The sequence below is a fragment of the Brienomyrus brachyistius genome, chromosome 2, assembly GCF_023856365.1.
Source record: "Brienomyrus brachyistius isolate T26 chromosome 2, BBRACH_0.4, whole genome shotgun sequence".
Classification (NCBI taxonomy): Eukaryota; Metazoa; Chordata; class Actinopteri; order Osteoglossiformes; family Mormyridae; genus Brienomyrus; species Brienomyrus brachyistius.
The window spans coordinates 28,887,530-29,131,322 of NC_064534.1; the positions used below are offsets into that span (position 1 = coordinate 28,887,530).

At 43.9% G+C, this 243,793-nt stretch overlaps 12 protein-coding genes and 1 long non-coding RNA gene across 26 annotated transcripts in view; 7 read left to right on the plus strand and 6 right to left on the minus strand.

Moving 5' to 3' along the window:
- fbxl17 (F-box and leucine-rich repeat protein 17) overlaps positions 1 to 2,100 on the minus strand; it is a 212,708-nt gene extending 210,608 nt beyond the window's left edge. The window contains exon 1 of the mRNA XM_048982228.1: positions 1,931 to 2,100. The gene's annotated coding sequence lies outside the window, so the exon portion shown is untranslated. The remainder of the gene's footprint in view (positions 1 to 1,930) is intronic.
- A 2,482-nt stretch (positions 2,101 to 4,582) lies between these two features.
- prxl2c (peroxiredoxin like 2C) lies at positions 4,583 to 8,682 on the plus strand. Of its 3 annotated transcripts, none has more exons than XM_049002963.1 (6): positions 4,583 to 4,881; positions 5,310 to 5,378; positions 5,620 to 5,673; positions 5,999 to 6,104; positions 7,730 to 7,864; positions 8,298 to 8,682. In XM_049002963.1, the coding sequence occupies exons 1-6, from the start codon at positions 4,702 to 4,704 to the stop codon at positions 8,429 to 8,431; spliced, it is 678 nt and encodes a 225-aa protein (XP_048858920.1). In that variant the 5' UTR covers positions 4,583 to 4,701; the 3' UTR covers positions 8,432 to 8,682. The 3 variants fall into 3 exon arrangements, with proteins under 3 accessions (XP_048858920.1, XP_048858929.1, XP_048858937.1); XM_049002972.1 differs by having other exon boundaries at positions 7,730 to 7,914; positions 8,298 to 8,437; XM_049002980.1 differs by lacking the exon at positions 5,310 to 5,378.
- Positions 8,683 to 10,313: 1,631 nt separating this feature from the next.
- On the plus strand, positions 10,314 to 24,466 carry cdc14b (cell division cycle 14B). 5 transcript variants are annotated; one of them, XM_048998711.1, is made up of 17 exons: positions 10,318 to 10,662; positions 13,274 to 13,364; positions 13,660 to 13,735; positions 15,355 to 15,447; positions 15,785 to 15,861; positions 16,194 to 16,260; positions 16,442 to 16,504; positions 16,630 to 16,717; positions 16,931 to 17,161; positions 17,253 to 17,391; positions 18,508 to 18,679; positions 18,854 to 18,951; positions 22,117 to 22,164; positions 22,416 to 22,532; positions 22,766 to 23,000; positions 23,327 to 23,392; positions 23,686 to 24,466. In XM_048998711.1, exons 1-17 carry the CDS (start codon positions 10,557 to 10,559, stop codon positions 23,704 to 23,706), a joined length of 1,788 nt encoding a protein of 595 aa, XP_048854668.1. In that variant the 5' UTR covers positions 10,318 to 10,556; the 3' UTR covers positions 23,707 to 24,466. The 5 variants fall into 5 exon arrangements, with proteins under 5 accessions (XP_048854670.1, XP_048854676.1, XP_048854668.1 ...); XM_048998716.1 differs by lacking the exon at positions 10,318 to 10,662 and adding an exon at positions 11,876 to 12,942; XM_048998713.1 differs by lacking the exon at positions 22,117 to 22,164 and having other exon boundaries at positions 10,314 to 10,662.
- Positions 24,467 to 26,541: 2,075 nt separating this feature from the next.
- On the minus strand, positions 26,542 to 32,841 carry LOC125713358 (intracellular hyaluronan-binding protein 4-like). Its single transcript, XM_048984394.1, has 8 exons — positions 32,233 to 32,841; positions 31,149 to 31,287; positions 30,268 to 30,396; positions 29,785 to 29,859; positions 29,444 to 29,527; positions 27,724 to 27,892; positions 27,079 to 27,267; positions 26,542 to 26,859 (listed from the first exon to the last, which is right to left on the minus strand). Exons 1-8 carry the CDS (start codon positions 32,486 to 32,488, stop codon positions 26,803 to 26,805), a joined length of 1,098 nt encoding a protein of 365 aa, XP_048840351.1. The 5' UTR covers positions 32,489 to 32,841; the 3' UTR covers positions 26,542 to 26,802.
- Positions 32,842 to 33,881: 1,040 nt separating this feature from the next.
- Positions 33,882 to 38,751, plus strand: znf367 (zinc finger protein 367). The gene is made up of 5 exons (XM_048984407.1): positions 33,882 to 34,705; positions 35,756 to 35,906; positions 35,989 to 36,108; positions 36,221 to 36,359; positions 36,523 to 38,751. The coding sequence occupies exons 1-5, from the start codon at positions 34,427 to 34,429 to the stop codon at positions 36,755 to 36,757; spliced, it is 924 nt and encodes a 307-aa protein (XP_048840364.1). The 5' UTR covers positions 33,882 to 34,426; the 3' UTR covers positions 36,758 to 38,751.
- A 1,897-nt stretch (positions 38,752 to 40,648) lies between these two features.
- slc35d2 (solute carrier family 35 member D2) lies at positions 40,649 to 44,450 on the minus strand. The gene is made up of 12 exons (XM_048984459.1): positions 44,259 to 44,450; positions 43,753 to 43,786; positions 43,569 to 43,655; positions 43,427 to 43,494; positions 43,275 to 43,346; positions 43,107 to 43,175; positions 42,156 to 42,258; positions 41,931 to 42,023; positions 41,768 to 41,835; positions 41,597 to 41,675; positions 41,246 to 41,328; positions 40,649 to 40,894 (listed from the first exon to the last, which is right to left on the minus strand). The coding sequence occupies exons 1-12, from the start codon at positions 44,393 to 44,395 to the stop codon at positions 40,768 to 40,770; spliced, it is 1,020 nt and encodes a 339-aa protein (XP_048840416.1). The 5' UTR covers positions 44,396 to 44,450; the 3' UTR covers positions 40,649 to 40,767.
- A 1,287-nt stretch (positions 44,451 to 45,737) lies between these two features.
- dimt1l (DIM1 dimethyladenosine transferase 1-like (S. cerevisiae)) lies at positions 45,738 to 50,764 on the plus strand. Its single transcript, XM_048984473.1, has 12 exons — positions 45,738 to 45,920; positions 46,218 to 46,295; positions 46,693 to 46,775; positions 46,882 to 46,943; positions 47,492 to 47,585; positions 48,456 to 48,505; positions 48,673 to 48,796; positions 49,062 to 49,154; positions 49,263 to 49,327; positions 49,566 to 49,629; positions 49,823 to 49,929; positions 50,424 to 50,764. The coding sequence occupies exons 1-12, from the start codon at positions 45,863 to 45,865 to the stop codon at positions 50,464 to 50,466; spliced, it is 921 nt and encodes a 306-aa protein (XP_048840430.1). The 5' UTR covers positions 45,738 to 45,862; the 3' UTR covers positions 50,467 to 50,764.
- An 817-nt stretch (positions 50,765 to 51,581) lies between these two features.
- Positions 51,582 to 83,029, minus strand: kif2a (kinesin family member 2a). 4 transcript variants are annotated; one of them, XM_048984427.1, is made up of 21 exons: positions 82,819 to 83,029; positions 69,280 to 69,374; positions 65,428 to 65,550; positions 65,178 to 65,232; positions 63,145 to 63,267; positions 61,923 to 62,023; positions 61,497 to 61,592; positions 61,042 to 61,096; positions 60,690 to 60,852; positions 59,748 to 59,838; positions 58,495 to 58,558; positions 58,327 to 58,418; positions 58,006 to 58,148; positions 57,515 to 57,719; positions 56,972 to 57,082; positions 56,636 to 56,703; positions 55,726 to 55,839; positions 54,834 to 54,978; positions 54,368 to 54,469; positions 53,605 to 53,740; positions 51,582 to 52,609 (listed from the first exon to the last, which is right to left on the minus strand). In XM_048984427.1, the coding sequence occupies exons 1-21, from the start codon at positions 82,877 to 82,879 to the stop codon at positions 52,524 to 52,526; spliced, it is 2,229 nt and encodes a 742-aa protein (XP_048840384.1). In that variant the 5' UTR covers positions 82,880 to 83,029; the 3' UTR covers positions 51,582 to 52,523. The 4 variants fall into 4 exon arrangements, with proteins under 4 accessions (XP_048840384.1, XP_048840376.1, XP_048840402.1 ...); XM_048984419.1 differs by having other exon boundaries at positions 63,088 to 63,267; XM_048984445.1 differs by lacking the exon at positions 55,726 to 55,839.
- Positions 83,030 to 92,915: 9,886 nt separating this feature from the next.
- Positions 92,916 to 102,572, plus strand: LOC125728039 (uncharacterized). Its single transcript, XR_007388901.1, has 3 exons — positions 92,916 to 93,071; positions 95,568 to 95,743; positions 102,399 to 102,572. It is a non-coding gene; the product is annotated as an uncharacterized LOC125728039 (long non-coding RNA).
- Positions 102,573 to 129,442: 26,870 nt separating this feature from the next.
- On the minus strand, positions 129,443 to 181,797 carry zswim6 (zinc finger, SWIM-type containing 6). 2 transcript variants are annotated; one of them, XM_048984487.1, is made up of 14 exons: positions 181,318 to 181,797; positions 156,018 to 156,374; positions 151,644 to 151,792; positions 150,050 to 150,200; positions 146,568 to 146,747; positions 145,264 to 145,440; positions 144,794 to 144,940; positions 142,318 to 142,477; positions 139,346 to 139,599; positions 138,031 to 138,166; positions 133,197 to 133,354; positions 132,820 to 132,983; positions 132,140 to 132,221; positions 129,443 to 130,536 (listed from the first exon to the last, which is right to left on the minus strand). In XM_048984487.1, the coding sequence occupies exons 1-14, from the start codon at positions 181,742 to 181,744 to the stop codon at positions 129,674 to 129,676; spliced, it is 3,405 nt and encodes a 1,134-aa protein (XP_048840444.1). In that variant the 5' UTR covers positions 181,745 to 181,797; the 3' UTR covers positions 129,443 to 129,673. The 2 variants fall into 2 exon arrangements, with proteins under 2 accessions (XP_048840444.1, XP_048840454.1); XM_048984497.1 differs by having other exon boundaries at positions 139,346 to 139,562; positions 142,284 to 142,477.
- Positions 181,798 to 192,791: 10,994 nt separating this feature from the next.
- ndufaf2 (NADH:ubiquinone oxidoreductase complex assembly factor 2) lies at positions 192,792 to 230,570 on the minus strand. Of its 3 annotated transcripts, none has more exons than XM_048978344.1 (4): positions 230,352 to 230,570; positions 210,099 to 210,188; positions 202,519 to 202,559; positions 192,792 to 195,970 (listed from the first exon to the last, which is right to left on the minus strand). In XM_048978344.1, the coding sequence occupies exons 1-4, from the start codon at positions 230,464 to 230,466 to the stop codon at positions 195,716 to 195,718; spliced, it is 501 nt and encodes a 166-aa protein (XP_048834301.1). In that variant the 5' UTR covers positions 230,467 to 230,570; the 3' UTR covers positions 192,792 to 195,715. The 3 variants fall into 3 exon arrangements, with proteins under 3 accessions (XP_048834301.1, XP_048834307.1, XP_048834313.1); XM_048978350.1 differs by lacking the exon at positions 230,352 to 230,570 and adding an exon at positions 211,068 to 211,312 and having other exon boundaries at positions 195,694 to 195,970; XM_048978356.1 differs by lacking the exon at positions 210,099 to 210,188 and having other exon boundaries at positions 195,694 to 195,970.
- Positions 193,027 to 194,184, plus strand: smim15 (small integral membrane protein 15). The gene has a single exon (XM_048978369.1). The coding sequence runs from the start codon at positions 193,027 to 193,029 to the stop codon at positions 193,249 to 193,251; it is 225 nt and encodes a 74-aa protein (XP_048834326.1). The 3' UTR covers positions 193,252 to 194,184.
- Positions 230,571 to 230,623: 53 nt separating the features above from the next.
- Positions 230,624 to 243,533, plus strand: ercc8 (excision repair cross-complementation group 8). 2 transcript variants are annotated; one of them, XM_048978314.1, is made up of 13 exons: positions 230,624 to 231,006; positions 231,545 to 231,732; positions 231,922 to 232,017; positions 233,093 to 233,194; positions 233,608 to 233,731; positions 235,098 to 235,179; positions 237,548 to 237,616; positions 238,956 to 239,022; positions 239,780 to 239,877; positions 240,942 to 241,066; positions 241,460 to 241,657; positions 242,264 to 242,359; positions 243,255 to 243,533. In XM_048978314.1, the coding sequence occupies exons 3-13, from the start codon at positions 231,932 to 231,934 to the stop codon at positions 243,321 to 243,323; spliced, it is 1,116 nt and encodes a 371-aa protein (XP_048834271.1). In that variant the 5' UTR covers positions 230,624 to 231,006; positions 231,545 to 231,732; positions 231,922 to 231,931; the 3' UTR covers positions 243,324 to 243,533. The 2 variants fall into 2 exon arrangements, with proteins under 2 accessions (XP_048834271.1, XP_048834266.1); XM_048978309.1 differs by lacking the exon at positions 231,545 to 231,732.
- The last annotated feature ends 260 nt before the right edge of the window (positions 243,534 to 243,793 follow it).

The following is a 243,793-nucleotide window of genomic DNA, read 5'->3' on the forward strand; positions in this document are numbered from 1 at the left end:
CTAATCTTTCTGTCTACGTGTGTCTGCACGTACCTCCATCCATCTATCCATCCATCCATCCATCTATCCATCCATCTTCCATTCATTTATCTAGTACACGGTTACTGGGCAGTCCTGTTAGTTATTTTAAAAATCTGGGTTACCACAGACAGCCAAGGAAACGTCTTTCGTGTAATGAAACTTGCACTCTAAGAATCAGTGTCAGTGAACTAAGTTTATTTTCAATAGACTGAGTCCATAGAGGCACGCTAACTTGTGACCATAACAGCTGATATGACCATTTATCCATTTAACAAAGAATATCTATAGGTATGTTAAGCACTCATACAACACAAATGATTAAATGAAGCATGAGATGAATATGGAATACGGACTGCTAAGCTACACAATCACCTACAGAGACGGCCTTCAATACACACGCACAACATAATAAACAAACATAATTTGGTCATACATACATCAAGGGATTCAAACATCAATAATGTATAAATGAATCCAACATTCCTACCTCCATGCTTATCTAACACAGAGTAGCCTAAAGCCTCTCCAAGGCAGCACGGGACATATGGCAGGGGAACACGCAACATGAGATGCCAGGTCATCGCAGGGCATACACTCACATACCATAGAACGGGGCAGGACTCAAAGCCCAACCCCAGGAGGTGTGAGACCACAATGCTCACAGAGCCACAGTGCTACAACATATACACAAATAACAGAAATGTAAAGACAAGTCCCTCACCCTTTCCACAGGGAACTTGGTATTTAATGTGCACTCTTTTGGTTGACACGAGCAGCTTTGCCCTGTGTTTACATAAATTCTGTCTTCCCCAAAATCTGAGACCACAGAAGATGGTCTTTGAAGATGGGAGTTGCCCATATGGGCGGCACAATTTTGTGGTCCGCTTGGTTACTTGTCATTTAATGTAGTAGAGGTCATTACATATAAAGGACCAAAATTAACAGGATTAACTGATTAATTGTTATTGTTGACACACCCCTTCACACAGCACACAACAAAGACATGTACCCTCTGCAATTAACCTATATGTGACATAACAGTGGGCAGCTATTATTTAGCACTCAGAGAGCAGTGAGTTGGGGTGGTACCTTGCTCTGGGAACTTCAGTGACAGCTTGGAGATTCAAACAGGCAACCTTTCAATCGCTAGCATGCTTCCATTACGCCACCAATGCCCCAAAACTACCTTATGCCGCTGTGTGCAAGGTTCGAACCTACTCGGAGAAACCCTCCCCTAACACCTTAACCACTCAGCCACACATGGGATTCCACATGGGAGGCCAAAGTCACATTAGGAAGGATTTGGGAGAAACTGTATCACATACGGGCACCATGGAATCACTAACGTACATGTATAAAGAAGCAATATTGGAGCCACTTCATTTTCCATTTCTTCCGACCACATGACAGGGAGCCCCCCAAACTTGGGAAGGATATCCAACTATAGTGCATCTGAAGGAGCTGGCTTCACTGCGTGCTGTTGGAAAGGTCTGGTTTTTGGAAAACTGATCCTGTAACCGTATTTACTAAATAGTAAATCTCCAGCAGGTTTGAGGGACGGTATTAATAAATAGCTAGACGTCATCCATCTTTGACCGAAACGCATACATCTACATTTACAGTACAACTATTAAAATCCAAACCAGCTGTGGAAATTGAGAAAAATAAAGCTAATATCAACCTAATAGCTAATTAAAGTATAGAATTCAAACATATGAAAAGCTATTAAAACACCAGAAAGGTGTAAGTGACCAGCTTGCATCGCTTAAAAAGTAGTAAAAGAGTAACATGTATGGAAACTTTCTAACACCAAATGTAAAATGCAGTGCCCCTCACTACCAAGCGAAGCAGACAGCTAGCTAGCTGCGAGCTTTGGTGCTGTAACCAGTGTACAACAGCGTCTCCTCACCAGTTGGCACCGTGCTGACCACCTTCGTCCCGGGCTCTCATTTGTTAGCGTCGGAAAAAACGATTGTCCCGAAGTTTCGACACGAAACCCAGTATCTGTATTTACGGACCACCACATACATAAAACAGTGCCTCTAATTTCACTACAAGGAGTTCCGGAATAAAGCTCTGAGCGGAAGTCCCGCCCCCGCTCTGGCAGTTATTGGATAGTTTTCACGATTCTCAACGGAGACTCGCTGAGCGATTGGTGGAGGATGACTGTCATCGTTCAGCCCTGGTTTTATTTACCAACCCATGCATCTTGTCAATAAACGAAGTCCATCAGTTGGTTTATAAGTAAAGCTATATTCTTACCCTCCTGTAAAGTGAATCAGTAATTCATGTTTTTCTTCTTATTCATGTATTGAACTCACTTTTATTACTTTCGAAAGAATTGGCACTTTCTGCCTTTACAAACAAGGTCAGGTTTTATAATTTTTTCAATATAACCATCATAGTTTTCAGTGTCGACAATTATGAACAACAGTGACAAATTTCTTTTTAAACTGTATCCTTATTTAATGTTCTTGGTATTTCAGACAGCAGTTTGTCAGAATATTCAAGGACATGCTGAACATTAATTTTCTTTTCAATCTTACGTTATTACTGCTCCCTATGGATTGGTGTTATAGTTAAAGCACCTCAGTAATAAAAATACAGTACAAGTGCTATAGGCCTACATAATTTACAAGGAACAACATTGCAGAGCAACTTAACAGTAATTGGTATTGTATAGTTATAATCTATCCATCGTCCAATCTAGAGTGCCCGAGGGGGCATGGAGATTGTAACCCAGACAGTAGAGCATAAGGGATTGGAATACCCTGAAGAATATGCCAGTATATCACATGGCACACTTTCACACTATGAACAATTTGGAGACGCCAAAATCCATCCATTTTCCAAACCGCTTATCCTACTGGGTTGCGGGGGGTCCGGAGCCTATCCCGGAAGCAATGGGCATGAGGCGGGGAACAACCCAGGATGGGGGGGGGGGGGGGGCAGCCCATCGCAGGGCACACTCACACACCATTCACTCACACACCATTCACTCACACACGCACTGCTACGGGTAATTTAGCAACTCAGTATGTTTTTGGACTGTGGGGGGAAACCGGAGTACCTGGAGGAAACCCCACGACGACATAGGGAGAACATGCAAACTCCGCACACATGTGACCCAGGCGGAGACTCGAACCTGGTACCCAGAGGTGTGAGGCAACAGTGCTAACCACTGCACCACCATGCCCCCCAGATGCCAAAATAGAGTTGGATAAATCCTGAAAACACTGGAGGCAGTGAAATAGAGAATATAATTGTGTAAGTGAAAAAAAATCTGAAGAATGAAGTTTAAATGATTGAACTTTTGTATCATGTTTCTTCCACAGTAATAATTACCCAGAACAATAGTTCTATTTGCAATTTCATGCATTTATTGTTTTTCTTACAGCTTCTTGCTTTATATTGTCGTATAAAGATTCCACGATGTGGAAAGCATTGTTTTAGGTCAATGTTTTAACAAGCATGTTTATGATTATGGTATTAAGACTCAGCTGTACATACCATTGGCCCCCCAACATTTACTTATGTTTTTAAACAAAACTGCTTAAACATCCATCTTTGTAAAAAAATAATAATAATAATAATTTAAATGGTTAGATGCTTAAGTAAAATTTTATAAAGGCAGCTTGTGAGCAATTATAAGTACATTTAAAAACAAGAAATCGTCATACAAGGAACTATTAAGCTACTAAAACCCATCCCAGCCTAACAGTTGCTAATGATTCCAAAATAAATCAAACCTGTCTTTCAAACATCATTGCTCAATAGTTACACTGAGGTCCATGCCTGGACTCTGACAACCAAAGCTCTAAAGGTTTTAAAGCACATTTCAGTCAATGTCTCAAACACCTGTCTCAAACATAATTTTTATGACCAAAGTAAGTAATGTTGTGCAGAAAGCCAGCCTACCCTATGGCCTTTGGGATTTTAATGACAATTGTCCTATGTCTATTGTGGATTATATTAATGTGACACACAATGTACTCTAATATTCTACCCAATTTACTGTTGTCTTTTTATGCTGATATGGCTTGTTAACGCTGATTCCTCCCGTGTTATCACATAATATGAAAGACAGCTATAGGTGCCATTGTTTCCTATGCCTAATCTCGCTCATATGTAATGAGTAAATCAAAAGAATAATTGAAGGCTTTAAGTACTAAAAAGCTAGAAACAAGTACTTATTACTAAGTGAAACTAAGATATTATTTTTAATAATTACATATTTCTAATAATACATTATGGGCAAATTCACCGGCCGGTGCTTTGCTTACTTAAACTTATAAATCTAAGTTTTTTTCACTGTATGAAAGTTTTATATTTAACTCACACACGCCAATTCATCATATATTTTTTCTCAGCTGAGACATGAACGGGAAAGTTGCATACAGTGAACCACTAGAACGGAAAAACTAAAATAACACGAACGGCTGATTGTCTATATTATCGAAGAGAAACTGGTTACAAATGAAAACATTTAATTAAATACGAAGTCGTCGTAAGTGCTAAGTAGGAATGCCGAAATCAGTGTAGTGTTTTGGGGAAAAGTGGGCGTGGATCCCAGAATCCGAAAGGAGCTCCTGGAACCATTAAGCATCCAGCAAGTCCAAAAACTTCTTATGTTTTGTTTTGTTTTTTTAGGGGCGAAATAATGCAACCCAGGAAAATATAATGGCTTCCCATCCCCCAGTAATACATCAAATTGTCAGAAACCGGGAGGCAACGATAAAGCCTCCGATTAACTTGAACATTTCGGCCGTCGAGGATTATTTAGTTTACGATCGACACGGTGGCCGTTTTCTATTCAAAGATTTATATAAGGACAAGAAAACGATCATCATTTTTGTTAGGGTGAGTAACTTTGATAACTCGATCGTATTTAATCCGATTTGCGACAACCATGACATGCAGATTGTGTAGTGAACTGTTTAATAACGGCAGGGTAAAAAGCGCGTCTGTATATATTTTCTGCCGGAAGTTGCTGATCTGTGGGGGCTGGAACGAGTGTATAAATATCGTAATTTTAAATATGATTCTCACCTTCAGAAGAAGTATTTAGTGTAAATTAATATTGATATCCTTAAACTGTGGACGTAAAGTTACTCGAGTAACTAGTTTCCTCGACCTTTGGGAAATGGGAATAATGTTACGTGGAATTAAACACTTCGGAGTTTTGAAAGCGTATTTACGGTCTACGGCGTATTGATGCGATCTAACGGCAGTCTCTTATATTTCCTGTAAGATTTAACTGTTTAAAAGATTATTTATTATTATTTTAGAATTTCTTGTGCTACGCTTGCAAAGAATATGTTGAGGATTTGGCCAAAATACCCTCGAGTTTACTCACGGTAAGAGCTACAGGAATTTGATTTTGGGAATCCCCCCATGTGAATATTATGGATTGTTTATTGTTACAATAATGTTTTAACATTTATCTGATGCGTCGGAATTTATGCATTTGGTGCATAATAATCTGCCTGAAAGGTTAGTTAACTTTCTACACGCGGTTAAAAATTAAACATGGTTCAGATTAACTGCATTCCAATGTAAATAAATGTCGAGTATTATACTTGTTCCTGTTTCTCACAGGACGCTGGTGTGAGGTTGGTGGTGATTGGGCAGTCCTCCCATGCTCATATCCAGGTATTAAAATATACCCTGGTGTTGAATCACTTCATGCAGAAATAATCGACGTGAACAGGAATGCATGGAAAACAGACATCACCTAATTGAAATTTATTGGTATGATTTTAGCTCAAATGTCTATTATAAAGAATTACATTAATAGTTTATTCATTATAATTAAAATAAGTACACGGTTGGGCAGCAATTGCAGTATAATGAAAATCATAAGTTACGGTCACATATTAATTTTGAGAATCTATTACGCTGTACTTAGGTTAGTCTATGAATTATGACGAAGTGATTGGCACTTGGAATGAAACTTACTTCTATTTTCGATTTTTAGTCTTTCTGCTCCCTGACAGAGTATCGCCAGGAAATGTATGTCGATCCTCAGAGACACATTTATAAAAAGCTGGGGATGAAGAGAGGAGAAACAGCTACTCACTCGGGTAACCAAATAGTAGTGTGTGGTACTTGGGGTTATCCTTACTTTTTTACCATTCAAAACACGCTGAAATTGTGTACTGACATGAATCTAAACACTGTGTCTTCATTTTACTACCAGGAAACTTATTCCAAAGCCCTACCTCCCTTTAAGGAAATACCCATTCATCTAAATGAATGTTAATAAAGTTGTTTACACTTTGAGTTTGGCATCAGTATAATAATATAATATTATTGATCCTGTGTATTCCCTTTGACCTTCCACGTAGGGGTCATACCCTGGGGTAGCACTGTTGTATAGCACCTTGGGAGTTTAAGTCCTGCAGCCAAATCTCTGTGTGCATAGACTGTTTCTTCCCCTTATGTGTAGTGGTTTCGTTTTAGGTACTGTAGTCCTCTCCCACTGTTCAAAAACATGCAGTTAGGCTAGGCGCCATTTCTAAATCGCACGGAATGTGTCGCTGAGTCTGTCTAAGGATGGTCATTATAGGCAGAATTGCTTCTTTTCCCAGTTTTTATTTGAATAACATTCAATTAACTCCTCCTCTCACCCCAACCAACAACACACGCGTGCGGATAAAAATATGAACTTCTTTCCATACAGAATGAGATATTGCTCATAACTGCAAATGTACCACATTAAAAAGTAGGCCTAAGTTAAATAAATTAAAATGAAACTCAAATTAAATTGAAATGAAGAGGTAGGTCAAGCGCAGTAGCGTTTGATAGCCTGTGCCTTGGGCGGTTATGCCAAATGGCGATTTCGTCACTTTTAACCTATTTACATACAAGATAGGGCTAAACTATATTGGACATAATTCACATTGTGATATATGAAATGTAATTGTTGCAATATTTTAGAATTGCAGTATTTATAAAACAAAAAAATAATTTACCCAAAAATAAAGTATAGCAAATATAATTTTTTGTGATCTACCAATAGAGTCTGTGTTTGGCGGGAAAGACGAGTACACAGTAGTCATTCTGATTAACTCTATCAACTGAATTTTGAAACTTGGACTAAATGATCAAGTAAGCCAATGGTGTTGCCGTTAGTTGTGCAAACCCTTGCTTTTGTTAAATTGTCTATGAGTGTGATGTCAGCAGCATCGTGCAATGTCCAGGCCTCCTATAAAATCAGGCATCAGTCGTTGCTGCAAAATGGAAACTTAAAGCATTAAAAATAACTGAAACTGAAATTAAACTGCACCGGCAGCTCAAGTGCGGTAATATACAATATCGTTTATTACGCCTTGGGCAGCTTTATTTTAGCGACACTTTAAGCTTCAGAACAAAAAAAAAACGTATTTATTAACTTATTAAACTTATTAAGTAATAACGTATTTTAAAAAACACATACATCACAACTAATTATATTACCACAAAATAATGTTTTTAAATACCCAATTTGCTATTCAGTTTTAAGTTTTTTTTATACATATTCTTAAATATTCAACATTGCTGCAGACGCATCCGCAGTCTGTGTGTATGCATATCTGTCCTGCGATTGAATAGCGATTATTATGCATTTGTATTGTTTTGTCTCTTTACTGCATTTCTCTGCCTGACTCCTGCTGTCAGCCACATTTCCAGCCCGCAGCTGAGTGTGTGCCTGTGTACACGCCCTCAGCCTCGCGCAGCCCCCACGTCAAGTCCAGCTTGCTTTCCGGCAGTGTGAGGAGCATCTGGAGGGCCATGACCAGCCCAGCCTTTGACTTCCAAGGGGACCCCCATCAGCAGGGAGGGGCCCTCATTGCAGGCCCAGGTGCAAGTATCATTCAAAGAAGAGCAATACAAGATTGGAAGGATTTTAGTGTAATAAAATATAACTTCTAGTGAGAAGTTTATGGGGTGCTGGGTGATACTGGATTGATCATTGAAAAGGAGAATCCTTCAAAATTGGAAATGATGGTGATTCAAGTTAGTTTTACTAAGATATTTAGTCATATATATATATATATATACACTTCAGAAAATGAAAAACCTTAATAAAACATTTTAATCATTATAATGAATATCATTCCATATGGAAATAGCCCACTCATATTTTAATTGTTACACTGGGAATAAAAAGCAGATCTTTTACGCATTGAAATTACTGTGTATGAGCTGTGAGCATTTAGTATTATCGAGACACCCTTTATTGACAGTTTGTTTCAGCTTGTCTCACCCATTGCATTGCCATTGTCCCCTCTCAGGGTCTGAAGTTCACTTTGCTCATTTTGACATGAACCGCCTGGATCACATGCCCATCAACTGGCTGCTGCAATTGGCAGGAATCCAGACTGTTGATTTCGGCGATCAGGCAATCAGCAGGATAATTGACGTGTAACACAAAGCCACCAACATTATGCAACAATGAGGAGGAATTCTACTCAGGAGGCTGCTGTGGAATATTTATGCTGCATTAAGTTATTCTGCCTATGATGGATTATAATTAGGACAATAATTATATATGCACCCTTTTCATTTAAACAGAATTTTGATTTATGTAATAATATAATAAAGTACTGTATTCTACTGTAAAACTTAGCCCAAACTTTAAGACACTGTCCATTTAATAAAGGTGCTAAATTTAATAAATTTTAATTTTGATGTATTTTTTTATGTAAAAAGTATGGTAAAAATACACAAATTTAAAAAGTAACACATATAACCAGTGAATATAATTTTGTTAATACTGGGACAAAAGAACGTATTTTGGAGGAAGAGATGTTATATAAGGGCATGATTAAATAAATGTGCCATGCAGTTTTAGCTGAGAGACACACACAGGTGCAGAAAGGTTTGCACCAGTTCATTTGGTCCTTTGATTTTATTTTTGAAAGGAGCAGCACTGAATAACATCCTTTTTTCACTCTCTATGGATTATGTTAGATTCAAGATGTAAACTTTAATCTGAAAGGCATAATATTTTGCAGTATCAAACACGGTAGAGGAGAGAGATAAGAAAGCCAAAATATAATAGGTTGGCTATTTACAATAATTATTTACTGCATAATAAATACCGGAGGCATACTACTCCATACCATGATGTATGGATCAAATTACTAAAATTATTAACTGCTAGCTGGCACACTCAGTCGAGATACCTAAATATTCTCCAAACATTACTGCCAGCAAGGAATTATACAAGACAAAACTTGTCATTGTGTTTGTTGATTAATGGTCTATTGACGGATATTTTTTAGATACCTGGGAATGTTAGGTGTAAAAGAAAATGGTACTTCTAAGGGCTTTGTTCTTTTGTCCTGTGTTCCAAGAAATAAAATAATCACTGTAAAGCAAAGAGAATATTGAATTTTTGATTGACAAGAAGATATCAGCAATACGTGTGCACATGTAACGAGAAAAGGATGGGAGGGGTTGGAGCCTGTCCCAAGCAACAGAAGGGTCCACCTTTGACAGGAAGCCAGTATGAGGGACGGTCAATCTAATATGCGCCATCAGCAGCCATTCGATTTAATTGGCGCGTGGCAGTAACTGTCAGAGTGGAACTGGCCTGCTCGCGCCTCTGGAAGTACTCGCGCCCTCTGCAGTTTTTATATTTTATTATTATGTGCGTTATCATCAGCGACGGCTGGTGGCAAAAAAATAACTTGATAAAGTAAGATTTTCCAAGATTACAGTAGTGATTTTTTTTCAAAAAGAGAAAATGTGTTTTTAAATGTTTTAGTAATGACTTGTTTCAAAGTTACTTGTTACATAATTTAATCTAAAAATAGAGGTAGTACCAGTTCTACCTCTATGGAGGAGAAGCCTCTGGTTAATATATAATATTTGTAAATGAACAATCTTTATTTCTTTACTCCCATCGTTTATGCATATATTTTGACATCAGGGGTAGCGGGGGTTCACCGGCGGTTCCTGCTGTAGCTGAGTTGCCTTGCTTTTTATTTGTGAGAATTGTTCCTTGTTTTTGTTATTTCACTATTTGATCTCCCACTGTGTCTTATTTATGTATCTTTCTTACTTTCTTTCTTTTTTATAAAAAAAACGTTCTGTATCAACCGTTAGTTGCTTGCATTTCAAATGCATCCGTTTCCATCTCTGAGTGGATTTCTCTGTTTGGGTCTTTTCAGTACTTTTATGGTCATCTACAGGATTTGATTAGGGACCGATGTATTTCACGAATGGCGAAGCATCCAGAGGCACTGACCGCGGCGAGGGCTGCAGCTCCAGACGGATTCCGCGTGGCCCGACACCGACTACGGAGGACTTTTCGGCACAGCTTCGAGCACCGCGCGCCTCACTCGCGGACGCTCCACTTCGCGGAGAGCTCGGCATCGCTGACGTCACGCCGGGTATACAAACTTGTCCGCGTTCGGTCGTCGGAAGAAGAAAAGCTGAAGCTCCGCGGACAGCCGCCCTACAAGTGGAGGGCTGAGGCTCACGGAACCCACAGCCGTTCGCGCTTTCATTAACAAAAATGACTCACGGGCGTGCATAGACCAAGGATGAAGCGCAAATGCGAAAGGCGGCGAGCGGAAAGCAGGAAAAAGCATTGTGCAGCCGATCGCGAAGAGGCGGAGCCCAGATCCGATATTTACATTCGTATTACAGGTAAGACACGGAAAACGCACACGCCGCCGCTCCTAATTACCCAAAAGCTTAAAGCCTCTCCTAAAAGAACCTAGCGCCGCTTTTAATGTCAATGCCAGCTTTTGACCTAAAATGGCGACACCACCAGTTTTCTACGGTAAATACACATACTCAGGGTAAACTATGCCCACTCGTTAGTGGTGCTCATTTTTAAGCCTAAGTCAGAAATCCCCAAGGGTCAATTTGCTGGTAGCTTGGTTTTTGTGTGTATAACCAACGATATACTTTTTTTAAAGGAGGGTTGCCATCAAATAACTATTCGACCGCATTATCCGACGCTTTCTTGTATAAAAAATGTTTAACATCAACTATAGTAGGTTATTTAAAATGCGCTATGTTCTGCAATCGCCGAAATATAAAAACATTACTTGTAGCTTAAAAAGGCTCTTTTAAACAAAATAAAACTACTGAAATCTTTTTTTCATTTTGACAATTCCTCAGGAAACTAAAGCGTACTACGTTACTAGTACTAGTATTTAAGTTGCCGAAATTAGAGTAAGTCATCATGAAGATATCTAAATTTAAATAACAAAATGTTGCATAATGAAAAAAAATATAGGAACCTTTGCTAATCTGAATTTTTATGTGCAAACCAGTCTAACCATATTTGTGACTATGTGGAATGGGGTTGTTTGCCAAGTGGACATGACCCCTACTGCATTTACCTTTTTAAATGCTTTTTAAAATTTTTACAAAAATTCTTCGTTTCGCCTAACGATTGAAGATTTTTGTTTTTTGAGAATTTGAAATCATTCTTCATGATGATGATGATTATTATTATTATTATTATTATTATACTTGAATGAGAATACTTTTTCAGTACGAAGTAACCAGATAGATTTTATGACAAAAAAAACATACTAAGCCTCTCCTAAAATGTTCTGGCAAATTTGCACGCAGTAGTCGGCATAATTCATCTGTAGGCCTATTTTTCGCCTTCGGAAGAAACCCACTTCAACAAATCGTTATGATGTAAATCAGAAACTTGCCTTTTGCAGTTGATTGCTCATTAGTTGTTGCGATGCCGCTATATATAAAGCATTTCTATATAATGCGCATATTATGAGTGAGTAAACTCGAGGGTCTATATAATGCGCATATTATTAAATTACGTTTTAAATGATTTCATGTCTTGGTGGGGATTTAATACACTTGAAAACTGTTCCAGATGTAGTACTTGGACATTTTGTCAGTACTGGATATGAGCAGCACTGTTGCCTCACACCTGTAAGGTATGGGTTCGAATCCAAACTCCAGAACCCTAGCCGTGTGCCTAAAGCTGTCTGGAATATACTACAGGATAAAAGGTTATAAGATGGTTGCGATCTGAAAAATCAATCGTAAACACCTACATGTGTTATTTGTCACATTCTCGGAGGAATAATTCTTTTCTTTTGAGTAGCCGGCCTAACTTTAAGTTAACTGACGAAATGTGTAACATTACGCTGTGTCAGCCGACTAATCACTTCGGCCTGCAAGTCCTATAAAACAACTGCGAGGATTGAAGTGAATAAACGAGTCCTCGCTTATTTTCTATTGGTCAAGGGGAGCTTTTCTCCTAGCAACGGCTTGGGCAGCCTTCCAATTAGAATCCTCCGTGGCTGCTCGGCAGAAGTTAAAATCGTAAAACAAGGCGGAGAATGATTGACGTGAGTACAGCACCAAAGTGTGTCGTTTACCCGGTGCCTGAGCCAATGGGCTTCCTCTAAAATGGCCACAGTATTTGCATGGGTGTTGCGAAGGGGCGTCAGCCCTTCAGCATCTAAGACGTCTGGTATGCGGCTTTCACTTTTCTGTTGTGCAGTATGAAGAAGCACATGTGCAGCGTTTCTTTCAGTGGGTCTAATTAGTTATTGTTAGCATCGAAGATTTGAGGAGAAGCTTGGGACACGCATCGCTTTGTGCGACACAGTCGTTTGGCTCATATGCTATAACCCATACTGCGCGGTTTAATGACTACCTCAGTCCCCCGTTATTTGGCGTTGCGTATATGGCTAACTTGCTGTCTGTATGGTTAAACCGTTTTTAAACGTGATTGCCGCGTCTGAAATAAAATCCCGCTGTGTATATAATATGGAGATAGTTGGCGCACGTGACACTTGGAAGATAATATAGTTCAAACAATAAATAAGCATTTTTAAGAACTAGAGAACTAAGTAGTGAGTTTTCGAGGAAGAGCGAAGTCCTGCAGAAGAATGACGGAAGACAGCGGACTTTTAAATGATATTGAATTTATTCCGGGTAAGTGTAGTCTAATGCAATGCTACTTATGCATACTTTTGTAAATGTAAGAATGAATGGGTGGTTTAAAAACATTTCGTGACGTTTGCGGAAATGAGAATTCAAATTTGAATGGCACACGTGGTTCTTTTCAAACACAGCGGGGATTGTATGTCGAAACATTTTGTCAGTGGCCAGTTACATGAAAATGGATTTTAACTGCTTTTGTTACGGCTGGAGCGAAGTTTATGAAAACAGACATGACTTGGAGATATGCAGGCTGATGTTAAAGTCTCCTGCTTTGTTTTGCCGTTTTCTAAAAGTCCCTTATTCCCTTGTCCCTTATTTTCAGATCAGCTCTATTTTGCCATCCTTCAACAGCGGATTAAAAGCACCGCCGAAAGACATTGCTTCTGTATAGACGACGAGCTGTCCTACGAGAAGTACGTATTACTGCAAACAAGACGGTATCGAGTATTTTACATTGCCTTTTCAAAATGTTAAAAGATCGGCGCAGAGGGGTTGGTCTTGTTTCCGGTTTTTAAATTAAGTGTACACGGAAGAAAGTAGCAGTCATTCCTGCTGAAGACAAAGTCCGTACATGTGTACATTTCCTATCAGTCTGAATACGAATTGCAAAATCATTCCTTTGATTACGATGTGTTCACTCTTTTTTTTATTATATTACATAAGACCCATCATAAAATCGCCATAATCCTTTTTTCATGTTTACCACAGCTTTTATGCGGACTTTGGTCCTCTCAACTTGGCCATGTTTTATCGTTTCTGTTGCAAGCTGAACAAGAAATTGAAGGTAAATTTTATTTTTAAACATGTAGTTTGGCAAGATGTGCAGATCTGTGCTAACAGATTAAAGGGTTTCGGAACCAGAAGGCATGCTAGCAGCTTCTGGGAATGTCTGGGTAATTATTGCTTTAAAGGTCAGATTCGGGAGGATTTAAGATCTTTCTACTTGAAAAATTACTTCTTCATCCCATGTCCCATAAACATATGCCACCAGCAGGCTTTACACTTCTATCGATAATTTTGGGTGCTTGTCTTCTATGAGGAGAGCTGGTGTACTGTTCTCCTCTAGTGGAAGGAAGTTGACCGTGGTTTTAGAGAGAGTCTTTTATTAAGTGTTAATCAAATACATCCTATGCAAGGGAGTAGGGCTGCAAAAGGATGACTATTTTAATAACCAATTATTCATGTGATCAGACGATCAGTTACTTGGGCCAAAACACAGAGTTTAAAGAAAAGTGCAAGTGCTTTATTTAAAAAAACATTGAGGCATTTTTAAGGCACAGTTGTAATAACTTTGTACACAGGGTAGAGAATCTCTAATGTGACAAAGTGGTGTAGAGAGAGAGGTCAAAGCTTGGTTAAGCTTGAATGTAACATTTCTTAAGAGAAATACAACATAACTAATCCTCAACTGATGAACCTGTGGTCTCCACCACATTTGCATGCTAATAATTGTACTTGACACACCAACGTTAATGATACAAACCTCAGTCTTGAGTTCAATTTGGTGCAATTTCAGTACAGCAGGGAAAACAGAATTTGTTTTGCAATTATTTATTATTAAAACTGCAAACACGAATGGGAAAATTTTGTGAACGAAAGGCGAAGTATCTGTAGGTGGGTCTGAATTATAAAACCTAAGAGGTGCTTATTTGCATATTGTAAAATTTAAAATTCAAAAATGACTCCATCATAACAATCATAATGAACTAATCCAATCTAAATCCCACGTTCTCTATTACTGAGTGGTTGCATATCTGTAGTGATAAACCTTAACTGCAGTTACTTTGTTAGCCTGAATTTCCTGGCAAAAGTGCCTTAGATGCCCTAGGGGGACTAACTTGCAAAGGCTGTTCTGCCTCTGGTCATACCCACACTCCATTGATGTCTCAAGTAAGTTTTGCTGGATTTGTCTTCTACAACACATTCGAGTTCGGTACAATAGAGTCAAAAGACAGCCTAGGATTTATCGAGTACTCTGTTCCCTTCCAGTGTTAGTGTAATATTTTGGGAACCAAAATGTTCTGCTGATTATGACAGACAGCAACCAGCATTACCCATAACTGACTCACAGCCACAATTAGCATAATATTCTCTGTTTTGACCATCCACTTATGAATTTAGGTTCCAGCTATATCAAACAATGTATTTGTTTCATTGTGTGTACCAAGCCAAAAATAATGTGACCGATTTAGGCAGAAAACCGCAAAAATGCAAGTAATCAATGATAAGATTTGCTGTCAGCTGTTTTTGTTATCGATTATTGATGTTGGTTGTTGTAACCATAGGAGGGAGTAGCCCGTTCCCTCCACTCGTCAATGTGATTCTGGGATCTGAAGTTCTTCCAGTGCTACAGTGTAGTCTTTATTAAAAATGTCATTTGTCTCTATGTCCTTCCCCGTCCAGACTTTCAGTCTCGCAAAAAAGAAGATAGTTTTCTACACCTGTGGCGATCAAAAAAAGCAAGCAAATGCTGCTTACCTTATAGGTGCTTATTCTGTAAGTATATAGTTGAGCACACTTACGCTGCTTATATTGTACATTTGAACTGCCTTTCTAATGACCTTTTTTTCACATCACTGGCAGTAATGGTTATTCAGTTGGTAAACAGTATGCAGCAGTGTTTCCCAGTCCGGTCCTCAGGGACCCCCAGATGTGCCATGTTTTTGCTCTCTCCCAGCTGCTGGTCCCTGATGACAGGATTGGGAAACACTAGAATACTGTAATTGGAATATAACTAGATGTGGTGTTTTCTTTTGATAAATGTTGAGCGGGAAATATTTGGGTGGCCGTTGCATTAGAAAGCTGAAAGGCCTTCTGTGAATGCTTCTCTTAGGTGATGCACCTGCAGAAGACCCCGGAGGAAGCCTACAGATTGCTGGTGTCTCAGAACGCCAGCTACCTGCCATTCAGGTGATTCCTGTTCAGGTGGCACCACACCCACCTGTTGGTGCCGGTTATTTCATTAGCTTGTGCCTGTTTGGTGCTTTGTTGTCTTTAAAAATGTACTTCGCACTGTATTCTAGTGCTGGACGTTTATTATTGACATGTATCAACTTAAGGAGCCTTTGTTTAGCATTGGAAATGAGATGTTTACTAAAATTTGGTGATTTTAATTTTGTCATAATTTGGTGGCAGTTACAGCAATTAAGCAATACATTTTTAATATTTTGTTTCCTTGAACCATAGGTTCACCCAACCTATCTCCTTGGATACTTATTACATTTATAAATGCTGTTTTGCAGGGATGCTTCCTTTGGAACCTGCATGTACAATCTGTATATCCTGGACTGTTTGCGTGCCGTCGATAAGGTAAGATCTCGGTCAGCGATCTGCGTTATTGAGGTTAGTGTTGCTTCAGGAGGACGAGTTTCAAAGGTTTCCCCTTGGGTGGGATTTGTGCTGTCGTAGATGTGTGCTTGGAGGGTATTGAATGCTTATTCCAGATTAAGAATTAACCTGTCAGCTAATGATAAAATCTCTTACCTTGCAGGCTTTGCAGTTTGGATGGCTTGACTTCTCAAAATTTGATGTAGAGGAGTATGAGCATTATGAGGTGTTCTTGGGGTTCCCCCCACCCTTTTTTTGTTTTGAAGTACTTATTATGTCCATCTGCTCTTTGGAACAGCCAACAGATGTTGTCATTTCAATACAACTTTTTGTTTACTTCTGCATTTGTAGAGGGCAGAGAACGGAGACTTCAACTGGATCATTCCTGGAAAGTTTCTTGCTTTCAGTGGGCCTCATCCCAAGAGTAAAATTGAGAATGGTATGTACACTAATGACATTTAAAAAGGAGTTTCAGATTTACAGAAGTAGGTCTATTGGGAAGCATTGAGGCAGCAGGTCTGCTGGTGTTTATGGTTAGAGGATGTTCTGTACTGCTGAATATGGATTCTATCTGCAAATAACCATATAAATAACTGCTTGATATATCAGTATCAATCAGATTTTCTTCTTAATTCGTCTCTGCCCTCTGAAGGCTACCCTCTCCACGCACCAGAGGCCTACTTCCCATACTTCTGGAAGCACAATGTGACCACGATCATCAGGCTCAACAAAAAAATGTACAACGCCAAGCGCTTCACGGACAAGGGCTTCGAGCACCATGACCTCTTCTTCGTGGACGGGAGCACGCCCAACGATGCCATTGTCGCGAGGTTCATGAGCGTCTGCGAGAATGCGAAGGGTGCAGTCGCCGTTCACTGTAAAGGTGAGATCGCCTTTCCCCCCCCCAGCCCCCCAGTCATCTGAACACAGAACAGAACCTGAATATTTTCTTTGTGTTGTATGCTGTGTCCCAGCCGGCCTTGGCCGAACCGGCACGCTCATTGGGTGCTACATGATGAAGCATCACAGGCTGACGGCGGCCGAGGCTATCGCCTGGATCAGGATCTGCAGGCCGGGCTCCGTCATTGGGCCCCAGCAGAACTTTGTGGAAGAGTAAGCATGGTGCTGCCTCAGCACCTTCCTCCTGTTTTCTCCTCGTTTCATTGTGTTTTGCATTTTCATGTTGCATAACGACAACATGCTACCTGAATTCAAAGTGATAGCCTCAGCTGGAATGGCATGTGTGCATCAGTTCTTAATACCGTCCCCACACACTCGGTGGTCACTTTATTAGCTAGTATTTATTACCTAACTAGTGGCAGGTAGGACCTCCGCACACCACTGTTGTACTAAGCAGTTTTTTTTTTTTCTGTTCGTGGTCCTCCTCTTAGCTGGCCGTTCTCTTCTTAACAAGGTGTTTTCAGCTGCAGAGCTGCCCCGGACTAGATGTTTTTTGTTTATCACGCCATTTTCTGTAAACCCTAGACACTTCTGTGTCGAAAACTCAGGAGGGAGGCTGCTTCTGAGACGCCGAGACCAGCACGTCTGGCAGCAGCTGTCACACCGTATTCAGAATCGCTTGGATCACGTCCTTTAGCCGACATGACGTTGAGCCAAACCGTACCCGGTGCTCCTGACTCCGTGTGCTACGCGTATCCAGCCACAGCTCATAATTTGCTGTTTGAGGGAGCAGACAAACAGCTGTGTGTGTGTGTGTGTGTGTGTGTGTGTGTGTGTGTGTGTGTGTGTGTGTGTGTGTGTGTGTATTTGTTATATATAATCGGCATATAGCTGTCAGAGAGTGGAAGAGAAAAACTGTCTGAAAGAGCTCAGAGGAACTTTGAGGACCATTGCCCTAAGGTGACACTTAACGTCTGCCCTCAACAAACCTCAGCACTGCCAGCGTTGGCTTTGTTCCAGGGGTGACAGTGTTTCTATTTCCCTGTGGAAAGTCTTCTCACTTTACTGCTTTAATCGCTGCTCAGTCATCATAAATACTACAGCTAATTAATGATTAATTTCTAGTGGCAGTATTTCATAGCAAAAAATGGTGACATTTTTGGTCATTTTATGACAAATCTGGTAGTAAAATGTTTGTTTTTATTTGAAGAACAGGTTGCTGCATATTCTTGTGCATAAAAAGTGACCCCCTTAAAACACAGCACAGGATCTTAAATCTTTCAGTAGCAGCCATGACATTAACGCTGCTTCCTCCTGGACGCGGAACAGGAAGCAGGCCGGCCTGTGGGCAGAAGGTGACCTGTTCCGCGAGAAGATGAAGGAACAGGAGAACAACTCCAGCCAGGTGACTGTCACCAGAATCCTGTCTGGGGTGGATGACATGTCCATTAACAGCTGCACCGCCAAGCGGATGTCGCCCGGGAAACAGGAGGAGGAGCAGGTAATGTGGGGGTGGGGGAGGAGTCACATGTGCCAGGAACATAAACATTGTAAAAAGACCCCTTAAGGGTTTTAATATGATTTATGGCTGTTGCAGCACAAATAAAAGCGTGCTGCTTTGATGCTGGCAGCCCCTGAGAGACCCATGTCTGTCTCCTTTCTCCTCACTGACCAGTATGAAAACGAGGAGGAGATCAATGGGATCACGCAGGGCGACAAACTGCGAGCACTGAAGAGCAGGCGGCAGAGCCGGGCGTCCACGGCTTCTCTCTCGTAAGGGCTCTCTCTGTCCTCTTCGCTTTCAAGTCCACTCTTGCGCCCGCTACTTTTTTGGGTCTCTGAGCACCCTTGAAATTAACATGCAGTTCAGTTGTCATTTGTGTGAAAGCCGAGTTCTTTTTGGGTTTTTTTTTTTTATTATTCCATTCCACGCTGTCCTATTATCAGCTTGCTCTGGAGTCTTCTGCAGCAACCATGCAGCAATAGTTGATTTTTTTGTGAAACCTTATTTATACAGACTCTCCCCAGATTATGATGGTACATGTTACGATATTCTGACTTTACCATGGGTATTTCAATTCCATTCTGTTTTGCACTTTTGGTACGTTATTCAATGGATTACATGACCCATTCAACACTTCATTATAAAATAGGCTTTATATTAATGATTTTGCTCAACTGCAGGCTAATGTAAGTGTTCTAAGCATGTTTAAGGTAGGCCAGGCTATGATGTTTGTTAGGTGTACTGTATTAAAATGCCTTTTCTCCTTACGATAGGTTTATCAGAAAGTAATCTCTTGGTAACCCCTGGGAGCATCTGTATTCCATAGACATACCGTTTGCTCATTGGTGAATGTTCCTATAAGGGAGCTCTTGATTCTATATTTTTAACAAGGATGCCGTTAGTGTTTCAGCTGTTTCTGTTGTGAACAGTAAGGTCTGTCATTGCCATTGATGCAATCACAAGCTCCATCTTATGATGCTGTGTTTCATTCTGGCATTTGGTGATTTTAAAAAAAGAAAACAAATACCCCGTCGGTTTTATTACACGACAGGCAAAGGGTTATAAAGTGCTGCGGCTTCCTCAGCTCAGTGCTGGCTGAGTGTTGTCTCACGTTGAAAGATAACTTGGCTTTCTGCAGCCGAGACTGAACATGGAAACGTACGTTTTTGTGTCGCAGAGGTAAGTGCTCCACAGTCCCTAACATCGCCTTCATGCACAAGCTTTCTGGGGTTTTCTTCCCCCCCTCTGCTGCGTCATTGAAGGACATGCATATATGGCAGCTTTAGGGGACAAAAGCATAGAGATTTGTAACAAAGGGACCGCTTCCAGTTTCATAGGATTCTGCCATAAGGAAGAAGGCATTTCTCTTTTAATGCCTGTACAGTTTTCGGTGATGTGTGTCCTGCCCTAAAGCAGCTATTCATGCATTAGAAAAAGTAATGCAGTAAAAACTACCGTGCCTCCCAAATGTGTTTTTTTAAGACATCTTTATGATGCATGTGTCTTACCTTTTTTGGCATAATTTGTAAGCATTATAATGTGCTTAAGGGTCCCTTTGCAAAAAAAATCTAATAGTTGTCCAGGAGCATTTTTTGGAGGAAGCAGTGAGCAGCATCTCCTGCCTTCCGCAGCCATGTGACATGCTCTATGGCACGCTGCATGCGTACTCGTGTACTGCCTGTCATGCCACTACTGCTGTGTGGAGACCTATGATAATATTGGTTCCACAAAACCATTGGAGTGTTGTCAGTGTATGGGGGGGGTTGTTAAAAGCCACAGAATAAACAGCTTCAGTCTGTTTCCCCTTGTTTGCTTTCATTGTATTCCCCAGACAGGGAATACAAATGGTTTTGGGACCAGTCCACTGTTAGCGCAATAATATTTGACAGATCTTATTCAAACTTTGCCAACACCTTGTATGGGTGAAGATCTGGAACTGATCGAATTTTGAGACAAATGGCAGCAAAGGGGAGGGTGACCTCAGGAGAATGCATTGTTGTTCCAAGGACATCTAGTTAAATCTGTTTTATTTAGCTACTAGGAGCTAAAAACATGGACTGGCTGTGGGTCCCCGAGGACCAGATTGGGAAACGCTGCCTTCTTGTCCTTGTCCTGAAAACAAATAAATTTGATCACCTTCAATAGGAACCTCTGGCAAGAGTTAATTTTCTTTTCACTGTGAAATCTTGACCAAACACTAGCTATTTCTTAGCCCAAAATGTCCAGCTTATGCTGGAACATGAGAAAGGGGTTTAACAGGACCATGGAGTGGATGCGGTCTGTGTGTGGGCATCTGTGTGTTTGACTTATGAATCTGGAATCTGCCATCACTGCCTGGAAGTCTCCTTTCATGTTCTTTAGAGTCTTTTATTCAACATTCCCCCCTCCTCCTCCATGGCTGATAGCTGTGCTGCTGCCTTCACTATGTATCCTTGTCCTGTACTGCTTGTGCCACCTCCTCCCCCCCCCCCCCCCCCCCAAGCCTGCATTTCGGCATGTGTGGGGTAGGACAGTAAGCGGTCTCCCCTGCTATTGAGCCTTTAAAGCGCTAGTTCAGACTTTAATCATTTCAGATATGCTGTAGTGCTGTTTATCTACTTTACTAGGCATTGCTGTGGAATTTTGCAAATGTATTTCTTTGACACTTTAGTCAGAGAAAGAAGAGAGAGAGAAGACATTTCTACTAGATATTTCCATCTCCAAAACTGGGCAACACTCGCCACAACAATCTAGATAAATAGCACTACAACGTATCGTAAAAATGATTACAAAATAATAATAATAATGAATTCCCCCTTAAAGGAAAGCGTAAGTGGGTTCTGCCTCTCCTGTCTCCTGTGGTTACCGTGTGTCATTTGGCACTGTCACAGGAAACCACTATTGATGGAAGGTTTTCTTTACTAGCTGGGGTATGTGGCTGAAAATGGCAAACACAAGCCCAGGCATTTCGTTAATGACTTTCAAAGAGGCTGCAAAGTGTCGTACCTTTTCATCGCATTCTGTGTAAAAGGATGCTTTAAAGAAAAAGGTGTCATTTGTCCTGCTGGACACTTTTAGTGTGTATCTTCCATGTGAGCCCCCCTCCCCCCACAATTGTTTTCCTCTAGTGCTTTTTTTTGTTCATTTTGATGAAACTGCATCTTGATTATATTTAACAAATTAATCTAGCATTGCAGAATGCAGTCAGAAGTTGGTCACACTGATTTTAGGGTAACATAGCCGCAGTTTTACACAGCATGCTAGTCTTCTCTGCATATTTGACATTTTGGTTAAAATCTGAAATGGGTGATCAGGTGTTGGGTGTGACCCCCCCCCCATTTTTAGGTTCAGAAATCATGCTTCTTCTTTAAGTCAGCACTTTCCATGACCTGTGCATGATTTCTTGGTCTGATCAAGCCAGGCAATGTAATAATTTTTAACTTTTTTTGTTATAGGTTAGAGGAGAATAAAATTCACACCCGGTCCTCATCACAGTCGCTTCAGTAAGGCTTCACAGTTTACTGCTCTTTTATATTTTACTTAATATCTAGGAAGTCATCTCCCTTTTGTTCAGAAGTCCATTTAATTGTAACAGTTAAAGTTTGCATGCGTTGACCTGTAGAGATGAGCATATTTAAATTACTGTTGCAGTATTAACTAGTTTTCTGTTAATGCATCCACGTGGTCATCCGTGTCTTCAGATTTCAACCTGAGTCAGTCTCCTGTTTAATTCTAATTACTGTTCTTTTGGCAGGATTATTTTGCAGTCCACCGATCAAAGCTGTATGCCTGTAAAATCTGCCAGCCTGCCCGCCAGTGCAGACGCCCAAAGAAAGACGAGGGCTTCGCTGGGGCACGGCATTGTGGGAAGGTGCGTTTGCAGGTTCCATTCGAACTCCCGATATTTATTTGAGGACGCGTTCGCAGTGCCACAGCATCAACCTCCACGAATGAACGAAGCATTATCTTTTATTTCTAAAGACACTAAACACTACCCGCCAGGAATATAGCATTTTTAATTTGTTACAGTGTAGGGCTTGTGGCCAAAGCAGAATGTTAGTTAACTGAAAGGTTTTGGAATAACCCGTTTCTTCCCTCTGACAGACAGTCATTAAATTCAGAGCTAGCCCAATCCCTAGGCAACTTGCACGTCATGGCTAGCAGACGGGACGGTGCGCACGGAGATCCGGCAGCAGGCTCTAAAGCCTTAAACGGCACGGCCTCCCAGATGAAGGGCCTAAACGGCATAATCGAGCAGCGGCCCGGCCTTGGGAAGGCAGCCGCAGAGAGCTGCTCCCCTGCCCCCCAAGGCGGGCATGACCTGGCCTTGTCCCACTTAGTAAGTGCGCGACAGACTCAAGCTGCCTTTGCCTGTCGAGTATCCACTGCTTCCCGAGATTCAGAAAGTTCCACACTGAAAAGCCTCCTTCCTCGGTGCTGCTGCTGCTCCTCCTCCCCCGCCCCAGGCACCTCGCATGCATTCCTGAAAGTCCACCTAAGAATCTGCCATTTCTCTGTACTTGCCATCTACTGCTTTCTATGGTGGAAATCTAATCTTGGCTTAAGCATCTAATTTTCAGAGCTGGATGACACTTTTTTTTTTTTTTTGGTAATTCCCTTTATTCCTTAATTTTTACAAATGCTTTCCTCCCCCTCCCCTGACAGACGTGCTGTACCCAAAGGACGGAAAAGGAGGTGCCCTTTGCAGTCAATACGTTTCATGAGACTCTGGTAAGTATCCTGATTAAACTACTGTCAAACCTTGATGCCATCAAACCTCAATATAATTTGCGAATAAGGTGTTTAATTTTAAGTTTTGATTACAGGAGTACAGATTTTAGTTCAGCATTTTAGTGCTTGTTCGAGCCGTGTTGTGCTGCAAATTAAATAGTATTTCCTGTAATGGAACAAGCTCAGGATTCGCATCCATAAAAGTTAAACATTTTCAAGTTCTCCACACAGAATTGGCTGCAGTTTGGCCACATGATTCTTTGAAGCCTCTGACGGTGTGATTTCCTTTACAGCCACTCCATTCCCAAAGCTAGAGCACCCCTCCTCCGATGAGGTGGAATCAGACGCCTCATGGGTATTGCACTCGACAACATGCAAGACCTCCAGTGCTTTAAGACTGTGCTTCCCAATCCGGTCCTCAGGGACCCACAGACAGTCCACGTTTTTACTCTGGGTTTGAGCTCGGAGGGATCAAAAAACGTGGGCCAACTGTGGGTCCCCGAGGACCAGACTGGGAAATGCTGCTTTAATTGCAGGGTTTTATCTGCGGAATTTTTAAGACATGAATGCCAGCGGACCTCCATATCTGCATGAGGCAGAGATGCTCATCAGATGGATGTCAGAGAGTGTAAACCCAGGTGATTAGATGTGGGCATCTAGTCAGTTCCCTGGGAAATGTAGATGCCAATAGTATCAGCTTTTCTTTTGATCTGATTGTATCATGTTGCGAAGATCCTAGATTGTAACCAGGATGTTTGTTTACATATCCTCTGAATGGTTTAACGGTCCCCCCCCCCCCCCCCCCGTACCTTACTAGTGACCATCTTCTATTCATGCAGACTTCGTTTGAAGCTTCTGTACTTTATACTGTAAATAGGTAAACATTTAATATACTTTAACAGATCTTTCGTACTTTTCATACATGTATATAATTATTTGGTACATGCATTATTCATGCACTCATGTCTGAATCATGTTCACAAATGCTGTCGGTCCATTTATGTATTGGAAAATTTACTTGTACATCGGGGAAAAACTTACTTTTCCAATAAAGGCCTTCAAATCTTTATCTACCATTGGTGTTGGACTCGCATAAGTGGTATTTACACTACCAGAAGTTGCAAAATAAGTTTTATATTTCAACATATGACTCAGCAAGTATGTCACAGTAACTGGACTCCATCCTCCTAATGCATCCAGCAGCATGCAAGTATAATATACATCCTATAATATACATTAACATTACACGATTTTCATGTTCATTAATATATATTACTTTAGTAAATTCATTTTCATGTAGCACCTTTAACAACTGAGTCGCCCCAAATCATTTCACATGAATAAGAAAGCCAGATGATAATGTAGGAGAGGAACCAAAAACTCCCACGTAGGAATTAATAAAAACCTCTGTTAGTCCAAGGTCAACTGGCTGCCCAATCCCCTCGGGCATGATACCGTTATAGGAAAAGAGAGAATGGGCCAGCTTGCTAAAAGCAAGGTCTAAACTGTGCTCAAGGGCAAAGCCAAAGTCCATCAATGAGTCAAATGTCCACGCCGGCCTGTGGAGCACGACTGACTGAAGGCTGCACCCACAATGTTAGTTTGTAAGTCAATTCCACAATGTCACTGCTCCATATTAAAGATGTTATGGTACACTATACAGGCAAAAGCTTTGGCACATGTCCCGCTTAATCATTAAATTCAGGTGTTTCATTCAGACCCATTGCCACACATACATAAAATCAAGCATCTAACCATGCAATCAGGTTTACAAACATTTGTGAAAGAATGGGTCATTGTGAAGAGCACAGTGAATTTGAGCATGTTACTGTCATAGGATGCCACCTCTGCAATAAATTCCCTGCCAGATATTCCAGTCAACTGTAAGTGGAATTATTGCGAAATGGAAGCATTTAGAAATACCAGAAATTCAACCACAAAATGGCAGACCATGTATAGTAACAGCGCAGTTGCAGTGTTGGGGTACAGTGCATAAGTCACCAGTGCTTTGTTGACTCAGTAACTGCAGTGTTCTGAATGTCCTCTGGCATGAATTCCAGCACAAAAACTGCACTAGGAGCTTCATGAAATGGGTTTCCGTGGCCGAGCAGCTGCATGCAAGCCTCACATCACCAAGCGCAACGTCAAGCATCAGATGGAATGGTGTAAAGCACGGTGCCATTAGACTCTGGAGCAGTGGAAACATGTTCTGATGAGTCACACTTCTCTGTGTGGCAGTCTGTTGGATGAGTCTGGGTTTGGCAGATGCCAGGAGAACATTACCCATCTGATTGTATTGTAAAACTGCAAAGTTTGGTGGAGGAGGGATAATAGTTTGGGGTTTTTCAGGGGTTGGATTAGCCCCCTTAGTCCCAGTGAAGGGAACTCAATACTTCAGCATACAAAAACATTTTGGACAATCCTGTGCTTCCAACTTTGTGGGAACAGTTTGGGGAAGGCCCTTTCCTGTTCCAGCGTGACTGTGCCCCAGTGCACAAAGGTCCATTAAGACATGGTTGGGTGAGTTTGTTGTAGAACAATTTGACTGGCCCACACAGAGCCCTAATCTCAACCCCATAAAACATTGGGAGGAACTAGAATTTAGACTGAGCCAGATCTTCAGGTCAAACAGTGTCACAAATGCTCTCCTGGAAGAATGATCAAAATTTCCCTGAAAACACTCCTAAATCTTGTGTACAAGCCTTCCCAGAAGAGTTGAAGCATCTATAGCTGTAAAGGGTGGGCCAACTCCATATTGAAGCATATGCATCAAGAGTGGGATGTCATTAAAGTGCATAAATATATAAAGGCAATATCCCAATACCTTTGGCAATATAGTGTGTATTTTATTTAAATATGGTCTTTGAATTTGGAAAATGCATGTTGTTTCAGCTTTAGTCTACATCAGCAAAAAAAAAAAAAAAAAAAAAAAAAAAACATTCCATTACCCAGTAGTCACTGGTCTATAAGCACCAGAATGACTTTGTATTCTAGTAGCTCAAGAATACAAAATTGAAAACGATTCCCCTGTAAAATGACAAGGAACAATTTTGTGTGTGGGTATGTATATTATAAGGGGATTCAGAATCTACGTCTTTCAGGAGTAGATCTCTCTACTGCTTGGTAAGAACCAAAGAAATGACATTACATTGTGAACAGTGCATTTTAATCCCTTTTCTACATCAAGCAGTCATACACACAAAAACAACCATTTTGAGGAATGCTATCATTCTGGCTAAAGGAAAAGCAGCAGTCTCCCATCTGGAAAAACAGTACTTTGGAATGAACAAGAAAATGTTCAAAATTAGAAGTGCGAGATTCAAGAGGCACAGACAAATTTAGCAGCAAGAACGCTTAGATCCTGGAAGCACAGCTGCCCCCCCCCCCCCCCATGTGTGTCAGGGGTCCCCTCAGGCCAGAGCAGGGAAATCCTCCATGTCGTCCGGGTTTGGTGCAAGAACTCGAGCCTGGAGACAACAATGCACGTAAATGAGCCAAACACAAGCAGAGTTCTATCCAGTACTTTCACATTTCAACAGAGAAGTTTAACTGAAGCATTTCAACTAGCTTTGTAGAGGCTCTTGGACAACATGAAAACCACCTGGACCAAGCACTCGAAAAGCAAAACTGAAAATCCCCAATGTAAGGGATAGCTGTGAATACAGAGAATTCAAAATTTTACATACCACATCATATTTCAGAGTATCTGGTGGGACTGCAGAACTTCCACGGCCTCTGCCCCCACGACCACCTCGACCACCCCTGCTGGGACGTGACAGGCTGCCAAAGTTAATGTCCAGCGAGGAAGTGATATCATTGGCAGGGCGTCTGAAAGAGTACAGGTCTTCATCCACCTCAAGTAGTGGTTCCTTACCCTGAAGAAAAGGGGGACACGCCAATTACAGTTAATGGCGCTTATGTGAATTTCAAAATTAAAATAAAAAAAAGCTTCCATTTTTATGTTGCTATTATTTTTAAAGGTTATCAAAATCGCTTCAGTTCACATCTCCTGAGTAACGACATTTAAAGTAGCAAATACTTAATTTTACTATTTTTCGTGGCAGGGGATGCAATCTCCTTACAATATTTCCAGTACAAGAGCTTTATGCATGAAAAAAATTACATCAACACTCCAATAGTTAAACTTTGCAAGAGATGCACAATGTTCCTCTGAATCCACTGAAGTACAAACAGAGAACCACTGCTGCACTGCGTCTTTTCAAACAAAATTCACATTATCAGCACAAACACACAAACAGCCAAAAATGGTCTATGAACGAAATAGGACTATTTGACCCACAATGAGTACAAAGACACCAAGACTTTCTCACCTGGTAGTATTTGGATTTATGAATGACCACCGCCTTTTTGGGCACCTTGCTTTCAGGTTTGCGGAGATTCAGCTCCACCTTTGGTCTATACTGCTCCTGCAGGGCCTTCCACTCATCCAGGGACATCTCCATGACAACGTCCGGGATGCAATCTCCCTCTTCTGCTGCCCTGCCACATTTAAGCAGAGGCTATGGACAACTGGGAAGATGGTTAATGATCTTGCTGAACAGCCCTCAGCTTCAGTTCCACAGTTCCAATGATTAACCAGATCTGTAACAGACTTGAATTATGCATTTTCATCAGCAGGAGAACTGCGGTCCAATCAGCTGTTTTTCCACATGTTGGTATTGAAAGAAATTTTTTAAATACACTTGAGCCTGGAATTGTACACTTAAGGGAGTGGTGCAATTTTAATTACCCACTTTAGGCATCCCCCTTTGGCAAAATCCAACAGGAACTGCAATGTTTTGCGAAACTGAATATTTTTAACATGCAAATCATGCAGAACAATATATCTAGTCAAAAGACAACCAGCACACCCCCACCCCCCCCCACAGACAACCAAACAATGAAATACTATGACTGCCACAGAAATGCAGCTTCACGGTGAAAAACCTCAAGCACCAAATGGGCTCATTAACGATTTACAACCTGCTGAGTTGCTTAGATCTTCAGCTCCAATTTCATCCAAAATGTTTAAAAAAGGTCAACAAAAATTGCATCGGCTATAATACAACCAGTTACGGCACAGTACACTGGCAAACAGTACAAGAGCCATGTCTGAAGAATCTTCTGGCAATAAGCTATAAACAAAGTAGCCAATTTTCTCAACCGATCCAGTATAGTATAAAATTACTTCAATTCAAAGTGCTGTTCTAAGCAGACTCACTCAAATTTCAATTTGTAAATTTAATGCATGTATAAACTAATGCAACTTTTATACCTAAAATACTTATTCAATATCAATTTCTCCTTTTTTGAATTCATTTCAATCATATGAAGCTCAGATTCAGAGTATTTATATGAGCACAATAACCTTCATGACTTATGCCAGCAGAGACACCCATCCATCCATCCACTTATCCTGACCAACAGAGACACGTTTCTCCAGCTGCACTAAAACCATCACCCCTCTGTCATCACATTCGAGTCTTTGTGCCTAGGAGGCTACCTACGGCAACATGCATAATAAATCAGTTTTGGTCATGGGGACACAGCCTGAGATGTGGGTAAGGTACAGCCTACTTGGGCAGGACTGTGACCCATATGCAGTCAGTCACACAGCCAAGGTAATTTACGATAAATTTAAACAAAAACAGTACACACACCGTGTATTCACTGGTTACATTGTCACATCCGACTTCCCTGGCATAGCCCAAAGACGGTCAAAATGAAAGAAAACCACCCCTGACAAGAGACATGTAGATGCTATGCTACATCTGAAATCGCTAGGCAACAGCTAGTCTCAGGCACAATCACTGTTTACTTTGTAGTCATCAGTCTGTTATTGCCACAATGTATTCTGCAGTAGACCATGAATCACTTTGCTTCCCCTAAATAGTTCCATTTCATCCACAGCACGAGTTCCTATTGTCATTTTATGGTTCAGCACGCAGAGCGAGTTGCTGGTTCTCGCTGCTGAAAGGCCACACGGTGCTGTCAGGGGGGAGTTATTGCGTTTTTTTCTGCTGGGTGAGTACAGACGGGCAGACCACTCACTGGCTCTCCCCAGACGTTTCTGTAGCTCCTCGAGACTCATCAACATCGCCAGCTTCCTCTGGGGGAGTCAATTCCACCCCAAACCTGCAAGACAGAAGACAGTCGTTCTCTCAACAAACTAGCCAGTCAAGTGTTTCAGCAGATTTACAATTCATTTTTACCAAATAACAAAAGGATTTCCAACAAGACTCAAACATACTGAGCACAACTTCCATGGCTGTTCTCCATAATACCAGATAACTAACCAGCGATTCCAAAACCTTCAATAAGCATTTAAATGAGTGTTAATGCCCTGGGGCAGATGGGCATCTCATCATACTTTGCCCTTTTGCTCTCTTTACCCTCTATCTGGGTCCTTCATGGAGCCCCAGTTTCGTGGTCCACCTCCTTCACGCTTCTCATCAGGACGAACGCCACTGGAGAGCAGGAACAAAATAGTCACACGTCTAAGGTTTGGACTCCCCCCACCCATTTGTATCGATATTAATTTAACATACCGAACGCATCTTCTGAGGATGCAAAAATGTTCAAGGAACAAGCTTGTCAGTAAGTTCATTGGTCAGACCATCACATTTAGAAATGGATCATTACATGTAAATGTTACATTTTCATAAAACCCGCTGGGGACAAACAGGGCTGTGAATTGTATTAGCTTAGGCTTGTAGTTAACTTCACATTAACACATGTCTAAGATGAACTCCAGATCACGACTCTGCCTTCAAGGATATCGAGGGTTTAACCATTTCTAAGGAACAGGACCTCAGCACTAGTGTTTTCTGCTTATTTCACACAGACAGAAAAGTCCAAAGAGACTAAAACCTTACGATTGCATGCTGCCACTCTGGTGCTCAAATTGTCTCTTGCCTCTCTGGTCGAAGCCATCAGTGAACCTGGGATATGCCATTCGGGCCCTGGCACGGTCCCAGTTACCCCTCTCAAACTTCTCACCTGGTCTGTGTGTGGGGTAAGCAGGCAGAAGGAGGGGGGGGGGAAGGTCAGAAAAACCACACACATGAACAAAAGCTATAGTTTCGCTACAACAGGCTGCCCACATCCACCCACACAGGTCAGTCTCTCAAATTAACTTAACCCCCTTTCTTGAGTATATGTTAACTGGTGATTCTGATTATGAAGTGACATTTAAAAACTGGAATTTCCATTTGTAGCTGTTAAAATGAACCTGACAGATTCTAGTCTCAGGAACAGCCTTACTTATACATGTGACAACCAATTTCAAACAGTTTCATAGAATTATTCAGGCATCAGACTCAGTTTGGATAGGAATTAGCTAAGCCGGTGTTTTCCAATCCGTTCCGTTCCTCAGGGACCCACAGTCGGTCCATGTTTTTGCTCCCTCCAAGCTTCCTGCCATACAGTCAAAAACATGGACGGTCTGTGAATTCCCAAGGACTGGATTGGGAAACACTGAGCTAAATAACTAATAGCTCATGGGAAGCACTGAGGTCTCAAAACATCAAAGACTGGGGGTTTGAGTCCACCCCCAGAGATATGCCTCTCAACACCACAACTCTGCTTAGGATAAGTAAGTGGAAGACTGGGTGATGATTATCGATCCATCAGTGTACCCATCTTATGAAGTACCAGATTCTATTAAAGCAGTCCTTTCAAATCCTGAGGTCAACAAAAACCTCAGACCCCTTACGGAACACAGCAAACCCCTCTGAGCTGAACACGAGACACATACTTGTCAGAGACGCGTTCCTGCAGGGGCTCCATTACGTTGAATCGCTGCTCCCTAAAGACGGGGCGTCTTTCACCCCTCTCCACTTCCACTACACCCCTGTTTTCATTCTGGATCTGTCTGCCGTAGGAGAACCTGTTACCTAAACAAAAAGGGACAAGTAGATATCAGGCAACATTTTACAAGTGTTTTCCAAAACGTTCTTATTTCATTGTGCTCCAACATAAGCATACATTTTAGATATTCAAAATACCTACATTTTAATGTCAAGAGAGCAGAAATGAAAAATTAGGTATTTTGAATATCTAAAAAAGCCAAATCCCCCAATCATGATTTTTATAAATCAGGTGCACGGCAGCATTCGTAGTACTCCACACACCACGCCGCTACAACTAACCTACCCCACATTCAGATGCATGGAGGCTGACTGCACTAACTCAAACTCTCAACCCAAAGCCTCAGCTTTCGTTACCGAGATGTTCATTTAAAATCGGGTATTTTACTGGAAAACAGAAGCATCGGCCGCCGGCATCCGCGGCAGCGCGAAGAGCGCCGCCTGGCGGGGAGACGCAGCCAGCGTTTCGCAGCATGAGGCAGCAGCAGCGCCGGCATGACTGTGCGAAAGCGGGCAGAAAAAAGCGGCCGGCAAAGCAGCAGCCATACGAGAGCACGGGGGAACACACACACACACACACACACACACACACACACACACACACACACACACACACACACACACACACACACACACACACACACACACACACACACAGCGAAGCACAAACACCCCGGGTTCGCGTTACCTGCTGCATCAGTACGCCTTTAAACGTGTGCATTACTTATCTCGTAGTACATAAAGTTTAAGCTTTGCGCTAGTAAGGCCGCTTTAAAGGACTGTTTTACTGTGACAGCAGGAGGCGGCTGGGCTTTCGGAAACACTATGCAAGGTACTATATAATCAGTTTGCTGTCTAGCTAGCAAAACTAAACGGCGCAGCTGCCCCAAATTAAACTAAATTAAAATAAATGGTTAACCAGTTATTGGTATTTATATTAAATAAACCGGCCAAAGAAGCCATTTGCTTTACCCGTGGCATCAGTCATTGGAGCAGCGTTTCCTTTCCAAAACGACGGGGTCTTCCTATCTTTTTGGGATCCCTTCTTTCCGGGCTTCCCCTCGCTCCCCCGTCTTAACTCCTCTTTCTTTTTCTCCTTCCCCAGCTCTGCCTCCCGGAGTATGTCAAACGGGTCGGCATCGTCGTCGAGGAGGTGGTCGAAGCGGTTCATCACGGTACAGCCGAACGTGTCCTGCTCCATGACGGAACCGCTTCTCACCCCGTTCATGCCCACCACGATATAGGATAGCAAAGCCTTATATTTCCCTCTTTAATTCGCCGGATAGTGAGATCCGTTGCTCTTTACGAGCCCAGCAGCACCGCTTCACTTATAAGCATCGTCTAGTGTGCGCGTCCAGGTCCTGATGCTGGGGAGGGTTACATGCGCGCACCCGTCACCTTATTAAAGCGACGAGCAACCCGACGCCACGCCCTAATTATCCACGAGGCCTTAAAGGGGGCAGCAAGACGCTGTGTAAAGCAGACACACTTTCAGCTGATGACAAATTAGCCAAATGTGATTTTCACCCTTAAACAATTCGTCCTGGTTGGTGATAAATGTTACTTAAATTTGACTAAGTTTTGAATTTCTTGCTCTTTTTGAATCCAACATACCTACCTCATTCCTACGTCACACTAATTATTTATTAATTACCATCTCTTTTTATTCTTATATTGCACTGTTGTCATGTATCGCACTACTGTTCATTGTACCCCGTCAGGCACCCGATCCCTTGAAACCGTGGCACAAGTATTTCACTGTTTTCCAAATACACGTGACAATAAAACTTGAAACATCGTGACAATACCCTACATATATAAATATATATCGGGATATTCAAAGTTAAATGTATCGCTCCCTGTACGCGAAAGGGTATGTTGCTTGGACATTTGCTTCCGTCAAGTTGTCTCACGCAGGTTTGCAGACTTTGGTCAGCTGGCTGGCGTGAGATTTTCAATTCGAGACAAGACTGCATATACGTACACACGCATTTCACGTTATGTAGTCCAGGAACAATGCTCGGGTCCACGTTTCATAAACCCATCACACTGTGCTAAGACCTTCTATAGTACATTTAAATACCACTTTAACTTACATATTTTAATACCCAGCTGAAAATACTACCGCAAAACACCCTGGACATAACCTTTGATAGTATCTTTTTTTCTACGGTTTAAATAAAACCTGACCTGATAATCTGATTGGAATTGCCTTTGTTAGTTTATTTGTTAGACGTATACTTAAAAAATATTTCACTAGACTATTAGATATAAGTGTTTATAATATTTAGATCGAGATGTCGCGCTACATTTATTTCAAAAGGTCCGTAAATAATAATGTAGAGCTAACGTTCTTTTATCCATGAATGCCCTCTTTGATTCATTATTGGGTTGGCGGTTTAATTACGTAATGCTCCCCCTCCCATATACCTAGTTCCCTTTAAACTGGCCAAAATCATGTGTTCAATTCGTTAAAAGTGCGCGCGGGAGAGGCCCTCATCGGTGAACGACTCAGCTTTAGTCACGGAAAGACGTATTTGCCCATTGGTTAAATTAGCCTTTGGCAAACCTTTTACTCCTCTGCTCCGTAACTATTGCTCCATACCGCGGTCTATCAGTAGACCCGCGCTGAAAATGTTTAAATTTCATTGGTTGGAAAAATCCGACCAATCACCGTAAAATGAATGTCTGCGCTCATTGGTTGTTGTCTGCCATTGGGTAGGCTCCTTTCAAGGTTTTGTTCGTGCAATAGGCTCGTTTCTTTTCGTGTAGTAACGTGGTTCAGTATTCTAGCTGTCGATTTGTCAGCGAGGCACCCGGGCGCGAATTGTAACGCGGGAAAAGTTCTGGGAGGGTGCAGTCCCTAGTTAGTATTTGCACTCCGAAACGGAAAGGAATTGTAAGGGGCTATACGCTGTTTGGTTATTATATAGTACTTATTTAAGTGGGTAGTTACGTTCAAAGTGCCTTATTTTGTAGTGTCTTATCGAATCAGTGTATCTTGGAGTATCTGTTAGGGCTTCCATAATTTTTTATATGAAAGGAAGTTGCGGAGGGGCAGTAACTAGTGGCTATTTGGCCGTTTAGCTAATTGTCTGGCAATTCGGTACGTATTGTATCATACGTAGGGATTCGGACTTTGGTGAATTTATTTTATTGTGTAGCTATGGCTGAAAGCAAACCGTCTCAAGTCATTTTCTGTGACGATTCTCCAAAACGAGTGTTGGTGTCGGTTATTAAGACCACGCCGATAAAACCGAAGAGCATGGAGCATTTGGTGCCGACCAGTCCGGGATTTAGCGACTTTATGGTGTACCCTTGGAAGTGGGGGGAGAACGCCCACAATGTAACTCTCAGTCCCGGACCGGTGAACGGAGCCGCTTCCCCCACTGGGAGTAACACGGGAGTGGATGGAGACGCGTCTGCATGTCCTGATCACATGAAGGTATAGTGCTCAGAACACTACTAATGTATATATTTGCAGCAATAGTTACGTTCGGTGTGTTTGTTGTTTTAGCTGTATTGATTTTTGTGTGACATGGATGGGTATGTGTTCACAGTTAAAGGGCTTGGTGCTGTCATTTAAATGATAGATGTAATTTGTCTAAGGAGGAAGCTGGAAATTGTGCCTAAATAATCAAGCGGTTAATATAAATACAGTAGGGTAATATCTCTAAATTGATTAGACACTTGACTTTTTTTGGAGAAAAATTGACCTTTTTACTCTGCCGGCTCACCGATCAAAATGATCGTTTCCTCATGTGATCCAGATGTATGCTAAAATAAATTGTGTGACGTTTATGTAATTGCAATTAAAATGCTTTTATTAATAAGGTTAAGAATTCTTTTGTTTGAGCAGAGGTAACTAGTTTAAAAAAATGCCCGCGCTCTGTGTATGACATGATGGATTTTAAACTCTACTTCCTACTGTAGCAGCTGCTGGCCAGATATGACGTCAGCGGCGCGCGCCAAAAGTCAGCCCTGTGTGTGTGTGTGTGTGTGTGTGTGTGTGTGTGTGTGTGTGTGTGTGTGTGTGTGTGTGTGTGTGTGTGTGTGTTGAGGGGTGCGCGCGCGGCTTCCTAGAGAGACACTGCTTCCTACTTGTACGTCACGATTGGTTGTAGTCAGGGGTGTGTGTGATGCATATTTTAAAACGCGGTTCTAGATTGCTCAGTCCAAACACGGGAGTTAACCTTTCAGGAAAAATTTAAGCATCAGTAAATTAATAGGTTGCATGTTTTTTTTTTTCCATTATTTAATGTTGAACCTTGTTCCGAAACTTTACTGTGACAAACAATGACGCTCTTAAAATATGTATCTACTAGGAATACTCACTGAATACTCAGGTAAATCTGCCTTTGTCTGATCTGTAAAAACTATATTTATGATTTTTAATGAGAAATGAGGTATTGGATTTTTTTATTTTGCAGTAATGTAGTTTTGAGCAATTTATCCTGTCTAAGCTTATTGCTCTTTCGGGCGTTTCCGGTATCAGGATGGGTCTCGTCGGGGTCGCCCCCGAGCCGAAACTGTCCGGGAGTTGATCAACGAAGGCGAGCACTCATCCAGCCGAATCCGGTGTAACATCTGCCACCGAGTGTTCCCACGGGAGAAATCCCTTCAGGCTCACAAAAGGACCCACACAGGTAATGAAGTGTACACAAAGGAGTGTTGCGAGTGGAGCTGGTGGTCTGTCTCGTGGTGTTAAACTCCTTTTGTTGCTTTCAGGGGAGAGGCCTTATCATTGTGATTACCCTGACTGTGGAAAAGCTTTCGTACAGAGCGGGCAGCTGAAGACCCACCAGCGGCTGCACACAGGGGAAAAGCCCTTTGTGTGTTCTGAAAAGGGTGAGGAGGGGTGCTTGAGAGTGGTTTAAGGTCTATGCAGCTTTGAACGATAGTCCTTTCTGGAGAATTGCACCTTTACTACAGGCTGATTTCCGTATGGTTGTCTTCTTAGGTTGTGGTAGTCGGTTTACTCATGCCAACCGGCACTGCTCCAAGCACCCATATGCCCGCCTAAAGAGAGAGGAGCCTGTAGGCGACCCTGGAAAATCCCAGGCTGTGGATAACAAGGCCGTAGCTGATTGGTTGGCCAGGTGAGTGATATATCTGGGAAGCAATTCACGGAACTGTTCAAATGGATCCACAACTCATTGAATTGGATGGGACCCATCAATGCAAGATTTGTAAAGATGGTCCCAAATGGACAGGGAAATATAATGTCCCAAATCGGTGCAACTGTCTCCTCCCCCATATCAGATACTGGCAGACCCGAGAGCAACGGGTCCCCCCTCCCAAGGGGACGGGCTTGGTGAAGGCTGGGACGGAGGACCAGGAGCAGCGAGACCCTTTGGAGTTTATGCCATCAGACGAGGAAGACGCAGAGGATGAGAAGAACAGCAGCGGGGCAGCGCGGCAGCGGCTGCAGGAGCAGCGAGAGCGTCTTCATGGTGCGCTGGCTCTTATCCAGCTGGCCAACAACCTGTCCTCCTAGCTCCGCCCATGGTGTCTTCAAATGCCGGCCGACAGCCAGTTGGGTACAAGCTAAAAAGCACCTTATCACGCTTTTTGTAGGCTGCTATAATTGTAGATTTCATTACATGAAGAATGTTTGTTTATTTTCTGACTTTAAGAAGAAAGTTGTTTTAAGGTTTTTCCTTTTCCTTAGTTCTTTGCACTTTTTTTGATAACGAGTTTTTAAGTATTGAGTGTGTTTTGTGTGTGTATATTTCGAGGGTTTAGCTCTGCTGAACTGAAAGGGTGCATACAGACGACGATGGAAGGTTAACGACACTGGCTTCTGCAGGCCTGAATTTAGTCAGCTCAAAGTATTGAAGTTTTGATTCTATATAAAAAAAGAATTTAAGACATCGCCCAGCTAGATGTTTGGATTACAGATTCCAGAGGGAGAATTCAGTAATGTAGTGTCATCCTTTTTTTACTTTTTAAATGTCAAAATCCCTACTTGTATCCATCAAGTTAAGCAATCATCCGTTACATGACCAAATGTATGTGGACACCCCTTCTAGTTAGTGGGTTTAGCTGATTGAGCCCCACCAATTGCAATCATGTAGATGAAATCGAGCATAGAGCCTTGCACTGCCCTCAGTCAAACTGGAGAGCTCACTGACTTTAAGCACGGCAGTATCATAGGATGCCTACTTTCCAATAAGTCAATTTTCTGTCCCGCTCGTGGTAGCCAAGTCAGATGTAAGTGCTGTTCTTGTGAAATGGAAATGTTTAGAAACGACGATTCCGCAAAGCAGTATGCCACACCAGGTCATTGGATGCTGAAATCTGTGACGTGTGGAAAATCTCATTTATCGACTTCCAAACTGCTTCTAGAAGCAAGGTCAGCTCAAGAACTGTTCATCAAACAGCATAGTGCCATGGGTCTGAAGTAATGTAAAGAATGTTCCTTTTTGACTCTGGAGTAGTGGAAATGTGTTCTTTGGAGTGATCAGTCCTGTATTGCTATTTGATAGTCTGAAGGGCAGTTCAGGGCTTGGTGAATGACTGTAGAATGCTACCGGCCTGGATGTATAGTACAAGCTCCAAAAGTTTTGCTGGAACAATAATGATCAGGGGCTGTTTTTTTTTGTGGTTTGATTTAGGTGTATTAGTTTTGATGTCGAAGAAATTGACTGGCTTGCAGAGCCCTGATCTCAGCCCCGTCAGACATCTTTGGGATGAATCTGAACAGCCACTGCAGGCAAGGCCTGATTATTCAACATCGGTGCCTAACCTTAGTATCTTGGCTGAATGGTAGCGGATTCCTGCATCTATATTTCAAGATTTCATGGAACCCTGTGCAAAACCTATGCGAGAGTGGAGGCTGTTAGAGTAACAGAGGGGCCAGCTCCAAATAACTCATTCTGAGTCCAGAGGAATTTGATTCGACGTCCACATACCTTTGGCCATGTATAGTTCAAAATCTGTGATCCCAACTAAAGTACTTGGTATTTACCATGCATTCTCTGGGACTGTCTGCATTTTCAGGCACACGTCTGTTAAAAGGCAGTCATGTGTGCGTCACCCGTCTGTAAATTGCTATGATGTTTGTTAATTTATGACTCAAAGACCATGTCTTAGATTTTTTTATTTCTAAATTATAATAAAATAGATTTAGTTTAAATAGGAATATATGTGGAAAATACAAAGTTATGAGGTCAGGCTACTTTCTACAAGCACCTTAATCATGTTTGTCAAACTGCTTATAAATCTGACATTTACATCCATGGGATATTTTTCATTCCTTAACATTGGAGACTGTTTGGAGAAAGTTTGACCCCAAAGTTGAATTGTACAGTGTTTTTTTTTTTTTTTTTTGCCTGCCCTTTATATACTTCCCCACAATTTAGCATTTACCTGAGTTGGAATGCATTGTGTGTTTTGGACTTCTCTATCATCTCAAAGTTTTTGGATCTCAACAATGTGGCACTAGACTTGTTTCCCCTCCTGTCGTTCCTGTGTCAGGCTTGATGGGGGGGGGGGGGGTGGGTGACCGAGTTGTCAAATTACATAAGCCCTGTCCCGAGTAGGGGGAGATATGTTTATGCACTTGATAGAAAAGGGTTTAGCTTCAGTGATAAAGTTCAGTTCTGAGGATGCTGATTGAGGAGTCTTTCAGTTTGCAACACTAAATGTTTCAGATTTCCTTTAAGCTTCTAACCTTAGGCTGCTGTTCTGTTTAGTGACACTGCTGCTTCTCATAGCAGCGCACAGAGCCTTTGTCAGACGTTCTTATTCCTGTACTAGTTTAAAATAATAATCGGTCTGACATTTGTTTCCCCTCTGCCTTACCCAAAGCATTTTAAAAATCCATGTCATTCGTAATATTTTATCATGAGACTGAATTGGAAAAGTAAACAAAAAAGAGCTGAACAACTTCAGATGTTAACTGAAGTAAATTTTAATTCTTTTCAAACTATTGGAAAACTAAAATATATGTATTATCAGTCTATTTAAACCACATGAAAAATACCCTTTTACAATATTTACTGTTTTATTAGCTGTCAACTGCTAATAAAATAGCTTTTGTCTGAAACAATCTGGTTGTCTCTCTTGCCCTTGCTAGGACATGTTCTCGCTTGCTTTAGAAATGCATGTTTTGAGCAGGGTGTTCTCATGGACAGTCCATAGTGCTGGTACTTATTGGTCTGTATTATCCAATAAACAACATTAATTATCATGTGTAAGTCATATGTCCTTTTGACTGCTGCTTTATTTTTAATGAGAGGAAACTAACTGGTCTTATGTGGTTCTTGTCTTTTGGCTCGGCTTGTGCGGAGGGCTGGGTTGGTGCAGGTGCTGCCTTCACAACTCTGGCAGCTCACACCTTGATGCCCTTGCAGCTGAAGCGTCACCTTGCATGTGCCATTAAATTCCAGTCACATGTATATAATCTCCAGTTTAAACTTGCTAAACAGAGCGCCAGCATTCTTAGTAAGGTTTCCTTCTACCTATTTAGGGTCTTCCTCAGCTCTGCTTTTCAATGGGTTGTGGCAAACAGGCAGGTTAGATGAAATGTGTTCCCTAAGTGTATTTACCTTGAATTTGTAGGTAAGCTGGAACAATAGTAGTACATTACTAAAGTACATACACACTGTACTGTAGCTGGAGCTCATGAATCACTAAAGCTGCAGTATTTTTGAGCATCACAAAGCAGTGTGCATTCATCATGAACCACTGTATTAAACTCACTTTTAATAGAGGCTTCATCACAGTTTTAAGTACGAGTTGTCCATAAGTCAAACATTCTTAACCTGGGGACTGTCTGAAGTTCTGGGATAGGATAAACTGCATATCTGAGAACACTGGCACGTTTGTCTGGTTAGATAATGAAGTTAACTTCACATGAACTGTAATCCTTCAGGCTCAAGGGTTAATAAACAATTATTATGGAGTGAAACATATCCATCACAATCCTTAAGTAACAGGGATTTTAGTGATGCATCTGAAGTTAAAGCCAGCCTCCAAGAAAGGCACACTGTTTACCCTGAGTCACGCTGCTGGTTCTATTAACAGTCGCACCAAAACGGCTCAGCGTGCGACATGCCGCTGTGGTTTACAATCACCGACAATCAAGACATACTGCACGTGCCTCACGTTATAAAGTTGGCAGAAGTGCAGCCCACCCACACTTAAAACATGCTTCATTGAGTATAGCCCTCAGAGTCTTATGACAGAGTTAATGCACAAGGAACATTATTCTCTGTACTGCCCTCTAGAACTATGTAGCCCACTCCTTACAAAATGTAAAATTTTAAAAACTATCTAGAAAACCAACTTGTTGACTTAAGTCTGAATTGGGGGGGGAGCATGCATATATATATATATATATATATATATATATATATATATATATATATATATATATATATATATATATATATATATATATATATATATATATATATATATATATACACACACACACGCTCCGAGATGAGGCCCTGAAACGGCAGCGCCTGGACAGACAGCATGTGCACCTCAGCACAGGCTTCATGACGTTTGCTGTTTGTCTTCACTGCTGGGCCCCTTGGGGACGTCAGGCTGGCTTCCCCTGCGCGTCTCCAGCGTTAAGCTGCTCCCAAATGTCATATAGGAGTACACAAGCCCCCCCGACATGCTGGCAGAACCAAACAGAGGAGAAAAGTGCCTTTTTCTCCTTACCACAAACATGCTTTTTCAAGCAAATCATTGCATGAGAGATGTACAACCCCTTTACATATGAAGCATAACTGAGGGAACTTAGCAGAGGTATGTCTTATAAAGACATGAAGTCGTAGTAATACATGGCAATAGATTTTTTGTTTAAAAAAAAAAGGACTGAGGAGAAGAACCCTATAAGTTGTCATCTTCAGTGTATAAAATTATAATCTGCTTTTGTGAAACATTTTGTTAAAACAAAGGATATTCCTACAAGGACAGTACTATGCCGTACCTAGCGCTCTGGACAAGGAAATAAAAATCCACTTACCAAATGTTTAGTCCTATGAAATTTAACCAGGAAAATATATAATCTCCACCCACAAACATGCCAATGTAGGCCACAACTACATTCTGGAAGACAAAAGACAAGGACTGAATTTCCTGGCCACAAAAAGTAATGTTATGCTACCAAATACTACCGAATTGTAAAGCAAATTAATTGTAGAGCAAGCTTTAATGCAGCAGCATACATAAGGAAACAAAAAAGTAGAATTTAGCGTCTTAAGAGTACGACAATTTAGGATAAAATAAGAGGGAAGGGATAATCGCAATTTGTTTTAATTATTATTATTAAATATGACTGGCAAATGAGAACAAAATTCCTCAAATACAGCGATACCTTAATGGCGCCCACGACCGTGGTGGTTAGCGCAGAGTTGTAGTGACTACAGAGCACGATGGAGTACATCAGGATAAACCTGAAAGCGAAACGGTGAGAATTCACCTCCACTGCACTGCATACAAGTGCTGATAATCAGAAGCCAAATGTCATTTCCGCACAGGACCTTACCCCATTACACAGGACATGAGGAACGAACATACAAATGGCAAGGTTGTCCAATGCTCAAAAGTCAGGACCTGAAAGAAAAACAAACAATAATCATCATCATCATCATCATCATCGTCCTCACCCCTCCTTCAGTCCTGTGCCTGTTGTCACTAATAGGCCGTACCTGCTGCAGATCTCCACTGCAGGAGCTTGCCAAGACTGTAGGTATTACAATGATACTCGCATTGTAAAATAACACTCCATATCTCCCCAGACCCTTTGAAAGACAAAATATACTTTTCTCAGTATGTGGAGTTCGAAAGGAAATCAACAACTGAGGATCATAAGATCAATAATTATGATAATGGTAACTAAATGACACTTTATGAGTAATCTGTGGAACAGTCACCTCGACCTCCAGCTTCTTCTTGGTGTAAACGCCACTGGCTGCAGTGCACATGTCGTTCAGGAGGATGAATGTGTATCCCTCGAGGTCAAAGGCCAAGTCAGAACTGGGGGGAAAAAAAAAAAAAAAAAAAAACGTATCCTTACTTTTGTTTTCCCCACATACAATATCGATTTAACACAATACTTCAAGATCTGAAAAAATATACACTGTGCTTTAAACATTCTCCCGTACTGATGTGTCGAGTCAAAGCACCAATCTTTGAAAAAGGGTTGGAAATAACTAACAAAGATCTAGGGAGAGTAAAGAAACATTGGGTTTGAGCTTTCTTTTGCTATGACATTCTTTAGCAGTCAGTGAGGCTCCTCTGATCTGGGAATCTGTAGGTAAACAATATTCATCCATCCATCCATCAATCCATTTTCCAAACCGCTTATCCTATTGGGTCGCGGGGGGTCTGGAGGCCTGGGAACAAGGCAGGGAACAACCCAGGATGGTAGGGCCAGCCCATCGCAGGGCACTAAACAATATTCATCTCAATGAAAATGAGATTTTTTTTAATCCATATAATAATATTATCCATCCATCAATCATCCAACCGCTTATCCTGGTCAGGGTTGTGGAGGAGCAGAGCCTCTCAGGCAGGATAGGGCACAGAGCAAGAGGACATCCTCTTAGGGTGCATTTCATAATACCACTAATAATATTATTCAATGATACATTGACTACACCTTTAGAATAAACAAACTGTAAAGAACTGTTGATAATAAAGAACTATTAATGTTTTTTTTTTAAAGAGGAGAAAGAGTCTCCTGTGAGTTTGCTGGGGATCTGAGTCACAGCAGTGGCTCAGTGTGAAGCTTGTCTGCTCTCCCTGTGCTCCAGAGGGTTTCCGCTCAGTCACAAACCATACTAGCAGCTGAACTGGAGTCTCTCTGAATCCTATGGCTTTACCTGGCAGCTACCAGGGCACCAACGACAATGGCCAACACGCTGCACTTGACAAGAGGTGGGAATGTTTTCCTTTGGGAGGACAAAAGAAAAAATATAAAAACACAAATCAGTGTTACATAGATCACAGCTTCACTGGAGTCAATTTCAGGGGAAAATAAAGAAAGATACCTTAATATCCTCGCTTCCAGGACCATGGTCATCAATATCGTGAACTTTCGTAGAACAGTGAACATTGGTAAACTATAAAAGAAGGACAGCAACAGTAGTGAATGACCTAATTATTTAAATCTGTGTTACTCTACACCTTCTCAGTACAGTACCTTAATTTCTTAGTGCTGGCGAGGCCGCTGATGTGATTCCCAACATACAAAAGGGGCAGAGGAAAGATCTGTAATTAAAAAGGCTATAAAATAACTGTAATATAAAAAATACATTATCATTATAGCACGGACATATACTTACTTTAAAAAGTATACTTCTGTCAAAATCTTGGAAATGAATATTATGATTCAATTTTGCAGCATAGAGAACAACAATAGTAGTGAGCATCTGTAACAAAAAGATGAAAAACAAAGTCGATCTACCACTACGATCTGTATTTTTATGGATAAACTCGACATAATGAATAAAATTAAATATAATTCACCTGACCAATTCCAAGAAACGTGAATGATGGAAATCTGTAAAGAGAACGTTATATAAAAAATAGCGCGATGCAACAAAGCACATGGCAGCAGGCATTAACAGATTAAAATCTGGGAATCAATGTCGTGTATCTACATTTTTAATTTGTCTGACAAAACATTCAGATTTGATTTATCTAATCAGGTTGCATACTACTAGCTCATCTCCACGTAGACACTCAATGAGAAAAATTAGTGTTATTTAAATTTACAAAGATGGCAAAAGATTCCGAACTCCTAAGTGAATATGAACCTCAGTCGCCGATATTTACAGCAGAGCAATAAGGCGGGCGTAAGCAGACAATCACTTCGATTAATTTTTAGAATGCAAAATGGTTCCTTACACAAAAAAGTTTGCGAAGCGTTTCTAACACGCTACATATGAAACGACTGTAATACTGTAACAACGCGGAAGTTGCTGGTGTTACATGCATTGGTTGAGCATTACGTCCTGAAGTCATCGTCTCACCTGTAGTGTGTCAACACGATTTTATTTACTATCACGATTAACAGCGAGCTGACAGCGTAAAATGCAGCGGACAGGAACTTGTGCAGTGCCGAAGGAGCGAGCTCTTCACTCCCCTTTCTAACAGCGTTCAGCGACATTTTCCCCGGCCGACAGGAGAACGCCGCAGCTCCGCCACCCGCTTATATCCTGTCAGTCCGGCAGAACGGCGAGGAGGCGGAGCGGCGCGTGCTGAGAAGCGGCGCATGCTGCCGCTCGGAGCCATCAGCTTGCCACAAGCAGCTAATATCACTGAGACGTTTCCTCCTCACACCATTTCTCTCTATTGGTGGATATAGATTTTTTAATCTACGAGAAAAGTCACAAGGTAGTACCTAATGACTGAAGAAAATTTGGATATGGCGATCAGTTATCATCTAAATTTTTGGAATAGTAAGTATCATTTGAAACAGAAGATAAACGTAGAAAAGTCAAAATGATTCCACCCAAAGTTCCATTTCAGGAGTCGTCTAAATGACGAAGAATTTTCAGAAATGCTATTTTCCTTTAATGTTGCACGGAATTCAAATGGGCTAGTTAGGTAAAAGGCATTGTTACGTAATACTAATGTTAAACCTTTAATTTTCACATTATTAACGGTCATGTTCCACAGAATGTAAAGGTGAAGATGCGCAGCAAACAATACATTCTATTATCCCATCTATCATCCATCTTCTATACAGTGTGTTTATTCTGTAATATTGCGGCCTACACTAGCTAAACAAAAAGTGAATTTCTAAAAATAATTAATTAAGGAAATAAGACTAGATTCCTACTATTATTAAAAAATGGTTTCAAATTATTATTCGAATAGCCTCACCGACATATTCTAAGACAGCTAACAAGTACAGCAAGTTCAGTTAATCCGTTATTGTGATTATTTGCATTAGTAAATAGTCTAAATAAATTGTTGTACGCTACTTCAAATCTGTAAAATTTGCATGAAAGTCCTATTCCCAATATCTGATGAATGATGTCAGTTCGGCCACTAGATGTCAGCTTTTAATACTCAATATCTCCGTAACAACGACCAAGTTTATTCATTGATGTGGCCATATAGGCTAATAGATTATGGGCAATTAAACCTTACTTTAGTAATGTATTTAAATATGGTTTATAATCATGTATGTACTGCCCCTTTCTTATGGCATACCTTGTGATATACCGTATTATAAAAATATTGTTCTATGAAGTTACTCCTATAAATTTAGGAATAGGAATTCTATATGTGCAGTTATTTGTGAACAAGGTCAAATGCACAGTTTTATCACTATTAATATGCATATACAGACTACTACATTGGTTTGTTGGGATCTGCTATTACGACAAAACCAACCGGGAGAATTTTGAATGCTACTCACCACGTAGACATGGGAAATGGAGTCTTCCGCCGATCCATAGCACCGCGATAGTTCGGTTGTTTGGCTCTGCGGTACTCCATTTCCCACAAAGTAGCTACAACTGTCATAACTTCCGGCTAGAGAGTCGTTTTATTTCCGTGGAGCACATGTTGTGGTGTTTTATAGTACTATAAGCTTACGAAGGAGTTCTAATTACTTGATTGTAAAATGCCAAAAGTCAAAGCAGCAAAGAAAAGTAGACAACACCAGGAAGTGAAAACTCAAGGTAAGTTACTAACGTGAGCTGGCATGTTTATAATCTGTGTCGCTTTTATTAACTTTAAAAACACCATGGAGACGCATGACTATCGCGCTAATAATCGTAATCTGCGTATAAGGGATAACTGTCCAATTATTCATGTACATTTTCGTGTAAATGAGCAAGAAAATGAAATGTCACCGGGACAGTTTGATTAATTTACTGCTATTACTCGTATCTTGTAACTGAGCAAAAAAATGTTAACAAATAGATAGCATTTTAAAATGTCGATTTAATTAGAAACTATCCAATGCTTTTATTAAGGGATTATGTTCAACACTGGCATTGGGCAACACATTCTGAAGAATCCCTTAGTGGTCAACAGCATTATCGAAAAGGCAAGTAAAACGTCTGCGTTTTGGTTTAATGTTTCACATCTGTTTGGATATTGTTCTGTTTTCTGGTGCTGGTTCGTGGTCTGTAATATCAAGCCAAACGATTTCTATATTTTCATTTTACGTTATATTTACACTTTTATTTATTTAACTGACACTTTTATCTAAAGAGATGTACATTTGAGAAAACAGGGTCAGCCAGACCTGGAGCAGTTTGGGGTTAAGTGTATTGCTCAAGGGCCCAATCATGACGTAACGGGGTTTTAAGGGGGACCGAATTCAAACCCACAGTCACACACCACTCCCCCGCTTTAGCAGATAGCCATAAAAACATAAACCCACTGTGTTTCATTTGTTAAAATGCATAATTTAGATCGATATAAAATTATTTAATTTCTAGGCAGCCCTTAGGCCAACAGATGTGGTTCTGGAAGTTGGACCTGGTACCGGAAACATGACAGTCAAACTGCTGGAGAAGGCAAAAAAGGTAATACTGAAAGAAGAATGAAGAATAGGGTCTGTGTAATAATGCAGCCGTGCCACACCTTCATGCAGACCGTGGATTGTAACTTCAGTTTCTTTTCTCTTCAAAGGTAGTTGCTTGTGAAGTAGATACCAGACTTGTGGCTGAACTTCAGAAGAGAGTTCAATGCACGTGAGTACAGTGGTACTTTGTTACTGGGCTGTACAACAGCAAGACATATGTCAGGATGCCAGGAAATCACCCCAAGGTTTTATTAAATTATGCTCTGCACAGTAATGGGGAAACTTTAACAAAAAAAGACTTGGCATGGTACTGACCCCATAACCACCTGGATAACCATTATTCTGTTCTGCCTACTTAATGAGGTGCAGTTGTGGAGAACCTGAAGCCTCTCCTAGGCAGTGTATGGCACAAAGCTGGGGTGCACCCTGGCTGAGATTCCATGGCACAAACACACACCCTGTGCACAATTTATAGACGCCTGTTAGCATAATTGCATATTTTCATACTGCTGGAAATGCACAGAACACAAGGTGAACCTGGAAAGTTCACTAAGGTGGGAGTTGAACCCCCAGCTCTGTAGCTATAAGGCAGCAGCAGTATACTGAGCCCTCATGCTACATACCACCGGGATATGCTGCCCTTAAAAGGCATACTCACTTATTTTGATTGCAAAGAGGGCCGCTTCAGTTCCTTTGAGGAAACCTCTTGTTTTGCAGGCCTTTGCAGACGAAGCTCCAAATCTTAGTCGGGGATGTTCTGAAGACAGATCTGCCCTTTTTTGACATTTGCGTGGCTAATTTGCCTTATCAGGTATGCAGTGTTTTCATTTCCAGTGTCATTTACTACCTTATATTAATTCCAGTCATTCTAATTCTGTTCTAGTTTGTGTTAATTATATGTTCAGTAAATCATCAGCATTCCTCTGCTCTCTGTATGCACTTCATGTTGATGCATTCCTTGGTGGATCTAGATCAGGGGTCTCCAACTCCGGTCCCGGAGAGCTACTATCCAGTAGGTTTTCTATCCTACCCGGCTTCTGAGTCACACATGTTCCTGGTATTTACCTGAGATCAGGTGTGGCTCATCAGAAGCCAAGTAGGATAGAAAACCTACTGTATAGTAGCTCTCCAGGACTGGAGTTGGAGACCCCTGATGTAGATGTTTTATTTTTTTTTCTTTTCTTTTTTTCCCCCAGTATTTGCATTAAAATATCCTGCTTTATTCCTTGTTTCTAATGCTTAGTATCCCATGCACATTCAATATTGTACAGTATAGAATTTAGGAGAAGTGATTAATTGTTGGCACATCACACAACACAATAAGGAAATGTGTCCTCTGTATTTAACTCCTACGTGACACATCAGTGGGCAGCTATGATTTAGCACCCGTGGAGCAGTGCGTGGAGGCAGTACCTTGCTGGTCAGGGATTCGAACCAGCAACCTTTTAATAATAGATACGCTTCACTAATGATTAGCCCACTACTGCCCCTAATAATTTTATGAGGGGAGCTACAAGACTGATCTACCACAAATATACAATCTAATAAAAATGCAATGTGTGGTGTTTCGTGTCATTTTCGATCGTGGTTAAAATGAAAACTCTAACTTTTAGTGGAGAAGAAAACTGAAAAGTTTGGTGACAATATTGATTTATGTTTCTCTGCTTGCAATTTATTCCAGATATCATCACCATTTGTATTTAAGCTGTTGCTTCATAGGCCATTTTTCAGGTAAAAAAAATCCCCCTTTTAAGCTTGTCATTAAATTCATAGTCAGATTTGTAAGAGGAAACATTGTAATTAGTATCCATTTAAAGGGATCTGCATTGCATTCAGTTATTTGGCTGTCCATCACAACACAGGTGATAACCTGTATTCCTCTTATGACTTCATGGAAGGTGTGCGGTGCTGATGTTCCAGAGAGAGTTTGCCCTGCGCTTGGTGGCCACGCCTGGAGATAAACTGTACTGCAGGCTGTCCATTAACACGCAACTGCTGGCTCGTGTCGACCACCTCATGAAGGTCTGGAATCCACAGTGACCATCCGGGAGATAAGACTGCACATGATGTAGAACTTAGCTTTTGTCATTTTCCCTCTACCCGTACATGTTATGTATGTGTGGATCAAAAATTAAGTTTTTTCATACCTCGGCCTTTTGACGTTAGTCTGCTTGCCAGAGGACGCTGATGAGCATGGCTAATTGCATTTCAGGTTCTGAAATTTTTTTTGCTTGGAGTGAGAGTTTTGCCTAAGGCCAGACTATTTCTGCTGTTGTGCTTAAAACAGGTGGGGAAGAATAACTTCCGGCCTCCACCCAAAGTTGAATCGAGTGTAGTTAGAATAGAGCCCAAGAATCCTCCACCTTCCATCAACTTCCAGGTGCGTCCAAGCCACGGTGCGTGGGATTTGTCAGAAATGTGCCTGTTGTGGGATTACAGAAAGAGGTTTATTGAAGGCCTCTCTCTGGTCTCTGGTCTCTTCCTGCAGGAATGGGACGGTCTTGTCAGAATTGCGTTTGTAAGAAAGAACAAAACGCTTAGTTCTGCATTCAAGTAAGTTAATATTTTTAACATCAGTGCACCCATTTTTTTGAATACTTATATCTATAAAGGCAAGCTCAGAATTTTTTAATTTACCACATTGTGAGTCTAAACGATAAGCATCCTTTAAGGGGGGGGGGGGAGTGGCTTGTTTTGTTATATTACAAATGTGGTCTTTTTAAAATTGCTGTAGCTTAAGAGACAAATGGAAGGTCATTTGTAATATGACGGTAAATGCCTTTTGTTTCAGGTCTTCTGCTGTTGAGCAGTTGTTGGAGAAGAACTACAGAATTCACTGTTCTGTGCATGGCATTGTGGGTACACATTCCTACCAGTCTGCTTTAATAGGTGGAGGGGGGAATAAATGTACTGTTATGATACTGATTTTCATTATCAATGTCAATTTAATTGCTATAATGTTGAGTGCTCAGAGAAAAAATGGTCATGAACTTTTTTTCTTACAGTACATTAGATTACTAAGTGGGAGTTTTTGGCCTTTAAAAACAGGAAATCCCAGCAGATTTCAGCATCGGAAAGAAGATTGAATCTGTTCTTCAGGAGGCTGATTTCAGGGAGAAGCGAGCTCGCTCCATGGACATCGATGACTTTATGGTGTAAGTGATCCCAAAGATTTCAAACTGCATTCCCAGCCTGTGGTAGAAGATGGCTAATGGAACTGAGTGACTTGTCAGTCACTTGTCAGATTTATGCTTCACTTCATGCTGCTGTTTTTCAGAATCTTCCGATTTTGATTGTAAAACATTGATAAGCACAGTTAACCAAAATCTCTATTGACCTTCTCGGTAACTTTTCCCCACTGATGATGATGCGCTTGTCCTCGTGCTTCTACCCAAAGCAGCTTTAATTCCAACATCTATTACCTCCTCACAAAGACCTTAGGCTTCAAATGTGCAATAATGCACTAAGTTAAGACAAACGCTTCATCACATACGCCCAACATTATTATTCTGTTAAAAATTGCCATTGATCTGTAATACAAGTCAGGACATGAGGACTTCATTCTTTGATCACATCTGATGGTTGTGATATCGAATTATTTATAAACCCCGTTTTCCCCTCTGAATGATTTCATGTCCTTCATCCACAGGCTCCTCCATGCTTTCAACTCTGCTGGGATTCACTTCTCATAGCAGGATGTAAAGAGCTCCGTAATCATCCCTGAGATGTGGACCTGTCTGTCAGTGTTGGCCGTTTGCAGTGGCAAGCACATGCTTCATGTGCATGGCAAGAGCCTGATTTCTGCAGAAGGACTTATCGGCTGTGATGTGTTCAGCGTGGTGTCACTTTGTATATTCATTACATTAGGAATACAGACATTAATTCTCCTAGTCATATGTATCCTAATCATCATATGGTGGCTTTTAAGGGGGAAAAAAGCTTGGGGCGTATTAACTATTGTAGATTAAAACCAGAAAGTGCTATTTTAAACTCTTTATGGCGATGTCCAGAGTTTTTCCAAAAAACGGGGGCTGTATTTCACCTTTCCATTCCACAGGAATTATTTCAAACGATTACTTCCTGGTTTTAACAGCCGACGTTCACATCTGTATGCTAAACCTGAATGCCATTTTACCCTTCAAACTATCAAGCTTGAAGGCCTCTACCCTCTATGGGATTAATGGTCTCCTTCCCAGCACTATTATATACATCAGAGCTAAATATACAGCTCTGAACCAAATAATCACTGTCAACGCAACCTGAAAGAAAAATGTGATGGATCATAACAAATTCTGTGGCTTTGAGGAAAAAGGACGTTTTGAGATGGTGAAATATTAGTCGCATCAGCAGCCAATGTCTGAATATGGTATGGTTCCCATGGTTACACCCAAAGGAGCAAGCGTTCCATCATGTGGCTAGGCGTTGGTTCAAGGTTGAGTCTACAGAAATGTGCTTATCAAAGGCTTTCCCCTGATCTTTGAGATTTGATGCAACTGGGACATTGACTGGCCAATCGTGTTACAGGATTCCTAACATGTGCTCCCGCTGGCTTGCAGATGCTCCTCCCCCATGCAGGTAGTGTCAAGTAGCTAGGCTGCTGAGGTCCATGATCACAGCCAGTCACATAGATAGCATCTAAAGACCCATATCTGCTTTGACCCCGAAAGGTGAAGAATTACCTTCATAATCACATGGGTTTACGTTGGGTGGGCAGTGCCAAGAATTTTCACCTAAGAGTCCACTGAGAGATTCATATTAGATGACCTTGGTCCAAACTGATGACCACACAGAGCATACAGTGTACAGCTTCTAATCAACCAGGTGACTTTATTCTTTGATCCAGCGTTACATCTGGTGTGCACACACAAGAGAACATCTCCAGCAGTAAGTCAGTGGGCTTTTACTATACATTACTTAATACTTTATCCATTTCTATTTTCCCCATTTCTTTGTTTACAAATAGTGTTAAATGAGGTGGAAAAAAATGTACAGTATTAGAAGTATAAGGAAATCGGGTGATGCTTCGATGTCACACAGGACAGGACGTTCACTTCCTCTAGGAAACATGATATGGCACCAAACTGAGGGGAGCTACAAGACTGATGGTTATGGTTGGTGGTGAAGGGAACACAGGTATCCACTCCGAAGCAGGATGTAAACTGGGACAAGTAACGCGTCTTAATTCTGACCGATTGTGTTACTGTGTGTAGCTTTACACATGAGAGAAGGAGAAAGACAGTGCGACTGGCCCTAAGTAAACATGGCTATTTACACCACTGACCAGATTTTAGTATGACATGGGATGCCGGGTTACATGTCACAGCCTGGTTACGCATGCATGCATACATACATTTTTGAAAACTGCCCAAAAGGACCCATGACAGACCATCCTACAAAGGCGTCGCCATGGAAGCCAAACCTTTATTTTTCTCTGTACATTTTGCCAAAAGAAAAATAAATGGCGATAAATTAAACTGATTTTTTCCCCTCCCCCTTGTTATTAAAACTGGTTTAAAAAGCGTCCCGTTGTTTGTTTTTCCCCTGCGCCGCTGATGGGGGGGGGGTGGGGGGGAGAGAGAGCACTTGCTCTGACTTGAGACGTCTCAAGAGGACAGGAAAGAAATAGGAAATGTGCCTCGTCGTTCTTCTTTTATGGACGACGGCATCTTCACAACCAGTTACGGCCAAATGTACAGTGTTAGGGGGCATCAGATGCCGGGCCTACAGCTGCCATAACCAGATGTGGCCTCTAGAGGGCGCGGGGGCGCTTGGGGTTGATCTGCTTACTCGCTTGCTCCTCCTCCTGTAGTGCTGAGCGGAAGGATTTCACTTTGTCTGTTGGCAAGGAGGCACAGAAAGGGACTCAGTGGGAATGAGGACTGTGGGTCAGCCAGAGTCAGTGTCATCTCTTCGATTGAGCTCAGCTGGGACTAAAGTAGGGGACCATACTGGGGTTGCAAGGTCGCAAGTGAAAACCACCACTGTCCTTTTTAAACGGCATTATTTTCTCATCATACTGTTATATCTAAAAATGGATTAGCATCAAACGATATTTTACTACAGGGGTTGGGAACCTATGGCTCGCGAGCCAGATGTGGCTCTTTTGATGGCTGCATCTGGCTCACAGACAAATCTTTAATAAAAAAAATAATAACGTTAAAAATATAAAACATGCTCATGTATTTCAACCCATTCATTTCCTACCGCTCATGTTCATGGTTGCAGGTGGCTGGAGCCAATCACAGAACATTAAGACCAACCTACGATCACGTTTAACGGATGGAAGTCTCAATGCCTGCATGAAGCTTAACCTCACGACGTATCACCCAGACTACAAAGCCACCAGCAGAACCATTCAGCACCATAAGTCGCATTAATGGTAAGAAGTACTTTATTCATCATTGGTTAGCAACAGCATAACAGCGTTATTAAAAAGAATTCAGAGACTTATTGTACATTAAAAATGTTGGTCTTTTACTTGTATTTAGTTTTAAACATATTGTATGGCTCTCACGGAATTACATTTTTAAATATATGGCGTTCATGGCTCTCTCAGCCAAAAAGGTTCCCGACCCCTGTTTTACTATATACAGTTACTTGGGCACCTTTCAAATAAATGGAGACATATTCCTTGGTGTGTGGACCTCTAACCTTCCGAGTCTGATTTCAAAAACTTGACTTACTATCCATTAAATGAAAATCTTGCCTAAGTGAACTATACTAGCTTAGACTGTTCACTTCCTAATTTTAAATGTTATGATCTACAGTCATTTTTCTATAGAAAAGATATGCATCAGGTTATTTAAAAAAAGAAAATAGAATTACAATACCTCTCAGCTCAGTCAAAATGTCAATCTTTTGGTCCAGTATTTGTTCTAGTTGGGTGGCATAGGAATCCACATCATAGTCGACCTCTTCAGTCATTTCCAGGAGCACCTTCTCATCCTCTAACCACCGGATTGACTCCTGCATAAGCACCACAAATTCATGTCCGTAAGAAGAAAGCCCACCTTTTTCACAACTCTGGAGAGTAATACCTCCAACAGAACACCTTGGGTGGAATGCCAGTCAATGCTAGGGAGTGAAATTAAAATTTTGTGACACCAGATAGCTTTAATGCATGTTTTTAGACTGCAGGACAAATCCTGTGGGACATAGGAAGAACATGCAAACTCGAGACGTACAGAGCTCTGGATGTGAACCCCAAATCCTGGAAGTGTCAGGCAGAAGTGCTACTCACTGAGCCATGAAATGTGAGTGACCAAAAGTGAAGCACTCAAAAGTATCAGAAATACCAGAGAGGGTAAACAGAGAACTATCAGAGCTTAAAGCAGTATTATTAGAGCAGTCTAAACCTCCAGTGCAGCAGACTATGGTTCAGATAAGGGCTTTTCACCATTTCTTAAACCGGGGATCAAACAAATATCAATTTACGATGTATACTCCCCTGTATCTGCTCTACAAACCCACAGGGGTCTCGGTCTCCTGGTTGAAAACCCTGGCTTTAGAACATCAGAGAGTCACTGATTTAATGGGCTGGGATCCACCACTGAGCCAGTGCAAAGACTGATGGGAGAGGAAGAGCTGAGCTACCTGAAAGACAGCCCTGTGGTCCTCCAGCACCTGTTCCTCCATCTCAACCAGCTGGGACACTGCTTCGTGGAATGTGAAGAGCTGGGGGGACACCTCTTCCTCCTGCAGCAACACCATCAGACATTAAGAGGAAGTCTGGAAGAGGCATGCAAGTACCCATCTCATTGTAGCAAGTACCCATGACAAACTAGTAGCACCTGGTTGAGCCAACCACCACCTCTTTTGCTCCACCCACTGGCTCTCCCATCCAGTAGCCCCATGCTTAATGGGCTACATATACTTAACAGAAGGCCATACATAAGATGGATTGTCTGAACAACCAGACGCAACACATTCCCCAAACAACACAATGCCAACAAGGTAGTTATTGAAGGCAGAACTCCAGTTAAACCACACCTCACCAACCCAAACAGATACAGAACAACAAAGCAGTGCAGAGCCTCCTTGTGCCCAATCATCTCCTCACATTCTGTTCGCACAGGAGTTTGAGGTCATCCCTCTGGGGAGAGCTGCCGACACCCCACTGAGCATCCAGAGGGTCCAGCTGGTTGACGGCATGGATGTTGGGGCGTCCTTCGACACTGCTGGGGTCCACTGTGAGTTCCTTCACCCTGTGGTGACAAAGCGGTAGACATTTAACTAACCCCCATTCCTGAATTCAATATAAGCTTCAGTCATAAGAATCTGCCAAGATGATGACACCACTTCCAGGTACTTGAGTTGCACCAAACATGGGCCTGTCTTGCTTACTGCTTCAAATGAAGCTCCACCTTTAACAATTTATATATCAATTTACAGTTCATTATGCTTCACAGGAAGCATTTACACAAAGCAATTTGAGAACCAGCTACGACTTATGCTTCTGAAATATGAACACAGTCGACATGTAAACATTGATGCTAAATGTACGCCAATTAACTGCTCAAAGAAAAGGTTTGATATTTGAGCCCTTTACAGTACTATGGAAGGTGCCATTTAACATCTACAAACACAAAACACAGACACAATGAATAGAATTGGATGGAAAAGTGCAGTTTGACCCTACTCTAGGGTGCCAGCGAACAAAATGTAGAACAAAAAAAAATAAAAAATCAACACATCAGCACCGGTACAGAAGAGGAAAGGACACATGCTACGGACAGCACGAGCTGGAACCATGAGACGAGAACCAAGAAAGTGAAAAGAAAACAAAGCCAACTTAGATCGGTAGGCCATAAAACCGAGAAAAAAAAACAAAAACAGGGATGAATACATCATGGATGAAGGGGAGAGGGGCAAAAATAAAGCGTAGTCAAAGGAGTCGATGTTATCGTGCGTGCATCTGTGTCGGAGTGAAAGCGTAACGAAGAGAGGTAGACCTGCTGGGGGAAGTGGCAAAGTCATCGTACTCATAGGTGGGGGACTGCTCAGATCGACTTCCACCCCCCTGGGAGAAGGGGATGTCGGAGGGACTTATCCCAAACTCCTTGACTCTGAAGGCACAGAGACAGAGCAGGACAGACGGAAGAAGAAAGCTTCAGGTCAGGACACACAGAAGCACAGGGAGGAGAGAGAGCACCGATTCTTCACAATGCCTGCTTTTCATGACAAAACTTCAGCTCGACTGATCCAGCTTGGGAAGCATGCAGTCGTCAAGACCAAATGACCATATTTTACTATCAATCAATACATATATATATATGGTTATATATATTGCTGGTTTTGTCTTGGGCTAATCAGTTCCTAAACCTCTAAAAAAGGTTGAAGGGGAAAACAGTCTTCTGGCCTGAGACGATTAACCCCAATAACTGCATTTCCTTAAAGCCTTGACCGTCTCCATTAGGAAGGCTCAGTCAACACACCAGGCTGCTAAACCAGGTCCCTAATGTGCTACACCTGGGACATACAGATAGATCAACTGGAAAGGGAAAAAAATGTCTGTCTGCGTTTGTTTTTACTATGACAGTTCCATTCACATAAAGAAGAAACAAAGGGGGTTCGATTGTGGGAGAAGGACAGAGACGGGCAGGGTGTCATGTTACGCACGCAACATGCAAACTGCTTGCTTAGCGATATTCCAAACCGGTCACAATTTCACTAGAACATGCACCTACATGTGGATACGCTACAGCAAGCCGAGGAAACCATTGGTATTCCTTAGTAACTACAAAATCAGCTCGGGGACGAGAAGAGACCCGATGCTACCGTATCCTGCAACCGCTACCGTGACGAGATTCCCCTGTGCGTCAGCCTCCTTTTAGGGTCTGCCTGACACTGTCGCCGACCCACCTGTTAGCGTAGCGCAGCGTGTTCAGAGTGTTCTCACAGGACGCCATGCCTGGGGAGATGGTGGCGATCTGAAAGGAGCAAGAGACAGGAGCTGAAGCAGAAGCCACCGACAAAAGGCCGCTGGGTTTGCCCTCTCGTTTTTCAGAGGAACAGAACCACTTACAGTCATCAACTATGAAAAGCATCTATAATCGGCAATGTTTCTGGTGTGGTTACAATCGCTTAAGCTTTCCTTTGAGGACACAGAGCAAAGGATCCATCTCTGTTGTCACGTAAATGACCAGAGTGCCTGCTAGAATGCCATAATGCAGTCTCGGTCCACTGCTGAGGACGCACCATGCACGTCCGCGAGTTCTCCCCAATGAACGAGTCCCGCAGAACCTGAGTCAGCTTGCTGGCCCGGAACGGAGTATGCGGCTTGTTCCGGCCCAGGGCCCGGATGCACTCCTGCGGAAACAACAAAGCTCTTTTACCAGGCGCAGCTCGCATGTGCCGCTTCCATTCCTTTAAGATCATTCCTCCCTCCACACTGGTAAGTCTACAGCAGGAACCAGGGTCTGAGTAGCCCATCAGAGGCCGGGTTTCCCTCACTCATCGCATCACGGCGACACGCTCTTGGGCTGGGGGGGAGGGGAAGAGAGTGGTTTACACTCTCATCCAAGTGTTACGCTGTCTGACGAGTCCTGCAGCCCACAGAGCTGACAGCTCACTCCCTGCAGGAGTCCAGCACTGACCGAGCTGGCAGAGGTGCAGTGCTTGGAGGAGACGACCTACAATGGGACTGATTTGTCAATCCAAGCTGGGCGAAAATGGGACACAAACTGAAATGCGCCTTCAATGCCTTTATTGGCAGGTCGTTGAAAGCCTGTGGCGACTAACCTTCAGAGCTAGCAGGCTCTTGTTGATCTCGGCTCCCTCGAGGCGCGTCTGCCGGTCGGCACTGGACGTGTCGGCACCCCGCTCGTTGCCCGCCAGGTCGATGAGTGAGAACTTGCCGTGCATCTTGCCTTTCCGCCTCAGAATGATCTGGAAGACGGCGTGGCTGCGGGAGGAGTGGGCGTTGGCCGATGTCTGGCCAGATGTCCTGCGCATCACAGGGTAAGGGAGATACAAAAAGCTTTGCTTTCATACACGACATCATTAAGAAAATTAGTTAAAAACATGAAGTGCAGGCCTTCTGTAGTTATACATATTGTTTTTTTGAAAACGTGTACGTTTTTACATATTTCAAGGTTTGATTGATATTGAAATTTTGAAAAACACTGCTAACTAAACACGTCTTCATTCGAAAGCAGGAGGATGTGCCGCAGACAATCATTTTCCACTTAGGGGAAGTTATTTTCGAATGGGGGAAATGGGCGCCTATGTACCTGCAGCTGTTCCCTATCTCGATGAGCTTGAGCACGTCCTCTGTGCACTTCACCTCTCGCTCCTGCAGGCCCACCACCTGCACCTGCTGCTTCCCGTCCTCCAGCACACGCAGCTTAGCCTTGCGGTTCAGCAGGTCGAATACCTGGGGGGGGACAGCACCATTCAGGAGCTCAGTGCCATTTCGGGGGTACGCTTCACAGTCTGGCATCTAACTTGGAGCTTATGACCATCTCTGTGGCTGTGCACCTTCTGAAGGCAACAGCCACATGAGATACTCCACGGCGTCCGACTTCGGAAGGTAACCTATTTGTTGGACTTGCCTTTCCACTGTAGATCTCGAAGAAAGTGGCGTACACCTGAAGGTCCAGCTTCTTGTAGTTGGGCTTCTTCAGCATTAGGAAAACATCCCGAGCTTCAGAAAGAGGACGAGTTAAGAGCCAAGCACCAGCTTCTGAGAGCACAAAGGCGACTTAATGTGCGACACATACCAGCCAACGCATAGATTCCTTTGGAACAGTCTTGGTTTTTTCCTGAAAAATCACCTCCCATGGTCTGAAAGACAAAGAAATGACAAGTCTGAATACCGATCCTTACCAATACTGTGACCACTTCTCATTGCAGGTCTGTGACGATGTGGCCATTTATACACGTCTCTGTGAGCATCTTGTGTGCTCTGCAAACCAATTCTTATTTAATGATCCGATGATCTCGCAACCTGAGCTTTTTCAGACCAGAAAAAAAATGGAAGATTCAAAACCTCATTGGGATCTGAGACAAAAGTGAGGGAGACAGGGACAGTAGACTATCCATTTGGAGGATGGCCATGTGACACAGCGCATTGCAGAGTGCAAATGGAGCAAAGCAACATTCAAGAAACTGCTCTTACGGTATACAGGAGGACAGATTTTGCATTCTAATAGTCAGTGCTTAACAGACATTAGTACTATAAAAATGCAGATGTATAATGAAAGATAGAGTGACACTACACTCTACTCTCAATCTCTGAGAGGAAATGATCCACTAATCAGCCAAATGAAATACAGAACTATGTCATACTGAGTTTGCAGAGAGCTACAATTACCTGGAGAGCATTTAGTTAGGCCCTTGTCAACCAGAAAATGTCTGACTGTTCAAAATGTTCAGTTGCATTAGACCATATTCTGCATGAGAGATCAGGTTAAATCCATCTCCCCTTTCAGGAAGGGATCCTGGTGAAGAGACAGACCTCATAGCTGCCTGGGGTTCCTTCATGCAACCACTAATGAGAAGCTACTCGCTTGAACGATTAACCCTTAGAGAACCGAAAGGAAGTTGGTTTATTTGAATGATAAAGCGCATCCATATGCAATACATCTTACCAGGACATCCCAATATTTCAGTTCTTAGACATGACTGATGTATTTCATTGAATTCTGACCATAAATGACCTTGACATTTAAATAAAAAAGCTGCCTCAAATTTTGTTTTTTTCCCCCCATACAATTAAGTGCCCAAAAGTCATTTTCTTAATTAATGATTACTGAACTGTTAAAAGGTTATGAATTCTAAAGTAATTGAATGATAAATCTTAGTTCAGTGGACGCAGAAATGTATCGTTTGAGAGGCGGTCTAGCACAAGCACTGATATGAATCCCACCGGGAGCCGATGACCTGCACCTTAAGCTCACATTCACGGCTATTCTACACGATACATTAGATCGCATCTATTTAGTGGTTACTGATCGTGACGGCTGTCACCCACATGCGTCTTCCCGCTTCCCGTCTGTCCATAGGCAAAGCATGTAGCCATTCCCCTCTCGAAGATGGTCTCCACTAGAGGCCTGGCTGTGAACCTACAAAGGGGACATTTTAACCTCGTCAGAAGGACATGGCTGATGAGGTAATGGGAGAAGGCGGCATGTGTGGCACAGGCAGGAAAATGTGGTAAATCTTTAACCTGGCAGAGTGTATATATACAAATTTAGGTTTAAATAAATATACAGTGGTATATTCGCTCACACTTCCGCGGTTTGGCGTTCAAATCTTGCCTCTGCGGGTGAATAGAATAGAATAGTATGATACATTAGTGATCCCCAAGGGGACATTGTGTCTTCGCTTACCCCATCCTGCTCTCTGTAAGACACACACAGGTGAGAGCAGGCTTGGGCATCACAGCGAAGGGCTGCCACCTGTATCGGTGCTTGTGGAGCTGGGGAATAAAGTGCCTTGGCTCAAGGGCCCTGGACTGTTAAGCATGTAAGCAAGGCTGGGCTTGATAGATTCCTTGATCGCCTTTGATCACTTTTTGAATCAGTGTGTGAACAGGCGACCTTTTGATCACAGGGACAGAGGTTTAGCTTGCTGAGCCACACATTGACCCCCCCCCCCCCCCCCCATGGAGTTTGTACTTCTTGCACATGTGTGTTTCCCCCTCCACAATCTGAAGACATGCAGGTAGGCAGAATGCCCAGTGTGTGTGAGCACGGCAAGCGCTGCATCTAGTGCGTGCCTCTGCATCCAAGACTGTCTGGGAAAAGCTGCAGGTCCTTCACGCCCAGGTCCAAGATAAGCAGTTTGAAAATGGATAGATATGAAAATCCATCCATCTTTTAAACTCTTAACCATTAGAAGGTCAAGGAAAATACAAATGCATTGGTATCATCATGGAATTTTAAAATGATGCATTACAAATGAACCTGCATACCTGTAAACCATCTCATTGGTGGTGCTGTCGTCAAAGGCGTAATCAAAACGGAACGTCTGGTTCTCCAGGTAGCGCGTCAAGTCCACCTTCTGCTTGGGCTCGTGTACCATGACGACATCCTTGCTGGGTATGGTGATGACGTCCAGGTCCTTCAGGGTCAGCTCTGTACAGCAAAGCACAAGCGGGAGACACACGTCAGCCCATTTGCATTTCACACACACCCAAGTGGAAATTCTAAAGCCTACTGTGGCAACAGCGTGACTGTGATGTCACCAGGTGGAGATAAGTGTGTAGGGGGAAGTTCTCTGGGCGAGGGGGGATGTGGCCCATACCAACGAGAGGGACCTCATACCTTTCTTATTTAGAGGACGTTTTCGCACACATACACATATCCTGTGTTCTTCAATCTGGGGAAGGAAAAATGGAAGGATATTATTTTAAAGGAATATTCACATTGATAAAATATTCCTTTGCAAAAAGTGATCTGAGCGAAGTCTTTTTAAAAAAAATCTGACACTCAGCATCAAATTAAATGTTCATGAACTTATGTACAGCAAGGCTTACTAGGATGCAGAATCTGACCTGTTGAAGCTGATGTGCCAGATGGGACCCCTTTATTTTCCGGATACCAGTGCAGACCAATTCAACCCATGCTACATGCTAAAAACACTATTAGCATAGACCTACTAACCTAAAATTCCTTCTATCTGACAGATACAAGCGAGGCATTTAAATTTCACCAAGACGTCCAATTTACTTCTGCAGACTTCTTTAGTGCCCCCATGCCTGTAACTGAGGACGACTCACCAGATCAGCAGTGGTTAAGGGTCGGTAGTCGAGGCTCGCTCGGAAGTCCCTGATCATATACATTATTTCGTAGTTGGGAATCGTGACGTCGACCTCCTTCAGGGAACGAGACAGAAACACAGTGTGAGTCTCGGCGAGACCGAAATATGTCAGTCTAAGGCAGTGGTTCTCAAACTCGGTCCTCGGGACCCACTGCCCTGCTTGTTTCCCAGCTATCCCTGCCCCACACACTGCTGATTACCTGCATCAGGTGTGTTCAGTCAATCAGAAGCTGAAAGACAGCTGGTTCTTGTGTGTGGGGCAGGGATAGCTGGAAAACAAGCAGGGCAGTGGGGCCGAGTTTGAGAACCACTGGTCTAAAGTGACTGGGGCTGCCGAGACTGCGGGGGCTCCTCGGGAGGACGGGGGTCCCCACCGCCCTCCTACCTGGGCCCTCTTCTCCCTCAATTCCTGCTGCTGGAGTCGACGTCGCTCTCTCTTCTCCTGCAGCTTCTCCACCTCCTTCACACAGTTTGATTTCCTCCGTGCTGTGGTCACCGAGGGGGGGGAACAGAGGCGGCAGGGTCATATAGGTTCATAAACACACCCACCCCCCATACCCAGCCGCTCATGGGCGTTAATTCAGACTCTGAATTCTGAGTTTCTGGCTGCATGAAAGTCTACAGAGGCCACTGTGTCCAGTGTGGCCCACAGCTGGAATTTAGCTGACAGCACATCCATTAACACTCCGCTTGTCCCCCTAACCTCAACGTAAACTCGTGTTGGCCTACTTTTTCATGCCTTTAGAAATGGGTCATCTGGTTAAGCACCATGTGCTCTACATGCTTTATCATGCGTCTGAAACATGAACATTTTGAAGAAACCTGCTCAATTATCATACAGCTGATAACATGAGCGAAAACTAATCTAAGTACAAGCACCCAGATAAAAAAAACCCCAACACTACTGACAGCGAACAAAACACAGGAAACGTGAAGACGGCACCAATCCAGGCCCCAAAACCTGTCCCTAAAGGAAACCTCTGCATAAGAGTCTATACGGTAAAAAAAGGCACAGCAGAGACTTGGCGTATCTTCAAAGCAGAGCAACAGCTATCAGTCAGGTTTCATTTCCAGTTTGGCTCCCTCTCCATGGAAAAACAGAGACCCAGCTGGAGGGTAGGAGACAGGAGGGTGGAGATCACACAGGTCGCTAACCCTAGGCATAATAGAGGGCCGCTTCAGGCCCTCTACAGCAGCGTTTCCCAATCCAGTTCTGAGACCCACAGATAGTCCACATACTAGCTTCATCCCAGCTCCCGGTAAGAGGGAGCAAAAATGTGGACTTTCTGGTAGGGAGCTCAGAGGGAGCAAAAACATGGACCGACTGTGGGTCCCTGAGGACACAATTGGGAAACACTGTTCTACAGAATGCTATCCCTGGGATTGCTGCTAGAGTGCAATTCACTCAAATACATGAAAAGCTGATAAACATTCTGCTTTGAAAATATTTAAGACTGATAGCTTTATAAACCATGAATGGGAGAGAAAGGAAATAAGCCAAAGGAAACTTGTAGTCTAATGTACTGCAGGTGGCCAGGGGGGGTACATACAGGAGATTCCACACTCCTTTTTTGCTGGCTGAGGTGGCGACATGTCTGCGATACTACCATTCTGCTGCTGCAGCTGGCTCTGCGTGTGCGCCTGCATCTGGGTCTGCACCGGAGGGGGCGGAGCTGGGGCCGGGGCGGGCTCGGGCTGCTGATGACTAGGCCGGGCTCGGGTGGAGCCCACTGCAGAGAGGGGAGCAGGACCGGGTCAGAGCCCAGGATGCAACTGTGAGCTCATCACAAAGATATCACAATTAATAAATAAAATCAAATAATAATAATAATAATAATAATAATGAAATAAATAAATAAATAAATAAATAAAAACATGATTAAGGTCCTCAATTCAAGTGTGAATCTCTTCTTTTTGTGAACACAAAATCTGTACTTATGATCTTGGCAAAATCACTCTTGCTAACTTGCCTTCTAAGAACAAACTTGGGGTGCAATGAATCATGGGATTGTTCTCTTTTGGTGAGGATGCAACCGATGCATCATAGATATTTGGGGCGGAGCAAGACCAACATCTGGGGATTTTTCCCCCATCCTCTGTACTTGTGTTCTTAGTTTTGGAACTGGTCTTTATGCCTGAACATAAAGGCTGCTTTGTGACAGAAAGGACGCAACAGGTTGTTCATCTTGAGAGGACTTTAGTGTTTTTAATGTACAGTATGATATATGGTTTTTAATGTATGACCCTGGACACGATGGTGGCAGTGGCCAAAAGAGGGCGGCGGCGAAAGGATCGTCCATCATGAACGGTTTTGCCCATCACTTCATAGCACATATCCATAGCAACGTTAGCCGTCAGCTCATCCCACCAGAATGTGCCAAGAAACCCTACTGGGGTACCTTACAACCAGTGCCCATAGGGGTGTATAATGCCTGTATCTAAGGGACCCACAGTCATTCCTGCCAAGTGCAACTGGACAGTATTCTCAGAGTCAGTGCTCACAAACAGTGACCAGGCAGGTACAGCCATGCATACAATAACCAGCGGGCCTACTTATCATTCTACATATTGAGGTCTGTTTGTTCTGCTGTCTGTATTGTCCTTACATTCATGCACATTGTGTTCTATGCACCACGGTGGTGTCAGAATTTCCCACATGGGATCATGCCTGTCTTTGAGAAATTACACAAATTGGCAGTGATGAGACCACAATTAATATTAGGCCAGAATGAAGGACAAAGGATTGAAGTGAAGTACAAAATGCTCAGTACAAAATGTGCTCGAGTCTTCCACCATGATATCAGCAGAAACAGCATAGCCTTTAATTATGCATGCACTCCGTACTGAAGCACTTTTCTTTACAGGACATGGGGGATAAAGTACAAACAGATTATTTGAAACCTCCTTTACATATTAAGTCATTGCTACAAATATACTGAAAAGCATAAAATAATATTTGATATTACAAACAAGCGGCGAGCAAAAAGGCCAAAATGTCATATCGATATTTCTAGCCAGAATCACAATTCACAATACAGATTTCATGAACTATTTCATGTTGTTTACAAACCAACCAAACTGGAATGTATGAACCACTTAACCAACAACTCTATCCTTACAAGAAACACTGCTTATAGCATTATAATAAACTTAATCATTAAGGTCTGTAAAATACAGTACATATTAGACATATTGATGCATTATACTAGACAATTCTTTGTCCTCAGCCATGCCACATACACTTCATTGACAGCATAACCGATACATCTACTGGCCGCTTAGAAAGTGGGTCAGAGAAATTCAAATCAGTCATTTCAAAATCTAGTTACTAGATCTTGAACTAGATCCACTGAGACAGATAATTGACAAAAGTGAGATACAAGACTGCGATGTTATGCAGGCTGAAATTACATGGTTTCACATTGGTCGGTTTTCGGTGTAGTACTGTTGCAGCCTCTGTACCCACAGGCATTGCGTGGTAGGCAATTGCCAGTTAACTGTCCTTATAATAGTGTTAAGTACTGCTACATTGAGATTCTATTGGTAACTTAAATGCTGGTCGTGAATGTAACTGCAACCGGTCATGTTAAATTATTGCAAACACACAAGTATATGCAAATCAGGTGGAAACATGTCTTACCTCTGTTATCCCTGGAAGGCGTTTCATTTTTAGAAGGTGCTATAGTCCGTCGGTTCTACAAAGAAAATGTGGTACAACACCAAAGATATTAGCTTGCTCATAACTAGAATTTGAATCACCGTCTTGTTTTTCAATCAAGTGTCAGCTAATAAATGTCTTTGAAGCACATGCCAAGTCCCCAACGCTGGCCGGGCTAGGCGAGAGACACACGTTTCTGTGATACACTTCATAAAATGGCTTAGGTACAAACCTTGGGGATCTTGTTCACTTTGACCGAAGTCTGAGAGGGTGGGGGAGTGGTTTCGGGGCTCGGGGCAATGTCTTCACCGGCTGCCAAATCGGGATTCAGTGCAAAAATACTCTCCAAGTCAATCTGTGTTGCATAAAAAAGTATTTGGATGTCAGAGATAATTCTTGGATATTTTTGTCAAGTAATTTAAAGCATAGAGCAGAACTACAAATAAAATAGTCAAATCCGTTTATGCACATGACCTCAGGACCAGCGCATAAGGAGTACATTTCTATTTGTGTCCATGAAGTGCCCATTAGTTACAGAGTGCAGTGCATACTCTAACCCAGGGGTCACCAAGATGGTGCCCGCGGGCACCAGGATGCCCCGAAGGACCACATGAGTCGCCCGTGAACCTGTTCTAAAAATAGCACAACTCCTCACCAGTGAGCAGCATCTAAATGTTTATTTCATTCTGTTGCTATTCTTCTTTAATCACATTTGCATTTACATAGATTTGAAAATAACAATATATAAAAATCATTTAAAACTTGTTTATTACTCATGAAGTTCAGATAAGTTTAGGACCTAAACTTAAACTGGAAGGCCTTCATATGGCTCAGTGCCCGTGAAGTAGATTTCGGTTTCAAAAAGGTTGGTGACCCCTGATCTAAGCTATCGTTCTTCTAACCATTAACCAGGCCTGGGTCACAATCATACTTGTATCATACTCGTATCCATCTCAAAGAAATACAAGACACAAATCGCATATTGTATCTCTCGATATTTTTTTGTGGTTACCGCTGTTAACTAAGGCTGAGTATTTGCAAGAATGTGCTGATACGATATGTATCATGATACAGGTTATGATTCCATATATTGTGAGACTGCAAGTAAGGTGATATATTGCAATTATTTAAAAATCTAATAATATTAGGAAATCTGGGATAGTATAAAGAACACAGTACCATATGCATAATATCTGAGCAAACAGCATGGCTCTTGTCAATGTCCTTAGTGTCTTCTTTACAGTGGCGGGCAAAAGGAGCCCAGATTTCAGCTCTGCATGCCGTGGGAGCCAGATTCAGCTTAGATTCAACTTTTTCTTCAGTTTTTTTGTGTAATCAGAAGAGTGAGATCTGCATTTGCATTTATAATAGTCCCTGTAACATCTAATATCATAGCACTGCATTGTGGAATTTCAGCAAAGGAATAAAACAGTAAGATCAGGCCACACTTCAGCTCCATACCATTTGGGAGCCGGTTTAGGATTCAGCCATCAGTATTAAGGAGGGCTGTGTATCGCCAGGCCTTGGGCAAGACAAACCATAGCATGATACAATACAGCCATACACAAAGTGGTCTGTGAGACAAAGTGAAACTTGCACGTTATGATTAACTATTATTTATGAAATTCAGAATTACCAATGGTTCAAATATGTAAAAACAGAACAGTGAATATCTGTTTTATTCAGGGTTTAGATTTGGAAATGTCACGTTTAGTTTATCAGCAGCCTACAATTGCATTAGCACACTACCGATGCCCTTCCATCCATCCATCCATCCATCCATTTTCCAAACCGCTTATTCTTCTGGGTCACGGGGGGGCCGGAGCCTATCCCGGAAGCTACGGGGACGAGGCAGGGAACAACCCAGGACGGGGGGCCAGTCCATCGCAGGGCACATTCACACACCATTCACTCTCACATGCACACCTACGGGCAATTTAGTAACTCCAATTAGCTTCAGCATGTCTTTGGACGGTGGGGGGAAACCGGAGTACCCGGAGGAAACCCCATGACGACTTTTACACATGCTTTAAAGTATAATTTGAGGTTTGTGGTTCTTCCACTATATTTAAGCTCCATAACGTTTCGAAAACACCATGGGACTCATTAACTAATAACATAAAAATTTGAGGAGAGCTCAAATAATCCATATCATTACATTTGTTTGACAGTAGAAATGCCTGAAGAGTTACCATTTTTGAAACAACTGATGGCGAGATTCGGATTACATAGAACTAGTTAGCCTGTAGATGCCAAGTTAACGATAAAGCTATAAAAAGAGAAAGACATATCTTAACCTGTACTTTAAATCTATAATAAAATAAGATATGATATATACACCCAAAATAAAGAATAATAAAAACAAATATTAAAATGCTGGTACTGGAAGCAAAGAAACCAGTCACCCATCATTGTTAGAGGGATACTACACAAGAGTGTCATCTACAGGGAGAGCTCTTGGCCACTGCACCTGTGCACACCTCCATCTTGGTTCACTGTTCTTAGTTCACCTTGTTACGCTGGAGTCAAATGGCTGAAGACGGCTTACAACACTACTACCTAGCGGTCGGGGGCTTAACCGCAGCACACAATGAACTACCGTCTGCCATGAATCTTTGCATGTGAACTGTTAATTAAAAATCAATAGTGTTGTTAAGAATCAATACAACATCACAAAACATATCATCACTCTAGTGCAGTGTTTCCTAGTCCGGTCCTCGGGGACCCACAGTCAGTCCATGTTTTTGCGCCCTCTGTGCTCCCTACCAGACAGTCCACATTTTTTTCACCCTTCCAGCTCCCACTGTCTATGGGTCCCTGAGAACTGGATTGGGAAACACTGCTCTAGTGTGTCGGTATTTTCTTGCATTACTACTGTTAACAAGGTGATGTACAGTAAAAGCAGTGCATAGCAGAGTGTTCCAGAACATGGGGTCCTGACCTGAAGGTTTAAGTCCTACATGGACAGTTTTTGTGCTTTTGTTTGGGGGGGGGGGGGGGGGGAGGAGGAGGGGGGTCATGGTATGTTCCCCTGGTGTTTCAGTGGTTTTTCTCTGGGAAGTCCAGTGTGTGTGTCCTGTAAAACTGTCATCTAGTACTGATACCATAATTTGTCACCGTTCATCCTTGCTCAAGTTAGTTTGTTCCAGCAGATAAACACAACAGCAATAATTTGATCCTTACATATTATGTAAAAACATTCAGTAAGGAATAAAAAAAAATAATAATTAAAAATGAATTCCTGTTGGGTAATAGAGTGAAAATAAATGCAAATGAGGTCAGATACTATACAGAATTATATATTACAGCTTACACATCACAAGTTGCTGAATCAACAGGATTTTCTCAAACTCTAGTACTGAATGTCACTCTTAATAATGGGGCACTTACTGCACATTCCAGTGTGATTTCTCAAATTAGTAATGGTGTAACGGTTCTGAAACGGACACTGAAACCACGATACAAACATTCATGATGTCATGCTGTGGCTATGGAAGATTTTTGGAAACTGTTTAAAATTTCTAAACACTAAAAATGTTAAGAGGTGTATTATTTCACCAAAATAAAGATTCACCTAAATCTGCATAACTAACATCTTGCAGTGTCCTCTTAAACTACAGAAGTGCTTTTCTCCTATGTCTATTTAACCTACACATTGTGCTTTTTTGTTAGACTGGTTAACACGAAACAATAAAGATCAAAAAAGAATCCACAAAGGTTACTGAGAGATAATGCTACAGAATTACAGCATTACAAAAGCATGACATCATGACATAACTGGAGCAGGAATACAAGTACCTGAACAGTCATAAGGCAGCCACAAATACAATGGGCTCCACTGTACAAACTGCAGCATGTAAAGGTGTGCAGTCAGGGCTATTGTACCTGAGTGCACAGAGTAAACACCGAAATGCATTCCAGGTGCCAAATGCTTGTAAATTAAAGAGCAGAGTGGGGGTCTAGAACAAAGCTCTTGATAAAGGGCACAAGACTACGACCAATATGCATAATTATACTGCACTGAGACGTGGGGCAGCCACAGACCAGCCCTCATGCAGACCCGCAGCGGACAGTGTGCTGTTACCTCTTTCCCTTTGGTGTCTCCATTTTCGATCCACTCCACCGTGACACTTTCATTGTCTTCATTAAGAGACGTGACCATTGCCTGATGGATTCGCCCTGAAAAAGGCAGATGAACTGTTGAGGAGGACATGGCACACAAACCGCCTAACTAATATGACACATCTCTTGTATGTCTGCATCTATAACCATACTGTAAAAGTCAGTATGAAAAGTTGGAACAAAGGAATGGCGTCAAACTAAAGGATCACACCCGAGTAACACACAGGACTGTCACGATAATCACGTTATCGACTTTTCACACTATATATGGAAATGGCCGCAATTATTTTATTCTGACATCAATATTGGCAAACTGTGTGTACATGTGTGTTTGTTTACAGAGGAATGAATGCCACCTACAATTTAGCCAGTGGCCTTCGCGTCTGCTCTCTGGGTAGCAGGTGCAGCTCAGGGCTTATTAATACATCATGTGATAGTATGTGCACCGCAGTACAATTTGCCCCAAGCTGCACTATTATAGGATCTTCTCTCGCTGAAACAAGTCTCAAAGTACGGTAGAAATTTGGGAAAAATAAATTTTGTCCATTAGGTATATCTTAGTACTGAAACACCTGTTTTTTAACATGTACATTTGTAACGTGTTGATGTCATAAAAATGCATGACTACATGGCTTTTTTTAAGCATATATTTTAAGGCCGCCTAATTTTTCCTGTGTCTAGAGGGTGAAAAATGCCCTGTTGAGACATTGTGGAGTGTGCGTTTCTGATCTGAAGGGACAGATGGATACACATACATACCCACACACACGTGGACATACCACGGTTTATACCTCGACGGCGTTCCACCCTCCACTGAGCTTGGAAATTGTTTGGTCAGAACAGAAGTTTACACGCTTGTGTTCTGTGGAACCGTCTTTAGTGGAGCATCTCTACATTCTGACTCGCTGCTGCCTAACCGTGTCATAGCTCATTACTATAAAGTTGACCAGGCTTCAACTTCATTTTGACTCTCTAGCAGTCCAAACCACAAGATGCCACGCTGCTCTTCCCCGCTAGGCGACACGCCCTCCCATACAGAATGAATGTAGCAATAAGCTGCCACTAAGAACTATTTTTCTATTGATTAATCTATCGACTATTGTATTTATTGGTTGATGAATCTAAACAATTTTCCTCCAGATAATCAACTTGACCATTAAATTTAAGTTAATTTTATTTTGACAAACTGTATGCCGTTTAGGGCTGCAACGACCAGGCGACGTAATCGACGACGTTGACTATAAAAAAATCGTTGGACGTGGATTTTGTATTGTCAACACGTGAGAAACAGAACCTTCAATCGGTCTTTGTCAGTCACGTGTCTGCACTCTGACACGCCCCATTTGTCATTTTGAGTGTATCGCGGATGTTAACACATTTGGTTAAAAAGCATTCACTCTAACGCTAGTTTAACACGAACAGATTAACCCATTTCTGCTACCCTCCATAGTGACGCTAGCTTGCTAGCGTAGGTTAACCAATGTGAAAATACCAACTTTAGAAGACAAATAAATGTATATTTAGTAATACTAAACAAAAAACATCTTACTTGCCTTTATGAAAATGCCGGAAGCAAACACGCATCAAGGGAGATATTGGGTTGAAAGTGGTCTCATCAAGTGTCCCATCTTACCAAAGATAATGGCGCACGCAAATGCTGGCACTTGAGTTGTATACACCCACAATGGCGATTCGACCCACAATACACTGCGGCTATAAGCAAGTGTGACGCCAACTGTCAAAGACCAACATATGAACTGAGTCTTTTATACAAGTTTTATTTTATTTGAATTGAAGCCTTATTTAAACTTTTGCACTTTAAGACACACCAGGGTCACCAATGTGCATTTTAGTTACATTATTATTTAGATTATTTTCAAATTCATATATTTCACTGGTTGTTATTTTGATTTGATTATCGTCTTAATACAGACACACCAGGACGACATTCACAGGGGGACAGAGGAGAGCAGATGAGGCAAGACATGCACTGGAGCGCAGAAAAGGATGTGCAATCACAGATCGCAAGCATCAAAATAGTCAAGCATGAAATAATCGTGACTAAATCGACAAAAATAAAATAAAATAAAAATAACGATTAGTCGACTACCAAAATAACCATTAGTTGCAGCCCTAATGCCGTTACAGGGCTTTAGATGACCAGCCAGCTTTTCGGCACACCTATTCACCCACAATTCGATTAGATTAGTAGTATGCCCACAAATAATAATGAGATACGTATTGTGATGCCCAAAAGGTAGTAATCTGTATAAATTTGACACATCCTCATGCATAATAAATTCAGTTTGCGCAGCACGCCATATGTAACACAAGCAATAAGCACTGAAGTCACGATGAAGGATGGATGGGTTAGAACAGCAGTCTTTTAAGAGGAGATACTGTGGCTAAACAAGGTAAAAAGATGTTGGTGGTGTGGCAGTACTTCTGCAGATTAAAGTTGGACACTTTTTATAAATATGGTTTTAATTTGTGAACTGAAATAAAAATTATTTCCTTTTATTTAGTGTCCGTTTTCGTGTCAGTTTTAGTCCCAACATGTCCAGTGTGAATGAACGCACACACTGGCACCATCAAAGCAGAACTAATGACTTCCGATCACAGTGTATGGCTATGAGTGTGCTCGCAGCTGAGAGGCTACTGCCTGAGACCGTCAGTCTCCGGTCCAGGCTTAAGTACGCTGAACACTGGCCGATTCCAGTGAATGGTCGATTGTCGCATCTCTAACAAAAACATTTCCTTAACCATAATTTTATTTACGTTTTCAATATCATCTAAACAAGAATTATAAAAATTACTTTTGAAACCAACTGAAACAAAAATAAATAAATAAATAAAACATAAAATACTTGCCGTTACAATTTTTAAACACGGTTTAGCTAAAATAAAGATTTATCTTTGGGGCTCTCCTGCAATACACCTGAACCAACAGTACTGCTGGCTATTCCAAAATGCTGCGAAGTTCTGCAGTTTTCCATCTATCTTTAGAAATAAAATTACTGAAGTATATAAGAACTAAATAGATCTATATCTTAAAAAAATAAATAAATCCACAGCTAAAACAGAACTACATTTCTAATAAAAATAAAAATATTAAATTACATAACAATAACATCAATGGAAAACACTCATGGGCACAGTAAGTCCTACTAAAACACATGCTATCACACCACAAATCTGTTCTAATGTGATTGATATATTAGTCCAATTAAAACATTGCATTTGCGTGATTTCAGAAAGAAAAGCACTATGCAAATCTTAATTCCATATGGTCTTAGTAAGAAACACTACTTGCACACAAAAGCAGCTACCCAAGTCCAAGTCTACTTTGTGAAGGAATCGTTCCTTTGAATCAGTTCTTTTCAGTGAATCAGTCAAATCGGTTTTCAAATATAATCAAACTTCTTGGACATCCTCGCATCAACAATCAAGACGTATTTGACAAATAACCCATTTTTAATTTCGTTTATATGTGCTTTTCCTAGACTGTCTGTAGCCATATTGCCTTCAGTACCCCTCTACATACCGTAATCCGTAAGAGTCGAGCTGTGTGCATGCCCAGGTACATGGCGGCTGTGGCCAAACTACTCCCAATCCTTGGCGATCCAACAATTTAGCTCAGCACATTCGGTTGAAGTGATGACTGGGAGTGTGATACTCATAAGACCCATAGGAGATGTTTATGACAATGTATTATTTATTTATTTTAAATGCATGTAATTTCACTGGTATCACTATTCTCACTTTGTTTGGAGTCACATTCCCCTCACCATATTTTTCCTATGATTTCAGTGAACGCAAGGCTATACAGGAACACATTAGTCGTGCTATAGCAGGACTGACTGTATATGGCATTGTAGTACAAATATATTTTATTTTAGTTTGTATCCACCCGGGAGTCTTTATAATCCTTTAGTGAGGAATCATAAATGCTGGTATTTCAAGACTCTCAATCAACCATTTTTCAAATCCATTAACCACTTTTGTTACCATTCTGATCAGGTGTTTACATACAATCTTTGGTCCGACTTCTACTTTTCCCCTGGCCAATGAATGATCACGGTTTATTCGCTTCACTTTATAGAGCCTCCACGCCACAATAATTTGAGTGTTTCAAAAAAAGTAGTTCAGGGATGAAACAGTACTTAGATGTAAAATTACAAATTGGGGTGGCAGTATCTTCCCTGTTAAGAAATGAATGACTCTACAGTCCTGTGCCAAATATATAATATGTTGTGTAATTTTTGTTAACAGAGGCTGAGTCCATTTTGTCCATTTTTTTTGGTGGTTTCATTTTGGTCTTTTTTCAGGAAATTTACTTTCGAAATTACAATTCCAATGTTAATTTTCATAACCAATGGGAGAACATTATGAGCAAAAGTTAACGGAATTTATGTACCGAATATGCTCTCATATACCATAAAATCTTTTTTCAATGGTATCGCAACATGACTGCATTGAGGCTACCTATGATTGCCTAATGGGTTGACCAGTCATGCAGCCTGCATTATATGACAGGGTTGATACACACATTCACGATATATGACATAAAATCACTGACAGTTTCTCTTGAGATTTGCGGAGGCTAGCCATTTATTGATATCTGTAATATCAGACAAAACGACATCAGACACCGGTACTGGCCAAAATATCTACATCGGTGCACCACTAACCATAACCCCAAAACGATCAAAACAGGTCTTCAAGTACAGATATAGCTTTTCTAGTTTTGATTTCAATGGCACATGGCACACAAAGGCTGAAGCTCTGATGAAAAGTCTGAAAGAGAAGCACAAAAAGACACACACACACACACACACACACACACACACACACACACACACACACACACAAGTACGCACACATGTACACACAAGCATGCTGAAACATAGTGATATCCTCATATCCTCATGAGACTCTGGATTTCAGCAACCGCAGCTGTAGCTGCACACTGGAGCTGACTCTCAGGTAGCAATACTGCGCCTTGTGTGGACACAAACATTATAATGGATGCAAGTTTCAGTCCATCCCAAGCACATCGAACGGCCAGCAAGGTGGATGAAATTATCACACCTGGGAAAATAAGTAATTTTCACAGGCAGATATAGGGACAAAATAAAAACAAATCTAACAAGAGCACACATCCCATCATATTACCCTTGTAAATCTATATTCATTTTTATCCCCCCCCCCCCCCTTTAGTTGTTTTCTGCAGCAAACCTTATAGACATAGCAGGCTTTATGAGATGGATGACAACACTGTTATATGCACCAAAAATACAGCTGGTTGCTCTTTTATTATTACTGAAGAGAACAAACCAAAAAGCACAAGGACAACCAACCACACACAATAACCATATATAATAAGTTACAATTACTACCTACATATATTGTATCTTTCAAACAATTAAGCATTAAACAAGATCTCCAGAGACAGCTTCCTTGAAAGAATGAGGTTCCAACACTTGAGATATAGTTTTTGATTAGCATTAATTTAAGTGTACACATGTGCTTCCTTTATACACAGCTCTACTTTGAAAGCCTACTATCTGAAACTATTTGCACCATGAACCCCTTAAATAAAATTGAGTACTCAGTATAACTGGACTCAATATTCAATTAGGAATCCAATTACGGGGCCCTCTGAGCCTTGGGTCTGCCAGCATCCTTAGTCCCTTGGCTATTTTTATTCAAATAATGGCTCCACCATTAATTAAATCCTTACATAAAATACCAGATATTAATGTAATAAATCAGTGTTAAACTGTCAAATTTAAATTTGAGAAATGATCCTTGACATTGAATAATTCTTTATTTTAACTAATTTTAGACAACTCCAGAGGCTATTAATAAACTAGCAAGTGTCGCCCAAAACGTCAATGAAACGCTGCTGCGGATCAGAAAAATGTAAATGAATAGCAAATCAAAAAAGTTCTTGTGTGTAAAATATGAATGCGGTAACTGGTATAACGAAGTGATGCAAGCTCAGTCTATCTCCTGCTAGACAGCAGTGGCAACCTGGCATCACTCATCAACGCTGTAAAGCGTTCATGGCTATCAATGGGAGTGAAATCGAGTCGTACACCTTGATATTGTCCCATGCCAGGGTAGAGCAGTCTCACATCAGACCCTACATTCTGCCTTGATCAATACAACTGTCAAACTCAGGATGTCTGTCAGTTCTACACCTGAAAAGCTAGAAAACTCTCAGTGTCAGGCTGTAGTTTGTTTACACAAACAGCTGAAATATAAAATTATATATTAATAAATATGGAATAAAGATTCATTTTCTTGCCAACGCTCTTTTCTTTAAGAGCTACTTGATTTCCTGTGAATGATGCCACAAGACCAATATTTCCTTTGGAAATATTGCAGGTAGGCATTTGAGAATTACATGTCATTAAAAGCTCATTTGATTAGAAAAGCCAAGAAGGGTGGGCTGCCAGCCGACTCGAATCCCCTGGGTTACTAGTCTGGTCAGGAAGGCGTTTTTCCTCCCATCTGCCATCTTCGGACTTTTTCAGCTCTTACCGTTTCTTGTTACATTGATATATAAAGGACACAAGAAATAAACTAGATTTAATTACTTCAGCACTAAGACTATAGGGTCACATGCAGCATAATCACATGACAATAGTTAAGATTCTTATCAGCAGCCCCTCCCCCCCACCCCCGCAAACATTTCACATGTATACCGGTGGACAGTAAAGCTAACCCTGCTCGCCGTTTCCTGCAGGGACAGTCAGCAGGATAACAGCATCCGACAGCCCATGTTTGGTGAGGCCTGAGTAGGCTCTGCGGGCAGGGAAAAAGGAAGACAGCGACCGCAAGGCCAACGCTGGGCTCACTGCAGGAGTCCGCTTCCCCGGAAACACGACGAGCAGCACAAACTATTGATCTCTCGGCACCAACACATGGCCCAGGGTTTGCACAGACACAAGTGGCACTGCACCCGTTTTGCAAAGCTTTGCATGTCTGTTTAATTTTAACCAGAAAGCTGAATCCCGAAAATCTCTCAAGGTCAAATCATAGTTGTTCATATTCCTGTAAAAGGTCACAGATACGAGTCAGCAGCTAGAACCATACGGGAAGCCATATTGAAGTAAATTTTCCATTTAGAAAATCTCTAAACACTTGCTAATTCAAATTCACTAACCAACTGCTTAACATACCAACCCTTCCATATACAAGACTACTGCTACACTACACCTTGAGAGTCAGCAGTATGGGTTTAAACTAGACACATCCCTTCACCGAAATCTCACAGTTCGAACCGTTTTTCCAGCTCCTGAAGCAGTCAAACAGTAAGACTTAGTCAGCTGCCACTGGCAGGGTCATCACATGGCCAACAGAAACTCCCCACTGTCTCACACTGACAGAAGGCCACTGAAATATGTTTCAACACAAAAGCACTTTAATAACTAATAATAATATAATATAATATAAACTTTAAACTTAAAAGCGCTTTTGTTAAGCCTGCTACCTAGTGTTAAATGAGAAGTTTTATTTAGGAAACTGTTTCAATTTGTGCATGAACTATAAGTGGAATGTGTAGCTCCAGACTAACAGTGTGACCGTAAGGGGTGATGGAAGACGTACGGACAAACTAAAGGCTAAGGACTGCCCATGTCAGGCAGCACGCAATTTAATGACATTTTGCTTCTGTACATACAAGACAAACTATTGCTTACAGTTACAGTTCACACAATGCAGAGAGCATAAAAGAAAACATGGCCACAAAAGGTTCTAGCAGCAAATGATTCTTCAAGTTAAAAAAAAAAAAAATCTGTATTAATTAAAAATAAGAACTCCATAGATGTAACTTGTGGCCCATTTTTCAGAACCACATGGGGTGTCAAATTACAGTTTAATTTAATTGCCCTTCTCGGTTTCAACAGATGGCAATTTATGTGAAGTTGACTACAGGGTTAATTGCACCGAGTTCTCTTTCACCTACAAAAAAAACCTAAGTAAGCAGGTATTTTTATCAAGTTTTGGAACATACTACCTCATGCAGATTTCTCATTTCATTATCTAATGATTATTAACTCAATATCAGTGTCTCAGATAGCTGTTACAGGGCACCTGAGAAAAAAGGGGGAGATAAAAAGTGTACAGTGAGATTCCTAATGACTGTTTGGTGAACTGCTGCAGATACAAGTGTAATTAACTACTACCTAATATTTATTCTAAATTAACAAAAGAAAACAGCTGTGAAGGCCAGATGATTACTTGGCTCGAGTGCAAGTCGCACTGACAATAGGCAGCGGTGCTCAACTTATCCAGTTTATTGATATATCAATGTCCTCAACATAATGAGCATATTGACAAGTTGTCCACCTCCGGATCTGATGTTCTGTATCCTCGGCAACTATATGCAAATAAACAATGAAGCGCGACGCAAGGACTTTCAATTGTTTCTTTAATCTTTTAATTACTCCTCTGCTCACTCTTTTGTTACTGATGGACGTAGCAGACCAAAAGTAACAGTTATATGGCATGGTAACAGTATTTAAGGAACAAACCCTTTTAAAACACTTGCTGCTTAAATGCATATGCTTGTCATTAGCCATCACCAAAGTCATAAGAAGCTTGACAGATTAGTTCAGTCACAGCTTGTCAAATCTCTTTGTTACCAGACAAGTGTTTGGCCATTTTGAAATGACCACAGTTTTTCGGAGACCCAAAGAAGCAACACAAAGTAAAGCGAATGCAAACAATGGAGTGTATTAAAACTATTTAACTGTATCACATTTACATTTAATTAGCAGATGCCTTTATCCAAAGTGACATACAATTGAGAAAACAGGGTCAGCCGGTCCCTGGGGTACCTGTAGTTCTGGGCCTTACATATGGGCCCAACACTGAAATGACTACCGACCACAGGACTTAAGCCGATGACCTTCCAATCACAGGCAGGGTCCTAACCCACTGAACCACAGACCGCCTCTACTATTGACATTTCATCCCATGCTTTATCAGGACCTCAAGTAAATAAAGAAATAAACTTCTTTACAGCACAGGGCTCTCCAGTCAAACTGGATCACACTCCTTCTAGCCAACAAATTTTACAGTAAATATCTTATTATAATGCAGTAATGAGTGAATGCAGGTTGGCATCCTCAATATTTCTAATGTTCTACATTTAACTTCACTAGCATATATTTTAAATATTTCTGATGTAATATGCAGGTAGAGATTAGGGGTTGCTATTAAAATGACTGCCTTAGGCAACATAATAAAAATCTTTGAAATCAAAAACTGGGCTGCAATGAAATGGGCCACCACAAGTTCCACAAGGTGATCAGGGGGGTCCTCTTGATGGGAATTTGTTGGGTTGTCAAACAGAAGTTATGCTCCCTATCCAATGTCCTCTTTGGCTGAGGTCTCCTCTGCCAATACTAGAAAGGATGGGATGATTGGAGAAACTGCAGATTAGCTGCTTGGTGCGAATTATATCTGAATACCGACAAGACTATCAGGACAGACACAAAAGATCCGAATGGCCCTGAAACATGTTTTCATAGTGATGTATTTTTGGTCAAACCATTAATAACCTAATTGTGCTTTCAATCTTCTCTCACAAGTGTACATAAATTGAACTAAAGAACATAAAGAACAACAACCTGCCATGTCACCTGCCACAATACAGTTCACTAACATCTAGTGGATCACAGTATAGTATAGGCCTCGCACAGGAGGTGACACTTCATAAAAATGCATGTACATGGATCACAGGACTTCTGACAGTGGTCACCAGGTAACCCTCTTAATCGAAACTCAATTTTTTGATCAGTTTAGGATGCTGGTTGCCAGCATGCTTTGCTAGTTTTCTGTCAGTCGACCACCCAGTGCCATCCACAGTAAAAAGAAACATTTGCACCGTCTTTTGACATTTTAACCTGCTCTGAGATGGCCTAAAAGCTAATGCTATGGCCTTAGGGGATTTCTTGTGTGCTTATGTGAAGCAGTAATGCGACACACTATCTGGTTGCTGAGGGTAACCTGAGAATGGCTTAATTCATTAAAAGAGAATGGAGGCATGGTTGCTAAGGAAATTGATGGGTATTATAAATTGCTCTTTTGGAATGGGAACGTAGAACGAAATTCTGAGTGTTGGTATTCTCCACTGTCTAGGCCAGGTTTCGCTAAAATCAGTTACTTTTCACCAACTTATAAACAGTGTTGTCCAGTGTGATATATTAATGTTAGGATCTTATGGTTTGAGGCAGAAGGGGGATTATCAAGAATTAGGTGTTCTCCATTGTAACACGTAAAGCTACTCTAACAGAAGAACTGTCAGAACTATGACAGTGAAGCTGGCCCACTTGATGTGTATTTCTAAGTGCACAGTATCGGGACATAAATAAGGATCACCGGACAAGGGGCAAAGTGGACACACCTAAGACTCAGAAACCTAAGAATAGCATTGTGTTACAGTGTTTATTTAACAGAAGCCAGGGACAACGGTAAAAACTGAAAAAATAAGCTGTGGTCCACATTACATGAAGCAGCCAGATCAACAAAATTGCCCCCTCCCAAGTTAGCTTCTCCAACAACAGCCACTCAGTATGCTTTTGGGTTTTCTGGTTCACAAAGTACTTTGAAATATCTGTTGCTAATAATTCAAATTCAACTGACTTATCCAGACTATGATGCTAAAGTCAGGTTTCACAGTCAAACAAAATGCTACTTTGAAAACACATACTAAACCTAGGGCTGTGCAATACAGCCAAAAACCTGTCAATTTCTTGAAAATGCATGATTTCAAATCATTCCAGTGTTTTCATCCCAATTTCCAACATTGGTGTTTCTATGACAAGTGCTGGAAAAACATCTGTGGTGCTACCATTTTGGGTGCAAAAGTCGTTTTACACAACTTTATATTACATTTGGTTTGTTCAATACCAAAAACTTTCAAATCCGCTCCAAGTGCATATATAAATGAAGTGACATTACTATCTGTCAGATGCTCATCTGGAAAAGAACTACTACCTGTCTCCATGTTAGCTAAAGATCTTATTGGACAAAATACACATGTGCAGCTGACTAGGGCAGAGACATTTATGAAGCCAAGTGCATAGTTTATGACATTTTTTATATTTAAAGTACACAAATGTAAATTAAAAATCAGATCACCAAAGGTGAAATAAACCTCTCTAACAGTCTGTAGACCTAAACTATGCTAAATTACTGCTTTTTTTGCTGCATCCTGTAATTTAAGAGTGGGGTTATTAAAAAACAAGTAAACAACAGTTATTTGATTTAAGGGACACAGTGACTGGGGGAAATAAATGAAATGCCCCACAGTGATTTGCATGCTTTACTTTCCATCTTTATGCACTGTAAAGCTTGGAACAGTCAACATTATTGCTATGCACCTTAATACTTGCCAAGCTACACTGTAATAAATGAAAGTCGTACAAAAGAAAATCTCATGGTTGTGTTTCTGGGTCACAGTTTAGGACAATAACTTTAACACCAACTAATAACATACATCCATCCATTTTCCAAACCGCTTATCCTACTGGGTCACGGGGGTCCGGAGCCTATCTCGGAAGCATTGGGCGTGAGGCAGGGAACAACCCAGGAAGGGGGACCAGCCCATCGCAGGGCACACTCACACACCATTCACTCACACATGCATTCCTACAGGCAATTTAGCAACTCCAATTAGCCTCAGCATGTTTTTGGACTGTGGGGGGAAACCGTAGTGCCTGGAGGAAACCCGGGTTTCTATAATCTATAATCAAAATTGTCTTGTATTGTGTATAATCCACTGATCAAGTACCTGACAGTTTTAAATTATTATACATTCCAGGTTCAGGTTTATGACAACAGCTAATCTGTACAGGATGAGAGCCAAGCACTGGCCACAAAACATACAAATACGAGTGATCCAAAGTGCCATATATCAAATCATTTTTAAAAATTGTGATGTCCATCGTTGGATCGTCACAAACAGAAATGACTGCAGCCAAAACCTAATACATAATTTCTTCTCCTTAGCACACAGCAACAAATCCAATCATGAGATTTTTGCATATGCGTTAGTGACCAATAATTATTACAGTTGGTATGTGCATATCCATGGATTCTTTCTCCACCATCTTTAAGAAGCAAGTGATGGAAAGACCACCTCCCATAATAAAAGGTGGAATCTTATTCATAAATTAGTTACACACATAGCGTGAACATGAAAACCTGAGAGCCATTCACAATACGAATCCACCAAATAAGTGACATCGGAGAGGTCCGATTGTAACAAATCAACTAAATCAACCAACTTCATCCTACAGAAGGTCATAAAGCCGTGTTACCACAGGGACGATTTAGCATATGGCTTTTAACTTCGGTAAGGAAGGGATGCAGTCGATGCGTCGTATTAACATCAAATCAATGGTGCCACCCTTCGCTATTCCGGACGCTGCGCCTCCCAGCCGGACGACTGTCATCCGCAGTTCATCTAAAATCCTAAACGAAATGGGACCGATCGTCAACGGGAAAGATGGCCATTCGAATAAACCCTGTAAAGGAAGACCTGGAGGTTTTAGGAATTTGGTTTCTGCAGAGAAATGACGACTACTTCGTCGTACGGGCAGTCGGGGTCTCATTCGCGTTACACGTTAAAATACCGTCTTTCAAATAGGAGCCCCCGCCGTGCCGGTGTGACGCCCTGCCATGAGCTGCATCTTCCTGCAGCCTGTCGGCACCAACGCACGATGCCGCCCCGGTACCACTGCGGCCCCGCTTCCTTCATGTTATCCAAAGCCCCCCTCCCATATCGGGGTCCCTTTCCCCCATATCAAATCAAGATGACCCTCATACATATTTTATCTACTATAAAACGTGACAGAAATCGCGCCGGTTTGATATTTCACTGATGCCGTTGGACTTTTTTTTTTAAATAGATATTTTTGCCGCAGCCAACCACCTAGTTGCACAAGCCGATGACCGTCGATTTCGGCACGAGCTAAAAAAAAAAAAAAAAAAACTACCGAACCGAGCCCACAGGAAGCGTTGGGATGGGTGCAAGTGAGCGGCTAGCTAGCTAGCGTCGCTGAAGCGAGGCGCCGGCTCACACGCGTTACCCTCAACCCGAAAATAATGCGGGTTAGCTGCGGACATCCACCCGAAACCCACGGCCCAGTCACCATGACGTCAACCCATCTCCCCGTGCGGCTACCGGGCGTCCATATGCTCGGTACCGGCTCAGATACGCGCAGGCCAACGTCTAATAAACTATTGATCGGTGCCCAGTATTACTGCTGCAGGCGAATAACCAAACGTGCGGCGTGTTCTACTAAATGTAGCCAGCGAAGGCACAGACGCATACAGGCTTCTCCGCCCAGGACGGGCGCCAACGGCCGCCGGGTCCCCACAGCAACACAAAGATACTCAAACAACTCCCAGGGAAAAGGGGGGAGCAAGGAGCCCGGCAGTGGAGGAAATTACCGCTCATCACCGCTCGCAAGACACTTACCATCGCTCCGTTTTATTTCCACGTAAATCCCAATTAAGATCTTGCCGAAATTAGCCGCCATGCTTCATTAGTGAAATGTGGTGCTTTTGATGACGGGCTCCTTTTATTTGAATTACCTCGCCGCGGAGCGCTCTGAAAACCGGGGAGGTGGTTTGGGGAGAGAGAAGTAGCCGGGAGAATACGGCGTCAGCGCGCATGCGCTCATCGCTCTCCCTACAGCCCTTCGCAGGCTGGGCGCAACAAGCGCCTTAAAGAAGAGGCGATTTTCTGTCGGCATAATCTCGTTCCGAAGCAGGTGGATATGTATTGTGCTGAGTATATAACTAAAGCAGTTACACAGAAAGCGATTATTAATCAAGAGTTTATAAATATTATCGATAAATATGAACAGACAGTGTGGTCTGGATATAGTAGTGGATTGTAATTTTGTTTTAACCCTTACCAAATCAGTTTTCCGATTTTTTTTTCAACAACTACCATGCTGACTAAGCTATTGTAATTTGCTTTGGGTTTCTGTGAAACGATTAAACAATATATGTATATTATACATTGTTATGTGCTTACAGTGTCAACAGTTAAACATTTTGTATGCCACTTGTAAGCAATGCCAGGGGTGGGTAGCATATATGGTACACATACACAGTGTCTTTCACTCTGAATGAAAATAATTACTAATCCAATAAAATCAGTACATTTAGGCTGCAATAATATATTGCGCAATTTTGTAGCTCATTTGCAAAAGTAATCTCTGAACAAATATTTTGTAGGTAGGTCTTTGGTAGTCTGAGTTTTAGGAGGAATGTTTCTATGAACTATGCAAAATAAAATTACAAAAAATAAATGTTGGGCCTAACCCTCCTTCTAGAAAGCTTTAAAGCTTTGCCAATTCTTTTGTGATGCACTTCAGCATTTTGTCATCTAGCAACTTTATTTCGGCATTCCATGAAAAGTCAGAAATATTCCTTTTTCACATTTGTCACCAAACACGCATATTCACATAGCATATATTGGCTTTTTTTGTGTAATATCTGCTAAAAACATACACCTGGCCCAATTCAAATGAATGCAGAGGGCATGAATGCTTACCAATTAATTAGTTTTGCGCATTTCGCATGTTAAATAATTCCTAAAACATTTAAATATGTTCTTTTATTTGCTTTCATTTATGTAGGTAAGTATATATGAGCATATAAATGACCCCATTACATACATTTTGTATTTAAGCCCATCAAAATAAAAAATAATCAATGAGAACAAATACTTTCTGAAGGCATTCAAATGAACAGTGAGTTTATTTTGTATTGACATCTGCATCTGTTTTTGTAACACCTGTTTACTCTCCGATCCTTCAAATGACTAATATGCTTCTACATATGTTGACTCTAAACGGGTGAGTCACTGTTAAAGGCTTATTGACAGTGAAAACTGTATTTTTATAACTTTAATGAAATGTAAAATAAAACTCCTATTTTAGATCTATGAAGTGGTGGAAATATTACTTCATACAGTTTTTGGGTTATGTAAGAATATGCATTTGACTAAAGTAGTTTAAGTACTTTGAATAATTAGCACACTGACTTTTTTAAAGTAGAAAGGCTAAAGAATTACTGAATAGATTCATTATGAATTCTACAAAGGAAACAGGAAGACCACAAAACTGTCCCATCTGGGAAATCCAGTGAGCGATGAGATGCTTAATTTAACCATTTGTGAAGTCTTTCAAAAGCCAGAGGCCTACTTCCTGTACAGGATATTGACTGCTACCATTCATTTAGGGTTTGCAAAAGAATTGATCATTGTTTATATTTGATATAATGCAAGTATGTGATTCAGTAATTGTGACATTGCACAAAAACATGCTGTTTTGCTTCAATGGCCCTATAAGTCATCCTGCGGAAGAATATAAGGCAGACATAAACATTTAATGTAATGTAGTGCAGTAAATGTATTGCATGTAATTGTAAATGGAATCCAACTATGCAGTATGGAATCCATTTAAGTTAAATTGACACAACAGTGGCATATTTGTACTTGAAGGTCGTTGCATATTGGGTGACTTTCAGGTTAGATTTAAAATGTTAATCTAAATTGTGCAAGATAGAAAGTATATTAACAATATTGTTTATTTATTATGAGAGATAGTTTAGTGCTTGAAGTTGGGAAAAACAAGTGCTGGTACTCCCCTTGTCATTCAGTAACCAGTTCTGGTACTCCCCTTGTTATTCAGTACCCAGTTCTGGTACTCCCCTTGTCATTGAGTACTCAGTTCTGGCACTCCCCTTGTTATTCAGTACCCAGTTCTGGTACTCCCCTTGTCATTCAGTACCCAGTTCTGGTACTCCCCTTGTCATTGAGTACTCAGTTCTGGTACTCCCCTTGTCATTCAGTACCCAGTTCTGGTACTCCCCTTGTCATTGAGTACTCAGTTCTGGTACTCTCCTTGTTATTCAGTACCCAGTTCTGGTACACCCCTTGTCATTCAGTACCCAGTTCTGGTACTCCCCTTTTTATTCAGTACCAGGTGCTGGTACTCCCCTTGTTTTTCAGTACCAGGTGCTGGTACTCCCCTTGTTACTAGAACTCTTGCCCATAAGTGGAAATTAGCGGGAGAACATTTTAAAATGAATCTGAGGAAGCATATCTTTACACAGTGTATAGTTGGAGTATGGAATAGTCTTCCTGCTAGTGTAGCGCAAGCTAAAACCCTGGGTTCCTTTAAATCTGAGCTAGATAAGATTTTAACAACTCTGCGCTATAAGTTAAGTTCTCCCCAAATGAGCTTGATGGGCCTAATGGCCTCCTCTCGTTTGTAAATTTCTTATGTTCTTATGTCATTCAGTACCCATTTCTGGTACTCCCCTTGTTATTCAGTACCCAGTTCTGGCACTCCCCTTGTTATTCAGTACCCAGTTCTGGCACTCCCCTTGTTAGTCAGTACCCAGTTCTGGTACTCCCCTTGTTAGTCAGTACCCAGTTTTGGTACTCCCCTTGTCATTCAGTGCCCAGTTCTGGTACTCCCCTTGTTATTTAGTACCCAGTTCTGGTACTCCCCTTGTTAGTCAGTGCCCAGTTCTGGTACTCCTCTTGTCAATCAGTGCCCAGTTCTGGTACTCCCCTTGTCATTCAGTACCAGCAGATATTGAGAGATGCCAGTACTCTGCTCATATTGCGTATCTACCTCAAGCAATGAGATTTAATTTGATTATACATTTAATTTGATTATGTCAATAACAGCTGACAGAAATGTTAACTGACGATCTATTGAAATGTTTTGGGGTCACCACAAAACAGATTGGACCTTTGGAGCTGATCCTTCTGCTGATCCCTTGCGTCAGGGGTCTGAATTTACTATGTAAGGTGACATAGCAGAAAAGCCAAGACAATAGGTGAACTGCACTGTCCTGGAGCCATCTGAAGTGACCACAATGTGTGAGACATGTGAGCATCCTGTTCATGGCTTTGTCTAACATAATGCGAAGGACTTCTTTGAAAACAATGCCCGGCACCACTGCTGACAAAGGCGACGGCCATTGACAGAGGCATGATCTCCATGAGCAGATGAAAAGGGCTTTTGTTCTCTATTGTCACATTTCACAGCTCATTGCATATCGTTCACTCAGCACAGACCACCATTGCCTTCATACACTAGGAAATAAAAATGTCAACCACTTGTAAGCACTATTTAGCATGAGATGAGCTAAGCTAATGAGAGCTTACTGTGACATGTCAAAATTGACCACAATAAAGCTACTGCTGACTGACAGCCTTTATTTGCATGTTTTTTGATGGGCCATCTGCCCCCCCTCTGGCTCATTATTCATTCAGCAAATATATGACCTCATCCTTGCCCCGATGCAGCAGAATACTCTGGTTCTTAAACTGAAGGACATTGTTATCTCATTGGTTTTCTCTTGCAGATTTTCTTCTTTTAATGTGTCAATGTTTTCAAAGTACTTTTATAGCGTACCGTGAGCTATATTAGACAGAAAATGTTTATTTGAATCCAGTGAATTTGGTTTTCCTGCTTGCATCCTCAAGACACTCAACACATTGAAATAGTACATGCATGATTTATGTGTATTTGGTACTGTAAATTATATTTCTGATAAATGCGAAACATCTGTCAATATATGCCCTCATGTATGTGTGAATGTGCTTCCTAAGTTCACAGAAGTTTCCCCCAGGAATTATATTAATGTCCTGAAAATGACTTAATTGATAAGTATCTATCCATTTCCTCCAAAGCATCCCCTGCTTTATGCTCTAGTGTCAGTATAGATCTGGAAAAGCAATTCAAGAAATTAAGGGCACAGGCTATAAAAGTAGTCTGCTAGAAATAAGAAATGCTGGAGGTATCATCTGCGGGGAATTTTAAAGGATTTTCAAAAACAGGCATAAAAATAAAACAATGACCTGAGTCGTAATGCTCAGCCCTCCAACATCATTCTGTATTAAGTAGCTGAATGTCATGGCTGAGTTGACTTTTCTGTGACAAGAACAGCTGCCTGAATGTTCTGTCTGCTCAACAGTGTGATTTACAGCAACCTGCTTTGCATAAGTAAAAGAAATACAAACAGAGTTATATTTACATCTCTATAGAACGTCTGCATAGTCCTAAGCTCTTTTCTGAAAAAGATCTGATTAGTAATTTGATTTTGTCCTGGCCATATGTAACACACTGACGACACATGATACATGTGAACATAAAGTACCTTAAGTTGACAGGAGGAGCTGTTGACCCCGATTGGACCAATTACAGTATTAGGGATGAAAACTGGCCAGATGGGACCAAGAGGTGAGAACTTCACAGATTCTATATAAGGTCACATCTGAGGGAGGTACGTGGCTTTGCCTACTAGAACGCCGCTTCAAATCCCATGGCCGGCAGACTGATGTCACTGTCAGGCCCTCTAGCGAGGCCCTTAACCTAATTGCTCCAGGGACTGGCTGACCCTGCTTTCTCAATTGTATGTCTGCTAATTAAATAAATGTCAAGGTCAAATCTGTATGGCTAGGACTGGCATCCCGTCCAGGGTGTACCCCTGCCCTGTGATGGACTGGCATCCCGTCCAGGGTGTGCCCCTGCCCTGTGGTGGACTGGCACCCCGTCCAGGGTGTGCCCCTGCCCTGTGGTGGACTGGCACCCCGTCCAGGGTGTGCCCCTGCCCTGTGGTGGACTGGCACCCCGTCCAGGGTGTGCCCCTGCCCTGTGGTGGACTGGCACCCCGTCCAGGGTGTGCCCCTGCCCTGTGGTGGACTGGCACCCCGTCCAGGGTGTGCCCCTGCCCTGTGGTGGACTGGCACCCCGTCCAGGGTGTGCCCCTGCCCTGTGGTGGACTGGCACCCCGTCCAGGGTGTGCCCCTGCCCTGTGGTGGACTGGCACCCCGTCCAGGGTGTGCCCCTGCCCTGTGGTGGACTGGCACCCCGTCCAGGGTGTGCCCCTGCCCTGTGGTGGACTGGCACTCCGTCCAGGGTGTACCCCTGCCTTGTGGTGTACTGACATTCCATCCAGGGTGTGCACCTGCCCTGTGATGGACTGGCATTCCATCCAGGGTATACCCCTGCCCTGTGGTGGACTGGCACCCCGTCCAGGGTGTGCCCCTGCCCTGTGATGGACTGGCACCCCGTCCAGGGTGTGCCCCTGCCCTGTGATGGACTGGCACCCCGTCCAGGGTGTGCCCCTGCTTTGTGTCACCGGAGAGAGGCTCTAGGCCCCCCCCCCCACCCCCGTGACCCTGCCTGGGATAAGCAGCTGAAAGATGGATGGATGTTTGACTGTAATTTTTGTGTTAGGGCTTTTTGTTACATTAGGTCCCTCTTTGTGTTCCTAATTGAAAACAGTGTCACTCATACTATTAGTCAATTTTTCTTATGCATTTTTCACTTTCTGTGTTTCTTTTTCGCCATTCTGTGGCCTTGTGCCGTTGTCCTACAGACTCAGGCCATGCCGGAAATATCTGGCCCACTATACCAAGGAACTATCAAAACATCTGACAGGGAACCGAACCATCGAAGTAAGCTGCACTTGCGTTCAGCGTTTGACACTGAAGAAATGATTAACATGCATCATTATATGTCAGCATTGCTTATACTGGTGCCTCTGAAATCCATCTACATCGGGACCAGCAGATGAGCATCAAAGCTGGGATGAACAGCCTGTGCACAGCGGTACAGCCATGCCAACCAGGTGGCTGGATTCACCAACCTGGATTGCTGGTGATCCACACTGACCTCCATTCACTGTCCGCTGCTGCTCTTGCTTTGCCTTGCGATTTGGAATCAAACCAATGCTTCATGCTGACTGAATATACATACTACTGCTGGACAATGACTGAATGTGTTCTCTCACTGAATGTGAATGTGCTGCTAATGCAACGATCACTTCACATCTAGGATTGTAAGTACTATTATTATATTATAATGTGTGCAATACCTGATTACACTGCACTGTTTCCTTTTGTACTTGATCTTAGATTTTACTTTGTATTGTTATCTTGTATTAAATCTTGTGTCATATGTTCTATTGCTGCTGTTCTCTCTGACAGCTAACCAGTCTTGTTGTATAACTACAATGACAAAAAAAGTCTTGTCTGTCTATTTGTCTTGTTTGTTTGCTTAGCAGTCCTAAATCAAATGAACTGATGTCTTATCATTCAGATATACATTTGCAGATGTGATTCATTTTATATACCTTCCTAAAAGGACCTTCATATTCTACTTGTCATTGGACAAATATTAGAACCAGGGATTTTTACAATTCCTGACGGTTACATATAAAACACCTGCATCAATGTTTTCATATACACGGGCCTAAAATTATTATTTTCTTCCGCTGAATTGATACATGAACCTTAATCAAGATATGCATAGTAAGGCTTAATTAAAAGAAGAACGCGACCATTATATGCTGGGTATGTGACATGGGAAGTACTTCACGTGCAGAGAGACAGCGTGGTGAAGCTCAACACAGCTCTGAGTGACATGGACACCAGGACATGCTGTTTCTTAGCAACAAGTCCTCAAAGCAAAACAGTAATAAATGCCGAGTCCTGGCAGGAGTGAAGGTTTAGCCAGAGATAAATGAACATGTAGTTTAAAGTAAGACATTTTAAGAACGTGAAATAATTCAGTGACAAAAAGGGACTTTTCAGAATATGAACTTTAATCCGTAGATGACAGTAATGTCAGTTGGAATAGCATTGATCAGTAAGCAGTGGATGGTACTTAAATTGGCTTCTGACTTTGGGTTATGTTGAATCAAAGGTTTGCATCACTTAATTAGTAACATAGCATTGGTTTCATTTCAGTCTTTCATTAAGACAACCAAACTATATTCAGTTACTGTTACATGTGCACTGTGATCCCGAGAAACACGGTTTAATCTCACTATGTACTTGTACACAGCTGTTGTTGACAATGAAGTCAACCATAACCTTGTTTTATCCTTATAGGACTTTATGGAGTCAAATCTGTCTCACATTGGCTATGTCATAAGTCCCCTTAGTAGCAGGTTTCCTTTACTTTCATTTTGATATAAAACCCTGGAAAAAATTAAGAGACCACTCTATATTTTTAAACAAATCTACATTTTTAAATCCTGGTTTAATGGCGGTTCTGCTAGCAGAAGGCTACACTGAGCAGCAGATAGATTCCAGGTTCAAAATTTCTAAGACAGCAGTACGCAAGAAAAAGATGAAGCAGGAGACACTGGGAATGACCAGAAAGCGACTTTCTAATGGCAGAGATGACCGTCAACTTATCCGACATCTTCTCTTGAATTGTAGGATATTAAGTGACCTTAGGAGGAAACTTTCCTTAGAAGGAATGGGAAACATTAAGTGCAGGTGTGAAGTACACTGCTAGGACCGTATCAGTATCACTGCTACGTATCAGTTCGTATGAAGTTCCATAAAGCAAGGAAGAAGCCCATCGTTGAGAAGCAGGGAAGAACCAGGCTGCATAGTGCAAAAAAAAAATTAAAAAGTATATTATATATATATATATATATATATATATATATATATAAAATCATTCACACCCAGAAATTGAGGAGTAAAATAAAAAATTCTGCTGTGGTCTCTTAAATTTTTCCCCAGTTGTATGAAGCAGTCTTGATTTCATTTATGTACATACAGAGACAGACTTCTGTCCAAACTGTGACAGACTCACAGTTTGCATGCCCAAAATCATATCCCAGCCTGCCATTTAGCATATAGATGAAGTGCTCTGCAGCCTGTGGGTAGTGCTTCATCCAGAAGAGTTGTAGCTTGCAGTTAACATTGAGACACCAGTCTTTATATTGCATGTACACAGCTATTGCTGTAACCATTGGCCAGGTTCTGAGTATATCCTGTTTAACTGCATTGACAACCAGAGCCTTCTGATGCCACCGGTGGAACCCGGCAATGAAGTGGTGCAACACTGCGGCATTCGCATCTCATTTGTCCAGTGCAGATAGGGTGCATCAGCAGAAGTTTCTTCCTTTCAAAAGCTGGTATAGATTGTGCGATTTTTGGCTGTCTGAGATGAAAGGTTAAGCAACATGAAAGAATCGTGGCGATATCTTTGATCATGACTCCAAGACAATGGCCCTTCATTGCACTCTGACAGAGGCTCAAAATTGAACGTTATCACGATCTGGCAATCAAACATAGGCTGGGACAAATTTCTGACAATGTCCGAAATCAACGCTGATGATGTTTTATTCTTAAACATTGACTTGCGTCATAGCCTATGATTCAGTAGGTGTTATCGTCGGACAGCCTACATTGCCATTGTGCCAAAGTTTAGGGGCTCAGTGTCACAGTGTGACTTGCAATAAACTTACATGATTGCTGAATTCCTACAGCCAAAAGGAGGCTTCACAGATACTTGTATTTATATACACTCACTAGCCACTTTATTAGGTACACCTGTTCAACAGCTCATTTAAGCAAGTATCTTATCAGCTAATCATATGCCAGTAGCACAATATACAAAATAATGCAGATTAAGGTGCTTCAGTTAATGTTCACATCAAACACCAGAAAGGAGAAGAGAGGTGATTTAAGTGACTTTGAACATGGCAGGGTTGTTGGTGACAGACAGGCTGGCATGAGTATTTCAGAAACTGCTGATCTACTGGGATTTTCACAATGAACCATTTCTGGGGTGGACGGAGAATAGACCCAAAAGGATGACACATGCAGTAAGAGGCAGTTCTCTGGCTGAAAATGCCTTGTTGACGACAGAGGTCAGAGAAGGATGGGGAGACTGGTGCAAGCTGATAGGAAGACAGCAGTAAGTCAAACGACCACTTGTTACAACAAAGGTATGCAGAAGAGCATCTCTGAACACACAACATATCGAGCCTTGAAGCAGATGGTCTACAGCGGGTGCCACTATTGTCAGCTAAGAAAAAGAAACTGAGGCTACAGTGGGCACAGACTCACCAAAATTGAATAATAGAAGATTGGAGAAACAGACGTTAGGGTCAGAATTTGGCATAAATGACATAAAAGCATGGATCCATCATTTTAGGCTACTGGTGGTTTAACAGTGTGAGGTATATTTTCGTGGCACACTTTGGGCCCCTTGGTAACAATTGAGCATTGTTTAAATGACAAAACCTACCTGATGTCAATCCCTTTATGACCACAGCATACCCAGCTTCAAATGGTTCCTTCCAGCAGGATAATGCTCCATTTCACAAACCTTATATCATCTTAAACTGGTTTCTTGAACATGACAATGAGTTTACTGTACTCAAATGGCCTCCACCATCACCAGATCTCAGTCCAATAGAGCACCTATGGGATGCGATGGAACAGGAGGTGAAGGTGCCGTTGACAAACATGCAGCAACTACGTGACGCTACCATGTCAACATGGAACAAAGTCTCTGAGGAATGTTTCAAGCACATTGTTGGATCTATGCTACAAAGAATTAAGGCAGTTCTGAAGGCAAAATTCCAGGTCCAGAAAGCAGAAATCCAGACCAAGATTTTGTTTCAACCAACCAGTTTAGTCACAGTCACAGAGTCACTCAGCTGGTTGATTGAAACAAATTCTAGGTCTGGATTTGTCTGTACCTGGGCTTTCCACCGCTGCGATTTGGTACTGACAAGGTACACCTAATAATGGGGCCAGTGAGTTTATATGCTTCAGTTTCTTGTCTGATGGGTGTGCCACCTGGAGGGCACAAAGAGATATTACAGAAACAAAAATCCCATTCTGTTTTTGGGTCGCAAACGGAAAGGGTTTAGAAATTCAAGGTAAGTTACTTTAACTTGTAATATACCATTACATTTATTATTTGCATGAAAAGTTTCTGAAATATGTCATGTGACCGTACAACTGTAGTTTGCATCCAAGAATTTAAACCGAGGGTGCATCCACAAAAAGCCCGCATTATTATAATATAAGATAATATAGCATAATATAATATATCATTAAATTATAGTTGATAATCAACGCAAAAGAAAATCGCAAAAAAATTATTTTGCAAAACCGTCTGGTCTGCTGCCCTCATATAAAGTTTCATTTGCCTCAACGAACCCAGGACCTTCTTGCTGCGATACATACATATTTAAACTGGAAACAGAACCCACGTTACAGCGGCAAGTTCGTCTTAATTTTGGGACACGTTTTAAAAACTCCGTTTCGGTGCAAAATTATAGAGGTATGCGGAAAAATACAAACGCAGTCGAACTGAGAAATATCAAAAGAAAATGTCTAACAAAGCACCACAAGAACCCGAGGTTATAGTTATGGCAAACCCAAACGACATTACCATCGGGAGTCGCCGGAAATGAGGGACAGGTGAAACTAATGGACGCGATTAATGACGGTCACGTGACTCACCGTCCCGAGGCAAAAGGAGGCCCCGCCCTTCTTTCTCTGACATGCATTGTCTTGTCATTAAAATTACAACAGAGCCCCAGGCCTACAATAAAGGTGGATTGTGGAACAGACAGCATTTCAGGGAACGTGATTTGAGATCCAGCCTTGCCTAAGCAAATGCTAGAGCATTTACCAGTAGATGGAGCCAAATCACTGACCATTTTGGATGTGAGGGTTAGTTTTGGGAAATATAATATCTTTAAATACCGTGAACGATAACATTTATTTTTAAATTGTATTTTTCAAAACAATTGTACCTGAAATTTATTTCTGACAAAATTCACACAATATCACTACGCAGTATAACTCAAAATATAAGTTACGAGGAGTTTTTGGTTTACTACCGATGAGTTAGAAGTCCAGACGCTGTTATTGTAATTCTTCATGACTGAACACTCTCGGAGTTATTATAGGAAATGCATGTCATTCATGAAAATGCTTCACACACGTATTTAATATGAATAGCCGTAGTAATTACAATAAAGTAATTCAAGCAAATATCTAGTAAATCAAGTGCAATGATATTTGGTAATTGTAGTAGTGGTCAATATTCCTAGTATGTAGTGGATTAGAAAACACACACTCACAATACTAAATTCAGATTACCCTTCCAGGCCCCTGTTTATTCCCAAACCTATATGAGGACCACATGTTTATTTGGGCCTCTGGATTATGGAAAAAAGTTAGAGTGAGATAAATTTTTGCCCATCGTTTCCTGTGCCAACTGTAATAAAGAAGTGGTACTTCATGGATATCTGTTACGTCAACAAAGATCTACAGTGGGATGAGCACTTATCTGTTGCTGTGTCACTGATAAAATCCTCTTCTGAACCAAGAGTCTATTGGATTTTAAAGGAAAACAAAATTATTAGCAAATTGGGGAATCCAGAAGGGGTATTCTTGGACCAAGTAAAAGACAGTATCTTTGTTTGTTGCTGTGAAAGTGGTCTCACTGCATCTCTTCGTTTTTCCACTGGCGATATGAGAGGCGAGCTCTGGAAGTGACCTTGTGGCAGTGTGGGATCAGGGAAGACAAAGCTGGACTAGTGACTAACCACCCAGTCTTGACACCATCAACAGAAAAAATAAAGTTACAGCCAGACTCCTGAGTTTCAGCAGAAACAAAAGTGTTAGCCGGACATGCTAAATTCATAAGGTGTATTGTCTGCAGAAATCACTTTTAAAAGGTGACCTAAAAACCATGAAAGATTTTGTCCTGTTCTCTCTCTCTCCTGCACCACCTTAATTGCTTAGGAAGAGTGATGTAATTTATGCGGAGGACTGATGAGTTGGCAAGTCACGCTTTTGATTGGAATCAGCGTGAAAGTGAATTAGGCTGCTCATGAGCCTGTTTAAGATGGCTGGCCGGCTTGTTGAGATGTGCTTCCAGAATCTTGGCTTTGTCAGCATGTTCATGAAAGAAAGCAGGGTGTCAGGGCAGTGCTGCTCTGGGAAATGCCCACTAATGCCATAATTAAAGCCTCCTGCAACCTTTCGGAAGGAAAGATTAATAAATTCGTATAAGGATAGTCACATAAAGCTCAAATATTCTATAAAATGATTCTGTAAAATTTATATAGCTATATGCATAGAAGCGCACATTCTCTTAACATTGTAAGATGAGTTTCAAAAATGTGTCTAATCATTATTTTCACTGCTTGCTACATCTAGTACACATTAAAAAAATTCTACCAAACACTGAGGTTTTCTATTGGGTGCAGAGCCAACCACAGGGCTAAATCAGGTGTTCAAAACACACATCACTTCAAGTCCCGTTACAATATTCAAAATATTCTGACTCTGCTGATGCGCAGACGTTCCTTGCTGTTAGACATGTAACTCGATTAATGTTTTTGTCTCTCCTGCAGTTACAGTCCTGAGACTGACGATGGCAGCCCACTTGTTTGCAGGGTTCAGTCCTCTGTGGGCTGACTGCTGACTTCACTTCTGCACGAAGAACCATTTCAGAAATGTGCTGCTTCCCAAATTCAGCACCAGCTCGTGGATCCAATGAATTGCAGTACAGTGGTCATGTTCGCTGCTGGTAAGTCATAAGCAGGCAGATGTCTAACCCTAAATGCCCTTCTATCGAGGATATTTACATTTTCTTTTTTGTCAACAGAAAAAAGTGAGGTCTTCAATATATAACGACAAATAATATTTTGTTAATATCCTACTCACAAACATTGCACTTTCTACATACATGAGTAACAGCTGCTAATTAAAACAAACTAAAAATGTTCTAGATCTACATACCTCATAAAAAGCATCGGTTAAACTACAGCAAGCAATTTGGCAGAGGTCTCTAAGTGCACAGCTGAAAACATTTTTATTTACCTATTCATAGTTTGAGCTTGAACTTACATTCCATCGAGAAATTTCTCACAACTTAAGTGCAGCTAATGCATCACCTGAAGGCATGTATATTGCAACTAATGCGAGGCTGCAACTTTAAAAAAACTTTTTTTGCAAATAAAAATTATGAAAACCAATATAATTTTTAAAAAACGTTCAAATTTCTTCTTGTAAGTTGTACAAGTCATATATTCCTTTAAAAGATTAAAGCTCATGGATGACACCTGTTATCTTTTTCCTGTGTATATGATCATTACGGGGCGGCATGGTGTTGCAGTGGTTAGCACTGTTGCCTCATACCTCTGGGACCCAGGTTCGAGTCTCCGCCTGGGTCACATATGTGTGGAGTTTGCATGTTCTCCCCATGTCGTCGTGGGGTTTCCTCCAGGTACTCTGGTTTCCCCCCACAGTCCAAAAACATGCTGAGGCTAATTGGAGTTGCTAAATTGCCTGTAGGTGTGCATGTGCGAGTGAATGGTGTGTGAGTGTGCCCTGCGATGGGCTGGCCCCCCATCCTGAGTTGTTCCCTGCCTCGTGCCCATTGCTTCCGGGATAGGTTCCGGACCCCCTGCGACCCGGTAGGATAAGCGGTTTGGAAAAAGAATGGATGGATATAACCATTATTATTTGCATAGAATAATATGTAATTCCCAAAGTCCAAAAAAAAAACAAGGATTCTAAACTTTAACACCATTAACAGTATTCTACATTTGAAGTCACACCAGTTTACCTAGTAACCATAATCTGAGTAGACTGAATATGTCAAACATACTCAAACCAGTGTAAACGAATGGCAGTCAGCTAGGGTGAGAAAGCCATCCTGAGATGCTACGGATCTGGTCTCGGCGAGATGGAGATGTAAAGGTTTGGAAAAAAAAAGAGGAGCAACTATGCCGTCCAAGTATACTGGATACTTTTCTTTCCATGTGTTCACCAACTGTTAACTCAGTTTAAGAGTGAATGGTGCTGTTGCCTTGAGCGTTTCTCAAAGCAAGTCTGCAATTGACACATACAGGCACATTGAGAAGAAGTCTCAGGGGCCATGATCAGTCAAGTGGCTCTAAAATGGTAGGCAGGGTGCAGCGAAATTGAGCTGCCTACAAAGGAATTATCTGCAACAGAATGGCGTGCCATCATTTTTGCATTAAGTTATGACTTTGCTGGCATATTTGGTTTAACGGCTCCAGGGTTAAGCCACATTGTCGAGTATAGTGGGGCTCTGCCTTTTAATGACCTCACTTCCTTGACCAGGGTAGGAAATGAGGTGACACGAGTACTTTAATATTTTATCAGCATGTCATAAAATATTTCTTGGGTTAGGTAAAATTACGTCCGCAGATATGCAACAGACAGTGCGTTTCTTGGACGTTTAGAAATAGAGGAAATGCGTAGTTTAAAAAAAATGAAAATTGTTTTGTGCGCATGTGGGAGAAGTGTTTCATTTTTTTCTGCACGTGGAATGTTGACTTTGGGATCTATAGAGTGACGGAGCTATAGCAGCGAAGAAAGAAGGCAATGAATTACAGCTGGGCAGAGACTGACAGCTGCTGTTATATTAGCTGACAACGGGTGACAGTGGTGGAGTGAGAGGAACAGTGAGCAACAGCTATGGGGGGAGTTTAACAATACGAGAAACTGTAAGAGTGACAATAATGATGATGCTCGGTTACCTATCACAACCGATGTAAATAAAAAAAATATACATTGTAACAAATGAAATACGGTGTGCATGTGTAACACTACAGTAGGGTAAAAATAGAATTAATATGTGCACAGTGAGATGGAAAGCAAAGAAACAGTATTTCTAGCCATTATTACTGTATATTTTCATGTAATATTTTCTTAAGATATACCTGATTTATTTATTTGCATTTTTAGCAGACTCTTTTGTCTAAAGCAACACATAAGCAAGGCAAATAGCACATTGCAAGCATTCATACTACCAAGGAGATTAAATACGCATAAGTGCAGCTAGGCTGAGCTTAAAATGAATGCCCTGGTGCAAGCGTAAGCAGTTTTGGAGCTGAAGCTACTCAACAGCTACACAATAACTATTGACAAAGTAAGACACACCCTCCCAAGGACAGTTGGCACTCCGTCTCTGCGGGTGTAAATCCCCGGATTCAACCAACCGCGGATTTGAAATATATATATAAAAAAAAAGTTTCAAAAAACTAAATTTTAATTTGCCACCTGCTAAGCACTATGCTGCATCCACGTGAATGAAGTGATGTGTTTGGCCTGCCCTCCTAAAGCCTCCTTTTGTGTGTATGTTCCACATGTACTACAATAGTTGTGTCTGTACTGAACATGTAGACTTTCTTTCTTGTCATTATTCCCTAAACAATACAGTATAACAACTATTTATATAACATTTACATTACAGTTGGCATTATAAGTAATCTAGAGATGACTTGAATCATATGGAAGGATCTGCGTAGGTTATATGCAATAACTACGCCATTTTATATAGGGACTTGCTTAAATTTTTTTTGGCGTCTGTAGGGGGTTCTGGAATGAATCCCGCAGATGCCGAGGGACAATTGTGGAATCTATTCAGCTTCATTGTCCTCTTTGAATTCACTAAGTTTTTTCAATCTATCTGATAATCAGTCCAATCAGGGTTAGCTTGGTTCCAGTACAACAAGCACCTATAGGAACAGGCCTGGTAAGTACTTTGTGTCGTAACGCAAGGTCTTCCAAACCCAGCGCTGTGCTATTTCTCAATCTCCTGCTGACTCACGGTACTTTTATTTAAAAAAAATCTCGAAAGACTCGCATTTATTATTTCAGATGTCAGCAGTGACTTGTCTGAATGTGTAATCTCCGTGAACTCGTGAGACCGCTGTGGTGCATTTGACACACACACACAAAAAAAGGCTGTTTGGAATTCTGATGCAGCCAGAAGTCGTCATCTGAAAAGGAAAGGTATTTCAAAGGAAGATGTTTTGTCTTTCATAACACAGTGTGATAACCACTGAGAATACTCATTGAGGGTGGTGCGGTTGGGGCCTTGCAGACAGGGGGAACACAAGGGGTGCTTTCAGAATCTGGCCCGAGGAAAAAAACTAATTTCCTATGGGAAATTGCTCCTTCAAGAACAAAAAAAGATATAAGAAAGCCGAAGATTGACTTTTACTCACCAACAGCTGGTTCGCATCCTTTAGTCTGTCGGGCCGTATTTAAACTCCACCACCTGACACTAAACAACCACCATTACCCTAAGCATGAGAGAAAGACAGTGTTTGAGACAATTAAAGACGTTTTATGGAATAGCCTGAAAGTCATTCTTTTCAGCTTTCCAAAACACTGAGCAGCAAAGAAGGAGCTGCTTAGGCCTCTCATCCCCAGTCTCGCCTGTGACATATTGCCTGCTGGCTGATACTCTTATGTGGCTTGCGGTGCTGTGAGCTTCTAGACCATGCTATTGCTAAAACTGTATAGCAGTGCTGCTGGAAGTCAGCTTGGAGCCTGCAGACAGCCATCATTTGCCCTCTGCTTTGCCTTAATGTGTATTGTGCTGTGTGGTTTTATGCCCATCGGCGGCCTTTACCATTAGCCAGGAAATACACACGCGCACGAGCACACAGCAGCACCCCAAGGGGATAGGGATATAGCCACTATCCATCCTGCTATGGAGGGAGTCAGGTGACAGGTGTTTATTCGGCATCATCTGCTCTGATGAGTCGCACCTGTCCCTTGTTCCTAGTACTGAGTTCAAATAGCTCTACTTTTTTTTCCCCTTCTCATTCAGGCTAACCAGGCAAGATAGTACTGCAGTCCTGTACAGAGAGTGTTTGTATTTTAATGTCATTTTTTAAAGTCTGAACAGTAATTGTGTTCTTGTCTCTCCATCCCCCCCCCCCCCCCCCCCCCGCAATACTTCAGTAGTTTGTTTTTTTTTTTTTTTTTGTCCACTCGGCTATTTTAACTGTCTTTAATGAACGGGACACCCTGGCCTGTTGTCTCCCCATGTCATGTTTTGATAACCTAACCGGACGTTCTTCCTCGATGCAGAGGCATACTCACATATGCTGTATGTGTATACACACACACACTAACATCGATATGTACAGTCAGAATGATGTCCCTCCAGGCACATAAGCACTCTAAATTCTGCAGGCTCAGGACTTGTATAGGAGAGAAAAGCCCTCATTAGAATAATGGAGCCATGCTGTGGAGTTTCAGTCGAATATGAGTCATAAATTGGATTGATCACTGTAACCCACAGCCTAAGGCCTAATCACTGTATTGATGTAATGATCAGTTCTTCTGCTGCACAAATAGTCACTGGCTCGTTAAACAGTATAGGTAAGTACCCAAACAAAGAAGACACTTAAGATGAATTAAAGATTTTTCTGAGTTAATTAAGCAATTACCACCCCCTTCTGTTGTTGATGCTGGTCCCAGTTGTCTATTATTTCGCTCTTCGAGGCTAGAAAAGACCTCAGTTGCAGAGCGGGAGAGTATCAGAGAATGTTTGGTCGAGCAAAGACTGGCCAGCTTGCCAGTGTTTGATAGGGAACAGCGGCTACTGAGATGATGCTGATGTGGAAGTCTGATGGAAAAACATCATCCACTAAGGGCAACGGTAGCCAGAAGTTGAGCTGTGACGTACATACATTGCATTGCGAAGTGAAGCGAAAATAACAAGTGACTGGCAAGCATCCCCTACCTGTGAATGTCAGTCTAAATACAGCCTGTCAAGAACTTCAGAGAGAGCAATATAGTAGAGAGACTGCAATGCCAATGTGCATATAAGGTGGTGCAAAAATAAAGCAGCGGAAATGTCATATGGTCAGAAAAGCCACCCTTCACCCTATTCTCAGCTGCATGCACGAGTGGCACATGTCAGTTAAAGTCTCCAGGCTCAAATTGCTGGTTTTCTGACCTTGAATGTGCTCTGGGCTATGTTATGGTTTTCTAGCATGACATAGATCCACTCAAGGTAAATTTGGGTGTAATTAAATGTCAATAATTGTCAGTCTGAGTTATCGTGTTGGTCCAATGGTGAATTATTTCTGTCCTGATGGAATGAGTGGAATCTTCCTGGATGATAGCATCCCTTATTTCTCTCTAACGCTTCCCTCCAATATGCGTCCAGAGCCGTGTCAAATCTCTATATTCCAAGGTGCTTCAATACCGTTCTAGCGGCTGGTTATGGACTACCTCCAAGTTAATGCGGATTTTTCATTTCCTTCTGCTGTTACACACATCTGATTAACCTGGTATTCGAGATCTTGTGCCTTCCTGTGTCTTACGCCCATTCATTATCCCTCAAACTCACACAGTTTGAACAGAGAGCACAGCTATTCTGCCCCTTGAACTAGATGAGACAGACGGCATGCAAGCTGAGGAAGGGGCATTGCGGAGACCATTAGAAACACTCCACGCTCCTGCACTTTCCAGTTTTCCCAGTTGCAGTCATTTCGCTGAACGAATTGTAGCTTTTCAGGAGCAACTGAAATGCTCCCACTGCAGAATAATTTATGGCACAGAGACTGGATGACCAGTGAAAATTGAAGATTTACTAAGATAGGATTTAACTTTTTTTTTTTTTTCATGTAAGGATCCGAATCTTGCCTTACTTAATCTATCCATCCATCTCCTGTATCCACTTATTCGGTAGAGGGTTACTGTAAGCTTGGACCCGCTCCCAGGGCTGAACACATCCTGCATGAGATGTCAGTGAGACCTACATAATTCAGCGTGCAAAATGGTTTCCAGAATGGAAATGAAGGTGCAAGGGGAAACAATTATTTTGACGTTAGCCTCTAGCGTAATCAGACTCACAGTATACACCGACGAACAGAAAATATATTTAAAACACACTTTATATTATAGCAAGATGAATTAAAAGATTTAGTTGGTCAAGCAAAACTAAAATCTATTGGCAGGACTTGCTTGTGACCTTTCTGCTGAGAACAAGTTGAGCGCAAGCTGTCGATGCTAATTATTCCCCAATAGGACATAACCGGCAAAGGACAGCTTCGAGGACATATGTGACTCCTGTGCACATCTTTCAACACAGGGTTAATATTAAGAAAAACGTTGACTGATAGGAAGGTTTTTTTGAAGTTTTGGGGTTATGATTATTATTACTGTTGAGTTGCTTATCAGGTTATTTTTATTAGAAAGACTAAATTATGTGCATTTACAATGTTACACATTACTGTTCCTTGTAGTGCTCTACTCAGGTGCGATGGTAGCTTCCCAGCCTTTAACACGTTACTCAGGGTGTGCTCCTAACCAGTTGGGCCCAACAGCATCTACCTTGAGTTGTGTTGTGTCTTGTAGCATCTCTAAACAGATTGTTTGACTCATTTGCGTTTGATTTCTTGCAGATTTTGAGAGTCTCTTCCTGCACCCCCGCTTCCTCCTACAGACAAAAGCTAAAACAGGTTGTCCCCCGGGCACGCTCGCTCGTCACTGTCACGCTGCCACAACTACATCCCCCGAAACGGGCGCAGCGAGGAGAATCAAAGGGGAGCTAAATAAAATCTAAATTCATCATTGTGTCAGAAGGTAATCTGTCTCCTTAATTGTTTTCGACCTTTCTGGGGAAATTCATGTCATTTTCTGAACATCGTTTTAACGTCTAACTTTCAAGCAGCATAGCTGGGGAGGCACACAATCTGTAATTATGGTCTAGCCTTCTATAATCTAGAGGTATAAGCAGTGTAAAATGTGTGAGTATGTGGGTAAAATGTGGGTGGGTATTCTGGGATTAGGAGATGGGTGTATCTCCATATTCCATATTTTTTTTACTTTCTGACTCTGCCTGCTAATCTCAGGAAGGTTCTAGGTGCCGTCGTGCGTGCAGATAGGTGATTTCCTCGAGCAGCCTTCCAGGGAAACATAACCTGCACTGGTCTGTTTTGATTTGCATCGTGTTCAGCAGCAGGGTTGCAGATTAATGAGTAATAGCTAATGAGGATAGTGAAATATATGGTTTTGGGGTGCAGTGGTGACTGGCTTCTATTGGATAATTGGACAAATTCAACCTCCCCCCCTCCCTCAAAACCAATTAAATTTTGTCACTATACTATCAGCCTATCTATCTTATCTAAGAGCTCGCTTCAAATGGTCCAGTCTCTGATGTTCATTCCATCGATGATTCTGCTTAGCCAGTGGTAAGATGCTTGAAACTTACAATGAATTCCAGTGAAACCAGGTGCAGCTACGGAAACAACAAATGGACAAAAAGCATTGGAAAGAACACAAGGCCTTTTGTACTTCAATCGTCATGTTGTGTCCGCAAGGCCACAGTAATTAAGGTATTATTATTATGGCATTAATTTGCAGTCATTACCTCATGAATTAAATTGGACTCGCTTACTCTCATTTTTAATATCTTTTTGTGTCCTCTCATCCTCTTGGTTATATCATCTGATTTTTTTTTTTACTTCTTTTGGTTATCTCGGCTCCCATGAGCCCTGGAGGACTCATTTGCTTATGCTGGCTGCCTACTGGACTTGGGGATTTAATTTAAACCCATGAATTTTATGACCTATAATAAGAGTCAAATTGAAGTCAAATAAATTGGCCTAGCAGGTGTCTGGCATTTTTTTTTTTAAACTAAAAAATATAAAGCTGACAATCATACTTATTATGGAGGTAATTGAACCAAATATGGAAGAAATGAAGTGGCAGTCCCACACCTACATAAAGCTCTCTGGGTTTTACCCATGTGAGGCAGCCCTGGAAACTTAGTGCCTGACACTTTTTTTTTGCTGTCTAAGTGTCAGAAAGCAGAGACATGAGCTTGTGTTTTTCCTCTCATATGCAGGAGGGCCAGTGAGACAAAGGGGTTTGATTCCCAGAATGGTCAATGCTATTGCACTGTAGCTTATCACAGATGTTTCATCACAAACAAAATTGGCCTGGATATGGAAATAAATGATATAATTTGACAAGTGGAGAACATAAATAATGCCCTAGTAAGATGTATGCAAGGACACAAAGGTAGCAAATTACCAATGAAGTCCTTGGGCCCGATAGATGGAGAAAGGAGAGCAGGGCCGCTGCGCTGCTGCTCGCGAGAAGCGCTGTGAGATGTGCGACAAGCAGAACGGGGAAGGGCTGTGGTGAAATGTGTCATGCGGACGCCGGCACACAGCTGAGCACCACGGCCTGCTGTTTATTAGCATCGCAGAGACGCTGGAGCACACGGCGATGAGGTGGCAGGGCTTCCGGCGTTCTCTCAGGCTCGCGTTCACCAGGATCCCAGCAGAAACGCAGCGAGGAGCGAAGTCGCGTAACTCATTCCCAAACTGTCGCTGTGCGTCTCTCCACTGCAATGTATGAGCTCTATTATTTTTCCAAATTATCATATGAATCAGCATCATTAATAAAAATATAGCCTTTTCTCTTAAAGACACATGTCGGTTGGTGCCATAGCAACACTAATGGAACCGTAATACATTGCACATTGCACCAATATGATTGCGAATGAATTATGAATAAATGTTTCATGTCTTTATTTTACATGAAATTGCATTCATAAATATAAGTCACAATTTGGATTTTGTAATGAGCCTTAATAGAGAAAATTGCTTCCAGGCTCTTTGTAGACAAGTGCGTATGTGTAAATATCAGAGCAGCGTCCAGGTCAATCAGATAAAGCAGATCACTTAGTTGTTTACCTTCTTGTGCATCCTCTTTACCTTCTTCTGCATCCTCCTTCTGTGCAACATGTTTTACTTCCTTTCCTAACCTCCACTCATCCTCTCTATCTCCACCATGGCCCAGGTATCATTAATTGTGCTGCAGTTTCTCCGAATCCTGTTCGGGAACTTTTCTAGAACACTAGACTTACTATTTAGAATCAGAATCAGAATTAGAATGATCCAGCTGACAAATCAGATAGATAGTGATGATTATGACATCATTGTCAATCTGCATAAATGTGTTAGTGTTGGTCTGCCATAACCTACAGTATTGTCCCTGTGATGCGAAGATTTGGACCTATCGTCTGCTCTGGGCCCATCTCTGCAATGGCTAAAAACAGAAAAATCGATAAAGAGATCAATGGGATCCAGGGACCCATAATGGTGCTATTACTGTCTGCAGGTTTGTCTATACAGCCTCTCTGTGGAATATTCCGGAAGGCCAGATGGTTGTGTTGCCCAGGTAGCTGAAGAACCATATTATTGGCACCCTTCTGTCTTAAGACTGACCCTCATCCCCGGCAGGTCAGGATAGCAAAGCGTCTGGCACTGGTGGGTATTTCATGGGCACCCCAGCATAGTGGGAGCTGCCATTACCAGACAGCAGTGGACCAAGCAACTGGACAAGCGGGCGACAGCTGACAGATTGAGCCAGTCCTGAGGACACTGGCGTAAAACATTCCAGTGACACAAGAGAAATATGAGCGCAGGCTTTTCTGAGTAATTAAATCATGGAATATCAGTTGTTAAGCCAATTAGCATCAGCGGATTAAAGCGTATATGCCTCAGGCGGTATGGACTTTTAGGATTTAGCATGAAAAAATGTGCATGGTCCCTCAACATCACTGACAAATTACTGGACTTCCACAATATTTTGACTGGCACTGCAAATGCAGTGTCTCGTACATAAAGCAGGTTCAACACAGAGGTTGCAGGTCCTCTACATCCATAGGTAATGTGGACCAGGCAGCCCGCCCCCCCCCCCCCCCCCCCCCTAATTATCAGGCAGACACTTCAGGCACCAGATGTGGGTGAGACGGTGCCCTAATGTTCTAATCTGTTTTGCCCAACAATAACAAAGGAGACCTTGTGATGTTCTTCGCCCCCCATACCCCATGTTCAAATTTCCATCATTATTTATCGCAGTGGCACAGCGTCTGTGCGTTGGACCTTTGATTACCTCACATTTGTCATCGGGCGCTCATTTTCACCGCAGCTTCGGTGAGAATAATGTGATCATATCAAACGCATTCATCAAAATGCCGCGAGCTGCTGCTGACTGGGACGAGATCTTCTGCTTTTCTGAGGGTGATGGGCGAAAGGAACGTGGGTGAGAAGAAGAGAACAGGCATCCCTTTGGTCCTCACCTGTGCAGTGGATGCAGGGTGGAGGCCTTGTGGCTTCACTATCAGTGGCGTTATTTGGAACATGGGGTGAGAATTGATTTGCACTGCATTTTATGGCAGAGGTGCGCTCTGATTATGGAACATGCACACGCACACACACTCGTGTAAGCACACACACTCGTGTAAGCACACACACTTGTGTAAGCACACACAAACACACGCACAGGTTTCTGGATTGTGTGGGATAATGTAAGGGTAGACCAGAGGCTGGCAGGGTGGGGTGGAGGGTGAGCCTCATTCATATGTTTAAAATCCCTCGTCCCGCCTGAATCCGCAAAGGGGCAAACGTGCAAAGTGCCACCAACGTAGCAAATGCAGGATTAATGACTCCGCATGTACACAAAAAGGCTTTTGGCAGGAAAAACAAATACCGTTTAAAGCGAGAGGACTGTTTCAGATAGCTTATGTTGATGCCTACATTCCGCCGGTCGAGAGGCTTTTGTTTTCCTGTGGAAAAAAACACAAGGGGTGTGAAAAAGAGGGCCCCCCTTTCTGGCCTAATTGGTTCCAGGGGTGACTGTGGCACAATAGCTTGCGAGTTAAAGGATTTCAGAAAAAAAAAAATGCATAATGAAAGAGGAAACAAGAGCACGTATCCGGGGAGGGTGAGCTGGCCCACTGCCACCCTCCATCAGCCATGTCGGAGGTGCGCTGACCGGGTTGTGCGTTCTGAATTTAATAGCTCCACCCCCCGAGGTTCCCCCTGCAATGGTGATTAGTCAAGGTGGGGGATACAGGCAGCAAGGTTCAGCATGACACCGAGGGACAATCTGAGGGATGCCGTTTTGCATTCATCCACACCCCATGTTTAAAACAGCTATTCATCAACATGCACGCTGCAGATAGCGCCGTGGCATACTGGCGAGGCTACGGCTGCAGCACCCCCCCCACCCCCCACCCCTACCCTGTATGCTGAATTCCTCCCGTGGTCCATCCCCGTCTTGCTGCCTTAGCACCGGGGGCAGAGCCCCAGGTAACGCGGTCATACTGAAAGCCGGCATAGTCCGAGTGCCTTTGATATGCAGCCTGGGGAGGCTTCCTGCACGGATTAAGACGGCTACTCCAGCGCATGCCAGTTATCACTCGCAACACATGCACCACATCTCAGACGCGCACACACAGAGGCACACGGATGAGTGACAGCGTGGCTGTGCCTGTATGTGTGCATTTATGCATGTACGTGTGTGCACAAGAGGTGTTTAAACGGCCCGCTAAGGCCCGCTAAGGCACGCCGGGGTCCAGGCTCCCATGTGCCGGGTCTGACCCCATCTGCATGCCAGCTAAATAAAGTCGGTTACTCCAAAGGGTGGGGGGGCACTGGGGCTTTTTGCAGGTTTCGTTCCCGGCATCTGGCCCGACATGACACACAGAGCAGACACTCGACACCCCCGAGCTGTTCGATAACCGCATCCCCATCCCTGCCCCCCTCGCCTCCCCACTGGCAGCGCTCACATTTCACACAGCATCGCTGCACATCTCGACGCAGTGTGACGGCTGGCCGGCCCTCCCCCACTTCAGCCGTGCGTGTTTACGATGTGAACCGCCCTAAAACACGGCACACTGTCTTTTGAAGTGGTCTCTCTCTTCCTCACTCTCTCCCTCTCTCTCTCTCTCTCTCTCTCTCTCTCTCTCTCTCTCTCTCACACACACACATGATCCAGACCAGGTGGGGGGGTTTCTTTTGTGCTGTTCTACTTTTAATTTATGACAGCCCTCCAATACTCCACGTTCTGGCCTGCTTTACCCTCTTTTTTTGGTCATTTCATACGGTCAAACTGCCTTTTTAATGAACATGTGGGTATTTTCTCATGGGCTTACTTGAATGTGCTTCATAACTGGCAGGGACACGTTATCCAGATGGCGCTTGTTCACGGGACTCTCCGCTTTGTCGTCGGAGGGGATGTACCCGTGCCGTACTCCCAACTTCCATCACTCCCGCGAATGGGCCAGCCGGATGGGCCGTGCCAAGCGAGCCCAGCGGCCGGGGGGGGCCCAGCGGCAGCACAAAGGAGGGTGATGCCGGCAACGGGCGAAAGTCACGTACACTGACCTTATTTGGTGGCGGTATTTAATTTCTTTCCACCTCTGGGGGCAATGTAAACACGGACAGCTGCCAAATGGTATTCTGCGAATTTACCGGCCATGCCATCGGAACAAAAAGGTGTTTAGGATTCCTTACCGCGGTCAAGGGAAATAATTAAATATATGAAAATGTGAAAATGAAAATAACAATATTTACATATAAATTACATGCCATTCCTTGAACAATGATAGTGTTGAGAGGAGGGGAAAATACTTGCAATGTGCCATCAAATCACAGCAATGGGATACAGCGGTAATATTGTGATGATATTACAGGAATACTGTAGGAATTATGCAGGAACTATGTTGAGTCCATATATGGGACATTTATCCAATAGCAGTTCACCCTAGTTCAAGGGTAGCATGATAATGGAGCTGTCTATCAATAGATGGATTTCATGTTCAGTTGGGAATTAATTACCTTGTGTTGGGGGGTTGAAAGCTTTGTATGTAAATTCTGATGAAAGCTGTGTCTCTACAGCAATTTATGGCAGCAATAGAAGCTACAGGACAAATGTACCTGGAGATGAATTTGAAGCATAGATCTTTGTGGAGGATGACCTCCCAAAATGAAGACGGAAGAATCAGCTGCACCGCCGTCATCATGCCGCCCGGCTTCAAGGCTGTGCCCGCCAGCACATTCACACCCAGATGAAAGCCAAGCCTCCTCAGTTTGCGGCGCCCGCAGGACGCACTCGTCTGTTCGGTGCAGAATCCGCCGCCTGGTCTCACCCTCATCTGAAATGGCGCGCGGTTATTGTCAGTGAAAGCAGAAGGACGCCACGTGCCGACGCCGGCCTTTCAGTGATAGGCAGGAGATCAGGCCGCGCAGCATTGTGACTCCTGATGGGGCGGAGTGGGGTGTGGGGGTGGGGAGTAGTATGTAGATGAGTGTGAGGGACAGCATGATGGAGGGGGGGGGGGGCTCCTGTGTCTGCGAGAGAGTGGACGTTCAGAGCAGCGAGCAGATGAATTTGTGCTGCCACACGGACGTCACACTGTCTGACACGCAGAGATCCCCCCCCCACACACACACACTCGCACACGCGTGCTCGCACCGCCTCCCTTTGTGCTCGGCCGCCTGGCACGTCGTCTGCCGCGGGGCCACAAGCTCCGGCGGCAGCCGTGCCAAGGTCCCCATGGCAACCGCGGAACAGATCCGCCCTGATTCGGTGCTCAGTGGTCGCGCTGAAGCAGGAGTGCTATAGACGGCTTCCTCTCAAGAAAAGGCCGTCAGGACCCATGTGTCAGAGATCAAGCGTGATGCGCGGCTGGCGTCTATATGATACTGCCAAGGGGACGAAACCTTATTGTCTCCTGGATTTGATCCTCTTTCTCTCCACCCTCCCTGTTCTTTTCTCCCTCCTGTCTCCTTTTCTTTTCTCTCTCTCTCAGTCTCCCTCCCTCCCTCTCTCCCCCCCCTACCTTCAGACACAGTGACATTCAAGATGCGGGGCCCTGCCTGAAGCCAGTCCGACCTTCAGGTTTTCATGCAGCATTGTTGCCCCCACTACGCTCCTGAAAGGGATTGAAGCCTGTTACATTCACAGATACTCAGAAACGGGCATGCAGACACACACGCACGCACACGCATACGCACACACACAAACAGGCTATCTGACAAAACAAGCACTTAAGAACAGGAAGAGAAGCAGAATAAAGATATTTATTAAATTCAGATCAGTCAGAGCAGAGCGCTCCTTTGACAAACATCCAGCTTAGCCTACCACTTTACCTAACAATATGATAGCAGCTTCTCAAAGGCGACTGAGTACGGTGCAGAGAACCAGGAATTCCTCCGGCGGATCTGCCCGTACTCCAGCATCTCCATAAAGCCACTGCAAAGGCACTTACAAGTGTTTGTAATATGAAACAAAGAGGCCTTTCTGCGCACAGAGTCAAAATGAAAATGTCCAAGGTCGGAGGTATCAAACGCTTTTGTCCATTGGGTACTGTCTTGTTCCCTCCGCCACGAGGAAAGCCAAATCCTTCACTGGAGTTACACAGAATAGGTTTACCTCTTTCCTTTAATTAATTCCGATTAATTTCTACAATTCGCTATCCTTCTAATTCTGTGTTGCTAGCTATCATTTCATTGCTTGTCCATGGATGTTTTTTTTAGTTTACGATTAATTCTTTTAGTTTTTTTTGTTATTCCCACGAAATGAATTTTTGCTACAAAACAAAATAAAAAGCCCAACCTAAGACCATAAGGACACAAAGAATATTATAATGAAATATGTGAGGACTGTGCTTTATTTGCATATTTAATAACAAAGAGTGGCCCTGTTTTGCCTGCTTCTGACAACACTTGTCTAGTACCTTCACTACCCTCCAGGTAGTTTTATCCAAATCCCCACTGACCTTCATAGAAACAAATATTTTATTTTTCTGATTCATCTGGGGCTTCCTGTCCTTGAGTCAGTGTTCACGCTTTTCCCTCTGGTTCATCTTATCTATGCCTCTGAGGATTTTGTACATCTCTCCTCCTCATGTGCACCTCAGCTTCCTTTGCTCTTGTCTATTATGATCTATTTTCAGCACAACAATCAAGCAAATGCATGTGTTCGTATGGAATATTGCTTCCTGACAAACATTACCAACGTACAGAATGGTGTTCGTCACAGTGGGCCGTCGGCCTGTGATCTAACATCAAAGATAGACCTTTGCTACACCACAGCACAGAGCCAGCCATACTGAGTTACTGCTATTTCATTTTAGCGCCATGAATTTTCAGAAGAAAAAAAACAAACAAAACAAAGTTTTCACAAGGCAACAGAAACTGGACCTATTCTCCAACTAAGTAGCACGTTACTACATCATACATCATTCGTACAGCTCTAGATTTAACAGATAATCTTCAGCAAGCATATTTGACTGTAGTTAAAGGCTCCTTAACTGCTAAAATGCTAACAGGACCCTAGTAACCTTTCATGAGTGAAAAAACAATCCATACCCAGGCCATTTATGCAATGGGATGTCAAAGGATTTGTTCTAAAATGCCATGGAAAGGGAGAAAGACAAACAGCAGCTAGTAAACGTGGCTTTTCATCAGGCTTTTTGCAAACATGGTTTGGAATGAAGGGGGAGGCACAGTCTACCTGTGCTTAGAAAGGCGCAGCTGACCCTATGCAGCTCACGCCTTTGGCAGGCCGCTTGCACAGGGCCATGAAGGAGTTGTTCATTGAGCTCCAAAGCAGTGGAACAATGACTCCTCTGCAGTTTCTGGACTGAACAGAAGTTTAATTGCGTAGGAGTTCAGCCTAATGCAGAATTGCTCACATAATTAGCAATTTTAGACTTTATTTTTCGCAGATACAGGGGCCGGACAAAATACCTGAAATGCCACATGAAAAAGGATGTTAACTTTGAACTAAATCACAATTACAAATGCAAATACAAAGGTGAGTCATAGTTGGTTGAATGCCGACCAGCAGTATGTGATAGCTACAGTATAAAAGAGGTCTGACAATCAGCTCTTTGATGTGTGAGTCCTTAAAGCAGGAGGAGGCAGCTAACTGTCTTACAAAGAGGCCAAAGAGTCAGTGTTTGAATTGCAAATGCAAAAAAATATATTTAATGTATCAAGGGGAGCAGGAACTACCTCGGGGAGAGACTGATACTTAGCAGGATAGTCGCTGGATACAACAAAAAACACAGAGTCGACAAATCTGTCCGTCGTGCTCTTCACGTATTGGGATATTGTAGCAGGGTTGCCATTTAGAAACCATGCATATGCAAGGCCAATGCACGAAGACGCATAATCTAGTGCAAGGAGCAAAAAACTGGACCGCTGAGCAATGGAAAAAAGTTACACAGTCTGAAGAGTCATCTTTCACTCTTTTTTCTACATCTGGAAAGGTTTACCTTTCAAACAAAGTCAAAGGATGCCTTCAGTGCACAATGTCTGTTGGTATGGGCAGCCATCTTGTAAGACTCATTAGGCCTGATAATTCATCTGCATGCAAGGAGTATGAGGAGATTTTACAAATGCAGGTGCACCCTGTGGTCCCTCACATTTATGCGCCTTCCTAGCTTGCTGCCAAACAGCCCACTACCGGGAGCTGGGAGGGAGCAAAATCATGGACTGCCTTTTTAATGAACATGTGGGTCCTCTGGGGTCCCTGAGGACCAGGCTGGGAAACACTGGTCTAGGGCACATAGTGTGAAGTAAATTCCCATCTCCTTCATTCCTCAAAAAACAAGAAGCTTTTCTTCCTGAAGAAGAACCTATATCACCCTATGAAGGATTCAAGCTGTTCTGAAGGCAAAGGCTGGTCCTCCTCCTCATTGGATACTTGTTATTAATATATTGTTAATGTTTCCATTATTTTGTCCACCCCCTGTTTTTGAAATACAGAGATGAAGCAAGTTTTCGGAGATCAACAAATTAATTATAGATAGTTATAGTAGCCATACAAGATACTGGGGGACAAATATAAGGGGAACTAGAGTCACAGTCCTGTTGTATAAGCGGCAGACACACTGATTAATGCTGACGCCTCCACTGGTGCTTTGATAAGAGAAGCACCGGAAAAATAAATTCCCACAACAGCACATCTATGAGTTTGTGCGTCGTTAGTGCGGTGCGCTGATGAGGACGAGGAATAAGCGGGAGACCTGCCGGCACATGGGAGGACAGGAATGAGTGCACAGAGGAGATGACAGCGGGCTGAGAAACAGCACTCAGTCTCAAGGGGTGAAGATGGGAAGCAGGGACTCTCCTGCCCTTGGGCGGAGACATCGTGGGGGAGGAATCTGCACACACCTGCCAGAACCGTCTGGAGGAATACGCAGGGCTGCAAGCCCCTCTGAGGCCTGACTTCGGGAAATTGACAGAAGAAATTAGAATGAGAAGTTGTGTTTTTATTTTTAACATGCGAGACTTTTCCTTTCCTATAAGGAGCTGATTGAAGCTCCCATCCCCTTTGGACATGTCTTATATATATATATATAAAAAATATCTGATGCTCACTGAAGAATGAAAAATACAAGCTGTTTTGCTGAATTCAGGAGACGGACTCAAACCTGAACACATTGGAGCATATTTTAGTGGAATGGTTTAATGCACAAATGATTAAGTTTAACTATGAAGCTTAACAGACATTTTTGTGCACATTAAGAACTTGCTAAACAACCAGCCAAATGCTTCAAACACAGAATCTTCCGAAACCTCCTGGACGTCCCCCCACTCCTGCACCCCCCAGCACACGGAAGGAAACAGTGTGTCTGGGCCACGTCAAAGACTGACACCTGCTGTCAGATTTTACCAGTTCTGCGAAGAACTGTCACCTCAGATTAAAATAACACAAGCAAATAAGTTCAATTCATTCAACAGAATGTTGATGTGGAAGACCTACTGTATCCATTGTGTATGAAGCCTCAAGGTATCATCTTGACAGCTTCCCAGGATCTACTGGATTCTCAGAACCAAAGCGTAGTGGTGACTGTTGTCCTACACCATTGGCTTATTCATTATGAAAAAGCATTTATATGCTTGCAAGGGATGCCCTTCGTAAAATACTGTTATAATGATGGGTGAACTTTCAGTCACTGATCTGTCATGAAGAACCACATGATTAATATTTAATTCATACAGAAAACAAATTTATTGCCCATAAGCTTGTCTGAGTAACAAACTCCTGCCACTGAAATGGACTTCGGTTGTTTAATCAGCTAAAAGCTGAAATGTGTTTCAATAAATCTAGCTCTGTGAACACCAGATGAACTCGGAAGACCAAAAAAAAGGAATATGTTGTGTAATAGGCCTGAATCTGTAGCAGTAATCAGTCAATCTATAGTGTTAAATCTTGCCTTATTAGACACAAAGTCTAAATTTCCTTTAGGCAGGTAAAAATACCCCAATCCAGTGAATGTGATCAAAACAAATGCAGGAAGACTGAGTAGAAAACCATAGAAAATGTCATTAATATAGAATTCAAGAGAACTAACTAGACCAGCGATTCTCAACCCATGGGTCAGGACCCACATTTGGGTTGCGGCAAGTTCTGAAAGGGTCGCGAGCCAGAGTTGGAAACGTAAGCATTTTAAAACCAGCAAGCTCCTATGCTGATCCATGATCAGATTTCCCAGCCCCAATCCTAGAATTAACCTTTATAAATGGGTCTTGAGTCTGCAAATGTTTAGCGCAAAACTAGTGAACACTCAAACAATCCAAGAAGCCAAACCACAGATACTTAATTTAAAATTCACTGGCACAGCCAATCAGAATTCTCCAATAGACACTGATTCGCATAAACTGCAGAGTGCACTGCGTGATAGACCATAGTGTTAATTTAAACCTGCACTTGAGTCGCGACTGAGCTGGCATGGTAAACATTGGGTCGTGGTGCAAAAAAGGTTGAGAACCACTAAACTAGACTATGTCTTGTAGTTCTGTTTGTTTTCACTTGAAATGAATTCATATAATATGTAAATATTTAGTTTAACAGTAATATTAGTATTAGTAATATTAGTAGTAATATTTAGTAGAATGATTTTTGCATAGTTGTCAGTGATTGGAAAAATAGACCACAGGATATGCTCAGTGTAACATGTAAAGGTGTATGTTAGGGATATATGCCTCTAATATAGAAAATTCTAATGTATTTATTTTAATATACTGGGGTGGGGGTGGGAGGGATAGATGGGACAAGCACCTCCATTAACTACATCCAGGCCTTTTTACCAGCCCGGAAAATGTGGCCAGACCCTGATGTCCGAACCCCCACCTCGCTGAAGCCCTTCCTACAAAACCTCGGCTGTCTTCCCTTCTACTGAGGTTGAAATGTGCTCTCGTGTTTTCGTTAAACACGTCTCCAATCATGCAATCAAATAACATGTTTTCCATCCTGCAGGAAACAAGTTGTACACGTATACTTTGCTTATTACTGTGTAATAAGAGTAAAGAAAGAAAAAATATAGAATGCCTGAGGGTTCGAATTAAGGTAAATAGTAGGCTATGGGTTGAGGATAAAGCCTGATATACCATACATCGTTATTTACTGTAAGCATTTGTTTCTGGCTATTTGCTGGTACTATACTTTTATATGACTGGCCAGAATATGAGCAATGCATCCAGTAGACATAAAAAACCATCGTTTAACATTTTTTCTGTGCAAATATCTTACATTGATAATGAATTCAACATTGGAAATTTAAGTGTGTGTATGTTTGTGTGTGTATATGGGTTTGTATTTACCACAATTTTGGGTCCAAATATCCTCACAATGTGCTACCTCTTACTTTTTAGCTTGTGAAGACATTTTTCAGGTCCACACAATATAAACCTCAATTTTAAGAAAATCATTGAATGCAATCAAAAAACTATTATTGTATTTCACAGTTAGGATTTGAGTTATACCTATAGAATTGAATGGAGAGTCCCTACAAGGATAGGAATACATGAACTATGTGTGTGTATGGTTAGGTATATATTACATTGTGGGGAAAAATGTCCCCACAATGTGATAAAAATTTTATTTAGTTACTTATAGTTAAAGTTAGGGCTGGGAAAGGTTGTAGGTTGTAGAGTAGGTTGTTAAGATAGGAATACAAACGTGTGTGTGTGCGTGTGTGTGTGTGTGTGTGTATGTGTGTGTATGTGGACCAAATGTCTCCACAATATGATTTTCATGTTTTGGGTACTTTATAAAAATTTGTAACAGCAATCAAAAATCTACAAATGCCAAAAGTGTCAGATTTTGTTTAGTTACTTATGGTTAAGGTTGTCACGTTGGGATTTTCCCCATAGAAATGAATGGAAAGACCCCACAAAGATATAATTACAACCCTGTGTGTGTGTGTGTGTGTGTGTGTGTGTGTGTGTGTGTGTGTGTGTGTGTGTGTGTGTGTGTGTGTGTGAGAGAGAGAGAGAGAGAGAGAGAGAGAGAGAAATTAGAACTGGTGTAGGATGCAGGTTCAGATTCAGGGGTATAGCTTTCAGCACGCTTGAATGAGCCAGTTTTTCAATATAGTCATATAAATGCATACAACTGTGAACTATGCAATCATCTGGTAAGCAACCAAATGATAAATTATTGTTACATCCAGAGCTGCTAGACTCCAGCTTTTATAAAGATGTTATTGTAAGCCCAGTCTTCCTTCAAGGATGTTTTTGTATAATTTTGCACAAATGCAATGAATGTATTCGAATGTACGACACACAGAACATGTACCTCCCTTTTACACACAGGAAACTTGGCCACGATATTGACAGATATGGAGCTTTAAAGACGCTGAATTCACTCAACTCACCGGATTCAATGACTGCAGCTTTGCTTCTCGAGGATAGCTGGCATAAACTCATCGATGACAAATAGAAAGAAGTAACTTACCGCAGTATGGCTTCTTAACAGCCCCTTATTATGATATCACAACAGGGAAGGCTGTAGAAGACTTGGCAAAAAGCTGACATTTCGAATAGCAACCGACTGTGGGAAGATGGTTACAGTCAATTGCTAAAACATTCACATCACATATAGGGGGAACCTTCTTTAGAGTACACTCTAAAGGGTTTTACTTTGATCATTTTTTTTCACCTTCTCATCTTCTTAGCTCAGAATTTTGTCCAAAACAAATGAAATCAATATATTTACAGAATAGCTAGTCAGTTACTATAACAATCTGAGTATAAAAAGCAGTAGCTTTTAAGTAAAAATCTAAGGACTTAATCACTATTTGGCTTAATCCACCACATTAATATGCATGAGTATACTGTCTTTCTGATGACTGATTTGAAGTGCAAAATCACGTGAAAAGTGCACAGCCTACAAACCTAATGTGGACTGAGCACCGGTTCTTGTCCTTGACTTTCCCACTAATGGAGCTCATCAGTGTTCCCGGAACGTCTCCAGCCCCACATGGACGGTTCCCCGGCGTGCTATGAAAACTGCTTGTTGCGGTTCCCCCTCTTGCGTTACTTCGGCGCAGTTAGCATCTCGTGCGGAATGTCAGCCCCCTCGGGGCGACTAAACGTCACGCCAAAACTCCGACACCGGCATCCAGAAATTGGGCACAACAGAGAACAGGAAATAAGATCGCGGGTGTAAACAAGGCAGTAAACAAGGTGTAATGCCAAGGCAGCACGGTAACGGAGACGTAAAGGAGCTTCATGCTCTCCTTGTTCACTCATTTCCTCTTTTCCTTGTCTGGTGGTGGTATCTGGCTCTTCGGGTCCCTTCTCAGTCTGGCACCTTATATATCACAGCACGTTTGCGACTGTCAGCACTGACAAACAGCAAAGCTGCGTGTTGAGTCCAGGCAGGTACCTGACAGGTGTCTATATCTAACCTCAGACTGCCAAATCCCGGTCAGGATTTTTTCAAAGCTAGACTATAACTTGTTCCACCCGGGGTGAGTCATTGTCAGTCTCAGACATTGAGGGGCACGTGAAACCTCAACGGGGGAACATAAGGCCTCATTCCGGGAGCTGGCAGGATGTTGGGCGGGGTTTGTGAAACACTACTCACACGTCTACGTACGAGAAATCCCGAGCAGTTTGGCGGACAGAGCCATGTGACGTGGCGATTGTAAAACGGATCAGAACTTTATTGGCAGATTACTGTTTTATGGCTGGAGGGGACTAGGCTGCAAATGGGCCAACGCAAAGAAAGAAAGGCCTTTTTGAGGAAATTTAAAAGCTGTGCGGGAAGCGAAAAAGGGAATCAGGATGGATGCTCACGCAAGCTCCTCAACCTCTAATGCTGACTGCCAAAACAGTAGGCACTGATACAGGGGCACCGAGAGTTACGGACGAGTAGCACAAATTAATATGAACTGCTACTAATAAAACTACTACTACTACAACTACTACTAATACAAATAATACTAATAAATCTACTACTACTACTACTACTACTACTTATTATTATAAAACTACCACCATTGCTACTACTACTACTACTACTACTAAAAATAATAATAAAACTTCCAGTACGACTAGTACTTCTACTAAAACCACCAGTATTACTAATACTACTATTACAACTACTACTACTACTTATAATTATAATACTACTGCTTTTATGACACATTTGGAGGTTCCACCCACAGGTACACACTATGAAACTCGGAAAGGTAAAGTAGGGCCAAAAGTAAACATCTTGTTGTTAGTTCACTGCCTATTGTTTGGGTATCTCTTTTTCAGCAGGTGGTGCCGGCTTTGACCTGCGTCCTCAGGGCAGCATTGCCCCCATCAGGCTGGAGGACTGCGTGGCTTATAAAACGTCCCAAGACTGACAAACAGCTTTCCTGTCTCCTGCTTGTGCTCCAGACATGTGCAGGGCTTTGCACTGAACAAAAGGCAGATAACAGAGGATCACTACAGAAAAAAGGTTAATTATTGGTCCAGTGTATGCCATCCCCTGTTTCAGTTAGGGTTTCCTCTTGTTGCCTCACAATAATGTACTGTTCCGATTGCGGTGAAATGGGGAACAGCTTTTCCCGTTGGGAGGGGCTTTAAAGTGACATATTGATGGATTAATAGCATGTCAATCGGTCTGCACTCTGCTGTGTTCTGAATCAGGCAGGTGAACACACGCAAACATGCACACACATGCATGCGCATGTGCATTGACATAGACACACACTGGCTTGCAGATTGCCCTGCACAAAAACCCCACAATGCCGTCTATCCTTCCTTCCATCCATCCATCTTCTAACTGCTTATCCTGGTCAGGGTCATGGGGGTCAGGGGGGATGGCTGGAGTCTATGCCAGGCAGAACAGGGCATCAGGACGGGGGACACCCTGGGTGGGATGCCAACGCGCAGCATCACACAAACCAAATGGGTCACCGTACTTGTGCCACCCCCTTCCACACTTGCACATGTGTAGCACTCAAACACACCCGATTTCTGGATCCTATTGCTATGATCCATGCAGGCCATCTCCCATTCCTGTGTTTTCCCCTCAGTGATTAATGAAGGTCTCAGCTAGGGGACCCAGCCGCTGACAGGCCCTTTAGCAGCCCTGATTTACAGCTCATTCCCACTCACATCCCACACTCGCTCCTCCGGCAGCCACAAGTGTTTGGATAGCGCTGCACCCCGCGTTACCCCAGTCGTGGCCGACCTGGGCTCTGCCTGGCTGGTGTGTGCTAAGTATGCAAACAGATAAGCCTCTCTGTCATGTTACCAGGGCACAGGCACAGTTAATCAGTTCAGCTAAAGAGAAAAAAAGCTAAAACAAAGACATTAGTTGAAGGCAAGTGTCAGTAAAGGTTTTCTTTTTTTGCCAGTTTCCTCCTCCCTTGGTTAATGTTTGTTCAGTTCCGCAGCCCCGCAGTCATTCCAGGGCAACAAAAACACACACAAATGTCTTTTCATTTATCTACACCTCTTGTCAGTGGGCTTATCTGTGGGTGTGACCTCCGCATTACCTCATGACAATGACCCAGAGGGGGCTCTGAGAGCACAAGGCTGTCCTTGCCTCAGTCGATGCACTGCAGAATGCTCACCAAAATCACAATCAAATTTGAACTGGAATAAACATTTGTTACAGTGACTCTGATCAGAATTTGAATAGGATAGATGGACAGATGGACCAACAAACTTTTGTGAAACTTCATAAAGGCATCTGCAGAGGTTGATATTTCTTGCCCCACATTAGTAAACAAGTCCTTAGAGTGGGGGACGAGGAAGGGGAATAGATTTTATTGGTGATTCAGTTGCCAACTGATGACAGTGAAATGCTCCTCAGTGAATGATAAAGGCAGGATGCAGACCACCGTACAAGAAGCAGATCACCACACAGGAAGCAGATCACCACACAGGAAGCAGATCACCACACAGGAAGCAGCCCACCACACAGGAAGCAGATCACCACACAGGAAGCAGCCCACCACACAGGAAGTTCACTGGAGTTTTGGCAAAGTCATTGTGACATTAATGGGCTGTTAATGTAACCGTCATGGACAAGTACCCACACACCACAAAGCTCCTAAAAACACAACAGTCCTTTTACTCAGGCACTATTCAGCCCTTTGAGAAGGGAAACATAAAGCCAGTGATCCATTTATGTGCTAAATTGTTTTACCATAAACCTGATAGAAACACTAAAAATGATTCAGGTGAATGTTATCTTTTTGTGAAATTCTGTCCTCTTCCTTCCTTTTAACTATTAAAACCTCTTGAGTCCTTCCCCACTGACTCACAGCCCCACAGGCAAACCAGTAACACACGCAACACTAAAATGAAACAACATTTGCAGTAAACAGCACACAGCAGTGTGATGATAAAGCGTTCTGGATTTTTACTGCATGGCACGTTTCAGCCAGACGCGGCATGTGGGTTTACGGGAAGACTGGCGCTGCCGTATCTTCACTTTGGCAGCCTCTAGATGGGGTCATGCGTGAAGGCTTGACTCCGAAGGAAACTTCTCTTTCCCTCCAGTCACTGTTATTCTGTGCTGCAGCTTTAATAATCTACAACCATGCAGATATCTGGTAAAACTTTTTAAATGGTACTTTTATTGGTTACTGTGGTTTTTTTTTTCTCATGAGGCACAATCAATTCTTCTCACCAACTCTCGACTATAAAAAGACATAATGAATAGTGTTCTTTCATGATTAAAATATAAAGGACAATCAATCTTATACACTGTAAAAAAAAAACAGAAAAGTAATATTTAAAATGAAAATATTGTCAAGGTAGTAATGAGTAGTTGCAATTTTAGCTTTGCTGACAGGTAAAGATTGAAAGGTCACCTTAAGCGGGGGCTGGGGGATCAACACCAACACCCCAGTAAGGAAAAGGTATGTTTTGGCTTTTTGCCTGAACAAATTGAGCAACGTTCGTGTGTGTTTCAGCGGTGGTGGGGTTTAACTGTGTTGCTAGGTAACGCCAGGAAAAAAAATGTACTTGTCATCTCTCACTTGGGTTTATCCTCCTTCTGCAACACCTCTTGATGTCAGTCAGTTGCTCCCTGCAATCTCCATGTGCATTGATTGGCCTGCCATACTTGGTCCTGCTAATTGGCGTGTGAATAGCACCATACTCTCCACCATGCTTTCCTGGGGTATAATTTAACCCATTCAGCTGAACCCCAACATAGCTGAGCGTCACATGCATGCTGGATGCTGAAATTGAGGTAATTTCGTCCTTCTGCCTTCCAGAAATTCACCCAGGTAGCCTCAACAGTGCCGCCATTTATAAACAGGAGGATACAGGGTCGTCATAATGTCCCGGTGATGTTTCCTGGTTGCGACGGGCTGTGCCTTGCTTTGCCCGTTTGGCATGGTTGGCATGGTGGGCATGCTGCGTCGGGAGCGCAGATCGCCCCCGGTGCGCCGCTGTGAAATGAACGCTTTGCTTTCCAGGCTGGGGGGGGGGGGGGGCATCTACAAAGGGAGTAATGGCCCGCCGCTTGCCGCGCCTCCCGTGACGTTGATGGGGGTCGCTGCTCCATTATGGTGCTGAGGGTATGGTGTTTGTCCCTCGGGATCTCACTAGGAGCATAACCGGGCCCTGCCCCGGGAAACACCGGTCTTATGTTACAAACAGGAAGGCTGTCCCACCTCACTGCATCAGTAGAGTGGCTAAGGAATATGGCTCTCAGGAGAGACATCAGAAGGCCTCTGGAGTGCCCAGAGCACGCAGCCTTTCTGATAGATGCCTGACGGGCTCAACCCATATTCCGTCTGGCCCTGCTTTTTATGCACATTACCACTGGAACGGTGTTAGCAGGGACACAATGAACGACGGTTCTTGCTTTGTTAATAGTTATATGTCTATTTGTGTAGCTGTTGAGTAGCTCCTCTTCCAGTGCTACTACACTTGTCCCTGGGTATGCACTCAGCTCAGCCTAGCTGCACTTATGCCTTGTCGACTCCTCGACATCACTTATGTTTGTAATGTGCTATTTGCCTCTTTTGTGCGTTTCTTTGTACAAAAGCATCTGCTAAATAAAATAAAATAAATGTAAATGTATGCAAGACGGGTCCGCAAACAAAGATGAGCATTTAACAGACCCATAGAATAATTCAGCAGTGGTGCTGGAGAAACATTTAAATGGCAGAGATTGCCTGTACCATCCACGCCTGTAGCCGTCGGCTGAGTCTGGGCTAAGCCCAAGGAAGCGCATGGCTCTGTGGCAGTCTGGGGAGGGAAGACAGGCTGACCGCTAATTTGGTGCAAATTCACAGGCTCATGGGAGTGTGAAGATTAAAGCTGCGTCTTGGCTTGCTCACTCTCGCTCACTCTCTCTCCACTGCAAGGACACTGTAGGACATTCTAGCTGCCACATTCGTGTTGCCCACTCGTCAGACTTGTACGGACAATATATCTGTCATGTCATCAAAAAACCCCTAACAAACTGTATTAAAAAGAATTTCAAGTTATAGATATACATATACGGTTTGATGGAGTCTTCTTTTAGTTTCTGTGGGTATTTTTTTTTTTGCCTGTGCATGTGTTCTTAGGGAGAAGAAGGGATTTACTATGGTTCCCTTGAGAGACAGCATGGGGGGGGGGAGAGAGAGGGGTGGGTGGGTGCGACAAACATCAATCCTACAGCATACTGGCCTCATCAACTTCCTGTCCTGTTTCCATGCCGACAGTAGCATCCCGTTTCTCAGAGGTGTCTTGAGTGAATCGCTTCTAACAGCAGGAATCTCTGCAAAGGTCAGACTGAGCCTGGAACCCGGCGCTCATGGTGGCCTGTGAGGATGAACAGGAAGCAGGGCTACGGAGGATGGCTGCTGTTTATTTATACCTACCTGTCTCTGCCTTTTTTCTTCTGCTCTGAAACAACATCCTGACATTGATTCTTTTTTGGTCGCAGTTAACTTTTTATATATACATCAGAAGAAAATAGCAGCGACAGAGAAAAGTGATGCTTTGTGGATGCGCATTGAAACAAATTAATAATAGCGAAGCGACAGTAGTCTGCACACAAAAACTGTAAATTAATGATTCATGAGGAACATCTAAATCTTACGGTAGTATGTTGGGGTGGTGTGGCGGCTCACTTGTTGGTGTGGTTGCTTCACATCTCCGCAGTTGCAGGTTCAAATGCCACCTCCAATCTATGTGAGGAAATTCACGCTGTCCGCAGTTTCCTTCCAAATGCTTGCACTTAGGCAAACCGGTGTCTTCAAATCACCCATCGCATGTGTATGTATGTGCCCCCTGTGATGAATTGGCATCCTACCCAGTTTGTGCTCTATACTCCTGGGATGGGATCCAATCCCCTTCAATGTTCCTGTGCTGCATAAGTACTTAAAAAAAGATTAACTGTGGTACATAACTCCTGAGCCCTACAGAAATTAATAAACAGTATTGTTTGGCCTAGTAAACATTAAGGAGAATATCAAAACAAAGATTTCTGGCTATATAGTGAAGAAATAAAACAAGCAGAAAAGCTTAAAAAGAATTAAAATTTCAATTATAGGTCAACAATCAACAAGTGGATACTGGCAAATGAGAAAGTTCTGGAAATCACAAAAAGTAGTACTGGTGTACTTCATGTTCCTATGCTTTTTTGATGGCATGTTACCAAAGGCTGCCTATGAGGGGTGGGGCACAGTCAGGTGACTCATTTGTGTTCCCATTGGCCAGCCTCAGCCAAATATCCAGCACTGGTATCCATCCAATGCAGAAGTTTACATCCCTCCCTGAGCCCAGTCGGTCCTGTTTTCCTTTCCTGTTTCCCGTTTGCCTTCCTCCCCTTTTCTCCCATTTGGGTCTTAAAGTCCATTAACCCAAATAAATCCCCTCTTCCTTCCTCAAATCCCTCTGTCATGTGGGTCTGCTCACCATCAGAACTAAGGAAAATCTCATAGACTATTTTTACATCTATTTACAAATCCATGACAGAAATGCGCCTCAGTACTTTTATGTCATATACTCCGTTTCATGATCCCGTGTTGGAGATGCATTTATGGAAAACAGACGGGTGGATATTCATCAGTCCGTATCTTATAAGAACTGCTTGTTACTACTAATCTACATTTTCAAGATCAGCGTTTCTCAGGCAAGATAAGATACGCTCTTATGAATGTCTGCTTGAAGCCGTTTCTCTGATAAGCAGCTTGAGGCCCAAAAAATTGATTAATTGCGGATCACCCTCCCCCCCCCCCCCCGCCCCCAAATGCCTTGGTCCCTCTTCCTTCCACCACCGCCCCCCAGCCCCCTTCTCCCTCCCGGCTGGTGCAAAGCAAGACAAGATCCAGTAAAGTCTTTCATCTACTCGTCGCTCGCAGCAGAACACCCCCCACCCCCTCCCGAGATCCTGTATCCACACCATGTTCCCGGAAAATATTTATCTACGCCTTTATTTGCTTGTTGACGCGCTCATCCGCAGAGATCTTTGTGGTTTTACAGGATCTGCAAATGTGCGACAAGACACTGGCGATCCTTTCGGGGCGGCTGATATTTCGCCGAGTAAGGGTGGGGTCAGAATAGTCCCCCCACCCCACCCCCCCCCCCCCCCATGGTAACGAGCACATCTGCGGCAGGGCCTCAGAGCAGAAGCTGCTGTCAGCGTGACGGAGTGTGCGGCCGGGTGGAAGTTGCAGGGGAATCTCCTCCGGCGCCGGTCCGCGTGATCGCGCTCTACGGTGCACGCCAGCCAGGCTGTGGCCCCCCTGCTGCTTGACTCTGGGCCAGAACATGCCGCTTCCCCACCACTCTCACCCACCGCTGACATCAAGGCCTGCTTACCCCAACCAAGAGCTTCCTCTTACAGCTCAGTTCTGATCAATTATTACTGACGGTACAAATGGAACAGCTCAGCCAGCCCGGGAAAATAAAACATGTCTGTGGCACAAACACAGCTCTGGGTCGGGCCTGGGTGTCCCCCTGCATATCTGTTTTCTTTTTGAAACCAAGAAAAAGAAAGAAAAAACAACTTACTGTTGCAAATCCAGCCTTGCTCAAGCAGCTCACCACACAGGATCTACCTAATACTCCAGAATTGGGTAATTCTTTATCCCTAAACCCACCTTGATCTCCTTAACCATTTTTTTTTCTCCCTTATCATGGCTCCTTTGATCAGAGGCAGAGTCTGTGTTGGTCATCAGCCAGCATCACGGCATTTGTTTGTTTTTGTCTAGTGCAAACTAACCATTTTCTCCCCCCAGCACAAGTTTTATTTAAGAACTAACTGGCCTTCAGTGAGAGAATAACCACAACTTTTAATCAGCATCATAAATTTCCACCTGAGCGAATGGAAACGATACCTTAGCGAAAGTTAAGGGGTTAATCGTCTCTGAAAATGACAGCTTGAATCAAGCAAATTTGTTTGTATACTATAACAAGGGAGATTATTCTATATCAAACTCTGTGTTTGTAAATGGAAGACTGTCACTATGTGCACTCTAACATACAGAATAGCACTTTGAACACCTATGAAATCCAGATTGTTTTGTATTCTGAGAATAAATAGATGTCTATAAATAAAACATTTATTACCAATTAACAGTGTGGACAGTTTTTTCCTTGTCAAAGTGTAAATATTTGTTGGAACCAGTCCAGGTAACTAATCCCTGGTACAAGTTTGGTTCATTACATTGCTTTCCTGGGCCAACGGAAGTGAATTCCGAACTCATGACTCAGGATTGAGTCACATTATGAACCCGTTGGACTGGAACATATGCAGTACTGTTACCCAGGGTGGAGTGGCACAGGGCCTCCTTAGGTTGACTGTCATTGAAATATAAATAGCAAATATTCTATTTCATGGGCATGCCCACACGGCGTTGTGGTCAGCGGTCTCTGTGGCACCAACATCCAGCAAACCGCCATGCCCACACGACCTGGATGGCTGTACTGCTATAGGCTTTCTACCCAGACGACACTCCTGCGTCCCTCCGCCTCGACTGGTGCTCCACCCAGTGCTGCCGCTCGACGTCCGTGAGCTTCCCCAACAGATGAACGAAGGGACCAGATAAACAGCGGCTATCTTCCACATCCAGAGCTTCCCTTTCTCTTGTCTGCTGGCTCCGCCTGGCTTTCAATCAATTTCTGCAAGGCCATCTCGCACCGTTGACTGTCTCACTTCTGCTTTAGAGAATATCTGGACATGCCATCCATTATCTTTCTTTGAAAAAAAAAAAACTGATCACAACGTGACTATTCAACCAAAGAAACTGAGGCACCAATCGGGGTTAAGACTCCCACTCATTCAGGTCTTACAGAAAGAGGGTTTTGACATGTCTTCCATTTTGTTGTCCCAGACAAAGACAGCAGGAACCCAGAACAAACACATACAGACATATACATTTCAAACGTAGAAGATGGTCTGAAGCCCGGGCACTCCAAGCAATGAATCATCAGCACCAGTAATTGAAACGTGTTGAAGTGGGTTTTGATATGTTCCATTGTATTGCTGTTGTACCAAATGATGGCGTACTTAACTCTGACAGATTTTAGTTGAGCACTGTAGAAAGTTCTGTAATGACACTATATTCGAAGTTAATGGCTGAAATTTCCCCCAGAAATCAATGGACACGAGCACAAGACCATTAGGGCAGCAAGTAAAAAGGATCAACTAACTAGACTTGTGGTTAAAAAGCAGTAAAATAAGGTATATTGGATGAATTCTGTTTTTTTTTTTTCTTTCTTCCAATCATAGATGAGGGCTGGGGAGGCCCAGCTGCCAGAAACCTGACAGCAGCCAACAGCGAAAACCTGGACCTGAGATGAGCCAACAAACCCTCACCCCCGAGAAGGAATATTGTGCTTTATAAACCCACAATGTCAACAAAGGACGTGAGGAGCAGGTCATGCAGAAATATGTATACTTCACGGGAGCCAGAGAGACCAGCCTGCTTCAATACCACCCACACATCAGAGTCCACCTGAAAATTGCCACTCATTTTGCATCAGGCAAGCGCAAGACTTACACATATACAGAGATCACGGCTTGTACTGAAAGCATTCATACATGGCTGAAAGCTTGGGAATGTACAGGAAAAAAAAGGCTAGACAAGTTTGTCGATCAGAATGTGGGAATGGCGAGAGGGAAAAACAACCCAAAGAAAGGGAGGAGAGAGAACAAACTTGCTATTATCTGAGGATGAGGACACCATTTGGCACGTCACTATGCAAACTAAGGAAGCCGGATTTTGGGTCCTATGATAATCTTATTTCCATATTCATTAAATAGGGAATGGAAAGGGGAAAAGAGAAAAATTATTGGCAGACCGCAAAGCAAAAATGTATTCAAACGTTGAAACTAATGGTTTAGTTATGGTTGGTTTAGATGTGTCAGAATATAACACAGAACAAAAAACCCAGAATACATTTAGCAAAAGCATGCATCAAGTAACTTCACATAAAGATCCAAACAGTTTTACCTCTCAAAAAAAAAAATTAATTTTAATTGAAACAAAAAAAATTCAATCATTAACAAGTTTATAAAACAGTGATTTAGTTACATAAATAAATTGATATCGGCGTATCAAATCTTAATTTCAACTTCATGAGCATGTATACATTGGAGATGAAGTACAATCTTTTACCTATTATAATAAATAAAATGGTGAACATGATATTTCGTTTCCTAAACGAAAGAAGCTACAAACAATCCTCTAGGAAATCCTCTAATGGAGGGAACAAGTGACACAGGACGACATTTTGCACCATAAATGTAAAAAAAAAAAACAAATAAACAAAAACAAAACAAAACAAAAAAGCTTTTTTAAAAGCACGAGATACAGAACCATCCAGCTAAAATTAAAAGACACTAAAGTTGTAACCAAAGTTGGTTGGCTTTCATTTAATGAACAGGTTTGGTAGTTAGAACTCCAGTTTGGTTATTTTAAAGCGTTAAGACAAGGCAAGAAAGAAGGCTCTTCTTGTTCGAGGAATTCCAGAGAACAAACTAGGTAAAAGAGAGAGAAAGAGCATGGAAATTAGAACAGTCAGATCCACATAGCAACCTCCAGTCCGGCACATACTTAGGATGCTAGCAGAACAGGCAAGCCAGCCTACACGCATAGCTCCGGCAATGTCGCGGTAATGCCGCGGCAGGCCGCGGGGACGCCGAGGGAGCGCCGCGCTCGACTGGGGTATGCGGTGCGTTCCTGTGCATAAATGGAGCGTTCAGAGACTATTGCTGCACTGCGAAGAAGGGGCACAAAAAAATAATAAAAAAAGACCATAAAAACAATAAAATAAAATAAACTCTACACGATTTCGGTTTCAACATAGGACTACGGTAGTCAACACATCGCTTCCGCTAGGATAGGAGTCGCATCTTGTCGGAGTTACAGCGCTGGACACGTAGTGGGACCAAACTATCTGGGTTGTCTCTCGAGACGTTGGCGTGGCCTGAGGTTCCGGCCCATTCCCCGGCTGTCCCGCTTGTCTACGGTGCTCTTTTTAAAACCGTGAGCGTGTGCACGCTTAGGAGTTACGGCTCGCGTACGGCTACGTATAGTCAGTTCGGCTGCGTTTCTTACATATACACCAGTCAAAAATCATGCAGTTCGGAGAAGTGACTCTGCATAGATGGCCAGCAGAGATAGCCCCCACCCAAGCCGGCCCCCACCTGAGCCGGCCCCCACCCAAGCCGGCCCCCACCTGAGCCAGCCCCCTAAAAACAAGGCCAGTTTAGTCCTTCTGATATGTTCTGTGTAAAAACCAAACTACTGCAGCTTCAAGTATTTTGCATTACATAGAATATCTTTATAAATTAGTTAATGTATACCTTTTTTTCTCTCAGTATTCAGACATATACTATAGTATGTACAGTACAATAAATGCTCTCATTCTTTTTCATTTTTTCCTTTTCATTTTTTTAAAGAAATCCCTGAGAATGTATGTTGACAGTCGCTAGTTTCCACACGTGTGATGTCAGTGCCCCGCTCCGGAACTTAAAAACGGCACTGCGAATCAGTCAAACCCTGGAAACCGGAAAATCATAGTGTTTTTACTTTTATTAAGAAGTATTCCGACTTGCTCTTCCCTCCGTAACACTTTCGCTTTGCTGCTCTGTTACAGGACCGCTATGCGAAACCACGCGAGTGAGTTATGTGGGAGTAAAGCTGGATCCTTACGAGGTACTTGTCCCTTAGGATGGAGGCGTTTCCGTTTGGTTTAAAGCCGTAGTTTTTTTCCATTTCTTTGAGGCTGTGAATGTTTCACGGCAATAACAGGAGAGCTACTGAACGCGGGCTTTTGCCACTGGACAACATATACTCAGTATAAACTGAAAAACATTTTGTTTCTCTTCCTCTTTTACCACCCCCCTCCCCCCCTCCATTACAAATGAATGAACAAACACAAACTTTCACAACATGACCGTTTTTTTTTCTTTTCTTTTGCGAAACAAATGGTTCTATACACATACGTAATACCGGTGTGGCTCTGTGAAGTTTTCTCCTTTGTAAAGTTCCCCATCTTTATTTTCCTTATATGTCCATTTTAAGTCAAAAGGGGTACAAAGGCAGGCTCGAGAAAAACAAAAACAAAAAACAAAGAGAAAACGGAAAAAAAACGGGGGCCGCCAGGGTGCTCCGTCAGCCAAAGCGCTCTCGAACCAGCATCATCAGCTTCTTTTTGCCTTTGTAGATCTGCTTCAGGTTGTCGATGAACTGCGTGAACTGGATGTGTCCGTCGTGGGCCATGAGGAAAGTCTCTCTGGCCTTGCTGAGGAACTCGATGAACTCGCTGTAGTGCCGCGGGCTTATGTGGGTGAGACGCGAGTGCGTGGTGTTGATGTAGGCCCCGATGGTGGCGTCCAGCAGCTGCCTGAGCGGCGCCTTGTCCAGCGACATCAGTTTCCCAGAGTTCCTGCGGCTGTGCAGAGTCACCACCCCCGGGGTGGTCAGCGTGCATCGCCGCAGGATGTCCGAAAGCACGGTGGCGCACTTCACGCTCTTGACCACCAGGGGGATGATGGAGGCCAGCTCATTCTTGCCCAGCGAGTGGCTCAGGACGCAGGCCCAGAGCACGTCGTTGATGGCCGGGTGCGTGTCCTGGTTGTAGCTGAGGTTCAGGTGGGTCATGGCTAGCGTGGCCAGCTTGTAGGCCCGCAGAGGGTAGCCACGGTGCTCCATGTAGCGAGCGATGGTGAAGAGCTGCGTGTAGCTCATGCCCGTAGCGGCGGCGTCCAGCACTATCTGGTAGGCCGTCTCGAAGGCGATGTGGTCCTTCTCGCAGAGCGTGAGGGCGGACAGGGCGCAGTTCTGCGGGTCCTTCATGGCGCACTGCAGTGCCAGCGTCCGCGCGCTGCTCGCCAGGTTGTCTTGCTGGTGGCACTCCAGGTGCAGCCTGACTATGGTGCTGCTGGACATCACTGTGGTGGCTACAATGCTGGTGGCCTCCGTGGGGGTGAAGAGCGTGAACCAGCCCTGCATGATGCTGTCCAGGGCATACACTCCTGTGACCAACGTAGCGAGAGAACACAAAACGGCGTTACGACCACATGTCAGCTCTGGTAGGGAACCCTGGCTTAACACCCATGAACTTCAGAGTGGAACCCCTTTCAAGGAGGCCTAGATATGGCTGCTGATAATTCAGAAAGAAGAACAAAAAGGCATTGATCAAAAAAAAAAAATCTAATGCACAGTCAGGTTAGTGCATGTCAAATCAATTTTAAAATTTGCTTAGCTGACAACATGCAGGTTTCCATCAGTTCGATTTTATAGAACTGGAAGCCTGTTCTATTGACAGAACTCCATGATCAAGTGATGGAAATGGCCAAATCGGATCAGCATTTCCTCAAGCATGACTAAGTTGTATTCATTCGATATTGGGAGATTTACAAGCTATGTATAATACAGGGAAATGTCACCTTCGCCATACTGCGGGATGGGTGAAAAGACGTACATTATACACCTTGAGTTTGGGGCAGAACATAAAATTAATCGATGATTAAGAATAAATAAAAAACAAAAACTAGAATTTATGTCACAACTTGTGGAATACTCAGACCTGTTTGAAGTACAGCTAAAATATTAATTCATTAAAAAAAAAATAACTGAACTAAAATATCTTGTTAAATTACAAAATGTTTCAAGAACTGAGGGTTTATGCATATTTAAGGTGAAAATAAAGTCTTTAGCCCACTAAATTATTTAAGGAAATGAAGACACTATCATTACATTCTGAGGAAAATATTTTAATATAATTAGCTGTAAGGAGTGTGCCAATTAGTGAGTGGGCTAAAAACATACATCTCTCTTTAAAAATGCAAAGCAGCCCGTTCCTCTGAACGAGAGAGCTGTCCGGCACAAAGTAGCAGCTAAGGACCTGCAGCCAGGGGCCCTAAGACTCACAGAAAACAAGGCTGTTGTCCTTTCTAACTACAGCTACCGAAGTCAATCCACAGCCCTATAAATGGATAAATTTCAGAATCTGTTTATAGCGGAGAAATGTTCTTAAATAGTGCACCAACTGTCACCGGGTTAAACCCTTAAATATATGGAACAAAAAACACTAATACGGACCAATTAGGTGAGCGACTAAAGACGTATACCCAAAGTTATTAATATACATATAATTTCACTATTATATACAGGCTATTCATCGTATAGAAACGCCCCACTGTTGTGTGAGCAGTTATCTGTGCCCTTGTGATTGGCCTTTCCACTTTGACCTCTCTCATTAACAAGGTTTTCAGGCACAAAATCTGCTGTGGTCCGGTAGGTTTTCGTTCATCGCTCCATTCTCTAAATCCTAGTGTGAAAATCACAGGACGAAGGCTGCTTGTGAGATTCTGAGACCACGTCCGGCACGTCTTTTAAAACCACTTAGATCACGCGGCCATGTGATTCTCTGTTTGGAGACCAAATAATGTGACCACCTACAGCACAACACGTCTATAGCATATGATGGAGTTTCTCTCTGACGGAAGCCAAATGGTGCCCTTTATCTCACCACATTCACCCCCCCCCCCCCTCCCTTCAGGGTCATGTGAGCAAGGGTCACGCGCTCCCCCATCAACGGCCACAGCACCCCGGCTTGGTGACACCATCACTCACCTACTTCGGTGGCACAGGTGACTAACCACCGCACCATTTCTCGGCGTCGCCAGTTCAGCGTCGACAGTGTCATCCTCATCACCTGACGGGGGAGGGGGGAGGAGTGAGAGCGTTCAGTGTGGAGGGGAGGGTGATGAAATAAGGCGGCAAGGATGGCTTTCACAAACAGGCCATGCGGCGCGTTTACATCAGCGTCTCTGCTGGGGGGAGGCGGTTACCGCGGCCGGAGCAGTCAGCACCAACTGTCCCATTCAGCGCCACCGATAACGTCACCCAAATTATTAATCCATTCATTTTATCAACAATCGTTCTCTGCAATTTAATCTGCCGGTTCACTGCGATTCTCCGCGGGTGGAGGCTCTGCCCAGCATGATGGATAATAGGGTGGAGAGAGGATGGATAGCCATAGATACGGCAAGTCAACTAAATATACTGATGCTTAAGAAAGGAAAAAGAAAAGAGTCGTTTAAATCAGCATTTCTACTGTCTATCTGCAAAAGTCTATGAAACAGCGGCAGCTCAGATTCAGGCAAATGTAGGTCCAACGGCCGGGATGGAGAGAGAACAAAAATATTAAGGAATGAGAACTTGCAGAGCCCCAGCGGGCTCAAAGGCTGCAGCCTGTGGCGTGTGAGCCCACATCCCACCCCCGAGCTCCAAGGGGGGGACGGCCGTCTTACCTGAAGGCCCAGCTCCAGGGACACTTTGAGGAGGGTGATGTCCGGCAGGCTGTCCATGAGCGTGGCGATCTTGAAGGCATCCTGGGCCAGCTTGAAGATGTGCGACGAGGAGTGGATGTTTTTCTGGATGGACTCCAACACCGTTTCCAGCCGCCGTCCGTCACCTGAAGGCCAACAATGAAAAAAAAAAATTACACGTCTACGACTTAACTACAAAGAAATCTCTCTGAAGTGACACCTGAACAGCACAGGAGTGAAACGAGTGACCCTGGCTGATGTGACACAGCTGAGAAGGGGGAGATGCTGAGGCCAGAGGAGAAACATGAGGGCCATTTTTGCTCTCTACTGCCCCCCATCGAAAGGTGGCGGCGACTGACCTTTGGCCGCGGTCAGCATGGTGGAGGCCAGCTCACACTGCTGAGACTCGATGTGGCTCAGGGTGAACCAGCGCGGGTAGCGGTTGGGGACGACAGACACCATATTATGGGGCCGGGAGAGGTCCCCCGTGGGGGCCGTGGACTCCAGCACCGGCAGCCTGGAGAGCAAAGCAGCGTCATGTTAGATGGAGAAGCACTCTGACTCCTGACATCGGCGGCAGTCACACCAGCTTCCAAACGAGAAGCTGAGCTGCGAATATTCATACATACATGTGGGCAGAAAGTGAGTGCGGTGCTGTGGACCCAACAGGCAGCACAGCACAGGAAGCACACACATCGGGTCAGTTACATAAAGGGTAGAAGGAACGTCTAATACGACTCAATTAGCTCAGTCACCCACATCTACATGTTACCGTAAAACAATGTAGGAGAACGCGGTTCAAACGCAAGCTGTACATTTCTATACAGTTTGGGACATAATTCAGTATGTTTCCGGAAAAGCATCCTGGGAAATAATGTTCGCAAGAAAAAGCTGGAGGTAGGACAGACAGTTTTTCCCATAAAACTACCGCTGGTGGTAATTACAGGGAAGGTCGGCATGTGGCCATGTGGCCATCTCTGTTTACGGGAGATTACAAAAGCGTGGCGATTAAAGAGGGCCGGTCAGGACTCGGCCGTGCAGGCGTCCAAAACGGCCCATTTCAGATAAAAGGCGTCTCCTGAGGTCATCGCATCACATGGATAATTTAGGGGGAGGGCGTGCAGTTTACCCTGCTGTGTTACCAGAAGCGGGTGTCGGCATGTCTGTACTGCGCTGATGTTTATGAGCTGTATCCAGCTCATGCATTTTTCTGTTTTTTTTTTTTTGAGCGAGCTAATGACTGCCGTCGTTTCGGCGCTGACCGCGGCAGCTTCCCAAAGGTGACTCAGGCGGCCCCTCTCAGGTCCTCCCAGTCGAATCTCGCATCCGCCGACGGAGCGAAATCGGAACTAGGCCAGACTCGTACGGCTCGCCTTGTAACTGACGTGCACAACTGGGTTAATTCTTGCCAAAAATAAAGACAGAGAAACAACAAGCGAGGGAAGAATGTGTGGGGAACAGACTCCAGAACCCAGAGCACAAATAAAAATAATCTTTTCATCAGCGTCCTCGATCCCAGAGTAACAACAGGTTCACGCATCTCATTCAAAATGCATTAAAGAGTTGCTAAAAGCATAGACCCAGAGGGAGGCGCCGCTGTACTCCGCGGGATAAGGAAAGGAAGGGAAAAACTTTGTAAAGTTCCGTCTCTTCTTTTTAAACGACCGGCTGCAGGGACGGCCACCGCAGGTATTGCGCTACTGCCAGAGCGAGACGAGGAGGCTCTGCATGGCGCAAGATGCGCCAGGGACCTAAATAACCGGGTGGGGCATCCCCCCCACCCCACCAACCTAGGAGGGATCGGATGGGGGAGGGGCTGATTAACTGGATGAGTTGCAGTGTTCTCTTGGAGATGACAGGCCTTATTGAATTAACGGAAAGAGCAAGATGTCGGACCACTGGCCCTGTAAGAGATTGATAAAGACGGCGTCCCTTAAAGATGGTGCTGTCATTTCCTAAATACGCCTTCCTGACTGGCAGACTGCAAAGACCCCCCCCCCCCCGCCCCCCGAATTCTCTCCTCCATATGCACGGCTCCCCTCATATTCCTCAGTATTTCTCCATGTTTCAGTCCTTCCCTCTGTACCGGCTCCGTCAATGACGACTTCCGTTCATTCACTCGTAAAAATGAATAAAAATAGCTTCTACATTCGCTGTCGTTTTCAAAAGTGCGAATTTCGCATAAAGAGTCCGTGAAAAATCTCAGGGGCGGTAAAACCTGGGGTACAAACGGCAGCCCAAAGACCCTGGCACCGGCGGAGGTCTTCTCCTCCACGCCGCTCCGAGCTGCTGAGCTGCACAATTCCGCAAACCGCAGGAACGCAGCCAGGAAACCGGCCGAGGAAATCCAGCCCCCCGCCCCCACCACCCCGTCACAGGTACACCAGTTCCACCGTTTCGCGGCCCATTTGCAGCTGCGTACGCCGAGACCACCCCCCTCCCCCTACCAAGTTTCTCTCACCCTTGTTTATTCCGTAACCGCTCTCTCACCTCGAGGTCAAACCTCAAAGGCGGCGCTGAAAATGGCAGCGGACCGGAAGTGGGGACCCAGACGGCACATAATGACCTCATAACCCGGCGCCCTCCCCAGGAAAAAGCGCAGTCCTATAAGCAGCAAACAGGAATAAACCTGCACTGACCACACACAACTGGGGGAGACATCATTATGCTTGCCTCACAATTTACAGTTTCTTAACTAAACGAATTACACGGTTCAGCTACTTTAACCGACATGATCGTTACCCAAAAAGAACTGGGGGGGAAAAAGGGAAGAAGATGATGAAAAAAGGTGGGAAAAGCAGAGAGACGCAAATTTCCCAAAACATTCAGCACTTGGTTTGGGATTTTCGCTGCAAGCTGTAGGTGATGATACGCCCTGGAGCAGGGCGCCCGCTCGGGGACAGGCACCGCGCTTCCCGATCCACCCTCTAAAAGCCGAGTGCTATCACTTCCCTCGTCCCTGGGAGTCACCCCAGGAAGAAGAAAAAAAGATACCTACAAAGTGTTCCGTGTTGCACATCTTACCGAGTAAAAAAAACATCCAGCCAGTCTGCTGTGTGGACCTGCCAGGTAACGTTATTACTGATAAATGAACGAGCCAGCAGGACAGCTGACTCTGCCACTCCCTTCCTCCCACGAAGGTCTTTACTGTTCTGCTTTGTTTTCCATATGGATATTGACAAAAATTCCTGGACCTTCTGGACTAACTGCCTGCAGCTACACAATTATTGTAAAATATGTCAGCATGTGTGAGCGTGTGCAGAAGTGTGTGTGTGTTTTTGCAACTATTAAATTGCGTGTAATAATTACCCCCACAAAGTGATAAAACAGTTACTTTTTTACCTGGTGGGGACATTCTTCTGGTCCCCACAAGGATAACCTCAACTTCATAAAAAAATCTGGGAATGCAATCAAAAATGTCAAAAGTCTTGCATTTTGCTTACTTATGCATTTGCATTTGGTTACTTATGGTTCAGGTCAGGGCTGTGTAGGAGATCAGGGTGTCATTGTTGAGATTTGATTTTTCCTCAATAGAAATGAATGGAGACTCCCCAGAAAGATATAGATACATAATCTGTGTGTGTGTGTGTGTGTGTGTGTGTGTGTATGGTGTCCATTGCACTTTGAAGACTGAGGGCCTGCAGTCCAGTCAGCCACTAGGATAATCGGATGCCATGTGCACCAACGAGCTCCAGGATGCCCCAGAACGTAAGGAGGTGCGACTGCACTTACAAGCCACACAGCCCCTGACTCTGATCCCGTCTTCCTTTGCCTGCCCGGCTGTTGAAGCAACCTCTCCCCCCCCCCCCCCCCCCCGACCACAGCTACATTCTCCACCTCCCCTCCAGGGACGTGCGGGTTCAAAGACGGCATGTCGAGGTCACATCCTGGAGCTCGAGTAGCCCTGGATACAGGATCCTGCCCCCATTATGCCAAATGATATTTTACTGTCATCGCAAGGTCGCACAAACAAAACAGATAAACGTGCTGCATAGAGAATGACGGGCAGCCCTCTTCCTTATCTGCAGGACGAGCGCGTTTCGGTAGCCAAGGCGACCCGCTCTCCTCCACCCATTAATCACGAGTTCTGCCCGTTTAACATCCATTTATTTGGCCCAGCCCCTGTTCAGTGCCTGCAGAACACAAAGCGGGGCAGGAGTGAAGGAGGGGAGGGGAAGGGAGGGTTAGGCAGGGCCTTTTCCGTTTTCGGTGGAAAGTGCTTATTTACCCAGCATTCGGCCCTGGCCTCACGCCTACGGCGTAAACACGCGCGGCCTGGAGTCTCTGGCTTGGCAGGCGCGCCGGGCGATGGCGGCTCACGGCATTTTATTTATTTGTTTGTTTATTTTTGCGTCCTGCTGTGCGTGATGTCCGTCACTATCACTAGAGCAAGGGGTCACGTCCCGGGGCTGGAATCACGGTCCCAACCTGGAATTCGGTCCCATGGCGTCACCATAAGCGCATCAAGCATGACGTGCAAACTGAGAGCCGCGCAATGCAGACTACTAACCGGGAGAGGGAACGGCACCTAACGAGAATAAAGCTCTGCAACAACAACAACAACAAAAATAATAATAATACTAACTGTGGAAGGAGCTAACCTATTTCAGCCAATGCTTTGCTTGATTGAGGACACAAAAAAGCCCAATAAAGACAAAACAAAACGGAATATTTACAAGCCAATAAGCAGAGGAATAGCACAGCCTTTATACAGGCCATGGAGCAGCAGAATACAGGGGGGATGGAATTAGCAAAAATAATAGTGCGACACCCTCCAAGGCCCCCAAAAGCAGAGCAGACCCCCTGAAACAGATTCATTATTCACACGTTTCCCAAAAACTAATTTTCGACAGCGATGAATTATTTAGCGACTTTTACGCGTGGAAGGCGCCCTGTGATTTCGGGCGGTGTCCCAGCTTACGGCGCGTCTCAGAGCGAGAGGCTGCCGAGGACTGCAGCATTCCCTTCCCACCCCCCACACACAGTGTGTGAGTACCCTGCTAAACATGTGGAATAGAGGGGGGGGGGGGGGCTCTGTCAGGCATCCCTTCACCACCGGCATCTCTCTAGAGCCCACTCCATCGTGTTACGCTCAATGTACAAAGCTCAGCCCACAAGCTGTAACCCCAACCCCTGTCACTCCGGACGTCGCCCCCCCCCTTCATCGGGCTATGGTGGGCAGCAGGTACTCACCGCATCGCTCTCAGTCCAATCTTATATGCGAGTTCGGCGTCGTGAGGTAGCAGGGAGGTGAAAAGGTACTTGGCAAACGTGTGCATCGGAACGCTCTCTCTGTAAACAGTCTCCCCAAGACCACTGTAAGGCCCACCTGAAAGAAAGGGGGGAGAGAGATAATTCACATCAGAGCATTAGCCCCCGTTCGGGAGACGGCTTGACGCCGATCAAGACTGACATTTCAGCAAATCAGAACAAAGGAAGGCGTCAGTATCTGCCTAATTAGAATCGGCATCGTCAGCGTGGAGCTGGGAGCACCCGGATGGTGTGCATCGTGTTCCGGGGGATCTTGCAGTGCAGTTCTGATGGGGGGGGGGGGGGGGGTGGATGTGCTGCAGTAAGGCGCTGTGTCGGTATAATGGGCCACCGTATATATATATATATATTTTTTTTTTTTTTTACAGTTGCACAGAAAATAAGCTATCATCCTATAAAAGCCATATGTGTGGGCTCAGATTCCCCCCTTCCATAATGAGTTTATTTTTGACTGCACTGGCCCCCGACCACAACCCACATCAGACGCGGGCGGCCCCAGCACCCCGGCATCAGTCGGGCCCACTCCCCGGGCTGAGCATGGGAACCTCATTATCTGGTGACCCGCGGGTGGGTGGGTGGTCTTCTGGGCTGGTGGGCTGGGAAACACGGCCCCAGTTCCTCTCTCCCGTAATGGAGAGGCTGTTAAATCTCAATCAGCTTCATTCCAGCCTGATCCACTACAGGCCAGGCCACTATTATCATTCTAAAAAGGAAGAGTCCGATACGTAACGTTTCTGGGTCCAGGGAGGACTGGGAAGCAGAGAAGACTCCGGCTAAAAGAGTCCGGATGCTGTCATTACAACAGAACAAGCAGCAGACTTATTCATGTTTTTTAAACTGTGAAACTATAACCAAATAAAACCCAATTAAAGTTATTATTGAATAATTTTCTCTTCAGAATATGAACAAACATTACAATGTCCAACCGATTCCCCTTTTATTTTTTTGTTATTAATTATCACTACTATTATTAATTCATTTTTGGTTGTATTGATATCCCAATAAATGTGACAGATCTCACTGCCCGGTACGGCTACACATCCGTACGTCACCAGAGCGACATTCACCTGACGTGACAAAGCAGGACGACCATGTGACCTGCAGATGACCCTTACGCCCCTGAGGCGGGAGTGATAATTACAGTATTGATATCTGCTTTGCTCAGACGGACCCAGCCTGCTCAGAACCTCATTTCCGATCGTCAAGGCAGGTGTGGGGTGCTGATCCGGAGCCTCACCTTCCAGCAGGAAGACGGCCTGCTTGCGGAAGATCTTGATGAGCGAGTCGTTGAGTTCCACCTCCTGGAGGCGCGAGATGAGCTGCTCCTCGTTGCGACAGAGCTTCTCCTGGGCGTAGAGGCCATCCGGCATGCTCCTCTGCTGGCCCAGGCCCAGCAGCGCCATCTCCACCGCCAGCGTCAGGTACGACTCGCCGTCCTCCAGCAGCCGCGCCGGCTGACACGGCTGCGGGTCCGAGCACTTCGCCGGGCCCCCCGGAGTCTGCCGGGGAGAGGGGGCAGAGTGCGTGTGAGCCTGGTTGACATTCCGGACCCTGGTGAGCGGGAGCGGCGGCTTTCTGCGGTCTCTGCCCCGCTACTGAATGCACCAATGGCAGCAGTCGGGCCGCCTCACTGATTTCTGTGACATTTGTCTAAAACCCAGGGGCCGACAGGTGGAGGGGGACGGGGGACGGGGGACGGTGGCCTTCCCTTCTCCCGGCCAGGAACACATCGTGGAGAGGCCGAGTTTCTGAAGCCCAGCCAGGCTCAAGGTCCCGGGACTGGGACCAAGACCAGGGGAACTGGAAAGGTAGCAAGGCCCGGAGCCGGAAGTGTGGTCCCTGGCACAGAACTCCGCAATGCGGGGTGGGACAGGCAGGTATGCGCAGGGGTTCGGGCGGGGGTTTGCAGGCAGGAGGGGGGCAGAAAAGGAGACTGAGCTGGTGGATCTGAACACTCCCCCGCCCCCGCCCTGATTGCATACGGCTTCAAAATCTTTTGCAGGGGCGGGGCCAGGCGAGACGAGGCGGGGCCAGGCGAGATGGGGTGGGACAAGGCGAGATGAGGCGGGGCCAGGCGAGATGGGGCGGGGCCAGGCGAGACGAGGCGGGGCCAGGCGAGATGGGGCGGGGCCAGGCGAGATGGGGCGGGGCCAGGCGAGACGAGGCCAGCCCGCCCCAGTAATCTGGACTTGCTTAGGCTGAAGGAGCAGATAATGAGGAACCACTGGGATCCTCAATGGGACCCAACGAGCTCAGAGCCAGCCTGACATGCTAACATGCAAGATTTACGACTTCTAAAAGAATTACAGCAAACCAATTATAATTACGGCGGGGCTGAATTTTCATTCGTTCCAGCCATACATGAGAAATAACGCAATCAACATGCCAGGAAAGGCAGCAACTGAGGGGAAAAATCCAGAACGGTCACAAGTACATATTAAAAAGGGGTCAGCAAGGACGCGTGGTCAGGGCCTCAGAGCGGGGCCTGTGTGGGCGGGTCAGCGCCCCCGCAAGCAGGGATAGCTTCATGCGACAGGGCACGCCCGACGCCTGGGTCCCACCATAGAGTGCGCTGAATGGTGAGCGTGCTTTTTCCCGCAGGAGGGGTTGTGCACACGTGTAAATGCAGGGTGTGTGCCGTGCCAGGCGTCTGCGGTATGTGCAGAAGCCTGTTCGTGCTGCGCGCTTACGTGTCTGCGTGTGTAGCGAGTGTGCGTGTGCGCACGCATGAAGGACTACAGACTAAACAGTCCGCAGACCTGACACCGCCAGAGGCTTTAGTCTGGCTTCCAGGCTTCACACCCTTAGCTACGCAGTGGCCCCCTCCCTGACAGACTGCCTGAACTGCAAAGCTGCAGCAGGCACCTCAGGAAACGTGAGGCCCTACCCTGTATCAATCATATTCAACTGTCAGTGCAGAGCTCATTAACATGTCAACTGGGAACTGGGAGGGAAGCTGCACCCCCTATCCCTCTCCAACACCTCCCTCGTGGGACTTGGCCCGGCAGGCTGCACATCGGAACACTGTAACTCACAATGGCCCGGATGAATAATAAATTAAAGGAAGCCTCATTAGGACAAGAAAACATTCAATAGTGAAGGATAAATGGGGAACCCCCACCCCCCACCCCCCACCCCAAACAGGGCCCACGAGGGTCAGGGGGCGGGGGATCCAAAAATGGTCACATTGCCTCTGCCCAGAAACACCACAGAGGGCTCAGGTGCATGTCTTTGGAAGAGACCATACACAGGTACCCCCCCCCCCATCACATAACCACATGGGGACACACTGGGGAGGAAAGCCCCTTACTGTCCGGCAGCCTCCAGTGGGGAAGTCGTATCCCCATCATGGACTCCAGTTGGCCAGGAACTCCGGAGACACTGATAGGCCATAGCCAAGCAGGGAGTCGGGAGCTGGGTGGGGGGTGGAGGGGGGCAGTGACAGCAAACAGCCCACCAGCATCTGCCTGGTGGTGCCAATCAGTGGGGAGCGAAAGCTGGAATCCCCCGAAGGCTCTTGTACTAACTAATTACACTCCAGCCCGCCAATTGTGACAGTCATATCTCCAATCACACCTCATGAATAAGAGATAGGAACAAAAACATTAAAAATAAAAAGGCATTAAAAATGCAGAAGACAAGATTTAGTCCAGCCCCCCCCTTCCCTTCCCATTGCTGAAACCTATTGACTTCTTTTTCCCTTTACCGCATTTCCCTCCCCAGCTGCCGTCACTCGCACACGTCTAATCAAGTGCGGGATGCTCCCAGTGGCCTGACGCTCACGGAGACACATTTTACTTTCCAAAAAAAAAGGGGGGGGGGGGCTATGGGTATTTCTGAAGACAGCGACACTCGTGACTCTCAGTGTAAAAGGAAATGCTCAGAGGAGTCAAAGCGGGAGAGAGACAGATAACCGTGACAGGGGCCCACACTGAAAGGCGAAACGTTACAGGCACAGTTCAGGTTTGACTACTGTATGCTTGTTAAGCGTAAACACAGAAAACTGAACTAACTACTGGCACGACACCGTTAAAAGCATATTGCAGGATAAAGTTCCACTGTATCATTTTTTTTTTTAAAGTTTAACTCTTCAAAACCTGACTCAGTCATACAGTCAGACACTTGCTGAAGCGTGCCAAGTGACATCTCACAAAGCCCAGCCCCAACAGGACAACGAACACGAAGAGGACATGGCCCGCGGGACGGAGGTGACTACCTGAGAGGTCCAGGAACCCCGAAGAGCCGTCGTCGGCGGCCCAGCCCGTCTCCGTCTCCGTCAGCGTGCTGAAGAGGGTCCCGATGGGGTCCAGCGGGTGGCCCACCCAGCCCTCGGTGTTCGTAATGGAGGTGAGACCTTTGTGCAGTAGCTCTGGAGTGATAGAGAGGGGAAACTTTACTTGCTAATTCTTAGCCATGTCAGCACTGAAAACATCACAAGGTAGAGGTGGGACCTGCAGCTGAGGTACCATTAGCAGGGCCTGGTAGTGAAGTACTAAACACAGACCTAAAGGTGGCAATGGAGAAACCAGCGCTACAGTACTGACAGTGATACCTGAACTAATGGAGGCCATTATCGAAAAAATTCTCTTCACTACTATCTGATGGTCAAATACTGCCATGACAAGATGTGTGCATATTTTAAATGCTGAGTGTATGTCGGAGTGGGAAGAATATCACTCGCGTTTAGTGATTACCCGGCTTTCGGCAATGAACAAATCGTTTCTACAGAAAACTATGCTGACATTAAAGCTGCGGTAAGCCGCGCTCCAGCTCGTAAAAACCAGCATAAACTTTTAGTGTACAGGGGAGAGATGGTGCATGCAACGACCTTCCTGCTTACACTCTGCTGGTATTACGGACGCTAAAGGACTAGAGTCAACTGGAGATGGAAAGTCATGTGACACGCCGGCTTGGAAGCGCAGACAGCACACTGCCAGCGAGCTTCCTGCTCCGCTCAGAAAGTCCGGTTCCCTCATAAAAGTGAGATTTATGGAAAGTCTTGTGGCCCAGTGCAGCCTTGGCTCCCCAACACTTACGCTGCGTTAATAAATCTGCAGGATTAGTAATTGCAAAATGAATGTTCCTTGATGGTCTTTAATTAGCAGTTCAAATCTGTAGTTTACGGTTTATCCTGTATAGTGCAGGCTGTGTAAGGCTGGCCAGGGAAAAAGCACCCAATGCAGCGGGGGGCTGTAATGGGGGGGGGCATCAGCGTGCGGGATCTCAGATTTCAAGACAGCTGTGCCTGAATGCCCAGTCAAAAGTCATGTAGGTCCCTGGGAGGAGTGAGTGGAGTGCCTTTAGTGTGCAACTGACCATGTGAACGTGCTGATGTGGAGTGCTCACCCTGCCTCACCCCTCACGCCGCCCAGGCCACGCTCCGCCCCACCTCCCGCCTCACGCCGCCCAGGGCACGCCCCGCCTCACCCCCCACGCCGCCCAGGCCACACTCCGCCCCACCTCCCGCCTCACGCCGCCCAGGGCACGCCCCGCCTCACCCCCCACGCCGCCCAGGCCACGCTCCGCCCCACCTCCCGCCTCACGCCGCCCAGGGCACGCTCCGCCCCACCTCCCGCCTCACGCCGCCCAGGGCACGCCCCGCCTCACCCCCCACGCCGCCCAGGCCACGCTCCGCCCCACCTCCCGCCTCACGGCACCCAGGCCACGCTCCGCCCCACCTCCCGCCTCACGCCGCCCAGGGCACGCCCCGCCTCACGCCGCCCAGGGCACGCCCCGCCTCACGCCGCCCAGGGCACGCCCCGCCTCACCCCCCACGCCGCCCAGGGCACGCCCAGGGCACGCCCCGCCTCACGCCGCCCAGGGCACGCCCCGCCTCACGCCGCCCAGGGCACGCCCCGCCTCACGCCGCCCAGGGCACGCCCCGCCTCACGCCGCCCAGGGCACGCTCCGCCCCACCTCCCGCCTCACGCCGCCCAGGGCACGCTCCGCCCCACCTCCCGCCTCACGCCGCCCAGGGCACGCCCCGCCTCACCCCCCACGCCGCCCAGGCCACGCTCCGCCCCACCTCCCGCCTCACGGCACCCAGGCCACGCTCCGCCCCACCTCCCGCCTCACGCCGCCCAGGGCACGCCCCGCCTCACGCCGCCCAGGGCACGCCCCGCCTCACGCCGCCCAGGGCACGCCCCGCCTCACGCCGCCCAGGGCACGCTCCGCCCCACCTCCCGCCTCGCGCCGCCCAGGGCACGCCCCGCCTCACGCCGCCCAGGGCACGTCCCGCCTCACGCCGCCCAGGGCACGCCCCGCCTCACGCCGCCCAGGGCACGCCCCGCCCCCCACGCCGCCCAGGGCACGCCCCGCCTCACGCCGCCCAGGGCACGTCCCGCCTCACGCCGCCCAGGGCACGCCCCGCCTCACGCCGCCCAGGGCACGTCCCGCCTCACGCCGCCCAGGGCACGTCCCGCCTCACGCCGCCCAGGGCACGCCCCGCCTCACGCCGCCCAGGGCACGCCCCGCCTCATATCCCATGCTGCCCTTGAACTGACTCCGGGTTTCCATGACGATAACTGTCCGAGAGCTTATTCAAAATGGATGGATAGGCGAATGGATGAATTAGGATGCAAAAATGACAGGTGTGAAGGTGACCCTGCGTGAAAGGAGCCGGCCAGGAGAGGCCCCCCCGACTCGGTGCGAGGCTATACGCATGGGTGAGCTGCGGCCCCCACACCTTTCTTGTGCTGTCGGAAAAGCTCCAGCTGCCTCTGCTGCTGCCGGCGCAGCGTGTTGACGATGGCGATGGCCAGCCGCAGTGCCTCCCGAGGGTAGCCATGGGAGCGCAGGGCATCCACGCGAGCACAGGCCGTGGGGACGTGCTCTGTTGGGGAGGGAGGGGGGGCGAGAGGGAGGGAGGGGGATGCACAGTGGGGAGTCAGCCAACACAAGGAGCAGTTCTCTCTTTTGTGGGGACAGAAAGTGTCAGTGAGTTGCCGCAGTTCAATGGGGGCCCTGTTCCCATTGGCCAGGGCCTTTCAGTCCCTTTAAAAGGCAGCCACCCTCGCCGCCCCCACAAAGGGGAAGTTCAGCCCTCTATGAGGCATCTTTCTTAATTCTCTTGTTTTGAAATAACATGCCAGAGACCGAGGCAAGGCGAGACAAAGAGGCAAGTCACACGGGCCCTCCCCTTCCGCCGCTGCTTACCGTGCCACATCGGCCAGCCGCGCGAGTCAAAGAGAGAGCTTTCAGTGTCGTCATGGTAACAGTAGTTGGTGTAGAGGTCGCTGCTGATGATGTGCTGCAAGTGACTGTCCTGCCAGTGGAGGTCGCACGCTTCGATGGCCCGGGTGAAAACCGTCCGGTGGGGTCTGTTGGCTAAATCTGGGAGCAAGGGAGGATGTGGTGGGTGGGGGCTACAGGAAGGCACAGGCGCACACACACACACACACACACACACACACACACACACACACACACACACACACACACACACACACACACACACACACACACGCACACACACACACACCTCCAGAGAACCCCTCACTCACCATTTCATATTCCTGCCTGCCAATAAAGCTAAAGTTTGCCTAACTTCAGTTCAGCAACTTCAGCTGCACTGGCAGACAGGAATTAGTCTGTATCGGCAGTAGAAGGGGGGGGGGGGAGGTGGGTGCGCCCAAGCCAAGTCAAGCTACAGCAGCAGCAACAGCTTGGCCCCCTCCCAGCTAAAAACAGCTGGAATGCAACATTTGAGTCATCCGGAGGCTCTTTCCCAGCCTGCCAGCCTGCACCCCCCACGCCCCCCTGTTCTGCTGGCACAAAGGCAGGCGTTTTGTCATTGAAAGACACCCAAGGCTTCTTGTCCCCAAATGGGGGTCTGCACAATGTGCTACAACCAGGCAAGCGCCGTCACAGCGCGCATGCAGAGCGCATGCTAAACCAGCCTTTCTTCACCCCCCACCACAGGCCCCGAGTCTAGTGAAACAAGAGCCCCTCCCTCTCCTGACTTGACATGACACAGCTACACCTTTTCGTGTCTCTCTCTCTCTCTCTCTCTCTCTCTCTCACACACACACACACACAACCAAGCTGTTGTCCAGGGGAAAGTATTTTTAAGTTGGATCCACACTGCATGTCGTTCTGAGAGCTTTTGGTTGGGGCTATAACGAGCCCCTCCCACACCAGAAATGGGGGGGGCCCGTATCACGGCCATGCCGTCCACCTCTGAGGGAAAAAAACACCAGGGCCGCCTCCGCTAAGCAAAAAGAAAAACAAAAAAACAAAAAAAAAAAACACTGCAGTCTACAGACACGAAACTGTAAACCGGGTAACTGGATAAGAGTGTCAAATAAATTATGTAAAACCATTAGCCGCACCAGTGCTCATTAACATGGCGCACAGGGGGGAGGGGCAGGGGGGTGAAGGAGAGAGTTCATTTCACATGCTCGGCTGACTACTTTCTTGATTACAGGACTGGTTTCGCATGCCGGACTGGTTTTTTTTACCTTGGTTTGCATGGGGGCCCTGAGGCAAGGAGTTGGTTAAATTGGGCAGCTCGTTTCCATGGTTACCATCCTCCCAGGGGCACACGTCCACACTGTTCCACTTCTTGAGCTGCCTAAGCCAGCAGGCCTTCTGCTCCGGCTTGCTGTGCGGGTTGAGGACTATGCACATCCACAGGGCGCCTGGAGGAGGACGGACACACACACACACACACACACACACACATTACAATGCCATACTACGGAAAGGTAACAGTCAGGGAGGGTGGTGTGCTCAGCTTTTAACGACAGGCTTTGCACCAACAAGCAAAACCCTTTTGATGAGCCTGATGATAACAGTGGGGCAGAGTAATGACCGTGTACCAGAAAGACCGCAGTAAACATATAATGCAAAACGCAGGAGGCTCCAGGCCGGACGAGTCTGCAGCTTCTCACTCGTCCTCATTCCTCCCTTCCCAGAATCCTCGCCTGGGCTGATGTGGGCACCCACGTTCGGAAAGGTGCTGCCAAGTGTAGAGACGCGGCCACCTGCCCGCAGACGCGCAGCCCACGCGTCCGTTATGAAACGCCACCCCGCTCCCTCAACATGAGATTCATGAGGACGTTTGCCGGCAGCGGCGGGGGGGGGGGGCTCAATGTCCCACCTCCTTTACAGCCCCTATTATTGCAAGCTGCAGAATTTTCAGATCCATGGGACTGTAAATATCTCACTGGTCGCCGAGACGGGGAACTCTGGAGTGGGGCGCGGGGTGCTTTAATTTTAAACTGGTTAAATTTATGAAAGGGGATTTCAGACACACGGGCACGGACGGACAGACAGACAGATGGACCCCGTTAAGCTCCAGCGAAGCCGCATTCGGAGATCCCGGCCTCATTATTTTAGACGAGAGACTGAGAAATAGGCTAGCTGACAGCTCAAATAAGCACGGGCACTTTAATGCAGACAAATGAGCATACACAGTACCTTGCTATTGGTTTGTTACCCCTAATCCCCCCGGTGAGGGGCGGGGCCGGCCCTTCAAGGTCTCCAAACTGACCCCCAGTGCATATTCCCTTTTTTTATATGTACACACATACATCTGATATCAGAAAGACAAAACAAATCATCTAAGGGGAGGGGGAAATTTTGATTGCACAACAAAGGCACCAGAAAGCAGAACTATAAATCTCTTATCCTGGTCCACCCCTCCATTTATCTAGAAAAAGGCACCTCTGGATATATATATAAAAAACACTGTCTGGGGGCAGTTCCTACGAGTGATGTAAGGTGAGGTAAGAAAGCAAAAAAATAAGTTGCCGTCCTTCTGCTCATGGGTTAATTTGGCACTGAATGTCAAAACCAGCAGTAAAACATGTGGCCCACTGTATCCCTTTTGAAGAACAAAGACATTCAGAGACATATTAAACAAAAGTGCACCCACCCCCGCGCTAAACGGACGTGAAGTCACTTACCACTGCTCACAAACAAACATTAAGCATCTCACTGGAGCCTGAAATTCCTTTAAGCGTTTGGATAATGCTCAATTACGTCCGAGCTCAGCAAACGGCTCCCCAGCTTCCCCGTGTTGGATTCCTTCCCAAAACACCCCAGTGATGGGTCTCAGAAGCCCCCACCTGGTTGACAAACATGTCCACACAATATTGACACCCCCCTACCTGACGACACCCACTTCCTCCAGCAGCAAACATTATCACAGGCTCAGAAAGCCACGCAGAAAATCCATTTTTAAGGCTTTTTTAAGGAACAGCGGCTGACCATACATTAGAAGGGTATCGTAACAAAATTTGATTCCACTCTTTCTGATGAGCTTGTCCAAAATATGAAGAGGACATTATGAGAAAAACAAGCTGTATATCACAGAAAAAACAGGAAAAGGAACGGAAAGTGCAGAAACAGCTGAATTACTTAAGTAAAATACGACCATTTTAAATGCTCATGTCACAAAATAATGAACGTGCGTTTTGTTTACGATTTGTAAACGTTCCTTGTGATTCTCATGCAAACCGAAACAAGGGCCCCTTATAAATAACGACCTTAGACAAAATTGAAGTCAAGCGTTTCTTATAGTAAAATGTATTGAATAACGCCACTTTGATAAATGTTGGTAAGGATGCCAAAGACGAGAGGAACACAGGTAATGAAAGGCTGCCCACAAGTAAATGTGATTCCAGATCGTTTTCTGTTGAGAAATGATTCTGGTTTTGTGCTTCTTTGTGTTTATTTACATGCCTGCTCCTTATGAATCGCCTGCTCTCAGTGCCCAGTACAGACGGGTTCCCCTTAACACCCATTGTCTTCATGGTCTCTCGGTTCGTGGGGTGTGAAGAAGCACCAAGAAGAAAATCAGACGTCAACACGTCTAGTTTCAGCCTCAGTCACCGTGCTTTGCGCCGATTCTTTCTCAGAAAGGAAAAAATTAGCAAGAAAAGGCCCTCGCAAAAAAAAAAAAAAAACAGCATTGGTTAAAGGTATCGAAAACATCGCCGATGAACGTCTGTAGAAACAAAACCGAATTTAAAAAAAAGAAAAAAAAAGACAAATGAGCAGCAGGCGGTATGACAACAGCAGCAGCAGCGACAGCAAGCTAACGTGCTTCAATCCACCCTTGTGACTACAATTAAACTCAAAACTGCAAAAAAAAAAAAAACAAAACAGAAAGCCTTCAACCTCAGACAGGGGCTGCAATTGCAGCACAGAGATAACGGCCGACCACTGTGATGGGGGTGGGGGGCACAAACAAATCAGGTAAAAATAAAAAGCACACAAGCAGCCCTATGCTGCTTTTTTGGGTTGGGGAGAGATAGAGGGAAACTGCTAGTACACTACTACATCACTGCCATCTTCCTGTTCGTACTTGCAATCTTCCTGATGGACAAGGAGATATCCCGCCTTCTTTTATATCTTGGCCCCACCCCTCAACACAAGACCCGAAACAGAATAAATAGGCTACATTACGGAGGCAGAGAGATGGATTAAAGGAACGGCTCACTCCTGACACGACGCAGAGAAAAGGCCAGCACGAGGCAAAGCCACTCCCCCAACCATGGGCCACTTGCCCATCTCCAACCTGGAGGTTGAGGACGACCTCCCCCTCCCCCTCCTCCCCCCGCTTTCCCCTACCCAGCCCCCCTCCCCCTTGATAATCTGGGAGTGCCTGAGCAATCATTTTGCATTACAGAGGCAGTAAAGCTTTATAGAAGGACAGCAGCTGTAAGCGCCGCCCAGCCTCTGGGGCTAATAAAAGGACCATAGAGCAGGGTGGGGTGGGGGTGTAGCTGTGAGAGGACCCCAGTATATACACACAGGTGTATGCATGCATCCGGTCACTTTTTACAACGTACATGCCCGGTCTGAGACTGAACATGACCCAGTGCTGACGGAACCCTCCAATGCAGATCAAAGGGCTATATGAACGAGGGGCAGCCACGGTGAGGCGGCCGCCAGCGGCCCAAACGGGGTCATGTGGTGTGGCGGTGCCTCTCACCGAGCTCGTCCCAGAGCTGCCGGTACTTGTCAGTCATGATGGTACCCTGCTGCCTCCATAAGGAGAGCCGAGGGTCGGCCATAAACTGCTCCGTGATGAGGGTTAGCATGCGCGCGCCGTTGGAGTCACGCATCTTCAGCATCTCCCGAACCTGCGGGGTGGAAAGGGTGGGGTTAGGGTTAGGGCCGGCACGCCTACAGATACTCCCCCATACTCAACATCCCAACATTCATACTGCCCATTAGAACGTGTACAGTCGCTAAATATCCAGGTTACGTTTCACAGAACAACAAAAATGAAACGGAGCAACAGAGATAAAGGCGTGAGAACCATAACGACCGAGGTGAAGAAAATTACATCTATCCATCTATGTGTGTATGTATGTATCTGTGTATGTATGTATGTATGTATGAATGTATGTACGTATGTATGTATGTATGTATCTATCTGTGCATGTATGCATGTATGTATGTATGTATGTATGTATCTATCTGTGCATGTATGCATGTATGTATGCATGTATGTATGTATCTATCTGTGCATGTATGCATGTATGTATGCATGTATGTATCTATCTGTGCATGTATGCATGTATGTATGCATGTATGTATCTATCTGTGCATGTATGCATGTATGTGTCTATCTGTGCATGTATGTATGCATGTATGTGTCTATCTGTGCATGTATGTATGCATGTATGTGTCTATCTGTGCATGTATGTATGCATGTATGTGTCTATCTGTGCATGTATGTATGTATGTATGTATGTATCTATCTGTGCATGTATGTATGTATGTATGTATGTATGTATCTATCTATCTGTGCATGTATGTATGTATGTATGTATCTATCTATCTGTGCATGTATGTATGTATGTATGTATCTATCTGTGCATGTATGTATGTATGTATGTATGTATGTATCTATCTGTGCATGTATGTATGTATGTATGTATGTATGTATCTATCTGTGCATGTATGTATGTATGTATGTATGTATGTATGTATGTATCTATCTGTGCATGTATGTATGTATGTATGTATGTATGTATCTATCTGTGCATGTATGTATGTATGTATGTATGTATGTATGTATGTATCTATCTGCGCATGTGTCCGTCTGCGCATGTGTCCGTCTGCGCATGTGTCCGTGTGTCTATCTCAAGGTGTGTGCTTATATACATAGGGGTACATGCTGACCCCAGTTCTCCTTCTAATGCTTTCAAATCTAACAACACCTACAGTCATGGCTGTAAAATAAGTCTCCTTTCCCTGTTAACAAAGGGAGCAAGTAAGTAAATAAATTAATAAATAAATAGGAGGGATGAGGAGAGCAGACAGCCCCCACAGTTAATATTATGTGCATCGACTTTACCCAAAAACAACTTGGCTTATAATTTTCCCTGATGCAGCCCATATTCATAGACTTGCTAAAGGAAGTGAGAAGAGTCTTGTTTATAGAAATAATGATGGGTAAATAATATTTCATGTTTGTGTTAAGATTCTTACTCCTGAGCATGGAAGTCTCTCAGGATTTCATCAAATGAATTAATGAGGAACTGCACAATATCGGAGTCGGGGGCAGAGGGGGCTACCTTGGCAAAAAGGAGGTTGAGCTGCTTGCCCGAACCATGGTACCCTCCTTGTGAAAGGAAGAGCTTGACCTGCTCCTGGACCTGCTCCTCATCCAGGTGCCAGCAGTTCTCGTCGTCTACACTGGCTCCTGCCGTGGGGTCCGGGGCACCTGTGACACAGTGGGGACACGACCTTACTCAGGTAGTCGCAGGAAGCTGGGTCTGTACCAGTTCCAGTACTCAGCCACACTGATACCTTACTGACCTATTCCAGCAATCAGCCATACTCACAGCCACACTGATACCTTACTGACCTATTCCAGCAATCAGCCATACTCACAGCCACACTGATACCTTACTGACCTATTCCAGCAATCAGCCATACTCACAGCCACACTGATACCTTACTGACCTATTCCAGCAATCAGCCATACTCACAGGTCACTGGTCCCTTACTCACCTATTCCAGCAATCAACCATATTCAACAGCACACCAATACCTTACTCACCTATTCCAGCAAGCAGCCATACTCACAGGTCACTGGTCCCTTACTGACCTATTCCAGCAATCAACCATATTCAACAGCACACCGATACCTTACTCACCTATTCCAGCAATCAGCCATACTCACAGCCACACTGATACCTTACTGACTTATTCCAGCAATCAGCCATACTCGCAGCCACACTGATACCTTACTGACCTATTCCAGCAATCAGCCATACTCGCAGCCACACTGATACCCTACTGACCTATTCCAGCAATCAGCCATACTCGCAGCCACACTGATACCCTACTGACCTATTCCAGCAATCAGCCATACTCACAGGTCACTGGTCCCTTACTCACCTATTCCAGCAATCAGCCATATTCAACAGCACACTGGTTCCTTACTGACCTATTCCAGCAATCAGCCATATTCAACAGCACACTGATACCATACTCACCTATTCCAGCAATCAACCATATTCAACAGCACACTGATACCTTACTGACTTATTCCAACAATCAGCCATATTCAACAGCACACTGATACCTTACTGACTTATTCCAGCAATCAGCCATATTCAACAGCACACTGATACCTTACTCACCTATTCCAGCAATCAGCCATATTCAACAGCACACTGATACCTTACTCACCTATTCCAGCAATCAGCCATATTCAACAGCACACTGATACCTTACTGACCTATTCCAGCAATCAGCCATATTCAACAGCACACTGATACCTTACTCACCTATTCCAGCAATCAGTCATATTCAACAGCACACCGATACCTTACTCACCTATTCCAGCAATCAGCCATATTCACAACCACATTGTTGTTATACTCAGTTAACTAACCTATTCCAAAAATACTTGGAACCAACATGCTGTCTTAAATTAATAATTATACTACATAAACTACAAGGTAATAGAAATAAATGTAGAATACAGGCCTGTATTTACTGAAGCTTAAAACTAATAATGCTGTATCAGTATAAAAAACGTTTGGTCAGTGCAGGAGTAAGTGCAGTCACCAAAGTGAAATTTTATTCAACCTTATACTTTCTAAGGCTTGTGCCCAGCGGCTGGAATTTAAGACTTGCTCACAATCATAAAACATACAGCAGTGTGGCTACAATGATCCAATTCAGGAACATCATTAATCAAATATGAAAAAATGTCTGCATGCTTGACGATCTGATCTCTGCAGGACAGAGTTCACAGTGATGGACCAGTGAACAAACACAAAACGCCCAGTAAACGAATCGGGGGGGGGGGGGGGGGGGGGAAAGACATAAGTAACTAGAGATAATTAATCATTCTGATGACAGCAAAAAACAGAACCAACAACAATGGCCCAAACACAAAAATAACAGCACAAAGAACAGAAGAGAAGCTATTTGGTGTTTCCAACATTCACACACAATGCACAACAGATGGCAAAAGGAGGAGGGGGGAAAAGGAGAAAAGTTTATTTATGAGAGTTCCTGAAATGAAAAGACAAACTCTGCCCCTTTCCTGGATTCCAGCAGCGAATTCCATTGGTTGTGGCTCAGTGAAAATATTCCTTTTCTGCTGGGCCTAGCCAGCCTGCTCGGCTGCATAATAGACGCATCCGCTTTGGACGCTGTTTCCCAGACAGGGTCAGAATATAATATCTGCATGCCCTTCCCCCTTTGAGACTCGTGTTGGCCCCAAACAGCTTCAGGACTGGTTAAAGCGCACGCGCACTGTCACACACACACACACACACACACACACACACACACACACACACACACACACACACACACACACACACACACACACACACACACACACACACACACACACACACACACACACACACACACACACACACACACACACAGACCTGCGGCAACACAAGCGATTCCATTTTAAAGAGCCTGGCGTCCTATTTTCCTGACAGAATACTATAATAAATTTCGATTTAGGTGACTGCAGACACAGAGGCAGATCCGCCTTATTTCACATGCTGAATGACGGAGCCATGAAGGAATTGGAAATTCTGAAAAGGAAAAAAAACATCTGAGAGATGGCTATGACAGGAAGCCAGGCACTCGGAAAGTGACGAGCGAGAAGGTCGCCAGCTGGATTCCCGGACCCGGGTGTGTGTGTGTGTGTGTGTGTGTGTGAGTGTGAATATTGGGGAGGGGGCGGGGGGGTGATTTTACCCTTCAGGAGGGATCCAGTCACAGATCTCCTCAGCAAAAAGCTAGTCTGTGAATGCATCCTGAACACGTGTGACTCATTCTACATGACTGTGTAAACCCCCCCCCCCCCCGCCACCCAGCCACAAGGAAACACCCTAGACATTACCTCTGCCGTCTTGCTGAAGCCCCCCCCTCCAAAAGCCCAAAAAATGGCTACCAGATTTGTAGAGGAAGTTGATCAAGATATCAAAGCTGTTGAGTTTTTCTATAACTTTGACACTTCGGGTTTTTATAGCTCCTCTCAGCCTCGTCACGCCCCATACTGAAGCAATTTCATGGTGCAGGAAAGCGTCAGTCCTTCCTGGAATACCGGCAGGGCCCAGGGGACTAAGAAGGGAAGTGTGGCACCCCAGCCCAGTACTGCATGCATACATACTCCATTCCCTCTCCTAAGGGTAAACAGGCCTCCAATCTCCCCATGACCAAGACAACAATAAGAAAATATGTTAACCAAAAATAATGTGCACTTTGGCACATGCTTAGATGATCAGATGGAGAAAGAACTTGGGGGGAAAAATTTACTTTCTGTATTCAGGGGTATTACAACTACAGACTATAAAAACAAGAACCTTTAAAAAGTTCCCCATCCTGCCCTCCACCTCCCCCGAAGTGCGAATTAAGACTTCCATAGATAAACGTGCTGGGGTCACCCGTATGCAGGGGTTTTGTGTTTCCGAGAAGATCCATGCTGGCAGAAATGCACTGCGCAGGTCAATTATGCAGCTACTCTGCTCTGGAGCTGGGCTGCCAGTAGACAGGGAGCGGGCAGATCGCATAATCACTCCCACGCATCTCAAAGTCGCACGAGGGGCTGGCGAGGCAGGAGGAAGCACTCGACAGCAGGTGCCTGATGAAGGACTGTCAAAAAGCCATCTTTGTTTTCAGAGTGGGAAGACAAGGAGGGCTAAGTGCCCGCCTGAGGTTCACTGCACGTGGGGACCAAGGTGTACTCCTGCAGAACCTTCTGGATGCTTGGCATTTAAAAAAAAAATAAAAAGTGTCCGTTCTGGGGTGAAACTGCATTTCTCCCCCATTCACAGTCATGCGCTGAAACCACTGGAGATATTTTGCCTGGGCCAACAATTGCAAAAAAAAAAAAAAAAAAGTGCTTGACTGATATTTTGGGTAACTTTTTTCCCACAGAGTAAGGCTGAAACCAAAACAGTATGTAGGTCAAATTACAGGGAGGGCCGCAGAAAGGAACGAGCGGCGTTCACGTATCACGCGGAGACACGTTGGCCCCCGCCCGTCATCTACTGCCTATGTCGCCTCTGGGCATACCCATGCACACGCGCACAACGGGGGCCCCCGCCGCCTGGACACAAACCCACGCTCAAGTCACCCGCCCTCCCTTGGTGTTAAGGGAAGTACAAGCGTCCAGGGTGAAGCTGCATGTGCACGAACACTCAGACACACAGACACACAAAACCAACTATTCCTCATGCTCCAGCCCTAACCTGACGACTGAGCATGACCCCTGGGACTGCACAGATACAAAAGCCCTTATCCTCTAAGCACAGAACCTAGCCTTGGCTAATTAACACTCAGGGTCCGACTTAAGATCTATACTGATCTACTGCATGAGGGAGAGCCCCGTGTCACTGGTCCTAAGTTCATTCCCAAAAATCAATGATTATAGTGCAATTCACCAACGCCCCCCCCCGCCTCACCGTGCACTTGATTGATCTCCGAATTCTGTGAGAGGATTTCATCGGCCAGCTTCTGGGCGGTGGGCAGCACCTGGGTATGGTGCACGGTGATCAAATACTGAACGAACTTCTGCAGCTGGTCCCGGCTCATCTGAAAGAGCGTCTCTGAAATGGGCAGGTGCAGCTTGACGCGGTCCGGCTGCCGGATGCGGTACAGCGACAGGGCCACCACGTGCGCGCAGTAGAAGATGTCCTTGTTGCCACAGCCGCACGTCACCGAGGTGATCTTGCAGCGGTCGAAGCTGATGGCCACGCTGCACACCGTCTCGGGTTCGGAGGCCGACGCCGGCTCGGTCACCGTGCCGCTGAGGTGGAAGCCTGGGGGGGTGGGAGCAGAAATGGACAGGGATTAATAAAGGGGGGCGGGCCTGGATGGAGGGGGCAGGGCAAACGGAGGCTGCCATGGTGTGGGGAGGGGCTACATAGAGGTCGAGCTACAAGAACATACACACTCCATTCCCATTCCTAAGGGTATGTAGCCCCCCAATTTATGTCATTGCAAGGCCACAAAAAAGGACATTTCTTCACTGTCAGCTAAAATAAATAAATAAAAGAAAATCACATAATACGTGAACAGTAACAAAATAAGTAAAACAATTGTGAATACTGGTGCCTTAAGGGCCATCCTTTATTTACGATACATAATTTTTAGTGGGTATTTTAGTGAACAATAAGCTATTAATTTAGAATACAGAATGACTATTATGACATCATCATATCCAATATACTGCATGCATAAGACTGATACGCACAGTTTCATTCATGAAAACAATTTGTGCAGTTACCCTGCAACAAGGATTCATGGGTAAGACCTATGTGACGAGGGGAGAATGCATGGAATGGGGCAGGGGGTCTGTACAGAAGGAGCGACACGCCTACATACTGCTTTATCATCAAGTGCCATCTTTATGATTGCAACACGGCCCACGCACTGCAGGCGGTGGGATGTCGGCTTAGGGATATATGCTGACCACAAGCGTGCCCCCCCCTCCCGGCCCCACCCTCTTGTTCCACAGCGCTCGCGAGTTGACGCTTAATCTAAAGGCCATTTCAACCCACTCTTTCAAGTGCCAAAACCTATTTGTTCTTTTGCCAAAACCTCCTTGGTAACTCCTTGGGAATGCAATGAGAAGCAAGTAGCAAGTTATTAATATCGTAATCATCATCAGGCCATCGTAGGCATAAACACGAGGCCAACCCTCTGTGCATGACCAGCATGTAGCGCAGGACTGCTCTAAACAGGTAGCCCGCAGAGGATGGCGGTCACGCATAGCTTAGCCACACCATTAGAGGCTGCGCAGGCCTCGTTCCGGAAAGTGCGTGGCTCCCGGTTGTTTTGACTGCATTAATACTCTCCTCGCGGGAGAAAGTCAAAGTTTAAGCCAGCCGTGAATGTGATTCTACTCGGTGACCTTCCAAGCGTGTGACAACGGCTGGAAAAGTCGCCGGGACCCAATGTGACCAAGATGGAGGAGAACCTCCAACTGCGACAGGAGTTGCGATCCCAGGAGGCCCCCAATGGCAGCCCGACCGCGCCGCCGGTTTGGGTGGAAAGGCTGTGCGCCTATCGACACCACTGTCACACGATAAGGCGGCTGACATGGGGGCTCTCCTCTCACAGTCACACAAGATACACCAGCATCTGGTCTCCCGTCGCCCATCCATAAAACGTAATATCGAAGCTCTCGGAGTGATTCATGACGCGGCGAATACAGTTAGACCCATGATTCACCCAAACCGAATCAATAAAAGCCACCGATTCATTTTTTATAGCGAAGTCAACTCGCTTTCAGACCTTACGTCTCAACAGAGGCTTAGACGCACACACAGCAGTCTGGGGGTCCCTGTTGGAGCACAGCAGGCAGGCGAGGGGGGGGCTTTGTGCCGAGTACAACGGCAGTAAACAACCCAGCAAATGTCTATGCTTCGTAAACTGCCACCACTCCGATTCATGCCTTGCCGTTTGGTGGGGGGGGGGGGGTCGTTTCAAATGAGTTTGGACAACGTTTGGATGGCCTCCTCCAATTTCACCTGGGGGTTCTTTGTCCTTGTTGCCGCAGCCGCGTGTCGCCGAGGTGAGCGGGGGACAAAAACGCTGTCTGAGTCAAAAAGGTACTCCAGAAATTTCTGCTGAACGCCTCCTGGCCCACGTCCCCGCGCTGAAACGGAAGAGCGTGCATATGCGCTCAATGTGTACTTTCCGCCAGGGTACAGGCATCTCCTGAGCCAGGGGAACGGATGGCGAGCAGCAGGGGAGGGGCTAGTGCAATGTGGGGGGGGGGGGGGGGGGTGTGTGTGTGTGTGGGGGGTGGTGGTGACCAACAGGCCCACAGCCATCTCATGAAAGTCGTTCCTACCGTCGGACGCTCCTGTGACGAAAAGTGAAATATGGGTTTCTAGGTCTGTGCTGCCCCCCCCCGCCCGCCCCCCAACAAACGTGACTGACTGTAGAGTAACCGAGATCCCCGTAAGGATGGCTGACAAACTGTAAATAGATCATCTTCCAGCATTTTTCTTTCCGCTCTCAAATCGCCGAGGGACCTTCGGGGGGGGGGGGGGGGATTTACACGCCACGGACATCGGCCGCGATGGATGACGACAGAATGGCTGGTCAAATCAATAAGAACAGAATGATGGTGAAATATGTGTTTGGAACACGCTGTCTGCGGCTTTATGAAGTTCATCCTTATCACTGTAACCATCTGTTACTAATACGACTAGTTATAAGTAATCCTATTATTGTTCATAACCACCTTATTAAAAGCTCATATAAATGGTCCATGCATGGTCACACACCTGGTACCAAAGCAAAGGAAGGAAGAAAAGCCATTTTTCATTAAAAGAAGGAAGAGAAAAAAAAACTAAAAATATGCCAGTAGTCTCCAGGGCCCGGCGAACGTAGTTTAGTTTAATCAGCAGCTACACAAATGACTCCTCGGTGAACAAACGATCCTAATTACCGGCTTCAAAATCAAAACTGTTTTTCCTTTCTGCTGGTAATAAGAATATATATACATCCAAGCGGGAGTTTAACAGCTTCAAGTGCGCACACACACACACACACGCGCACACACGCACACACACACACACACACCGCCGCCTTCTGAACCAACCACCTAGAGCAGGCAAGATGGCGTCCATGTCAATGAAGGGCAAATTCAGCTTCACTTTCCAGTGCTGCGGACAAGCCGGTGCAGCCCATGCCGTCCGTCACCCCAGTCAGTCACACCCCCCTCGCTGGGAGGCAGGTAAATAATTAGCTGAACCATTCCATACTCCAGTGAGTGCTGACAGCCCCCGTGACTTAGTACTGCCTTCTCATTAAACAACTGCTGAGTAAGGGGAAGTGAATATTTACACACATAAAGCACACGGCGGGGGGGAGGGGGGCGGGGGGCGGCGAGGAGTGCATGCATTTCCTTATGCTGCGGCCGCAGGGCAGGCCGCAATGCAGAGCGCTGGTGGCCACAATCAAACATCGCGCAGGACAGACCACTTCTAGCTCCAGATTTACGATTCCCTATCAGATGTGGCTGTCCATAACGCCTTGCACAACCCCTGAAATAGTCTCTGCCCAAAAAAAAATGACACACACCAACTGAATAAGCACTCTCCCTGATTGGCAACCTGTAGTCACCTGACAAGACTGTGGGAGGAGCTTGGGGTCAGAGGGCAGCCAACATATCTTGGTTGACATAAACCCTCCCTCCCTCTTCCTGTGACCCTCCTGGTCTCTACTCGGTGGGCTACACAGTTCAGGTCTGAAGCGCTTGACTCCTGCCCTGGGTCACCCAGAGGGCCCCATCAAAATGGCCTTCGCACCCAAACAGGTTCTTTGGGTCGCCGCAATCCATCCCACCCCGTGCAGATGGATTGATACAGCGTATCTAAACACTCAAGCCCTTCAGTGATCACATCACTCCTTACTGACGCCATCTGCTCTTACAATTAATCAAACTCCCAGGTTTAACATTTCAGCATTGCTTTAATGGTTATTTTTTGGCATTTACTGCATTAAGCATTAGCATTAAGCATTAAGAAGGATGCTACACGCTATATGTAAGCCTGGGAAAACAAAGAGCTGAAGAGACCGGAGCCGCTTTAGCTCCGGGCAAAATGTGGCAGACTGCGTCCAGGTAATCAGCCAGTGATTAAACGAGAGTGGCCCCTTCTAATCACAGCAATGTATTTAACACAGAGCAATATCTTCGCCTCCTCGGCCCCTAAATTACAGAGGGGTGGGGGTGGGTAGAAAACCAATGCAATCAGGTTCTGTTTTAACAACACAACACGTGCGGGTGGCAGGCCTGACAGCAGAATGGGCCAATCACAGAACAGTTGGAGGGGGAGGGGGTGTTTTTCCAGGGGCTCCCCCAGATGCAGCCGTCCTGGTGCTTCAAAGCACATGTAGGACCAAATAGATTTCTCTCTGAAAAGTGGCATTTCCACCAGCTCCCCCACCATTCTAGGTGCTGCCAGGCCGTGCATAGCCCACAGCGTCTCACGTGCAAGCCGTTCAATAACAGCTACCACCCCCATGCAGCCAACCAAGCCGTATACACCCCCACCCCCAGCTGCCAAAGCAGGGATGAAAATCCCCCTCCCCACACTCACGCACACTTCTCCGAACATTCAAGAGGTCTCAGATGTTTTCAAAGGCACAGAGGCGGCCATTTTTAGTGCAGCCCTATGTGCGTGTTGTCCTGGAAACCCACCACACCACTCATGCTGAAATCCCTCTTGGCTTAGAGGAAAGGTTCTGAGAATCCAGTAGTTTCCAGGACCACCCAAACGCTTGGGGGCTACAATCAAAGGTTTCCTCGGTGACCAGAGCAGTCTTGGACACAGGGTAACTCACTGATATGAACTTATTTCAGATCAACATACTATGTCACCAAATTTCCACAGCAGCAGCAACAGCAACAACAACAGGCACCACTGCTCTCTAATTTTAGCGAGCGCACACGCATTGTGGGTGGCAGGTCGCCTCCCCTCACTGCAGGTTTTTCAGGGTACCTTTCAAAACAACACCCCCTCACCTAACCCCACCCCCATCTCTTCCTTGATGACAGATTCCACCCCAAAAACGGCCACCCAGACACTCCAGCCCTTTACGATAACAGAAGGGTTCATACGCCCTCAAATGTTTTTTTTAATGCTCACTCTTTTGTGAATAACAGTCTTAAGGACACTTACCACAACGCTAGTCACTGGTCAGTTTGTGGATTAGGTTTGTTTACCTGAGCACCACAAAGGGTTAAAACGCTTAGCTTCTCTAGGTTACGCACCTTTGGTATTTGACTTAATGCCAATCAAGACTAAACGAACAAATCCTCCACAAAAAACACACCTCACACACGGCACAATATATCACATTACAGCTCGACTGCTGCGACATTCAGCGATCTTCAGACGTTTATTTTTTGCTTTCAGTTTCTGCTAAGGATCACAAAGAATCCAAACGAGAGCCGCTCGTCCACTTCCGCTGGCCCGCGTCAGCCTCCGAACACAAAGCCCCCCCACAGTAACGCGAGACGATTCAGATGAGACACCCCCACCATATAGGGTTACACCATTTTAAAGTGACTGGGCTCCCAGAGAGGTCACCACAGAATCTGCTCCGCAGGGCAGCCAAACAGCAGGGAACGCCTTGCAGACAGACCGGGGGTGACTGAGCTGAAGTTCAGCAGAGGCCTGACCAGAACAGGCATTCGTGGAACGTCTCGTGACATCAGGCCTGAGGGATGGCTCCCCCCACGGTCTACAATCCAATCGAGCGGCGTGCAGTGAACAGTTTGTATCACTCTGAGACAGACAAACAGAAAAGGGGGCAAACTCATCCCCTCAAACCCCCCACTGCACTGTCGGGAGGTGCTTCACTCCTCTTTGTGTGTGTGTGTGTTTTTTTTTTTCCTTCTATTTCAGGGCTAAAAGAAACTGGAGACAAGAATAAAAGTATGGCCAGCGAAGAAGAGCCAGCCCACCCCTGTAATTACAGCCGAAGCTGACAGGAGGCCAGGGGGCAGACGTTGAGGCGGTCGCGAGGGCTGTCGGCACAGTCACAGGGGGGCTCTCTAGGTTACAAAGCACTCCAGGTGTCTTCCCAGAGTTCAGAAAAATGTCAAACTACATGCAGACATACCAGCAAACAGAAATAACACAAAACAAATTGCATGCCAGCAATGAGTCAGACACAGAAATCCTGCAAGGATCGATCTGTGTGATAGGAAGTTTGCATGTGTATGTGTGTAGGGGGGTCATGTTTATATAACATTGTATGGGGACATTTGGTCCTACAATGTGATGAAATTTTTATTTTGATGTTGTGGGGACCATTTTTCAGGACACCCAATTTCATAAAAATCTAAAACTAAAAACTAAAACCGCCACAAGACTTGTACATTATTTGGCTACTTATGGTTAAGGTCAGGGCTGGGTAGGGGATAAGGTTGTCATTGTTGGGATTAGGGTTTTGCCCACAGAAATGACTGTAGAGTCCCCACAAAGATATGAACACAAACATGTGTTTGTGAGTGTGTCTGTCAGCTGCTCTGAGAGTGTGTGTGTGTGTGTGTGGGTGGGTGGGAGTGTGTGTGTGTGGGTGGGAGTGTGTGTGGGTGGGTGTGTGTGTGTGTGTGTGTGTGTGTGTGTGTGTGTGTGGGTGGTCCCTCCGACGGGCTCCACGTGGGTCGGCCCACTCTGAAGCCAGAGTCCGCTGAAACAACACAGCTGCATACCCAGAAGCAACTCCTCTGGTCCTCCGCTGCACCTCCTCCCATGTCGGCTTCTGGGCTCTCTGGAGAATGGAGGTCACTGCACACCCCTTCAAGACCCAAATCTCCAAGGTGCGCACCCTCAGCAGACGTGAGGGAGGAGCGAGCCCCCCTGCCCCCCCCAGCCCATCACGGCCTCACTCAACGCTGGCCAGACAATGGAGAAGGAAGGTGAGTAGACGTGGTGAAACCCGACTCCCGTCACTGTCCCTCGGCTCGTATGACACGTCCAGGAGGACGCACTTTTACATACAGGAGGGTGGGGAATCGATGGCGGAAATGCCATTAATCTCAGCAAGGCGTTACGCCCTTTTTAGGGGAAAAAAAAGGCATGGCGGTATAAAAAGGCAGGGATCCGCACGTCAGTGGCGGCGTGAGGTGCGGCGCGCGGCGCGGTTAGCCCCAGGCGCGCTGTTAGCGTGCTAGCATCTTTGCGGTGTGAGTCGCCGTCGCCGCTGCCCAGGATCCACACGTCAGTGAGGTGTGGCGTTTAGCACGGCATATGACGCGGTTAGTCCAAGGCACGCAGTTAGCATGTTAGCATCTCGCCGGTCTGAGCCGTCATCTCGGACCATGTGATAAACATATCAGCAGATCCACTTAAAAAAATAAGTGTGTTTGGCCTCGGTCCAGCTGGATGACCTGGAGCCATTCGGCAAGGACCTGCGGAGGCACTCCTCACATTCTTTGTGACTCCCAGTACGGGCGGCAAAGCCTTTGTAACCTCAGGAAGCATTCCTGCATGAATAAATAAGAGTGGGCGGAGTCTGGTGCTCCCAGCAGCGGTATAAAAAAATATATAATTAAAATAATAATAATAAAACATACACACAGGTGGGAGGGATCTCTGTGCCTGAAAATGTACCTTGCCTTTCAAAACGCTGTGTAGACATGGGAACGAGTTTGGGGGGGGGGGGGGGGGGGGGGACAGGTATTCAACATATATCTCAAACAAATTTCTCAAACGCAACACGAAACTATGGCGGCTCAACCCAAGTAGGCTGTGCTGCGTCAGGTTATTTCACACCTGCTCCGCGCGACCATGTCGTCAGCTGCCGGCGACCACGACAGGCGAGCGGCAGCATTTACAGCTACAAGTAAACAAACCTACGAAACCAAAACAGAGCGGGTTTGTCATCCTAGCTGCGCAAGAGGACGGCGATCATTAAGAGCGCCGCTCTTGATCTAGAACGTTCCGGTTCTTAGCTACCTTAAAAGGAGACAGGATACATTTCTCAGAAGAGAACAGGTGGCTTTAATTCCAGGGAACATCTTTCTGTCAGCAGCAGCGGCAATGCGAATTGGGGGCGAGGCTAATTAAGTAATTACACCGGGGTTGTTTTAAAGCATGACCCTTCAAGGGGCTACTGGTGATTGGTTCCTGATGCTGAATCGCACCCGAGGCCCTGCCAGTGCCTGGCGTTCTTACACACAGGGTAGCTAAGCAGGATGGGGAACAGAAGTCAAGGGTTAGAAAAACAAAACCGGCAACAAAACGAACCTGGCACTCTTAAAGAATACATCAAAGCGTGACATTCATTCTGGATCTGTGGGTCTGCCCAAATCTTAGCTCGTACGACACGGTCTGAATATGGTATTCTGGGTAATTAAAACCATCAACCATCACTGATGTTTCATAGATGGGGGAAGAAGTGTGGACCACATCTGCGGATTTCAAAATACCACCGACATAAGCTTCTTTTTTGCAAATGTGACAACTGGATGCCGCTTTTAATTAATTGATTTATTTAAACTCGGCCAGAGATCAATAGGCACATGCCCGGCACTGTCAGGTACGTTTATTATTTACACAATCAGCTCTTTTTGGCTCCAAATACCCCCCTCCCGGTCTCCAAACCCTCCAATTTCAAACCGCAGGCCAACCTGCTGACACCAAATGAAAATTGATCTTTGCCGTGTGCCCGTTTATAATTTTGGATTAGCGGAGAAAAGCACGGTCTGGACTCTGGGTTTCGTATTCAATTCCCCCGGCCGCCCCCGGCAGCTGGGGCAGCCTGGACCCCGCCTGCATTTCTCCCCATTATTCTAATTCCATTTCGCCCCTTTCAGAATTTCGACAGCTTCCACTTCCATTAATCACCAAAACAGCAATTCAATTTCTGCGTTCCATTTCCCGTCTCCCAGAGTGGTCGCGCAGCATTGCGCGTATGGCGATACCATGGGCTATGACTTGCAATTTTCACCCATCGCTTACTGAAATGGAGTCTAATTCTAGGGAATATGACTTTCAGTTCTCTCCCTTGCTGCAGCCGCCCGCCAGTCCGCCTGCCGGCTCGCTCGCTCACTCACTCCCCCCCCCCACCCCCCTCCATCCATCCCCACCCCCCCTCCTAATACAATTCAAAATGATTCTGGCTGGAAATCGGCCGGGTGGCCAAACGCTGCCTGAAAAACCTTGAAATTAAATTACTGCGCCCCTCTCTGTGTGTCACTGACGGCACCTGGGGCACTGGAGTGGGCAGAGGCTATGCAGCAAACCTCATCCCTCTGAGCGCAGTGCGTGTCCTGCCCGAACCCGCAGTAAGCGCTCGCTGGATGGAAGCCTCATCTCATGTGTGTGTTCATCGACCACAAAATATATAAACAAAATCTTCTCTTTAAGGCGCTACAGCATTTGTCAGTTCTCAGAGCATGTGACACTTCCCAAGCTTTGCAGCTAGAGGCCAATATTGCAAGAACTGTTGGTAGTTTCCAATGGATATAACTGATGTCAATGGAGAAAAAAAATTAAACATGACATATTTTGCTGTTTAAAGGTGTTTACTCAATTTCTGAAACTGCCAGCTTAACACCTCAAGTGACCAGAGCGAAAGAGAGAGAGAGAGAGAGAGAGAGAGAGAGGAGAGAGAGAGAGAGAGAGAGAGAGAGAGAGAGGGGATCTGTTAGAGAGCCAGCAGTGCTACCCAACGCCGCCCCGCTCCCTCGTCCAAATAGCACGCTGACACAGGATACAGCCGCTCCCAGCCCATGTCCATGCCACGCCCCTCTCTGACACGCAGAGGCACACGTAAACAACGCACACACATGCACACACTCACGCACGCACGCACATGCACACACTCACACACACGCACGTGCCCTGCTCGGCAGCCCCCGCCCTCCGCCCCCGCCCTCCTCCACCACCGGCTGTGGCCCCGCGCAGCCCTCAGCTGAACCCCTCCGCCGCCGGGGGTGACGTCAGCGGGGGCCGGTGGGGCCAGCATTCCTGAAGAGTGGGCCGGCACGGTGGTGGGAAGCGCGCAGCCTCAGCTGGAGCGGTGTGGGGGGGGGGGGGGGGGGGGGGGCGGCAAACCCTGTGCGGAGGCTTGGCTGCCTGCCAGAGCTCTGAGCTCAGCATTTTGCAATGCACTTCCTCTTTAGCAAACCGCTGGCCTGCCGCCTCCGGGGGGGGGGGGGCACCTTTAACCCTACATCTCCCGGCTACTGCGCCTCACACAAAACAGCGCACACGCGAGTCAGGGGGTGGCCTGCGGTGGTGGTGACGGCAAGGTCACTTCCCACACCATGAACCCCCTTAGCTTGCACACACACACACACACACACACACACACACACACACACACACACACACACACACACACACACACACACACACACACACACACACACACACACACACACACAGCTGTGGGGAGGTTCCTCGTTGTATCCGGTTTAACCCTTTAATGTACCTCAAACCTTCTGTTTGCTTTTTCCAGATTGAAGAAACAACCAATTCTATTAGTACTAAAAAAAAACACCCTGTCCTCACATTATATTTTAAAAGCCGTTTAAAGATATATTACCTTTAACCACAAACTACTATTCCAGAGAAGCGATAACCCAAGCCATTCAGCTGATCGAGGGTGCTATTTAAGACTGGGGGGGGGGGGGGGGGGTGAGCTGGATGTACGAGGATGACATTTAGCGCCCTGAGCAATGAGGAGGAACCCCCCCCACCCCGCTTTGCATATTTCCACATTCACAAGCTCCCACGTACGAGAGCCGCGCCTCTGAAACGTCACCCGGCCTTATTCTGTCACCACACTTACAATAATAGTCATAAAAAAACACATCTATCTTCTTACCGATTAAGGTCGTGGGAAAAAAAAACAACAATAAAGTCAAACTGAAACCCAAATATGGCTGCTCGACATTGCACGGTGTTGCGAAGGGAATTTCCTAAACACAATTTACAGATGGTAGAGCGGTGAGAGAAAAAAAAACAGAATAGACCAAGATGAAAAAGGAGAGAGAAGGCGAAAATGAGAATGACGTCATCATGTATGCAGGTGGTTTGAAATTGCGTATATTAACAATAAAGACACGGCAAGCCTTAGATTAACTTGGGCGTCACGTAGGATTTTTTCATCATTTCTGAATTAGCGTCAAACCGTCTATCTGCAAATGCACTTCAGAGGGTAATCACAAAGGATGAGGGGGGGCCTGCACAAGGTTTGTGTTTTTTTTATTGTTGTTATTATTATTATACAGAGCCCTATGTAAACATGGGGGGGGGATTAGGCTGGTCATTAAACAGAAAACAAAAATCAACAACTGACCTTTTTCAAATGGCCGGAGTCATTGTGACAGACAACTGGATTCCAAAAAGCACATTTTAAAAATATATAATTCATGTTAAATATACTTCAGTTTTGCGTATATTCACTAAATGCGTTGCGAGGATCTTTAAAGAAACAGGGACAACATACGAGCTGGTTCCATGTCCTGAATATATTTAACATGTTTTTCAGGGTAAAATGAACAGCCCCATCTCCCAGTGGACTAAAAAAAAAAAAGCTACGTTAGAAAACGGGGTAATTTTAAGTGCAGTGTTTAGTGCCAAATCCTCAAGAATTTACTTCTGGCTTTTCTGGAAATGATACGGCTCGTCAGAAGCATCCGGCGTGGCATCCGGGGGCCCGAGACGCCAGGAGAGCCCCCGTGCGAGGGGGGCCACCCCTCTCTGTTCTGGGAGGGCGTCTGTGCTGCAGAACCAGACAGGCCCTCCCTTTCTCACATCGCCTCACCACTTGGAGAAGGTGGGAGAGATGGCCGGGGGAGGGAGATGCCCCCCCCCCCCACCCGAGCCAGACGCCATCCACAAATTAGGCCAATGAGGTTTTTACTATTTAGGTCAATTGGCATCGTCTGTAATGCAATCTTGGGCTGCTCCGGAGGGGTACCCAGGACAAATGAGATTACGTAAAACGGGAATGCATGACTAAATAGCTTAATTAAGCTTCACTTGGCATATTCATCCATGCAGTCACCCCCTCCTTACCTTGATTAATAGTTACTTTAAAGTATCCTAAAAAGCACGGCAAGGAGACTATCTAAGAACAGCCCGTCGGAAATAACCATTTACGAGCATGGGCACACATGCGGAGCCAGGCGAGTGTGACAACAGACACGTCCTCGCGACTGCTCGGCTCCCCACCGCCATCGCTAAGAGACCTGGGGGAGGCGCCCTGCCTTATCACGCCTCGACGTACGCCCGTCCCGGCCGCCGGCCATTAGCCCATTCTCCCTCAGCTGCACCCCCCAACCAAACACAGTTCCACTTCACAAGTCTGATTGTGCTGGGGCCAGTGGTGGGGCCATCATCAGGACTGGGCGTGCTGTGTGCGCGTGAGACCGGGTGTCCAGACGGCTGGGTTTGGGCCCGCTAGTCCACATTGTTCCAGTCGGGACAGGACAAGCACCATAGGATTGAGCGGCAGAAAATGGATCCGATGAAAGGTGGCGTCTCTGTGCCGGGTTCTCCTTCAGCAACACGCATATAGGCAACGAAGGGAAAACAGCATTATTCTTCAAGGAGAGACGAGCTCTGCCAGGCATAGAGAAAACCAACATTTTTTCCACGCAAAAACACATGATCAAAACAACAATGTGTTTGGTTCCCTCTTTGATTGAAACACTTTCTGAAACGCAGTCATCTCCAGTTAAACGACTTAAACATTTGTCATGTCTAGCGCACCCCCACCCACCCCCACCTCAATCACTTTGTTTTTTTGGCAAGCGTTTTGAAGAATCTATTTCAAGTTGGTGGTAGTTGTTCCTTGTCTGGTTGAATAAAACCGGCAGGGAACCGGGAAATATTCCTTCCCATCACGCCATCGGGACAGATTCTTTTATCACCGCTTCTGACGGAGTGCGGCCGCTTCTCCGCTCTGTGCCGTAGCCTTCTCCTGGGTGAAAGAGTTTTTCGGCAAGTTTCCATCAAAAATAATGCCAAATAAATACATAAATTTCCCATTGAGCTTCCACCTGACGGGACTCAGTATCCAAAATCATTTGGCACTCCCTGGGCTTGGGCTGGTCCCCTAAGAGGCTGGGTCACCGAATCTGAACATGTGCATTTACATTGTGTGTGTGTGTGTGTGTGTGTGTGTGTGTGTGCGCGTGTGTGCGTGCGTGCATTTGTCTAAGGATTTCTGCATGTAATAAAGCAGATTTGCACATCTTCATGAGTCAGTGACCTAATCGGAAGCCATTTCCTGCTGGTCTGTGCTTGTTGACCGTCTGCGGCTATGAAAAAGAGTGGGGACATTAATAGCTTATATGCAGATTTATGCAAATGAACACCCCCCCTTTCCTAGCAGGGTATGAGTAAGGGTCTGTACAGTTATTCCCTGTAATCGATGCTTTATAAGTGGTGGACTCACTCCTGACAGCCATCTGTAGGATAAAGGATCTAAGGGGAGGGAGGGGGGGAGAGAGCGAGCGAGCAAGTGAGAGAGAGAGAGAGAGAGAGAGAGAGAGAGAGAGAGAGAGAGAGAGAAGGGGGAGCAGTTTCACAGGATGTGAAAGTTGAGAACATCATTGCAACCACCTGTTTAAGTTGGTGTGGCAAGTGTGTGCACGCGTGCGTCTGTCCTCATGCGGTGAGCTGCGACCAACAGATGCATCAGGAGCAGTTGAGAGTCAACACGGAGGGGGGGCTCCTCGTTGCTTACTACTGCGATGCTGCGCCTCTCATCAAAAGGCATGCTACACACTCCACCAATCTGTGAAGGGTTTCGGGAAAACACACACACACCACACACACACACACACACACACACACTCTCTGTCATCTGGGTACCCCTTTCCAACTAGATCTCTCTCCCTCCAAACTGCCACTGAATCCGCGAGGCGGACGCGGGAACCAGAGACGGCACACAGGCGCTCTTGGTCGGAGAGACAAAACACACGTGAACGGGCAGGAAGAACTCCGGACCAGACCTGCTGCCCGGCCCTGGGGACGCCATGGTATAAAGCTCCCGGCCCGCATAGCTCCACACGGGGGCCACTACCCAGAGAAGTGGAGAAGCAGCTGCTAGCAGGAGAGGGGGCAGAGGGGGAAAGAGGCGCAAAGAGGAAGAGAGACACAGAAGAGATGGGGGGGGGAACCACCGCACAACCGTCAGTGCACAGTCAGCTGGGATGAGGGGCAGGTGACACATCAGCATTGCATGCTTGCAGAGTTCACATGCCGCCCCCCCCACCCACCCCACCCCCACCACCGGCTGCCACTAACAGCTCCATAGCGGTAGAAGGTGTGTGGAAGTGAAACTGCTCGCCCCCCCCCCCCCCCAATACATAACGGAAGACATCATGGAAAAACATCAATAACACATCCGACGGGCTGGTTTGTCACTTCAAAGCTTAGTTATGGTGTTAATTTAACTGGAGCTCTTCATATGTGTCGTTTAACCGAATACCTAAGCACTGAAGCACTGGGTTATAATCCGCGCTGATTAAAGTCACGCATACTGATGGCCTGGGGTGAGACTCAGACATGATAAGCAGAGAGCGCCGCCCTGCTGGGACAGACCTGAGGGGAGTCTAGCGCACATGCAGACACATTCAGGCAAACACCAGAGCAAGACTGCTCTATAACTGCATTAGCTTATTTAGCTGGTGTCCAAAGTGACATATATGCGACGCAGTGATACATCATGGGCATATAGCTCTCAAGAAGGTGCTAGGTTGATGTTCCAGTGAGGGACCAGGATTGAGGCAAAAATAACACTGGAATACAGTGGAAACAGCTACACAGGACCCAACATCAAGAAAGGTGGTTCAATAAATAAGACCTATATAATCTGGTAGGAACGAAGTAAAACCACTGGCAACCTCAAGACCAAATACCAAATGAAACTGGAAATCACACAGATTTATTTACTGACTGCTGGTGGGCCAAATATGGGTGCCCCTCTTTACCCACGAATGAAAACAAGTGGCTAGAAATTAGATTTCGTTCATTTCCAAACCTCGAAGGGACTCCTTGCTTTACTCAACACTTCGACGCCCCTTGATGAACCCATCACCAATATCCTCACAAAATGTCATGTCCATACATCTCCCCGTGACAAGGAGATATGCTATCCATCAGAAGGTCAGGCGAGGATTGGGTGCACGCCGCTCCCCTAGAGTCTCTGATGGTTACAGTTTCTGTTTGGTTCAAAATGTTGAATTCCTCGTCTGAAGTGGAATCTGAAGCAGCAGTAAGGGTTATGGGGTCAGAAGCCAATCCCCACAGGGTGTAGGTTCAAATTCCCTCTTACTGAAAGTGACAACCTATAAGTGAGTACAATAGACTTCTGTTTATTCCATTGAATATCAACAGGAGCACCTCCGGTCAAATACCTTCCCTCAAGGGCAGAGCAGAATCAGGTCTCCTCTTTGAATCTGATCCCCCGAACCTCTGATCCCCCGCCCCCATGACCTTGGCGCAGCCAACCGAGTCAATGAGTCAACAAAAACGAGACGTTAGGACTTCACTCTTTGCCATTCTTGGAAATCCGGAGGCGCAGAGTTGAGTCCCGCCCCTTGTGAAAGATGCCTCAATCCCTGAAGGATGCAAGTTTGTCTTTGGCCAAAACAAACCAAAAAAAAGAGAGGAAAAAAAGAAAACATCTGTAGGTATCTCGTAGAAGGCTGAAGCTGCTTTCCCACGACTGCAAGGTGAAGATCTCGATGCCAGTGTTTTTAACACCCTCCTCGGGCCTGATCTAACCAACATTTAGCCACGCAGACCTCACAATTAGCAATGTGGACCTGCTATACCATAGTTCCATCATGCCATCTGTTCTTCACATCATTAACATGTTGTGCTTTATATCGTACCAAAATTCAGCAGAAGGGACTAAGGAGACACTATGAAAAGAGCAGCAAATTAAAAGGAAAACAATTCAGCAAAAATAAAAATCACATACTAACATGAGAGGCTGTGCCTTGGCGTGAAGCATGGCACAAGTCGTTCGGCTTAATATCCCACATACAACCCCATAGCCCCATGCGGAAGAGCCAGCAGCACCCTACGGAATTCAGCTTTATTCCAAAGGGGCTGTGGGTCAGAATAGCAGGAGGGTGAATCAAGGAATGACGGCCTGGCAGGTTTCGAACCTGCTGCCAACAAACAGCAGGTTTGGTTGCAGAGGAAGCACAATGAATACCAGGCAGGACCAATCAGGAGAGGCGTGAACCGGCAAGGCACGTTTAGATCACTTGCTGGAGGGGTAGTCATTAATAGGGAACTCTGTCTGGAGTAAAATTCGCTGTAGGGGTTTTAACAGAATAGGTGGGATACAGTCATTGTAGGTGAGGAATTTTCCCATGAGAATAAGAGGCACCTTTACTACAAAAGGCAGCTTCAAAGTGACTCAGCAGTTGCCAAACTCCAAAGTGGCACTCGAACATATTTGAGCCGTGAAACAGCAAAGTAAAATTATGGTCTGCTCGCTGTCCGGCCTTCCTGCTGCTGGAAATGGGCAGGGAGCTTCCGGGATCGCGGCGTGTGCCGGGCCTTGGCAAGACGCAGGGCGCGTCGCGTCGGAATGCGCTCACACGTGCGCACGCGAGGAGTGCAACTTCTCAACGTCTGAGCCCCCGAAACCCAGAAGCGAAAACACACAAAAAGGCTCGTTGTGGGGGCATGTTTCGAAGCAGTACACGCCAGCTGAAAATATAAGGGGAACCCCCCCCCTGGCCGACCAATCCAGATTCCCCATCTTTTCCCCAGCTGGCCATATCGTCTCTGTGCTACAAGTTGGTCTCTCTTTCTCTCTTTGCTAGCTTTGTTATCAAGCGAAGCCACATATCGAACTTGTTTTAAAAGATTACAAAATTTGATTTCTTTAATAATCAAGTTGTTCTGTAGCACAAGGTACCTGAAAATGCTGACATACAAATTAATATTATATCATCCCCTGGCCCAGCCTGTCCTAGTTCAAAAGTGGTAGCACATCGATCCTGTTCGTGCTTACAGGCCGAGGACCTGTGTCCCTCGTGCTACTTGTGCTCGTTTCTGGGTTGGTAGAGCATACCTCTGGGGCTACCCCAAAAAACATCAGTCTTACGCCGCCTTACGCCACTGCAATACTAGGCTAGGCCGATCATGGAAATGAATATCCTTCCACTAGCTCAGCTGACCCTGGTCAGGGCAGTGAAGAACAATACCAGCACTCCTGTCCCTCCCCAGCACAGTTTTACCACACAATAACCATAAGGGACTCGTATTTCACACTGGGTCCTGGCCTAACAAAACACCAAATGGATGTCGATGTTGCTTCAATGCCAAAGAAACACTGGTTGTGGGGGGGGGGGGGGGGGGGGGGGGGGGGGGTAGCTATGAGGACGAGGGGTAAGATTTGCCACCCTGGCTGGCTCATACACAAACGGTCACTTGACTGATCACATTACACAAGCCGTGATGAAATTCCTTATAGTCTGTCGGGCATTAGAAAAAGGAAAAACCAACATCAAATTTGAATGATTTATGGGAATGCAAATCTCACCTTGAGAAGAGGCATGTCATTTGTCTGTTTGAGTGGTCCCTCTGCCTCCTCTCTCTCCCCTGTCTCTCTCTCCCTCACACACACACACACACACTTCACAGCGGTAGACTTCAGGGACGTCGGCTGCATGTGTTCTATTCCTGGCCAGTGCGTCCTCCCCTTGCCCCTCCACATCACATAGAAAGAAACCACCACAATCACCTAGTTCCCCCTCGACTTTGGTCTCTCTGTTCTATTTCGGGGCGCGGGCAGGAGAGGGTGGGGGCAGCCAGCAGCAGCCCGGCTCAGGCTCCACTGCGGTGGCTACTCGGCACTCGATGCAGTGCCTCAGAGGCCGGGACAGTTGTAACCACAAAGGGGGGTGAGGAGAGGGGGTGCTGCCCCTGGAAAATCCACCACACAACCAAGAGGAGCTTTGTTCCTGCACTGTTTCCCCCCCCGAGGGGGACGGCACGGGTGCGGACAGCCCCCTACTCAAGATAGCCCTTCCCCCCAGTGAGACGCAAACTGCCACCCCCACTTCCCAGTCATCCTACGCCGCCGTTGGCCTTGGAGGGGGAAGAAAACACCACCAATTTATCTACAAGCACAGTCAGGCCCCCGGGGATGGGGTGTGGGTACGGGGTTAGGTTAGTGGGTTTGGGGAGGCAATCTTTCTACCCAATCATGCCCCTCCTCATTCTTCTTTCCACTGTTACCTCGGAAGGTTAGGACTGAAAAAGAAAATACAGCACTGGATATAGATGGGCCGGGAGGAAGGAAGGAAGCCATCCTGCAGGCCTAACTGGGGGGGTTAACTAAATATTAACCAACAAAAATACAGCTGCTGCCTCAAACAATGGCCAGCCCAGCCTGCCTTCCTGCTGCTGAAGCAAGGTGGGGGGAGGAGGCCATGTCGTATCCTATAGAGCAGTAGTTACCAGTCCTGTTTGTGGTACCCGCCCCCCCCAGAATGTTTCCAATCCAACCCTACCTTAGACGCGCTTATAGGGTCCTTAATAGGGCAATAATGAATTTAGTAAGTTGTGGGTTGGAATGAAAAAATTCCAGTGCGGGGAGCCGGGAACAGGACTGAACTACTGCTATAGATGAACCCTGTCTGTATGCGAGAGTGTGTGTGTGTGTACATAATATAGACACACACTCATTCAATAAACACAGAGATTTGTTATATCAGAAAACTACTATGTGGTTCATTTTTTTTTTAAAGGCCAACCCTCCCCTCCATAAATCCCTTATATCTGACAGAGAAGGGCCTCTCTCTAGGACTAGGATGCTGGAATATTATATTACCCTTACTGGTTACCTGCAGGTTATGCCCACATCAAGTAGTAACAAAGGGGGTGGGGGAAGGCATAAGCACAGGAAGGGAACAGGAGAGGAACCTACCACACGGGACAGAACAGGACTCCACGCTACCTTCTGAAACCTTCACCCACAATGCATGGAGGTCCATCATGCCCACATTACAAAACAAGTTGGGCACCTCCTGGGGAGGAGAGATGCCTGATAAGACAATAGGAGCAAAGCAAGACGGCCTCCCATTTATGTCGACCATCCCAGGCACTGCCTCCGGGTCCTCGGCGCTGAAACACGCACAGGAGGATATGCTGTGAAAGCGCCTCGGTGAGTTTGAGATTTACTCGCAGGACAACGGGAGGCCAACATTGAACATTTCAGCAGATCTTTCTAGAAGAATCCAAGCGTACCTAGAATGCCCGGCTCCGTCATGCTCCTGATTTTATGTACTTCAGCTCAGTGTCTGCAGCTCTTTCTGAGGTCTTGTACACACACACACACACACACACACACACACACACACACACTATCCTCTACGTTCAATTACATCAATGCAGCTGCAATATGCAAAACAGTTCAGCCTGGACTTTCTGACTGAGTAAAGTCTCAGTGTTGACGTTTGAAAATAAGCGCTGGAATTGTGAGCCCCATAATTAGCTGTGTGACCCCACCCCCCTTCGCCTTAAACCCAAGTGTACTCTTTTTCTCATTCAATATATTAAGAGTTTGCACTCAATCAACACCTACAATAGGTTGCCATGAAAATTTTTTACACAAGTGTGATTTATTGAGTTCTTTCTGAAGGAGAAAACAGACGCAAGAGAACATTTAAACAGAGTTACTCAAGTCAGATGCTAAATGGGCAACAGGCCTAGGTGAGAAGATATTGCACACCAGATACTGCCAGTGACAGTGCCTTTAATGAGAGACCAACGGGCCTTTACCCCCACTTTGCACAGTTTACCTGTTTTTTCCCCCAAACAAAGGTTTATGTCCTCATTCAAACAAAGATATGAGATCAATTACGCTCCTTAATACAACTAACATCTTTGGAATTGTTGAAAAGTCCATTAGGGGGAAAAAAATGTTCCTGGGCTTGGTAGTGATCCTGTTCCATCCTGTTCCACGATGAAGCAGTCTCTGGTAGCACTCGCAAAATTAGCATTTTGGCTAATTCAGACTGGATCGCCTACCCCCCCCCCCCCCGAATTAACAACGGCTTGGAAGACGATCTGTTCATATCAGCAAAAGCAAATTTATAAAAAGGCGAAAATACAGGCCACACCGAATATGAGGTTTGATCAGGGCCAATACTGCAGAACTGGGATGTACAAAAAATGCTTACGCTGACTGTGTCTTTGACTCTATTACAACACAAATGGTGGCAGATTTGATACTGAGCAAGACTGCCTCTGTTTTAAATAAATTCTCCTGGGGGAGAGACACCAAATACTGCCAGTGGGCTTGGCCATGATGGAACCCACTGAGGGCACGGTGCCTGCATGAACCTAACACTCAGGAGATGAGAGCTGAGGCTGCCCACAGATTCTGAGCTTGGCACCAGCACCCTGTGTCCTTTGTGTGCTAGGGAGGAATGCCCATCTGCACTCGATGCACCCCCCACTCCCCCAAAACACGAACAGCGCCCCGACCACTGTGTCATCACAAAGAGGTCCTCAGTTTCCATCTCAATGTAGGTTAAACGGTTTGCATAATTCAATGCCCACATAGCTTGCCGTTTAAGCCTGCGATGCACAAAGGCTGCCCAGCAAGACCCTTCAAAATGAAATATAGCCGAATTAAATTCATGAAACAAATAAAGAAATGTATATAAAAGTATGTATACTATATATAACACGAAACACAAAATAGCACAAAAGGTAAATGAGGACCATCCCTCCCCCAGCAGCTTCCATAAAAATCCTGCTAGAATCAGAGATGTTTCCATAATGAGATCTGACTGGATTCATATCAGCCAGGCTGGGGAGGGGGGGGGGGGGTGGGGAATGGAGGGGGAGTTAAGGTTGGATCAGCTTATTTTGGTATGTCAGCCCTTCCAACTGTAAATATCCATCTGATGAAAGGACACTGCGCTATTTCAATATTTCTGGGCATGGTCCTAGTACCCAGATGGTCGTTACGAATGCAGCAGTGTGCCGAGATCTAAAGAGGTGACTGTCAGCACGCTCACTCAGCGAGTGCCAATCTGCTCCGCCACTCTGGACTCCAGAAACTTTTACCCAAGCCGAGCACAACTATTAGTGGTTTTAAAAAAATGAAAGAATACAAACGTTAGCTCTTTTATCACTACAGCTTGCCCCCTCCGCACGCCATAGCTCGCGACAAACTCAACACGCTTGTGCAAGATTCACGCTTCAGATCTTAAATTCTGCACTTCTGTGCACAAAATGTCTGGGATGTCAAAGAAGAGCCTGTTAAAGGCCGAACTGACACATCTAAGCGGGTCCCCAAGAAGCTTTTTTGGAGGTGTGGGGAGGGAACAGGAGTCTTTACAGCACACACCCAGACCCTTCACCTGCTTGGCCACCACCCTGAAGGCGTCCCTTTGAACGTTCGCCCCTGCTAATTAGTCTAGATCCCCACCGCATACATGCTGCTTATCACGTCATAAAATGGAGGACAGACACCAGCTCCCCCTCTCTGACACCTGACAGCCAGCCAAATGCTAAGCTCTTTGTGTCGAACAAATAAAGATGATTTACAGCACATATGAGAGCAGTGATGACACACACAGTCATCTGGGACAGATATATGACTTTTAGAATATACGTACTGAGACTAATGACCCCTCGGTGGCACACCAGACATAACATAACAACACGTCCTTCTCCAAACCATAATCCCCACCTCATAATGCTCACCATGTTGCAAAAACTCCAAACATCCCCTACATCGGCACTGTGGCATGACTATTTCGAGCCAGTGTGATGAAACCAATATCCATTCTAAAGGAAATACTTTCAAAGTAGACCAATACTTGCATGTACGCGCTCACATACACATATGCACACACACACCAAACATGTACAGATTACCCATTAGATAGATATGACCATTCAATGTTTGTATAAGGATTATTTGTTTATGCTGCAGATCTGATACTTCCCCATTTAATTCATTTCCTATTTTCCAGATTTGTAGGACACCATTATACCAGAAAATCCAAAGTGCATATTTAACCAGACCATCATTTCATTGTTTAATATGCAAATTCAGAAAGTATTATCATACAGACACAGCTGCATATATAATACATAAAGACATACTTGTTTCCAAACTGATACCCACTATATAATTTTATAAGCACTGATATCTAAAGACATACAATCCATAAACGCCTTAAAACAGACAGATTACACTAACTATAGACAAAAAAAAAGTTGGAAACTGCATTTCCCCCACTGGTGAACAAAGATCAACATTAACTGCAGTTCCTGTGATCTTTTCCATCAAAGACTTATTTGCTGACGTTTATGTTTTAAAAACTACACTGATATACAGAAGCATTATTAAAAAAATGACTGCAGTGCCAAAAGAACTGCCTGAAAGATGAAGAAACATATGCCCACAAATGATTACCAATACTCCCAGAATCACTCTGGGTGACCTTTGCCATAATAACCCAGTGACAGATGAATGATGCAAGCTCCGTTGGGGGCGGGGCTGAGTAAACCGCACGGGGGATGAAGATGGGGGAATGAACTTGACCTAGCTGGGAGGACAGAGGCTGGTTGGTCTGTCAGACTATGCTTCAGCAATCAGGATGGGAGTGGAGGTAGGGGGAGGGCACATGTTCCCAGGTACATCATCTTTAGCTACCCCAAAACTAAAACTGAGATGGAGATCCATGACCACACGGGATGACCCAACCCCCGCCCCCCAAACAGGCTGCCAGCTATTTCATGTCTGCCATGAAGCACTCTGGAATCTCTTAAATACTGAGTAAGGACCACAGCCCACAAATAAATGAGTATGCCTGCATTTGTCAGAAAAACATCTGGCGTTTCCTTACAAAGAGTTCGAGATTCTCTGGGGTCTTCCCAAATAACACTAAGATACCAAATATTAATTTCCCCCACAAAAAAATCATTATTAAAAATGAAGAGCAGGGGAAGTTCCCCTTGCTTGCTGTGGGGTAGTAAATATCGAGTTTTATGGCTGTCCACCGGGGACAACAGCAGGGTTGAGCGAGGCCGAATTCGCTCAAGTGTATTTGGTTTTCCCATACGCAGCTTCCATTGCCAATTCCTTTCTTTCATTCCCACCCCCTGCTACACACAAACACACTACGACAAATCCCTTTTCCTGTTCAGTGCAGCTACAATGCAACACATTTGCCCCGACTCACTCTACCCCTGTCCCCCCCATCAGCCCCTCTTCAAAACAACCACTAACTGAACCCCTTCACTGCTGGCCTTCCCCGAGTAGATTGCATCTTTTATTTATCACCGCTTGGCTTTATTTTTTCCAGTGAATTCCAGGCTGAAATGCAATCAGCCAAGAACCCCTCCCTGAGTGTGCTCCTGTCATTCCTCATTGCAAGCATGCAGAATGAGACACACACACACACACCGGCGTGCGCGCACACACACAAAAAGGAGAAAGGGCTCATCTGAGCAAACAAAACCAAAGCTAATTCTAGTCTGTTGCGTACAACTAGAGAACGGGCAGAGAGCAGAGCCTCTCGGTGTCAGAAAAACCACACAAAATGCAAAAGGACTTAATCAGATGCACGGCAAACCAAACAAAGGCACGTCGGTTGTACTGCAAGCAGGAATGGAGCCAAAATTCTCTTTTTTAAAAAAGAAAGATAACACTCTAAAGCACATTTACAGATTGCACTGGAATTTAAATTAACCACAAAACCTAATGAGATTAAAATCCCGATCCCTTTCAAAGGATGCTGAACCCCCTCCACCCCCCATCAAAAAAAAATCACAGGTCTCTGAGACTAATTGCTTTAACGAATGCAAAAAAAACAACAATAGGTGTCTGACCCTCGAACCTGGACGCAAATTCAGATCCCTGAGATAATAGGGCTGGACAACGGATAGGCGAGGACGAGTGTTGACATTCTCACACCTCTTCAGTGTGTATTGCCTTTTCCCCCCGTCGTTTTTAATCCCTTAGAAATGACAACGTTTTTCGGGCGCCTTGATTTACGATACGGAGCGAAAGAAAATCTGCCCGGTGTGAACGGGACGAAAGCGAAGCAGAACCGATTTGCTGCAAATTGCCAATGTCCGTCAACAAAATAGAAGCCCTGCAGCTTTAAACCGCCGTCCCTCCCACCCCTCTCCAAATATCTTCTATTTAACAAGCAGTGAAAAGAAATAAAAAGGCGCTTTTGTACGCCTTCCTTTTGGATGGTGACAGGAAGCTGAAAAGACACAAATGAACATGAAAATGGGAACAAAGTGCCAAGCTTTCAATGGGAATGCCTGACGGCTATTTGATATGCGCACTCGGCAAATACAAGCTTAAAAAGACTGTGGTTGCTGCTCCCAGGGAAAATAAATAGCAGCATCGGTCTTTAAAATTATAATAAAACGATTAGGTTCGTCGACGTCCAAACAAGTGCGTCCTGTTCCTCTCCACCTGCTAGCGAGTGACATTTGTATTTTGAGACAACACGTTGCCTTAGAAAAAGACGATAAACCTTGTTTAGATTGCTACGCCAAATAACCTCCCCCACCACGGTGCCTTTCAGTCCCACGGTGAAAAAAAAAGATAAACAGAATAGACAGACGAGCGAGAAGGGCCAGTCCTGCCTTTCTTTTCATAGCTTCCCATGCAAACACTAAAAAAGGGAAGCATCTTTTGAGACAATCGATTCACCGATAAAGTAGATCAAAAATAACCACGCGTCTATAAAATCGCATCGCCCAGCAAACCTTAGAACAGCGAGACCTTCAAATTCACTGAATCACTAATTCACTTCCGTAATTATTTTTTTCCATTCCGCTAACAAGGTAGCTAATATGCTGAAAATATTATTGGCCGAATCGAGCACAAAAAATAGAATTTTTCTATATATTCTTTTCGATGTGTAACGAGGGGGGACAACGATTGCTTTTACCTAGCTAGGCAAAGTGAAATGTATTGTGTTCATGCTGATTGCATGCAAAGCCCCGTCATATGTCTCTGCGATAGCTAGCTAGCTGCATTCCTTCCTTTGTCCAAAGCAAAATAGCCAGCCAGCTCTTGATTTCCATCTTGTCCCCCCCTCCATTTTTTACACAATGCATTACAGTTTTTAATCTGGCAGGAATCCAGTTATTGTTTTATTAGACGTTTCATTATTGTTTTCTCCTAAAGATAAGCCTTCTGAAATGAACGTGAATAAATAAAGCACTTTTCCTCCCCCCATGCACGACTACTCACCGACTTGCAGTACGTTGTCTACGCAGCCACTTTCAAGCAAAGCGATACCCCGTCGGAAAGGCAACCGAGTCTCGTCGCTGTTTTCCCCGGCTGCTCCACTCTCCTCCCCGCCCGTGTTGAAGGACGAATACATGCAGATCTCCCGTTCGCTCCTGGGGAATGACCAGTACACGATCCTCCTCTGGACGGGCTCCGGAATCCTTTCAAAGCGCTCCTCCACCCTCTGAAACGGCCACTTCTCTGCTACTTTCCTCGCAGCGATGTCCAGCAGGGACTCCGGGCTCTGAGTTTTGCCAGACCCCCCTTGGGCAGTACCCTGACCGCCACATAAGGCTCCACCAGCCCTCTGTCCCTGTCTGCACGCCGGATTATAGCCGGGTCGGCAGCAGAGCCGTTTAGCTGGGGGTTGCTGAACGCGCTCCGCCATGATCGCACTGCTTTAGCTGTACAGCCAGTCACCGTACCATATAAACGGGATAAGGAAGAGAAAAGGATACACTTTGGTCGATTGTTCGCCGAGTATGGGCAGCGTGACCTTATTTGGTAAAGTGGGCGGCCGCTCGACGTGTTGTCAAATCCTTTGTGTGGCCAAATTAAGAAAAGGGGGCGGTGCTTTGGCCGGCTGCCAATACCTTTGCCGTGCTAAAAAAGGAGTGAAAGGCGGAATTCCCGAACGTCGGCAAATCCTATGTGAAGCCATCCGGCACAGAATAGGAGGAGCTCCGATGACTCGAAAAACTTTTAAATTCTTATTGATTGAGTTTAGCAGCGGAGCTTTAATCTATGGGCGGTCCCCTACCCCCAGCACCCCCGCCAGGCGTGAACGACTGCTTTGACTAAGGAGGTCTAAGATAACTCTGTTACAAAACATCCGGAGAGTCGGGAAGAGGGAGGACGGGTTTGTGGAGTTTTTCGGTGTCCGCTAAGGCTGAACGCTTTGATCTCGGCTGTCGGCTGTCAGTGGGAGGAGGGGAAAACGCGGCCCCTGAGCATTGTGACGCTTTATTTGGAATGGAATGAGGGCCTGGTCCGATTAGCGTTCGATGGCCGCCTTGCCTAGAATCTTGGCTGTACCGTTCGGGTGATAAATAAGCGAGCCGTCGAGATCTATCCCCCCACTTTCAAAGCAGGAGCACGTCTTACTGCGATGATTAACAGTATAAAAAGAGCACAATTATTCGGCAGGAAGATTTATTTCGTTGCAAGTACAATTTTACAGACGATAGATCCCGATTTATTCAGTCGTTCAGGTATAAATGGGAGCATATTTCTGTAGTATCCCGCTGTTCTGTCGAAAGAGGCAGACCTTATCAGTTCGTTCCAAATGGAGATTTGTACAGATAAAGTGATCGAACCCCAAACGTATCGTGTATCTCAGCTGGTCGTTGCTTCTCTTCTCACCGGCCTCCCAAGCTGGAGGCGTGCTTGTTTCCCCTGCTTCGTGATGTACTCGCACCATCTACTCGTCCAAGCTCAGGCGTGGCCAATTCGGAAAGTTTCTGGACAGGATGATACTGGAGATTTGGGTTAAAATGTGACCGGGGGGGGGGGGGACTGACCAACTGGGCGCCGTGGCGACTGCACGGGAGGGTGCGGTATATCCGCTGTGGATTATCGCAGGCGATCAAATATTTTAAAAACGTATCTTAAACTCTTTATTATTGATTGATCTTATAAGTTCTCGCATAACCAGTAAATAAGTCTACAAATATAGTATTTCACCGACTTTCGCAACATAAAAAATCTAAATGATCTTATTTTACGTACACATTAAAGATATAATCAAACAACTTACGGTAAATGTATATATTTACCAACTTGGTCAGCTTGGAAAAAATTTTTTTAGCTGGTTATAGACAATATTGCATCAAGTGTGCCCAATAATTTTACAAGTTTTTAAATTTTATTTCAGAAGATTTACAGTTTCACTCAAATTTGTAAGCCTGTGTTTTGAAATATATTGGGGTGTTGTAGGGGAGTTTGTAGCTATTGAAATATCAGGGGCTAAGTCAAGTTTACCCAGGGCTTGAAGGAAGGAAGATTGGCATTGGGCCTGAAAAACTGGGGTTGGGCTTGAAATACTCGGGGCTATAACCCCAAGTGATCGGACCTAATGACGCCCATGAGGTGTTGTGAGAAACAAATATTAGCACAGTATGGTTGGGAACTATAAACCAAATACTACAAATTAATGTAACTCCTGATAAAGCAGGAATTGATTGACTCCCTAAGGATTAAGCCACTGGTCAAATAAAAAGACTAAGTTCTCTTTTTATTTGGAGTGTATCTGCAAACAAAGTTTATGAGCTATCTAATCTACGTTCTTGGGTTGTTTGGCAGTCTTTTAGCCCATATTATCTTCCTTTAGCACACTATTTAAACGTGATCAGGTCCCCCCAGTAATTGCAGCATTAGCCGTCCTGCAGTAACAGTGGCAGGCCGTGATTTGCTTTTTGTCACTTTTCATCTTATTCATATTCATATTGAACAGAGCACCCTGTAAAAAGATGCTTGGAGTCCTTGCACGTCTGAAATCAATCCCCGCACTGGGTGACGGGAGAGAAAGAGATTCTCTACTGAAGAGAAATCACAAGCACTATCCTCCCCTCAGGTTAATAAAGCCTTTTCAGTACCTGTCCATTTTGCCTCTGGCTCTCTTCTCTGTCTGGCCTGGAGGTTGCTCTTGAGAGACCACAGCATTTCACTATATTGTGAGAACAAACTGCACAGTGCAGTTCAGTAAAATGAAATTCGGCCCATTTGTTGTATATGATTGGTTACTTCCCGCCCTGTTATATTTCAGGGTCAGTTTCTAGGGACAGTTTAACATTGCTCTTACCTGGGCATTGGAGTCCTTTTTCTTGCATTGTGTTACTGTTTTGTCCTGCCCTCCGCCCCCCATGCACCAATCTCTTCCGCTGGAGTTGTGACACTGGAGTACCAATGTGTTCCGAAACACACGTAACAATAAAACATGAGTCATAGTTGGGGGTGTTGTGTGGCGTAGTTCCTCAGGTTGTCGTGCAATTAGAAAGTCACTGCTTTGAATCCTGCCCTTAGCAAAGTGGTTTCATCACTGGGCCTATGAATGGGGCCCTGACCCCCCCCCCCCCCCAACTGTTCCAGGAACTACCTGACTCTACACTCTCAAAAAAATCACGTTGCTTTGGGAAAAATAATCTGCTAAGTAAATAAAATTGAAATTTTCAGTGTAGATCCTTATGGTTCTTGACCAATCCTCTGTTGTAGCCTAAGCTATGACTAGAAGAATCTAACTGAAGTCCCCCATTGCGTGTAGTACAAGCCAGAAACAACAAAAAATACGTCTGTTACTGGCAGCTATTCAGCATGACTACATACTAGTTATTGCATTTTTAACATATTTTGCTACCTATACACAGGCTTGTTAATACTTGCTAGGACAAACCCAGTCTTAGTGACAGAGCTGCTTCTGGATGAAGGATCATATAGGTGACTGGCACGTCTTTCCTGTTGACCTTGAATGATACCTGCCAAGTGCACTGGTGGATGTGGGTGGTGGCAGCACTGTAGGTTTGCTTTTTTATTTTATTTTCAAAGCACAACTTATGAAACCATCATCAGCATCACAGTTACCACTAGGCAGGCCAGGGGTTCTCCAGCAGAAGTTCTTAATGATGTCTATGAAGATAGAGTCAAGATTCAAGAGTTTATTTGTTATATGCACAGTAAACAGGCAGTTCCAGTGTGCAATGAACATCTTCATTCTGCATGTCCTTCCTTTAAACTTAAATACAAACTACCACAAAACAGATTAACACTATGAATTAGCTATAAATCATGAATTTCCCCCCATTATGAAACAATGTAATTAAAAGTTAATGTGGGCCAGGACAATACAACTGTTCCCAGGATGACAAATAGTAAATTGTAATTTTTCACAACACACCCTGAGTGCTTTTCCTGATAGGGATCAATGATCTCTGAATGAAACATTTTACAGACCTATTTCAATATTGTTATTATTATCTAAGACTGAGAATACAAAAGAAATTTCAAATTTCACAGGCAACATTTTTAAAGATTTTTAGTCTTCCTGTTTCCATAACTTAAAAGTCATCTCACCGTGATGCTGGCAGCATGTAGCGAAATATGTGTAGTAGCAATCTTACATTTCTTTCAGTGACAGCTGTGACTGTTGATGCCTCTTTTACAATGCAGTGGTCAGGAATGCTTAAAACCGATAATTTGCAGTAATACACATGCAGTTGTGAATTCAGTGTATGATTTCTCTTAGAGCATTGTACAAGATAAATGGTTGTAAGATGGATGGATCGATATATGACTATATATGAGTTACAGATTATATTCATAACACATATATAGGATATACAGTATATTGTATCATATTGCATATCATATTATTTATTGTCTGTTGACTGCCATGTCCTTGTAACATGTTATATGCACACAGACCTGCTACAGAAACGATTTTTCACCCTGGGACAATCTGAATTTGTGTTAATTATATATATAAAAAAATAATTATACTTCTTCATGCTTAGGAATATTCAAAAGCAACACAAATGTTATAATTGAATGATCATTCTAATTTAGCTTTGAAGTTGTGTAAATTGATTTACACTGGAGAACAGTGGCATGCGATGCATATTTTACATTTTTCATTCATCGACCTCCTGATTTTATTTTTCCTACAGAATAAAGATTTATGCTCTTATATGGTTCAGGAAAGCATTCGGCATATTCAGTTCTGCTATCAATGCCTTAATTCAGAACATCTGGTTTAAAGAAATAGAAATTATTTTTTACCCGGCACACGTCCAAGACTTCACCACACAAGGCCGGTCTCCTGAAATGAGGCAAAGCCGCTTGCAAACCAAAATTGTGCTGCAAAATTGCCAACGCTTGGCATCTCTTGATAAACCTTGGCTTGCTGTAACATTCACTGTGTTTTTGTCACTTTTGTTGTGCCTTTTTATCTATTTTATAAATAGCCATCCCGTCAAGGAAGAGTGCCAACTCAAACAGAGGGTTAGAGACTGGTTCTTCTGCTTCTGGTCAGTTCGTTCATTCACGTACCCTTCCCCTTTCCTTTTTTTCCCCATTTACATTTATTTTATTTTGAATGTGCTGGACCAGCATTAGGTTTCAATGTCCCTGCTCCATCTGTCTGGAGCTGTTTTTCCAACATGACATGGATGTGCTCTGCATGAGCAAAGCAGGTGCAATAGCATTCAGATCTCCCAGCCCCCGGAGTTCCCCCAAGGAGTCGGATTCATTTTCAGTCTCTTACTTAAGGGGACACTGTATGGTATCTCTCCCCTCAGTATAATTCTTGAAAACTGAATTTTAAGCTCTTTATGCAAATATTAGTATGATGACCCCCCCCTCCCCATTAACATAAAGGTTTAAACAGTGGCACAGATTAAACATATCATGACCAAAATTAAATCCTGGGAAATCACCACCAAATATATCTGGGCAGCTGTTAACTCGTGTCTGGCTTTCTTACTGTGACACGTGTTCTCTATATATGACAAAACTCTGGAATCAATAACTTGTGGAACATGCATCATTCTAACCTTTTACCATCCAACAATATGTTCTAGTACAACATTAACTGGACAATTTCTTTTTACAGTACTGGAGTGGCCATTCTGGGAAAAATGTAATTTAACTATATGAGCTCACATGATGATTTTGTTACTTAGCTATACTCTACGTCAATACGAAATGACCATTGACCGAACTCTGCAATCAAGCACGGGTCAAGACACTACGTTTCCTCACCTTCTCAAAAATGTTATCGCCAAGTGTGTATGAGGAATGTTCTGCAGGAAGAAAAAAAAATTTGTGTTTTGCCCATAACATTCACAAGTAGCTGCTATTTATGAGTTTACTTCAACAAATCATTCTGTTTGTTTCACAGAATAGTGGATATCCCCTAACACAATAGACTAAATAAAATTTGAAAAAAAATCCCTTTGAAATCTGGGAGGGTTAGCAAAAATAAAAATTTATTAGTACTTATTCAAAAGCCATTTAATGTTTAGGTTGGTGAAAAGGAACATGAGTTATTTAAGGGTGATATTTTGACCATACACACAGAAAATGACTGCAATTTGGTTTTTCATTGAATGACAATTCTGTAAGAATGCATGTCTCTAAACCGAAATAATTCACTAAACAAATCAAACCCTAAATGACAAACAAGCCTATCAGTAGGGCATGTGACACATGGTAACTACAGAACAGGCATATTTACTGTTCAGGTACAACACTGTGAATGGGACTGACTGAACGTATTAAAAGATATTGAGAATAAAAGTGCATTTTATGGAATAACTACTTTAGCCACAACAAGCTGGTAATCTTGGGCATCCAAAAACGCTCTGATAGGGGTAGCTCTTATTACCCGATATCTGAATAGCTTTCCTGCTTGTGGTGGATATGCTGCATTCTTATTGGTCATCATATAATTGTTACGGTGCCCCCTTGTCAGCTGCTAGCAGTTTGTAACGTCGTTGAATGCATACAGGCTTCATACTGTCTATTCAGTCTCTCCTAGGGCAACCTCTGATGTGGGATCTTTTATCATCTCTGAAGCAAAAATACTACTACAACTACTACTACTATTATTGATGATAATAATAATAATAATAATAATAATAATAATAATAATGATAATAATAATAATAAAATATGGTCGGTTGCAATGAATTTTCCCCTTGTTACAATAACTGTTACAGTTCGGTCCCGGTATTATCCCAAAATGATTTTCACCCGAATGCACCGGAAAACACACCGGAACAAAGGCGGAGATGAATCGTTCTTGTTTAATATCATTTTTTTATATATATAATTCTACCAAACAGGAACTGAAGGGGGCTCTGAATCAAAACATTTCAATAATTCGGTACTATAAAATATGCTACCTTGTCTGTCGTGTATTTGTAACAACATTGCTTGATATTTAACATTGTTTTAATGTCAGAAGATCGTGCGCATTAAAATACTCCAAAAGCAATGAACTCGTACCTAATACGACGATTTATTATATGCAACGGATGAATTTTGAGGAAATATCGGTATTCTCATTTTCCGTAGAAGCCTGAATATGTTAGTCTATGAGATTGTAGGTCAGTTGCTGAGGGTTATATTTGATTTTCCAAGAGACATTGCTTTCGCTGTGGTAGATAAACAAAATCCACCAGTAAAGGTATTTTAAAGTTTAATAAAAAGTAAGAACTCGGACTAAAAATGTTCAAGTATTATTATAATTCGTGGTGTGTTTTAAATAGTTTATTATACAGGATGAACAGCTATATTTGCAGTTTTTCCTCCATTTTGGCCGCCATTACGCAGTTATTCGGTTAATTTCTTGGATTCATTTAGTTTATCATATGAAATCTTAGTTGCAAATCTGCGTCATGTTATGGAAATGTGTTAAATGTCACGTCACCCCAAGTAATTGCCTAGGTCCAGTTAGTTCAAGTTGGCAACGTAGTGTTTTAGCATTATGCCTCCATGCTCATCCAATGGCAACCGTAACACAATAACTTAATAGAAAAATAACATCTAGGAAAACATTTTAAAAGCGTGTGTCGTCCAGCTCAAACGTAATCGAGGCTTGAAACGTAACACCTAATGCAAGATTAACATTTTAACTTTGGTTGATTGGTCAAATTTCACCTGGCTATGTGAGACCGTCATGCACTAAATGTCATGCATGCTGCCCCCATTCTCAAGTGTAAAATAACCATAGCTGTGGCGTGGTGGTACTCTGTTTGGCTGAATCATTAATTCTACAAGTTATAGAATCTCACATTAAACAGCTGTGTTTGGTAAACAACATCTGTAAGACCTATACCACATTCTGTTTGAATTGAGAAAAACTAAATAATTATGTACTTTCTTTAGGTACCAAACTATTTTTTTCTGATCAAAGGCGTTGCTAATTCTACGTACCATAGCGCAAAATGCAAAAAAAGCTAAAGTAATTTCAGAAGTGATACTCTGCGTATCTTTAAAGCGTTAGACTTGATACCGAAAGAAAACTCCATTTCCCATCAGAACGAGGTACGATGACGCATTACGTGCAGGTCACTTCCGTGCGTACGGTGAACGTACTGAGGGCGAGTGCTGTAAGACCGAACTTCCATTCTTCCAGACTGATTTTGGTGAATATTTCATTACAATTGTTTTTTATTTTGACATTTGCATTTATTGGAACATAGTGTACTTCATTAACACGAAATCTACGTAACGCTGGCTGTAATGGTTTTGTAGAAATATGGAAATGCGGGAAAAAGAATTGTATAATTTTAAAACTAATTTAACCATCTCGTAGCGTGTAGGGACGAGTCTTGTTTCAGATAATACCCTAATTCTCAAATTAAAACAGCCAGCCAACAGGTTTATTAGCAAACTTAAGTCTTTTTTTTGCATTAAACGACAGGCTTCCTTTGGTTTACGTAAGAAGCTATGTATGCTAACTAGTTCTGCATCGATTCACATATAGGAGACGCTTGTTACACGGATAACGTCGAGACAAGGAAAAATCTGAATATATTGTATTCAATGCTACTGGTGTCATTGTCAGGAATCAATTGCGATTTTATATTTAGGAGTTAAATAAGAATAGTAGTTTTACAATACGCGCTAGACATCGTGTTGATTCAAAAGCAGAACACATCGACAGAGAATGAATTCCATCTTTTTCCGGGAACGGATGTAAAACGTGCCATGCATAACAAACCACATCTTCCGAATATAACGATACAGATGAAATGTGGAAAAACTGTCTTGAACTCTAGTTTCATCTACTATGAAATTCCTGTGTTCCTTGCTTAGTAATAACAAAGAGAGGTCTCTCACACTGTACAGCCTATTTTTGGTGTTCTTAGACATCCACATGAGTGAGATTTGTTTCTCAAAAGGGCAGATTAGGAACCTAAGACTAATTGGCAGCCAAACCTTGTATGCACTGTCTGAAATAAATGCCTGAGTCATTACCTTGGTGCAGTTCTGGGAGAATGGGGAGGGGCAAAATCTGTCTTTTTTTAGTATTAATGTGGAAACTTCTTACAGTTTACAGAAATACAGTTTGACTGTAACAAATTATGTCATGATAATTGTATTAAATCTTTAAACCATTATTCATTCAAATTCTTGTAATATATCAATCTAATTTAATGAATGACTTGTGCATTTTAGGGTTGATTAGCTAAAATATCAAAGATGTGTATATTCAGATATGACAGTCTGGCCATTTTCTTTGTGTGTTAATTGGAAGGAGGGAGCAATGTCTGTATTGCTTGCTTTGTTGACTAGTAACAACACACAGGTGTATAGCCTTCCTGTGATTGAACAGCGTTCAGACAGGTAAGCCATCTTGGTCACAAAAGGCATAATGTCTTTTTGCTGTTTAAAGCCATGATGGCAGGACGCAGGGCATGGAATGCACTGGGAGGAATAGGCAAAGCACTCTCAAAAGCTGGCTCACTGCCCTTCATTCCGACCTGCAGATACCCCGTGCTGGCGGCTGCTGGGGGTGGGAGTGTGCAATGGGATCATTTCTGCCAGGTGTTTGATGGGCCCACACTTTCGGTTCATCTCACACACTCACTCTGCTTCTCTCTCTCTTCCTTCCCCCATGTCTTTTACACTTCCTTCTCGAGAACAAATTCCTATTGCCTGTATAACTGATCTTGGTGTAGTTATCCAAATGCCAGTTGTACTCATGTAATTTGATTTGTGTTCTTGTCACATTTTTTTGTCAGTGTACTCTGTGTCCTTCAGAGGTTTCCATATGCTACTTGATATACCACTGGCACATTGTGGTTTTGGGAAGCTCTTTTTTGGCCTTATCATGACAGAATACTAATATCACTGACCCTATGTACTAGGGCTGCACAATTAATAGTAAAAAAACGTGATGATCAGCTGGATCTAATCCAGCAAGCGTTCAGGACTACTTTTCCCCAGAGAGTCTCAAGCTAATTCTGCATTCTCTTTTAAGGGCGCTTTCTTACCGTGCCAGGTACTTTACTGTTGGCCGAATGACATCACAGCGCGAGGCGGGTATTTTGTACTGAATTTGAAAAATGACTGTAGTATGTTGTATGGTTGGCCAATGGGCGATTATTAATATCGACATCGCATGTTGTGTATGTGCATTTCTTACTTCGCCAGTCAGCAAGATTAAGATCAGGCCTTTTCTTACTTTCAATTATGTATACAGACATTATAGCGCAGGGAGTTTGTTTTGCCAAAACATTTTTACGCTGTCATAGGAAAAAAAATTATCAAGTTTTGCCATTTTAATTACTCCTTTTCAAGATTATCTACTATATGTTTAAAAATCAGTTTCAAGTTTACCTTACTTTTGCATGAACACTGCATGCGTTTGCTGAGACAGTCACAATCATTTTCATCCTTGCTGTTTAAATCACTTGTAGATGGGTTTTTGAGAAATTTGTTGTTTTATAAATACCCCAAGAATGATTACAACAAAATCACATTGCAATACTTAGAAATTTTCCAATACCGTGGTGCCCTAGTATATTATACAAAATACTTTATTTCTTTTTATGCTATTCTGATCTTTGCTTCTTCTAACCAGATTGCAGTAAAAGCTTGGGTCATTTTGTTTGTTAACTCATCTATTATCCATCCATCCATCCATTTTCTAAACCGCTTATCCTATTGGGTCGCGGGCGGTTCGGAGCCTATCCATGAGGCAATGGGCATGAGGCAGGGAACAACCCAGGATGTGGGGCCGGCCCATCGCAGGGCACACTCACACACCATTCACTCACACATGCACACCTATGGGCAATTTAGCAACTCCAATTAGCCTCTGCATGTTTTTGGACTGTGGGGGGAAACCGGAGTACCCGGAGGAAACCCCACAGCGACATGGGGAGAACATGCAAACTCCACACACATGTGACCCAGGCAGAGACTCGAACCCGGGTCCCAGAGGCAACAGTGCTAACCACTGCACCACCATGCCGCCCCTCATCTATTATTATTTTTATTATTATTTTTTACCTTGTTTGTCATTGTTTTCTGAGTTTACAACTGATTTCAAGACTGATTTCAAGGCTATTTTCATAACCTTTCAACAAAGAAAGCATTTCAAATCCCACCCCACTGGAACTTGATACTGAAACTTTTGGTATGGCTGTTTTGGTTACCCTAAATGATTGGCCAATTGAGCATTTACTCTCTGTTGTCAGACGTTGATATGCCAGTCATTACAAGATAATTGTGATCTCAATTCTAAGCAAAAGAATCGCAATTCACATTTTTTTCCCAGAATCGTGCAGCCCTACTGTGTACCAGACAAATAAGTGCAAATATCCATGTAGTTGCCAACATACTGTACAATCTGTACAGTTCTGTGGTTTTTAACTAGGGATGGAAATGGGGGAAGTCCATGCCCTTCATACACTACTGTTACTTGCACATTCTTGAAGTTGAATTAGTTTATTCGTTGCTTCTGTGAAAATACAGCTGTAAAAACAGGTTACACTGTACAAGATAGAAATCTTTTTGAGTAAGCTTGGATGAAGCTAGTCTGCTGAGATATGTGTTGGAGAAAGGAAGGCTGTGCCTGTAGTGTCATATTTCAAGTGCCCTAACCAATGGGAACATCTTCCCTGGCTGCATTCAGGTTCCCGATTGGTGGACGCTGCAAGGAGAATGATTGACGTGAAGGAATGGGCACAGTACGTGGTGGAGTGGGCCGCCAAAGACCCCTACGGTTTCCTCACCACCGTTGTCCTGGCGCTCACACCCCTATTCATCGCCAGTGCCCTGTTGTCGTGGAAACTCGCCAAGATGATCGAGGCCAGGGACCGGGAACAGAAGAAGAAGCAAAGGCGGCAGGAGAACATTGCCAAGGCAAAGAGGCCAAAGAAAGACTGAGGTGCTCAGGAGCTGGAGTGGGGAAGTGACTAATGCTGTGTTTGCCTCTGCCTCCAGAACCCCACCCTCCCACCACCCACTCCAGAGGAAGGGGCCACAGTCCTAATAATGGCTCGCAGGTTTTAGACAGAAGTGGTTTAACAGCACAAGCTCTGTGGAGCCACAGTGGAGAGGAGTATCACTTACAGGCAGAGAGGGGAAAAGGGTGCATTTTTCTGCAAGAATCTCATTTGCAGAAATCTGTAGTCTTTGTATAGTAGTTCAGCATTCCATTAGTTTCAGAAGTTTGTTCTGTTCCCCAAGGTGCCCTATACAAGTTAACCCATTAATGAAATACTTCAAAATAATGTGTGTTTAATGAAAGATTTTTTTATAAAGATGCTTGGAACACAACCTTGCCATCACTGTTTGTGGTTTGAGTTCAGATACTGATGTATTATACAAATTTGATTCATGAAAACAAAACATCTAAATCAGTCTGGGAATCAAGGTGCTATATACCAGGTCCAAAGTTAACTTGTACTCCAGTGCGTCGTCCGTGAATGTTTATACCACTAAATACCCGCTCTGATTGACAGCTTTTTCATATGGTTGTATGTGATAGATACAAGTTTGAAGACAAGGCTGTAGAATGCAGGACTATGATCACCTGAATATATCAACCATGTCAGCCCACTGAAGTTAAGTAACCTCTCCTCTGACAAATGGTCATTAGAAAATCTTTACCACAGAGTGAATGGCCATGGTCTTTCCATTAGATTGTGCCTATTTATGTGGCAGCACTCTACATCTATGGCTTTTATCTTTAAAAATAATGTAAGACCGTATTTCCTGGAGAGGAGTCATCTGAGTGTTTACTCTGAAATCAGTCTGTTGCGTCTCAAGATCAATGCCCTCAATAAATGTTTTTGTGCACACACACAATTACAAACAGGTTGTTATGCTACTGCTTGTATTTTTACGTCAATATTACAACCCCTTTTCCAAAAGTTGGGACACTGTAAAAATGTTAATAAAAACAGAATGCAGTGATTTGCAGAGCATATAGACCCATATATCAGACAACATATCAAATGCTGAAACTGAGAAACTGTTTTATGACAAATATACGCTCAATTTGATTTTAATGTGAGCAACGAATTTGACAAAAGTTGGGACAGGGGCAACAAAAGACTGGAAAAGTTGTGTGATGCTAAAACAAAACACCTGGTTGAATATCTCACTACTAATTAGGTTAATTGGCAACAGGTCAGTAAGATGACTGAGTATAAAAAGAGCCTCAGAGAGGCAGAATCTCAGTGCAGCGAGGATGGGGAGAGGTTCACCACTGTGGAAGACTGCGTGGGCAAGTAGTGCAACAATTTAAGAATAATATTCCTCAGTTTAACACTGCAATAAAATCACCACATAATATTAAAAGATTCAGAGAATCCTGAGATATCTCTGTATGCAAGGGACAAGGCAGAAAAACTAGTACTGGATAGCTGTAATCTTCGGGTTCTCAGGTGGCACTGAATTAAAAGCAGACATGATTCTACAGCTGAAATCACTGCATGGGCTGAGGAACACTTCCGAAAACCATTATCTGTGAACAGTTCATCGCTGCATCCACAAATGCAGGATGAAACTCTTTGAAGCAAAGAAGAAACCATATCTAAACATGATCGAGAAGCGCTGCTGACTTTGGGCCAAAACTCATTTAAGATGGACTGAGGCAAAATCAGAAAACTCCTATATTCTAACAAATCAAAATTTAAAGTTCTTTTTGTAAATCATGGATGCCCGTGTCTTCTGGGCTAGAGAGCAGAGGGACCATCCAGCTTATCAGTGGACAGTTCAAAACCCAGCATTCGTGATGGTGTGGGGGTTCACTGGTGCCCATGGCTTCGGTAGCTTGCATATCTGGGAACACACCATTGTTTTTGAACAATATATACAGGTTTTGGAGCAACGTATCTGGTCAATATCTTCTTCATTGAAGGCCTTGTATATTTCAGCAAGACAATGGCAAACCGCATTCTGCACGTATTACAACAGCATGGTTCTGTAGTAGAAGAGTCCCGATGTTAGTGGCCTGTCTGCAGTCTGGACCGGTCTCCCACTGAAAACATTTGGTGCGTAATGAAATGCAAAATACGACAAAGGAGACCCCGAACTGTTCAGTAGTTGAAATCTGATATCAGGCAAGAAGGGGATAAAGTTTCATTTTCAAAACTATAGCAACAGCTCTCCTCAGTTCCCAAACTTTTACAGAGTGCTGTTAAAAGATGAAATGTCTTGCTGACATCAAATTCAGCATATATTTGTAATAAAACAATAAAATTTCTGTTTCAACATTTGCTATGTTGCCTTTGTTCCATTTTCGATTAAATATGGGTTTATATGACTTTTACATTGTGATTTTTTTTAACACGCCGTTGTAGTTTTACAGAACAGACAATATTTACAGCCATTCTTATAGCATTTATTTTTTTGATGTGGCTCTCTTGTTGGGTGCCCAGGACCCGGGTTCGAAAGTGCTACCAGTGCTGATAGGATCTTCGCTCGGTTTAGTCTGACGGAAGTGTTTGGCAGAAGCGTGTCCTTCGATGAGCGTCTGCGTGGAACGTGCCACCAGACCCTCTGCATACTCCTGGGCTTGCAGGGTGGAGTCTCTCTCCTCCACTTCACGGGCTTTTTGTTTGATCTGCTCCCTGTAGAGTTGGTTCCTCTCCAGCTCCTGCTCAGCCCATAGAGTGTAAAAGAGTGCAAATGTTGGATATCAAAGGAAAAATGACACCGTCTTTTACTTAATGCATTTACACTTGCAGTCTTGCATGTCCTGTATCCTTTCCATGCCAGCCATTACGATTAGTAAGCAGAGGGAGGGATGGAGCTGCAGCATCGCTCCAGAGTGGCTGGATGCTCACACCTCCATGTCAGGTGTCCCGTGCACCTGCCACAGCTCTGCTTGGGTTGTGACAGTGCCCCAGCCGCTATCTCAGATATGCAAGTAGAAATCTATTCCTGGTGGTTACACAGCACAGGTCTGTTTTGTGAATTTGTAAGTGAGCATAATACAATTGTCTCCGCTGCGATATGGAGGTTGGCAGGACTGATCTAGGGTAGACTGGGCCTTACCTCCTTCTGTTTTCATACAAAAGTGAGTCACCAGCCTTTATTTCTCTCTGTATATCCATTTGGGCGCAGTGATTGATTTCACTGATGCGCTTCTACAGTAACCCCCTAGAATGTACAATGAGGACCATAAAAAGCTTCCTGAAGGCCTGCGGTAAACATGTGCAATTAGGTGTCATAGCCACACATTGAGAAAGAACTGGGCTACTTCTGGTGTTGCGTAGACAGCAGACAGAGACTGATTAGCAGATGCCCATCCATGTGTGCAGAATCTACACCGATTTATTTATTTATTTTTTTAACTTAAGCAGGTTAGGCAACCCAAAAGTCAAACATTTTGCCATTTCTTCCCTCATTGCTGTTTATTATAATCAAAAGGCCAGATTGAGCATCTCTGTAGTTGAGAGACTGATAAAAAAAAACCCAATTCCAATTAAACAGGTTTTCATATGTGTTTCCTTTGAGGACTAAAGCACAAAGATGTTTAGCTAAGTTGGAGATGAAACTGGCTGCTATTTTCTCCTTACCAGGTTCCTAACCATCTGCTTCCTGTTACTGGTTTTAGATCAGTTAAACCCTAATTGGATAAATAGTTATAATGGGTGGGTGTTTGGTTATAAACATGGATGAATAATGGGAAAGGTCCTTTTAATTAGCATCCGTATCTCAATGGAGCAAGTACTTTACGGGAGTCTCGATGGCACAACTGACAAACTGAGCCATGTCCTACAGTGGGGATCCAGGTTTGAGCCTGGCTGCTTTCGTCCTCTGTGGGGAGAATGCAGACAGACAGCACAAAATCGGCCACTTTGCCCCGTGTGTGGGTTAGATGGCTGCCTTTCTCTCTCATCTTTCTACAGTGAGGTTTAGTGTTGACCAGGTGACTACTGCACTGTGAGTGGAAAAAAGTTTTAGAGGACAGCAGTGTTAGCTTGATATGTTTCCCCATGCAGCCTGTAGCATGACCAGCTTCGCCGACATCACTGCTGAGTTAACACAGACATAGTGTGTCGAGGGGGCGACCAATGAGGTAACCAGAGAAGAGAGAAGTAGGTGAAGTAAGTATTTAAACAGAAATGGCCACGAGTAGTTTAAAAATAAAAATGTGATACAAAGTGTTTGACTGGGACCACTATAGCCACACTGACGGCTGACCAATTGGAGACATATTTCTCAAGAGAGCACCCAAATAAAGAGAGACCTTCAAAGCAAAGTTCTTCTGAGCTAGGCTCAGCCTTTGGATTTTACTGTGCTTCAGATCTGGTCCACATTAGCCCAGTGGGCCTCACAGCCACACTTTCGAGAGAGGCCTTTGCAGATAAGAGTGTAGCTGAATAAAGAAAAAGAAAACAAATGCTCCTTTTCATCAAATTTTATAACCCCTGCATGATCTCGATCGATGGCTCACCTACAAGGACTTTGATTGTGTGCCAAAGGGGGAAGGAGGGTGGCTCGTAAAACGATAGGAATATCATCAGTCAGAGCGCTGGAGCATGATCCAGGAGGCTGAACGTATTTATTTACTATAAAACATGTGCCGAACAGTCGCCACCGGGAAGAGCAAAGATGGGGAGAGACGCTGCCATGGAGCCAACAGCCGAGAGCTTATCTTATCAAAGCCGCGCGTGGAACAATCAGACATTGTGTTTCTTGTTCCTGTCAGAGAGGTTCTGAGCTCGGTTGCACTTTGGAGAGAGTTGCAAGCGAGCAAGTGCTGCTGGGCCTGTAATTTACGGCTAGTAGGGGGTTAGAAGCTGTCTTTAATCTGAGCCTCACTATGAAATAAGGATTCTATTTACACACACAGGCTTTGACCAGTCCTGGAATAGGTCCATCAGATTCTTAGAAGAAACACCGAGGTAGAGGAGGCAGCGTCGACATTTGCAGCTGGAACAGTTGTTCAGGTCTCTCTTTGTCCTCTTTCTTCTTGCTCCCTGTAGATTCGGCGGGCTTATTACGATGCCGTGAGGCACACCTTTTCAGATGAAAGCCCGGAAAAGCAGGTACCAATAACCCCTGTGCCCTTGTTATTCCCTAAAATGTCAGCTTGCATAGAAACCAGATGAAACAGCGCATTGGGATGCCACTGGCCGCAAGGTTCGAAATTTTAGCTGTCAGTCTCGTTTGCTGGTTCCTTGCTTTCTACCTCCAGTCTTTTAAGGTTGTCACTGGAGACGAAGCCCTCATGCCCATGTTAAACTCTACTGAATGAACACACAAAAGAGGCCTTTATGACTTAAAGGGGGCACAGAAAAACCCTTAATAAATGACAGGGGCATAAAAAAAAAATCCTTATTGGTTTAACCAAGTTTCTAGAAGTTTCAGGAAAAAAAGAGAACAGCATGGTGTTGGCAGATTCATGAGTTTGGGATAGGTGAAAAGAAACCTTGGCCACTAAGCCTTAGACTGGGAAGAAAAATACTCAGAATAACTTTTCCAGCCTGTTAATTGTGGGTTTTGCGCCAGTTGATTTGCTGACTGGGATAACGTTTCCTTTAGAATAGCGTTTCTCAACCTGGTGACCTACAGACGGTCCTCGTTTTTGCTCCTACCGGGAGCTGGCAAGGAGCAAAAATGTGGACTGTGTGGGTCCCCAAGGACTGGATTGGGAAACATTGCTTTCGAATGTGCAAGGGGGTGAAGACATGGGTCTGGTATGCACCATCTACTTATTAATTAGGATTAATCAAAGAATTCTTCCAGCCATAACCAATCTGAATAAATCACAAGGTTCTGGCAAAGCTTAAATGACAGCTGCAAAAAAGGAGGAGGTCAAGGGAGTATCTTGGAGTAATAAGGGAGTATCTTGGAGTAATAAGGCTCTCTTATATCCTCCCAGTTTTTTTCCCCTTCATTTACCACAGATATTCCAGAAATGACTGGACATCTTATAATTTGTCTTTTAAACATTTATTTTATGAAATAAGCTTTACCCTCGCCATTGCACCTGGTGCGTAGGCGATTGCTGGCACGGAATCCCAGGTAACCTACAGACTAGAAAGATTAGGCAAAAATAAAAATAATACACTCTAATCTTGGTTTACCACTGAGGTGATCAAAATCCTGGGTATCTGACTCGCTGGTCCCTGTGCCATGTGGTTTGTATGACTCCCCATGTGCCATCACTTGCATGTTTCTTGGGGCAAATTCAGGCATATGGGTTGCACATGTGAAGCTTTAATGTGTCATGCACATTACACATTCACACTCCTCTCACTGCTTGTTAAAGAAAATCTGGAAAAATCTAACAAAGCACTTTTTTTTATCGTTTTTTCTCCCAGCTGTTTGTCTTCTAGGTTCTGCTGCTGCTTCACAAATCCATGATTTGGGGTTTGAATATTAGCTCTGCCTTTGTATGTGTGCGGCGTTTGTGTGTCCCCCCATATGTCTCCCTACAGATCAAAGACATGCATGCAGGCTAACTGGCATTTCTAAATTGTCTGTAGTATGTGATTGTGTGTATGTATGTGACCTTCCATGGACTGGCATCCAGTTGAGCTTGTGGAAGTTTCATTTACACAAAAATGTTCTGAGGGCAGAACGAAAAATGATTGGTCATCTCTCTGAACAAATCAGATTGTAGACTAGGTGGGTCCGAGCAACTACAGGAGGCAGGACCGACCAATCAGATGTCTTGGTCACACCTCATCTAGTTGCTTAGACCCACCTCCTCCACAACCTGACTGGTTCTCTCTCAGGACCATCACTGAATCGTTTTTCATTCTGCCCACAGAATATTTTTGTGTAATAAACTCCCATAAAACACCAGTTGAGGGTATACCCCTGCTATGGATATGCTTCAGGCCCTCCCACACCCAGGATAGGAGTTTTAAGACAGATGTCTCTCTCCCAGTACTACAGTAAAATGACTCCTTCTCATGCTCTGGCTAGCTGTAGCTATGGAGTTCAGGTTTTCCAACATGGTGTTGTATAAGGCTACACTATAAGCAGTTAATACTTGTATAAATCAAATTTTCACAAAACAATGCCTCCTCTGTGAGGGACATGAAGTACTTCATGTACTTGTACTTATTTTGTTTTACGTTTACAGTTATGATGCATTCCTTGAGATATATCTTTTTACAGTCAGAAAAGTTGCAATGGCTGTCACTGGTAGGCCCATCTCAAGACAGATTCATCTAAGTTACTATCTTACTTATTTCATTAAAATATTCAATGCAAAATGGTCCTGCATGATATTGGAAAAAAATCATGTGATAATTTATGATATATATTGTATAAGCAAAAAAGTTGCAGAAAATTTACCTGAAATCAGCTATAGCTAAATAGAACTTATCTGCCAATAGAGTCCATCAGATAAGTTGTTGCCACAAGTTGTGCTGACGAAGCATTGATGATCACTTGCTTTTGCTCAATATTGCCTCTATGGAATCCAAAATATTTCCATTCTGCGGAAGGCAAATGATTTTTCATGACCAGGTCTTATTCGCTTTTCTCCTGCTCACTCATTTGTGTTAAAATTCTCACAAATGCGCTACACTGCTTATGAGTGAGTGACAGAATGGATGAGAGATATGAAACCATAATCTTATTGAAGAACAATCATTAAAATTGAAAAAAGGTCACCAATGACTGAGTAAAAATGTTTCAGCGAAACTCACTCATGATCTCCATTCGGCGAACTTTTGAAAATATCATAAATCACGGTATAATGTCTGCATGGTATGAAAAATTAGATGCCCACCCAAGCCTAATCTCAAGCTCTGATCAAGCTGGTCCTCGCAATATGACAGCTGCATGTGCATCACATGCGATGTCGGTATTAACATTGCACATCGTACAGGCCTAGTGAAAAGTATAAATATTTTCATTCCTGTTTTTTAATACCATGCAGTTTAGTAAAATTTAGAAATTGTTCACAGATCAGACAATTTATGATGTTTAGCTAAACTATATATGACCATGTTTTTACGTTGTACAACTAGTTGATTTTATTAATGAAATGGAAGTGTTTTGGGTGGCTTGGTAGCTCAGCTTCACCCAGCTTTCCTCCCAGTACTTTGGTTTCTTCTCACAGTCCAAAGGTATGCAGCTAGACTAACTGGCATCTCAAAGTAGCCTGCAGAGTGTGTGTGTGTGTGTGTGTGTGTGAGAGAGAGTCTGTGCCCTGAAATGGACTGGCATCCTATCCAGGGTGTTCCACCACCTTCTGCTCTCTGTTGCCTAGACTAGAAGATGGATGGCTGAATGCTCTTTTCCCTGCTCTGTCAAAAAACCTCGCTTTGGTGCATTGTTCTCTTGAGTTTCAGAAGGAACATAAAAAAGAAAAAAAAAATCCCAAACTCTGGCTGATATCTGGACACTCCAAAAGAACACAAATCAAACTTGCATGCCTGCTCCAGAATGCTCAGCCAACTCCTTGACTTAAATTCCCAAAGAATCAGACATGCATACCAGGACACTGACCTAAATATACAGTAGCACTGATGCCCATGCCACACTGGTGAAAGGATGACATTCAGCAACACTGCACTGAACACTGTCAGAATGTGAACTCTCTGGAACAACACAGCTGACCAAAATATCCCTTCTATTCATTGTTGGCTGTGGGCATCAGGCCAGTGTGTAACTAAATGGGTTTGGGATCCGTGCCCCTGTCCAGAAGGTCATGGGATTGACTGTGTGTTTCATGTAGGACCTTTAATCCCAACTGATCTGGGGGTGCTGCTTGACCTGTGCTGTGACCCCAACCTTTTTTCGCTTTAGACAAAAGTTTCTGCTAAACAAGCGAGCATAATTTAAACATTAAAACAGGATGGTCAGGTTGAGGTCTTGAATGCTGCTCTTATTGCCCAACAGCTAAAACGGTTTACAACTGAACATTGTAGTTGATAAACCTTCACTGCCTGGTCAGTTTCATAACACAAGAAATATACAAGCATAAATCAGGCTAGTCAGATTTTACTAGCAAATCAATAATTGCCATTGACACGTTATGAATTCTGATGATGCACTGAGTGATGCACATGACTATACATAGTTAATAACAATAAGTACACATTATGATAGAATTAACTTCTAGAAATTTCCATATATAGTTCTGAGGGCAGAACTATATATGGAACCCGGCCAAGTTATAGTTCCACTATAACTTGGCCGGGTGTCACTTGACAAAGAATACAAACTCACCTCAATTGTGGGTGGATCCTTCCTCCTCCCTCGAATCCAAGCTGTGGGAACATCAACATTACATGTAAGACACACTGTTTGCAAGACACCACCCGACCTAATGCACCTGCAGTTAGATGGACAAGAAAGAAACAGTGCAAGCTGAGTGTCTGCTTTTCACGTTCGGAAAAGCCCAACAATCTAGAGATTCTTCTAGTATAATTGTGACATTTGACGAAACATCTGAAACTTGCATAATTAATAGAATTAACCAGCAAACTACTCCAACATTTCTCGGTTCATACTTTTCTCTGTACTTACAAAAAAAAAAAAACCTGCCTTTTTTGGGGCTGGCTAGTACAGTCCCTGACAGAAAAAAGCCAGGAGTATCACAAAAGAACAAAGCTGCCCATGTTTGGCAAAGGGGAAGATCACATGAAAACAGTACATATTCAGCCCAGTAAGATAAAGTAAATGCTAGAATCCAGTCGGAAAATGTGGGAGCAAAAAGCCCTATTTGAATAATTTCAGCTTTGTGCATATCTCAAGCCTTCCGCTTCCCTCTGAGGTCTCAGTTGTCAAACTGAATCTGTGAGCAAACGGTGCACCTTCCCCACGCCTTTAAAGCTGCTTTCTCACAGAGCTCCACCTCTATTTTCACACTGGTACTCTGGCTTGTGGGGAAGATAGAGGGCAAGTGCCGGCATTACCCAAGTCATTCCCACACATGCACACCCAGGAACAGGACTCCGCCAGAGATAGCTAGCTGCTCATCCCCGACACAGCACAGGATCCCCACCTCTTTTATCCCCGGCTCATTTAAATTCTGATTAGCATGCAAGAAATTTTCACGGCGCTTCAAACAGCGAGCCGTTGTGTAACGCACATCAATGAACGCGAGACCAACAATTAGAGCTTGCATTAAGCCCTAAATGGTACACTCGGGGAGGGCAGACGGAGGAGGGGGAGGGCCAAGGGGCGTGAAATAGGCAAAGGGAAGGAAATGCTAGCAAGCAGAAATGGGGGGAGTGGTGACGGCTTCGTTGCTGGATGGCCACCTGGTGTGCATCAAACCGTGTGGCAGATATAAATAAACCGAAACTCGTTCAGGGAGAAGCCAGACATATGAAAGAGACGTGTTCCATCCAACCAGCAGAGGCTCTTTTATACTGTCACAGAGATATCTGTTTAAATAGGCCGAGGTAATGACAGTGCAGATCAGCAAGCAGGCCATAGACACGGCGTTTTGAGCTGGTGTCTCCTGGCTTTCCCTTCTCGAAATGGAAAAAGGCCAACCTATTAAAACAGCACATCAAAAGCACTGTAGTAGGCCTGAACATTATATATTCTACTAGAGAGGAGCGCTGGCTGTGGAATCTGCTTCTGTATCACGTGCACCAAGTTGCATCTTCAACAAATCCAAAAAAGAACTGTAAATTACAATTATAGATCACTTAAAAAGTCATATACGAGAGCATCGATCTTCCAAAGCATCCATTCTATGTGTACTTCATTTGGAAGATCTGTGTTTTGTAATTGCTACCTTGATTGGTAGAAAAGCTGTGTAGAGCTGCTTGAAAGTTTGTGAATTGCTAATGGAGCGGTTGAAATGTCACATTTTCACAGTGTAATCATAGTTCAATCAAAACGCCTTTTCATTTGCAAAAGAAAGTGTTCACATCCTGTCATTATACATTTGTTTACAGGAAATGATGCATGTAACAGAATAAGTATAGCAAAGAAGAATCCGTGGATAAAGAAAAACAAGTGAACTGCAAGGTTGATTAACTCTGTCAATGAGGGAAGTGTAAATTACTGGGTACCAAGTTAAGCAATAAATAAGCCAATCAGCAGGACACAATCTCTTTGGCTTTCTTATACATAAACATATAACATCTGGATTCACAAGTACAGGTTAGGGTAACAGAACTTGCTAAAACACAAAACTTTCTGAGAACTATTATGAAAAATGTTTGTATTTATCCATCCGTAATAAGAAAAAAACATAACGTGAGGTTCTGGAGGAGAACACACGGACTTCTGTCTATGAGTTAAAGTTCCAAAGGGTACTGCTGCATGACCAGGCATATGTACTAGAAACACTGATTAAAATAGAAATTTCATGTTCTAGAAAGACTGAACCAAAGGCCCCTTTCTCAACAGTGGCAAAGCAATTTCGAAAGCTGATTAGTCATATTTGGAAATGCTCAAGTTGCATTTAGCCCAGTGCAAGGCAGCTTGCTGCACAAGTTTACTTCTGCACAAAACAATCGAGTTTATCTACACTGTCCTAATAAAATTACACCTTACACAAAGATTTTAAGATTTGACCTATGACCTAGAAAAGATGAAAGGTTTGCATATTTAAAGGAGCAATATTTTTTAAGTGTTTTCAATTCATTCTATAAAATGAATTTTGCAATGGGTTTAGAGGAAAAGGTGTAACTGGTTTCATTTGGTTCCAGTGCATAATCTAGATATGGCAGATGAGTCCAAGAGTAATGCATTATTTTTTTCCACATCAAATGAACTCCAAACCATAAATTCATACACTGTTTTCGGTTTGATGGTGGAAAATGTTCTGGCCTATGAATGAACTTACCATGGGGAAGCACACCGGCTGTGTGAATGGAGAAATCGGCATCCTCAAACACCGAGTCTCCCAGTAGGAAGGAAACACTGCGGTAAGAGGCGACGATTACTCAAATCGTTAATTTACATTAGCTCTGCCTTTTAAGGGAAGATCTTAATGCAATTATACAGAAAAAAAATGTGCCTCAGAACCTCATAGGAATCCTTCATTCCCTTAATAAATAAAGACCTATATGGTGCCTTAAGTTTGTGTCTTATGTGCACTTAGAACATGGCTAAGGATGGCTAATTATGTTCCATTTCTCCATATACTTTTCCATGTGTGACGAGCAGTTCCTGCGTCGCAAGTGCATTACGTCATGCGACTGTACCGTCCTCTGCAGGCCGTTCGCAGTCACACTATTTTAATAATGAGCTAACCATGTTTATTTGCGACTCTCAGTAATAAAGCTTTGCATCTTATTTATATTTTTGCTATGAAAGAATAAACAAATTCAATTTGTCAAAATAATTTATCAACTAAATCGCCCCCACCACGTTTTTTTTTTCCCATTTCAAAGTACAAATTTGCATTTTAGAGTCACGCATTTCATTGGGGCTGTTTTATAATAAGTTAAATGGATTGCCCCATCTATGATGCCCTGTGAGCAAAGTATAGTAATAAAGCTTATATTGAGGTTGCTCTGTCACTACCTTTATAGCCCAAAAAACTGCCCTAATGGCTGTTAAAGTTCACACAATCAGTCCCACAAGATTTTCAAAACAATTATGCAACTAATGATATCCGAATGTCAAATAGTAAAACCTGAGCAATATTCCCCTAACCTACGAAAATGTGAGCTGAAGCATAAAACAAAAAAAGTCGGTGTTCAGTGAAATCCTTTTTTCATTTTGCTGAATTAAATGCCAGTGTTTGATGTTTTAATTATGAAAGACAAAATATTCAGGCTAATTAACACTGATTATTGAAACAAAGCTTCACCAGTGTTTGCAATTCAGTTGATTGACCAAGACCATCATTGACTTACCTCACCATACATGCTCCGCTTTATTTGGCCAGTATACTGTATTGCTGTTTTTCATATGCACCAGCTTTGCATAATCTGTATTTTCTTACATTTGAAGTGCAATTAATGGATTTTTCCGCATATATAGATATATAGGATACAGATTGCTCACTGCAAAAAATAATTGTTCAGAATTTTTGAGTCAAGTCACGTGGTCATTTATAGAGAAAGGTGACAGCTATGATTATCCATATTACAGGTAGATTTAAAGCTGGTTTTCTAGAGACACCTGCCAGAGAAACAATTATTCCTCTATACCAAGGGTAGCCGATCTTATCTGCAAAGGGCCGGTGTGTGTGCAGGTGTTTGGGATAACCTGTAGGTCAGATGTTCAAACCCAGGTGTGAGGACTCTTCTGCCAATCAGTCCCCTAAATAGTAACCAAATTAGGGAGTTGCAGCAAAAACCCGCATTTACAATGGCCCTTCCTGGATAAGATTGCCTACCCCTGTTGTATACCAATGATTCCCAATCTGGTACTCGGGGATCCCCAGGTTTTTCTCTCTACCACCTCCCTGCCAATCAGTACATATTTATCCCTCCCAGCTCCCCAGTAGGGAGGGAACAAAAATGTGGACTGTCTGATGACCAGCCCGGAAAGCATTGCTCTATACACGTGACATGCTGATCACCAGATAGGTATCCACAGACCTACAGAGTTAATGAACTCCAGCCAGCTCTGATTCGGCTCATTGCCTTGGTGGAGACTTAAACTGGGTCTGCTTGGGGGATATCAAACTAAGCCTGAAGAAGTATGCCTTCGCATTTGCAGGAAGACCTTTGTATTCGTGCAGTTTTATTTTGTTGCTGCTTGCGTTTCTTTTCTGTTTGATGCTTAAAGGGACTTGGTTCCCATTTACTGTTGAGTTTATGATTAATAATAATAAAATGTTTGATGTATACCAAGCTCTCTAGTATCTTAGTCCTACATATGTCGTAGGTCTCCATGCAAGTCTGTTGCTGCAACAGTTTGATGTATATAACTATGCCTATGGGGCAGGGGTGCCCAACCACAGTCCTGGGGGGCCGGAGCCCTGTATAGCTTAGTTCTTTCCGTGTTCCACTACAAATGATTCAGCTCAAGAGCTATGTGGTAATTAGTACAAGGAGTTGAATCAGGTGTGTTAAATGAGAGGAAACCCAAAAATGTGGACTGGAGTTGGGCGCCCCTGCTATTGCACAAGGCAGATTGGGTTCTGGACTTTGAGCTGGATAGAAGATGCTCAGAGAAGGGTTTGTCACCATTGATTCAGCTAGCATACAGGCAAACAGTTGCTCCTGCTGCCCAGTCTAGGAAGACTGACCTGAGCCCTACGGTTAGAGTGCTGATGCTACATCACCTGCCTTAAGAAATAGGAAGATCTGAGATTGAGCTTCATCCAAAATGTGAGCTGAAACTAGGACCCTGGAGGGGAGACCACATGACGGCTACCAATTGGTTGTATACCTGTGGACCTGGAGCTGTTAGAGAAGCAGCCATCTGTTCTGCCTGCATGCACACCCCAGCTCCTGTCCTTTGGAAGGGAAGGGTATTACCAAGGTCCCAGAAACAAAGCTGCTACAACGGCAGGTAGCTTGACGATGGACAGTTCAGTGCCTTGGCAAATGAGTTCCCAAAAGGGAAGATCAGCCTCTCTTCTCCACATGCTGAAAGATCCAGGGGGAGCCTGAGGAAATGGAGTGTGACAGTATATGGAACCCCAAACACTGTTTTGCTCCCTATATACCAAACCATGGTGACGGAGAGGAGCTCAAGCAAGCTGGATTTCCTTGTCATCAGCACAGCGAGTACAGTTTAGCCACAAAGGCTGAAAAGGGATGCCTGGGTCTCCCACAAGGAGTACCGGCGGCCAGCAGACCTTGGCAGAAGATGGAGGGAATCAGCCACGACAAAAGTACAGATCTAAAGCCAACAGGGACGTATAAAACGATGGAGGGCCCATTCCAGAGAACTTCTAGAGAATGAGAAAGATAAGCAGCAACTATCATGACAGTGTAAGCCAGCAAAGTTAATAGCGTCACTTGAGCCCTACCCATGGTACTGCCAGCTGCAGCCACACCCAGGAGATCTGCCGTCACAACTGCAGCATCTACCCTGTGTGCAAGGAGTACAGCTGTGTCCACAGTAGACACAGGTTAAGGACAGAGCCCAGAGCTGGTAAACGGTTATGACTCTCCCTTTAGAGAGGCTATACCCTGTGCTCAAGGTGGAGGAGGGGCTGGTAACTCCTGCACCGTTCTATCCGCATGCCCTCTTTTGCAGGAGCAGTTAGGGATCCCAGACACCCATTAAACTCTGCAATGCGCAGCCCCTCATTCAGTCAATGTAGCAACCATATAGCTCATCATTTACTGTCTACATGATGTTCAGGCAAAGCAGGTGTCAGGTCCGGAGTCAGAAGTACTGGCAGACGCGGCGGGAGCCGTCAGCAACCTCATCGTGGGTATTCCTGGCAGTGCCCAACATTGAGGATCGCTGCTAGTACTTGAATCTGAGGGGTTGTTACGGCATTCTTAATGCCCACCTGTTTCTCAGGGGACAGGATATCACCTCCACCATCATTTCCTCCCTCCATCTTGCTGCCCCTGAAGGTGTGGTATCTAGAGTGCAGTTGAGTTACAGGCAGAAAGACTGTAGTAAGAATCAGGTGGATTGTCTCAAATTCCACTGGGAACCAGATGAATAAACTTTGGCACCGGATATTCTGATAATCACCGCAGCCGAATTTTTGACGTAGACGGTTTTGGAACATCTGTGTGTCCCTTAGGCTCTCGATTTCATGGGGTTCCGTTGGGCGATATTTCGTATATCCACGGTAACTGATCGCCGATCCCATGATATCCAGATGACCTTCACTGGAATAAATCAGTTCTTAGAGGTTTGAATGGGGTCAATTGTGTAGACTGGGGAGTGCTACAAGAAAACCCGGACAGCTCTGAGAAGACCACCATTTAAAGCATCGGTCTAATTCTTTGCTCTGTGGGTTTCACACAGTCATTTAGTTGACTGTTAGGGCCCGTTAGTGTGTTTAAACCCCGCCCTCATCCTAATCGTTAAGGAGACAGCTCCTTACATCCTCCTCAGAGCGAGGGACAGTTGGACCCGTCCTGCAAGACGTCTGCATTCTTAATGATCTTTGAAAAAATGTAGTTATTACAAAAAATCATTACTGACTTGTCTTTTAAACTACACATAAAAATAGCTAGTTTAAAGTTTAAAAATATTTCCATTTTCCTTTAGGATACACTCCAGTTGCCGTACCCTGACAGCTGGATCTTACATTCAGACTGCAGGTTCCAATTCCATTGCACCGTGGCTGTGCTTGCAAACACGCTTTATCGTTTTCTCTCTCATCTTCACTGAAAGCAGGTCTCCAGCGGCGTGCCACCCATGCTGGACGAACTGACTCACAGCTTTCTGTTTTTTTTTTTTTTTTTTTGCTGAACCAAGGGAACTCTCCCATTTTATCCATCCAGTCTCCTTCTTCTGCCCTTAAAGCCTTCCAGGATTCCTCTTTACTTTTACCTTTTTTTGCTGCTACTCCCTCTATCCTAACCCTGCCTTTAGTCTCATAAGAAGCACCGGGAGATGGCTACTTTTAAAAGAACGACTAATTAGCAATACTAATATTGATTTAAATTCAGCAGCCTAAGGATCTCCATCTTCTTCTTTTTGGTGAGGGTCACAGTGGGATAAGATGATAAAACACTAGTACACAACATATTTATGGACATTCTTCCCTGCAGGGAAGAGCCATTACTGCGGTACCACATCCCCACTGATCTTTCCGTTATAAAAAGCCTTTTCCCTGGTTAGCAGTGGGGTTATAAAACAGGACATGTGGAAATTCAGGATTTTATCTTGTTACCTACTAATCTGGCCTTGACACTAAAGCTGATTTGGCAAGATATCCCCCCCCCAAAAAAAAATCCCAACATTACCGTCCCATTCGGAGGGGATGCTTCCTTCCGTATACTCAGATTCTACCAGCTTGGAAGGCTCCATCATTCTCCTTGCCCGAACTGTTCGCCCTGCAATACAAAGGCAGAGGGGGTGGTGGAGGGGGGGGGGGGACATGTTTAAAACATGAAGTCCCGCACATGCATCTGATGATGCGCTCTGCTGCGTTGACAGAGTGCGCCTGATTGGCCCCAAGCCCAAGGACTCGGCCCGACTGTCCAAGTGCGGCGTCAAAACATGGCCACAGCTTTCAGTCAGCACGGCCGGCATGGCGGCGGAGCCGCGGCGAGCGGACAAAGGCAGCGGGGGGAATCGCGCACACGGGTGTCGGACAGCGACACCGGGCTCGCGTGGGGAAGCCGGGTGGGAGGGGATGTGCAGGCTGACAGAGCACATATCACAGCCTCATGCGGGTCTCTAACAGACGCCGACGAGGGGGCATGAGCCCTCGGACAGATCTGAGCACGGCGGTGACGAGGAGGTGCAGAACACAGCGTGCGTTCCGAGGAGCACAGGTGACGAGGAGGTGCAGAACACAGCGTGCGTTCCGAGGAGCACAGGTGACGAGCCTCCCTACAGCAAACTGATGTACTGTATCTAATTAGAGCGCCATAAAAATTCACAGTGGGGGTGGGGCAGGGCATCAGCATGCCTGCTCCCCCTCATACTTACAGAATAGAAACCCTTCCTATACATCCTCATTCTCTGTGGCTGCACACCGGGTAACTTAATATACAGCTAATAAAACAGTCCTTATATAATGTGTATCCTATACACTACAATTTAACTACACAGTATCTATATTCAGATGCACACATTTGTTGGATAGCACACATATACAATACTAAATTTGGCTATATATCAAAACAGGTAAATTATAAAGCAACTAACATAATATCATACAAATACTGCATCAACCTAGTATTAATGAGTCTACATCTCATACATACAGTAGAAAATGCAGTATGGATGTGGTTTTCTTGCAGACATTTTCATCCAGAGGGATTTGCAGGTTTCCCCAAACTGACGGCGTTCCTGGCTAATCCTTGATAGAAATCTTCATGACCCTCCCAGTCTCGGAATCAACCTTCTTCGAGACAGCGTCTTTAAACACATACCAGCTGTCGCAGACGGTACAAAACTGTGAAACAGAAACGGCCGACTTGCGTTTACGTCAATAATGTATGAGTCCAATGACGGGATACCGTGCTGCTCTGGGTTAACCAGGGAAAAGAGACAGAAGGAAAAAAAAGCAACTCAAACATATATTTGCTGGCTTTTTTTAGATCTAATCATCCTGGTTAATTTGTGACCCCATTTTACAACCTTTGAACACACAGATCTGGAATATATGCAACGGGTACTTTGATCATGCCATGGTGAATTAGAGTGAAGGCGTGGATGATGCAGGATATATATGGTATTTCTGTGAGTACGCTTCCTAAATTAAGAGCCTTTAATTCGTTTGTGGCAGTGGACATGACAAAGCCAACAGAGGGAAGACACCCCCTCCCCCATCACATGTGGTGCTGAACACCTTGCGTCACAGCTTACAGTCGAGATTCCAGCAGCGTCAGTGATGGGTTGGACCCTCACTCAAAGGAGTATAACTTAGGACATGGAAGATGGGTCTGTGTGTGTGTGTGTGTGGGGGGGGGTCTGTCTGTTGACATCACCCCCCGTTTATTCTCATCAGCTCTGACCTGTCTGCACTCTTTTCATCCGTGAAGTAGAGACAAGGATGACGACCGTTGCCGTGGCAGCAAGAGCCAGCTTGCTCCTTGCCTCCATATGTTGCCGTTTATCAGAAAATGTCCCCCCCCCCCACCATAAAAATTAGCTGATTCCGATGAAGAAAGCAGAAGGCGACCTGAGTGTGGTTTTGTACAACACCAAGTCAGGTGTGCGTATGCATACAAACACATTTACCATGTTTTACTGCTTGTAAACTGGATTCAATGTATCATGCAAAAGGCCTTTGATGCTCAATTCAACAACTGCAAGGCTATCTCTGCACTCCAAATCTTAGCATGCAATACTTTGCCTGCAGGGCCGGGATCTGGAATGTTCCAAAGGATCCATGCCCCCCCATAAAGGCCAAGTTGTACTAAGTGATGGGATGATGGATATTGATGCCACTACCTGCTCACGCCTCCCCTCTCCAATTTCTTCAGTGATGCAGGAGACCATCTCTATGGCAACTGCTATCGGTAGATAACATTTGGAGTGACAGCCTTTTCTTGTGCTCTGTTTAAGAATGGAGGAACATCTGCAAGCTCAGACAGCAAGATTTTGAGTGCATTAAAGGATTTTTTTTTTTTCAGAATTAAAAATAGAGCTTTTCGGTTTTACTAAGGAAATTGGGACCGAGCTATGAAAAGACACAGCAAGGCACAGAATTACCCCAGTGCCACGTCAGATAAATGCACTTATTTGTTTACTTATTCTTATGAAAAATATTTTGTTCCCATAAACATAAAGATCTTTAGGGAGTAAAGTACTACAGCACAACAAACTCTTACTATTTTCAATCGACTGAAATGGTTTATCTAGATTCTAGAACCACAGTGTAAGATTTGATGAAAAATTACCCATTAATGAACAGAACATCAATTGATTTTAAAGTAAAAATTAAATCGATCTCTTTAAGGACATAATGTATACAGTAAAATTCTGTAAGACTCTCACAAATATTTGTAACATTATATGTATGAATTCGGTAACAATTACTTGGTTAATTTATCCAAATAACTGATAAACCGACTGGTTTCACTTATAACAGTTACAGTGTGTCCTTCTCTGAAAATCTTACAGAATTTTTTGACAATCCATTCTGAACTCTGAAATGTCAGCATTTAAAAAGACAACCTCTCATACATCCTTCACATGTAATTTGTGGAGGGCCTCTCACCACTAGCCCGCAATAGCATTGTTTAAGACTTTCATTTCAAGCTCAGTCTGTACCCATTAATAACACTAAGTCAATTTAGAGATGACTGTCACAGTTATTCATTTTTAAATGGACAAGATCCTACTGTTGCTGGAGCACGAAAAGGCCGCATTTCCTTCTGTGGGGGTGCCGTCTAAGGACAGAAAAATTTGCAGCATGGCGGGGGGGCATTTTAAATATGAAATGTCAACATATAAAAAAATTGTCTAAAAACAGACTCTAACCCTATTTCCTCACCACGTGGTGATGAAAACTACACAAGAGAGGCAGACACACACAGAGACAGGAAGGCAGACACAAAGACATACGCACTGATAGAGAAAAATGCAAATTCACATCAGGATATACCACGTCCTTACAAAACAGGCAGCAAGGATTTGATCCAATAATAATGGTTAAATGGATACCCAACACACACTACACTGACCGATAATTCCCAACGGATACAATTATGGAACAAAAATATGTCATCACAATTCACTAAGTGACTGTAACAACAATCCTGTGTGTTAATAAATCGCCTGCACTGTGACACATGTATGACCTGGCTGCCAAAAGCATCGAAGTTCACTGCTTGGTGTTACCGAGATCCACTGCATCTCTCTCTGCCTTCCAAACCGCAATGCTGGATAAAGGAACTGCAGGAAAATAGTGTGAAACTACAGAAAACATCTCCTGTTTATTCAGCACATTTAAAATATGACCCATGCAACGCATTTATAAGCGAGATAATGATCGGAAATAGGAGTAACTTGGATCCTTATTAAGATGCAGAGACCTGACCTTACCAGGTAAACATTACAGGGTGTGAAAGACTTAAAGTTCCATTAGCGATGACTCAAAGTTCAATCATATCCTAGAAGTTGATTAATCGCTTGATCTAAAACATCTTCCCAAGGACCTCTAAACAACAAGCGAACGTAAATAAATTTGGGGGGGGGGGGAAATAAAAATTGAAATCATATGCAATTACTTGGAAAATTTTGAATTTTCTAGCGTTCTCACAAATCGAATGAATAAAACTTTGTCCTGGCTGTTTAGCATACGTGTCACTCCTAATGGTGTGTGTCTGAGTGTCTGCACGTGCGTGCACACAGGCGCGCTCACGTGTTCCTCCCCCAACTCAAGTTGCTTTCCTTTCTGCTGCCTTTATGAAAATATAAAATTCAATCAGCAGCTGCACATTTCAGGAGACGTCCATCTTCTTCCTGGACCTCAGACGGCATGTCAGAGCAATCTGACGTTCTCTGTGGGGATGATGTGTGCGTTGAATTGTAAATGTCTGCCAGTCTCCCTCCTCCTCCTTTTCTGCTTTCAGATTTTTCAGCACCACAACTATTGGAAATGAGACTCAGAAATATGTATTATTAATCTATTTTGTTGCTTGACTCCTTAATGCCAAGCCTAATACCATAAGGCATAAATATTCCAGAAAATAAAGCTGTACAATGAAGGGGCTCCGTTTCCTTTCCAAATGACTACGAGTTAATTAGAGCCCGTTTATTAAACCATGCTGACTGCCAAAACACATGTAATGTGGCATGTGACCATATGCAGTGTGATCTCCTTGCTGTCAGCGATGGAGCCCTGGCCTGCCATCTTTGATACGACCGAGGGAGACGATTCTGGTGCCTTTCGGCCACATGGGCTGGAATGGCGGGATGGCGCAAAGAAAAGCCGTGGTTTACAATACAATACAATAAAGCAAAATAAGACAATCACCCGCGCTTCGGGTTTTTATGACGCTCTGTTGACGAAGGCCTGGAAGGTTCCGATTGGCTGGGCTCATCCCCGCTGAGCAAAGGCCGTGGATAATGCAGCTGAGATGCCTGCTGGGAAAGGAGTGTCCCCCAGAGAGCAATCCCTCTGACTAGTCACCCGCACAAACTCGTTAATAATCTTAAATTAATGCAAGTAACTGTAAATGAAGAATAATTGTTTTGAGTCAAAATTCAATTAAGCTCCTAAACACTGACAATTCTCAATTAAAGGGGTAAAAAAGGAAACTTATAGAAAAACTATTATAATTTGATGCAGAAATTTGGTAAATGGTAGCACAGAATGATGAAATAATTGAATAAAATTGTTCATGATTACATATATTATGACGAAAAATTGTAATAAAGCAATAACCCAATAAAAAGCCACTGATATGCAACAGATACAGCTAATAATGAATTAATACATTAAGATACTGTAAAGCTGAACTAACAAACCACACGTTTTATTCAAAAGTCTTTTTTTTTTGTCACGCAATGGGAATTAGCATGCTAGTGGTGTGGCAACAGCCGTACTATCAAGCAAACCCCAGGTGTTTATTTGTGCAATAAATTCTTATCTGGTCAGGGAGGGAGGCGAGGCTTGTGCAGGCAGCTAAGGTGACGGAACATTTTATGGTAATACATTACAGCATAAATAAACAAACGTAATATGGGGGGAGAGATAAATAAAATAAATAAGCAACAGTGGACTGAGAAACTTAGGGGGAGTGGGTTTCATTGTGTGCCGTTCCATAACCACCATCTACCCATTTGAATGCTTTCCACACTTCAGTTTTTTTTTTTTTTTTTGAGCGAATTAACTCACTGTAAACAATTAAATTGTCTGGGCACCATGAATGTTAGCCTGCTTCAGGGATTCAGGATGGACCCTTTAAGCGCAGCACCCCCCCTGGACTCACCTGGGACACTGGGTCTCATTTGACCCAGTTTCAGGAAAAACTGCCCCACCAACAGTGGCCTCCCATGACACAAAAATAAAGCAGATCTAAGCAGGGAGGCTGAAGAGGAGGCTGAACGCCCGCGGAGAGGCACTTCCTGTCGGGATGGGGATTACAGAGTAAGACTGGGACTTGTTAAGTGTGCTGTTTTCAATGGACTCTTCACGCAAAGGTTAGTTACTCCCAAGGTTGCTATCGTCACTCCCGATGTAGACCTGCGCGCAGACTCCTCCAAACGGGTCCAAACAGGCCCTTTGGCATGCTGCTGGAACATCCCTAACAGAACAGCGCATCTCACTTCCCTTTGTCTCCTTTAAAACAACACCCACATCACGCACGACTGATGACCAATTGGGAGGAACCCCAGCATGTGATCAAAACATAACCCTCCCTTCCCCTCCCCTGCTTAGATTACCCAGGCCTACCCTGGGTTACCATGAAAGACAGCGTCACCCCACCCTGACAGCCGTAAAAGGGGCGGCTCGCAGTCCTGCCTCTCTGCCTCGTTTAATTGGATCCAAAACAGTCCCCAAATTTGGAGGGGCTGCAGAGAATGAGCGTGCATGTGTGTGTGTGTTTTTAAAAAGCTGCATGATCACCATTTGCGTGTCAATTAAGGGCCAGCGCCAGCTTCCCGTGCCAACTGGCTGATTGCCGTCGAGCCTCGAATGCCATGCCAGCGCCCCTATCCAACTCCCTGGCAGCTATCGATCCCACTGGTTCAGGCAATAAGCAAAATAACTATGTGGCTTACAGTAGTTTCCAATCTTCTCTCAGCATTATTCTAAATTATGAATTTCAAATAGAAATATCCATGTTACCCTTTGACTGTATTGACTAGGACACTGAGGATAAATGGATGCTTATCCATTTTATTTCTGCCCACTTCATCTTTCCAGCAAGCGGCAGAACTCATTGAATATTCATTTTGACGGAGGAGAGAAAGTAACCAAAGCTTTACTTGAAATGGCCATTTTCAGAGGTGGATAGCTCAGGACCAGAAACCAAGGTTTACAGCAAGTTTTTGTTTCGTTTTTGTTGATTACTCCATGACTGACTCTCTATACTTCCCAGGTTGGTCGTGACTGTGACTCTCTATACTCCCCAGGTTGGTTGAAACAGAATCTTGCTCTGGATTTTTACTTTCTGTACCTGAACTATCCACCTCTACCATTTTTACCATATTGCCTGTGCTTCACAGTAGTTGAAAACAATTGCAAACCAAACTTCTCTCTTACAAATATGCTTACCTTTAAAAGTCTATTAGTCTATTACTCTATTAGTCCAATGTGGCATTTAAAAAAAAAATTCAGATTTGTGTGCCTTCCTTTTCAATGGAGAAAAATGATAATACGAAATACAGAAAGTAAGAAAAAAATAAAAAACTGTCAGAGAAGGGAGGATAGAGGCTGAACCCGGTAGAATTAGAATTTGGTTATCAGTGATCACTGTTGACAGACCACAGTGCACAGCAGCAAAATGTGTCCTTTGCATGTAACCCATATGTGACATCATGACACAGCAGAGGGCAGCTAATTCAGCCCCTGGGGAGCAGTGCTTGGGGGTGCTACCTTGCTCAGGGTACCTCAGTGGTAACTGGCTGGTCAGGGATTCAAACCAACAATCTTTCAATTACAAGTGCACTTCCCTAACCATTAGGCCACCACTGCCCCAATGAATGAGAAGCTCCTTAAAGGTTATGCTCCGTAGGTCTGTTCGCCTTCTGCTTGTGGTACTCAATGACATATTACTACCAAACCTAAGACCTTCTACTTAACCGTGCTCACTGCTAGTTGGTAGTGTTTCTGGGAGCCCTCGCCACTTAGATTATCATCATTTGTCATTGCATCATGCATTAAAGCCAATGTAAAGAAATGATCCCGCTGTCGAATGTTTCTATCTCAGACTCCCTACAATGAGAGAATGAAGCCTTTCCTTTGGCTTCAGGCTGCTGGGCTTCGCTGGCTGCTGTCTGCATCCTGACGCTGCATCTCCTCGTTCTCCTTTGTTTCCAGGTACAGACCACAGCACAGCACTGCAGGCTGCTGCGATCCTTTGTCAAGGCCTAGACTGACCAGGCCAAAACACAGGACCAGATCGCGGCCCATGACCCGGACGAAGGGTTTCCTCCACACCTGTACTAATCTAAGTCATGTAACATGCCAACGCTGATGGAATAATCAGCTCTATGGAACGCTGAGTCTCCAAAGGGTTTGGAGAACAATCCCACTCACAATTAAACAGTTCTAAACCTGAAAGCAAAAACCAGATGTCAAATAGGCTTAATGGTCCATTCTATTTTAATTAAAACTACCTCTGCTCTTTTAATTAGACCCACTTTGATGTGCATCTTTTTCAGCTTCCGGGGAATCATAATTTTGTCACTACTGGTTCAAAGCTAGTCTCTGCTCATTTTTCCACCCCTCTAACTAGCCGCAAATAAGTAATGCACAAAAAAAAAAAAAAAAAAAAAACATTTTTTTACCCCCAATTAGAAAATATTAACTAAATACATTAAATGGCTCCTCTACATCAGCTGAATAAGAGACAATAATTAGCCATTTCGTCTAATCAAGCCTTGAATGGAATGGAAAAATGTGCCGAGGGGTAGCAAAAAAAAAAGGGGGGGGGGGGGGCTTATCATAACCAAAACGTGCTTTTTTGTCGTTACCGCATCCTCATTTCATGGCAGGAGAAAGCATTTCTGAGATGTTCTGTGCTATCTATAAACAGCTGCTCCTAGTCATAAAACATACCAGTTTCTCACTCTAGTATTGAGTAACTACTTATTTTCAGTAAATTAAGAATATCTGGTAACCGAAAAACTTAAAAATTTTTTTAACCCCAAATCAGTATACAAGTTAATACATGCGGTCGGTTTAATGTCTATTCCGTGACGGCCATCAAACAGAATGTGGCGTGTTTTTAATTCTACCCAAGGGAGGAATAGTGGATGGCAGACCGGAAATCTGGACCATAATCCACTTCTTTGCAATATTTTCCTCTCAGATTGTTGGTTTGAATTGCGATGGCCATGACACAAAGCCATCTGGTACCGCGTTAAAAATGAAGTGTTCAGAAATGGCGTGTCTGGTGCCTTTCCTTCCTGCCAGCAGAAATACTGGGATTAAAATTATTCTTTCATGTTTTATGTTATAGTTTTAGAGTTTACTGGATTGTCAAACACATCGCTATTTACGTGGTTTAACAGGCCTTGCCAAAGCATCTTCTTGCGACTCCGTCATTAACTGGGTTTACGCAATAAAAAAATAGCGGGAGGGGGGGGGGCAAAAAATAAAAATTCTTGTTTATTCCCTACTCAGAGCGCCTCTGCAACAACGGCATAATACACAGGTTTCTCCTGTTGCAACAGCCGCAGCCATGCACGAAATATGCAGTCCCATTTCATCGGATTGCCACATGATTGGCCGACGACCTCATATAGCGGCAGCCAGCCGGCGCCCCACGGAGGCTATTTTCATACGGTACTTGAAGGGTATAAGAAATGATGGGAAGGAAGATGCAGCACATGCATTGCAGCAACCAGCACAAGACTGAAAACACTTTTCCGTTTTTGCCCCGACACATATCTGAGATTTCCAAGTGAATGCCGCTAAATATCATATTTGTCTCAAACTAACCAACAAACAATAATAAAGACAATTTACTATTTTGCCTCAAAGGACTTAAAAAAAATATAAAAATGAAACAATACAGAACAGGAGCTGAATGTTTGAGGAGGCATCCTGCAGCCTTATGACTGGGCAGACACAGTTTAAAGCCATCCCAGAGAAATCACTAATAAACATCCCGTCCTCTTTCCAGAAGACCTTAAAAACCACGATCGCAAGCAAAAAATTATATACAAGGAAAAAACCAAAAGAGGAAAAAAGTCCCAAAAATGCGAGCAAGCGGATGGCTGCAAATGAGGGAACACTGCACACTGCACACTGGCCACATCTCGGATCAGGCCTGCATCCCTCCTCAGAAGCGGCATGGTGCGGACGCCAGGCTGCTGACGAACGGGCCGGCGCAGAGGAAGCTCCAGTGCCCCCTCGCCCTGGATTTCACACGCGGCAGCGCCATAAAATTAAAAGCTTCCTTCTGAAGTTGAAAAGCGTCCGTGAATGAGGAACACCAGCTTTTTTTTCCCCTTCTTACCTTCTATTAATTTTTATTATCCTGCAAACAAAAAAAAAAGAAAAAGGAAATGAAAATAAAACTAAAAAAAAAAAAACAAACAAAAAGTCAGAGCTGTGAGTGCAGCATTTGGGCGGGTGTAGCTGCAGAATGCAGCCTCACTGCCAGACGCCCACTGCTTCCAATCCGACATTTCAATACAGTGCCGAGAAAAATCCTTTCAGTTCTAAATGAAAGAAAACCTTCCTTTCCTCCCCTTGTTTTTGAACAGCGATCAATTCCAAGACAAAGAGCGCAGCTCAAAGAAGCAAATATACCAAGGACAGAAACATAAGGAATCACAGAAGCAATTATTTTCAAATTCTCCTGCAGGGGCTGATAATGTCAGCCCGCTTCTCTTTCTACATAAAAAACAGCATCAATTATGCAGCTGTTCCATTAATATGAATGGGCAATTTCCCATACTGCCGTGCGACAGTGGTGGCATCATGGTTGGCCGGCGAGGGAACGTGCAGGGCCTGAAAGCCCCCCGAGAAGCTTCCTGGAAAAGAAACATGTCATGAAGCTGCTCTTCCTATCCAATCAGTGGGACCTAAAGGCGGCGATGGGTGGAGGAGGGGCTGGGACTCAACAAAGAGAAGCTGTCTGCGTTGGGCTCCACCTGTCCGGGGCTGTTAAAACCCAGGGAGGCGGCCATACCTCTGCACAGCTGCAAGATATAACACCTCTAAACTTAAAATCGAATACATTTTTTTTTTTTTTTTTTTTTTTAAAAAGCGCTCGCCTGAGCCAATCATTTCATTTGACCCAATAAACACCCAGCCCGTGCTAAGCATTCCTCCTTAAGCTTTCTGCAAGAGGAAGGACATCACAGCTTCTAGTCCAGAGAAAGCCTGCGCACACATCAAGACTTATCAGCAAGAGCAACTGAGCCACACTTAATGACATAATGGTACGCTGTAAGAAAAAACTATTTGGCAAACAAATGCCTCGTCTAGTGTTTCATGTATAAACTTCCTTCTCCTCACAAACGAAACACTACACTTAGAGCTGGGGCAGCCATAATATTTTTGCTAACGTCTCAAAGCAGAATTACAAATTAATGATTATATTGTCATTTTAACATTTACATGTACTATTACTGTTAAAGACTACTTAAAACACTTTGTTTTATCTTCATGAAAAATAAAACGTTTAAATAAAATTTAAACAAACGGATAAACGCATAATGTACTTAACCTATGAATGAAAATAGAGTCTGGCATCCTGTTTGTTGGGGGTGTCCAATGGCTGGTGGCCTGGCCCCCTGGTTCCAGACCCCCACCATGCTCCAAAAACCCTTTACTCGATAAGCAGTTTAAAGATGCATGTATGGATGGAAGGATGGATGGACGATGCACTGAAAAAGGGGATATTACAACAGTAGCCCACATCATTCTCTACACTGACAAGACTCCACAGCAGAAGCAGTGTAATGTCGACCTTGTCTCTGGCTTAAGGTGCGCCGGTTCTGGTTTGCCAACTGCACCCTCGGAAGCGTTGCTCGTTCAGCACATCGACACACCTGCTCTGCCCCGGTTTGGCCATCGACAGGCGCCGGGCCCGCCTGGCACGCCACCACATCAGAGAATGCGCTGATCCGCCCCTGCGGCTAGAGTGTCAGCGTGCTACCGGCCGTGTTCCTGACACGTGGTGGCAGCCTGGTCACAAGAAATGGGAACCGCGGTCCGAGAACGCGATGCCTTTGCTGCAGAAATATTTCTATAATTTCTTTACCTACCACTTGAAAATGTACTAGAATAAAATGTTTAGAGCTCGAAAATAAAATAATCTGAATGAATGGCAACTTACATAGATTATGCCATTATACATTCCTCCTAACTGAGAGATTAGACATGTTAAGTGTCCGAAACCCACCCAAAACTGCTCTGCAAATGGAGTAATATTGATAAGTACATTTTCAGAGGCATAACATCATCAGAAATGTGATTCTTTATACGGAACATGCATTAATACAGGAATTCCTTTCAACATTTCCTCCCATGTAATTTTAACACACCCGCACTCCCCATAAAAAGCAACTGAGGGGGAGGGCATTTGGAAGTCTTGAGTCTACTACCAGCTAGGGCTGCCGTGATTACTCGATGTAGACCATGACGTTGATGCTGAAAATGCATCAACATCTATATTTTGAATTTAGAATTTTAATGAAATTACCTTTAAGATTTTTAAAACCCTTCAATTCATTATAAGAATTGTAATAATAGTAGTTTGTGCGAAGTTTGATGGCATATCACAACGACACGAACACTATGCATGAGATTAAACACTCAGACACTATTCTGGATGATGGCTGCCAGGACAGGCAAAACCACCATATGTGTTGTCTATTCATGATTATGAAATTGCCATTAGTATGGAAAGCTTTTTAATATCTTTTGTCCCTGTAGCTGCTAAATATGCTCATTATTAAAGTCAAAGGGTTGTCTGCCTGCTACGTTACAATCTCCATTCTAAGTGTGAAAAAAATGGTTTAGGCTAAAATCTGGGTTTATTCTATGTTGATGTATGGTGCCAGTGAGTGTTTGCGCACGTTGAGCTTGTTGGGACTAGTGTTGTTATCGTAAACTAAAACTGAAAGGCAAATGGGCAGTAAATAAAAAAAAATAAATAAAAATTGTGAACTGAAATAAAAATGAAAACTACATTTACCACAAAAATGTCAGACTTTAAATCTGCTAAAAGCACCTCCACACCACACTCTCTTATCAAATTATTATTTTTTTTTATTTAGCTATCGCTTTTTAATAAGATGTTGTGGCTGTCCCTTTCTTCACCATGACTTCAGTGCTTATCAGTTCAATGATTTAACAAAATGGTTGCATCTGATGCACTCCGCTAAACGAGTTTAATAAGCATAAAGATACGCTATATTTATACTAAGTTTGGGGCATCACAATACACATCTCATTAATATGTTCAGGCATACTACTAATCTTATTGAATCATGGACGAAAATAATGTCCATATAGTGTACAAAATTTGGAGTCCAATATCTGAAGACTTGCAATGATATACAGTTTGTTGTGAAAATAAAATAAACTTAAACGGGCAATTTTCTGGAGGAAAATTGGTCAATTAAATGATCGAAATAGTTGATAGATTAATCAGTAGTAAAATAGTCGTTAGTGGTAGCCCTACTACAAACTTTCAGGTGTTAACAGAATGGAAACGACTAAATGAAAAACATTCCAGTATATCAGGCTGGTCTCGTTGTGTCACGCTGATGTATTGAAACTGGCAACTGGAATCAGCATAAATAGGTTGCTGAACATACCTTAGAACTCTTATACTGACCACTAGAGACTTTTCTAACCCTTTGTAGGCATATTTATACAAGTAAAAAGAGCTCTTCCCTAACGAAACTAACCGTCTTTTGTTATCTTCAATAGGTGTTTGGTCCCCCCGTGCATGAAGATGAACACTGAACTGAGGTGAATGTTTGACAGGCTCTCAGAAGGGTTATAGCTCTGCGGACATTAAGGCATGCCGAAAAAGCTGTTTGCTAAGGCAATTTGTTGCATAATGCGGCAAACAGATCATCGTACTATTACATCATTGATGCAAGAACTGCACAGAAACTCACTTTGCACTGGTATATTCACTTGCAAATAAATTACGTGTGTATGTATGTATGTATGTATATATACACATATATATATACATACATATACACACACATACATACATACATACATACATACACACACACACAATATATAAATTAAAATTTCTGGAAATTTCAAATTTTAAGGGAAAAAAAACAGGTGTTACTAAAATTCCCCTTGTCTTTGTTTTACACAAACACCCTAAAGTTCCTGATAGGCCGATACAGCTGTGGGATCCATAGGACTGGAAGTGTCTGAAACCATAATCTTGACAGTCATCATCCCGCTATCGCTTTAAACACCTCTACGTTTGCCGCTCCAGCTCCCTCCACCCACTCACCAGAAGCCATCACAAAATTAAGATTGCCGTGATTTGCTCGTCTTGCCTCTTCATGGGTACTCGTGTGTGACACGCTTGTAGTCAGTGTCCCGAAATGGCACCTCCCAAAAGAACCGCTTCTTTATCTAGGTCTGCATATCTGGCTAAGATCAGCATTACTTACAGTTTTACTGAAAAGGTAAAAGCCGAGAAGAGTTAATAATCTCTCTTATATTGCCATTTTACAGTTTTGGACTTTGGCTAGGACGTAGGTGTAGTCATTTCTGTAAAATCCACAGATTTTAGTGATGCTCTAACAAACCAATTTGATTGTTTGGAGGAATTATGTGCAAGAAAGCGACAAATAATAAATGCCACCAATCTGTTATATCTGATGTGACACTGGGTAAAGACATCCGGCGAATTTCTTTAGGATTTTGAGAGGACATTTTACAGAGACCCATCCTGAAACAACCCAACCACGTTCCAATGAATTATTCTGTGTATAGCTAAGCCTTGGCGGCTTCCGTAAATATTTGGTACGAAACGAGCAGGGCGCCCATCTTCATCTCACATGGCCATAGGCCTCCTGCAGACAGCCAGTCTGGGTGCAGAGACCCGACAAGGACCCCCCCCCCGCCGAATCCTAATGTGTTTTTCTGCACGCTGAAGGTGACGAGGCACACTGCCTTCTTTAAAGCACTCGCCTTTTAAAAGGAAGCCTCTGAAAGCCCCAAGGAAGTCGGCTCTGACATCCCCAGCTGACACATAAGAAGTTTATCAGCTATAAAGAGGGAAATGGGGACAGTGTTGACAAGGAGTGTGTAGGACACAGGCCTCAAGAGGCTGTGCATTTTTGTCCCGAAGCCGGTGGAAAACGCTGTTCCCCAACTACCCCAAAAATACAGTAATAAAGTACAGCACAATGTCATGTCTGAGCACTGCAACTATCCGCTCTTGCACTTTTTCCAGAACGTTCCGATATAGTAACTTTGATCCACTATTATTTAATTTAGTCACACTTTTGTAGATCTTCCTTGGACAGAATTATGTCCCTCTCCATTCAAGGGAGGGGGGGGGGTGCGCTTTAAGAATGATCCCTCGAAGAAAGATCATCTGTCATAAAACCAATCAGGCCTGAGAAGCACAGGCAGGTACTGCATGGCATCTGGGGCTACAGCTATTCTTCAGAGTCGACGCTTTAATTTTTCCAGCTCCTAAGGAACGGTGGTGAGTGACAATTCAATTGAAAAAACAATTTTGGTAGCGGCACAAGACGACACCCACGGTTATTATATTAACATTTCCATAATTTGTATTTCAAAGGCTGAGACGGGACGAGGGAGAGAGAAAGAGATAAAAAAAGGAGTCCGGCGAACATTTAGGAGTTAAATAACAACAGCTTCGGTTATTTCTGCAGGAGCCCCTGGCTGGGGCGTAATGACACTCCAGGTTTTACAAGAGAGACGCTGAGATTCGCTGGGTGACCAGGTGCCCCCGTTCTCACTCTCATTATTTTGCCCATTTCAATATAAAATTCCAATCCCACAGCACAGGCAGCGAGCAACGACGGATCCCTCTGTGCTGGCGTTGCCTAATTGTCCCTGGCACTCAGGAAATGTGACAGACAGATGTGGAGAAGGGGAGAGGGAGACACGGCAAAGACTGTACAGTTACTGTAGACGAACGCTACCAAGAAGCTGAAATATATATATGAAGTATTTAATATTTGTAACAGAAATAAAGCAGCATGTGTGAGTGGCTCAGCCTAGCGAAAGACCTCCTTTTAAGAGCTGTCAGCACCGCCTAGGGACAGGACGAGTACCTGCAAGCTGATGTTCTGCCGTCAGAGAGGGTACAGGAAGACTGCCCTGTGGAAGGACAGAGGCTGGGAGGTAGCGCCCATCAGCCCCAGAAACCGCCCCGCCCACTTCCTGCACCTCCCTTGTTTCTCTTTCCACACCCCCGGCATGACCTCCTAATACATAAGCTAACAGTTAAGCTAGTTAAACCCGGTGAGTTGAACAAGGTCAACTCCACCCAGCGGCTACGAGAGGTCAGTCACTGCGGCGTGCGGGAGCAGGCAGCCGTGGGCTGGGAGCCTGAAACTAAAGATCTGTGGGAGGGCAACAGGGCCCAGAGAGATCAGCAAGCTGCCATGACGGCGAACATGCAGAAGAAAGGGGAGGAGAATGACAAACTCCCAAACACAGTTAAGAATCAGAAGCTCCACTCAAACCCAAAACGAAATACCGCTCATTCTTAAATGTTTAAAAATGTTTGCACAGCACGGAGATGTGACAGAGTGACCAAATTACACAAACGCAACCACTCACAAGCTCTGCAGACTGCAAGCCAATTTAACAGAGACGCGCTGGCGTTATTAAAGTACAGACGCTCCTCGCTTTACGATGGTTTAACTTGGGATATTTTGACTGTGATGGTTAAAGTGATAGACATTCAGTAGACTTTGAATTTGATATTCGATGGTAACATCCACCAAGCCACACTGCCAGTCTCTGCAGAGACCGCGAGTGTAAAAATGTAACGGTGTTCAACAATGTATTGTATGGCTTTTTCTGCGTAATTTATTATACCACCCATATTCCACTTATGATATTGACAACATACAGAGTGTTCATTAGAACGCAACACCATCATAAGCTGAGGAGCACCTGTATTCAATAAAGTATATAAATATTCAAAATGCACCATTACAGATTATAAGATTCCTATACAAACTCATTCCAAAAATATGCATTAAAACGTTCCAAAGAAGCTGTACAACTATATTTAAAAGTAGTTTACAGGAAAGCTGAAACGATGATGGCGAGGAAAAATGAAAGATGGAGGGAACAGAAAATATCTAACAAAAATCGGCAACTCCCCAAAAGAATAAAATGTAGACAAAGTAGCTTAAAATAATAAATGTAAGTTTTTTCCTTAACTTTCAATCTTAGAAGGGTAATGTACTGGAATCCTCACCTTCCTCAATGGACACAATTCCTTGACCAAACATCTAATAATTCATGTTCTGATAATAATAACTTCCTGTATTACAGAGGTTCTTTGAAACGCGTTATACTAAAGTCCCTAAGCAATAAAGAAATACAAAATCTTAAAACGAACTTCAGAAGAACATGTGCTTTTGGTATGTGACAAATCAAAGAGTATACTTAATGAACTGACAAGCCGCTCTTTGAAGTATGATGTGAGACAGGGAGAATTTGATCCTTAACACTGAATTATTCACACTAATATGTAGCCAGCCAACAAAACAGCCTTCAACTGAAGTACATGACACAGGTTAACTACAATTTCAGCTCCACACCGTTCAATCCACTGCTCTGCTGTACAGCAGGTAACAATGCTAAAATTATGCTTCATCCTTGACTAAGAACTTAAGACGCAAATAATTAAAATACGTGGACCGTACATTACAAGAGACACTTAAAATGCCCTGAAGACAAGTTGTGCAAAATCCATCAATCTTCTAAACACTTAGCCTTGCCGGGTTGCAAGGGGGTGCGTTATCCCAAGCAGCGCAAGACTGGGGTACATCCTGGGTGGGATGCCAGTTCTGATGCATGGAAACATAAAAAGGCAACTTTAAAAATATACGATTAAGGACCAGAATTGTGGAAGCACCTAGAATTTTTGCCTTTATGCTGTAGAAATTGCTACAAGCACACTGGCGGTAATGTTTATAGACAGTTAAAGAATGTTTACAAATATATACTTCACGATTAAATAAGTAACTGGAGTAAAATTCTGCAATCTCTAAAAACTGGACGTGTTTCTACAATTTTGCCCACTAGATACATGACAGTAGTCGGTTAATATGTGATAAATTTAAAGAACAGTGGCTGTTAATCCTGAACGCAGCTGAAATCAAATGTAAAAGTACTTGGCCAAATAGAAAATGATTTTCTGTTATTCCAAAGCTGCCATGTACAACATCCATATACAGAGACCAGCTACAGTAACCAGTTCTGTTCTGGGACTGCAAGGTTGGTAGTGAGAGCCAAAGAGACAGCAAGAAAATGGTGATTAGTCAGCCTGAGCAGATGGAGGCCCACAGTGAAGGCAGGTTAGAGAGCTCAGTTATTGCTATCCTGCATCAATTTAGCAACAAGCAAATACGGCGCAAGTTGGCCATATCTTTCACATAACATTTTTAAATTCTGAAAAATAAAACGAGTGGCACATCGTACTCTTCGTTTAGAAACCTAAAATTTGTTGTTATCGCAAAGTGGTTAGACCCTTCAGACATGCTGAACCGCAAGTTAGGAATAACGGCAACATTCAAGACCACAGACGGGACTCTGAAGAGCATAGAAAAGGTGGTGAAGGTCAGGTCTCCATCGCCCGAATGCGACATTGCAGCACATAACTATACAGAGGAAAAAATCATGTTCTTCTGTAGTGCACGGAAACGTGGTCAGGTCTGGCTTGTCACCATGCAGAAACACCATGCTTGTTCCTGAACTGGGTGCTTGAGAAGTCAAGTGATCAGAGCTATGCAAAGAATTCTTTTAATGAAGTTTGCTCTGAAGACTCCTTCCCTTATAAGTGTACTGAAAAAAAAAATAAAAAAACTCTAAAAGAAAGGGTCAGTTAGCACACTGGCAAAATTATGGATACTTAATACTAAATGAAACATGTATTACAAATATGCGGCACTGGAAGGAAATCCTGAAATTATTTGGATCATTGATAGTTTAGTTTATGTAAAGGGTACAGAGAAGGTACAACCTAATGATCTCTTCTGCACATTAAAAAAATAAAAGAATAAAACAAAACAAGACTTAACAATTCTTTGGCTTTTTTTCTAGCATTAAAACCAAAAGACTATGGGAAAAAAAGACTTAACTAAAACTCTTAAGCTTTTAACAAATCAAACTTTCCCTTATTTAAGTCCTAAATGGCAAATGCACTCCTTAAGAACAGAGCGCTTCAAATCAATTTCAGGCTTCAGTAAGCCATACCAAGGTCCGCTGATCATTCCTTAGCCAGCTGCCCCAATAGCCCTTCAAAGCCTGCCATCGCACCAAAAGCAAAGTCACGTCAGGCCTTGTCCAGGAACCTCAGGGGACCTGAAATGGCTCACTGGTGCCACACATCAGTGACAGTTGAGACACCACCCCCTTTACAGTCTAGGTAAAGCCGTGGTTTCAGTCAAGTGAAGAGTAGAGAGAGGAGGACTGCAACTGTCAGATCGGTCTGTGAGCCTGATCAACAGATCCGATGGAAACCTGCTTTAAGATGATTCACTTTAAACCAACAATTCTATAAAACGCTGGTTCTGTTAGTTTAAGATACCGGGCAACCAAGGATAACCACAGAGGAAATTCTTTAAACAAAGAGACTCCGTGTATAATTACAAGTAAGACCTCTGGGGCTGTAACTTACATATCAATACTTTGAATGATACTTGAAAAGTAGCAAAAGGGCTTTGTTTAATGGAAATAGACAAGCAAAATCCACATAACTTGGTTTGCTCCCGCTAGTGTCTATCTAAATTACGAAACTGACAAAATTCAGATCAATGGGCGAAAGGTTTGGGGCCAGAAACATTTACTGATTAACGTATTTCATGCGACACTGATTTTCATTTGCAAATCAAACGGGAAAATGCTACTCGCAAAAAATGTTAATTGAAAACCCATCTTGAACGCCATCTGAAATACACCTGCGGGATTATTACGGATGACGTCCTCGGGAGACCCCTTTTTACAGCGCCGCTGTCAAACGAGCGACCCTAAAAGTGCGCCCCCTGGTGTCCATTTATCAGCACCATCTTAAAAAGACCACGGTTTCAAACAAACCAAAACGATTTTACCCCTGGGCAGTAAAGAATGCAATTCTGGTTATAGTATATTGGTTTTGTTTCTCTTATCTTGCAAATTACACTTACGTTACTATTTTGACATTTGTGTAACTGCATATAAGGAATAACACCCTAAATATAAGCTAATTCTTTACTGTTCCAGGCTTTTAAAATCACAATTCTTGATAACCTTGAGTATGTCGGGTTCGTGATTACATAAAATAATTGCCTGATAGTCCGTGGATATTACTTGTTGGTAATAGAAAATTGCTGCACCCAGTCACACTCCACAGAGAATTTACAAGACTTAAAGCAACAACCATCTGGCTCCTAGTGTGCAAATTCCTCGTGACCAGGTCTTTGGGATATATATTATTTACAGCGTTTCGTTAATTAAAGGTGAATGGTGGGTAGTAAAATGTAGTAACACATCATACTGTAAATCTATCCACAAACTGTTAACTTAAATTTAATAGATTTAGTGCAAAATGTTTGACTGCAACGTTCCCCGCTACCTAACGTACAGGTTGACAGAGCAAAAGTTTTTATAGAGAATATAGGTAATGGGGTCTATTAGGCACCTACGCACCATCCGCGAAGACACTCACCCATCCATGTCCTCTGTTCTGGTATGAAATAGTATTTATTCCCAAAATGATCTGTACCCACGTGGTCTTTTACGATTCCAAATGTCCTGCGTAACAGGGAGGATATTTTGCTCATTTTTTTACTATCTATCTATGATAACTGTACATTTAACTTCTCTTAACAATATAAGACATGCATAACCTTTTATGCCAAGCTAAAGTGAAGAGCAAATGCAGTATTTAAACGTTGCGCTCATTGGCCATTTCGAGCCCTTCCCACCAATCATCAGCGTCGGTGTTCCGGTGTCGTTTTGTGTAACAATTTGATAGTTCCCCAGTGTGTTCTTTTAGCCAAACAGCGATATTTACAAAATGAACTTAATTTGTATTCTCCTGAACGTTTGTTGAATAAGTGTTACTGTCTTATGTGATGTAAATGTGAAAATAAAGTGTGTTTTTTGGACAAAGAAGCAATTTGTTAATCAGAATTTACGTTAAACATATTTAAGCCAGTGTAATGTTTTGCTTGTTGTAATCACGATTGCAAATTTGCTATTTAATATCGCGGCCGCGGTGTATGTTTACGGCTGTCGAAGAATATGCTGGGTTTTCTATTTGCAAGACAAGCAGGATTAGACGACCCTCTTCGTCTGAAACGCGCTGAGTCTACGCGAAGGTATGAGAACGACGATATAGGCGTTCATTTCATTTGCAAGCTACAATAAGTTATTTAACAATAAGTAGTATAACGAACCGCTATTCCCTGCTGCTGTATAATGTTCGCTTCGAGTCTAACTGGTCATAAAAATTCAAGGGAAATTTAACTGTTGGAATTGCTTTGTGTTTGTTACATGTCAAGAAACACAGGCACTAATTGTCTTTAATGTAATACTTTTGTGTTTCTAAAACATTTCAGGCTATGTCTTGATAACGTTAAATTATACATTTTGTCTATTAATTAACAGCACATGTTTAAAAAAACCGATGCATTACATTTCGTAATTATTTTAGTGACAATTGAGAAATCGGTCAAAATCTGTGGCAAGTCTGATAATTATATTGTTTTGTAAAATATTAAGAAATTCAGTCGGTTGATCAGTAAAGCAGCAGCATGCTAATTAGTGATCACTAATTCTAGTAATAAAAATAATAGCGTAATACCCTTTTATTGGGAGATAGGAAGTATCCGCATTAATTCCATGCTGTTCTATCAGATCTGTCCACAAGGCGGCGCTGTCATCCACGATATGGTTTTTGAAAACTAATGGTCTACAGCAGTGTTTCCCAAACCAGTCCCTTGGGATCCTCAGACCGGCCACATTTTAACTCCATCCTAGCTCCCAGGCAATCAAAAACACCGAATACCTGGTCCAGGCTTGTTGGGAGCTGGGAAGGAGCAAAGGTATGTCCTGTCCAAGTGTCTCCAAGTACTGGGTTGGGAAACGCTGGTGTACAGGATGTTGATAACTTAGCATGTGTAGTTGTATGGTTCCTGATTTTGATATTGCTTTTGACAATACCCTCATTACCTCTTCTCAAGGTGTAAATGATGATATGGAATTTTAAAATAGCTTTTTGTCTTCCTTTGAAGGGTTCTGTGCATGGAATTGAATCAAGATCGAGATGTTGAAAGAATCCATGGGAATGGCATTAACACAATTGATATCGAGGTCATTGAAGGCAGATAGTAAGAATCCTCCACTATTTATTTAATAAACATATTGTAATTGCATTTATCATGAGCCATTATATTTCAGTTCTTTACCTGTTTCTTTAACAAATCACTGAATGGCTACACAGCACTTCAGCAGTCTGTTATATTGCACTCACACATACACAGATATTTAAGTAAAATGCACAAGTGGAATGTAACTATGCAATTAGCATTTTCACATCACTGTTTATCTGGGATATTGGAACAAAACTGGTCCCAGCTCTGTGTGTGGGGACTTTGTGTTTTTTATATATATATTCCACCTGTTTATTCCTTTTCTGTTCCTGACCATTTTGTTTTTACTGTCTGATGTGCGTTTAATACCAATGCAGATTTTCTCAACAAAAGTAATTTAGGCAAATTAAGTCATTTCCATATACAAGATTCTAAAAGCTCTCCATGTATTTTGCGTATCTTATATTATATATTGTATTGATCTTATTAGGGCCCATTTTTAATTTTATTGTCCAGAGGTCTGTGACTTGATAGAAGGCCGACATTCTATTTAGCACCCAGTCTGCACTGCGTGAGTTGACATGCTGCTGTTAAGCCCATACAAGCAGAGACATACTGAGAACCGGCAGTCGCAGTGATCCTTGAGGTCTGCAGTTGTCAATCTCTGACCCATTCTTAAGGCCACGCCCCCATATGTGGCGCATTGCAGAAAACGCCAAAACAGAGCTATCGGCCATGTTTGAAAGTCTCAGACAAAATAGTGGCTCAGCAGATGAGAGATTTGCGCTAGTGTCCAGGAGGTCATGGGCTGAAGTCCTGTGGCTGGCAGAGTTATTATTTCACTGTCAGACCTCAGAGCAAAGGCCCTCAACCCCAACTGCTCCTGTGACACTGGCTCATTTCTCACTTGTTCATCTCTTTGAACAAAAGTGTCTCCTGAATAATGCTATATAATTTTAATTTAAATGTATGACAATTTTTATTAAACGTACACGATATCCACCCGATAACAGTTCTTAAGTAATTCATTCTTGTCGTAACAATGTATTTTAAATAGTCCAACCGATCTGGTGTGCCTTCCTGTTCTTTCTAGCATGTTGTCGGGTGGGGCTGATGGAGTGATTGTGATCTATGACCTGGAGAACCACAGCAGGAAGCCCCAGTACACATGCAAAGCAGTCTGCACCGTGGGCAGGTTTGAGAGCCTCCCCACCTCTGTGATGCACAGATATGCATTTTTTTTAAGGACACTTAGATAATCAAGTCTCAATCCACCCCTTATTTAATTTTGAAAAGAATTTTTATGCGTGATTGGAAAATTTTACTCTATAAAAAGAAAGACAACGGTGCTAGAATTTGCACCTTAAAATATTTGATTTGTCTGGGATAGTATTGTTGGTTTTCTTTTCTCCATCAATCTTTAATGGCTCTGAATTCAGTTCCATGACAGATGCATGTCATATGGTGCCAAACATATGTATATGAATTATTTGATTGGTGTGTCGATGTGCCCAGTATGTTTATGTCACTTGGTCTTTGACCAGTGAGGTCTGATATGAGCAGCTGAACGTGCCGGGTTTACTTTGGCCTTGTGCGGACTCGTTCCAGGTCAAGCCGACATGTACACAAGTTCAGTGTGGAGACTGTGCAGTGGTATCCGCACGACACTGGCATGTTTGTCTCCAGCTCATTTGACAAGACCATGAAGGTTTGGGACACCGAGACATTGAAGGTAAATGTATCATTAGCATACCCTTAATATATCTTTATGTGCATGCATCTTTGTAATTTGTTTGGTCCCTTTATCTTTCATTCTCTCCTACGGTGTTTTCCCTCAGTCCATCTCTTCCCAAGAGATATGTTAAAAGTGCAGTAAGGGAACACAGCACACGCCTTCACTCCTCAAATATGCAGGATGACGAAAGTTATAAATCTGAGTTTGTGCCGTCTGTCTCCTGCCAGCTGGCCTTTCAGTTGACTTTCTGGGCCCTTAGTTACTCTGGAATATCCCTCTTGTGGAGTCTGATTCAGAGGAGTTGAGATACATGCTTCTGTTGCTTGTCCTCCACGTTGGTCTTAGTCTTATGTTGCAGGAGAGAGACAAGTGGGCCGATAGTTTTTATTCTTAATGTCTCTCTTAATTTCCTCAAACAGCTGTACGTTTGCACATAATGTACAAAGCCAACTGCCAACACTGCAATTCACAAGATGACCGTGTACCGATATAAAGTCGTATGTGTAACAAAAAGACATGTGAATGTCATGCATAGCTACTTGTGCCTTTGTGTATACAAGCTGAGGTTTGGATCGAGTCCCTCCAAGCTGGCTGTCAGACCATAATTCTCTGTCGCTCTGTACTCAACAAGAGACTGTATTATTAATGAGTCAACAGTGTCGCTTCTGTGTGCCTCTATGCCTCACATCACACACCCATTTGCATTGATTACATGCCACAGCCCGGGACTGAATAATGTTTACATTGTACTTGGCGGTCAAGCTGGATTGCCATTGTTGTCTTGCTCATTCTAGAAGTGAAAACGAGACATTTAGAAATGTGAAATCCTCCGGTTTGTCATTGCTTCGTAATATTTCGCCTCATTTTACTGCTTTTGTCCCACAATTGGCTCGTGCGTTGTGACTCCCTGGTAGTCAGTATTTCATGGCTATTCAGGATACATGCTGAAAACGAAATGGAGGCATATTTCAGGACAGGCCCCTGAAAGGGGAGGAAATTGCCAAGGAGAGTTCTTACATTTTTCTACTGGGGGCCTCAGGAATATTTTAGTTACGTAAGGAGGAAGGATCCGTTACAGAGAGGGCTTCTGTTTCTTAATATTTCGTTGTTTCTGTGAGCCCCATTGTTCAGATGAGGTCGTGGATGAGGATGTGAAATCAGGATTTTATTTATTCAGACTCGTTGTACTTCCTCTGTGATACATTTGCTTTTATTGCTCACATATAGTAGCTTCCTAAGTTTTTTTATCTCTTGAAATGGCCTAATCCTGTTTGAGATTCCTCATGCCATATTAGAGACATAAATGTCACTCTCTACATGTCCCGGACCTGACACTGAAAATCTGTTTTTCTTTTCGTCTTAGCCAGCAGAAATCTTCCGGTTTGAGGGTAATATCTACTGTCATCAAATGTCTCCCATTGCCAAGAAGCACAGTCTGATTGCTGGTTTGTACCACGTCTCTTGTTCAGACAGTAGTGGCGTTTTTGATCTCTGTAGACCCTCTCCTTCTTCTTCAAACCCTGTCTCAGTCTTTTCATTCATCCCATCTCCAGATACCTTGCTTAGATTGTTGGTCGTAGGGTTTTTTTCTCCCCTAATAAATTTCCAGTCATTCTGACAGATGGTTTTGCCTTTATGTTATGGGTCAAGTAACTTGCTAAGTGTTTCCCATAGCAACATCTAAAGTTCTCAACCCATGGATTTCTGGTTGGTCTAGTTTTCTAGCCTCTGCCCCCCATTTCTGTGAGACTTGATGTAATCATAGGAATGTGGACATGGGGGCAGCAGTCAAAGTAGAACTGGGCTTTCATCTCGCCTTGCACTCTGCCAGACAAGAAAATCACAATGTCAAAATGTAAACAAGCCATTCATTCAGCTCTGGGACAGGAAGGTGGGGCTTGTATCTGGCCAATGATCGACAGATATGGGCTGAGTGCGGGGGTGGAGCTTCTCAGTGGCAACTGCGCGGAGGCAGGAAGGAAGAAACTTAGAATCTGAAAATCAATTTGTCTTGTTAAACTTGTTCATATCAAGTTTAAACACTTTTCTTCATTTAGTTACTTTTCCTCGTGGTATGTAAAATATCAATCATTGTATTACAGGGAACTCTCAAATGAGGTCTTTTGGATCCACTATGAATTTAAGAGGTGTTATCTTCACTGGAGATCTAAGCAAAATATCTCATTCAGATGAAATCTTTATCAGATCTTTTCCAGTTTCTTTGCCATTTAAAAGTGCGACCTGTGTAGGAAAGACAGTTTGAAGTACAGGTCAGATTTAAATGTCACTGAATAAGGGGGGTGCTCCCCCTTCACCACATGGGACAGTGATGCTGGGGCCGTGGGGGGAAGCTCCTGGAAATTTGCCATCCTGTCGCGCTGAGATGTACGTGCCCTGCTCCTGGCTGAGCTGGACTGACCGGTTGTGAATACCTATTGTTCTTTCGGGCTGAGTCGGCTCTCTGAGTCTGCACAAATAATTCCACGGAAGTCAGGCCATCATGCCCTTGTGTGAAAGGGATAGTTCTTTGTGAATGAGTCACTTAAATGTATCACAGCTACCCCGTTTAGATACCTGCATTTTGCCACTTGATATTCAGGAAACTCAAGTATCCGCGAAAAAACTATCATCTTCATGCATCTCAGTTCTTCTGTCCCCTGCCCTCATCCTGCTCTTTCTGTACATCATTATGTATGTACAGTGATCCCTGATATATCACGGTTCAGCTATCGCGCCCCCACTATATCGCAGATTTTTCCCTGATGCATCACAGTTCTCTGCGATTTGTGTGTGTGTGTATATATATATATATATTTGTGTGTGTGTGTATCAATATATATATACGCACAGTACTGTGCAAAAGTCTTAGGCAGGCATAGAAAATGATGTTTAGATTATTCTCGTGTTGGTGTAAAACTATGATATTATGCCGGTCAAAGTGTGTCAGCTTCGCCATTTCAGAACCTCTGCCAAAATCATCCTAGTATTTGCCGCGACCGTCCAGTGCAGCCATGTATTTTTTGACTTGGCCACTAGCACACCTCATACAGCTAGTAAATCTCTCACTGACTTTTTAAACCAATATATTTCATTATTTAATTGAGCTGTTGGTGAAATTTAACAAAATCATGGAATGGCTGAGGTGCCCCTGAGGAGAAGTTTGGGAACTGATGCGGTGTTCATCTAGCCATCCAACTAGATATCAGTAACTTTTTAGAAAACAGAAGAAATTATTACTAGTTTTTATTGTGTTACTCTTAATTTGCACATGTTCTAATGTTAAATTGTGTTTTTGTTCTAAGCCAAAGTACACTTGCTACTAAGAAAAACAGCTTTAAACATTTCTTTGGACTGCCTAAGACTTTTGCACAGTACTGTACATATACATTACATATTATTACTCATATCCTAAGCCCGACATCCACATATCATATGTGTTTACAAAGTGTGTTTTAATAAGTTTACATGTGTTTAAAGCGTGTGTGTGTGTGTGGGGGGGGTATTTTATGGCTTGAACTATAAAAAAACTTCATTTATATGGTCTCTCTGTATCGCGGATTTTCACGCATCACTGATGGGTCTGCAATGTAACTTCCACCATAGGTGTGGGGTCACTGTATGTACTTTTATTTGCAGTTCCTGAAATCCAATGATTTATGTAAATGAGAGACTATTCCTCTGCTATCATGACAGCATCCGGCACTTATGGTGCGGTGGGGGGGGGGGGGGTCAGTGTTACAATGGACCGTTTTATTTTTCTCTCTTGTTCCCTCATCTCTGACCCTGTCAATCACCTCCATTGTCTCTCCTTAGTTGGTACCAAGGACCCAAAAGTACAGCTGTGTGATTTAAAGTCTGGTTCATGCATTCAGGTCCTGCAGGGTGAGTATATGAAGTTTATGTCCTGAGTGAATTCCAGGTTAAATGACCTTCAGGGTTTCTGCTGATTATCATGTCATTTATTTTGTTTTTTTTTTATATTGGAAGATAGATGGGTCACAGAGTTCTCCACATCCCTCGTATCAGGGTGAAAAATCGTTGTGTAGTGGATGGGAATTTATTTACATCATTTAGTTATAAAAATGCATTTTTACTTACAGAAAATCTAGTGTAACTACAAATAGTGAGCTGTTTTATTTCAAGAATTAGTTTTCCAGGCAAATGATGAGGCCCAATTTCTAACTTCTCCTAAAAAATACACTCTCACTAATGAATTAAGTCTGGTTAAAGACAAAGGGGGGTGTGTTCACACACTTCTCAGCGAATGGGTGTGTCCAGTAAATCTGTTATTACCAGTAGTAATTCAGAATTAGAGTCTAAAGAGCTGCACAGTGCATTAATGACATGCTAATGGGTATTTATGGTGCTCTGGTCGTAATTCAGTAATACGAGGTAACTCCCAACTTCCAAACAGTTTTGTTTGGAAAATGCAGTCATCTAAGCTGGATCTCTGCTAATACCTGCAAAAGCAGTAATTTTGTGTGTGTGGCTATTCATCTAAAATAGCCGATTCTGCAGTAAACCAAAAGAGCTTTTTATCTTAAGTGCAGATATGCATTTGAACCTTAATATCCCAACTCCCAAGAGCTAAAAAAATCACGCGTGACACCATACTTCTTCCCTGGATCAAACAATGAAATTGATCTCATGAAGGACATGCGTCTATGATGGTGACAAGTCACTTCTCTAATGAACGAAAGTTTTGTTTAAACCTTTTAATATTATTCTTGTTTTGTTTCAGTAAGATGCGTGATGTCATTAGTGGGTGGGGTATACGTGATTACCTTTCATTTTCTTCTTTGACTGCTATGAACGTTCTGCGTTTGCCTATCTGGTTCGCCATTTCTGGAGATGTTCTTAAATGCGTCTGTCAAAGTGACGTTTTAGGGCTGCCCCTTGGCAAATGAAACTGAAAGCACTACGTATTCAGAGAAGCATCTCTGGGCTTTTGTTTTTGAATTTGGGGTAGAAGGTCATATCCTCATTGTGGCTTTTTCATCATTATGCTTGAAACAAATCCTGTGCTAAACGCTTTACCTTCACATGAATTCCCTGGTCCAGTCCAGTGACGTGAGGAAAAAGGTGTCAGTTGACAGGACAGTCTGTAGTCTGGGGTAGTATTTTACATGAACTGAGACACAAACTGTTAGCACCTTCCTGTTAATGTTCATAGCGATGATGATGATGATGATGATGATGATGATGATTTCGTGCTTGCCAGGTCACCGAGGAGAAGTCCTCTCTGTGAGATGGTCTCCACGTCATGAATACATTTTGGCTACGGCCAGGTACATCCAGGCTACCTAATACAAGGTTTCTCTCACTTCTCAGCATCTTCTGCTGTACTGTACAAAAGTCTTAGGCAGTCAAAGAAAATGCTTAAAATTTTTTCTTGGGCAGTTTGTGTATATTTTCCATAGGGAAAAAAACACAATTTAACATGAGAACATTTGCAAATGAATATAAACACTATAAAAACGAACAACTTATTCTGTCTATTCTGAAACCTTGTTGGACGGTATGAACACCGCTTTAATTCCCAAACCTCTCCACAGACATTCTGTGTATTAATTGAATGTCACCGCCAGCTCAATTAATTAACTTAATCTGTTAAATAACTTACTTAGGTATTAATTAGCCAAATATGGCATGCTAATGGTCAAATCAAGAAATCAAGGGTGTATTGCATGAAAATTGCAAATACTGGGGTGACTTTAGGAGAGGTTTTGAATTGGCTCTGAAGGCACGTAATACCATAGTTTTACACCAAGATGACGATCATTGACCACCCTTAGAATTTTTCATACCACTATATGTAATCCTGTGGTCTCTTTTGTAGTATTTCAGTACAAAAAAAAACAATTATGTAATATTTGTTTTCTGCTATTTAACTATTTTTACCTTAAGGGGAAAGTGAGGAGCATGACCTTTAACCTGTGTAATGCTGAATTGTATTATGGACAACAGGTTGAGATTGATGGAACAGTTGGAAGCTGATAGGAACTGCAGTGTGTCTCATAGCTCACAGTGCATTATTTGTTTCAGCGCAGACAGCAGCGTGAGGTTATGGGATGTCCGGAGGGCTACTGGAAGCCTCTTTGCTCTGGACCAGCACAATGGGGACCGGTCTAAAGCCTCATTTGGTGAGCTCCCTTCCAGCACAGCCAGAGTCCACGCTGAGCTTTTCTACTTAATATGATATGTAATGTGTTTTCATTTGAACACGGTTTGTTTTTCCAGTTAGGATTTTAGGACAATTCAAGTTTTGTCTAGTTTTTATTAACAGAAAAATTACATTGAAATGTAACATTAAAAATGTAATATATCCATGCGGTCATATTTAGTGAAGATACCCTCTTTGTTTCCAGACAAAATGTGCAGAAATTCTAGTACATTATTTTCTAGATTGTTCTTTTTTTTCCAGTTATATTTAACATAATTTGCCAATTGTATCCTGTTATTCTTACAAGCAGCATAACCGGATGATTCATAACTACTGTTTAAATGCCTAGTAGACGAGGAATTGGTTTGAGATGACTAGTCGTCATTGGTAACCACTGCTATTGGAAGCTGTTAGTCAGAATGGCCTCTTTTTATTAGGATTACGATCAGCAGTAAAGTGGACAGGAAGATATGGACCAAAAATAACTGATAGTATCATCATAAATATTTGACCTTTATTAAATTATATTTATATTTTTATAGAGCTGGTTTTCTGTTAAATTTTTAATACAGATGTTGTCTCACAAGAAAGACCTGAAATCAATTGCTTTATCAAAACAATTTTAAATATTGTCTTTTTCAAGTTAAAATAAAGTGGTTAGCACTGTTGCCTCACACCTCTGGGACCCGGGTTCGAGTCTCCGCCTGAGTTACATGTGTGTGGAGCTTGCATGTTCTCCCCATGTTGTTGTGGGGTTTTCTCCGGGTACTCCGGTTTCCCCCCACAGTCCAAAGACATGCTGAGGCTAATTGGACTTGCTAAATTGCCCGTAGGTGTGTGTGTGAGAGTGAATGGTGTGTGAATGTGCCCTGCGATGGGCTGGCCCCCCGTCCTGGGTTGTTCCCTGCCTTGTGCCCATTGCTTCCAGGATAGGCTCTGGACCCCCCGCGACCCAGTAGGATAAGCGGTTTGGAAAATGGATGGATGGATAAAGAAGTGGCAGTTGACGCTGATTGCTGAGTAACACGTATGTTTCCATGGCAGCAAACATGGCCCACAATGGGCGGGTCAATGGGCTCTGCTTTACTGCCGATGGGCTCTTCCTGCTGACCGTTGGGACAGATGACCGCATGAGGTTGTGGAAAGCAGCCTCGGGGGAGAACACCCTGGTGAGAAACCTGGGTGGAGGTTGTCATGGAGCAAGCTCTGAATTTGGCCAAGCTGCTTGAGTTCATACCAACAGTGCTGATTTAACACTACTTTGAATATTTAGCTACATATTTAGTTACATAAACCTTAGGTCATAAACCTTATGTTGTGAGCTGAAGATTTCAGATAGGAATGCAAATGCTAAGGGGATTTTTTTCAATTCTCACAGCAATCATCCTTGGCTTTATAGTAGTGTTAGAGAAGGACATGTTTCTTGTAATATAAGCGGCACCTCCTTGTCATTAGTACATTTACTTTGCCCAATTTGAATTCCTGTCAGATCTGAATGAAATTCACAGAAAAGCTGTGAGATTTTCAACAAGCCTGGTCTGCTTTCCCTTTTCATGCTGAAGGTGAACTATGGGAAGGTGGCGAATGAGACTCGGAAGGGCCTGAAATTCGCCGTGTCGCGGGGCTGCAGCCCCGAGTTTGCATTCGTGCCCTGCGGCAGCTCGGTGGCCGTCTACGCCTTGCACACGGGGGAGCTGGTCACCACGCTGAGGGGCCATTACAATAACGTGGACTGCTGCGACTTCCATCCCGACTACCAGGTTAGGCTGGTCCACGTTACTCCACCTACTTTTAAATCATTCTGAAAGCATGTTCCTTTTTCTCTGTGGTGGTTACTACACCCGGATGTACAGGTATAAATTGTCATTGGCTCCCTACACTGGTGTGCTTTTTTGAATTGTTTGAATATTTCAACTGTCTGAAGAAAGAGATTAACCTTAGGCTACGTTCTCTAGTTGGCCCTGACGTGGTATGTCTCCATCGACCAATAAGCTGTAGCTCTGCATTAATACAGTGAGTAATGCATACTAGGGTGAGGCTGGCTGGGCTGAGACGGTGTTAGCACATCAGCAGTCTTAGGCATGGGGTGCGATAGCCTATAAGGTATGAGGAAAACGATAAACACGGTATTGACAGTGCTTCGACACCTCAGCGGTCAGCGGCAGTAGTGCACTCTTGGGTTGGCTGAAACCGATTATGCAATGGCACATCCGGGATTCCTGTACCAGTGCTAATCCAGTCGTGTAATTGAGGGGGGGGATGCCCTGTGATGGCATTTAGATCACATAACCCTGCCCGACATCTTGGTCTTGACAGTGAGCAGGATCACTGCTGAAGTGTGCTCAAATGTGACCTCACTGCTGCAGGAGCTGTACAGTGGAGGCAAAGACTGCAACATCTTGGCCTGGGTACCTACACCACGAAAGCCCGACGTGGAGGACGAAGGGCAGCGTTCCAAAACGGTTGGTTGCGTCTAGATGATTTGATGCCCCCCTCCTTATTTAATAAAATATCAATGCAAATAGAAGAACTATTTGTGTATCAAGACAGGAAATGGCAGCTGGCTGTTGACACTGGCTTTTGTATAGTTTTCAATTAAATGTCCTACATACCTGGAGTAGCTGAAGCCAAGAGTCACAGTACAGAAGACAACATTCCTGCTTTGCTGGGTTTTTTATGTACTGTTAAGGTTTCATTTAGGCAACATATTTACAATTCTCACTGAAAGTCTTGGGACACTTCCGTAATTCAGTAAAAATATTGAAAAAATATTAGTTTTATAATGAAAAAATCATTACTTTTATTAATTTGTTTACATATATATATATATATATATCTCATTACATTAGGAACAATCATTAGTTTTAAGTAAAACATTTGTTTCTAGTTGTAATAAATTGAAACCCAAACTATAGTTCTGACATAGCTATTCTGAATTGAATGGTGCCTCATTGGGTGCCTTTTAATTAGTAATACCTTTGCAATGACATAAAACACAATAATTCATAGCAAAATGGTAAGAACAAAACTGAATGAGTGAATCAAAAAATTATGATTTTTGATAATCAGACAATCTCTGTGCAGACGATATGTGCAGATATGTTCAACATTGCTTGTCAATAGACTTTTGTTATGAAACCAATGATTTCGCAGCATTATTACTGAATTAAGCAAGCGTCCCAAGACTTTCTGTGAACACCATATGCCATTCCCCCCCTAAAATGTGTCTCTAAAAAGAAAAATTTACAGAATGTGCAGCAGGAAGTTCTACATTTCATGGATGCACATGTTTGCCGTAGCTGTGTCAGTGTATGGCCAACATCTGCTATCACGTTACTAAAATGAGCTTCTGAACAGGCTGGGAGTCAGTCCACCCTGAACCCTGCCTTCGAGGATGCATGGAGCAGCAGCGATGAAGACGGATGACACGTGTCTGTGACCACTGCAGGGGAAGCGGAGAGCTACGCGCCCTGGCACAGCCCTAGAAGGCCATCCTGATGTGCCATTTGTGTAGCTGCTGTTCACAAAGACATTTTGGTCATTTCTTTTTTCTTTAGTATTACCTATGGTAAAATACTACAGATTTCAGAGTATAGAGACGTATCCCTTTCACATTAAATTTCAGACTTTTGTTAATTTGTACTTCCCTTTTTTTAATACAGTAAAATCAGTGTTTCTCTTATGATTGCACTGATGACACGTGCACAGCTTGTCTGAATACCCACATTAGCTCAGTTGTCTGTCTAATGATATTTCCAGAAGGTTTCAATGCTTTATGTGTATTTTTATATAAATCGTACCTCTTTAAGTTTTGTTGTAAATATACAAGACTTGACAATTTGTCATGGTTTTGCTGATGCTGAAGGTGGGAGGGGGTAGCTGGACGAACAGCTCAC

Coding starts and splice junctions, on each gene's coding strand:
- prxl2c (XM_049002963.1), top strand. CDS start 4,702: ATGGCTTCCCATCCCCCAGTAATACATCAAATTGTCAGAAACCGGGAG. Junction 5,674..5,998: donor CCTCCCATGCTCATATCCAG/GTATTAAAATAT, acceptor TTCGATTTTTAG/TCTTTCTGCTCCCTGACAGA. Junction 6,105..7,729: donor AGAAACAGCTACTCACTCGG/GTAACCAAATAG, acceptor ACACGCCCTCAG/CCTCGCGCAGCCCCCACGTC.
- cdc14b (XM_048998711.1), top strand. CDS start 10,557: ATGAAGCGCAAATGCGAAAGGCGGCGAGCGGAAAGCAGGAAAAAGCAT. Junction 16,718..16,930: donor CAAGAGTAAAATTGAGAATG/GTATGTACACTA, acceptor TGCCCTCTGAAG/GCTACCCTCTCCACGCACCA. Junction 17,392..18,507: donor CAGCAGAACTTTGTGGAAGA/GTAAGCATGGTG, acceptor GACGCGGAACAG/GAAGCAGGCCGGCCTGTGGG.
- LOC125713358 (XM_048984394.1), bottom strand. CDS start 32,488: ATGAACGGGGTGAGAAGCGGTTCCGTCATGGAGCAGGACACGTTCGGC. Junction 30,397..31,148: donor CAGGAACGCGTCTCTGACAA/GTATGTGTCTCG, acceptor CCCCACACACAG/ACCAGGTGAGAAGTTTGAGA. Junction 26,860..27,078: donor ATACTCTGAAATATGATGTG/GTATGTAAAATT, acceptor TGTTGTCTCCAG/GCTCGAGTTCTTGCACCAAA.
- znf367 (XM_048984407.1), top strand. CDS start 34,427: ATGGCTGAAAGCAAACCGTCTCAAGTCATTTTCTGTGACGATTCTCCA. Junction 35,907..35,988: donor TCACAAAAGGACCCACACAG/GTAATGAAGTGT, acceptor TGTTGCTTTCAG/GGGAGAGGCCTTATCATTGT. Junction 36,109..36,220: donor CTTTGTGTGTTCTGAAAAGG/GTGAGGAGGGGT, acceptor TTGTCTTCTTAG/GTTGTGGTAGTCGGTTTACT.
- slc35d2 (XM_048984459.1), bottom strand. CDS start 44,395: ATGTCGCTGAACGCTGTTAGAAAGGGGAGTGAAGAGCTCGCTCCTTCG. Junction 42,259..43,106: donor GGTGCCCTGGTAGCTGCCAG/GTAAAGCCATAG, acceptor TTTTCCCCCCAG/TTCTGACTTGGCCTTTGACC. Junction 41,836..41,930: donor GCAGTGGAGATCTGCAGCAG/GTACGGCCTATT, acceptor TTTTTCTTTCAG/GTCCTGACTTTTGAGCATTG.
- dimt1l (XM_048984473.1), top strand. CDS start 45,863: ATGCCAAAAGTCAAAGCAGCAAAGAAAAGTAGACAACACCAGGAAGTG. Junction 49,328..49,565: donor ACGCTTAGTTCTGCATTCAA/GTAAGTTAATAT, acceptor CTTTTGTTTCAG/GTCTTCTGCTGTTGAGCAGT. Junction 49,930..50,423: donor GACATCGATGACTTTATGGT/GTAAGTGATCCC, acceptor CTTCATCCACAG/GCTCCTCCATGCTTTCAACT.
- kif2a (XM_048984419.1), bottom strand. CDS start 82,879: ATGGCGGCTAATTTCGGCAAGATCTTAATTGGGATTTACGTGGAAATA. Junction 60,853..61,041: donor ACGTCCTCTAAATAAGAAAG/GTATGAGGTCCC, acceptor TTTGCTGTACAG/AGCTGACCCTGAAGGACCTG. Junction 58,149..58,326: donor TCGAGATCTACAGTGGAAAG/GCAAGTCCAACA, acceptor GTCCCCCCCCAG/GTATTCGACCTGCTGAACCG.
- zswim6 (XM_048984487.1), bottom strand. CDS start 181,744: ATGGCGGAGCGCGTTCAGCAACCCCCAGCTAAACGGCTCTGCTGCCGA. Junction 142,478..144,793: donor TTTCCGACAGCACAAGAAAG/GTGTGGGGGCCG, acceptor CTATCACTCCAG/AGCTACTGCACAAAGGTCTC. Junction 139,600..142,317: donor CTGGACCTCTCAGGTAGTCA/CCTCCGTCCCGC, acceptor GCAGACTCCGGG/GGGCCCGGCGAAGTGCTCGG.
- smim15 (XM_048978369.1), top strand. CDS start 193,027: ATGATTGACGTGAAGGAATGGGCACAGTACGTGGTGGAGTGGGCCGCC.
- ndufaf2 (XM_048978344.1), bottom strand. CDS start 230,466: ATGAGCAAAATATCCTCCCTGTTACGCAGGACATTTGGAATCGTAAAA. Junction 210,189..230,351: donor AGAACAGAGGACATGGATGG/GTGAGTGTCTTC, acceptor TTTGTATTGCAG/GGCGAACAGTTCGGGCAAGG. Junction 202,560..210,098: donor CATCCCCTCCGAATGGGACG/GTAATGTTGGGA, acceptor ATGTTCCCACAG/CTTGGATTCGAGGGAGGAGG.
- ercc8 (XM_048978309.1), top strand. CDS start 230,930: ATGCTGGGTTTTCTATTTGCAAGACAAGCAGGATTAGACGACCCTCTT. Junction 237,617..238,955: donor ATGCATTCAGGTCCTGCAGG/GTGAGTATATGA, acceptor CGTGCTTGCCAG/GTCACCGAGGAGAAGTCCTC. Junction 242,360..243,254: donor AAGGGCAGCGTTCCAAAACG/GTTGGTTGCGTC, acceptor GCTTCTGAACAG/GCTGGGAGTCAGTCCACCCT.